This window comes from Monodelphis domestica, chromosome 3, assembly GCF_027887165.1.
Source record: "Monodelphis domestica isolate mMonDom1 chromosome 3, mMonDom1.pri, whole genome shotgun sequence".
Lineage (NCBI taxonomy): Eukaryota > Metazoa > Chordata > Mammalia > Didelphimorphia > Didelphidae > Monodelphis > Monodelphis domestica.
In genome coordinates, this window is record NC_077229.1 from 306,632,445 (window position 1) to 306,920,802 (window position 288,358).

General features: G+C 36.3%; 2 protein-coding genes and 1 long non-coding RNA gene across 10 annotated transcripts; 2 read left to right on the forward strand and 1 right to left on the reverse strand.

Moving 5' to 3' along the window:
* The first annotated feature begins 30,300 nt into the window (after positions 1–30,300).
* On the forward strand, positions 30,301–71,578 carry SDCBP (syndecan binding protein). 4 transcript variants are annotated; one of them, XM_056823950.1, is made up of 10 exons: positions 30,390–30,523; positions 38,537–38,600; positions 40,193–40,258; positions 48,140–48,218; positions 54,565–54,671; positions 57,099–57,260; positions 63,208–63,383; positions 67,775–67,946; positions 69,635–69,726; positions 70,879–71,578. In XM_056823950.1, the coding sequence occupies exons 3-10, from the start codon at positions 40,208–40,210 to the stop codon at positions 70,931–70,933; spliced, it is 894 nt and encodes a 297-aa protein (XP_056679928.1). In that variant the 5' UTR covers positions 30,390–30,523; positions 38,537–38,600; positions 40,193–40,207; the 3' UTR covers positions 70,934–71,578. The 4 variants fall into 4 exon arrangements, with proteins under 4 accessions (XP_007487151.2, XP_001379494.2, XP_056679928.1 ...); XM_056823951.1 differs by having other exon boundaries at positions 30,391–30,523; positions 57,102–57,260; XM_007487089.3 differs by lacking the exon at positions 38,537–38,600 and having other exon boundaries at positions 30,301–30,523; positions 57,102–57,260.
* Positions 71,579–76,261: 4,683 nt separating this feature from the next.
* On the reverse strand, positions 76,262–157,896 carry NSMAF (neutral sphingomyelinase activation associated factor). Of its 5 annotated transcripts, none has more exons than XM_007487087.3 (32): positions 157,628–157,852; positions 130,599–130,688; positions 126,857–126,935; positions 126,685–126,752; positions 126,559–126,595; positions 122,264–122,314; positions 120,728–120,799; positions 120,584–120,631; positions 120,416–120,468; positions 112,256–112,385; positions 109,871–109,942; positions 104,769–104,877; positions 103,895–103,948; positions 101,550–101,726; positions 99,052–99,131; positions 98,118–98,208; positions 97,961–98,024; positions 97,651–97,702; positions 97,426–97,546; positions 96,890–97,021; positions 95,323–95,365; positions 94,717–94,880; positions 91,940–92,048; positions 90,034–90,092; positions 86,623–86,690; positions 85,468–85,535; positions 84,848–84,971; positions 84,394–84,477; positions 83,035–83,185; positions 80,158–80,260; positions 79,932–80,041; positions 76,262–77,044 (listed from the first exon to the last, which is right to left on the reverse strand). In XM_007487087.3, exons 1-32 carry the CDS (start codon positions 157,684–157,686, stop codon positions 76,950–76,952), a joined length of 2,817 nt encoding a protein of 938 aa, XP_007487149.2. In that variant the 5' UTR covers positions 157,687–157,852; the 3' UTR covers positions 76,262–76,949. The 5 variants fall into 5 exon arrangements, with proteins under 5 accessions (XP_007487149.2, XP_007487148.2, XP_056679926.1 ...); XM_007487086.3 differs by lacking the exon at positions 157,628–157,852 and adding an exon at positions 147,819–148,012; XM_056823948.1 differs by lacking the exon at positions 157,628–157,852 and adding an exon at positions 129,391–129,637.
* LOC107651751 (uncharacterized) lies at positions 88,341–97,745 on the forward strand. The gene is made up of 4 exons (XR_001628719.2): positions 88,341–88,436; positions 91,958–92,042; positions 92,955–93,016; positions 97,336–97,745. It is a non-coding gene; the product is annotated as an uncharacterized LOC107651751 (long non-coding RNA).
* Positions 157,897–288,358: the final 130,462 nt, after the last annotated feature.

The following is a 288,358-nucleotide window of genomic DNA, read 5'->3' on the forward strand; positions in this document are numbered from 1 at the left end:
GAATTCACCCATAAAACGCAAGCGGATAGCAGAGTGGATTAGAATCCAAAACTCTACCATATGCTGTCTACAAGAAACACACATGAGGAAGTTGGATACACATAGGGTGAAAGTAAGAGGATGGAGCCAAATCTATTGGGCATCAACTGATAAAAATAAGGCAGGAGTTGCAAACATGATATCTGACAAAGCCAAAGTAAAAATAAACCTAGTTAAAATATATAGAGAAGGTAATTATATCTTGATAAAAGGCAGTATAGACAATGAGGAAATATCCATACTGAACATATATGCACCAAATGGCATAGCATCCAAATTTCTAAAGTAGTAACTAGTGGATTTGAAGGAGGAAATAGATAGAAAAACTATACTAGTAGGACCTGAACCTTCCTCTATCAGAACTAGATAAATCAAATGAAAAAATAAATAAGAAAGAGGTAAGAGAAGTGAATGAAATCTTAGAAAAACTAGAGTTAGTAGACATGTGGAGAAAAATAAATAGGGACAAAAAGGAATATACCTTCTTTTCTGTAGCACATGGTACATTCACAAAAATTGACCATGTATTAGGACATAAAAACATTGCAAACAAGTGCAAAAGAGCAGAAATAATAAATGCAACCTTCTCAGATCACAATGCAATGAAAATAATAATTACTATGGGGATATGGTGAGGTAAATCAAAAATTAATTGGAAATTAAGCAATAAGATTTTCCAAAACCAGTTAGTTAAAGAACAAATCATAGAAACAATTGATAACTTCATTGAAGAAAATGACAATGGTGAGACATCCTTTCAAAACCTATGGGATGCAGCCAAAGCAGTACTCAGGGGGAAATTTATATCCTTGTGTTCATATATTAACAAATTAAGAAGGGCAGAGGTCAATGAATTGGGCATGCAAGTTAAAAAACTAGAAAGCAAACAAATTAAAAATCCTCAGATGAAGACTAAATAAGAGATCAATAAAATCAAAGGAGAAATTAATAAAATTGAAAGTCAAAGAACTATTGATTTAATGAATAAGACTAGAAGCTGGTACTTTGAAAAAACAAATAAAATAGACAAAGTACTAGTCAGTCTAATTAAAAAAAGGAAAGAAATAAACCAAATTGACAGTATCCAAGATGAAAAAGGAGACCTCACCTCAAATGAAGAAGGAATTAAGGCAATCATTAAAAACTACTATGCCCAATTATATGGCAACAAATATGGCAATCTAGGTGAAATGGACGAATACTTACAAAATATAAATTGCCTAGACTAACAGAGGAAGAAATAAATGACCTAAACAACCCCATATCAGAAAAAAGAAATTGAACAAGCCATCAAAGAACTCCCTAAGAAAAAATCCCCAGGTCCAGATGGATTAACAAATGAATTCTATCAAACATTCAAAGTACAACTAATCCCAATATTATACAAACTATTTGACAGAATAAACAAAGAAGGAGTTCTACCAAATTCATTTTAAGACACAAACATGGTACTGATCCCAAAGATAGGCAGGTCAAAAACAGAGAAAGAAAACTATATCCAATCTCCTTAATGAATATAGATGCAAAAATCTTAAATAGGATACTAGCAAAAAGACTCCAGCAAGTGATCATGAGGGTTATTCACTATGACCAGGTAGGATTCATATCAGGAATGCAAAGATGATTCAATATTAGGAAAACCATCCACATAATTGACCATATTAACAAGCAAACTGAAAAAAATCACATTATTATCTCAATAGATGCAGAAAAAGCCTTTGATAAAAATACCCATTCCTATTGAAAACACTAGAAAGCATAGGAATAGAAGGGCCTTTCCTAAAAAAAAAAATTAACAGTATCTATCTAAAACCATCAGCAAACATCATCTGCAATGGGGATAAACTCGAAGCCTTCCCAATAAGATCAGGAGTAAAACAAGGAAGCCCATTATCACCTCTATTATTTAACATTGTACTAGAAGCACTAGCAGTAGCAATTAGAGAATAAAAAGAAATTGAAGGTATTAAAATTGGCAATGAGGAGACCAAACTATCACTCTTTGAGGATGATATGAAGGTTTACTTAAAGAATCTGAGAGAATAAACTAAAAAGCTAGTCAAAACAATCAACAATTTTAGCAAAGTTGCAGGATACAAAATAAACCAGCATAAGTCATCAGCATTTCTATATCTCCAATCCATTTCAGCAGCAAGAAATAGAAAGAGAAATTCCATTTAAAATCACCCTAGACAAAATAAAATACTTAGGAATCTATCTGCCAAGTCAAACACAGGAACCATATGAACACAACTACAAAACACTCTCCACACAATTAAAACTATATCTAAACAATTGGAAAAACATTGATTGCTCATGGGTGGGATGAACTAACATAATAAAAATGACAATCCTACCCAAATTAATTTACTTATTTAGTGCCACACCCATTGAACTACCAAAAAACTTCTTTACTGAATTAGAAAAAAACATAACAAAGTTCATTTAGAAGAACAAAAGATCAAGGATATCCAGGGAAATCATGAAAAAAATGCAACGGCAAGAGGACTTGTAGTCCCAGATCTCAAACTATACTATAAAACAGTGGTTATCAAAACAATTTGGTACTGGCTAAGAGACAGAAAGGAGAATCAGTGGAATAGATTTGGGATAAATGACCTCAGCAAGACAGTCTATGATAAACCCAAAGATCCCAGCTTTTGGGACCAAAACCCACTTTTTCATAAAAACTGCTGGGAAAATTGGAAGACAGTATGGGAGAGATTAGGTTTGGATCAACATCTCACACCCTACACCAAGATAAACTCAGAATGGGTGAATGACATGAATATAAAGAAGGAAACTATAAATAAATTAGGCAAACACAGAATAGTATGCTTCTCAGATCTTTGGGAAAGGAAAGACTTTAAAACCAAGCAAGAGCTAGAAAAAAAAATCACAAAATGTAAAACCATTAATTTTGATTACATCAAATTAAAAAGGTTTTGTACAAACAAAACTAATGCATCCTAAATTATAAGGGAAGTAACAAATTGGGAAACAATCTTCATAACAAAAACCTCTAACAAAGGTCTAAGTATTCAAATTTATAAAGAGCTAAACCAGTTGTACAAAAAATCAAGCCATTCTCCAATTGAAAAATGGGCAAGGGACATGAATATGCAGTTTTCTGTTAAAGAAATCAAAACTATTAATAAGCACATGAAAAAAGTTCTAAATCTCTTATAATCAGAGAAATGCACATCAAAACAACTCTGAGATATCACCTCACACCTAGCAGATTGGCTAACATGACAGCAAAGGAAAGTAATGAATGTTGGAGGGGATGTGGCAAACTTGTGACATTAATTCATTGCTGGTGGAGTTGTGAATTGATCCAACCATTCTGGAGGACAATTTGGAACTATGCCCAAAGGATTATAAAAGACTGTCTGCCCTTTGATTCAGCCATAGCACTGCTGGTGCTGGAGATAATAAGGAAAAAGACTTATACAAGAATATTCATAGCTGCATTCTTTGTGGTGGAAAAAAATTGGAAAATGAGGGGATGCCTTTCAATTGGGGAAAGGCTGACAAATTGTGGTATATGTTGGTGATGGAATACTATTGTGCTCAAAGGAATAATAAAGTGGAGGAATATCATGGAGGCTGGAACAACCTCCAGAAATTGATGCAGAGTGAGAGGAGCAGAACCAGGAGAACACTGTACACAGAGACTGATACACTGTGGTACAATAGAATGTAATGGACTTCTCCGTTACTGGCAGTGCAATGACCCTGAACAACTTGGAGGAACCTACGAGAAAAACCTCTATCCACATCCAGAGGAAACACTGTGGGAGTAAAATTACCGAAGAAAAACAAGTGCTTGAATACATGGGTTGAAGACATATTGTTGGGGATGTAGATTCTAAATGAACATCCTACTGTAAACAATAACATGGAAATGAGTTCTAATCAAGGACACAAGTAATACCCAATGAAATTGCATGTTAGCTGCGGGAGAGTGGGTGTAGTGGAGGGAGGGAAATAATGTGATTATTGTAACCAAGGAATAATGTTCTAAATTGACTAAATAAACTTATTCAAATAAAAAAAAAACTCACAGATTCAAGTGTTTGTGATTGGGCTTTGGTCCACAAGAACAGGGAAATTAAACTCATGAATTTTATCAATCAGGCTTATACAATTAAGTCTACATTTGATTCACAAATATTGATTCTAATGATTAGATATTGAGGTAGTTTACTTCAATAAGTGAGTCCAGACACCCAGAAGTTCAATTAATGGAAGCAATATTTGTTTAATAATCTATAAATTAATAATACATACCTAATTGGTCAGGGCAGCCTTCCTAATGAAAGCTGCCCTGAGTCAAAGTTAAAGACAGTTTTTATAGGTTTACATACATGAAAGAGATTAAAAGGTACATACAAACCTAATGAAGGATATATGGCTTTAAGTTTAAATTAATTGAAATGTGGCCTTAATGCCTGGGGTAAACTGACCAGGGCAATCAAGTCTTATCGGACACAAGCCAGAGGTATAATAAACTGGGGAGGATGGACCTTCCTTTGTATATCTTATTCCACACCTGGTTTATCCCATCCTTCAGGGGCCATCCCCTGGTTGCGCTGACCATCTTTTATTACAGTCTGAGAAAGTACATTCCCTAAGCCTGCTTTCTATAAGGGAAAGTATGCTTTATTGATTACTACCTTTACCAATTGATCAGAGACTTTGTTTTATTCTATTTCAATATAACTCTCAATCAATAATTAACAAAAAATGTAGAGTTGTATGGTGGGAACTAAGATTTTGAAGGATGTTCCTCTCCCCCAATCTCTCCATATATATATATGTGTGTGTGTGTGTGTGTATGTGTGTGTGTGTGTGTGTGTGTGTGTATACACACACACACATACACAAATAAGAAAATAAATTACCCCAAAATAAAGGAAAACTGGAGGAATGTGTCTCACTGGAGTAAGAAGAGAGGGTAGCACAGGCAGCAGAGCATCTCTGAGAACCAACAGAACTTGGAGCCGCCTAACATGCTATGATACACCAGAGGTAACAAAGCTTCAGAACAGGTAGGATCCCAGTCCAAGTCACCTACAGGGTATGGAAGGCAAATAAAGCAGGGAACATTGTACTCCCACATGGCAGTAGAGCCCTGAGGACACAAGGGAACACCTTCACTGACACATGTTAAACCCAGTGAAATTGTGTGCCAGCTATGGGAAGGGGTTGGGGGGAGGGAAGGGAAAGAACATGAATCTTGTAACCATGGAAAAATATTCTAAATCATCTAATTAAATAATATTTTCCAAAATAAATGAATAAATAAATTGGCTCTGTCATAAAGGAGAAAGACCTGTGGGGAATACTTGTATTCCAGGCTTTGACCAGGAAGAGTAGGGAATGCCTTACTATAGTCATTGCCCTCTTCCATGAGGATACCACTATAGGGTCACTTGTGGCAACATCCTAATCAATACCTTTCTAGAGTCACTTGTGACCACTACTGCTGGTTTCCCATTTAATATATCTTTACAAGTAACAATGGGGGCAGGTTGTAGTGTTCCCATGGGAACCCCCCCACCCTGGGCAAACTTTTAAAATCTTAGAGTCAAGTAAGCTACCAGTTCAGCTGGGAGTGAGGTAAGTATACATTGCTCTGTTTAACTGAGTGACCTCTGGTCTGACTGCTAGAGATTCAGCTGACAAACTCTTTTGGCCTCACTTTGCCACTGTTGATTATTGTACATTAGAGAAGCTAAGAACAATCGTTGAATCACTCCACACAAATAAATGATATGCATATTTGATAGTGGTTAACCTAGTCACTTCTTAAAGGGACAATTCTGACTTTTCTGTTCTGACTATACTCTGCTCTTTTGCTCTTTCATCCTATTCATCCTTCACTATAGGAAGAGATCTAACTTCTTTTAAACAAAAGGTCCCCACTACACTACCAGTTATTTTTCTCTTCAAAAAAAGATTTGAACCTGATGTTACCCAGTCCAGAATTATGATATCCTTAAGACTTTATCTTGCTGTTCTAGAAATCCCCCCATATGAAAGAGAAGAATAAGAAAAGAGAAAACCTAGACAGAAAGCTCAGACAATTTTGGCCAATGTCCAAATACCTCTGGCTTCTATTCAAACATTGCCACAAAACCTCAGGAAATAAATATGCTTATATTGCCACAGAGGGGACATTTTTGTTAGAGGGTGCCAAAAGAAAAAGAGGGATTTCCAGGATAAGAATAAAAATGGGATACTGGGAGGATCTAAAGAGAAATTTACAACATGAGAGTAGGGCAGGGGAACAAATGTCTCTCTTATCTGTGCTAATCTATGCCTTGATAGATATTTCCAAGTATTTATTTTGTTTCACAACCTAATATCAAACTAGCCTTTTCCTTTGGTCTAATCAGTGAAGGGAAGAAGACTATAAAATGGGAAAAGTCTTGCTTTTTTCCCTCTATATTTCCAATGCTGACCATGTTGGCCATTGCAGAGATGAACGACAGATTAAAAAAATTAGATACTAAAATCATGACAAACAAGACACTTAAAACTGCACTTAAAGGAAATGACAAATTTATTGCAGGACGCAAATGTGATTTTTTTCTGACTAAAAGGCAAAACAGGAAAGTTTGTTAGACCACCTTTGGTTTTCTTCTCAAAAAATAAAAAATAAAAGGAAAGTTGGAACTTATTTACCCTTCTGTTGCCAACTGCTTTTAGTCAAGCAATCTGAAGAACCCAAGGAAGCCCTATTATCAGCCTCTACATTGGGACTCCCAAATTTAAGATGAATTCCCCAAGTGCCCCCAGAGAAGAAAAGCTTGTTTGGGAAGTAACAGAAAAAAAAGTAAAATTTATATTTTTCTGAGAAAACTATGACAAATTACCATAAGAGTTATTTAGGATAGAATTTAATAAGAATAGAGTACTGGTGAAGTTAAGAAGATAGAAACTGACTTAGCCTTTGAGTGATTTAAAAGGCAATAGAGTAGGGTCAGCTGGGTGACTCAGTGGATTGAGAGCCAAGCCTAAAGATGGTAGGTCCTAGGTTCAAATCAGACACTTCCTAGCTGTGCGACCCTGGGCAGTCATTTAACCCCTATTACCTAGCACTTACTGGTCTTCTGCCTAAGAACCAATACACAGTAGTGATTCTAAGACAGAAGGTAAGGGTTTAAAAAAAAAAGGAAATAGTTACACCTTGAGCCTTTTAGACAATTACAGTTTTCATGAAACAATACTTGTTTTTTAGTAGAGCAATTCCTGTTAATTCTATTGATATATGAAGTCAAAATGTTTTAATACAATACAGATACTTTAAATCACAATTATGTTATAGATCAAAGGATCTTTCTAATTCAAATCATAGCTGACAATTTGACAATGAGGCAAATTTAGTTATAGATCAAAAATTATATAATCTGTTTTACTATTAAAGAGCTAGTGAAATGATATAAAGTTATTAGGGAATTAGTTACATCAGTCTCTTTAAAACTCAAAGAATTTGTAAAAGGTACTGTTATTTAATTTACATTTAATTGCTTTAACTGGAACCAATATGATACTCAGAACTGTATTTCAATAATTGTAGTCTCACCATCTTTTTCAATCTGAAATTTTAAATTAAATTAAATTAAAGCTTGTGCTAATTGATGACAGTAGGACCTGAAATTTTAAATCCTGGCAATGAATGACCCTTGTGAAAGTTGAGATTTTAAATTGTTAACATTAGTGATTATATAGCTGTATTTGATTTAGTTGAATCCAAAAATTAGGATTTCTATTGATTTAAAATGATTAGAAACTCTTCTTTTGATGAAAGGACAAAACTAAAAGTCCTGATTGATTAATTTTTTAAAATTTAGAATATTTTTCCATAGTTACATGATTCATGATCACTCCCCCCACTCCCTTCCCTCACCCCTCCCGTAGCTGACAAGCAGTTCCACTGGTTATACATGCATCATCGTTCAAAAACTATTTTCGTGTTATTCATATTTGCAGTGGAGTAATCTTTTAACATCAAAACCCCAATAATATCCCCATCAAACAATGTAATCAATCATATGTTTTTCTTCTCTGTTTCTGCTCCCACAGTTCTTTCTCTGGATGTGGATAGCATTCTTTCTCATAAATTCCTCTGTATTGTCCTGGATCATTGCATTGCTCCTAGTAGAGAAATCCATTACATTCAATTGTGCCACAGTGTATCAATCTCTGTACAATGTTCTCCTGGTTCTGCTCCTTTCACTCTGCATTAATTCCTGGAGGTCTTTCCAGTTCACATGGAATTCCTCCAGCTCATTATTCTGTTTAGCACAATACAGTATAATAGAATACAATACAATAATTTAATAACTTAAAAGTTTTGGAAAATATCACAAACTTCCTAAAAGAAGGGGAGGTGCTTATAAACTAAGATCTTTCATAGTTAAAGAAAACATGCATATAGGTTTCTTCACACATCCAAATATCATTGAAATGGAAGATGCTTTTATGCAATAGATTATAAACTGAGAAAAGAAAATAGCTAAAATATGAAGAAAGTTGTTGAACATTTGATTTAGGGGACATAATAAGGTAGAAAGTAATAAAAACTTACCATTATAAGAAAAGTAACAGAGAACATTTAAGTTACCAATATCTGTGACATTCCTTTGCCATAGTTGGGCTTTAGCCAGTCCTTATTGCCAAGTAAACTCCCTTGTAAAATGAGTGGATGAATGCTTCACTAGCATAAAAGAGATTAGCTTTCTAGTGGATATAGATGACTTCTCCAAGGTTGTCCTTCTTGCTGCACATTGTGAAGCTATAGCTGGGAGCTACAGGGGAATCTTGAACTTTGTAAAGAACTAGGTCCAATAGCATTTCCAACCAAAATAATGAGGAAAAATATACTTTTACTTGACCATTAACTATAACACCTGCAATTTTTTGTATTACACTTTATGGAAATGATTCTATAGGTCCTTGTTATAAGCTTAAAGTTAAAAATAAAGTCCAAATTCAAAAGCTACAACTTATTTTGGTTTTGTTCAAGCAAAGGTTTTTTCTTTATTCTTCCTCAAACAAAACAAACCAAAAAAAAAAATGAGTTTGACTTTTAATACAGATATTACCTAGAAGTGCTTATCAGAAAAGTTTTGTTCATATTCCTCATAAATTTTTAGAGTTCCTGCTAGCTGACTGAGCTGGTTAGGACTCCACTCTTTTAGATTTAACAAACAGGGTACAATCAGTGACTTACCGTTCTCTCTTTGGCTTAATAGATCCTCAAATACCATACTATAGACACATAGAGACATATAGACACAAAGACATGGAGTTCCTAAGAAATTATTCTTAGATTAAATCTGGAGTTGTAGATGACCAACTCATGGAAGAGGGAGAGAGCCAGTTCACAGCCATAGAGTCCTTGATGGGATGATTTCCCCTTGAGAATAAATTTTTCCATTAGGGCCCCTCAAAATAGAACGGGAAGATTCTGATGAGGATCTGAGGAGGCAAGTATCTTCATAATTGTCAGCTGTCATAAATAAAATTCTGAGAAACAGACTTTGAGGCATGAAAAATCAGTATATTAGCTAGGCCATCCAATAATCAACAAATTGAGTTTAGTGATCATTCACAGTGATCAAAGATTTAAAGGGACTTTCTAAGCCAGTATATAGTCCTACCTTTCCTGACAGCAAATTAGAAGGAACTCCTTTAGAAAGAGAAAAGCAAGCATGATGGATGGATATTAAATTAGGAGGTGGCTTAAAAGCTCTTGACTTCTCCTGATATTTAATTCTTGGGGGTGGCAGTCATCTGTGGAGGGATATATTAGGATGAGGTTCAGTAGGCAGGATCTTTCTGACTTAATTTCTCCTATATGAGTCATGTCACTCCAAACTTCAATAAAAGGGACAAAGACATAGGAGTCACCACGCTAGCTCAGGACTGGCTCAAGTTGGTTTTCTGTTCACAGGATAAAGAGTAAAGGTCCAGCCCAGTCTTTAGGAGGGCCAGGAATATGATGATGATGACATTTCCCATAGAGGTCTTTTTTTTTTTGAGCTATTCTAAGTGGTGGTTGGTTGGGGTGGGGAGATAAACAGAAAATGGAATATTCCAGAAAAATACTAATAAATGATTTTTGAGTTACTTTAAGGTTCTAAAGTGAATAAACTTTTATGTAGAAATGTGCTCAAATTTGAATAAATATCACTCAAATTGTAAGAGATCTTGTGTCATGTTTTTTAATACCTGAGACTATCTACAATTTTTTCTAAAAGCATTGAGCAATATTATTAGAGAGACAATTTCCCTTCACAATATGCATTGGGCTATCTAGTTTTCTAACAAGCTATGTTAATTATTAAATAAGGTATTTATTCCTTAAAATTGTTCATAATGATAATTTACTGTGGAATGTGATACATAATTGAGGCAGGTAAGTGGTACAGTGCATAGAGCACCAGGCCTGGAGTTAAGGAGATCTGAGTTCATATTTGACCTCAGGCACTTGGTAATTACACAACTTTGGGCAATTCACTTAATTTTTATTTTCATCTTTGCAAAGAAAATCCCATGGACAAAATCCATCAGATCATTTAGAATTGGACACGACTGAATGACTGAACAATTGTGGAGTTACTGTGGGGGGAGGGGGGGGCACACAAGCCTCTAAATTCCTTAGACTTTCAAATCGTCAGAGATCATGAGATCAGTCCTTGTGAAAAGGTAAAACTGAAATCTAAGAAACTAAACCAAAATGGAAAAATCTTATTTTTACAAATTGCTTTTTCTCAGTTCTTTGCCTATTGCTTCTGAAAATTTATTGTGCCTGTTATAAGTAATCCATAATGAAGTGACATCTTTAAGCCTATCTACAACAACAAAGACCTTAAATTTAGATTTTATTTCCTCTCTAGAAATTAATAAGCAATACACACATTTGTTGGTTTAGGAGCTCTTTATGGGGTTAAGTAACATGATGACAATAACCTAGCCCTAATTTGTAATTAGTGAAATTTTCCTGTTTAAGGAAAAGTCTCCTGGGTCTTTAATCTGCTGCTATTCATTCTAACTTTTGATTTCAGGTATAAGTATCTGACCTCTCATCTGGCCATTAGTCCATCATTCAAGGGAAATTCCAAGTGCTCCTTCAATCTGAGGATTGCTATAGGTAGATATGTCTCTAGGAAAGTTAAAGGAATGACCTTGCAAGGGTGAAGCTAGGATTCTCTTGACTTAGTTTCCCCAATTTCGTAAACAAGATATTTTCGCATCTAGGTATTTTGGAGCCTGTCTGGGATACACTTTGGCTCATGTTGAGCCTTTCTGCATGAATGACTGTTGACTGATGCATATTTAAAATCAAATAGAATTAAGAAACAGTCCTGATACTATGTCCTCCCTTTCCCCTCATATAGCAAATTCCTTTGATAAGGGCAAGTGTATTATGATACTTTGTTTTTCCATGGTAACAAACAGAAGAGATAAACTACTCTGGTGACTTTTGACTGAATACAATATGTCTTGTAGCAGCACCCTGAAATCCAGTGTATCTGAGACAAGCACAGGATGGTGGATTAGATCCTTATTTCTGAGAGTAATGAGCACTGACTGCCCAGACAAGACAGCCAGCACTTCAGTCCTTTACTGTTTGATTAACAGCTAAATGGTAGTGGTTAGAGCCACGGAAACCTCGAGTCAGGAAGATTTAAGTTCAAATGTGACCTCAGATGCTTACTAGCTATATGACACTGGCAAATCACTTAACTTATGATGGTCCGTTTCCCCATCTATAAAATGGTGGTAGTAATATCTTCCTCCCAGGGTTGTTGGGAAGATCAAATGAGATAATATTTGTCAAATGCCAAGACAAAAAGGGAAAGAATTCTGAAAAGGAAGAACATGAGAGCTGTCCAAAAGACAGCTGAGATTTTTGAAGGGTATGTGCAAAAGATGGAATCAAGATAAGAAAATGGAGAATGATCAAAAAGATAATCCTGTAATATAAGAATAATTTAATTACCACAAAAGCTCAGGATGAGATATGGAATTCAGTTATCAAAAACAGGTTTTATAAACTATATTGTGGAAAAGAAGGCAATTGGAAAATTAGATCTAAAGTTCAATAGGGTAAAAAAATTCATAATCCCATTTTGTTTTTGTTTTCCATGTTAAGGAAAAGATCTTTGAACTAGGAAGGACAAAATAAAAATGACAAATAGGGAATTGGAATACAAGATAAGTAGGGGGATAGAAAGAGAATGCTAGTAAGAAAAATACAGATAGCCAGGCTCAGAAGAACTGTAGCCTACAGTACTGAAAGTACACAGTACTAAAGTAGCTTCATATGACTGCTGAACTACTATTGATGATCTATAAAAGATAGTGGAGAATGGGAGAGGTAGGGTATCTTGTGAATACATGAGCTTGAGAGTTCTTAGTCCCTTCCCTGGAGCCAGCTGCCCTATGGGAAGGGTCCCTCTATAGCTACTATAGTGTTTCTTAGAGGAAGAGATGAGCCACTTACCAGAAGACATGACTTTAAAGAAATTATCTGGACAGTGCAGAAGTAAGGTGTAGATAAAATGCCCATTCAACAGTCTTACTAAATGCTTCATGTTTAAAGTTTTGAATGCCCAGGAGAGTATGACACTAGTTATTACTTACCTACCTTACATGTTGTTAATGTACACTTGTGAGTCCTATATTTTAAGCATCGTGTGTATGAAAATAACCTTATCTGGTCTACATTGTACACTAAGTACTTTTTTACCTTGTTTTTTCTTTTTCTTTTTTGCACCCTAAAGATTAGCCAAAAAGATGGCAGTTTTACTATGAGTCCTTTGGGGTTGTTTTATATCATCATATTGCTGAGAATAGCTACATCATTCATAGTTGTTCATCTTACAATATTCCTGTCACTGCATATGATGTTCTCTTGCTTCTGCTCATTTCACTCTGCTTCAGTTTGCTTTCTCAGATACCCCTGCTCATCGTTTATTACTACACAACAGTATTTTATTGCAATCATATGTTATAACTTACTCAGCCATTTCCCAAATGATAGGTGTTTCCTCACTTTCCAATTCTTTGCCACCACAAAAAGAGCTGCTTTAAATATTTTTGTGCATATAAATCCTTCCCTTTTTTTTATCTCTTTGTGCTACAAACCTAGGGATGGTATTGCTGGGTTAAAGGGGATGTACTGTTTTATAGCCCTTTGGGCATAGGTCCAAATTGCTCTCCAAAATAGTTGAATCAGTTCACGTCTCCCCTAACAGTGCATTAGTATCTCAATTTTCCCATATCCTCTCCAAGTTTTGTCATTTTCCTTTTGTCATAATAGTCAATCTGATAGGTACATCAAAATTGTTTTAATTTACATTTCTCTATTTAATAGTGATTTAGAACTTTTTTGCATGACTATAGAGAATTACTTTGTCTAAGAACTGTCTGTTCATATCCTTTGACCATTTATCAATTGGGGAACAGAACAACCTGTGTTCTTGTAAGAACATTTTGCAACATTGTGATTACTGTGATATACTCTCCATCCTGTTTTCTTCTACGTAGTTTCTGACCACTACCTCCCCCAATTTGCCCTCTATTCTGTCAGCACCCCCTTCCCCTTCTCTTATCTCCTCCTGCTTCTACTTTCTGGTAAGGTAAGATGGATTTCCATACCTATCTGATTGTGTATGTTCTTCCTTCATTGAGCCAATTCCACAGAGTAAAGTTTAAGTGCTCCCCTACTCACCTCCCCCATATTCCCCTCCACTGTAAAAGCTCTTTCATGCCTCTTTTATGTGCAATAATTTACTCCATTCTATTTTTTCCTTCTCCCTCCTCCCAGTATATTCCTCTTTCTCATGTCTTAATTTTATTTTTTATATCATCCATCTTATTCAATGCATAGCCTTGTCTTCTGTCTATGTATATACCTTAGTTGCCCTAATAATGATAAAGTTCTTTGAAGTTATAAGAATCATCCTCCCATGTAGGTATGTAAACAGTTTAACCTTTTAGAATATAATTTGATTTTTCTTTCTTATTTACTTTTTTATGCTTCTCTTGAGTCTTGTATTTGAGAGTCAAATTTTCTATTCAGCTCTGGTCTTTTCATCAGCAATGTTTGAAAGTCCTTTACTTCATTGAATTTCCACTTTTTTCCTAGGATTGTGCTCAGTTTTGCTGGGTGATTCTTAGTTGAAGTCCTAACTCTTTTGCCCTCCGGAATATCATATTCCAGATTTTCTGATACTTTAATGTAGAAGCTGCTAAATCTTATGTTATCCTGACTGTGGCTCCACATTATTTGAATTGTTTCTTTTTGGCAGTTGCAACATTTTCTCCTTGATCTAGGAGTTCTGAAATTGGCTATAATAGGTGTTACCCTTTGGGGATATCTTTCAGGAGGTGATCAGTGAATTCTTTCAATTTCTATTTTACCCATGTGTTCTAGAATATCAGGGTAGTTTTCTTGAAAAATAATATTTAAACACTTTTTGATCATGGCTTTCATGTAGTCCAATAATTCTTTGATTATCTCTCCTGGGTTTATTTTCCAGGTCACTTGTTTTTCCAATGAGATAGTTCACACATTCTCCCGTTTCCCCATTCTTTCTGTCAACACTGCCCCACTTTCTTTTTTTTTTATTTGTCATTTATTATTGTTTTTTTTTAATATTTTATTTGAACATTTCCAAGCATTATTCATTAAAGACATAGATCATTTTCTTTTCCTACCCCCAACCCTCCATAAGCGACGCGTAAATCCACTGGGAATTACATGTTTTCTTGATTTGAACCCATTGCTATGTTGATAATATTTGCATTAGAGTGTTCATTTAGAGTCTCTCCTCTGTCATGTCCCCTCAACTGCTGTATTCAGGCAGTTGTTTTTCCTCAGTGTTTCTACTCCCACAGTTTATCCTCTGCTTATGAATGGTATTTTTTTTTCTCCTAGATCCCTGCAAATTGTTCAGGGACATTGCACCGCCACTAATGGAGAAGTCCATTACGTTCGATTATACCACAGTGTATTAGTCTCTGTGTACAATGTTCTCCTGGTTCTGCTCCTCTCGCTCTGCATCACTTCCTGGAGGTTGTTCCAGTCTCCATGGAACTCCTCCACTTTATTATTTCTTTTAGCACAACAGTATTCCATCACCAACATATACCACAATTTGCTCAGCCATTCCCCAATTGATGGGCATCCCCTCGTTTTCCAGTTTTTGGCCACCACAAAGAGCGCAGCTATGAATATTTTTGTACAAGTCTTTTTGTCCATTATCTCTTTGGGGTACAGATCCAGCAGTGCTATGGCTGGATCAAAGGGTAGATATTCTTTTGTCCCACTTTGAGCATAGTTCCAAATTGCCCTCCAGAATGGTTGGATCAGTTCACAACTCCACCAGCAATGAATTAATGTCCCTACTTTGCCACATCCCCTCCAGCATTCATTACTTTCCTTTGCTATCATGTTAGCCAATCTGCTAGGTGTGAGGTGATACCTCAGAGTTGTTTTTATTTGCATATCTCTGATTATAAGAGATTTAGAAAACTTCTTCATGTGCTTATTAATAGTTTTGATTTCTTTATCTGAGAACTGCCTATCCATGTCCCTTGCCCATTTATCAATTGGAGAACGGCTTGATTTTTTGTACAATTGATTTAGCTCTTTATAAATTTGAGTAATTAAACCTATGTCAGAGGTTTCTATGAAGATTTTTTTCCCAGTTTGTTGTTTCCCTTCTGATTTTAGTTAAATTGGTTTTCTTTGTGCAAAAGCTTTTTAATTTGATGTAGTCAAAATTATTTATTTTACATTTTGTGATTCTTTCTATGTCTTGCTTGGTTTTAAAGTCTTTCCCCTCCCAAAGGTCTGACATGTATACTATTCTGTATTTACCCAATTTACTTATGGTTTCCTTCTTTATGTTTAAGTCACTCACCCATTTTGAATTTATCTTGGTGTAGGGTGTGAGGTGTTGATCTATTCCTAGTCTCTCCCACACTGTCTTCCAATTTTCCCAGCAGTTTTTATCGAATAATGGATTTTTGTCCCAAAAGCTGGGATCTTTGGGTTTATCGTATACTGTCTTGCTGAGGTCGCTTTCCCCCAGTCTATTCCACTGATCTTCCTTTCTGTTTCTTAGCCAGTACCAAATTGTTTTGATGACTGCTGCTTTGTAATATAGTTTTAGGTCAGGGACTGCAAGGCCCCCATCATATGTGTTTTTTTTCATTGTTTCCCTGGATATCCTTGATCTTTTGTTCTTCCAAATGAACTTTGTTATGGTTTTTTCTAAATCAGTGAAGAAGTATTTTGGTAGTTCAATGGGTATGGCACTAAATAGATAAATAAGTTTGGGTAGGATGGTCATTTTTATTATATTGGCTCGTCCTATCCATGAGCAGTTAATGTTTTTCCATTTGTTCAAGTCTAGTTTTAGTTGTGTGGCGAGTGTTTTGTAGTTGTGTTCATATAGTTCCTGTGTTTGTCTTGGGAGGTAGATTCCTAGGTATTTTATTTTGTCTAAGGTGATTTTGAATGGGATTTCTCTTTCTAGTTCTTGCTGCTGAGCTGTGTTGGAGATATATAGAAAAGCTGATGACTTATGAGGGTTTATTTTGTATCCTGCAACTTTGCTAAAGATGTTGATTATTTCAATTAGCTTTTTGGTTGAATCTCTAGGATTCTTTAAGTAGACCATCATGTCATCTGCAAAGAGTGATAACTTGGTCTCCTCCTTGCCTATTTTGATGCCTTCAATTTCTTTTTCTTCTCTAATTGCTACTGCTAGTGTTTCTAGCATAATGTCAAATAGTAGAGGTGATAATGGGCATCCTTGTTTCACTCCTGATCTTATCGGGAATGCGTCTAGTTTATCCCCATTGCAGATGATATTAGCTAATGGTTTTAGATATATACTGTTTATTATTTTAGGAATGACCCTTCTATTCCTATGCTTTCTAGTGTTTTTAATAGGAATGGGTGTTATATTTTATCAAATGCTTTTTCTGCATCTATTGAGATAATCATGTGTTTCTTGTTGGTTTGCTTGTTGATGTGGTCAATTATGTGGATGGTTTTCCTAATATTGAACCAGCCCTGCATCCCTGGTATAAATCCTACTTGATCATGGTGGATGATCCTTCTCATCACTTGCTGGAGTCTTTTTGCTAGTATCCTATTTAAGATTTTTGCATCTATATTCATTAGGGAGATTGGTCTATAGTTTTCTTTCTCTGTCTTTGACCTGCTTGGTTTTGGAATCAGTACCATGTTTGTGTCGTAAAAGGAGTTTGGTAGAACTCCCTCTTTGCTTATTATGTCAAATAGTTTGCATAGTATTGGGATTAACTGTTCTCTGAATGTTTGATAGAATTCACTGGTGAATCCATCAGGCCCTGGGGATTTTTTCTTAGGGAGTTCTTTAATGGCTTGTTGGATTTCATTTTCTAATATGGGATTATTTAAGAATTCTATTTCTTCGGGGGCAGCTGGGTGGCTCAGTGGATTGAGAGCCAGGCCTAGAGACGGGAGGTCCTAGGTTCAAATCTGGCCTCAGACACTTCCCAGCTGTGTGACCCTGGGCAAGTCACTTGACCCCCATTGCCTAGCCCTTACCACTCTTCTGCCTTGGAGCCAATACACAGTATTGACTCCAAGACAGAAGGTAAGGGTTTAAAATAAAAAAAAAAAAAGAATTCTATTTCTTCTTCTGTTAGTCTAGGCAGTTTGTATTTTTGTATATATTCATCCATGTCGACCTAAATTGGACTTTTTATTGCCATATAATTGGGCAAAGTAATTTCTAATGATTGCCTTAATTTCCTCTTCATCAGAGGTGCTGTCCCCCTTTTCATCTTTGATGCTGTTAATTTGCTTTTCTTCCTTCCTTTTTTTAATTAGATTGACCAGTACTTTGTCTATTTTGTTTGTTTTTTCAAAGTACCAGCTTCTTGTCTTATTTATTAAATCAATAGTTCTATCACTTTCGATTTTATTAATTTCTCCCTTAATTTTTAGGATTTCTAGTTTGGTTTTCTGCTGGGGGGTTTTAATTTGATCTCTTTTGAGTTTTTTCATTTGCATTTCCAATTGATTGATCTCTGCTCTCCCTGGCTTGTTAATATAAGCATTCAGGGATATGAATTTACCTCTAATTACTGCTTTGGCTGCATCCCAAAAGGTTTGAAAGGATGTTTCGCCATTGTCATTTTCCTCGATGAAATTATTAATTGTTTCTATGATTTCTTCTTTAACTAAATGGTTTTGGAGTATCATATTGTTTAATTTCCAATTGGTTTTAGATTTGGTTTTCCATGTACCATTACTAATCATTATTTTTATTGCCTTGTGATCTGAGAAGGCTGCATTCATTATTTCTGCTTTTCTGCATTTGTGTGCTATGTTTCTGTGACCTAATATATGGTCAATTTTTGTGAATGTGCCATGTGGTGCTGAGAAGAAGGTGTATTCCTTTTTATCCCTATTTATTTTTCTCCATATGTCTATTAATTCTAATTTTTCTAAGATTTCATTCACTTCTTTTACCTCTTTCATATTTATTTTTTTGATTTGATTTATCTAAATTTGATAATGGTTGGTTTAAGTCTCCCACTAATATGGCTTTGCTGTCTATTTTTCCTTCAATTCTCCTAGTTTCTCCATTAGAAATTTGGGTGCTATATTATTTGGTGCATACATGTTGATTAATGATATTTCCTTATTGTCTAAAGTCCCTTTTAACAAAATATAATTACCTTCCCTGTCCCTTTTGATCAGGTCTATTTTTGCTTTGGCTTTATCAGATACCATGATTACCACTCCTGCCTTCTTTCTGTCAGTTGAGGCCCAGAAGGTCTTACTCCATCCTTTAATTCTGACCTTGTGGGTGTCAACCCGCCTCATGTGTTTTTCTTGAAGACAACATATGGTAGGGTTTTGGATTCTAATCCATTCTGCTATTCATCTACATTTTATGGGTGAGTTCATCCCATTCATGTTCAAAGTTATGATTGTCATTTGTGGACTCCCTGGCATTTTGATATCTTTCCCTAATTCTAACCTTTTCTTCTTCGGCTCTACCTTTTAGTCCAGTGATTTACTTTGAATCAGTCCCCCTTGTCCCCTCCCTTGATGTTTCCCTTTTTGTTCCCTCCCCCTCCCCCCTCTCTTTCCCTCCCTTTTTGTTTTCCCTCTCCCCCTCCCCCCCTTGGTTTTCCCTTCTCCCAACCCTTGTTGGGTAAGATAGAATTCAAGATCCCAATGGATCTGGATTTTTTTCCCTCTCAGAGTTGATTTCCCTGAGATTAAGGTTTAAGTAAAAAACCCTCTCTTCCTCTCCTTCTTATAGGAGTTTTCTTCCCCTCCCCTTCCCATGTGAATCTTTGTGTGAGAAAGATTATTCTATTTGGTCTTTCTTTACCCCCTATTTATACATTACATTTTCCCCACATGTTAGTATACATCGATTGATATAAATGTAGTCCTTTTATAAGAGAGTTTGAATAAAAGAAGAAGATAACATTTTTCTCCTTTCCCCTTTCCTTAATATTTACCTTTTCAGGTATTCCTTGCTCTTTGTTTTTCGGTATCAAACTTTCCACAGAGCTCTGGTCTTTTCTTTGCAAAAAAGTTGGAAATCTTCTATTTTGTTGAATGCCCATACTTTCCCTTGGAAGTATATAGTCAGTTTTGCTGGGTAGCTGATTCTTGGTTGAAGACCCAGCTCTCTTGCCTTTCTGAAGATCATGTTCCATGCCTTACAATCATTCAGAGTAGAACTTGCAAGGTCTTGTGTGACCCTGATTGGCATTCCTTTATATCTAAATTGTCTTTTTCTGGCTTCTTGTAGGATTTTTTCTTTTGTTTGAAAGCTTTGGAATTTGGCAATTACATTCCTGGGAGTTGTCTTTTGGGGGTTTAGTGTAGAAGGTGTTCTGTGAGCTCTGTCAGTGGCTGTATTACCCCCTTGTTCTAGAATCTCTGGGCAATTTTCTTTGATTATATCTTGTATCATGATGTCGAGTTTGGTGTTTATTTCTGGCTTTTCTGGAAGTCCAATTATTCTTAAATTATCTCTTCTCCCTCTATTTTCCAGATCTGTCACCTTGTTGGTGAGATATTTTATGTTCTCTTCTAATTTCTTGGTATTTTGGCTTTGCTTTATTAATTCTTGCTCTTTTACACGATTGTTGTCTTCCAGTTGCCTGATTCTGACCTTTAAAGCCTGGTTTTCCTTTTCAATTTGGTCACACCAGTTTTGTAGATGCGTGAATTTCTTTTGCATTATTTCCCACTTTTCCTCCCAGAAGGCTTCCATCTTTTTGATCATTTCTGATTCAAATTCTTCATGGGTTTGTGGAGAGTTTCCATTTCCTTTGGAAGGTTTCGGAGCATTTTCTTGTGTATCATCTTCTATCTCCTCTGTATTTTGTATTTTGGCTCCATAGAATGTGTCCAAAGTCGCCCCTTTCTTCTTATTTTTCTTGGGATTTGGGGGCTTCTGTGCTTCTGTGGAGTTTGCCCTCTCTGAATGCAGAGGATTAGCTTTTCTTATCTCTGGCTGGTGTTCAGAGGTTTTAGTCCTGGGTAGATTGTCCGTTCTATGAGCTTTCCCTGAGTTGAACTGAGTATGTCTTAAGGCAGTGACTTTCACTGGAACTGGAATGGAAGGATCGGGGCAGGGGGTTACATTCACCCCCGGCTCTCTCTGTTTCCCTGCTGTTTGGGTGCCCCCTGCACTGGGTCAGGTTGCTTTCTGGAAGTTGCCTTCTGAATAGCTGGCCGTGAGGCTATCTTGCCAGCCCTGAGGGTTACTGTCGTTTCAGACAACCCTGCTCTCTGAGGGGGGAGGGGCCGCGGCTTCCTGGAGCCTTGGACTCTGCGCTCCTACCTCTTAGGTCCAAGTGTTCTCGGGTTCTGGTTTTTGAGGGGGGGCCATACCTTTTGATCCAGGTTCAGGTCCAGGAGGAGGATTCCCAGGGTCTGTGCTGTTGATCGTTTTGAATTTCGGCGCCCTAGGTGCCTATAGTTTGAGATCAGTCGGGAAGGGTTTCTGGAGACCTGAACTTTAGCTTTCTCTAAGCCGCCATCTTGACCGGAAGTCAACACTGCCCCACTTTCTTATATCCTTCTTTTTTCATTCTTTTAACTTGGTATGATTATTTTTGATGTCCCATGGAGTCATTAGCTTCTGCTTGTCCACTTCTGATTTTTGAGTCATGATTTTCTTCAGTGAGCTTTTGTACCTTCTTTTCCATTTGACCAAATCTACTTTTTAAAGAGTTATTTTTCTCAGTGTATTTTTGTACTTTTTATTTTTCTCCACATGGCCAATTATGCCTCTTAAGTAGTTTTCTTCAGTAGATTTTTTTGTACCTCTTTCAGCAATTGGCATTCTGGTTTGAATAAGTTAATTTATTCAGCATTTTTTTGTGCCTCCTTTATCATACTATGGACTCTTTTTTCCCCACAATTTTACTATATTATTCTCATTTCTTTTCTAATTTTCCCATTTTCATTAACCTCTTTGATTTTTAAAATCCTTTTTGAACTCCCCCATTAATTCTTTTTGGGCTCAAGAGCAATTCATATTTTTCTTGGAGGCACTAGATGCAGCACTACTGACTTTGTTGTTTCCTTCTGAGTTTGTGTTTTGGTCTTCCCTCTCACCAAAATAACTTTCTTTGTTGAGTTTGTTTCTTTGCTGTTTATTTTCTAGCCTTTTTTTTCTTTTAATGTAAAAAACCCTTAAAATTAGGTTCTATAACTGTTAAAGGGGTTCTTTGTGCAGCTGATTTGGGAGTTAGTTTTGGGGATCTATACATTTTCAGTTCTTCCAAGGTGGTATGATCTAAGGACAAGTGTGTTTTATACTCTTCATGCCTATGCTCTGGTCTGTGAATAACCACAAGCATTGTTTTCTTCCTTGGAACCATGATAAAGTATCTGTGATCAAGTATCAAGGTTCCCCTGTGACCACAAGTTCTTGGTGTACTAATGTTCCTCTTCACCCAGGACTATAATCTGGATTGGCATATGAGCAATTATTCAAGAGTTTTGCATCCAGAGACCAAAAAAGGGACCCTGGTAATTTCCTTCTGAGTTGTCTTCTTACTGTCTGTGTCTGAGAGCTCTAGAAGCTTTTGCAGCTGATTCTGCTGCCCCCAAGGTCTGTTGCCATGATGGAGTCTTACTTGGCATGGTACTTTGTACTCCACTTCTACCCTGGTACACAGTGCACTAGATCCTTCATGTTGTGATATGGAAATCACTTTAAAAGACTGATATATATTAATTTAAGGTCACCAAGGAATTCAGCTATGTAATTCCTAAATGAAAACTCAAGTCAGCAGTCAACCTTTTTATGGTGTTTTAATTATAAACAGGAGGAAGAAAAGTATTAGAGGGGGAGAGAGAGAGAGAGAGAGAGAGAGAGAGAGAGAGAGAGAGAGAGAGAGAGTGAAAGGAGAGAGAAGGAAATAGGGCTTAAATACCCACTCTACTTAGGCTGAGCCAAAGGCGGAAGTCCCTGGATAGCCGAGGCAAAGAAAAGATTAGTCCCTATCACTCACATGACCAAAATGGAGAAACAGTCTGTGGGCTCCTCCACTCCAAGCACCAGGCTCCAACAACCTTTTTCCCTCCACACAGGAAGTCCCCAGAACTCCTGAGCTGTCCTCTACCTCACATCCTGTCTCTCACATGTGCCAATGGTGGCTCTAGCTTGACCTAGGACCACCCAGAGGTCTGTCCTATTTGCACATGTCGGTTGAAGGCCATATTCTCAAATAATTAAATCTTAAGTTTTGCTGCAGCCCTTCCTGATCTTGTTACCCTGAGTAGGGTGGAGATTGTAGTTTCCAAGACCTGATTCTGTTATTCCAAATATCTCTATTGTTATTGATCAGGAAATAGCTAAATCCCATCTTATAAAGAATGGGCTGAATAGGGTTGAGTAGTTTTGAAATTCACAATCCCCCTTGAGGCCCAAGGAAGGCTAATCTCTCCGATGGGTCTTGTAAACATACTAGCTATGAAATTACAATAGTTAGAGATAAGGGGAAAATAGGAGAGATAGAGAGAAACAGCAAAACCAATGTTTTGCTGGGCACATTGACAAAAGCCAATTAGGAGGCAGTCCCCTTTGGCAGAAGAGTGTACATTCAAAGTAAATTCAATCAACCTTCAGTTCAAGCAACCACACCCCAAGGTTCATTCTTGATCTTGATGTAATGTAGGTTTTCTGGCATCTTTCTGCAACAGTTCATTCTCTGGATTTAGGAGTTAGCAAGCTTCTTCCTTGAAGATGTTTCTCAAACAAAAAAAAACTTTTCAAAATCTTGGAATTTTATTAAAATACAATCCCCCCTGAAGTGGGTGTTAAAAAAAATCCAGTTCAGCTCAAGATGCATTGTTGAGTTATGGGGGTGTATGAGTCAGTTATTAAAAGAATTCAAAAACAATAAAAACAAAATAAACAAAAAAACAAAAATATATAAAAGGAAAAAGTATGGAAGAAAGTTAAACTTTTGGGAGAAAGGGAAGAAAAAAATTTCAAAATCAGAGTCAAAATAACAAAATCTATGTATAAAATGTTGAGTAAACAAGAATAACTTCATAATGGGCCCTTGTAAAGGTCCAATTTAAAGTAATTTCTATCCCACAAGTCTGTAGGACAGAATGCAGTAATATTTCACTCACCCATTTGCAGCCCAGACTACAGGAAATTGTCATATTACAAGAAGGAAAGGAACTAGAATTCTATTTTGATAGGGAAGAGTCATTCCCTGGTCTGACTTTTTTCATTCTCAAGGATATAGGGAGCCAGCATGATAGTCAAATTTTTGTACTTGTATAAAGAGTGTAGATACAAGGAAGTCCTATGACTTAACGTATGTCAAGCATCGCTACCTCGAGTCCACATTAGTATTTCCTGTGTGCTCTTCTTCCCACAGAAGTGGCAGGTAATGGATTGATAATTAGATTTCTGGAGAGGGGCAAGTGTCGTTGGTTCATTATCATGCCCTCTTTCTAATTTAGTTATCCTATCTATTACACATCTCATTTTTTCCTTCATTTCCTCCATGTCATCATTATTTTCTTCCTCCCTTTCTTTGTTTCCCTTGAAAACATATATAGCTGTTTTTCATAATTCTTCAAGGTCCATCTCTGACCATCTTGGACATTGTGTTCTAAAATAATTCTTAATCACTTTGCAAGAGTTATTGACAAAGATCCTTCTAACTTGTCTTAAACTATTCTCTTTAGTTAGGTCCCAATCCAGGTATCTGTCCCCAAACTCGATTATTCTATCCATGAATCTGGAGGTTTCTTCCTCCTTTTGCTTAATTTTTTCAAGGTCCATCCACTTATCTGTACTGTCTGCACATTCCTTCATTGTCGTAAGGATGGCCTCCCTACAACGGTATAGTTGTAGATAATCCTCAGGGTTGTTATAGTCCCATTCGGGATCCTGAGATGGCCAATGTGCTGCATTACGCTCCCGGGTTTTGTTGACTTGAGCAATTATTTTATTTTTCTCACGTTCAGTTAAAAAAGCCTGTAGCAAGTTCTCAACATCCTTGTAAGATGGATTATACTGAAAAAATGTCTCCCATCTTTTTTGTTACTAGAAAGGGATCTGGAATTTTGAAATTCACAATGCCAACCTTCTAAGTTGTTTTGGGCTGAAAAATTATAGCACCCTGTCTTTTTGTGGTTTATGATACTGTCAAATTCATTTTAAGGTGTTATATCATAGTTTGTTGAAAGGTGATTTGGTAGACTAGGTGGGTCTCTGTACCTTTTCTGCCATCTTGGTTCCACTCCCTTTGCAATTTATTTTTATAATGAGCTTAACAAACACTAAATAAAATGGGCATTTCCAGAGGCTTAACAGAAAAAGAAAATTCTATAACTGCAGATTTCTATAAATCTAACTTGATTTTCTTCCTAATTATGACATAATTCTGGCTGCATGGTAGGAAGGAATATCTTCTTCAAAGGGAATACAGCCTAATAAAGTATTAAAATATAAATAAATATATGATCTAGTACTTTACATATAATATGTATAAACACATAGGCATACATAATTGTGAGAGTATCTTCAGTATGGATAATGTCACTGCAAAGGTAGCCAAACAATAGAAGGTAAAAGGATCATAAAAGAAGTTACTCTTCTTACCAAATTATACTCAGTCTTTGAATATGGAGCACATCTGTAAAATGCTATTCTTCATATATGCATATATTTTAAAATAACTGATTGGGAGCCGCTGGGTAATTTAGTGGATTGAGTGCCACACTAGACTTGGGAGGTCCTAGGTTCAAATCTGGCCTCAGTCACTTCCTAGTTGTGTGACCCTGGGCAAGTCATTTAAGCCCCTTGCCTAGCCCTTACCACTCTTCTGCTTTGGAACCAATACACAGTACTGATTCTAAGGTGGAAGGTAAGAGTTTTTAAAATAAAATAAAATGAAATAACTGATTATAAAAGACCACACCTCAATTTTCTATAGGCAACATTTTTTTTTGTGGGAAAAGTTCAGTCTAATTTTACCAATAAAACAATCTAATGCAGTTTTTCACACACTCTTGATTTTACAAAATGTTTTACCTCAGAGTTCCTTTTTAAAACATTGCTACTTGCCCATTTAAACTATCACTCAATTATTTTTTTAAATGTTTGAAAGGGCAGCAAAGTGGCTCAGTAGATAGAGAGCAAGACCTGAAGATGGAAGTGCCTGGGTTTAAATCTGATCTCAGGCCCTTTCTAGTTCTGTGACCTGGGTAAGTTATTTGATCCCAGTTGCCTAGCCCTTATAACTCCTCTACTTTGGAATCAATATCTAAAACAGAAAGTAAGGGTTTTAAAAAATGCTTTGTATACAACTTTCCAGGAAATTATTCATCATTGAACATGAGAAACAACTTGTATTCATGTAAGCAAATTTGTTGCATGCAAGTCAGCTGAGGAATAGCGGTTTCACGGTCCTACAGGAAATTGCTCACATCTCTTTAGAAATAAAATTGTATGTGGAAAAAAAATAATCTTTTTAAGAAGGATTGTCATCATATGGGAAAACAGTGGTTTGTTATCATATGACAAGAAGAAAGCAGCTATAAAATCTAACAGATCAAGTGACCTGCAAATAATTAACTTTTTAGTAGTTAGTAATAAAATGAAGTCAGAAACCTATAGAATAATAACTACAATTGTGTTCCAGTATGAGTGTTTCAGGTACTTTGTCAAAAAATCTTAATTCTCAAAACTTTGAATAAATGTGTATCTCATTGGAGCTTTTACAAAAAGGAATATTGACTTCACTAATATACATACTCCTTACTCCCTCCACCATCTGGGATACATAACTTGCTCTGCACCACCTGCTCTGTACCACCTCAGTCTCTGGAATGGGGAATGGGATTAGGTTTATAATTTAGATTGGATCTTTTAGAGTTACAGATCTGAGACCAAATGTTCCTCTTGGGTGGGTTCCATCCAGTTCCAGGCACCCTGTATTACTAAGGGTTTCTCCCTGCTAGGGGGTCTGGTGGCACAATCTCCCCCTGCAATCCTGCCTCCTAGGTTATCATAGCTTGAACTCTTGGTCCTGTGGGAATCACTTCCAGAACCTGAAACTGAAGCTAACAACACAAAACATAAACAAACACACCCAGGCCTGTCTTGGGACCAAGGTTAAAAAGGAAGAGCAAGGGCTGGAAGTAGCAGCTGGGAGCATGGTCAAAAGAAGGCAGAGAGTGAAGATTTTTAAGACTCAGATAGTCAGTCAGAGGAGGCTATCCCACTCCTGTGGTAGGCAACTGTGTGAGCTCCATATTGGATAATTTAGACATATTCAAAGGCTAGGTAGTAAATGTTAATGATAATTATTCATGAAATGAGTATGGATTCAGTGGGGACATGACAGGGGATGTAGACTCTAAATGATCCATTGCATTAATTAATATTGCAAATATTAATAATATGGAAATAGGTCTTGATCAATGATACACGTAAAAACCTAGTGGAATTGCTTGTTGGCTATGAGCAGGGGGGGAAGGAAAAGGGGAGGGAAAGAACATGATTCATGGAATTGTGGGAAAATATTCTTAATTTAAAAAAAATGAGTTTCTAGAGAAACCCTCTTATCTGTTAGACCAGACCAGGGTAACTCCTATGGAATTAGGCAGATGCTCTGTTTCCTTTCTGCAGGATATATGCTCTAATCTATTTCTGAAAGATATATGTTTTATTGAGAAACTGTAGCTACAATGATGGAGATTGAGTCAAAGTTGATTGTTTAGAGTCAGGAGGGGCTTTATACTTGGTAGGCTTTAAGAGAAGCTGAGGAGAAATAATTTACCATCGTTTTTAGGACTTTTCCAGGGCTTGTTCTTTGTACTGCCAGCAAGGGGAAGGAGAGGAAAATATTTCTTTCTTCCTCCTCCCTAGTGGCAATGGTGGCTATCATCATATGGCAACAAGAACATGGAGCTTGCCTAAGTGAGTCTGAGTCCTTGATCACCTTCTGCTTTTTGTTTTCACCACTAAGTATGTACTATAAACCAGTGAGTCTGAGAAATGGACATTTCTAGTCCTAGCTATAATCTCAAGAAATAAAAATGCTGAGTCACTGGGTTGAGTGATAGCTAGCCAGTGGGAAGTGCTTCTCGGTCATCAATAGGTTTTGAAAGAGAAATAAGCAGCAGTTCTGAGAATATGCTGCTACTGGCATGACTTAGACTGCCTAAGCCATGCCTTGGTTGTTGTAAGCAGCTCAGTCAGTGCAAGTGTGGGATGCAAACAGAATATGTGTTTCAGCTATTCCATGAAGTTATCTTTACCTTTGAAGAAAGAGTAATGTGTAAGTTATTGGTATAATTCTTTTATGTTTTATGTGTTTTTTAGTGATGGTTGAAATAAAAAAGAATCTTCTCAATAGGTTTCTGCAAATTCATAAGATAGCCAAAAAGGACCCTGGCTGAGCCCCCATACTGCAGCATTCCTTCTGGTCTGTTCCTTCAAAAAGTACTCATAGACTGAAATCACTGAGGAGTAACTCCCCCAAGTTCAAGATATTTTATGGGTCTATGCTCCTAACTTTCTACCTTGAGAGCCTCTACTGATATTTGCTTCCCAAAAGCCAGTCAAAGGATACAACAAGAACATAAAGCGATTACCTCAAATAGCAGAGTTAAACAGTAGCAACAAAATATATCTCCCGTAAGCCTGGGGCACATTCCTACACAAATATATACAACGCCAGTGTGTAAATTTTTCAAATAGAATGGAACACAAATAGGTACCCTAAGTGGCCACAGCAACCAATATTTATGGTGTTATAGATTTCCCATGTCTTTATAGAATTACTATGAGTTGTCTCTCAAGGAACACAGTTTTTTAATAAACACTTTTTTAATAAACTGCTCTTCTGGGTCCCTTAAGCCCAGAGTGATACTCCAAGGTTCTGATTTTTTGCAGTAGTCTCCACTATTTTTGCCTTTAGACTCAGCTTAAAATCTTGGTACAGGCATGCAGTTTGGGATAGAATTGGAATCTATACTGTAGAATCCACAGAAGGCTCAGTTTTGGGGTCACCAGATGCCAGAAAATTCCTCTTTACACAGACTCCATACCACCCAACATTGCTATGAGTTTTGGATTCAAAAAGACATTACAATCCCATAAGGTAGAGTGGGCATGGAGGGGGTGGGATCCTTTCCTTTCTCCATAACTGGCTCTCTTTAGGACATGACTCAAATGGTTGCTAGCAGGGTTAGGTCTTTCACTTTAATCTCTCACCTCTTCCTATTTGTCTAAATCAATGAGTAGACTATGTGACCTTGAGCAAATTTCCTCAGCTTGTCTCAGTCTCACTTTTCTCATCTGAAAAATGGGAATAATAAAAGCATTTATCTCCATAGAGCTGAGAAAATCGAAGAGAACTTGTAAAGTGCTTTGTAAATCTACATAAATGCTACCTCATTATTATTGTTAAGTAGAGAAACATGCACCATTTTCTTTTCCAAACTTTAACCTATTTTTCTGACCTTTTCATATCTAAATAGGCTATTCAAAGCCTGAAGAGGGAATACCATTAAAACCTGCAATTGGGACTGCCCAATGTCTGAAGAGGCTGTACCTTTTCATCGTTTCAAATCCATCACTTCTAAAATTGCATCTGGGGAGCAGGTAGGTGATCAATTGACCCAGGGGTTCATAAATCACCTCCTGCTCAGCTTATTCCGTTCATATTTGATTTATAATTATAAAGGAATTATATAGATAGAAAATTCATTGATTAATATGTAAGTACAATTTACATTTAACAATTGATTAATGATTAGTATTTAGACAGGGAGGCACTTAACCCAGAGTCCTTTTTTTCAGATGGAGCTCTGAGGATCCCAGTGTTAAGTAGGTAGGCAATGAATGGGGAAGGGGGATATAAGGATTTGATTAAATTTAAATCAGTAAACATATATTAAGGCCTGCTATGTGGTCAGGCACTCCTGTGCTGAGGACACAAAAAGAGGCAAAAGCCAGTCTCCACCATCAAACAGTTTACAATCTAATAAGAGTCGACAATATGCAAATGATTGAATAAACATTTATTAAGCTCTAGGCACAGTGCTAAGCCTTAAAGGTACAAAAAAAGGCAAAAAGGGGGAGCTGGGTAGATGAGTGGATTAAGAGCCAGCCCAGGGACGGGAGGTCCTGGTTCAAATGTGGCCTAGGACACTTATTAGTATAGACTCCAAAACGGAAGGTAAGGGTTTAAAAAAAAAAGGCAAAACAGCTCTTGCCCTGAAGTTGCTTACAGTCTAACGGGGAGATAACACAGCAAGTTTATACAGGGCAAATAGGAAATAATTAAAGAGGGAAAGCCCTGAAATTAAACGGGTTAGGGAAGGTTTCCAGTGGAAGGTGAGATTTTACCTGGGACTCCAAGGAAGCCAGGATGGTCAAAAGCATAAAGCTGAGGAGAGAGAGCCCGGTACCTATAAGCACCTACTATGTGCCAAACATTGTGCTAACCTAAGGATGGAGAGGGGTACGTGGGCATGACTGCAAGTGAAATCTGTGTCCTTTGCTCATTGTGGGTTGCCCATGGTTTCCACTGTCCTGTGGGGGCGGAAGGATAAGAGCAGAAGAGTTGAACAGAAGGGCCTTCGGTTTAATCTCAAACCACATCCCCTTCTTCCTCTCAGTCTCAGAGCGCTGAGTAGCCCAGCCCCGCCGTTGTCTTGGCAACCTGAAGGGCGGGCGAGATCAAGAGAGGAGAGCGTCACCTGACCCGAATATGAATATCGGAGGGTCGTCTGCGCAGGCGGGGGGCGGGACACGGCGTTGATGACGTAACTGGTTGCTCCATTCCTTGACTTCTCCCTTCCCTGAGGATCGGAGAACCGTTGCTGGGAGGAAACCGTCGAGGCCCTTGGGAGGAAACAGCCCGCAAGGCTCAGGTGAGCAGTGGCTTTTTGTGGGGTGGAATGGGAGGACGTTCCCCTACCTCAGACGCAGTGGAGAGAATGGGAACTTGAGGGACGCAGTTGGGGCTCAGCCAAACCCCCAGAGCGGGGTAGGCAGGGCGGAGGCTACTCGTGGGCTCTCCCCTCTACTTCCAGGTGCCGCTAACAGCTGGTCGGAATGGGGGCATCTTGGAGCGCACCCTAGGTTCGAGAAGCCCCACAGGGCTCGGGCCTTGGGAGACTGGACGCAGGGAGCCCCTGCGACCCCGGTCCGGCCCGGCCAAAGTCCGGAAAGGAAGGTTTGGGGACGCGCTCTCGCCTGTCTGGACGCTGGGGCTGCACTGACCGCATTCCCCGGACAGGGGGACCTTGGGGCGCCTTCCCTCGGATTCCCCGTTATGTGCTGGAGGCCTAGAGGGAATTCACACTCCAGAAAGACAAAAACTAAAAAACCCCAAAAGGTTCGCGAGTTGTAGCGACTTGGCTTTGCTCCGCCTACCCTTATGGGGCGTCGCTGCGTTAGAGTTAGCTGGGTGTCTCGGGTTTGGGGTGGGGGGAGCTGTTTGCTTACTGGGCTAAGCTTAGTTCCGTAGGCTTCCTCCTTGGACGTGGAGATTGCATAAGCATTCCTTCACTGCAAAAACCTTTATTTCTGGAGAAGGTGGATCCAATGGAAAACACTGTTGGGTGTGGGTAAAAAAAGCCAAGAACTCCGAGAGACCTGGTGACTCAGAGCTTTCCTCTCATTTCCTTTCTAATAAAAGGGGAAAGTGACGACATTTTACTTATATGGGTAAAAATTGCTGCTGTTTTCACTGGATAGTATAACACAATGCCTGCCCCCATAGTAGGCACTTAATAAGTGTTTATTTAATTAAATTATATAAGGGCTTTGTTATAACGCAAACTTTTCACATAAACTTAAGTTTTGACAGAACTTTACAGCATTATTTCAAAATTCTAAGATTTGGGACATATTTTGTACCAAATTCTAATGTGTATTTTTTTCTGCTCGGCTCTACCTGAGGGAACAGAATACTAGTGACTAAAAGGAAAAAAAAATTTAAATGGCCATCCATGACAGTTATTAGCACAGTTCCTGGTGCATAGTTTGAGTTGAATTTTTAGAAGTGCTTCAAGTGCACTTTTGCTATTAGTTCTACTCAGTGATTTAGGGTTCCCTTTTACCTTATGTTCAGTTTTGGCTAATCACTTCACTTTTTCTTTGGAGCCTAGAAATATAAATGTAAAAATAGTGACTTCATAATTCATCAGTTACCAGAACTTGATAGTTTTGCAAGATATTTGAGTTGCATATTACAAAGAAGGTAGTATAAAAATAAGAAAATTCATCAAACATTTCAAAAAGGTTATTCAATAACTATAAAATTGTCATCTAACCTAAATGTTGGCAGTTACTTTCTGGTCTTCTTTTAGATGTTGCTAGAAAGAAGACAAAACTGGTGACCAAAATGATAAGAGCCTAATAATAATAGGTAGTTGCTTGTATTGTGTTAATAAATTCGTTAAAAGTTGACTTACCCATTAGATTTTTGACAAAATTGGGTAGGTGAGATCTATATTCTTATATGTTCTTGGTTACTTTGTAAGTATAAGAAAGCCATTTAACTTTTCTGGGCCTCAGTTTCCTTATCTTTAAACATAACTGACATTTCTCTTCTGCTCTAGGATTTGCAAAGCTCTTTACATTCTCATTTGAGTTTCCCAACAATCTTTTGAAGCAGGTACAGTTATTGCCATTTTATAGATGAGCAAACTGAGACTCACAAACATTTAGGTTTTTGTCTATGATAAATGTTGACATTTATCTATGTAAGAAAAACACGGGTAACAGTGCTAGGTTGAAGCACCTGAAGGTATTAAGTTCTTAAAACAATAGTCTGAAATGAATAGGATCAGATATCTTGAGCTTGAAAAGGAAATGATTCTAGTATAACCTCATCATTTTGCCTATTATGAGACAGATACAGAGAAGTTAAGTGTCTTGACTTAGGATGACTAATGAGCTGAAAGGGAATAAAGATAAGGAAATGGAGGCCCAAAGAGTTATGAAGTGTTTTGCCCTGATCATACAGCTAGTAAGTGCTAGAGTTAGGATTTGAACTCAGGACTTCTAATTCTACCACTGTTTTCTACTCTACCATGCTGTCTTTCCACTGGTTTTAAGAAAAATTACTTTTGTGGAACATTAATTTGAATTAATGTTCCACAAAAGTAATTTTTTCAGAGTAATAGACAAATGGATAAGAAAATGTTTTTTGGATACAGTCAGAGAACTCTTGACTTTGGGGTCAGAAGACATGACTTTTGATACCTCATATACTTAGTACCTGTGTGACCAGGGACAAACTAATTAGCTTCCCTGTACTTCACTTTCCTTAATTATAAAAGGGAAGGATTGAACTAATGACTTCAGAGGTTATTTCCAGCAATATGATCCTTTTCTTTTTAGGCTTTTGTTCTAAGAAGGAAGGTCATGCCCTCCCATCTTCCTTAATATCTTGCTTTACTATTTTTCTTCTTGGTTCATATGCAGCTATCTTAATGTTTTTATTATGTGAACATATGTCAATATTGAAGATTTCTTGGATATTAATGGAAAATTTTTCCTGATGATCACCTTTAATTATATGGTTCACATGCTAGTTGTAGTTAAGTAGAAGAAGAATCCAAGAAAAATGTTAGGTCCCTCTTCTGTATTTAGCAATTTTGTGAAATGAATGTCAAAGGAATCAAATCCTAGAACATAAATATTAAGAATAGCAGTCGTTTGGGGTGTCTAGGTGGCTCAGTGGATAGAGAGCCAACCCTGGAGACAGGGGATCCTGGGTTCAAATTTGACCTCAGATTTCCTAGTTGTGTGATCCTGGGCAAGCCAGTTAAACTCAATTGCCTAGCCCTTACCACTCTTCTGCCTTGGAACTAATACTTAGTGTTGATTAAAGATTGTAAGGTAAGAAGTTTTTTTGGGGTGGGGTGAGGTGAGGCATTTGTTCAGTTAAATGCCAAAGAGATATTACAAAAGGAATGTTTCTGGGATTGGTAGGAAGGTTCATTTAATACTCTTAAAATATTTTGAATTTTTAAAAATCTATTGTTTTTGCCCATTTTGCCACAACTACTTTCTGTCAATTCCTCCAGATAGATCCCCAACTGGACATAACAAAGAAAGTCAAGTAAAACAAAACAATATAGTGACTGGTAGCCTATGTAGCAGTACTCAACATAGTCTATTACTTTTTTACCAAGAGGAGAGTAGGCTTCATCATCAGTTTTTCAGATTAAGACTGGACTTTGGTTTTCAATTAATTTCATTCTTTCTTTTCTTTAAAAAACAACAACAAACCCTTTTGCCTCAGAATTGACTCCAGACCTGGCTTTCTATCCACCGATCCACCTAGCTGCCCTTTGTTTTTATTTAATTTCAAAATTATTAAGTACCTATTATATGAAAGACATTCAGATGAAGGAAAAATATAAATAAATATGAGAAAGGTCCTTCATAATATAATGAACGTGTAGGGAAGAGAAAATTATATAAAAATATTCAAGGAAAATACAAGGGGAAAGGTGCAAAAGTAGAGGTTCAGGCAAAGTACTAAGAAATTTATACAAGGGAGAATTGAGGGGTGAGGGGGAATGGGAAACAGAGAAATCAAGTTGAACCTTTAAGAAGAAAAGAGAACTTTAATAGGCAAATGGAGGAGAGAAACCAAGACATGGAGGGGTATCACATTAAAAAAACAAAAACTCATACAGATTGAGGATTTAGATTTGTGAAATACAGAGAACAAGAACAGATTGAGATGTGAAATAAGGCTGGAAAGATTGGAACAAGAGTTTGGAGGGCTTTGAATGCCAAAATCAGTAGTTTATACTGTATGGGCATTAGCAAGCCATTGAAGAGTTGAGTCACGGTTTCCTCCCAGCAACCGATCCTCAGGGAAGGGAGAAATCAGGGAATGGAGCAACCAGTTACGTCATCAACGCCGTGTCCCGCCCCCCCCGCCTGCGCAGACGACCCTCCGATATTCATATTCGGATCAGAGGGATATTTAAAAGATTACTTTGGCAGCAGGAATGAAGAAGTGGAAAGAAGCTAGAATGGAGGCAGGGAGGCTAAGTTTAATATACATACACTTGTATAATAACATAGACCTGAACTAGGGTGATTGCAGGGATAATGGAAAGGAGAGGGTCCACATGGGGTATTATATAGGTGAATATATAAGTAGCATAGAAAAATGCAATTTTCCTGAAAGCAGTAGGGAAAAAATAAATAACAGAATAGGGAAAATAAGGGCACATGGCTTGTTTCCCAGCTTTGATTCTGCAGATGTTGTGACCTTCTAGTTTCCAGGAACAATGACAGGAAGTTCAGAATAGAGATTTGAGGGAAGTGCCCTTTTATCATAGTAGAGGCAAGAAATCTGAGCCAGTGTCTTTTCCATTACAGTCTTACACAATGTCAATAAGAAACCTCAGCCAGAGCCAGAAATTTTCTTGTGTCATTTGAATGTTATAATTTTTATTTGTTTTGTATGATTTTGGGGCTGCCTGTTTTATCCTTAAGGGTAGGTTCAGTTCAGTTTTATAAACATTAAGCACATACTATGTTCTAGGCACTGTGCTAAGCCCTGAGGATATAAATAAGAAAAAGATAGTACCTGCCCTCAAGAAAGTTACAGTCTAATTGGAGGCGACAACAAAAAGGACCTGAAAAGGGGGTAGGGGGTGCCCCTGTTGTTTGTGGATCAAACCTAGCAGGGCCACTGCGAACATTTAATGTAACTCTGGTCCTATCCTTTAACCTCTGTGTACCCTTAGGTAACTCTTAAGACTAGTTGAAGCCCATGTGCTGTTCTACCTTGGTAGTAGAAGTGTCTCACCTGTGCTCCTTAAATCAATGAAATCAAAAGTTGGGGGGGGGGGAGAATCCTACCTAGCGGGCATATAATTCATAAAGTTCACTGGTCGAATGAGTGAATAAATGGAAGGTTTAGAGACAACAAATTATAACACAGACTTTAATTTATAAAGCACTTGATGGTTTACAAATGCTTTCCTTAGAAGAACCAGATGTTGTTGGTAGTTTAAATAACTATCTTCATTTTTATCTTTTTTTTTACAAATGAGAAAATTGAGACCTAAAGATATAAAGAGTATGACCAATTTGGAGTTCCTTTTGAACTACCAGGCTGCTTCTCATCTGAGCTGCATAAATTGGTCAGTAAATATGAAGTGCTTACTACATGCTGGCACTGTGCTGAGCTCTGGGGATACAGAGACAAATGATAGTTCCTGTCTTCAAGGAGTTTACTACCTAATGGGGCACAGACAAGCAAACAGCTTTGTTCAAACAAACTCCAGGAATAGAATATAATGAAGAGAGGACAAGCATTAGAATTGAGATGTGTTGGAAAGGCTTCTTGTAGAAGATTTATTTGGGACTTCAGGGAAGCCAGTAGGTGGTGTTAGGGAGAGAAAGCTTTCCCAATGTGGGAGATAGCCAGAGAACACTCCTAGAGCCATAGAGTGGCTTGCTCTTGGAACAGTAAGGAGAACCCTCATTAGATTGAAGAGTAAAATGTTAAAGGGTTAGGTTATGAAGAGTTTTGAAAACCAAACAGGACTTTGTATTTAATCCTTAAGGTTGTAGGGGAGCTCTTGGAATTTATTAAGTAGGATAGTGACATGGTCAGAACTAGGCTTTAGGCAAACCATTTCAGTGGCTAATGGAGTATGGATTAAAGTGGGGAGAGACTTGAGGCAGGCAGATCTACCAGCAGGCTAATTCAGTAGTCCAGGCAGTTGGTGATGAAGACCCACACAAGAGAGGAGAGAAAGGAGTATATGAGACAGATGCTGCAAAGGTGAGTTCTGCAGAACTTGGAAATGTAGTGAAGAATGCAGGATGACTCCTAGGTTGTAAGATTGGGGGATGGAAAGATGGTGTTTCCCTCTACAGTAATACAGTAGTAGTAGGGAGAGGTTGGGGGAAAGAAGATGAGTTCCATCTTGAACATTGAATTTAAGATTTTTACAGAACATCCAGAGGTAATTGAAAGGTAGTTAGAAGATATGATATTGGAAGTTAGCAGAGAAATTGGGGCAGGCTAGATGGCCCAGGAGAATAGAACATTGGGCTTGGACTCAGGAAGACCTGGATTTAAATGTCACTTCAGATACTGAAGTAGTAATGTGACCCTAGACAAGTCACTTAACATTTGTTTGCCTTAATCCACCGGAGAAGGAAATAGCAAACCTTTCTAGTCTCTTTGCCAAGAAAACTCCATAGACAGTATGGTCCACAAGGTGACAGAGTTGGGCACAACTAAATAATTGAACAACAGGTAGATTTGAAGAAGATGGTAACTAAATCTATGTGAGCTTTCCTAAAACTGGAGCTTCAGTAAATCCCTCTGGTATTATATGAACTTTTTATGTTGAGTGGTGGTGGTAAGTGGTAACATTTTGTGGATTCAGCTATATTGATATCCAGTTGCATAAGTTCTTCATATATGTCAGCTGCTTATACTTATTTTCATTTTTTTTATTAGGTTTGTCAAAGAGATGTCTTGGTAATCTCATTGTTCTATTGATTTTCACAAATGGATAAAATATTCCTTTTTTGAAGGTGAATAAAAGTTCTGGGATGTAAAGTCATCTTCTGTAGACTCACTTATCTTCAGAACAACTGAAATCTATCAGACTGGATATATATACCATGTCCCTTATCTCATTCCTACATGGTTTTAATTTCTTCCACAAGTATTTATCTTGTGAAAGCTTTTCATTCCACATAGCTTAGAAGTAAAATGTATGGTGGCATCTTTAAAATGTTCTGATGGATTAATTTTTTTCCCAGATTGTGGTCAATGCTGCTTTTCCAACGTATTTCATATGTTGAATTCTTAAGGGCATTTTGAGGCCTATGTCTGTAGTGTGGGGATTCTCTAATAGTTACTAATTTGAGTCTTGCCAAGTTTTGTGGTAGGTAGTAAATTGTTGGAACCCATTGTGATGGGTGGCACAATTTCTTTCTTTGCATAACCTGCATTGATTAGTAAGTCCAAGCCCTTGAAGAATAATTCATCTGTATTTCCTGATGACAAGATGACTTGATCCAGAATTACTATCATAAACTTCTCTGTGTACATAAATTTTTATTATTAAACTTTGTTCCCCACTTCTTTAGTTGACATTGTTTTTCAAGTTCATATGGATGTTGCTTATAGAAGACATTTTGATTCCATTCTTTGAACTTATCTTTTCCATAGGTGTTCTCTAGAGCAGGGGTTCTTTGCTGGACACCATGGATTTAAAAAAAAATTTTAAGCAATTTTATTTCTATGTATAATTGTTTTCTTTTCTAATGTTATGCATTTAAAAACATCTTGAGAAAGTCCATGGATTTTATCAGAATGACAAAGGGATCCATGTTACAAAAATGGTTAAGAACCCTAGAGATAAACCACTTTGTATTACATTCAGCAAAATAAGTTCAATAGCAAATTGTCATATGCTAGTTATCTTTTTATGGAGTTCTGATAGAAACAGCCTTGTAACAAGCTGCTATCTTGTCTTTCCTTTTTAATGTTCTACATATTACTGGATAGGTTGGGAAATTAATGCTTTTCAATTAAATAGAAGTGTTTGGGTGGGACCTCATTTTATTTTCCCAGTTCATATTGTTTAACTCTCATTCACCAGACTTTTTTATTCCTTCATTTAATTCCCCTTCAGTTAGTTCTAGTCTACATGAATGTAATGAGAACTCCTGGGTTACTTTTCAAGCAGTTGCCAATCTTCATGGTATCCATATCAAATTTCAGCCAAAAAAAAAAATGGAGTTCTTTAATAATTCCCAGGTACTATGTGTTTACACAGGCATTTTGTGGCATGTTTACAATATTATTTTAGATTAGAACATTAGTGATAAAAGAAACCCCATAGACCACATTCTCTAACCCTTTTATTTTACAGATGAGGAAACTAAGGTCCAGAGAGCTAAATAGACTTGCCCAAGGTCACAGATGTGTTGGTGACGGTAAGCCAGAGACACCTTGGATTATTCTCTTAATCTTTATGGACTTTAGTTTCCTCGCTTGGAAAATGAAGGAGTAAAACTATAAGCTTCCATGGCCAGTGGTCTGTCATTCTAAATCCAAAACAATATGACAGAATTGTGTAAGTTTAGGAGTGATCAGAAAAGTTTGTTCCTAACCTTTGATTCTATTGGTATAGAATCCAATACATGTTAACAAACATCATGCAATTTATATTAGAGACTTCTTAAGAAGATTTAGAAATTAACTGACTTTCCCAAGGTCAAAAAGCCAGGATGTGATAAAGTAGGACTTGAATCCAGGTCTTTCTGATATCAGTGCTGTCTACTCATGTTACTATATTGCCTTTTCCATATAAAAGACCTAAAATAATAATACAATATTAAAATATTTCATGTTATATATATAACTTAGTTATAAAAAGCAACAACAACCTGGGTTGTGAGTTGTATGTTCATATTCTTTCATCATTTGATCCATTTTTAAATGTAACTTAAATTATTAAATATAACTATTAAATATCTTATTGTGACCATGATAGGAACACGAGGCTTCTGTAACCGTGAAAATATGGTTTGCTAAGACTGTGAATTGCCAAAACTATAAAGATTTAGGCCAAACTGTAAAGATAATTTTTAGTGTCTTGATTTAATAATCTAAAATTAAGTGGTCGCCATGGGAAAATTCCCAAATTTGAAAATACCCAAGTTAGCTGGGTTTTATGGAGATGTTAATAAATACAAATGAAGGAATTAAGGGAAGGAGAGAGAGAAAGAGAGAGAGAGTAGCCAAGCAGTAGGAAAGGGCTTAGGCCAAAATGGCCTAGTTCTGAACCTAAGGGAGAGAGTGTCAGTCTTTATCGCTCACCACAAGATCATCTTCAAGCTGGGTTCTTCCACTCCTAACTGAAATTAGCCTCTAAAATGAATTCAAATTTTAACTGAATTCAATTTCCCTGAACTTGTTCCTTCGGTTCCTTTTAAAGAGATTTTTCTCTTATGTCACTTCCCCTAAATTTTCATGTCTACCTATCACAGTAGACTCTTTTTCCCAGGACTGCCCATTCTTAGTTCTCATCTTATTTGGTTTTCACCTTCTCTGGTTAGAAAAACCCTCCGAGTATTTCACACCTCTTGTTAAGCTTGCCTTTTGTAAGTTGCTTGACCTTTTAGTGATTAATTTAGCCTTTATAGGTACTTATCACCCTTTTGTATTAGATCTAAAAATAGACCACCTAGCTTAAGGGTTTTGCTTCACTATAAGTATAAGTTAGGGACTTTTCATTGTTTAATCAGGAGTTTGCAACTTTATCTTCCCCATAGGCACTGTCTGAGTAGGGTGGAGTAATTTTAAAAGTTCTCAATACATTCCTGACCAAGTACCTCAATTGTTACAATAGGGAAATAGCTTTACCAAATCTTCTAAGCTATAGTCTGAGCAATTTTAAGATTCACATTTCACTATTTCTTTTTTTATACACAAGACTTAAAAATAACCCCAAATATTACTTTTAAAGGCTTTTCCAAGTCTTTGAATTTGGAGGTGTTTTAACATTTTTTTCTTCTCTTTTTAGTAAAATCCTGCAAAAATGTCTTTGTATCCATCACTCGAAGACCTGAAGGTAGATAAAGTAATTCAGGTATATTTAAATATATTATTCTTTTGCTTTCTTATTTTTGTTGGAAAGGTGGGGGATGGAGGATGAAGGGGATTACTATAAATATTCTGGTTACAAATGGAAAATAAGAAATGTTGGATTAAAAATACCAAAGTAGTATTTTTACTCCCTCGTCCTTCCTTACTTACCACTGGGCCAGTGCTGCAAAGCTGTTTATCTGATGTCTTGAGATGCAAATTAAAATGTGCTTCTGTGAAACTGATTCTTCTCACATAGCTTTTGAAAGTTTAATGCCTCTATATAGAACATTTATGTGAAATTACCTGCATCTATTTATTCTGTTTTTTAAAGTCATTTACATTTATTCTGATTCAATGAAGCTGTTTTCTACTTTAGCTGAGTAGGGTCAGTAGAGAGTTCTTAATGATTCTCTTGTTCAACTCTTGGAATCCCCAAATAATTTTCCAAGTAACACACCTGACAAGTGGTTGCTTGTAGACCTTCATTGAGAAACAATGCTTTTCACTTTGGAATAGTTCTAGTTGTTATAAAGACTTCATCCTTTTGTAGATGGGAAGTGCCAGGTCTCAGTGCATGTACAGAAGGGGGAGAAATATTTTTCCCATGAGCATGTCACAGAATGGTAGTCATAAGAGTTGGATCAGGTGAGGTCAATAAAATCTACTTTATTGCTCTGAGATATCTAAAATGGATTTTTTTTAAACATTATTTTATTTGGTCATTTCCAAACATTATTCATTGGAAACAAAGATCATTTTCTTTTCCTCCCCCAACCCCTCCCACCACCTCTCCCATAGCTGATGCGCGATTCCACTGGGTATCACATGTGTCCTTGATTCGAACCCATTTCCATGTTGTTGGTATTTGCATTAGAGTGTTCGTTTAGAGTCTCTCCTCAATCATATCCCCTCAACCCCTATAGTCAAGCAGTTGCTTTTCATCGGTGTTTTTACTCCCACAGTTTATCCTCTGCTTGTGGATAGTGTTTTTTAGATCCCTGCATTGTTGTTCAGGGACATTGCAATGACACTAATGGAGAAGTCCATTACCTTCGATTGTATCACAGTGTATCAGTCTCTGTGTACAATGTTTTCCTGGTTCTGCTCCTTTTGCTCTGCATCACTTCCTGGAGGTTGTTCTAGTCCCCATGGAATTCCTCCACTTTATTATCCCTTTGAGCAAAATAGTATTCCATCACCAACACATACCACAATTTGTTCAGCCATTCCCCAATTGGAGGGCGTCCCCTCATTTTCCAATTTTTGGCCACCACAAAGAGTGCAGCTATGAATATTCTTGTACAAGTCTTTTTCCTTATTGTCTCTTTGGGGTACAAACCCAGCAGTGCTATGGCTGGATCAAAGGGCAGACAGTCTTTTATCGCCCTTTGGGCATAGTTCCAAATTGCCCTCCAGAATGATTGGATCAATTCACAACTCCACCAGCAATGAATTAGTGTCCCTACTTTGCCACATCCCCTCTAGCATTCATTACTTTCCATAGCTGTCATGTTAGCCAATCTGCTAGGTGTGAGGTGATTCCTCAGAGTTGTTTTGATTTGCATCTCTCTGATTATAAGAGATGTAGAACACTTTTTCATGTGCTTATTAATAGTTTTGATTTCTTTGGCTGAAAACTGCCTATTCATGTCCCTTGCCCATTTGTCAATTGGAGAGTGGCTTGATTTTTTGTACAATTCATTTAGCTCTTTGTAAATTTGAGTAAACCTTTGTCAGAGGTTTTTATGAAGATTGTTTCTGAATTTGTTGCTTCCCTTCTGATTTTAGTTACATTCGGTTTTTTTGTACAAAAACTTTTTAATTTGATGTAGTCAAAATTATTATTTTACATTTTGTGACTCTTCTAAGTCTTGCTTGGTTTTAAAATCTTTCCCTTCCCAAAGGTCTGACATGTATACTATTCGGTGTTCACCTAATTTACTTATAGTTTCCTTCTTTATGTTCAAGTCATTCACCCATTCTGAATTTATCTTGGTGTAGGATGTGAGGTGTTGATCCAAACTTAATCTCTCCCACACTGTCTTCCAATTTTCCCAGCAGTTTTTATCAAATAATGGATTTTTGTCCCAAAATCTGGGGTCTTTGGGTTTGTCATAAACTGTCTTGCTGAGATCATTTACGCCAAGTCTATTCCACTGATCCTCCTTTCTGTTTCTTAGCCAGTACCGAATTGTTTTGATAACCACTGCTTTATAGTATAGTTTGAGATCTGGGACTGCAAGTCCTCCTTCCTTTGCATTTTTTTTTCATGATTTCCCTGGATATCCTTGATCTTTGTTCTTCCAGATGAACTTTGTTATGTTTTTTTTCTAATTCAGTAAAGAAATTTTTTGGTAGTTCAATGGGTATGACACTAAATAAGTAAATTAATTTGGGTAGGATTGTCATTTTTATTATGTTAGCTTGTCCCACCCATGAGCAATCAGTGTTTTTCCAATTGTTTAGATCTAGTTTTAACTGTGTGGAAAGTGTTTTGTAGTTGTGTTCATATAGTTCCTGTGTTTGTCTCGGTAGATAGATTCCTAAGTATTTTATATTGTCTAGGGTGATTTTAAATGGTATTTCTCTTTCTAATTCTTGTTGCTGAAATGGGTTAGAGATATATAGAAATGCTGATGACTTATGCGGGTTTATTTTGTATCCTGCAACTTTGCTAAATTTGTTGATTATTTCAAGTAACTTTTTGGTTGATTCTCTAGGATTCCTTAAGTAAACCTTCATATCATCTGCCAAGAGTAATAGTTTGGTCTCCTTCATTGACAATTGTAATATCTTCAATTTCTTTTTCTTCTCTAATTGCTACTGCTAGTGTTTCTAGTACAATGTTAAATAATAGAGGTGATAATGGGCTTCCTTGTTTTACTCCTGATCTTATTGGGAAGGCTTCGAGTTTATCCCCATTGCAGATGATGTTTGCTGATGGTTTTAGATTTATACTGTTTATTATTTTTAGGAAAGGCCCTTCTATTCCTATACTTTCTAGTGTTTTCAATAGGAATGGGTGATGTATTTTATCAGAGGCTTTTTCTGCATCTATTGAGATAATCATGTGATTTTTGTCAGTTTGTTTGCTAATATGGTCAATTATGTGGATGGTTTTCCTAATATTGAATCCTCCTTGCATTCCTGGTATGAATCCTGCCTGGTCATAGTGGATGACAATTGTGATGACTTGCTGGAGTCTTTTTGCTAGTATCCTATTTAAGATTTTTGCATGTATATTCATTAGGGAGATTGGTCTATAGTTTTCTTTCTCTGTTTTTGACCTGGCTGGCTTTGGAATCAGTACCATGTTTGTGTCTTAAAATGAATTTGGTAGAACTCCTTCTTTGTTTATTCTGTCAAATAGTTTGTATAATATTGGGATTAGTTGTACTTTGAATGTTTGATAGAATTCATTTGTTAATCCATCTGGACCTGGGGATTTTTTCTTAGGGAGTTCTTTGATGGCTTGTTCAATTTCTTTTTCTGATATGGGGTTGTTAAGGTAATTTATTTCTTCCTCTTTTAGTCTAGGCAATTTATATTTTTGTAACTATTCATCCGTATCACCTAGATTACCATATTTGTTGCCATATAATTGGGCATAGTAGTTTTTAATGATTGCCTTAATTTCCTCTTCATTAGAGGTGAGGTCTCCTTTTTCATTTTGGATACTGTCAATTTGGTTTATTTCTTTCCTTTTTTTAATTAGACTGACTAGTACTTTGTCTATTTTATTTGTTTTTTCAAAGTACCAGCTTCTAGTCTTATTCATTAAATCAATAGTTCTTTTACTTTCAATTTTATTAATTTCTCCTTTCAGTTTTAGGATCTTTAATTTAGTCTTCATCTGAGGGTTTTTAATTTGTTCCTTTTCTAATTTTTTAATTTGCATGCCCAATTCATTGACCTCTGCCCTTCTTAATTTGTTAATATATGAACATAAGGATATAAATTATCCCCTGAGTACTGCTTTGGCTGGATCCCATAGGTTTTGAAAGGATGTCTCATCATTGTCATTTTCTTCAATGAAGTTATTAATTGTTTCTATGATTTGTTCTTTAACTGGTTTTGGAGAATCGTGTTAATTTCCAATCAATTTCGATTTACCTCTCCATATTCCCTTACTAATTATTATTTTCATTGCATTGTGATCTGAGAAAGTTGCATTTATTATTTCTACTCTTTTGCACTAGTTTGAAAATGTTTTTATACCCTAATACATGGTCAATTTTTGTGAATGTACCATGTGCTGCAGAAAAGAAGGTATATTCCTTTTTGTCCCTATTTATTTTTCTCCACATGTCTACTAACTCTAATTTTTCTAAGATTTCATTCATTTCTCTTACCTCTTTCTTATTTATTTTTTGGTTTGATTTATCTAGTTCTGATAGAGGAAGGTTCAGGTCTCCCACTAGTATAGTTTTTCTATCTATTTCGTCCTTGAGCTCCTGTAGTTTCTCCTTTAGAAATTTGAATGCTATGCCATTTTGTGCATACATGTTGAGTACAGATATTTCCTCACCATCTATACTGCCTTTTAGGATGTAATTACCTTCCCTATCTCTTTTAACTAGATTTATTTTTACTTTGGCTTTGTCGGATATCATGATTGCGACTCCTGCCTTCTTTTTGTCAGTTGATACCCAATAGATTTGGCTCCACCCTCTTTCACCCTATGTGTATCTACCTTCCTCATGTATGTTTCTTGTAGACAGGATATGATAGAGTTTTGGATTCTAATCCATTCTGCTATTCATTTGCGTTTTATGGGTGAGTTCATTCCATTCACATTCAGAGTTATGATTACTAGCTGTGTATTTCCCAGCATTTTGATTTCTGCTCCTGGTCCTGCCTTTTCTTCTTTCACTATTTCCTTCTACACCAATTTTTGCTTTTAAACAGTCCCCCTTGTTCCCACCCTTATTTTATTTCCCTTTCTACCCCCCTTCCTTCTTATTCCCCCCCTTATTTTCCCTGTAGTCTTTCTAAAATTAACCCCCTGCCCCCTCCCTCCTTTGTACTGCTTCCCTCCCCACCAGACCATTTGTTACCCTTCTACTCCCCTATAAGGTGCAATTCTATTCTCTGCCCCCAATAGATTGGATTGTTTTTCCCTCTTTGAGTCAATTTCAAAGCATGTAAAAGTTGAGTATTTCCTATCCAACCTCTTTAACCTTCCAGTTTATTGATGTTCTTCCCCCTCCCACCATGAGCTTCTTTGTGACATATAAATTTACCCCCTTTTTTCTTTTCCCATTTCTTTTAATATTAACCTGTTTTTAAGCTCTAGTTATGTACATTTGTGTGTGTGTATATATATATATATATGCATACTCGTGTGTATGTATTTTGTATGCATATATCTATATACCTATTTATGTCTTGTCCTTTCATCCTATACAGTTTGTCACTGTTTTTTTTGCTGTCCAGGTAATAACAGTTTTTAAGAGTTACCAGTGATCTCTTTTCTTATAGGGATACATATCATTTTAACGTATTGAGTCTCTTAAAATTTTTTTGTTTTGTTTTTCTTTTTTCCCTCTTTTTTAATTACCTTTTGTTGATTCTCTTGAGTTCTGTGCTTGGACATCAAATTTTCTGTTCAGGTCTGGTCTTTTATTTACGAATTCTTGAAATTCTTCTATTTTGTTGAATGACCATACTTTCCACTGTAAGAATATAGTCAGTTTTGCTGGGTAGTTGATTCTTGGTTGTAGACCTAGTTCCCTTGCTTTCCGGAATATGATATTCCATGCCTTTCTTTTTCAGTGTGGATGCAACCAGATCCTGAGTTATCCTCACTGTGGTTCCTTGGTATCTGAATGACTTTTTCTTGGCAGCTTGTAATATCTTTTCTTTGGTCTGATAGTTCTTGCATTTGGCTATAACATTCCTGGGATTAAGTACAGGAGGTGATCTGTGGATTCTTTAAATCTCTTTTCCCTCTTGTTCTAGGATATTGGGGCAGTTTTCTTTAATAATTTCCTGTAAAATAATATCCAGGCTTTTTCTTTTGTCATGGCCTTCTGGTAGACCAATGATTCTTAAATTGTCTATCCTTGAACAATTTTCTAAATGTCTGTTTTGTGAATAAGATGCTTCATATTTTCCTCAATTTTTTCATTCTTTTGGTTTTGTTTTATATTGTCCTGCTGCTTTGTGAGGTCACGTGATTCTAGTTGTTGTATTCTGGTTCTTAAAGACTGTATTTCATCCTTAGTTTTTTGGTCGTCCTTTTCCTTTTGGTCTGATTTTCTTTGGAGGTCATCTTTCTTCCTCTTTACCTCATCTTTCATCTCCTTTTTCTCATCTTTCATCTTCTCCTCATCTTTCATCTTCTTCGCCTCATCTTTCATCTCCTTTGCCTCATTTTTCATCTCCTTTGCCTCATTTTCCAGCTGGTTGATTTTGGCTTTCAAGACACTATTTTCTGTTTCCAAATGACTTATCTTAGTTTTTAAGTTCTTTTCCCAATTGTCTTCAGCCTCTCTTAATTGTGTTTTGAATTGCATTTTGAGTTCTTCCAAAGCCTGTATCCAATTTGCTGGCATTTCTGATTTTTCCTTTGCTGATCCCTCCCCCTCTGTTTCGTTCGCTCTTTACTCATTACCTGTGCAGAAGCTGTCTATTGTAATTTCTTTCTTCTTTTTCTGTTGTTTTAAGAATTTACCCCTTCTTTGCTCCCCATATTTGTCTGTGCTCTTGCTCCTCTCATTTTTTTTGGTTTTGGGGCTGTCAGTCTCTCCTCTTGGAGCTTTGTCAGATCTCTTGGTACAGTCTCTAGGGGAGGAATGTTAGCTTCCCTGTCCTCTGGAGGCTTTTGATCGGATTAAGTTCAACTGGGTTGGGCTGTATGTGCTCTGAGGCCAAAGACTCCTGGAAGGCTGTGCCGCCCAGGTTCTCTCCAGTTCTCTCCAGCTGCTTCTCCACTGTCCGCAAGGTTCCCTAGTGCTTTTTGCCCACCCCGAGGTTCCTGTCCTTGCAGGAGGCCCTACACTCTGGGGGGGGAGGTGTCCTGGCCTCCCTGAGCTCTGAGGAGTCCTGATGGGATTAGGTTCAACTGGATTGGTCTGGATATGCCCTGAGGCAATGGTGTGACTGGAGCCAGATGGAAGGACCCAGCCATGGCCCCTGTCTCTCCCTGGCTTCCTCCCGGCTGTCCATGTTGGAAGCTTTGAGCCCGGCACCCCACTGCTCACAAGGTAGACCCTCGAAACCAGCACCTTTGCCCACCCAGAGGTTCCCGCTGTAGCTGGGGGCTCAGCCCTCTGGGTTGGGGGGGGAGGGGTCCTGGGATCTTCCCTCTGCCTTCCCCTTAAACCCGAGTGTTCTTGGATTCTGGCTTTGGGGGGGGGGCGTATCTTTTGATTTGAGTCCAGAAGGAGGGTTCCCCTCCTCTGTCCTGCCGTTAAGTTTGAATTTCAGTTTCCAAGAGCATTCAGTTTGTGATCGGTAAGAAGGGTTTTCAGAGGTCTAAACTTTTGCTGCTTCTAAGCCGCCATCTTGACTTCGCCCCCTCTAAAATGGAGTTTTAAGGATCATTTCACTAGGTGTTAAATTTTATAATGAAATAAATGGATGAGAAAATAGAGAGTATATATAATACTTTTGATCATTTGCTTAATCTTTTAAAATTAGACTATTCCCTTCACTCTTGTTTAGTTTAAGATGCCAAAATTTGTTTTAGCTTTGTTAAAATTTATAAGACTATAAGTTGAGTACTTAATATTTTCTTGAATTTAGGCCCAAAGAAATTTTCTTTGAAAGTTTGTAAGGCTTTCAGTTACTTTGAGGTAATGATTACTATGCAATAAGAACTGATATTCTTAATATACAACAATTTATAATTTTGTGCATTTCTGTTTTTCCCTTTCAGGCTCAGGCAGCTTTTTCTGCAGACCCTGCCAGTTCAAAAATTTTGCCAGGTGGCTCTTCTTCCATTTCTCATGATGGAAGTAAGTAGATAATAATTTTAAGGTTTTTTTTTAGAAGTAGCATTGTAAAGTAGGAATTCAAGATGGACTTTGAAAACTTGGGTTTATATCCCAGCTCTGAGATTTACTAGCTTTGTGACCCTAGGAAAATCACTTAATCTTTGAACCTCAGTTTCTTCATTAGTAAAAAAGATGATACGATCATTTGAATTTTATACTTTCCAGGGCTGTTGTATGTTAATTGCTTTGTATGCATTCTGTAGTTTGCATAACTCTTAAAAAATAGAATCGTGAAAAATCAGGTATGAAAATTGGATCATAGCGTATTTTGGTTGCATCCTAGCCCATGGAAGCATGAGTCCTCCAGTATGACATACCTGACCATAGTCTGTATTGCCATTTGATGGTAGGAAATATATTTTGAGGCAGCATGGTTTCTTTTCAACCTTCCTGTTCACTTTCTTTTAGGCATGTTCTGGTTTATCACTGTCTCTCTTGTAATATCTGATTGCGTTAGCTCATTTGCTAGCCATGTCACAAACATTTCTGCCATATACTCAATTTTCAGATCACTAAAATAGTAACATTTTTTCAAATGAATTTTTATCTTATAAATATTCTATCTTGAGAAAAACATGCGACTTATTTGTTTATGTGGGTATATGTTTGGGAGTTTTGGTTTTAAATGGATTGTTCCACTGAAAAAATGAATAATATTGATATTTGTTGGCTCCAGGGTGTGGTGGTATGGGATGGAGAACAGGGAGAAAATGAATCATGTAAACATGGAAAAATATTTTTAAAAAATAAAAAAATAGATATTCTGTCTTATAGGTTTTGCTTTTTTGTCCAGATCAATGATTTCATCAGTATAGATAGCTTTCAGTATTGAAGATATCTCCATCAATATAGCTTTTCAACTCATATGTTATAATCTTTTTGCTTGAGGCACTAAGCAGCTAATTGACTTTTGTGTGAATACCTAGCTATCATAGAATATATATGAAGCTTTGAAGTTAATATGTGTCAGTGGTGTGACATTGAATCTCAGTTTTCCTTTCTTCAGGGTTTAAGCAGAAGGGTAGCACAATATCCTGGCTGAATGGAGAATCTTGAAGTCAGGAAGATCATATCGTGACATATATTAACTCTACATATATATTCTTTATATTTAATAGCTTTTTTAATCCAAGTATAAGATATGTGTGTATGTGTATATATCAGGTGTATATATACATATATCTCCTTATTAAATTTCAATTTAATTTATTTGATTCATTGTTCAACCTGATATTTTTGTATCTGAAATTTCTGCATCTAATATATTAATTTGCTCCTAGATTTTATGTAAGTCAGAAATTTGATAAGAATATGGCATCTATGCCTTGCTGTAAATTATTGATAGCAAAGTAGCAGGAAGAAGTGTATTCCTTTCCACACAACTACTCCAAACAGACCTAGAAAATGCATTAGAGTCAATCCTGATGGGGAAATTGAAAAGAAATCAGTCCTTTGTTCTGGCCCAGGTTGGTATAGAGAGATAGAGAAGTCTGCTGCCACAGGAAACTGGATTGGGCTGGGGCATACCATGTGCAGAACATTCTAGTATCCAACAAGAGAAGGCTGTACACTAAGGGGAGGTCCCAGCCCCTCTTGGGGCTGTAATAGGTGCCAACTGACAGTCTTGTCACCTAGTTCTAGGTAACAGATTCAGGATGGCCTGAGATGGAGGTCTATACACTGAAGTAGTGTTTCAGGATAGGGAGATTCTAGATGATGTACAGAGAAAGGTGGAAATTCAGAAGCAGGTAGCAGTAGTTTGACTCAGACTTCCAGGAGCTGACTGGGATCTCAGTTCGAATATCTAGCCCAGGCTACAGAGGTGCAGGAATTTCAGACCAAAGAGGAACCTATAGTTGTGTTGCTCTGAACCAGCAGAGCTTATGAGCTGGTTTTAAAGGTCCAGGATATAACATCATTCTGCTATTCCTCAGACCAAAATCCAGTTCAAGAACTTGAGCTCAGAGCAAGGGATGAGGCAAGACTTTGCTTTGGCTCATTTTACTTTGGGAATGCTGAAAGCTTATAGATTCCTAGATCATCCCTTGAGATCCTAGAATAGTACAACACTCAATATCTCAAGAAAACAGTAACAAGGATTAGCCTAGACACTTTCTCTTCCAGAAGTGTGGCAGAACCTATCCCTAACATGAAGTTCAAAATTTGGAAGTAGGTGTGTAAACCTCAAAATTTCTTAGACTTAAATGTTGGAAATTTCACCATTGGGAAATTTCATACTTGAAAAATTTCCTATTGATAGTGGGTCTTGGCTATTGGAATGTGAACCCCATTGGCATGAGAGTTTCCTCCTCCTCCCTTCTTAAGATTACTTTAGGACAGAAACCTTTTGCTGAACAATGGAAAGGACTTTGACCTATGCTTAAGCATAGAACAGGAATTTCTTTGAGTCATGATTGATTTTAGAATTGATACAATGGAGATACTTGGAATCAATCTCCACCCTACTCAGTCCTAACAGGATTGAGGAAGGGCTGCAGCATAGATCAAAATTTAATTATTCCAATCTCTACCCTACTCAGGTTAACAGGATTTAGGAAGGGCTGTAGCAAAGGATCAAAGATTTAATTATTTGAAAATATGACCTTCAACAGACATGTGCAAAGCCAGAGACCTCTGGGCGGTCCTGGGTTAAGCTAGAGCCACCATTGGCACAGGGAAATTGATGGACAGTGATTGGTAGATGTGAGAACTGAGGGGAGGGAACTTGGATGGTTTCCTTAAAGATAGGGGGGTCTGAAGACTCAGGGTGGTGAGTTGAGGAGTTGGTCTGAGTGGTTGGAGTGTGCTCTGAGAAGCTTGCTCTGAAGGAAGCTGAAGGTGGGGGCCTTTGAGACTGTTTCTCCATTTTGGTCACGTGAGTAATAGGGACTGATCTCTTTTCTTTGCCTCAGCTATCTAAGGGCTTGGGCCTTTTGGCCCAGCCTAAACAGAGGGGGTATTTAAGCCCTATTCCCTTCTCTCCCCTTTCTCTCTCCCTCTCTCTCTCTATCTCTAATTCCTTTCTTCCTCCTGTTTGTAATTAAACTCTATAAAAGGCTGATGGCTGACTTGAGTTTTCATTTAGGAATTACATAGCTGAATTCCTTGGCGACCTTAAATTAATATATATCAGTCTTTTAAAAGTGATTTCCTTGTCACAGGTGGGAAGAATGAACAACCAAAAAAAAGAAGAATCTTACTATAATGAATTATTATGGTGGTAAGGGATGCTCAAGATACAAACAGAAGATAGCTCTAAGGTGCCTAAAATATTTAATAACATTGCCTTAGAGCTTGGCCACAAGCTCAAGTAGAATTCCTAGTAGAGATAAATTTCTTCTAAAAGGTTCTCAGAGAAAAAAATCAGAAATGAGAGCTATGGAAGAAAGAAATTGGAAAGTGAACAGCTTGGCACCAAAGAAGTGCAAAATCTGGCCCAAGCAGCACACTCTTTGAAATTTAGAATGAAACAAATAAAAATCAATAACTTCATGTGATAGCAAGAAAGACCAAAAACAAAGTCAAAAGGCTGACTGGAAGAAATAGAAGAAAATCTAAGGTATCTCATAACAAATACAACCTGGAAAAGAGATCAAAGAGAAGAAGTTTAAGAATAATTGGACTGTCTGAATGCCATGACCAAGAAAAAAAAGTGTAGACATCATATTTCAAGAAATCTTAAAAGATATCTGCTAAGGTTTCTTAGAACTAGAGGACAAAGTAGAAATAGAAAGAATCCACTGGTAACCTCCTGGGAAGAAACATCAAAATAAAAACTCCCAGAAATATCATGGCCATAAAGAAAGAATTCAAGTGCCCAAGGAGCCATGGTCAGGATCTTACATGATTTAACTGCCACCACTATAAGGGCTAGAGAAGTGGAAATTGATAATTCCATTAAGGAAAAGATAAGGGTTCATATCTGAGGAAAAACTTATTATAGTACTATAGCAGAAAAATAAATGTATCTTTAATGAAATAGAGGACTTCAAAGCATTCCTAATGTAAAGACCAAAACTGCATAGAAAACCCTAAAAGATCAATCTTAGGAGTTATGAGAAAAATAAGTAGACAAAGAGTAATGAACAATAATATTTGACTAAATAAAGTCAAAGTAAATTTAAAATAAAGTAATAACTTACATGCCAATATAAGGAAATGATACATGTGACTCCTCTGAGGACATCATCAGGGGTCATAGAGGCAAACAAGGCCTGGAAGGGGTACTGTTACGTCTTGATAATCTTAAAAGAAGAATGCAAGAAGGGAAGAGGTAGGGGAATATCACCTCAGATAATTAGAGTACGCATATAGACATCTATATAAACACAGAGGAGGGAATGGGGGAAACAGCTTACACTTGAATGTCATTTTCTTAAAGGAAGAATGTAATTGGGAACAGATACATTTCATTCAGAAGAGAAATAGGAAAGAGGATAAAGGGAGGAGTGGGAATGAGAGAAAGGAAGAGAAGGATTAGTTCTAAGTAGAACAAGAACAAAAACTACACACACAAAAAAAATTAGTTCTTTCAAGATGCCAAGGAATGAGAATCTGAGGGGATGACTCATTAAATGTGGAATGGGTGAAAAAGTTATGGTATATAAATGTGTTGAAATGCTACTGGTTTATAAGAAATGATGAAGGGATAATTTTAGTAAAATTTGAAAAAATGTGATCTGATGCCTAGTGAACTAAGCAAAGCCAAGAAAACAATTTATATAATGATGGTAACATGGTAAAGGAAAAGAATTAGAAATTCTTATCAATATAATGACCAATTATGATTCTAGAGGAGAAATGATTAACTATGCCATCCACCTTCTGATAGAGAAGTGTAGGACTCAGAGTAAATAATAAAATCTCTCTTTTTGGGGGCCTGCCTAATGTGGAATTTGTTTTGATAGACTCTGTATGTTTGTAATTGGGTTTGTTTTTCATTAGTTCTTAGTTGGTATATTTGGGCATGTTAAGGGTAAATTTAGGGCTGAGACTGAATATACATTTTTAGTTGATTGCCAGGGATTTAAATTCTAAATCCCAATGAAATACTCAAGTCAGAATGGATTTTATGGTGGTTTATTTACAATAGAAGGAAGAAATTAAGAATGAGGGAGAGAGAAGGAAAGGGAAAGATATGGTCTGGTCTAGTCTGAGCCAGGGGGAGTTCAGAGGCCTCAGCCAAGAGGCTTTCCCAGAAGATTAAATCTAGCTCAGCTTCCAGCCACGAGGCTTCCTCAAAGATGAGGGGCCTCCTTGGAGGCTAGTGCCTCTAGAAAGAGCCAAGAAAAAGGGAAAAAGCCTTAACAATCACCACGGGATCATCTAAGGGAAGCAGTTTGAGGTCCCATGCTCCAGCCCTCCAAGTCAAGTACCACTGCCCAAAGCCCCTCTCATAGGGAGTGACGTGAAATATAAAGGCAGTTCTTTATGTCACTTCCTATGTCTCACATGTACTAATGGTGGCTTAAACTTGGCTTTGGACAGCCCGGGGGTCAGTTGTTTCTGATTTGTCCTTGCTAGCACACGTGGGTCATAGACCTTCCTCCCCCCACAGTTAATCCTTAAGTGGGGGTGTATACATTCCTGGTTTCTAAAATTCTAAAGACTAAGCAGGGTGGAGTAAATCTAAAATTCACAGGCAAGGGTGGGGACTGTAGGCTGAGAAGGCAGATTTTTGTTGATTGGTAAGGTTTTTAAAAATCATTGATTAAATATATTGAACCAATGCAGAATCAATTTAGCCTATGTTGTGAACTTTGCAATTGTAACATAAAAACAAGACCTAAATAATCTATACATATATTAGAGTTTTTAGAAGTTGCTACTTCCCCCACCCTGTCTGGTATGATAGAACATTGAGTTGCAGAGTTGCATGGTAGGGAGAGTTTCCATACCAATGAACTCCTCACAAGAGTGGAAGTACAGATCTGGACCAAAGGGTTGATTTATTTAAAGTAACTGTAAATGCTGTTAACCATCGGAAGTAAAATTGTTACTTTGCTAAATATCAAGAAAAACCCTTTCTACTCCTAAATCTGGAGCAATTGAGCTTTTTCATTTCCTATAGCAAATATCCCCTTACTTTTTTTCCCCTTCCCAAATTTAAATTATTACTATTAAAAACTCCCCTTTCTGACACTTTAATAGCTAGGAAGCATAGGGAAGCTTTGTTGATCATTTTTTAATCTGTATATTATTGAGTAAAGTAGAAGCAAGCTAATAATATTGATTTCAACTTAAACTGCAAGTTCTGTTGTAAGGCTTATAATTTTTCATTTTTAGTTATTTAGTTTCTTTTTCTTAGGTCTCTATCCCAAACTATATCCTGAACTCTCTAAATACATGGGCCTGAATTTAAATGAAGAAGAAATACATAAAAACATGGCCGTGGTTCCTGGAACATCTCAGGGGGTATGTATGGTAGAAGTAACTTAGAATTTTATAAATTATATTTTTAGCTTATATCAATAAATTTTATGCCTTTTTGTAACTAATGTCTTTAATGGTTTTAAGACTATGGTACTATTAGAGCTAGACTGGACTTTGGATAACATTTATTCTCATTTAGAAGATAGAAAAACTAGGATTAAAAAAAAATGACGTCCGTTTTAGGATTGGAACCTATATTTCTTCATTCACAATTTAGCCAGTGCACTAATATTCACTTTACATTCCAGTTCTAATTGATTACAGTCTAGTATATGCACAAAAGCAAGGTAAAAACTTAACTATTTTGTAGGATTTGGAGGAAAAGTCCATTTGAATTATTACATTTAAGAAATTGAATTTTATTAATATAAAATAATGTATCTTAATTCATATATTATATTTTCCTCATTTTGTATAACATCTCCTCCCAAACCTCTCCAATTATTTCAGTGTTTATGAGAATAATGACTATATACCATACCTTGATTGAATTCATAATTCCCTTCTTCTTCTTCTTCTTCTTCTTCTTCTTCTTCTTCTTCTTCTTCTTCTTCTTCTTCTTCTTCTTCTTCTTCTTATCTGCCAAATTAGTACCAGAAGAATCCTGCCTAATTAAAATGTCAGTGAACATAGATAACATTTAAATAAATTAGAATTATTCAGCTGTTTGGGGTCAGGGGTATATGTATATGTGTGTGTGTGTGTCTGTGTGAGGGTGATATTTAATCTCCTACTATCTAATGCAGATTTCTAAGAGCTAAGAGAAATGCAAGTTCCTTACAACATGTAGGCAATTTGTTTCATCTTCTGGCAGTCACTGAGACCTGGCTGTCCACTTGATGACATTGCCTCACTGGCTACTTTGTCTAGTAGTGGCTATTTTTTTATTAATTCCCTTTTCCTTACTGTTTTAAAACAGGAGAAATGGAATACTCCTTGCTCTCCTTTTCTATTTGCAGGTTCTCTTACTACTACCATTGCCACTTAGCAACTCTTTCCTCCTTTAAAGAGTTCAATAATTTTTCCCTCACGGTTTTTCTTTCTTTCCCAACTCTTGCTCTAACACTGAGCGACTTAAACATACTGCATACTGACACTCCTTCAAACTCCTTGAACTGCTTAGCTCTTTAATATTCTGGTTTCCTATGATGTACTCCTCCATCCCATCTCAGCCACACCCCAGGATTATCATATTCTTGATCTTGCCATCACTGACAAATATATCACTTCCATGTTCAAGAAACTCTGAAAATCCCTCATCTGACTATATTCTAGTAGCTTTCCACTTCTCTCTCCCCTCTCATCCCATATCAAACACTGCTCTTTATTAATCTGACCTTCATTTTCTCCAAGGCCAACTTAATCAAGACTTTCTACATGAAGGCTTTGCTGATTGCTTGCCAATATAACCTGTTCTTTCCTTCTTCTGACTTTATATAGCATTTTTCATCAAGTCTAATGGCACTTATGTCACAGTATTTTATCATATTGTATATTTATGTTTTATTTAACTTTCCAACAAAATGTAAGTTCCATCAGAATAGACATTATATCTTGTTTAAATTTTGTGTGATTTTTAATGGCTACCATGGTGTTTTGCTCAGAGGTGCTTGATAAATGTGAAAGAAATGAGTAGCTGAGCTTTTGCCTTCCTCATAGAATCAATCATTTTTCTAATCAGTGTTTTATATAGAGTGATTTTAGTGCCCTTCTGTGACAAAAATGATAAGGAATATGGTCTTCTGTGAGTAGCAGATTGTTTTGTTTTGTTTTTTTAAACCTTTATCATCTGTCTTGGAATCAGTACTGTGTATTGGTTCCAAGGCAGAAGAGTGGTAAGGGCTAGGCAATGGGGTTTAAGTGACTTGCCCAGGGTCACAGATCTGGGAAGTGTCTGAGGCCAGATTTGAACCCAAGACCTCCTGTCTCTAGGCCTGGCTCTCAATCCACTGAGCTACCCAGCTGCCCCCCAGATTTTTTGGGGGGGAAGACAAAGAGTCTACTTTCTTTTGTGTATGATTTTGGGCCATAGAGTCTAATAATAGCTGGAAATATGAAAAGAAGATATTGAAAAAATTGAAGCTTCAGAAGCTTCTTGTACACAAGTTTCTTTTTTTTTAACCTTTCTTTCTGCTTTGCATAATTCCATCAGTTCTAGTGAGATATTGGAGGTAGATTTGGCTACACACATAAAATATGATAATAAAATACTACTGAGGAGGAGGAGGAGAATTGTGGGAACAAAGTTCTATTTGAGAAAGGTATAGTTAGTCACATTAAGAGACAAGATAATATTAGTAGAAAAATCCGTATAAAAATATCCTTAAGAGTGCATATAACTATAAATTTTATTCTTAAATATGTATTTAAAATCCTTTCTAAATATAATAACATCATATATGCTCATAGCAGTTGGTGGCCAGGCCTTCTTCCATGAATTATATGGTGGCTCCTGTAACTGGTAGTGATGTTGGAATTCGAAGAGCAGAAATTAAACAAGGAATCCGTGAAGTTATTTTATGTAAAGATCAAGATGGAAAAATTGGCCTTCGACTTAAGTCAATAGATAATGTAAGTATTTGGGTTTTTTCCCTTTAGAGGTATAAATTCTTACAATCTTACTTTTCTGTTTCATTGTGTCATGAAGGTTACTTGTGGTGCTCTCGATGGTTGAGTTACCTCTGAATATAGTCCTAGTGGCATACAATATGTTCAGTTTCTCTGGGCCTGCCTAGCTAAGTACCAATAGGCTGATCACTAGGAGATTAATTTATTAGCCATAGTAATCTGTCAACAAACCAATCAGTCAGTAAGCATTTATTATTTAATTTTGTTTCTTTAATCTTTTTCAGTCATGCCTGATTTTTTGTGACCCCTTCTGGGGTATTCTTGGCAAAGATACTGGAGTGGTTTGCCATTTCCTTTTGAAGCCCATTTTTATAGATGAGGAAATAGACAAATACAGTTAAATGACTTTCCTAGGATCACAAAGGTTGTAAGTGTCTGAGGCAGGATTTGAACTCAAATCTTCTTGACTCCAGATCTGGCACTTTATCCACTGTGCCATCTAGTTAGCTGCCCTAGTATTTATAAATACCTACTATTTATCAGGCACTATGCTAGATAATAACAAGGCCATAAATGAAAAACTCCTGTGCCTTTAAGCTTACATTCTTTTGAGAGACAATGTATGACAATATATAATTGTCAGATATTTTTTAAATGCAAAGACATACAAAGTAGTTGATTTAGGTCATGGGACCGATTTTTTTTCCTTCTACTATCCAAAGGGAAATTATGTGTAAGAGATAGATTATTTATAGCTATTTCCTCAAGATAAGAAAGCAAGAAACCCATTAAGTTAATATCTGGGATGACACTCAGGTTGTGAGCATAGGGGACTGGGAAGATGATTGTCCCCTTGACAGTAAGGGGAGTTTAGAAGAGGGGAGGATTTTAAGGAAAGATAATAGATTCAACTTTGGACATGTTGAATTTTAGATATCTATGGGAAATGTTCAGAATATTCAAAAGGCAGTTGAAGATAAAAGAATAGAGTCAGCAGAGAAATGGGTTAGATAAGTAGTTTTGAGAATTAACAATACAGAGATAATTGAATCCAGGGGAGCTGATGAGAACAGTAAGGTAAAGAGATGGAGAAGAGAGGAGGGCACAGTATAGAGCCATGTTGGGACACCCATAGTAAGAAGACATTATTTGTTTGTTTCTTTGTTTTATAAAAATCTGTACCTTCTGTCTTGGAACCAATACTCAGTATTGGTTCCAAGGCAGAATGGTAAGAGCTAGGCAATGGGGGTTAGGTACTTGAAGGAGGCATTATTTGGATGAAGATCTAGCAAAGGATAATAAGCAAGGTGTATAGATAGGAGAAGAGCCAGGAGTGGGTAGTGTTCTGAAAACCTAAAGGAAAGAGAGCATGAGATAAAGGGTGATTGACAGTGTTAAAAGGCTACAAAGACAACTTTGGAGAGAGATATTTTGGTTAAGTGAATAAGGTCAAAAGCCAGACTCAAGTTAAAAAGAGTGTGAGGAAAAGAAATGAAGGTACCTATTGTATATGGTTTTCTTTAGCCACAAAAGCCAGGAGGGAAGGGAAGTAAGATGATATTTTTCTGGGTTAGATGGAATTACATGAGGGTTTTCGGAGGACAGAGAGCACCAAGATATGTTTATATGCAGTAGGGAAGTAGTCAGGCGACAGAGATGGAAGAAAAATGAGAAAATGTGGGTGATCAAGGAGTCAAACTGTTGGAGAAAATGGGATGGAATGGAACAACTTGTGCATATATAGGGGAGTTGCCTTTGAAAGGAAAAGGACCTCCTTAGGTGAGACGGGTGATACTGGCTCAGGGCATCGGGATGATGTGAGATAAGGCAGAGGAGAGAATAGGGAGCTTTAACATTTAAAGTAAGGTTCTCAGCTGAAAAGGGTGGTGGGAAGGAGAGCCATGATACGTTTGAGAAGGCATGACAAATTTTGGAAGGGTGAGTGAGTGTGGTGAGTGTGATAGTGAGTTAATTTGGAAGGTGTAAAAGGACTGCCTAGTTATAATGAGGGCCCATTTGAGGTTATAGAACATAATTTTATAAATGACCCAGTTAACCTTTTGTTCAATGGCCTGTACATAGGAATAAAACAGTAGATGCTGGAAGTGATCCAAGGCTGAGTCTTGGCAGGATACAGTAAACAATAAAAGGAGGCAATAAAAGGACTTAAAAGAATAAGACAGTGTTGAATTGAACTGCTTGACCAAAGAATCCATCTGAGAAAGAAGGAAAGTGTATCTAGTTCAGGGTTGTAAGGGCCAGAATATAAGGGGTTAAAATGAAAGGGTTGGACTAAATTATTTAAGTGTATGGTCTCCAGGAATTAATTACTTAATTCCAAATGAATTTTTATGGTAATTTATTTACAAAAGGAGAAAGAGTAAAAGTAAGAAAATCAGAGAGGAGGATAGGGTAAGTTATCTAACATAATACACTAAGTATTTTGCTCTGGCCCTTGGCTCAACCCAGGCAGGGCTAATTAGTCCTCAGCCAGAGGGGCCTCGGTCTTGAACCAAGGGCCCGGGGATGAATAAAGCAAGGACTTCAGTCACAAAGCCTCTCTCAAGAAGGTAGGCCTCTCCTGAGGCTAGTCCCTTCAGAAAATCCAGTAAAGGAGTCAGCCTTTTTCACTCACCCACGTGGTAGTTCAAAGGAAGAGATTTAAGAACAGTCACACCAAGTCCAAGGTCTCGGGTCCAGTAAGGAGATTCTTAACCCGCCTCTAACTTGAACACAGAACTCCAAAGAGGGAAGAACTGCCTCACAGGAAGTTGTAACTCCTTTTAAAACACTTCTTTGCGTCACTTCCTGTGCCTTCCTCTACTTTTTACATGGACAAATTATAGTCTATAGTTTTGCTTAGGACTGCCCAGGGGGCATTCTGATTTGTTTGGGGGTCTCTGATTTGTCACCTACTATCACACACATGGGTCACAGACCTCCCCTACTTAAGGATTAGTGGGGTGTATATGCTTCTGGTGATTAAATCTAAAAAGGGGCAGGGGAGAGTTAATCCCATCTTCAAAATCCCCCCGCTGTAATCATTTGGGACACTAGTCTCCCCAATTGATCATTTGACATAATCGGCTTATACCCCTAAAATTTTTCTAACTATAGGTGCATACAATATTACACCACCTAAGAGGGAAAAAGAAGAAAGAGAAAGCAAAACCAGTGTTTTCTGGGTGCATTGACAAAAATACAATTAGAGGGCAGTCCCCCTTTGGCATAAAAGTTTACATTCAAAATAAATGTTCAACCCCTTTCAGTTCAATCAATTGCATCCCAAAGTTCATTCTGGATCTTCTTGATGCAGTGTAGGTTTTTGTAGAGATCTTTCTCCAAACAGTTCATTTTTGGGATTCAAGGAGTTAACAAGCTTCTTTCCCTGAAAATGTTCTCAAAACAAAATTTTAAATTTTGGATTTTATAAAAATACAGAGGGGTGATGGCCTGAAAGAGAAATGAAGCATTGAGGGATTGGAGGTCAAGGTAGTGACAAAAAGGTTTGATATTAGAATCCCGGAGAGGTGAAATGCCTATAGATTTTAAGGTGAGGGAATTTCAAAGTTCATGAAATTTATATGTCCATCATTTGTTTTGAGAGGAGAATGTCATTGAAGAATGTTTAAGGAACTAGGGAGTTAGTGTATTTGAAGGTGCATCCATATGTGGGTTTTGAAGACCCCCTAGTATGATAGCAAAGAGAAATAAAAGATTCTAAGTTAAACTCAATAAGAAAGTCGATAGACAACTGTTCCCAAATTTTGATTGAGTGAAAGAGCAGCTAATGCTGGAAAAAGTTAAAGTGATCAGGAGGGAACCAAGCCTCAGAGCCAGAATATGGACGCAATGAGAAAGGAAATAGAAATTGAACCAATTTTACATGAACAAAATTACTGCAACCTAAAATAATAAAGAAAGCAACTGGGGGTGGGAATCTTGGTGTCAAATAATTCTCATGGTCTGATATCTAAAATGTAGAGGTAACTAAAAGAAATAGCCAATACCAGAAGCCAGTTTCCAAGAGTTGTTGTCACTAAATATAGAAGCTTTTCTTTTCCTCATCTCTATTCTCTTCCTGGGGATGGAAGTGCTACAGCCACTCTGTCCTTTTCTCAGTATTGTTTTGGTAGAGAAGCTGCTCTATTTTTCCAATTTGGGCTGTTTTGCCCATCTTTAGGCAGCCTGGTGACCCTCTCTGCTCATGGAAGCTCATCATGTCACATCACACATGGAGGTGGGGGAAAGATGGACATGTAATCAACTTTACAATAGCTCACAACTCCTGAATTAAGGAAGCCAAGAAGCCCCAGTTTTTCTGGATGAAATGCAAATACCTCCAAGAAGCCCCAGTTTTTCTGGATGAAATGCAAATATTTTACCTCATACCAAACAAATTAGCAAAGATGAGAAAAGATAGGAAATGGTAATGCATGAGTGCACTTTGGGTGAAGCTATAAATTGGTCCAACCATCCTGAAAGCCATTTCAGAATCATGCTAAAAATGACCATATCCAAACAACACATTGACTGTTATTTGGTACCTGTATGTCTTTCTGGCTTTTGCATCTCAAATTCTAGTAGCATATTATAGTAGAGGTAGGAGGGACTGGACCTTTGATTTTAATGATAAAGGGACCACCAGCTGAGAAAATGCTCCAACAAAAGCAGGATGGCACCTTTTCTAAAATTTTTAGAGAGCACTGGGATAAGTCCTGTGCAAAGGTCAGAGAGCTTCTATTTATCAGAGATGGGTCTTAGGCCAGGCCTTCCGGATTGGTGAACCTCTGGAATAATAGGGGAGAAATGGGACTTGGGGAGTCAGAATATCTCGATTTGAGTCCTGAGGCTGTCACTACCTTGATAGGTAATCTTGGGCAAAGCTCTTAAACTCTTTGAGGCTTGCTTTTTGTCATAGGTAAAATGGAGATACTACTACTTGAGAGTACAAATTTTAAAGTGCTACTGTTTTGAAAAAGAAAAAAGAAAAAGAGCGGGAAAGAGAGGAGAACCCCCCCCCCCTTTCACAAAGTGGAGTTCAGGGGAGACAGCAGATGTAACCGGTTGGCTTAATGAAAGGAGAAGGGGTTTGAAGATTTTACCCCTTCTGCCTTCCTTCCTTAGCTAAAGCTGCTTTCCCCAATTCGCTCTTGTTCCTCTGGTCCCTCCTCCACTACTCGAGACCAAAAAGGTCTCCCCTTGATCTGTTCACTCACACTCAGCTTGGGGAACAGATAACTTTTTTAATGTTAACCCAATCAAGGTAATACAAAGGAATAACAGGCAGGGAAGAGTGGGAAAAGTAAAGTGGGAAAAGGGTGTCCCTGTCTCTATCTAAACCCTTTTCCTCCTTCCTTGAGTTTGGAGGGAACTCACCCCTGGGCAATAGGAGCTGAGGTAAAGTCTCCTCAGAAAGTCCCTTTAATTGAGAAGTGTTGGGGGGGAAGATTTCCAGTCACCAGCAGGAAAAATGGGTAACCCTCAGGAGAAAGTCTTTATCCACCTTCTCTCTTCGGAGTCTCAAGCCAGAGAGCCCCTCACTGCTCTCCTCACCAGTCTTCTCCCCTCTGGATTCCACTCCTGGAGCCCCTCCCCTGTCGAGGTGATCAATTTCATATACTCTTCAGTCTGGCACTTTTTCTCTAGTGACAGCCTCTATCACACTACATAATGTCAACTACTATTCAGTTTTGAGGATCTGGGATTCCATCAGCAGGTGTTCTTCCTTCACAACCTCTGTACTCCTTAGGAAACTGTCTTTGTGACTTTTGGTGGGGTGGGGGTGGTTTGCTGAACTGTGTTCCACTAATCGTTGGTGATGGGCAGAAAGACCACCTACCTCTCAGAATTCAACTTCCTACTTTTGTAACCTTGAATCACTTATAAATGTCTTTTTTCCTGAGAATAATTTGCCATGTTACTTGATGTTTATATTTCATGTATTTAGGGTATTTTTGTTCAGCTGGTCCAGGCCAATTCTCCAGCATCTTTGGTTGGACTGAGGTTTGGGGACCAAGTTCTGCAAATTAATGGTGAAAATTGTGCAGGGTGGGGCTCTGATAAAGCCCATAAAGTTCTCAAACAGGCTTTTGGAGAGAAGATAACTATGACTATTCGAGACAGGTAAGACATTTAAAAGTAAATAAGCAAGAAATATGTTTAAGATGTGTATACATTATGTACATATTTTAAGATATATGTACATAGATATACTTTAAATGGCTAACTAGGTTTCATATTCTTCCCCATATCCCCTGAAGTTTTTCTAAGCATAAGTCCTTTAAAGGATTAATGCCATTGACTCCAGATAGCTTAGGAATTTTCTTTGTGATATTTCCTATAAGTTTTCAGTTTCGTTTGACTTCTCTTGATGGTATTTTTCTGCTAAGTATGTGCTGCTATACTAAGTAAAAGAATACTAGTTATAACAATCCATTTTGAATTAATGGCATGTAGCCGTTTTGCATAGTGTGATGATGGGAAGGAACGGGAGGGATACAGAGGAAGTAAGTATTAAGTGCCTACTATGTTCCAGATATCATGCTAAGTATCATACATACATTATCATCTTTAATTCTCACAACAACCCTGTGAGATAGGTACTCTTATTCCCATTTAACAATTGAGGATAGTAAGCAGACAGAGTTAGTTGTGTAATTTGCTCAGGATTACACAGCTAGTAAATGTCTTGAAGGTCAGATTTGAACTCGGACCTTCTCACTTTAGGCCCATCACTATATCTTAAGTGCTTCTACAATACCCTATCTACTTTTGATCTAATTATGATTTAAAGATATGACTAATTTTAAAAGGCCCATTTGGAATTAGATGGAAGTTATGATTTGTCCAGATTTTTGTCAAGAATTGAAAGCTTATTACTTTCGGATACACAAAAAGAGTAGGATGTTGAAAGGGAAGATAGAAGGAAAGGTGAATTTTAGACTTCTCTTGATGTTTTTGTGTATTCTTATAATTCTATTGAATTTTATTAGTATTTCTTGACTGGCATTATGTGATGCCATATAATTTGCAAATTGCTTTACATAAATAATTTAATTTGAGCCTTAGAACAGCCCTATTAGATAAAGGATGGAGACATTATTGTCCATTTTATGAGGGGGTAAAGTTTAAGTGACTTTGCTGTGAAGATGTTGAAAGGTAGAATTTACCTAGAACTTCCTGACTCTTCAGGATTTTGACCAATAGGTGGCTCCTTAGAAATCAACTTTTTTCCTGGCAGATGCAAATTTTAACCTATTCCTAACCCAACTGAAAGCCAGTGTTCTTAAATCTCTTTCTAGCTGAGACTCATAACTATGACACTGGTTCTTTCTGCTTTAAAGCTCTTTCAGCTGTTATTCTGCCTCACCCAAGTTAACTCCTTGAGCCTCAGGCACTACAGAATCAGAGAATTTGAGAGTTAGAAAAGAGACCTCAGCAATCCCATGGCTCAATTCATATATGAAAGAAATTGGGTTTAAATTTGCCTTTTGGCAACTTCCATTTCTAATGGTTCAAAAAAGTACAAATTTGATCCTTCAAATACTTAAATCCAGCCAAAAGGTCTCTTCTTTTGTCTTCTTCAGGCTCACCATGCTCAGTTCTTTTGGTTGATTCTCATATATCATGGATTCGAGATCCTTTATCATTTTTGCTCATCTTTTTCCATATTGCTCCAGGTTATATTGATAAGTCTTTTTTAAACTAATAGCACAAACTGGATACAATACTATATATCAGTGTGTAGATGAGAACTAACAAGGCTAAATACAGTGTAACTGCGACTCTCTATTCCTGGAAGCTATACTCCCTTTGTGCTCAATAGTTTAATAGCTTTTTTGGCCCATATCATGTAGTCTCCCTAGGATATATTGTATATTTATCTTCATTCCTGTTGGATATATTGTATATTTATCTTCATTCCTGTTGTTAGTACTATGCTTCTGAGTTGTCCCTACCAGCTCTCTGGGACACTATTTCTTCATCTGTAAAATGAAGAAGTTGGACTAGATTATATCTAAAATTTTCTCCAGCCTATTATATTCTGTGTTCTTATATGGATATAAGCAAATTTCCCTTCCCTGGGAGTCTCAAAAGATTGTGGTGCCTTTTGACTACAGAAGTTTAGAAGAGGGATGGATTTTGGGAGAGAAATATAAGTTCAGTTTGAGTTTGAGTAGTTTAACTCTGAGCTTCTATTTTCTAGTAATAAGATTTTACCATCATTTAAATTTACAAAGCCATTAAACTTTTTTTTTCTAAATAATCCTATATTTAACTTTGCTTTGACAGTTCCTAGTCTTTGCTTTACTGACTGATCATAAGGTTCTTGAGAGTGGATAAATATAATTTGAAAGTTTATTTTATTGAAAAATATTTATGGAACATCATGTACCATGGCCTGTAACAAGATGTGTTTGTATGTATTTACTTAAATCTAAGTAGGTAGCATATAATTTTTAAAAACTGATGGAATTAATTTTAGAGTATAATTTATAAGAACAAAATTTTGTTTATAATTTGCTTTTGGAATTAGGATTTTTGCTTGTCTCAATATAAAAATGCAAAATATCATAGCTGGGAGGAACCTTAGATATAACCTAGTCCAACCCCCTGATTTTACAGATGAAGAAACAGTGTCCCAGAGAGCTGACGTGACTTTACCCAGTGTCAGAGGCATTAAATATTAAAGCCAGGATTCAAATCCAGATTTCTGGCATCAAATCCATTGCTTAAGATTGTGATATAGGGCAAACATAAAGACACTTTGAGATTTGCCCGTATAAGTCATTTACATCAATATTTTAAAAATTTGTTAACTTTGGTTACAGACCATATATCTCAGGGTGTCTTTTCTGAGCAGATAAACAGAAGTTTTTATCCTTTACCTGTAGCACTTGGCAGCTATCATCTTTTTTTTTTTTAAAGAAGCAGTTTCAAGAAATAACAGGCTCTCTTACTTTATTGCCATCATCATAAATATATGCCTTTTTAAAGGTTGGTTTGGTCATGTTTTGAAATGCTGAGATTTTGATTAATAATAGGTTAAAAATATAAAATGGATGTTTGATTAAATTAAAAAGAGTTTGCACAAACAAAACCAAAGCATCCAAGATTATAAAGAAAACAAAACTGGGTAGGGGAGATTTACAGCAAGTTAGACTGGATAACATGACAGAAAAGGAAAGTGATAAATGTTGGAGGAAATGCAGGAAAATTGGGCTACTAATGCACTGTTGGTGGAGTTGTAAACTGCACCCAACATTCTGGAGAGAAATTTGGAACTATGCCCAGGTCTGTATTTTATAGATTTAAAAAATGGGGAAAGGACCAATTTGTACAAAAATATTTATAGCAGTTCTTTTTGTGTTGGCAAAGAATTGGAAACTGAGGGGATGTCCATCAGATGGGGAATGACTGAACAAGGTGTGGTGTATGATTGTAATGGAATGCTATTGTGGTATAAAAAATAAGCAGGAGGATTTCAGAAAAGCCTAGAAAGACCTTTATGAACTGATACATAATGAAATGAGCAGAACCAGGAGGGGTTGTGGGAAAACTGGGACACTAATTATACAGAGCAACAGCAACAACTGTCAGTGACTTCACTTTCTCAACAATACAATGGTCTAAGATGATCCCAAAGTACTTAGGAAGAAAAGTGCCATCTGCTTCCATAGAAAGAACTGATGGAGTCAATGCAGATACAAGCATACCATTTTTCACTTTATTTTGTTAATGATTTTTTTTGTCTGCCACAATATGATGTATATCGAAAAGTTTTGTGTGATAGCACATGTATAACCAGTATCAAATTGCTTACTCTAAGAGAGGGGTAGGGGGAGAGAGATTGTAGAATTAAAAATGTTAGAAAATGAATGCCAAAAACTGTTTTTATGTGAAATGGGGGGGGTGGGGGAAGAGACATTACTGAAAAGCAGAAAGTTTTTTTTAAAAAACTGGTTGGAAAGAATAAAGTTAGCTACCCCTACGCAACTTGCTGACACATTAAATAGAGTGCTGGGCCTGGAGTTGGAATTACCTAAATTAAAATTCAGCCTCAGATACTTAGCTGTGTGATCCTGGGAAAGTCACTTGACCTCTTGTCTGCCTCAGTTTTCTCAACTGTACAATGGGAATAAAAATAGCACCTGCCTTCTTGGGTTGTTGCGAAGATCAACTGATATTTGTAAAGCACTTAATGTTTCTTTCCCTTCATCTTTTCAAAGTAGCAATATCTAGTACTAGGTTTTTTTTTTTAGAGAAATACCAAAGTTATAAAAAATTAAAAGGATCAATCTTTTTCTTTCTTGCCATTAGTTTCAAAAACAAAAAAAAATGCAGTGGTATGCTTCTTAAAAAATAAGTATTTGTTAGAGCCAGTGTTCTTAAAATGTCAAAAGTAACTGTCAAGTTGAACACATTTAAAATACTCAAAGTTGATTTTAGCAGATGATGATTGGACAGTGCTGTAGCCCTAACAAGATGTTTATCCCCTGAAAATGTTTTCACAGACCATTTGAACGAACTGTAACCATGCATAAGGATAGCACAGGACATGTTGGATTCATTTTTAGAAACGGAAAGATAACCTCTATTGTGACAGACAGTTCTGCAGCAAGAAATGGTCTTCTCACTGAGCACAACATTTGTGAAGTCAATGGTCAGAACATAATTGGCCTAAAGGTAATGTGACATATGCCTTTTCTTTACTGGTTTCTAATTCTATAGGTTTCTAAAATTTCTGATGTACTTTTGAATGGATAGCTTTTATTGGTTCTAGGGAACAGGTCAGTGCTGGTAAAATTTTGTAATTAACATTATAAATTTTTTTATTTCATAGTTGGAAACCAAAATAACAGGCATTTATTTGGTTTTATAACTTTCACTGTTTAGGTTATATAGCAAGTTGATATAAGCAATGATTATTGAATGATGTGGAAAGGAAACTAGACTGACAGTTGGTGGGGGAAGGGGCAACTGGGAGTGGCAGTTGGGTCTTGTGACTAGCACTTCCTTCCTGAGGGGTTTTGACTTCCTTCCTGGTGTTGGAGGAGGGAGGAGCTCATTTCAGCCCAGTCTGGAGTGGAGTACCTCTACTCTGTTCAGCCCAAAGACACAGGCTTCCGAAGGTTAGAACTGTTCTTATTTGCTTTCTGTCTACTGCTAAGCTTCTGAAATTGATAAAATTAGCACAGAGGACAGGATGGGAGTGGGAGAAACCCTTCGCCAGCCTCTGGGGCCTGGCCTCGGCTTCAAAAGCTGAGACAGACTCCTACCTTATCTAGGTACCTCCCTTGCCCCTCCTTCCTGATATCTCTCCAATCCCAACTGGTTATTAAACTTTATATTATTTGAATTCGCAGTCACATAAGTGGACTATCTTTTCTGGGGCATAGAGGGAGCTGAACTTCAGTTCAGTCATTCAATGAGAAACAGTCCTTAATGGACCCCTGCTGTTTCCTCCCAGCAGGGGGCATCTCTCTCCTTTGCCCCACCAAGCAATATTCCCTCAACTACTCTTGACTGCCTTTTCATATCCTTCCTGTCTCTCCCACTAAATATTAACAGTTTTTGGTGAGCCAGGTAGGAGTCTGTCTCAGCCACTCCCAGTTGCCCCTTCCCCCACCAACTGTCAGTCTAGTTTCCTTTCCACAATGATTATTAATAGATTATTAACTTTAAAAAACTAAGCTTGAATTTAGATATTCACAATTCCTTGTCTTCGGTATATGTTAAAATGTCTGACAGTGATGGCTTGCCTTTTAGAGATGGAGCCCTAAGCCCTGCCTCCACACCACACATGCTGAGAACCTTCCCCCCCCTCCCCCACCATACCAGGGAAAGGGAGAAAGTGCTCCCTTGGGCTACTAGGTAGATGGGTAGATCGTTTCAAAAAAATGTCATCAGGCCCAGTGGAGAGGAGGAGAGGGGCAGCTCTGCCCAAGTCCCTATGCCTTTCTAGTAATGAACTGGGGGGAGTAGGAGGTGGAAGGGGGAGGTGGCCACATGCCCACAAAGTGCTCCGTGTGCCATCTTTGGCACCCATGCCATAGGTTCGTCATCACTGGTCTAACATGTCTAAAGAAATTAAGGTATTACTATAATTCTGTATAAAATCAGTTTGCTAAGAATGAAATGCAAAGGATCAAGTACCATATTAGCAAATTAATTCAATTTGGCAAATATTATTAAGCACATACATGTAATGTCCTGTGCTAGGTGTGGGGAATAATGGTGAAGATTGACAGTGGAGGCCTCGGATTTTAAAAGATGTGTCATTTCCACCTAGAGAAGAAAGATAACTTTTGTAGCCAATTGTGATTTCAATTCAGTTGAGCCTCAGTTCAGCTTATTTCCTTTTGTGTTAACAGGACTGTCAAATTGCAGACATACTGTCGACAGCTGGGACTATAGTTACCATTACAATCATGCCCGCTTTTGTCTTTGAACACATAATGAAAAGGCAAGTAGAATATTTCTCCAACTGAAAAGAATTTTTTATAGTTTTTATAAATTAATTCATTCAACTAATATACTATAATTTCATACATTTTAAGGGTTAGAATTCTAGCTTCAGTAGCTGCTAATCAAACCTCACATTATTTTGTTGGGAGGGGGGGAAATCATTCATTTAGAATTTTTCATTCATATTGCCTTCTTTTCTATTTGACACTTTTATTCACCCAAATCTCTTGTTAGAGAAAGATAACCCATGGCCTTACTGTGTATGATGTTGAAAAGCTAAGAAATTAAAAGCTAGATTTAGTTTAAAGTTTGGCTTGGAGTTAATGGAAATGTTCTCTAGAGGAAAGGATTATCTTCTTAACCTTTGTAGATAGATAACCATCAAGGCAAAAGCTTGTTTCTGTTGCTCCTGGGTAGCATGAAGCTTGCTCATGTATTCTTGACTTAGTTGGTGATATAAGAACCATTGGTCCTGATGCCGGGCCCTTACCTTCCTGTAGTAACTTTCAGGGTATGTGGAAAGCTCAGAGAGCTCCTTGGGAAACGGTGTAAAGAGCCATGGGAAAGAGGGATTGTCAGTGGTGGGAAGAAACAAAGAGAAGATTATGTGGGCTCAGAGCCCTTTCAGCATTCAAAGAATAACTTCAAAGCTTTGGTTGCCCTGTTTTTCCCTTGATGGTTTTGTCTTTAAGCCCAAAATTAAGAGTTATGTTACTTATAAAATTATTGGTAGGTATGTCGGGAATATTGAAAAGTACTTTTGAAGATTAAATTCTATGCAAAAAAACACTTAAGTGCAAAAAGTTAGTGCCAAAAGCACTAACTACTAACTGTTGGCAACTAATGACCAAAATTAGTCTGTGTGTGTGTGTGTGTGTGTGTCTCTCTCTCCCTCTCCCTCTCTCTCCCTTTCTCTCTCCTTCTCTCTCTCTCTCCTTCTCCCTCTCTCTCTCTCTCCCTCTCTCTCTCTCTCCCTCTCTCTCTCTCTCCCTCTCTCTCTCTCTCCCTCTCTTTCTCCCTCTCCCCGTCCACTTTGTGACTCAGTGGGTGTTAGGAATTAAACTGGTGCTTTGAAATGGTGTGTGTGTTTGTGTGTATATATATATATATATATATATATATATAAAATATATAAATGTCACTCTTACAGGATGGCATCAAACACTGTGAAAAATCTAATGGATCACGCTGTCCCAGAAGTTTAAAATTCAAGCAGTTGTATATTCTTTCACATAATGGAAACTCCGCTGACTTGGGCAGTTTTACTCAGCATCTTCTGTATTAGACACATAAACCTTACTGGGAGCCAAGAAGCATATGCTGCATGAGAGCCTTTTGTATCATATCATGGCTGGGAATATTACTGTTTGATACACTTTTGTGTTCAAGCTGTAAATTGTCTTTGTAGCCTTATACTGGTTTTACATATGTGAACCTTTCAAGAGTTTTGACTTTCATGGCATCAAGTTTCCAGTAGTTTAAACTACTCTTTCTTATAAGCCATTCTGGTTAAGATAACTAATATAGAATTTTTTAAAGTGTTATAATCAGGTACCTATAATTCTAGATATTCTAGAAAAGTAATACTGTTTCTCTTTTCTCCTTGTGTAGTATTTTTAATGCTTTGCTATCGTACCTCTAGAATAGCTGTTTTTGCTAGTTCTAATTTTGTTTACAAAAATGCAAACTTGGTCTCATCCCATATGAGCATTACAAATGGCAAATGTAGAATTGTACAAAATTGTGGTGATTTTATCTTAATAATGTATAATTAATGCTTCAATTGTCGCCTTAACCATGTTAAAGGAAAGTTCTGAAATAAAAATTAAATAAATTGATTAACTCTTAAACCATGCCCTATTTTCTGTCTTACAAGTCTATTACATAGCTGTATATATCATCATGCTTATGTCATTAATTATGAAAGAGTGCCATTTATTGGATGATCCATGTCTTTGGTGAATGAGTTCCTTCCTTTTATATACTTTTGCATTTGCTTTGCCAAGTAATTTGATGGTATCATTGTAACTGAGTTAATCTGGGTGAGATTAAATATCTCAAATATTTATTTCCAAAATTTACTAGTTTTTACCTGGAAGTAAATTGATTTTGTACATTCTAATACAAATATTTCCCTTGTTGCAATGGGTTATTTAAAAAAAAACCCTGGAGAATTGATGCTTTTTTCAACAACTGAGCTTCCAGAAATCATTTATTTTCACTTTAACCTACAAGGAGCAAACAAAAAGCTCAGGGTATTTGAAAAGACAAGACTATCCTGCTTCATTTATGCTTTCATGTTATGTTGAGCTTAAAAGCTTCTTGAGAATTAATTACCAAAGAAACTTTACTGGGAATGTCTGGGAGTTGTTCCCCTTAACGGAAGAATGCATTTCTCTGAACTTATTAAGAGAAGAATTTGGTTTTAATTTGGCTTTTGAACTTATTGAAAATACTATTTTTTCCGGCATTTCCCTGCTCTCCCTATTATTAAAAAAGAAAACACAAGTTAGAATGTGTATACTTTTAACCTTTTCATAAAAAATTTTTAAAGAATCTAATGAGGCTGCACAGTGCCTCCTGGTTTTTCAATAGGAAAACATGGGGTCCTGGAGCCAGCAAACTAGTTCTGACTCCCTTTTGTAATAAAGAATTGTAAGCTGAAGTGAAACTTTTACTTCTTGAGACTGGAGAGGACAAGCTGAGAGAAAACTGTTACTTCTTGAGTTAGAGAGGATGAACTGAGAGGAACCAGTTTCTTCACAATGTCTACTATTCTCTATCTGGCTGGCTGTGATTAGAGAGGCTGCTACAGGAGTTTAAAACTGCTGAGGGAACCTGAGGCTGCTTCTTGGTAATGGAGGACAGAGAAATGCTGCTGGGGGATGCTGCCACACAGAGGGATACTGGTACACAGGGGACACTGCTCTTGGGGAATCTGCCTATTTGATCCCTAACAATGGCTTATCTATTTCCTAATCTCCTTCCTCCCTCACTCCCTCCTCCCTGCTTCAACTGCCACCCTTCTCCCAATTTTCCCTCCCCCGAGTGAATTATAAAATACTCTAAAGTTTCTCAGGTAAGGGGTTTATTGGGATAACAGGATGGGAAACGAAGGTAAGGGGAATGAGGAAGTCCCTAATCTAAATGAGATAATTGAGAAAGGTTTGAGGAAGTCCAGTCACAAACTGTGACTATTAGACAAGGAGATGGAGGACACTGGCTTTTCAAGATCTTTCTTTTTCTTCAGTTAGGTTTCTCCTTCTTGTCAATTTCAACTGTCCAAAGTCAGAGAACTTACTTCACAAAAGTCTCTCAGCCAGCTTCAAACTCCAGGGAAAAGTATGACTTCCAGTCCCAGACACAGAGACACAAAAGCCCCTTTCAGCTCCAACTGTCCAGAGCCAGAGAGAGACAGACCAAGTTCCAAAGTCAAGTTTCTCTTCTTAGTATGCCAAGCCCCAAAAGACTCCAGGGAAAAGGTAACTTCAGTCCCTGACACAGAGACACCAAAAGCCCCCTCCCCCAGCCCCAACTGCCAACAACCCCAGGACATTCCATAGGAATCCTGGCTTGACAGACTTTTAGAGCTAGATCTCCTGTCCTACATCTTGGTCCACAGGTCCTGCAAAAACTTCACTTATATCTCTATACTTTGCTTGCTACTTGTGGGCTGTAGGAAAGCCAAAACCTCTCAGCTCATTTCCTCATCTGCAAGGAGGACAAGTATTTCTACTAATCTCATTAGGTTTGTATGAGGAAAATGCTTTGCAAACCTGAAAGAAATGTTTTAACTTTTTTTTTTCATTTTCAGTAGTGATCTCTATCTTATTTTTTAAACGCATTTTATCAGTTATATTTAAATACCCAGTTAACTTCCTTCCTCTCCTACCCCCATTCGAGAAGGCATCAATTGGTAAAATGATTTAAGTACTTATTATCAATTCTTTTTATGGAAATGGACAAGTCATTGTTCCAACATTTTTGTTGTATAGAATGTTCTCTTGGCTCTGTTCATTTCACTTTTCATAATGACATATTTTTGATGGAAACTTCTACAAGTTTTAGACATAATTGTCTATGAGAATCCATCTTCCATTCAGTCCCTAAAAATGATTTTCCTAAACTCCCCCTGCCTCCACTTAATAAACTTTAAGAGTGGCTTCCTATTGCCTCTAGGAGCAAATACAAAACACTTTTTGGCACTCAAAACCCTTTCTAACCTGGCTTCCTCTGCCTTGCCAGTCTTCTTACTTCCCCTTCCATGTAAGTACTCTGATCCAGGCAGCACTGGCCTTCCTGCTATTCAACCAACCAGGCACTCCAGCTCTATTGGGGCATTTTCTCCGGCTGCCCCAATGCTCTGTGTGGGCTCCTGACCTCCCTGGCTTCCATTAAGTTCCAAATCCCACCTTCTACAGGGAGTCTTCCCCAGCCCCTTTTAATTCCATCACCTCCCTTTATCTTCTATTTATAAAGCTTACTTTGTACATTCACATTATTTATTTTGATAATTTTTTTCCCTCATTGGAATTGATTTTCAATGTTATCTCTGATGGATTCTCCATCTTCCTGGGATGTGATCACATAATAGCTAACATTTAAAGGTTTTACTTCACATATATTATAATTCTTACAGTTGTGAAATAGATGCTATTATATATATCTACATATCTATATATCCACAGAGAGAGATATATCTCTAAAATAAGGATTAAATAACTTAACCGGTATTACATAATAAGCATCTAAGGGAGGATTTGTAAAAATGGAGATTTGAACCCCAGACTTCAATTCCCAGACGTCCTTGGCCATTTCCCAGAATGCTTTGTAACCTCACCTGAAAGTCTCACCTGGGCCAAGGACAAAATGGTATTTAAGCTGACTCTCCGCTTACTTCAGGTCTCTCAGCTTCTGCTTCTAGGGACAGGGTGCTCTCTACCAGGCAGGCAAGATGTAGAGTTGAGTGGTTGTGAATGGGCTCTCTGGGCCTAGACACGTGCTTTCTTATTTTGTATTTTCTTTATTTCTTAATCTTTAATAAACCTCTAAAATATAATACTTTTATTACTAGAAACTAATTTTAATCTTAACAGATTTGAACTCAATTCTTCCTGATTCCAAGTCTGTCCACTCTGTACCTAGCTTCCTTCTAGATAACCACTGTCGGGGGACACTTAATCCAATCTTCTTGTTTTTAGAGAAGTAAACGTGCTCAGGTTTAGGACTTGCCCAAAGTGACTACTTTTACTCTGAATCTTTAGGAGACTTGTTTTTCCCAAATCTTAAGACATACTGTGGCTGACTTTCTTTACCTTCTCTCATTTCCATGATGGGAGTATGGTTATTTCTTCCATTCTCAAAGGTTCCTATCTGTACTCCTGTGGCAGTATTTCCTTAACTACAGTATTAGAGCAAAAAATGAGCTTAATGGTTCATTTCCACCCCCAGTCCAGTTTCATTTTGTTGTCAAGGAAATCAAGGGAGGCAAAGCAAGGCCAGTGACTTAGTTGTGGGAATCAGGATGTTAAAATGTTGCTTATTGAGGTTTACTAGGTTATTTTGCTCTGCTCTCCAACTAAACCACACACTTTCTAGTGGTCCTGGATAGGAAATACTGTGGATAAGCATGTGCTAGCGGCTCCTCATACACCTTTCCTGGACATCTACAAGCCCTGGTTATGGACACAGAAGGAGGATGGAGAGAGACGAAGAGGCAGATAGGAAAGAGAAAGGACAATGGCCCAAAGAGGGCAATCAGGGAGCACCATAGCCTGTGCGAACTAGTATACTTTCCTGCACAAGAGAGCCGTCCTTCAACAGGGGGCTAAATGTCAGGCGTACAGATGTAAAGTGGGACAGGACCTTCGAGGTCAACTGTCTAAACAATATTACCTACAATCACTCAATTCATTGTCTCTACATGCCACACAAGAAAACCACTTGAACATCCACCCATTGTTTCTGACCCCAAACCGACACAATAGTTTAATTTCCTACCTACTGTACTTTAAGACATGACAATGAATGAATTTTGGCTTTTCCAAAAATTTATTCACTTCTTGTACAATCACTTCAATTGTGTCTGACTAGTGATCCCATTTGGAGTTTTCTTGGCAAAAATACTGCAGTGATTGATCTTTTCCTTCTCTGGCTCATTTTACAGATGAGGAAACTGAAGCAAACAGAGTTAAGAGAGTTGCCCAGAGTCATACAGCTAGTAATTGCTTGAGGCCAGATTTGAACTCAGGAAGATGAATCTTCCTGATTCCGGGCCTGGCAATCTTGTCCATTGCACCACCAATCTGCTCCTCCAGAAAATTATAATCCTCATCAAAGGAGAGTTTACTACCACTAAGAATATTTTTAAAAGAGCAAGAAATACAGACCTCAAAGGCAGTTCCTAAAGTGCTTTATGCAGTGGTAGTTTTGGAATAAAAATATAATCTTTTGAGTTTACAAATGACTCAAACTTCATATAAAAGACTTTGCATCAAGTTTAAATTTGTCCACTAAATGACTGCAAACGAGTCTTTTCTTTACAGAAAAATAACTTTAATGTCACCATAGAAAAGATAAGACAGGCATTTAGGCTGAGATGACAGGCATGATGAAATACAAACCATTCCTATAAATAGTAAACTTGTATTTTTTTAAATTAAGATTATGCTTATGCCTCCAGGTTCTTCCTCAAGAGTCTGGGTATAGCAGGTTACTTACATGGAATATAGCCACTCCTTTAAACAAAAGTAGCAATGCTGGTAGGATAATGGGACTCAGACACGTATGAGAGAAGAGGACACATATTTCATAGAAAACTCTAAATTGTGTAATGTTTCCTGGGCTCAGTACCCTAAACCATTTTATCCCACAGCTTACCGTCCTTGCCAGCTTTCAAGGCTGACATATCTGCTGGGCCATCTGACTACCAAGTAGATTATCATTCTTCCCCATAAATAAAGATTGTAACTTTTTCTCCCTAACAATACCATACGTAAATTAAATTGTGGCCTTTATCCACCTTAAAAGATGGCAATTAATGGCTTTTAATGAAGTCACCATGATTTAGAAAGTTATTTTAAAACCATGTAAACTTTCTATTTGGTCAAACTTCTAATTGCTATCATTGCACATTCGCCAGTCCATTTAAAAAGTTTGGTTTAAAAATACATTAGCTCTGAAGCAAGTTCGGTTTGAAATTCAAATGAGGAAAAGGCACTTTTAATATTGCAGCTTCCAAAACATAATTTGTCTGTCTTCCCCTCCTGTGATGATGCTGCTGCACTGCTCATTCATCCATATGCTTGTCACAGCACCTAGGGAAAGAGAGGAAGACATTTTGTCTTTTCATCATATGGAAATAGTTAATTCCTGAAATTCTAGGGTGGTGATGAACTCAGGCATAGTTCATAAAACTCATCCCTTATTTAACATGCTTCACACGGCCTCATGCACTAGGTACATTCCTTTTGCATATTTTAAAAACTGAACATCTTTCATTCAAACTTTAAAAGTTTTCAGTTTTTAAAGTTATTTTCTTCTACCCCCTTTATCATAGTAAAATAGACAAATGCAGTGTGACAACTACAGGCCAATATATATCAGCCTACAACAGGCACTGAGATTCAAAGGCTCTGGGCAACTTTCAGAGGCTGCCCGGGACAACTCTCAATCTATCAGTATTGCTCTCCCCTGCTAGGAGTGTCTTTATCTGGCAGTTACCACAAGATCGGTGTAAAAGTTGCTTGGGCACCTACATCTTCTGATATCTACCTCATGCTTCTCTCCTTATAGGAATACAGCTAGTAGTCAGGTCCCTGTATACATTCCGGAAGTGTAGTATGGAACAGAAAATGAGGCTTTCTTCACTCTCCTTTAATTTTCCTTCTATGACTGAATTATAAGGAATATTTTTTAAAAGTGTTTAGAAAGTCTCCATTGCAACTTTTACCAAGAGTCTGATGTTACATTTCTTTCACTTTTTTAAGGATACTTAAATGTAAGGGTTCTTTATAGACTCTAACACTGACCACACGTAAAGCATAAATTAGAATGTCCAGACATCTCTTCTGGGCCACTGTGCTCCTCTACAGGGCCAAATGGGAGGTGGGAGGGATCCCCTTCTCTCTCACCCTCCTCCCCTCTATAAAGCAGAACCCAATTGCTGTCCCTGGGGCTGAAGTAGTGAAAGTCATGTAAAACTCTCCAGTTTTGACTTATCCAAGCAGGATGTACCCTTGAATTCCATTAGAAAAAAAGTGTTCATACATCATAATCCAATTTTTGCAGCTAGTTTATACTTTGTTATGACCTTGTGTTTAATTCTGGTGGGAATGGGCTGATTAGAGGTCGGCTCCTTTTTAATTGCTCCAGAATAATAATTATTCTATATACAATTTGAGTGCTTTCAGGTTTTCAAAGTGCTTTACAAATATCTTCATTGCCCCAGGAAGCAGGTGCTATTATTATCTCCATTTTACAGAGGCAGAGTGAGGGGAAGTGAGCTGCCTGGCTTGACACAGGTATTTACAGTTCTAGAGGCCTGCTCTGTAGCTGGGTCTTTCTCATTCCAGGCCCAGGAATCCAGTGTGCCACTTTGTTGTTTTATCACCCCCAATCCCTTCCCCTGGGATAGAAATACAAGGTGTTAACTAACTCTAAAGAAAGTGTCTCTTGGCAAACACTTGTCTCTAATAGAGCTATAAAGGGAACAACATGGCCAGAAGTAACTAGGCCCACCTCCAGGGGTCTTAGCTAACAGCCCGCTGGGGAGTTCCAGGACTTGGGAACCCCAAGTGGAGGAAAAAGCAGACTTGGGAGGGAACTCTCTAAAGGAGTTCTAAATGCTGCAAACACTGGGTCCTGGGGAGTGTGAAGATTGGATTTAGCTCTCCCCTGATTATAACAATGAAGATACTTAGCTCTTCCTTTATTGGAAAGATTGAATTATAATCCAGTCTATTTTTAGATTTTAATCCCCAAAAGGTGATAACTCGGAATTTTAAGTAGATCTACCCATTTTAACTACAAAAAGGTGTTAAGTAACTACAAAAGGAGAACTAACCAAAAAAGGTGTTAAGTAACCAAAAAAGGTATAATTTAACCAAAGGTGTGAACTAAAGAGTGGGCAGACCTCAAGAGGAGCATCTGCTATGATTGGTAGACATGAAATTTAGAGGAGGTGACACAAGGGAAAAAGATCTTTAAAAAGAGGACCAGAGGCCAGAAGAAGAGATATTTGATTCAATATTCAATTGGAGATCGAAGAGCTCTTTGACTCAGAGGAGAGACTGGAAGACAGACACTTGAGAGACACCCAGACTTCTTGAGGCTCTTCCATCTTCTCTCCCTTTCCCCCTTCCCCCTTCCCCCTCCCCCTTCCCCCTCCCCCCCCCCTCACTTTAGTAATTCATTTTGGGATTTAGAAATTCAATCCCTGGCGACACCTATATAAATATTCAGAGTACAACCACAATTTAAATTTAACAGGAGAACACAGAAATGTACTCCAGAGAGACACAGGACAAAAAAAAGAGAGGTCTCCTGAGAGGGGACGCAGGACTGAGGAACAAGCCTCCCATCAAGTAGAGAAGAGATCAGGCCATGGAAGAGGCCCAGAGACTGGGAACTCAGTCAAGTAAGCTGCCCAGCAGAGATGCCACCTCAAAGGGAGCCCCAGAATAGGGCCTGCAGCATCAGTTGTGAGCGACCTCTTGCTATCTTTCCTCTTATAGGCATTTGAGCCTATTCTTTAAGCATATATCTGGGAGTGAATCCCGAGGTTAATAGGCAGGAAGCACGTTTCATAGCTCTGCTCTGACTAGATCAAATAGTAAAGGGCTCTGCTAAGAACCATCTGTGTCACTGGCTGGATGACTGCTCCTGAGAAACATATTAGTGGGGGCTTGTGAGCTCAAAGGACAGATGTTAGCAGTCCAGATCTTTAGCCCTGGGAACCCAAGAAGAGCAGCTGCCCTCTGGACAGGTGGCCCATAGGTGGAGGATGCTCAGGTTAAACCGAGTCACTTTCAACATGGGAGTTAGTTCAGTGGGAACATTGGTAACATGTCATTGCAAATGATCATTAAAACAAAATCAGCTTTTCACACCTATCTGAAGAATACACCTTTCTGTCCTTGACAGGAGGTGAGACCTGAGTATCTCCTGAGGACAAACACACAGAACACTAGCGATGGAACGTACCTGTATGGCCCTGGATTCTTTCACTCACTCTTGCTTCAATAAGGTCCCAAACTAGTAATTCACCAGACTGACTTCCAGCCAATACACAATTTCCATCCCAAAGAAAACACCTGAAAAAGTAATTTGAAAACAATTCATTTTGAAATATGGAAGAGAGTAAATGCAGAAATGACAAACTAAAAATCTAAAGATGGAGCTTCATCAGCAGGCTTCCAGCAAGTCATACCTCTGTGGGTGCTCCGAAGTCATAGAAGAGATAAGCATTCCCGTCTGAACATCAATTATTTTAAGACAACCATCTTCTCCTGTGCTGAGGACGTGGCGACTATCTACAGAGACATTTTTACTCAGCAACATGGTTAGAGGATGTTTTTTAAAAATCAATTTTAAATGATTATGAAGACTTTATGGCCAAATCTGGCTGCCTTTTCTCTCCTTGCCTTTGTGAGGGCGCTCTCTGGGTTACACTTGATAACCCACCCAGCCTGGCTGTCTGCCCCTTGGGTACTCACTCTTTCTTGGAGGATTCTCCTCCTCCCAGTCATTCTTTAGGTTCCCACATCACCTTTCTTCTTCCCAAATTCTAATTATAAGCACAAAGGCGGTTTTCTCTTCTGTTCTTTCTCTCTCACAAAAATAATATTTCCCAGCTCCAGCTCCTATTTCTACATTAATGACTGTTCATTCCTTATCTTTGGGCCTGTCTTCTTGGCCTAGTTCCACTTTCACTGCTCCAACTGTTTATGGCATTTCCACTCTGAGGAGATGGTGGAACAACTCAGTATGTCTAAGAAGGAACTCACGTCCCCCCAAAGTGGGCACCCCCTCCCACTCCTCTGTTCTGGGAAATGGCATTATCATTCTCTTGAAACTATCATTGATTTCTTCTTTCATCCGCTCCATTCAGTCAAACATCAAGGCCTTTGAGATCTTTAAAACATTCCCTGTTTTAGCAACAGTCCACTGGCTGCCACTAGTTTCTCCTACTTCTAGGTAGCCTGCATAACTCTTTTTGATGAAACTTGAAATCTCCTATGCCAGTCCCTCTTCCTTGGGTGCTCTTTCCCTACCACATCTCCTCTAAATTCTTTTGCCTAGCTTTGGGAACTCTTCAACATGTGGCTACATCCTAGTTCCTCACTTAATCACACCACATCTCCTCTTTAGGGGGTCCTCTAACCAATGCCAGCTTACAGCCTCCTCCTAGCCTATTCTTCAGTCAACCAACCAAATTCCTAAGTGTTTCTGAAGCGCCCGTGACAAGGCAAGGACTGGATTAGTTTCTGAGAATGGAAAGACAAATGTGGCACAGTCCTTGGCCTCAACAATGTCACATTCTGTGCCTCTCTCTATGCATATAGAGAACAAACACAGGAGAGCAGGAAAAGGCAGGCACTAGAGATGGGCAGACTAGCATTTGGAAAGGAATAGAAAAGGGCTTGTGGAGGAGGCGATCTTCCCGCTAAGCCCTCCAGAAAAGCAAGCTGGTGCACAGGTGAGAGACTGCATTCTAGGTAAGGGCACAGCTTGTGAAAAGGCAAGTAGATAGAATAGGTGCTATAAAGTATCTCTAGAGAGCCTGAAATACAGCATGGCAGGAGAGAGCCATATTGGGAAGGGCTTTAAATGCCAAATGGACGGGTTCCTTCCTATTTGATCCTCAAGGTAACAGGGAGTCATCATAAGCGGGGGAATGGAATGATCAATGTATTTTAGAAATATCATTTTGGCAGCTCCTTAGAAAAGAGATTGGAGGGAGCAGCTGGGTAGCTCAGTGGATTGAGAACCAAACCTAGGCAAGGAAGCTCCTGGGTTCAAATTTGGTCTCAGATTCTTCCTCACTGCATGACCCTGGGCAAGTCACCTAACCCCCATTGCCTAGCCCTTTCTGCTCTTCTACCTTAGAACCAATACATAGTATTGGCTCTAAGACAGGAGGTGAGGACTTTAGACAGGTTGAAGAAGTGAGAGACTTGAGCAAGGAGGTGTGAGATGTGTGAGTTGAGAAGCAGCATGGCTAGGGCAGGTTATGATTGTGTAAGTGGATAAAAAGAGAAGGATGCGAGAGACACAGCGCCAACAAGCCTGGGCTGGGTGAGGAATAGGGAAAGTGAAAGCACAGACAGTGAAGCAACAACCCAGCTGGCAGGGGAATGGTGGAGTTCTAGGTGGAAAAGGGGTTCATTTTGGGTAAAAGAAGTTTGTGGGGCAGAGGCCAGGGGGCCTATGCCAGGGTCCCTGCGAGAGGAGCTGCCCTCCCCTGACCTGGAACCATTTCCCCTCCAGCCATCCCACTGCCTCAGCAACACCTTCCCTGACCGCAGCCTTCTCTTCTATGGCAATGGCATCTGTGTGGCTACACATGCTATGAATTGCCTTGCATGTGCGTGAGTTACTGCTAATGGAGCTGTCCTCTCTTCCAAACTAGATTTTAAGCTCCTCAGAAGTCACGTGTCCCCTTTCAGACACATACTAGCTGTGTGACCCTAGACGAGTCACTTAACCCTTTGGAGCCCCAGTTTTCTCCATTATAAAATGGGCGTATGAGAATATAGTCAGAGGGTGGTTACAAGGATTGGCTAAGATAATGTAGGTAAAGCTCTGAGCAAACTTTAATAACTATATAAATGTCAGCTATTATTATTGTCATCTAGGTAGATTCACCACAGTGTCCAGTACTCTGCTGAGTACATTGAAGACACTCAATAAATACTTATGGGGAGATTTTTTTACCAAGCTTGGCATGAAGGATAGGAATCAAAACACATTTATGTAAAAAAAAACAGTGCTCAGGATTAAGGAACAAAAAACTGAATTGACTAAGCTTCCTCCTCTATTTGCTAAGGTAAGTCCCCAGGAAGCCGAAGAAGGACTGCAGAAAAGACCGAGGTGACAGATTGTGGGTTCATACGTATCTTACAAAGTATTCCTGCAGTGGGAAAATGAGGGCATAACATAGGCCACATCTGTCTCCCATGTGGACTAATATCTAACCTTATTTTGGTACCAAATTAAGTGGGTGTGTGATGTGGTGGGGGTGGGAGCTGGGGGAAAGGAGTGTCCAATCTGTACGCTGGCAACCAAAGAAGGAAAGGATACATACCAGGACTAAAAGCGGCACAGTACACAGTTCCCGAGTGACATGCTATTTGATGTAACATAGTGGCGGTAGAAAGGTCCCAAATATTAACGCTGCCTTCTTTGGTACCCGACACAAGGAGTGTGCCGGCAGCATTCAAACTGATTGTATCTACCTAGGAAAGGAAGTACACTAATGAGCATACCAGACAGAAGTGAACAGGCACAGCAACATGCCACTATGGAGCTGGTTCTCACATTTAGTTCTAATGGTATTCACTCAACTTTGAGCTATGTCCACATTTTCTTTCCCTTGGTGTGACTAGGACAGATATTTCCTAAGACACAGATACACCTCTAGGAGGAAATGATTATTTCTATTTCTTAAAAGTTAGAGCTTAAACTCTTTCTATGCTGCCAGAGATGAAGTGTTGCTGGAGTGATATTTTCTTGAAAACAAAATAAATCTGAGTAAGAACACCATAGGCAGCTGACAAATTGAAATATAGCTAACTCCTGATGATTTAGAGTAACAGAAATGGGTTGTGCAAAACACCAACCACTTGAAAGAATAGGCAAATGATTAGTAATCAAGTTTATAACCTCTGAACAATGTTAACCATTTAAAAGCTGCAGCATATGTTTGTTGACACATGTATCAAAATATAGGGATAAAAATATAGATCAAATTACACATAGGAGGCAGTAAAACATGGCAAAAAGAATATCAGCTTTGAAGCTAGGAGGCCTGAGTTCTAGTCCTGGTTCCCCCTCACCTATCCCCTATATACACCCCCCCCCCCGACAACCCCCAAAAGATATACAGACACACAGAAGATAGACAGACAACAAACATACACACTTATTTGCTATGTGACTCTGGGCAAGTCACTTAACCCTATAATTTCGTTATCAATAAAATGAGCTACAGAAGAAATTAGAAAACCATTCCTGTATCTTTGCCCAGAAAAATCCAAATGCAGTCACAGAATTGGGCATGACTGAAATGACTGAACAATAACAATTGAGATTCCTCATCTGAAAAATGAGAGTTGGATGAAATGATCCCTGTAGTCTCTTCTAGCTTTAATATTTTACAGGTAACTATCACAGGCAGATAAAACATTTGTCCAAAAGCTTGATGATGACTCAAGAATCCACACATTAAATTTCTCCCCTATGGTCTGTTGGACAGATGATAGAAAGCAGTGAAATATACAAAACGTATGTGAAGCAGAAAGGAGACAAAGAAATCATGGGTCCTGGGCATTTTTAAAAAGCTGTCTGAAACAGCATAATAGAATTTTTTAAAAAATATGTGTGCAAGCACACATGTATGCATATGACAGACCATCGCTTCAATTTTATTCTTGTCCATACTCACACTAACATCATGTTCCAATTCAGCCAGCAGTTCAAAATGATGTCTTTTGGTCTCTGTCATCTCCAAAGGAACACAGGGCCACACCTAAGATGGAAGCAGACTCTGAAGTATTTACTAACGGCACTGTTACCATTTCTACCACTAGCTGAACCAGACAATCTCGGAGTTCTTTCTAGCTCTAAAAGCATACACACTCTACAACTTACTGCTGAGGCTAGATATCATAATTAAATACAGATATCATGGTAACTTTCCTTTAATTACATACTACAAAAAACCCAAGGAGGCAATACCATATTAGCTATGCTAAAATGTCACTCAACAATTAGTGAAAAGCCAAGAGCAAGTAAACACTTTAAGAAATATTAAGATGACAATCAATAGTATAATAGTGTTTATTATTCATAATACTTTAATGTTTTCAGTTTTAGAAAATTTATAACTATATACTAACCTTCACTGTAGAGTCCCAAGATGCAGAAAAAAGCCTATTGTTATGCCAAGAGATTTTACTAACAGCATCATCATGTCCCATTAATGTATCTTGCCGTCTTCCAAATGCTATGGAATAAAAATAGCTTAAGAAAAAAAGATAATGAAAGTTATTAAAATATCCTTTGAGACTGATTTTTTGCTCTTTTGAATACATACTGAAGAAACATTACATTGTTAAATTTTGAATCTACTAAGTGTTTTACATTTTGGCATATATCATGTATTCCTGATCTCATAGACCCTATGACTTTAAAATATGAAATAAAGACATTACAATAAAATAGCTATTTCTTTGGGGCTCAAGCTTCAATGTCAGAGACTCTACACTCAATAGGATTTAGATTTCATTTGTGTATTGCTTAGTTTTTCCTAATAGCATTTTCTCATGGTATTTAAATAGATACTATTTGTACATTTTAAAAAGGTCACAATATTGGTTTTGTAAAATGGGGTTAGGGGTTGGGGTGTGTGTTGTGTGTGAAGTCCCCTCAATTAAAACCTGCATCTTTCTAAACCCTCATAATATCTTCAGTGCAGTTGGCAATATCACGTATAAAAGCAAAATGTAATGTTACTCACACATTATTATCCCATGAAGAACTTATGACAGTGTTATCTCCTGGTAAAACTAAACAAGATGATAAAGCCTGAAATTTGTTTAAAAAAAAAAACACAAAAATTTAAATTGAATGATTATAGATGATTCATAATGCTTTACTACATGGAAATACAATATTATTATAAGGCTTTGTTTCTTTTTTTTAAATTTGATTACCCAAATTCTGTATTCTATTTCATTTTCACTGATTAGTTAATCCTTAATTAGCTTCTAAATTACCCATCTTTATTAGCTAATCCTATTACTCTTTATTGCCCTTTCCTTATCTATCCCTCCCCTTATCACTAGGCAAAATAAGAAAACATGAAAAAAAATAGATAGATATAATATAATATAATATCAGCTTCTGAAGACATTAGCACATGAGAACCTACTTTGAGGAAAAGCCAGTCTGATGGGTTAAAGATGTACAAATCACCAGAGCTCCAGTGGAGAAATTATTTCCATGGAACCAACCTAGCAAGAAGAACCACACAACTGAAGGTGCCTAAGTTCTCAAAGAGTCTGAATGAGATGGGAATCAGTAACTCCATTTTTTCTGATGAGAGGACTACCCAGCTTTATCATCTGCACTGTTACTCTCATCTAAGAGACCCATACTGTCTACCCTGTCTCTATGCCTCATAATCCCTTAGAACTATCATTTTTATCTACACATGTAACCTCTGGACCTCTGGGTCTTCCTATTAACCCCTTTGTGATGACTCAATTCTAGCCCTTGCCATATGCCCTAGAGCTGAACTTCATGTGTAGTCTCCCCCAAATTAGAATGTGAGTTCCTTAAGAACAGATACTTTTCAGTTTTTTCCATTTAAACCTTCAAAATATAGCCCTGTACATGGCATATAGCTAAATGCTTAACTCTTATTCATTCATTCATTCATTAATTCACTTCTAGATTAAATCTAAATATATAATAGTATTAGAAAGAAAAAAACCCTGATAGAACTTCAAAATGAACTGCTTTAATAATTTAGCCCAATACATAATAATTCGCTTTTGGGACAAATGAGAAATGAAATCTAGCATCAAACCACTATAGACTGTGAAATGGATAACTGTACATTGATATCCATCAAAACCCAATTCACAATTAGACTTAAAACTTAACTCACCATATTTGAAAATGATATACTTCTTTGCAATGTTTTAGATTCTTTAGAAAACATCTTCAAAGTAGAGTCTAATGCAATTATTAAGAAAAGAAGTATATTAGAGAATGATTTCTGTCCACTTAAATGTTTGTTCAAGCAGGCAGGGTGATTATATATCACAGATGTCGTATTAGTTTCTTGTACTAGAAAGAGGAGTGCGGACTAATTGGTGAAGGTCCTCATCAACTCTATAATTCTAAGATTTATTGTTCTATGCCAGGAAAAGTATTTACAGACCCCAAATGAAATATTGTATGATTTTCTTCACATTTCAACATGATCAAATAAAAAAATCTGAAAGTAAAGCTAATAATAGAAAAGAGCTTAAAGGAAAAAAGTGAACTTTTAAAATTGATTTAACTTGTACTGCATTAAATTTTCCACCTAAAACATAAAAAACTTTGAAAAATAGCTTAATATTCACAGACTCTATAATTATGTTTGATAATGATGGGAAAGGAAGCCTAATTAAAGGTACCACCAATTTCCTGAAAAAGAATAATTCAGAGGCCCATTACTCTAGCTTCTAACTTATTTGCTTATTACAAACTTTTAAATGTTCCTCCAATCAATTTAAATTATTATTTCTATACCACCATCTCTGACCTTTTGACACATGTAGTATGTGAGATTTACACATAAACTTTAATGACAAAACATGCAACAATGAAAGTTGTCAGAAATGTTAGTCTTACTTACTAGACTGTGTTCTATATGCTACAACTTAAAGGGAACTGTAAAGAAAATAATCATACTGGTATTTCTATAATGTAGAAGGTTCTCTGACACTAACTTAGAAAACAAAAAGATAAAATGCACTGCAAACACATTGACAGTGAATTCTTTCTGTGAAGTTATAGTCAGTCTTCTATCTATGTTCTACCTCAGATGTCTCATTATGCCCCTGAGGTGGCTCTAATGGAGCACAAGGACCTACCAGGCTTCAAAGACAGCTTGGCAATGGACCAAATACATTCTGTCTATAGAAAAGTATACTGACTTTCAGAAAAGTTCAGCAACGAAGTTGGTTAACAGCTGAGCAATTTTTCATTCATGGCAACTCTTAAAGGTCATCAGTTAAAAAATGTAGTTGCAACCTGCTACAGATCATGAAGGTATTTAAATAGAAACTCTTACCATGCTTTACAACCACTTTGGGATGGCTAAGAATTAAGAAAATGAACTGTAAATTCACTGTTCTCCATCAGTAGGTCCAGATCCCATTCCAAGAATTACTCCAACCATACTTTAATGTGGTTTACTTTTAGAATTCAAACCATGGTCCTTTGCTCCTTTTCAGGAATATGCCATGTTATATTTCTTTCCTTTTTAAAAAACCCTTATCCTTTCACCTTAGAATTAATGTTGTGCATTAGTTCCAAGGAACAGCTAGGCAATGGGGGGGTAAGTGACTTGTTCAGGGTCACACAGCTAAGAAGTGTCTGAGGCCAGATTTGAACATAGGACCTCCTGTCTCTAGGTCTACCTAGCTGCCCCCATGTTATAGTTCTTAATGAAATGTAATGAGGCAAACAGAGAGGAATGAGGGCAAATTAAACTATAATTTGTTTTCTATAATTATCAGGAAGATAATTTTCATAGCATCAAAAATTTCTACTATGTAATAGAGATGATAATGCCAAATTTGAATACAGGAGTTAACCTAATATGTAATTTGTTTTCTTGGGCTTTCCCTTAAGGCAAGAAGATTATTTATCAGGATTCCTTGATTTGTGAATTTGGTCAGCTTTTCTTCAAGTCCTATCCCATCCAGGGTAAGTTAGTTTATAAGGGCACGGAAAACGTTTGAGATGCACTATTCTCTGAGGCTTCTGAGAAGAATTTCAGCAGTATACAAACACTAGTAAAAGACAGCTGGGTCCTCACTAAATATCCTGACCCTGTGATGTCATAGTAAACCCTCTTTTATTTAGTGCTAGATGGATAAGTATTTTATTTTTGTTTCAATCTTCAATCTTAACTACCAGACTGATCCATGACCAACTGTCGGCTACTACCACCCCCATACCCAAACACATTTAACAATGAAAATGATAGAATGTTCAGGTTTGTATTAGGAATGGATATATCAGTAACAGGGATTCTTTAAAAAAAAAAGATGATGAAATAGTAAAAAATGAAAAAAATTAAAATACTGTACATTTTATGAATGAATAAAAAACAGTAATACTCAGTTAAAAACTTTAAGATTAAGAGCTTGGAGCTAGGAATGTTAAGATTTACCAGGCTATATAAAGATTAACGAAGGATCTTAAACTAACTGTTTCTGACTAGCCCAGCTAAGAATACAAAGCCTTATTTAGAAATGCCTTTAACTCTGGGCATAAAGACTAGGGTTATGGCAAATCACAAATGAATGAACGTCTTGGCAGAAGATCATTGCTTACTTCTCTCATAAGGAAAGCCTTTGTATAACTTGGGAAACTAAAGGAGTCCAATGAAGAATCAGTGTTAACTTCCTTTGATTGGCTTTGTCTGTCTTCTGTGGGAATTTGTTTTGGAACAGCTGAAGTAAGCATTTTTTGTGCATGTAAAAGAGATGAAGAATGAGATGAAGAATCATAAATGATAAAATATTATGCTACAAAAAAGTATCTAATAGCAGTGCATAGGCTTATTTGATAGTATTTGGTAAAAAAAAAAGTATGTTTCTGGACTAATGGAACAGAAAAAAACATTTAACAAGATAAGAGAGCTAATCGGTTGCTTAATTAAAAGAAGATTTCTTAATATGAACTTTCCAGGAATCTTTCAAATATGGGAATAGATAAAACACTAACAAATCAAGGAGAAGGAATGGTATATTCTCCTATGTCAGTATGCCTCAGAGATGGTAAAATTATATATATAATATAGTCCTTAAAAAAAAAAAACACCCTTACCTTCTGTCTTAGTATCAAGTATCTAAGTCAGAAGAATGGTAAGGGCTAAGTAATCAAGGTTAAGGGGTCACACAGCTAGGAAGTGTCTGAGGTGAGATTTCAGTCCAGATGCTCCCAACTCCTGGTCTGGCTCTCTCTATCCACTGTGCTACCTAGTTGCTCCTTACTGCCCATTTTGAAAAACGCTCCTACCTACTAGATACTTCAGAGTATTTTAGTAATCTTGTTAAGATATAACAATATAAATTATGAGGACAGCAATCTCTTGGGCAATTCCCCTCCCTCTCTTTTTGGTCAGAATTTCCTTTGAGTCTTCATAATTTTATTCCTCAACAGTTCTCTGAGACTTATATTTTCTGCTTTCTGGTTTCTTCCTGGTGTAAAGGGGAAATAGAGTTGGGAAAACTGAATTTTAAGTTTAGTCATTTTGTTGGGATTCACCTCTCAGTTTTTACATCATAAGACGAACCTTGTGATGTTGTGAAGACTGAAGACCCATTATAAGACACAGCTATTCCAGTAACTGCCCTGTTTAAAAACAAGGTTACAGATCAGTTATTGATCCTACTTGTAAACAATTTAGCCTATCCCTCAAGTCACGCTACCCTCTTCCCTTCTTATGCCTCCCTTCTGGATTCCTAATTCTTTTGTCCTAGACAAATTTATTCATTGTTGCTCAATCATCCCACATTGGCTTACATCCTTTTGCTCTAAAAGTATTTTAAGGCTAGGAAATATTCCTCTTCCAAGTCACCATGGCTGGCTTCATTAAAACAACGATTCACACGATATCTTCTTAAAATGGAAAGTGGCAGATTTCCCCTACTCCACCAAAATGAAATGAATAAGCAGATGAATCTGCCACTAGACTTGCTCCCCTGTGGATCTGGGATGTTTGAGGTATCTGTGTTTGTATCGCCATCTCCCTGAAGCTCCAAGAGGGCAAAAGGATAATTTGTAAAAAAAATAGTACCGAGCTGCCCAGACTTAGGATGATGCTGTTTAACCGTGGCCATCAGAACTTGTCCTTGTAATCATTTCACTAGCAATGGTAATGTTTGTGCACTCAGATGAATGAAGAGTCACAAGATTATGGTCTATTGCCATGGAACATCCGGCTCATGTGTTCATACATTTCCAATCTTAGTAAAATCCATGCTCTGTAGCTACTGGCTATAAGCACATTCAATAAATGAGTTCAGGTGAAACCTATCCAACAACTGAAAGTTCTCATTCCCTAAAATGCCTCTCCCCCTGACCACACCAACTTTCAACAGAAAATGAATCTTAAAGTATCCCTGATAAAACTCATGGAAAGAATAATATGGTTCAAGGAGTATAAAATCTGCCAAACCACAATCACTATTCAATAGAAACCAACACTGTAATGTCTCCTACATTCTTCCTCCCCCAAAAAGTGATAATCATAACTTCAAAACCTGCCAAATGGGACTGAGGGAGTTTCTGAAAACCTTCTTTTGAGGCTTAAAATTATTTGTGGAGAAGAAACTTCTGGTAAGAGTATACAGGGAAGAAGGATAGTGAAGTGGAAAAGGATTTTAAGCCAGGACATCTGGGTTAAAATCCTGGACATGCCACTTACTGTAACCTTTATGACCTTGGGCAAATCATTTAACTCCTGGATTTCAGTTTCCTTATCTGTAAAATGAGGGAGTTGCATTTGATTATTTCTAAGATCCTTTCCAATTCTACATCTACAATCATCATAATATATAATTACCATAAATGGGTAAAGGTGGAAGCCTTTGACATCTAGGAGTGGGATCTAACATAGGAACACAATTTAATTCCCTTTTCCACACCTCCTCTCACACACAGCAGGAAAGTACTTGGAAACCTAAATATCAGAAGATTAAAGTTGGAAGAGTTCTGAAAGATAATCTAATTTAAACTGCTTTGTAGAGGTAAGAAAACTGAGGCCCCTGGAGTTTAAGTGACTTGCCCAAAGTCACCCTGCTAGGTGTGAAAAGTATAGGACCCAGTCTCCTGATACTGTCCTGCTTCTTTCCTAAGAACCTTAGGTTTTGATACTATTTTTTTTACTCATTTACCTATGGAAGCAGTCACTTAATATCTCTGGGTCTAAGTTTGTTCAATTATAAAATGAGGAGGTTGAATTAAGTTCTAAAATCCTAAGATGCTACAAAGGAATCGAGTGGCGGATGACTCCACAATGTGATCCAAAAACTGGACTCAGGGCCACACTGTAAGACCTCTAGCTTACACACCTTTGGAGATAGAATAATATTTTTTCCTAGTTCAGATGAACACATGAATAGGTTATAACATAGATTGCAAAATCTTAATTTTTGCAAAATCTACCAGCTGGCCAATGTTCAAGTTAAGATTCTTACTCTTTGTGAATTTTATAGGTCTCGTATAGCTTCAACTTGGTGATGTTATTCCAGGCAAGTGTTCTGCTTTCCTCAGTCAAGTCTTCAAATGACTCTTCACCTGGTGAGACTAAAATCATTGCTAATTAGTTATAACTAAAGGAAAAAAAAAACACTCCCCTCTACCCTCCAAGAGTTTAATGGCTCTAAATGCACATATTATATCACACAATGATTTATTACCATATCCAAGGAAATATTAGCAACAATGTGACTACCTCTGAATTTCAGGCACATATCCTGTGAAGACCAATTTTTTTCAACACATCACTGGGGGTTTTTAATGTTGTTCCTTAAAAAATGTACTAACTTTTTCCCTCCTCAATACTCATTCTTTTAGACCTGTCTGAAGCATCTGGCAATATCAGCTATCTTGCTCCTTTAGCTTTTCTTCCTTCCCCTCTGACTTCTGCTTGTCTTCCTCCTAAGCTCCTTAGATGGCTGATCACTAAAGTTCCACCCTCAGCTGCTTTATCTCTCTTCTAGCAATCTTGTTCCTTCCTAAAGATAGGTTCAACTTTAGATGGATGATTCTAAAATCTTTATTTGTAATTCTGACCTCTCTCCTAAGAGAAAAATTTATATTTGAAGTTGCTTATAGGACATCTCTAATGTCCAATGTGACATTTAATCATAAGCTCATCATGTCTCAAAATGACATTATTATATTTTGCCCAAAACCTATTTTTCCTTTTCTGACATTTTTCATATTCCAAAAATGTATGTTATTTTTGATTCTTCTCTGTCCTCACGTATCCAATTAGTTAAAAACCCTTCTCAATTATATGTTTGCAGTATCTCATAACCATCCCTTCCCTTTTGCCCCCACTATTATAGAACCTCATCATAGTGTACCTGAACTACTGCAATAGCCTCCTACAATTTATCCTGCCTTCCCTCACCTCCCGGGACTCTTCTTCCTCCAATCTATCCACTGTACAAGTGCCAAACTATTCTTTATTTATTTGTTTGTTAGGTCATGTTTTGCTTAAAGCCCTTTGGTGACTCCTGATGCCCCCGATACCTCAGCATCCAAAGGTAACTCCAATCTGACTGCTTTATCTCATACAGCTTTCACATAGTCTATATATATTTGAGCAAAACTTAACTAGTCACCATTTCATAAGTCTCATTGCTACAGTGCATTTGTATATGCTATTCTCTCCATAAAAAACATCCTGCCTTCCCCCTTTATTGATTGAATTCCTAGTCAGTCTTTAGAACAGAACTCAAATTTATCACCTCTTCCATAAAAGCTTTCCTGCTCCATCCATTCCATAATGACCTTCCCCACTCCTCAGAATTCATTTAATACAACCCTTCTAAGGCACTTACACAAATAACTATGATATAACACAATATGCAATCCATGAGGACAGGGATTATTTTTTCTAAATATTCTATCTTTTCCAATACCTAATATAGAGTATCATCCCAGTAGGTAATTGAGATGTTGATTTGAATTGAAATTTTAAAAAGAGGAAAATTTCTCAAGGATCAATTTCCTAGTCAATAAGATTTCTTTGCACACAGTCCATGCCTGTTGAATTTTGAGATAGCATAGTTTATCGGATAATACACTGAATTTGAAGCTAGATCTGATTTTCTGAAAAGAGATCTGATTTTCAAATTCTACCTCAGACACCAAGAAACTACACAACTCTAGGAAAATCACTTAACCTTCCTCCATATACTCATCTGTAAAGTAAGAAAGCTGAATTCAATGACTCTAGACCCTTTCAGTTCTAATCCTATGATACTATGAAATAACTTTATAAATCAAAGGTTTTTAAGTGTTTTTTAATCACTAGTGCCTTTGTTTATTTATCCATTTCTCCTCTGGGTTTCTGTTAATATTAAGTTGGCAGCCCTTTATTTTTGCTTTCCTATTGGGCTAGAGGCACTTGACTTTCTAAAATAATCGTTAGTTTTAAGTAGTATGGTCACATGACTGGTTCCTGAGAAGATGACTCAATATCAACAGTGTAAATATTACCATTAAGTAATCCTATGGCCTGTATAACTTGGCATTTTTAAAGATTTGTAGCCTCACAAAGAGCAACAAGATTCACTGGGTATTATTGAATCAAATATTAAAAAAATAAATAAATCTGTGTATCTATGAAAGAGCACAGTGTGATATTTGTAACCTGTCTACCTTGAAAATGCCTGAAAAATATTCTAGGAAATGAGAAAAAAAGTAACATAAAAAGGTTATTTATATAATATCTACCATAGTGTTGGGTGCACTTAATAATTATTTGTGGAGTGAATAAATGTGTCTCTTGGCTCACAAGAAGGAATGGAATGTTAATTCTTGTTGATTTCATTTCTGGGTAGGACTGGTAAGGTTGCTTGGGGCGGGGGCAGGGGCGGGAGGGGGGTTCTAGTAGCAAAAAATGTCATAAGTGGAGGCTATAAACACAGGGAAGGGAGGAACCTGGACTGGGACTCAAAATGATGTTTGCTGGACAAGGGAAATAAGGAAAAAGAGAAGGAACTACATTCACAAAGCAAAAAAAACAATGTCAAAAATAGCAGTGTTTGGATTTCCTATGGTCCCTGACTTAAACCAACAGTTGCTCATGATTTACAAAACAAACATTAAGGTAGAAGAGCCAAAAAAAATCTACTCTAAGCAACACAAAAGTTAATTTCTTTATCCAATACTTATTTCTAAGAATATAGATTATGAAAGGAAACCAAAAGGAAGTACATGAGTTCTCTATAAAATTTACCTGGAGAATCTGCTAAGGAAGCACTCTGACTGGAGGGCTGTGACAAGCTTTTAACCTTTGGGGTGATTCTTCGAGGATGAGGTATCACAAATAGTTGTTTTGGTGTCTGCCCGAATTCCAAGATTTGGGTCAGCATAGCTACTTTCTCATCAGGATCCTCTATACTTTTAGGTGAAATACAAATTTGGGAGCTGTTAGGTTTTAAGTTTCTAAAAAACATCCAATTCAGATAATATACAGGCTGCAAGACAGGCTAGTTCCATTATCTCCTACAGGCTAGTGATTCCTTTGTCAGTTGATATCACAGCACTTTGTATTTATTATAATTTGCATTCCATTTATTTTTGTCTTATCACCCCTATTGCATATTAAGCTCTAAGCACACTGAAGGGCCCAGGAACCCAGCTGTATTACTGTTAGATCTCCTGCAGTATCTAGTATAACACACCATACAGAGAAGATATTTAATAAACATCATGCAGAATGAATCAGCAAACATGACTCATTAAAGTTATTTAACTTTAGTAATACATTTAAAAAATTAACATGTAAGCACACTGCATTCTTTATACCAGTAGAGATATTTTAAAAAAGTCATTTCAGTACCTGTTCAAGTCTACACCTCCTTCATAGGTGAGAGGATGAAATACTGAAAGAAGAAACATAATGTTTAATTAAAAATGTATTAAATTCCCAATGCATATATACTCAGATCCTAGGAGGTCAAGACCTTAAAGACTTCAAAACCTAATTATCAGAGAACTTGAAGATTTTGGATTTTTATTTGAGCAAACTATACTCATACTGGACCCCAATAAACAGGAAGTGAAAATAAATCAATAGCCTGGATGACCTGTTGTATTAGTGCTATTTTTTTTCAGTGAGCAAGAAAGAATGCATTATTTTTTTATTAAGGGACCTGACTCAATAACCTGAACCAATACTGGTAATAGAATCACCCTATATAGTCATGTCAGCAATCTGAACTGAATAGTTTCCATTTCTTACACACCCCCCCAACTTTTATGGAGACAAAAACTAAATCCAAAAAGAGCACAAATGGCCACTTTCAGTTCAATTAAAAGTAGACTCTGATAGGTCTCTAGAACAAACAAAATCGTTTTTTGTCATATTTGATTGGATTATATGTGGAGGGGATGAACAGCTGGGGAGGTGAGAACACAAACAAGTTAAAAGACAAATTATATGCAGCCTCTTAGGGTTATATAGGTTCTTTAGTTATATCCAAATTTCACTGAAAACTGTATTCTCTCTCTGTTAATTAGCATCTAGCTTAGTTCCACTAGTATTTCCCTTGAAGAAATAAAAATGTTTTTGTTGAGATCTACATTATTGCTAGAGATTCATATTTTAGCCCCCTTTCCTAAAAAGTTGATTAACTCTCCTATTGCTTCTAAAAGTTGATTAACTCTCCTATTGCTTCCAAAAGTTGATTAACTTTCCTATTGCTTCTAAGATGAAATATAAACTCTGCAGTCTGCCATTTAAAAGCTTTCACAATCTGGCTCTGATCTACCTTTCCACTCATCTCACATTATTTCCTTTCATACACTTAACATTCAAGTCAAATTGGACTACTGGCTATTTCATGAATTTGACATCTATCTCCTATCCCTAAACATGTGCACAAACCTCCTTCTATCTCTGAAATGTACTCTTTCCTCACTTCTTCCTCTCATAATTTCATTCTTTCAAGAATCAGCTTGGGGGCAGCTGGGTGGCTCAGTCAAGCCTAGAGACAGGGAGGTCCTAGGTTCAAATCTAGCCTTAGAAAACTGTGTGACCCTGGGCAAGTCACTTAACCCTCACTGCCTAGCCTTTACCATACTCTTCTGCCTTGGAACCAATACACGTATTGATTCTAAGATGAAAGGTAAGGGTTAAAAAAAAAATCAGCTCAGGTACTACCATTTCTAAGAAGCTTTCCCTGATCTCTCCCTCCAGCCACATCTTATATTACTTTGTATTTACTTATTTGTGTTCATTTTGTATCCCCAAAGTAGAGCATAAGCTCCTTAAGGGCAAGGACTATTAGACTTTTGTCTTTGTATCCTTAAAGCCTAGCACTATGTTCTGCAAAAAAAGGGGTATTTAATCAATGTTGGATTGTTTTCACCAAATAATATGGTATTTCAATGGATTTGTTACATACTATTATGGGCTCCAATGGCTTCATTTCCTTTTTGCTTGTAGCCAAATATTAAATCAATCCATTCATGAAGATGTTCTGATACATAATTGCTTTCTAATGCTTCTTTACTTTTCTGAAGAAAGTCTTTAGGGTCTATTGGAACAAGATTAATAGAACAATTAATCCTGGATTTTCATTCTTTTTTCTTGTACTTCATTTCTTTCTCTTCCAATCAGATCTATCTTCTATTTTATGTAGAGACAGGGCAGACAAACCCTTAATAAGACTATTTTTATTCATCTGTAAGACCATCTCTGACAGTCAAGAATTATTTTCACAAAATTCAACCTTCTAAAAATATAAAATTCTTTTTATTCATCCTAGAAACATAAAAGACTTTAAGTTCTAAATAAAATTCACTTTTCCTCCTAATATTCTCATTAATGATTGTTTCATTTTCATTCAAGAACACTCTAAATAACAAAAGGATATCTATGGAAATATCTGCAATTATTCTGAACAGCAAAGGTTCCTAGGACTCTGCTGGTCCCATTTACCTGATGCCCATGGTGGGAGTTCTACATCATCAACCATTTTGCCTCCTTGCCTCTTCCCCAAATCCAACTTCAGACTATTGACCAAGAAGCTGAAATCATCACCATAAAACTCTGGAATCAGCTGAAAGTTTCATGGATTAAAAAAAAACAAACACCAAACAATGTTAAAAGCCATTAATCAGAAACCATGAGGATGGTGAATCATCAGCTTTCTCACTTACTGACCTCTTTAAAATCAGTTGCACCATCCAAGCAGTTTTTCCAGGTTTCTGCAATACTAAATAAAAATAATAAAGCAATAAAACTAAGACTCACCAAGAGATTCAGAACTTTGATCTCTTATGTTTCACATTATTCAACACTGAAAAATGAAGTGTGTTTTAATATATATACATATATATGTATATATATGTGGAGAGAGAGAGAGAGAGAGAAAGAGAGAGAGAGAGAGAGAGAGAGAGAGAGAGAGAGAGAGAGAGAGAGAGAGAGAGAGAGAGAGAGAGAGAGAGAGAGAAAAGGGATATTTATGACAAACCTATTGAACATTCTGTCTGCATGATCAAATCTTCCATTCTGAAGGCAAAGCATATGCTCTGGGGCTAGAAAGAAAAGTCAAAGAACTAAGTTCAATCATTCAAGCATTTGGCATTCAAGTGCATCAAAACTTAATAGGCCACAAAAATAGATCTTACCAATCCTAACAAGATAAAAGAGCACATAGCCTGGGGAAGAGTAATGACTTCCATACATAAATTTGGGGTCTGGCATTTCCTGATAGCGTATCTATAGCATATGAAAGAAAACATTGTTCTAAGTCAGTAATGAAAAGAGCAACTCCTGTGTACCCAAAGAAAATTAAATTATGAAAATGTGCCTAGAAGGGGCTGAGGGCAAGGGGAAAATATAAAGCAAGAAAGAAAATATTTTTTCCTGATTTCTCAAAATATGAAGTGAGGGACAGGAAATATTCAAGGACAAATAGGCAAACACTACAAACAAATACTACTGGAAGCCACTATTTTTGTGTTTATGTAGTTACTTTATATAGAATGCAACTTTGATTAACACCAAACAAACATTTGTAATTATTAAGATGAGTTTGAACTCAAGAAGGTTATCACACTGAGGACAATGGAAAGGTGTGACTTAGCCCACTAGAAACTCTTCATTGAGGATTGGTATGACAGAAAAAAAAGATGGACTAGTCACATGGCAAGTGAGGGATGGAAGGTAAACACCAGAAGTGCTCTCTACTGCTATCTTTGCAATGTTAGGAGAACTATAGGAAGGCCTGAAGCATGCTGAGTGAATCCTCTGATTATTAACTTCAGGAAGACATGGATGAAATTTACATATCATGGGTTGTAATCTGCATCAATGGAAAGTTTCCAAATCAATGAAATCACAGATCCACTTACATTTCTGAGTAAGATTATTTCCCTAAGACTACTGGAATGCATGGAAAACACTGGAGTGAAGTTATGGGAACTGAGGAAGACTGAGGGGAATGATAACCTGTTCCTTACATTTCTGGCTTCCTTATTTGAGAAGTAAATACACTACAGTAAAGAACAGAAATGGCTCAGGGAATCTCTGACTGAATAAATACATTACAGCTCAACTTACCAGTAATCTTTCTAGCCTTTCCTTATTCAGTGCACCAATTGGTTTACTAAGATCTCGGAAGGTTTCTGGATTTGACAAATCTAGAAAACACAACACACAAATTCTACTACTTTTTGAGTAGTACATCTACTGAAGAAACCAAACCATTCTTTCACACTATCTTGTGTACACACACACACACACACACACACACACACACAATTTGTGGTATATTAAGTTATCAACATTCATCCAAATGTGGGGTCTCTAAATATTAATAAGATCCTAGAGATTTGATAAAAACCTTCCAGTGGAAAAAAAGACAGTCAATTGAAACAAAAAGTGCATTTTCAAAACACAAGTTGCTTTGCCTTATTTCAGTATAAACTGTTAAGAGAAGGATGGCAAGTGATTTTGTCATTGAGAAATAAGTCCTTGTACTCTTTTAGGATATTAATATTAACTGGCCTCAAATTGAACAACTGAAGTGAGTCATTAGCACTTATCAGTAGAATATGACTGCCATTAACTCATGTGTGCATGTATATATTTTGAAGAATTTGTATGAGAACATATTTTTCATTTATTTCCAAAGAACAAAGTACATTTATTCAATATTGGCCCTCATTCCAGTGGAATAGGCTGCAACTTATCCACCTCTTAGTAAATGGTTTCAAGAGATGTGGTAATGCAAATCCTACCATCCCTACCAAAAAATAATGTCTTCTTGAAGACCTATGTTTTGATAATGAGCCCTTCTAAGTCTAACTAGGTTATTACTACAGTAGATTAAAAAAAAAATTCAGTGGGTAGCCCACCTCTGAAGCCTTTCTAGTTTTGTAGGACCTGTCAGAGCTTATGCTAAAGTCCCTAAGATTAGTTCTATACCATAATGAGACATCAAAGCAGTGCTTTGGTAACATGTTTTTTAAAGTAATAAGTAGATATTAAATGCCTTTCAACAACTAACATATACTGAATTATGAACTTAAAGCTGTCATGGCCCTCAGAGATCATCTAACCCTCTCATTTTATAAAGGAAATGTGTCCCAGAGGAGTTAAATGGCCTGTAAGTGGCAAAGGAATGATTAGAATCCAGGGCCTCTTATTAGAGATCCCATGTTCTTTCTACTACATCACAATAAAATGTGCAAAAAAATCTATTGTTATCTTGCCATTAATGAAACTATAAAACTGAAAATCTTGCATCTCCATCTCTGGATAAATGAACAAATGATGTATTTATTTACTAAGTGCTTACTCCATATAAAGTACTGTGCTAAGTGCTAGAGATACAAACAGAAAAGTAAGACAGCTACTGCTCTCCAAAACCTCACACAGGGGAGATTTCTGCTCTTGAGTCTGATGGAGAGAATCCAATGGCAATGCTGTCTCTTTTTAAATGTTATTTCCACTGATAAAATCATATTGATTTCTTGTGCTAAACCATTTACAACTGGGCTGGAAGCACTGCTGTTCCTAAGACTAAGTTCAAGGTGCTAGGCAGTCTCCAACAGCTACTAAGGGTAGATAAGAGTCATGTGGTGGTAACAGTTTGACTTTCCTGGCACATGATGACTCCTATTTTTCCCTCAGGTACCCCACTACTTCTCCTAGGCTGACCTGCCTGTCTTATGAGGGGCAATTATTTGGTAACTAAGCTTCTTGTTCCCCACAGAGGCTCCTCCCCAGAGGATGGCCCTGATATTGGTCTAGAAGCAGGACTAAAATTTAGCACATAGCAGAGTGCCTCACTTAATAAAGGCACTTCATAAATATTTAGTGGCTGACTAATTACATATCTATATATCTATGAAGTATCTATAAAGTAATAGGGATTAGACTATATGACCTCAAAGTCCCCCTCCAGCTCTTAATTTATGATCCCCAAGATTGGCTAATCCTTTAAAAACAAAAACAAACAAACAAAAACCCTTACCTTCTGTCTTAAAATCAATATGTGTACTGGTTCTAAGGCAGAAGAGTGGCAAGGGCCAGGTAATGGGGTTTAAGTGACTTTGCCAGGGTCACACATTTGGGAAGTATCTGAGGCCATATTTAAATCTAGGACCTCCTGCCTCTAGGCCTGGCTCTCAATCCACTGAGCAACTCAGCTGCCCCCAATGAATTTCTTAATATGGCAATTAAAGGAAAAACAAAGATAATGAACCATTATCATCAATCCCCCCCCAAATTAATTTTTCTTCTTTAAAATATAAAGATAATCTTCTTTATTAATATTTTTAAAGCACTTTGTGAATCTTTTATCAATGGGGAGTAGTAGGAAGGGGTTGATATCAAACATGTGATTTCATCTGAAAGTCTTAGCATCTTGTTTGAGACATTAAATAAGAAAAGTGTGCCCAAGGTTATACGGTTAATCTGTGTTACAGGCATAACTTGAACCTAAGTCTTCCTGATTCCAAGGATGACTAGATAGCTGTCCACCACATCATCCCAACTTTCGAGTGTACCACCAGTGTGAGTTATTATTATCTGAATATATACAAGTTATTTACCTAATTCTGCACTGAAATAATCATTTATTATCCATGGAAACACAGGGTACTGGGAAAGGTCATTACAGCTCCTATCAGCCAAGTTGTTGAGGTGCAGAAGATACTGATAGTTAGAGATATGCCCTCGCTGCCACTGCAACATGTAACTTTCTGCAGTATGCTCAGTAATGTGGTTTTCTAAAGAGAAAAAACAAAGAAACAACCATTGGAAGGCAAAGCATTTGTTACCAGAAAACTGACCAATTAGTATAACCAATATAGGGATTTTCAAAGGTGGACTAATTCATCTATTTTCACCATTTTTTACTTCTCCTTAGATTATAAATTGCTCAGGACCTGAATTTCTCTGTTAAATATTAGTAAAGTTTTTATAATGTAAAATATTTCAAGGTTCCCATAAAGGAACTCAATTCTCATTACTTATAAAAGTAAGTCAACACATAGCTGGCAACGAATCCTACTCAATTAGCCTCTGAGGAAGTGTCATATTACTTCTGGCATTTGATAACAGCGTTCTTTTAATACAAAAACATAGCAGGGAAAAGCCTTCTTTCCTTGTTTTCTTTAAAACTTGGAAGAGGGATACTGTTGATTACTTGCCAATGACTATATCTCTTGTACAAGAGACAGTAGGAAGAAAACAAGGCTGTTTATTTGAGAGAAATATGCTGGAATGTTGAAAATGATCTTTCATCAAAAAGTAATATGTTTCTCATATTAGGGCATAAAGACTATAGAAAGCTAATGTGGAAAAAAAAAACACAAAAAACCATACTAACAAAAATTGTATCACACCAAATACCAGTCAGACCCTATTTGGGTGTAAATTCATTGGATTTTCCATCTTCTTTAGGAAATTATTTTTCGATTGCTCTCCCACGTCTCACTCAGGCTTGAAGAACAACAGCCATGTATGGGCCTGACACCACTTCTGATCAGCACAGAAGTTTTGACTTGCTCCATCTGTGAATAGCACTGGTTCACCTTTCCTTAGACAAGCTGGTGGGCTCTCAATCTATAGACTCATCACTTTGGCACTTGACTTAGGGCACTTGATTATTTTTAGCCCTACTGCAGCTCAGGACTCACATTTAAGCAATTCACCAGCTTAAACCTTCCCCACCCCCCAGGAGCAGAGACTATAGGCCTGTCCCACCACACCCTTAAGGTTATTGTTGACACCACCCCATGCTCTGTTTACTTCAAAGTTTATTCCTCAAAATTTTCTCAAACAGCTACCAGTTAAGATTTCTTAAACCCAAAATACTTTAATTACCAACTTATTCTTCTCTCATCTTCAACCCAGAAAAAGTGTGAGTTATCTGAACAATAAGTTTAGAAAAAAAGGGAGGATAGTTTTTTGGGGAAGGGGAGCAGAGGGCAGGGAGAGAGAGAACCATTTCTGATTTAGTGACTAAAATCATTAGGACTCACTATGACAGTTGGAGATTTTTGTGACATTTTGGTTACATTAAGAAAAAAAAGTTTGACTACAGGGATTGAGGGGACATGAATGAGGAGAGGCTCCAAATGAAAACCCTAATACAAATACCAACATGCAAATGGGTTTGAATCAAGAACACATGTGATACCTAGTGGAATCGTGCATTAGCTAAGGGAGGGGTGGTGGGAGGGGGAGGAAAAGAAAAGGATCTTTGTTTCCAAGGAATATTGTTTGAAAATGACCAAATAAAATAATGTTTAAATTGGGGAAAAAAAAGAAAAAAATGAGAAGCATAATCAAATAAATTTAGAAGGTAGAAAGTATAAGTAAATTTATACCATCACTTAAATTAAAGCATTCAAAGTTAACCTGGACAGTTTACACATGAAAACAAGTTGGGTTGCATTTTGGAAATAAATTCTTGAGGGAAGTCTACTAGAAGCAAAAGGAGCATATACTTAACTTTACCTTACAAAACAGCCCACTACATATGAAAATATATTAAACTCAATTAGGACTATATTAATAAGTCCTAGTCTGCTCTTCTTTTATGAAAATTATAATTCAACCATGGCAGGGGGTTCATTATTCAAACTAATCCAGACTTGGCTATTGCCTACCCTCTGCTAAGTCTATTATATAGATAATTAAGCAAAGTCACAGAAGTAAATAAGCATATCTTATAAAGGCTGAATAATAGGGATTTTTGCTTTAGGGTTTACAAATACTGAATTGAGGTGAGGAAGTCCAAATTTCAAGGAAGGCTTCTTGGTTGAGGAGGAAAGGAGTTATTAACCTAAAGAATTTAAACTAGTCCAGAGGAAGCTAGGGAGTATAGTGAAGAGACTGCTGGACCTGGAGACATAAAAGTCCAAGTTCAAATTCTACCTCAGACACTTACTAGCTATGTAACTCTGGCAAGTCACTTGACTTTTGTCTGCCTCCGTTTCCTTATCTGTAAAATGGAGATAATAAAAGTGTCTACTTTTCAAAATTATTGTGAGGATTAATTGAGATAATATTTGTAAGGCATGTTGTAAACTTTAAAATGCTACATAAATGCTATTATTTAAGAAAAAACATTTAACCAGTACTAAATAATTCCAAAGTTTTTTTTTCTTTGCAACTATAACTGTTACCATAATTTATAATCAAAGTATATATGAACACATTTTAATCACACTATGAAGTAAATATTGAATTATAGTTAATATATCAATATGGAAATTTTCTTTGATACAGTTTTAGGATAACCTATTTCAAAACTGAAGTCTTAACTTATCAAGAATTGTATAAACACTCTTTGCTAAGGAAGCATAATACATGAAATTATGAAATAAAACATTATTTTTGCCTTCATGTTGCTAAATTTTTTTTTATTTTTCATGTTGCTAAATTTTATTATCCTAGATAAAGGGTAATCATTATGGTTATTATTCAGAACAGGACGTTTTAACCTTTTTTTGGGTCATGAACTCTATGGATCTCTTCTTGGAATAATATTTTAAAGTGAATGAAAACATAAAGAATTATAAAGAAAACTAATTATATTGAAATAGTTATCAAAATTTTAACTAACCAAACCAAAAATAACCATTCATGGACCTATGGTTAGGAACTCTCAATTTAGAAGAAATAAATGGCATCATATAGACATTATTTTAGATGATCTGATAAATTCTTCTTACTCACTGACCCAGTTAATGAAGCAGAGAGGCTAAATAAAACCAAATAAAACAGGTTAATAAGAACACAATAAGAAGTTAACATCAAACCTAAATACGTTGCAATATAGAAATAGAGTTCATCTCTATCTTGAGATTCATAGAACTTTAAGTAGATGTCAGAACATAAGTCATCTTCTGTGCAAAACACTTCCAGACCCTATAAAGTCAGGAAGAAAAAGAAAAATCAGTGACATATTTACTTAATAATAAAATTCAAAACATATTACAACAACTTCAATTATTTAATTTACATTATGCATTTTAGGCTTTTTATATCTACAAATCTGAAGGTAAGTATTTCAGAGCTATCTATAAGAGTGATCATAAGGATTACTAAAATATTTGCTGTAAATATTCCTCATGCTTAGTAGTATATAGTATCATGTATACAAAGGGTACCAAATAGGTCTTATATTTAACATTTAAATGATATATTATGTATCTACTCCTCTTGAGTAAATACTATAGTATTTTATATCACATCACTTAAATGCTAAATAGTAATTTAATGTTATCAACAGAACTTTTAAATCAACCATATAAGTCACCACAATTAAAATACAATTATATACAAGTAGATTATCTGCTGCTTTAATCCTGCTAGCTGAGTCTTATCTGCTTTTGGTTGGAATGAAACAAGAAAGTTTGTGGTTCTGGAAGAGAAAAGGTTGCCACAACCTGCATGATATGGGGATTATGTTATGTTTGAGATCACTTTGCTTATTTTATTAGTAGGGCTAACAGAAAGTGGTTTAATGCATGTACAAGTAAGATATACAATAACCCACTGTTATCAACTTACTTTTAATACTTTCATACCTTGCTATATGGTAGAATACAGTCATGCATGTTACTGAGTAAAAAGCTAGGGACTGGACTTAATTTTATTTCATTCAAGGCCACAGATTGATGCAAGGATCCCATGTCTGTGTCCAGAATTATGAGATAAAACCATCTCTCTCATTTCTTGGAAGTAGCCCTTTTGGAAGAAAGGAATTAGGGAGACTTCTGGCTAAGATAGTTGCTTCAAAATAAGTGAATAGCTCAGCTCCTACAAACCAACAAAAAACCTAAAACTTGCACAAGACTGAATCGGAATCAAGAGATTAACTTGCAGGAAAACTACTGTATAATTGAAAATCTGTTACCCTAAAGGGGAACTACATTTCCTGAGAGCCCATTGACTTCCTGTCATTATGTACTTCCTTTATACTGGGAATAAATATCCAGGGGGAAGTCCTGCTCCTCCTCTTTGGGCATGATGTAGCATCAATGGTGATGGTGGTAAGGTGGGGAAATTTGAAAAATGGCTAATCAGCCATGGGCATGTGGTTTTTATTTTGTATCTTCTTTATTCCTTGATTTCTAATGATCATTTAATAAACCTCTAAAATATAATTTTTACTATATTAAGATATAATTTAAATTTTTACACTACAATGAGTGACTTCATCAATGCCAGAAGAATATAAAAAGTTAGCCAGAGGTCCATGGCCAATAGGAAAGGGGGCTTACTAGAAAATTCAGTGGTAGTATAAATAAGCAAGGCAGAAGTTTCTCAGTCCAACCACAACCTAAAAGTCTCTGTATTCAGAAACAGCAACAGTGGTACACCTCCATGAAAAATTAAAGCCCCAAGCTTTTTTTTGCGAATTAACAAGCTGGTAATTCACAGTAATTCAGTGTCCTGAGACACTAGCAAAATCAAACACTCTGAACCTTGAGGTATTAAAGGCTACTAGACACAAATGAAGAGGTGGAGATTATCTCAGGAATCCAGGTCAAGATCAGAGCTGACTAACCCACCCAAGAGTGAAGCAAAGGGTAGAGTCTGACCCTGGCACAAAGCCAAAAATGAGGAATTAAGGCAAGAGAAACAAATAAAAGGAACACACAGATCAGTATAAAGAATAACTAGAGATCCAGAAATGTCCAAAAAGTCGACCTAGAATAAGAAAGTGATTCTATAATTTTGTAACTGTTAGAAGAATCTCAACAGAAAAAAAAATTAAACTTCCATATGGCCTACATGAATGCCTAGAAAAAAATAAATCAAGATTTTTAAAAATGAAATTTAAAACTGTGGGTTCGCTCCTAATGAACTACCCTGACCAGCAGGGTCCCACAAGGGAAGGGGCTCACCTTTGTAATGGGACCTAGGAGAGATAGGAACCGAGAACCAGGGTGGAAATGAAAGACACCGACAAATCAGTGGTTGGATAGGGCAGGCAACCCCTATGATTTTCCTTAAGGCGGAAAATGAGGATAATGGAACACAAGGTGGTTGAGGAGATTAAGATAGAGAATGCAGGCTGAGATGGTCACAGCCTCGGGGAAGGAAAGGACTTGGAGGAGAAAGAGAGAGAAACGGTAATCGTATCTAGGGAAAGAACCTTCCTAAAAAGAGAAAATTCCAGGGGTTGCCTTGCTTTTATTGATGAGGAGGCAGAGGGATGCCTCTAATCACGTAACAATTACATCACATATCTTAGACAATCATGATTGGGTGGTACAATGGAGGGAACACCTTTTGGGCGTGTAGGACATAACCGCGCTTTCCCGGGCAAGTCTCCGAACATGTTAATGGACTTGTGTTGGGCAATAGGTCTCGTGATCAGGTCAAGGTTACCTTCACAAACCTTATCGGTAAAGCCTCATGCTTGGAGACACAGTAATAATACAGTCATCTATATTTCATAGATGTGAATATGCTTGGGATGCTACAAAAACTATGGGAGAATTAGAAATGAATAGCTTAGAATATTAAGTGGTCACAGACTCCCTGACATCTATTATCCCAAACGGAAATCTATGGCTCTATAAGACAACATACTAAGAGGACAAGCATGCCTTTGAAACATTAGCATCTTGAAAGGATGTTGAATAAGATGAATATAGTCAAAGTAAGACCTAGGAAGTAGATACTGATTCTAAGTTGACGGTTTAGAGAGGAAAGATAAAAAGAAGATACAGATGTAAAAAAGTGGAAGAATGTGGTAGAGCTTACTATTGGGTCACCTGAGAAGAATATTCAAATACAGAAGAAAGGATGGGAAGAGCAGACATCAGATGAATCTTACTTTTATCCAAATCAGACAAAATAGGTTAAACAAACACAGAGTCTTATGTAGAAATAAAAAACAAAATCAACAGGGAAGGAAACAAGAATTGGGAGGGGAATTAAGAAAGAGGCTGATACTGAAATAATGTTAATGTACTAAGGTATGGATGTACCCCAAGTATCCCTCAGTGAAAGCTGATGGCCTAACTCACGGGGACCAGTGCATGATAGGGCCTCCAAGACAGTGTTGGTAACAGGTAAAAGGGATTTATTTATAATAAACAAAGAATTAGGAAGGGAGGATTAAGGAATAGGATTTCCCTAGCTCTCTAGCCTTCCCCTTCTAAATTTCCCTCACAGAAAATTCTTCATTTTCTTGAGGCTCCCTAATCCCTTACCTATCTCTGGCTAAGTTTTCCCAAACCTCACTGTCTATACCTGAATCTAATTAATCCTCCTGGTTGGTTTATAAGATGAACCAATCTTTAGATGGCCAAGGAATGAACTCCTGATGGCTGAGTTCAACCCAGCTGGGCCAGGCACAGAGATTGGCCTCAGGTCCCTAACACCAACACTGTCTATTGATCAGATCAGGCTAGTTGTTACACTGATCTTCAATTTAATCTTCTCAGTAAGGAAAAGTACTTCAAAGCAGGTAGGAATGCCCACTGTAGATTTTATCATAGCAGGAAATAACAGAGATCAGGTATCTTCCTCCACTCAGCTCCAGGGACAGGAAACAAAAGCCCAAAACAGCAGTTGGTCTCTCCTCAAATCCTCCCACTGAGTTCCAGAATCTGCTATCATCAGGTTCCTGCCATGCAGCTAGATCTTCTTCTGCAAAACCCTTTCTCTCACTTACATTTCAACCAACTTCTCTCTTTCCTTTCTACAATACAGAGGAGGGAATATTCACAAGCAAAAAATAATAATTCAAATTCAAAGAATGGATCCTGAAATAAAATTCAAAGAGAGGAGGCAAAGAATTGGAAATTAAGGAAAGCATATAAATTAAGAAATGGTTAAATAAATTTTGTTATAAAAACATAATGAACTATTACTACACACAAAGAAATTATAAAGGATACCATTTCAAAAAAACTTGGGAAAACTTGTATGAACATACAGAGCAAAATGAACTAGAATAATTTACATATTAACAGCAATGCTGTAAATAAAAACAACTTTAAAAGGCTTAAAATTCTAATAAAAGTAGTAATCAACCATGAATCAAGAGGACTTGTAATAAAGCATATTATTCATCCTCTGAAAAGAAAAATGATGGCCTTAAGGTGAAGAAAGAGACATGTTTTTAGGCATGACATCATGATTTATTTAACTATGCTTTGTTATTTGGCATTCTTTTTTTAAGTTAGGGGAGGGAAGATAAGAGACTTGCAATAGTGATACAAAAAAAAATTTTTTTTAAGTTATCCATTAAGATATTATAAATACACAAAAGAAGAAGGAAGTTCAGAAGGAAGAACAGACAAAAAGGTAGCTTTGAAAATAACATGCTGAATTTGTTAAATACATTAAAAAATAAGAAAGAATACATCTAGGAAAAAAGTAGGAATAGAAATCCAGAAGAAAACATATGATTTATCACTTGTTTGTATATGATTTGGGGTTTTGGTTTTAAAAGATTATTACAAAAATGAATAATATAGAAATAGATTTTGAGTGATAATATATGTATAACTCAGTGGAATTGCTTATCAGATATGGGAGTGGGGAGTGGAGGGAGCCAACAAGAATCATGTAACCATGGAAAAACTTTTTAAAATAAAAAAGCAATATGGTTTAGAGATTCAAAATTTTATACACAATTGCGATTTAATCTTTGTATATGGAAATTTGGAGAAATATTTGTTAAGTTCTGAGTAAAAAAAAACAAACAAAAACACAATACTTTAATCAATGTGAGAGTTACTTCTATTGACAGTTTACACCTATCCAAAAATTAAAGTCAAAGGTGGGTCTTGAATCTAGTCTTTTTAATTCTAAGCTATTACTCTATTTTCCTTACTCTTTCATTAGACAAAGAAAACTATTAACATAGAAGAATCAATGATGTGCTTTTACTCACCAGAGGCATGAGGCCATGTCTCCTTTTGTAAATCCGGCGCACATCCTGAAGTGTTATTTGGACTACAGGTTTCTTTAAGAGAGAGAACCCCAAATATCAAAATGCTGGCATATTTATGCAAGAAACTTTAAGTATTGTTTAGTTGTTCTTGTTATCTAAGACAATCATCTGATAACTTTATATTTTTTCCTTTAAAGATATTTTATTTTAAACCAATTACATGTAATAATAATTTTCTACATACTTGATAACTTTAAAAAATACTGAGTAGAGAGATGTATATTCTGATAAACTAAATTCTACAATAGTCATGAAAGAGGAAATAACTTCTCAAAATTGTTTTTGAGAGCTTATGGAGCTCTCCCCTCTTTGAATTCTAATTACCAAAAACAAAAATCAAATTAAACTTTAAAAAATTATAAGGAGGAGCTAATTTTTAAATTTCCCTGAAGCCTTAAATTACCTTGGGGTGTGGGGTGATGGAAGGAAGGAAGGAAGAGATCAGATGGTGAAGAAGACCCTAACAGTAAAGTCCCCAGTGGCTGATAAGTAAGGTACACTGTTGTGTTCTCTCTTCCCAATGAATCATAGGATTTAGGAGTTGGAAAAGGCCTTAGAAGTCATATAGTTGAACCCCGTTATTATATAGTTAAGGAAAGTTAAGGCCCAGAGGGGTGAGTTAACTAATGTCAGATAAGTAGTAAAGGACAGAACCCAGATTTAAACCCAGGTCCTCCAACTTTAAACTATACTGCCCTGTCCCATGGCAAACCCCAGAAAGAAGATATGGAAGAGAATGGGTTCATGGTAGCAGCAAAACACTAAGATCCTCCAGTGAAGACTTAGTATTGACTAGTAAATCTAAAGCTTCTGGTTAAAAATCTTTGAGATTGAGGTAGTTCATATTTTACTCTTAAGTCAAAGTAATATAAATAGGCTTTTCAAAAGCTTTTGGCCTAGGCTATCATAACTATTGCAGGAAAACATTCCGCCTTAATTAAAGCTTTGAGCTCTAATAGCAAAAAAAAAAAAAAAGCCCAGAGCCCTGTGATTATGACTAGGCTTGGCTAGAAGTCTTGGCTAGCTTGTCCTACCACCTAGTGGACATAATTTTAATAGCACTACCTTCCAATTAGAAAAATCCTAAGTGGTTCAGAGGAACTTAAAGAGACACTAGAAGATTTCTAGTTTCCCATGGCTACGGACCAGATCATCTCCTCCAGCTTCCTTTGCCAACTCAATTTTCCAATTCAGAGCATTTTAGGAATACTGTTCTTTAACATACTTTAAAAGATCCAGATCTTGATATGCTAAACATTGTAACAAGTTTCCATATAGAAGCCTGTTTCACTTGCCAACTCCATTTCTGGTCTAGCAGGAATGGCCAAACACCATTAGTAACTTTGAAAGGAAGAAATGGGGTTTTGCTCTATAATACTTTCATCTGTCAGCCTTGAGAATCTTACTTTGCATACTGGGTAAGTAATTTACTTCTGGAAAAGTATTAAATCTAGTGATTTCTTTGTAATAAAAGAATGCAATTATACCCATATGCAATGCCCATTTTCTCTCTAAAACAATGAATATCTCACTGAGGATCCTTTTCTATAGAGGCATTCCTTACTAGACAAATCAAGTGCTATTAATTCAAGAAAGTCTGCTAGCTATTTCTAATTAGAATATAAGCTCTTTGAGGGCAGGGACTGTTTCATTAAAAAAAAAAAAAGTTTGCATCTTTAATGCCAAACCCATCATACCTGGAAGAGAACAAGAAATTAATACATGACAGTTACAGAATAAATCTAACAAGTATTTATTTTCTTTGGAGTTGGATTTTTCATTTCCCATGCCTATTCTTCCTCTACAGTTTATGAGACATCTTGTACTGTCTACACTCTATTCTTCCCCTTTCTGAAATCCAGTGCTATGGCATTACTGTTAGAGAGTATTCTACATTCTTATCCAGAAATGGCCCTTAGCACATGGGGCCTTCCCAGGCTTCTACAATACTGGTTCCTTTCTCCCATTAGTGAGTTCCTTCCAGGGGCCTCCAATTGAGGAAGTCATGATTCATTCTCCCAGCTGAGCTTTTATCTCTTTGGACTTGGTGAGGTTCCACTTCCCTCTAAGCTCTTTTTTATGGATTGGCTTCCTCCATTAGAATACAAGCTCCTTGAGAATAAAAACTGTCTTTTCTTTTCTTATATTTTTATCTCCAGCACTTTAGCACAGGGCCTGCACATAATAAACTGTTAATAAATTGCTTGTTGTCTGCCTGCCTTGAGCAATTGTTAAATCCTTCAAAATAACTGAATATAAAATTACATTACTATGTAAGGATCACTGAATAAGAATTTCACTGATGTGACACTCATTTTTACTTACAGGATACCCATTAAGAGGCTGGAAATACAGGTTTGTGTCAGTGATACACACGTGTCCCGGATTAGTCACTAGTGGCGTCACCATTTCTGCTTTACACTCCATCTTGAGTATTTCAGAAAGACTTTGGAATCTAAGAAATTTTTTTTAAAGGGAAGAAAGTTCTTTCTTTTAAAATAACAAATGAAACAGATCTTGAAACTGATATACTTCATTACCAAATTTAAATTAATGTTAGCTGAAATCTAGTTTTAAATGTTTTCATAAGTACTAAATTCAAGAGAACTGTGAGAAAACTGCCAACTTGGACAAGTTTCACGTTCTTTTGAATGGCATGACCTTTCAAATACAACATGAGATAAGATGTCAAATAAAGGATAATTTAGAACTTCCTTTTGTAGACAAGAATACCGGAGAGATTCTAGGCTATTAAAAATGTGTGCCATGAAAAATTCAGATCTTAAAATCATTTACCTATGAAAATTCATTCACATGCTTCTGTTTCTGAAACAACCTATATATCTACATGGTTACCTATACCATTAAAAAAAAACCCAATGCATAGGGATCTTTGTTTACTATTTATATGACATGTTCATTCAACTGTAATTATCTGAATAAGATGTAGCTAAAAAATAACTTTTTTTCTTTGATCTACTGGAACCATTTCAGTTAACCCTATATTCCCTCCTTTTCACCAAAATTATACAGATAATAATTGGACCCTTCATCTTCAGGCTTATAACATATTTACCTGGCCTAATAGCCATGCCTTTTAAATTTTACCATTTTCCAAAATGTGATTTACAAACATCAGCCCCAAAATATTTCTATAAAGTGATTAATGACAAAACATGTGAGTATACAAACACAAAACTTTTAGTTAAAACCCACCCTGAAAACTACATGATCTCTGCATCTGTTTTCTTATTGGTAAAATGAAATAACTGGCATAGTATGGATTGCTTCCTGTTTTCCAACATCTATTACAATGCCTGCCTAATATAAGATAGAAACTTAAATGCTTATTGATGATGTAAGATGGACTTTTGATTACATTAAGTTAAAAAAGTTTTGTGCAAATAAAACCAATGTTGCCAAGGTGAGAAGGAAAGCAAAAAACTGGGATAGCTAATCTCTTACCTCATACCTCATATACAGACCCCATACCTCAAATATACAGAGAACTGAATCAAATTTATAAGAATATGAGTCATTCCCCAATTGTCAAAGGATATATAAAGAGGCAGTTTTTGGAAGAAGTAATCAAAGCAATATATAGTCATATTAAAAAATGCTCTAAATCACTACTGATTAAAGAAATACAAATTAAAATCTGATATATCATCTCATATCTATCAAATTAGCTAAAATGATAAAAGGAAAATGACAAATGTTGGAGGGGATGTGGAAGAATTGGGACACTAATTAAACTGTTGGTGGAACTGTGAACTAATCTAATCATTTTGAAGAACAATCTGGAATTATGCCAAAAGTATGATAAAACTGTGTATATACCCTTACACCCAACAATGCCATTGCTAGGTGATCAGGGAAAAAGGAAAAGGACCCATTTGCTTGAAAATATATTTCATACATACACGCAAAGTGATTTCAGGCTTTTAAAATATGAAAGGGTTACCACAAAATGAGTGTTGTATTTTATCAAAAGCTTTCTCCAAACTGAAATGATTGCGTATTCTTCATTTTTTTCTTCCTGATATAACATTGTTCACTTGATATTAAACTAGCATTGAATTCCACTTAAAAATCCTACTTGATTTTGATGAATAATTTTTTGTGTATTGCTTTATTCTGTTTACAAGTATCTTTAAGGTACTTTCCCACAAATAATACTTAATGATATTGTTCAAGTTTTCTTTCTCAATTTGGATAGGATGGGTTTTTTTTGGTTCAATGGAAACACTGTATGTGTTCGCATAGAAGGAGTTAGTTACCCTACAATATTTCTCTGTTTTGTTCCTTAATATTTGGTAAAATTCACTGGTCAATCTGTCTGGGCATTGTGGAATTAGACGAGAAATGTATGTTATTTGGTGGTGCTACCACACCAACAACACAAAAGGATGGGGCAACTTGAAAATGAAAATGGCAAAGTAAATACCTCTAAACATCAATCAATTCCTCATCCAATCCCTTATCTTCCAACTCAGAATCAATACTGTGTATTGGTTACAAGGCAGAAGAGCAGTAAGAGCTAGGATATGGGGTTAAGTGACTTGCCCAGGGTCACACAACTAGGAAGTGTCTGAGATGAGATCTTTTCTAAAGCTCTGGAGCCTATTATTTCTTTTTAGAAATATGCAGGTAGTAATATCTAGCATTTTAATAGGTGCTTTTAATTTTTCTACAGACTTTCCACTATCTTGTTTTTTTTTTCTTTACAACATTACTGGGAAACTGAAAAGGCAACTATCATTCCCATTTTACAGATGGAAACATGGATAGCTTATGTTCCCTAGACCTGACAACCAGATGACTAATTAGATCAGATACTTACTCTCCAAACCTTTTCTATTCCTTCAAAAATCATGTACCTTATGTGATGTTTATGATTAACCTGTATCATGTTCCCTTAAAAGACTACCTCATATTTATGTTTGCCTTTTCTGGAAAAGTTTCTCAACTAAGCATTATTATTCTGCTTAATATCTAAAACTTTGAAAAAAGACACAAAGTCAATGGAATGTAGAAAGGAAACATGGGCCACAATTTGGAGAGCCCAATAACAGATGTTCTGCAGTAACTAGTATCATACAAGTAATCAGCTACATGTAGTCACCATGCTGTTGGTGCAATGCAGAAGGGCATCTAGGGGAATTAAAAAATGAAGCATGCTTTCTGGAAACAACAGTATAAAAATAGTTCTGTGTAGATTAGCTAAACCGGCAAGGAAACATGCACATAAAGGAGGCAATGTGGGCAAAACTTTACACAAAGCAGACCCATAAGTCTTCTTGTTCCACTTTGCCTTTTGGCAAGTAAACAATATTAAAATGTAATGGTATCATAACTACATAAATATTTATTTAAATAGCATTCAAGAGATGATGGAAAAATTAAGGAACAAGTAAATTAAGCTCTTTTATCTTCCTTATTTCGTCCAAACCTTTATTTATCTTTCTCCTTTATTCTGTTTCAGAGGATGAAATGGGACCTCTTCCTGGCACTTATTTGTGCCCTGGATCCCATCCTCTACTCTCCTCCATGAAGCTTACATCAGAGATCTTTTTCCTATCTCCTTCATCTCAATCTGACTATTGGCCCTTTTTTTTCCAATGTGCATTAGTGGAAGGAACTTGCTCCCCTATGCCAATGAAATCACAGCTACAGTACCTTGCCCCACATGTACTAGACTCAGAGACAACATGGAGTAGTTGGCCCAGGGCGCCTTTGAGTTAGAGAGACCTAGGTTAAAGTTTTGTCTCTGATGTTCTTAACTATTTGGCCAGTAAGACTTTTCCGCCTTTTGGTGCTCTCAGGTGTGGAAAGGAAAACTGGAACTGGAAGGAGCCTTTCTCCCTGTCTCTGGATCGATTATGGAAAGGAAAACTAAAGCAAGTTCTGGACTTTTTGCCATTGATTTGGAACCAACAGCAGTTGGAGTGTTAGAGAGAAGATATTGACAAGACTGACAGGTGGTGGGGAAAGGGGCAACTGGGAGTGGCAGTTGGTCTTGTGACTAGCACTTCCTTCCTGGCCCTGGAACTGGAAGGAGCCTCTCTCCCTGACTCTGGATAGAAGTGCCTCTATTCCTGAATTTCCCACCTATATGCTCTACCTGGATCCCTGTGATCGTGTTCATCAGACAAAAGGACTTAAAGGAAGCAGTTTAGACTATAAAATTGATCTTTAAGGGCATCAGCCCAAAGAAAAAGGCCCAACCAGTTCTTAAGGTCAGAACTTTCTTCCTCTTGCTATCTACTGCTGAAGTCTTGGAAATTAAGAAAGCATAATAATAATAAATTAGCATAAACAGGAATAAAAGAAATCCTCCACCATCCTGTGAAGCCTGGCCTCAGCTCAAAAGCTAAGAGAGACTCAAACCTCATCTAGAGAAATCTCTCTTCCCTGATACCTCCCCAATCCAAACTTGTTATTAAATTTTATCTTTATTTGAATATCTCAGTCAGATAAGAGGACTAACATTTCAGGGGCAGGCCATTCAACTATAAACTGTCCTTATTGGACTCCTGCTGGGCGACTAAGTCTGGGGGGAGGCTTGTCCCTCAGGCCTGCTCTGGGGTATCTGCAACATCAATCTATAGAGAAGATGTGCCTTTAGGCTATCATAAGTGGCCCATTTCTCAGGAACCCCATTTTTCAAAAATAGCCTCTCAGCAGGGGGCATCTCTTTCCTTTTACCTCACCAGCAGCCATATTCCCTCTCTCCCTTCAACTCCTTCTTTCCCTGCACAAAACCTTCAGTATCCCCTGTTCATCAATCCCACCCATTTTCCCTATAAATATTACCCAGGTTAACTCTCTAAGGCTATAAATTACAGATGAAACAAATTGTCTCAGTAGAGGGAGCTTGTAAATCAGAAATTCTTTGGGGGAGGAAAAGTTGGAAAGAGGTGGTCAGAAAATAATACAAATGAATACATTCAAAACTAGTTAGAGGGCTGAACCCAAAGAATGGTCAACTAGTTGTATGTCAGCTTGGAAGGAAGTCTTCAAAGGAGTGTTCCAAGCATCAGTGTTAGTCCAATACTGTTTAATATTATCATCAATGACTTGGATAAAAACATAGCTGGGATGTTTATCAAATTTTTAGAACACACAAAGCTGAAAGGGGTAATACTCAATGACAAAGACAAGATCCAAAAAAACCTTTAGTAGCTAGTTTATTGGGTCAGCTAATCTACTGATATTTAATGGAGATAAATTCATTTTAAAAAGTAACCCATGCTACTTTTGTGGAAAAGATAAGAAATGAAGACTAGACAATACTACAATGAATAAGACTCAGAACTGGTGAAATCATTGGACTCAAAAACCTGTTGTTAATGATTTAAAGCCAGTTAGGCAAGAAGGTTCTAATATAGCATCCTGGAAGACTTTGCTATTTAACATATTTATCAATGATGATAGAAGCAAAGATAGAAAACTTTAAGAAGATTTTTATAAGCTGAATCTGAGACAATAATATGGCAAAAGAGCAATTTGTTTTTAACAAAGTTCTGCAAGTCTTAGTAGACCATGAGCTTAATATGAGGCAAGTATAATAATGTTACGACAGCCAAAAAAGCTATTTGTGATCTTAGAATACATTAATATTATGTGGAATTCTGGACATCACAATTAAGGAGAAATAAGCTGGGGAAGGAACCAAGATGAGGAAAGGCCTTTCTTAATCCTTGCCAAATGAGAAGTAAGTGAAGATAAAACAGGGTTACATTAACTGTCATCAGGTATTTGAAAGGTTGCCTTTTGGTAAGAATAGAATAGACTTGTTCTACTTGGTCACAGAAGATAAAAATTCATAATAGTGGGAGAAGTTGTAAAAAAGTAAATTTAGACTTGAGCTCAGGAAAACCTTCCTAATAATTATATGTAAGCAAAAAGAAAATGAGTTATCTAAGGAGATAAAGAAGTCTCTCTCAGTAGATGTATACAAGCAAAGGCTTAATGACTACTTGGTTATATTTTAGAAGGAATCTTCCTGAAATTCCTTCTAGCTCCAAGATTCTGAAAGTCTGTAATCCCTATAATGGGAGGTTGTGAAATAATAGTCAGACAGAAAGGAAGAAGATAGTGTCACAGAAACCAAAGGAGTAGAAAATATTCAGGTCAACAAAATGGAGTATTACAAGAAAGATGAAGGAGTATGAAGACTAAGAAAAAGCTATCAGATTTTTCAGGTAGGAGATCAGGTAAATTTTGAGAGAATTTCAAAAGCAGTATGGTAAGAAGCAAAATTATAAAGAGTTGAGGTGGAGACAGTGAGTAAAATAAAGAACTTACAAGTTTAGCAATAAAAGAGAGGAAAGATAAAAGTAATAACCTGACAGAATGGCAGTATCAAAAAAAGGTTGTTATTTTTTAAAGATGGAGAGCCCTTAGGTTAAGCAGTAGACAAGTGAAATTGAGAAGGAAAAAATGAGCACTCAATAATTCAGTTTTTTATAAACTTGAAAACATTAATTACTTGAGGAAGAATTCTACTTCACAAGAACTGCTGGAAATACTGCAAAGCAGCAAGGCAAAAATCAAGCTTAGGTCACAATCTTAAATCATAGAATAATAAATCAAAATAAATTTGACTAAAATGTTAGGTAAGTCATATTTTAAAAAATTACTGGAGAATATGGTACTTTTCATAGGGTATAGCTAAAGATTTTTTTTAAAAAACTATTACTTTCTTCTTAGAATCAATACAGTGTACTGGTTCTAAGGCAGAAGAGTGTTAAGGGCTGGGCAATGGGGGTTAAGTGATTTGCCCAGGATTACATAGCTAGGAAGTGTCTGAGGCCAGATTTAAACCCAGGACCACCTGTCTCGAAGCCTGGCTCTCTGTTCACTGAGACACCCCTAAGGAAAGATTCTTAACTAATCAATAGGACAAAGATGATCATAAAAAATAAAACATCATTTCATATATGAAACTGAAAAAGTTTTGCACAAAGTCAACATAGCTAGGATAAGGAAAAGCATCAATCATTAAAAAAGAACAACTATATGAAAATCTGTGATATCCAAAGTATATAGGGAATTAACAAAAATATATGATCAAACTTTATTCAAGAAGTATAAGTGAGCAAAAGATATAAAAATTTCTCAAAAAAAAATACCTATAAACTTTTAATAACCCACATCACTAGTAACAAAAAAGTAGCAAACCAAAACAATTCAGAAGTTTCACTCTATATATAAATTTGCAAAGATGATAAAATATGGAAATATCAGTATTGGTGGATACAAAGAAGAAAGATAGGTTGTTAGCAGACTGCGAACTGATCCAATCATTCTGGAAAACGGAAAATTATGTCAAAAATATGGCAAAGTTGTCTAGGCATGTGCCTCAAGGAGGTCAAAGAAAGAAAGAAAGGTTCCAAATATACCAAAATATTCACAGCAGCATTATTTGTAGTTTATTACAAACTAGAAATAAATTAGATGCCCATCAATTGAGAAATGTCTAACTAAGTTGTGGTATAGGAATTTTAATGCAATATTGGTATGCTGTAAGAAATTTAAAAAACCTTAAATTCAGAGGCACAAGAAGACTTATAAGAAACAATGAAGAAAGTAAGAAGTACTAGGGAAAGGACATCCTAGTGATAAAAACAGTATAAATAGAAAGGGCAAAAAACTCAAAACAGGACAGTATGTAAAAATAATGTCTCAAAATGACCCCAGAGGAGAGTTGAGAAATTGAGTCTCCCTCTTTTGTTGAAAGAAGTGAGAGATCATAGCTAGGGAAAGCTTCATATGCTCACAGGCATGATTGATGTATTGGTTGGTTTTGCTTTTTCTCTCTTCTTATAATTATTATTATCAAAATGGCTTGCCAAGTGAGGAAAACAAGGAACACATTCATAAATGAAGATGATATAAAAGCTAAAGATATCAATGAAAACAAGATAAAGATATTGATAAAAATGTGTTTCCTAAATTTAGACATAATTTTTAAAATTAGAAATCTATCAGTATTCATTTTATTCTATAAAAATTTTCCAAAAACTTTAATGATCTAGAATTTTGGTGACTGGATAATTAGTGCCATATACTTCCTAGCTGTGTGATCATGGACAAGTCACTTAACCCCCATTGCCTAGCATTTACCACTCTTCTGTGGTGGACCCAATACACAGTATTGGTGATTCTAAGACAGAAAATAAGGATTTAAAAGGAAAGAAAAAGGAAAGAAAGAAAGAAAATTCATGTCATAATTGAGGCCAGATTTCAAGTCGCTATGTAGAAAAATAATGCATTCAAAATAGATCAAAAGAAGCTAATCCCTCTTAAGTTATTCCTTTTCCTTTCTTAAGTGGAATCTATTCTTCTCAAAGAAATCTACTTTCCTAAATATACCTTGAATGTTTGCTAGAAACCATGAAATACTCAAAGTGACATGTGAAAATTATCAGTACATTAAATAAAAATAAAAACAAGAAACATTCAAAGGAAAAAACCTACCTGTTTTTGTCAAATGATGTTCTAGCCAAACGTGATTGCAAAATAGCTGTTATCTATTAAGAACATAAAACCATTTAAAATATAAAGGTTTTAATATAAAAAGGAGTATGGTTATATACAAATACCAAAATAATAATGATTATAATTGAAATCTTAGGGAAATCTTACCATGGCAGTTTGATCTCCCAGTTTATCAAGACAAGATGCTCTGTGAAGCTAAAATATCATAAAATAAACAACTGGTTTTATATATGTGTTTTATTTTCCAGGGAGGGGTGGGGGTGGGGAACAGATGTTTCTTAAAAAGCTTACCTGAAGGAGAGTTTCTACAACATCTTCTACTTTCCCTGCTATATCCAACTCAAAGACATACTGCATTTTTCCCTAACAAAAACGGGATTAAAAAAGAACCATGAGAAAAATGCAAGATTGTATTACTAGAATAATACTGAACACAGTGGGTGCTTAAAAATTCACTTGTTAAAGGAAATCAAAATATAAAATAAAACAATGGAAAAATAATGGCATCTCAAGGATATCTGGGAATTCATAAAAAGGCACTTATGAATCTAGCAAATTCTAGAGATTCAAGTTGAAATAATTTTGATTTAGAGTAAAAGCAGTATCCACACCAAGCTTATGACAGCTAAGTTTTACTTTCCATGTACTCTTTATGACCAATACTGTTTTTTAGACTGAAAATTCAGAGTAGATACAGTGTTCTTTCTTTGCCCAAATTGTCTCCTCTTTATCCCAGCTTTTTCCTTCCTCCTTAATTTTATAATGCCCCTCTTTATTTCTATATTGCCCTTCAATAGAAGTTATAGTGCTTTACTTGAGGTTGCAGAATAAGAACTAAGTACTAACTAGAAATGCAAGGCAAGCAGCAGAACAGGGCATGGGAGGTGTGCAGGTTACCTGGGGCAACATGAATTGATTGGGTCTCTGGGATTTCTGACTAATGAGATGAAAAGTATGGCTTTTGATGTATAAACTGTCCTTAGAAACTTAACCTTTTGGTACACAATTTCCCTTTTAATTTTGTCAATTATTCAGAGAGAGCTGAATGAAACACAGACCAATTAAGTACCTTGACTACAATTATCTGATGAATCTTTCTTTGAAAGACCTTAAGAACTGTAAATAATAGACTCGAATACAGGACTACAATCCCCACAAGCCTTTGCTCCACTTCCCCAAAATGCTTTGTAATCTCATGGGAATTCTGAGGTGGGCCGAGATCGAGGAAGGATTTAAGCTGGTGGCAAAGGTCTTGTCAGGGTCTTGGACTTCCGTTTTGGGGCAGGCGTGGCTTTTTTTCATAATGTAGGTGAGGTTGTGTCTAGGCCTCTCTATGGCCTGGACACGTGTCTCTTATCCTGTATTTTCTTTAATCCTTAATCTTCAATAAACCTCTAAAAAATTATAATACTCCTTGCAGAGAGAAACTAATTTCTACCTGCCTCAGTCTCCCCAATATTACCAAATTTTAATCTTTACAGAACAGTGCTCAGAAGCTGTGTAGATTTCTTGGAGGATGAAGAGAGAATAAGGCTGCTTTTTCCATTTTCTGGCAATAGTGCTAAATAAGTAGAATTTGGCATGTTTTATATTAAGTTCTCAGGAATAGAAGAGAAGCCAATAAATATTTATACTAGTGTTTATTAGTTTAATTTTGTCATTCAAGCTGTTACCTTTTTTAAAAAAAGAAAAACATGATACTATTTAACTTATGCTAACTTTTCCCTTCTGCAGTCTTATTATAAATAACTAGTAAGTTTTGATATAGTTAACACATTTTATTTCTCAAAGACCACTATAAAGAGAAACAAATAAAAGTTTACTTACCCTTTCGATTTTATAGGGTGCTACGATGTTATGTTCTTTAATGAAATATACCTAAGGGGGACAAATGAAGAGTTGGAAATGTTTTATCACAACTTTCCTAATGTAAGCAACTATTACAGTAAGGAAGTTAATAGCTGGATTTTAAAATCACTTTGGACAAACGGCTAGGTACAAATTAATATGATTAATGAATCGCCTGAAGTAGTTACATTCTTCAAATTTGCACTGCATTATTTCTATTGGGCTATAAATAATTGCCATATTTTACATTATAATTCTGAATAGTGTAATATGAGTACATGCAAACACTTTCAGGAGTTTCTTTATTTGCAGTAACTGGTATCTGGTTGTGGCTATCATTTCATAAAATAATAAGTATGAATATTAGAATTGGTTGAACTTCTGGCTAAGACAGCCACAGTGCAGAAAGCAAAGGACTTCCTCTCCTCACCACCTACTGATATTAAATCCCTCAAAAGGAAAAAACCCAAAACAAGATGATTCACAAGACCTTGCTTCAAATGTCATCTCTGACACTAACTACTTGACCCTGGGTAAATCATTTAAATCTCTTTGTCTCAGTTTCTTTATCTGTAAAAAGGGGAGTTGGGGCTAGATAGCCTCTTAGGTCACTTCAGGTCTAAATCTAGGAGCCTATGAAACTGAAGCCCAGGAAGATGAAGTAATTTCCTCTTGCTTTAAGTAGAAAGAAGCAGATTAACCTAAGTTTCAGTTCCTTACTTTTAAAACAGGAGGAAGTACTCAACAAATTATATAGAAACACAAATCAATAACACCTTAGGTTTATATCATAATTCACAGTTTACCAAACATTTATCTTTAAAAGATAATTTTATTGTACATATGAAACAAGTGTTCCAGTTTTTATTCAATTGTATACTGACTTTTGCTTTATTCTGTGCATTCTGACAAATTAAGATTGAGAAGAAGTCATGATAGTGTATACAAAGGTGTCTCAGGAGTCAAGGAGATCTAGGTTCAAGTCTTATCTCTAATGCATACTGGTTATGTGGTCCTGGACAGGATACTTAACACCAAACCCTTATGATGTTAGGAGAAAACAAGGAAGTGAATTATGGGAAGATCTGGACAAAAGTTTCATAGTTGAGAAGTCATGGATGAGGTTCCATTTGCAACCCTAACCTTAATTCCATTTATACACCTAATTCTGTTGATAACCCTAACCTATTTAGATGAGAGCGGTACTGTATAAAATTATTAGTCATTCATTCTTCAAATATTTATTAAGGTATATTAGGCATTCAAAAACATGTATTTCATTTCCTAGAAAAAAGGTAATAGAGAATGGGGAAATAAAATTATGCGAGATACCAGAAAGGAATTAGGAATTTATTTCTTGTATATCTCATTCAGATACCTTGAAATAACATTTTGGGGGCAGTATGGGGTCTAGAGGTGAACTTTGGTATTAGCGTAACTTTATAGAGGAGTTCTAAGGCCAAACACTCTCAAATGGTTAAAGAACCTTGAAGGCATTTTATCCTAATTTCTTTGCTCCTTCTCCTTTTCCCTTCACTAAAGTCCTACTCTAATGTTTCAAGTCAGGTGTGTAGAAAGGGAGAAAGGTAAGGGGAGAAAGCACAAATCAGAGACCCAGCTAAAGCACAAGCCTATAAGTCCCTCCCCCAGTGGGATCCCCCATTTAAGCACAAACCCACACCAGGACAAAAAAGGGAACCCTGGGAAGAGCAGAAAATGCTGGGGGATGTAGTTACCAAGGTACATTTTTTTTTTTACTATGCACAGTTGAAAGTAAATCTGGATTCTTAAAAGCAATCAGTTAAGTACAAAATACTATAGGTCCTACATCAAATTGGAAAGGCTTCAAATATAGAATCAGAGATGGACCACATGTCTAATATCCAAAGACCAGTGCATCTATGTTCAGAAAGGATCATCACCAGACGCCCAGACATCATATGATAACTGTTTTTGGCTATAGAAACAACTGAAGACTCGACACAAGAAGTGTATAGCGCTGTGAACTGTTTGAGTAATGGAAATATGATCAATGATGAAATCTGGGATTCTTAAAGTACTGAAATACTATGAGCCTAGAGTAGCAGAAATTTCCATTTAATAAATAACTTATTTTATATAAACTGTTTCTTTGCTTTTCTTTTTTTTTAAACTATGTTTCTTTAAAAAAAAAAAAAAAACCTTCCCTTTTGAACTAAAATTTTAAGTCAATCATTATTAGAGCCTTCAAAGCCTAGGCCACCTTACTGAACTTACTTGTTAGAGGCAGAGTCACAACAGGAAAACATTCTTTTCAAAAGGAACAAGATAGTTTACATAGTCTTTCTTAGAGATGTACATGGGAATTCTTTGTTCTCTTTGAGTTTACACTTGTGAAAAGGAATCCTTTATTCTCTCTGCCTAGTTGGAGCTAATACTTTGGTTAACAATAACTTAAGTACCCCTACTTAGTACCTCACTAGATTGTGAAGACAGGATTAACTCTCCTTTGTCTACCTTTTTATTGGATCAACAAAAGCTTGAACTAGGTAGAGAAGCTCAAAAAACCATCCTGGAACCTGTGAACCCTTTTGATGAGTATTTACCCCTCCAGAAGGTGAGAAACTAGTTCCTACAAACACTCCCCTCTGGGCAGTGCCAGACAATTTGGAAGCTGTGATTGGCCCCTCTGAAGAGGGCCAGGGACAAGAAGCCATTATAAAAGGCCCTGAATTTCTGGGGCTAAAAAAGTCAACTCCAAGAAGGAAGCCAGCTTCAAGAAGGAGTTGGACTTGAAGAGGGAAGTCAGCTTCAAGAAGAAAGTTGGCTCAAGGAAGAAAGTCAGCCTCAGGAATCACCTTCAGTCAATGTCTTGACTTGCCTCCTAGAGGGAACCTGGGTGAGTGGATAGCTGGCTTTCCCTTCCTGTCTTCTAGAGAGAGTTTAATTCCAGTTGAAGGTCAACAAGTCCTGGCTGAGTCTAGCACTGGCGCAATATTTAGTTAGGTAGGCTAATGTCTTCTCTACCCTTTTGTATTTCTCTGCTTTCACTCTTTCCACCTCTTTTGTAAATAAAGCTATTAAAGTCATTTCGACTTTGAGCAATAATACTTTGAATCAGCAACCACCACTATTATTTATAATCTTCATATATTTAGTCAAACTATTAAAATTTAATTCTTACAGAGATCACCTTGACCTCTAGAACAATGAAATATATCTGAATGGCCCTGTGAGCTTATGTCAAGTTGAAGTTCTCTAACTTTGAATTTAAAGTATGAATAACATAATTACCCCCAGGAAAACAGCCTATTGATATAAAGATGGAATCTCTAGCCTACTAAATATAGAGTAATAATGGGTATTGGAGAAATAGTACTTTAAATTCTTTGGATTTCAATGTATGCATGGGTCCACACATGAATATTGGGAGCTAAACAATAGAACTGGCTGAATTTCCCACTAGGGAAGATGATTATAATTGTCAAAATAAAAATCACACAAAAAGCATATACTATATAAATAAATATCCTTTTAAGGTCATATATGGGTTGATGTGATTCCAAAACTGATTCAGATGACATTACATCTGGGTCAAATCCTCAAAGTAACAGGGAGGGCTCAGGGAAAAATCTTGGCTCCTCTACCTCAAAATGACTTGGGAAAAGTGTACTAAAAGGCAAAGTTAAGCTCCTAATTCTCTCGCCAGAAACTTTAAGGCCATAAAACCTTTTACATACTAAAGTATTATATAAATACATATTGAGTTCTACAATAGGAGTCTGAATGGCTTCATGTCAGGAAAGATACAGAAAAGCTCATATTTTAACTACAAATTGGATTAGATAACCTTTAATTATCTAAATGATTTCTTTCAAATCTAAATTTGTATGACTGATTATTATTTCTCATGATTGGTTATATATCCTTTTCAAATATGTTAATAATTAAATTGAAAAAAAAAAGTAATTTTTACAAAACAATTAAAGCTGCCATTTATAGAAGACTTTATGATTCCTAAGTACTTTAGAATATGTTGCCATAGAAAATTAATGCCATTTAGGCTTTCACAACAATCTTGTGGGGTATGTGTTGTTGTTCCTACTTTATTGATGAGGAAACTGAATTAGTAAGTAACTGAAACAGGACTAAAATCTATATTTTCTAAGTCCAGAACTCTAACTATCAGGTCATGCTGTCTGTCTCTCAATTATATCTATTACAATGGTAATCAGCCATAGCCTGTAGGTTAGCAATTTAAAAAAACAAACAAACCTTTAAAATACATTTCTTACCTGGCTGAAAACTAGAGAAATCTTTCCATGTTGAGTCCTAAAATGCAGATAAGAGATATTCAGCACATTCAATATTTCAATTAAAGAATGCTGAATCAAACATCTAATGATCCAACAATAACATACTTTACAAAGAGTCTGTTTGCTCCATCATCTCCTTGCTTTTCTATTTTTATACAGTCTCTCAAAGGAATCTACAGAAAACAGGAGGGAAAAGTTGTAAGAAATAAGTACAGAAAAGTTATTCCCCCCCTAAAAAGTTTAGTACATTAATTACAAAATCTTAAAATATCTTTACCTTAATGATAGGTTGAAAAGTCTTATCAGGTTCAAAAATCACTGATTTTGAACAGATTTTTAATGATCCGCGAATTTTCCTAAGGATCAAAATAGAAGGACTGTGTGAACATTACTCCTCATGAAAATACCACATACTTTAGTATTATCTAAAGCCTTGACTAGAATTTTGTTATTCAGTCACATCTGACTCTTCATGATCCCATCCATACTGAAGTGGTTTGCCATTTACTTCTCTAGCTCATCTTACAAATGAGGAAGCTGTGGAAAGCTGTGGAAATGCAGAGGGCCAACTGTTTCAAATTCGAATACTAAAAACTACTTCTGTGTAGATGTAATATTTTGGTGTGGAGGGATTCAAGGGACATTTTAAGATCTTCTTAATGTTAAGAAGAAACTCTAGAAAAATGATTGGTATTTGCATATAATTTGCAATTATCTTCTATGGGTGATGGCATATGGTAACAAATTTTGGAATTTCATGAAGAGAAGTGTAGTTGGTGCAAATAGGCAGCTAAATCCTCCCAACAATCATATGAAAAATGTATGGTAGGAAAGGAGTGAAAATGAAAGATAACAAATAGGCACCAGAGTCTTTCCCAGGTACCTATAACATATAAAAAGACTTCTAAGTCTTTATCCTAAAAGAAGAACTCCAGTATGCCAAGTGGATATGTTTCTGTGGAGCAATCACAACATACAGAAAACATGTTAAAAGGAGAAAAAAAGCAAAGAATGTTTGGCCTAGATATACCCTAGTGGGAGGTAGCTATATCACTAAGACTGAAGTTCACAAATACACTCAGGTATTTACATATAATTTTTAGAGGTTTAGGACAAGGAACTTGGTTACTGCTATCCAGACATTTACCAATTTCAGGAATCATTTTCATCCTCCCTTGAACTGGTTATTCACCCTATTACTGCTCAAATTTTTACATTTGATCCTTAATGGAAAATTATAAAGAAATTTGTTCTGAATTAGGACAGCCATGTGAATTTCTATTATCTCTTTCATTTTTTGAATCAAACAAAGCTCCAGCTCAAGTTCTCTGAATTCCATCTTTCATTTCTTGGCATCTTTACCTGATCACTGGCTACTTTCTACAAATACCTTAAGACAAGAGGATAAAAGCACAGGCAAATCAGAACATAAAACCAGCATAGACTGAATTTCACTTGAAGATAGTATGCTTTAAGACAGAGGCTCCATGAAAATATCAAATCCCAAAATGGGAACAGCCTATGTTATTTTTTAATTCAAATTATCCCCAAAATCCCCTTTAGAGAATTTGAAATATGAGACTTTGGGTTTATTTTATCTTCCTAGTTGAAAAGTCTAATTTTTTCTGTTAATGTGATTAGCCTTGCTATAGAGGTAACTCTTTTGAACAATCAAAACATATACAAAAGACATAAATAGGCTACAACATATTATTAACATAATGGCATACATGTTAAAAGTATCATAAATTATATTTCTGAGATAAATGACTAAAAAAGAGAGAAGGTAATTAGATTTTGAGAATCACAAGATGGTCAGTCCCAGTGCAGCACTGGTATTCACAAAATATTAAAAGAACCAAAAGTCTATTACTTGGGAAATAGATGGAAAAGTTAGGGCATATCTAAATATGATTGGATATTAATGTACAGTAAGAAATGAAGAATATGAGGAATTCTGAGAAACATGAAAAAATGTGTGTGGAAAGCCCCTAGTATACTGATGAGGTTTTCTTTGATGTAGCTTCAAGTATTTTTCTAGTAATAACTTATAATAATAATCATAATAACATCAAATTTTAATAATAACATTTAATGGGATATTCTTTATCTTTAAAGAGAAAGTAAGGTATAAGACAAGAATATAAAATCAGAACCACTCCCATAGGTCATCCAGCTATCAAATCTTCCATTTTTTTAAAACCTTACCTTCTGTTTTAGAATGAATAGTAAGTATCTAAGGCAGAAGCTCAATAAGGGCTAGGCAATTGGGATTAAGTGATTTGCTCAGTGTCAAACAGCTAGGAAATATATGAGGCCAGGTTTGAACTTGGGTTCTCCCAACTCCAGACCTGGCTAATCTTCCATGGTTTTCAAAACATTTTATTTCCCATAATTTGTTGATATTTTAACAGTAAGTTTATCTTTGTGACTTAAACAAAGACTGCATAAAAAAAGTAAGCAGGTTAGCCATGATTTTTAAGCTGTATGACTTGAAGGGAAGTGAGAAAATCAGTGTTAATATTTTAACACTGCCAAGATATTGTAAAGAGTATATTTAGGGTTGAGACTGAATATAATTTTAATTGGTCACCAGGGATTTTAATTTCTAAATCCCAATGAAGCACTCAAGTCAGAATGGAATTTTATGGTGATTTATTTACAACAGGAGGGAAAAAATTAAGAAAGAGAGAGAGAGGAAAAAGAGTTAAACTGCTCCAGCTTAGGCTGAGCCCGGAAGGAGTTCAAGGCCTTGGACAAGGGGGCCTCCCCAGAGAGCCAAGGGAAAGGGGAGTCAGTCTTATCACTCACCACGTGACCATCTCAAGGAAGCCATCTGAAGGAGCTCCTCCAGGCTCGAGTTCCAGGGTCAACTCACACCCAGGCCTCCCCACAGGAAGTAATGAGAACTCCAAAAGCAGTTCACTACATCACTTCCTGCGTCTCATATGTGCCAAGCTTGGCTTAGGACAGCCCAGGGGACAGTCAGTTGTTTCTGATTTGTCACTTGCTAGCACATGCCAGTGTAGTGTGGGTATATACATTCCTGGGTGCTAGACTAAGAAAAATGGAGAAAATCTAAAAATCACAATATTCATTATGCCAGTGAATGTTTGGAATGCACCCTTCCCAGTCTAGGCTACTCTCAACCAGAGTAAATTTGGAAGCTCACTCCTGTCAGAAGATCTCACATCAGGGATTCTAAACATTCAGGGGCATCTCTAAAGGTTCAATTTTATCTGACCAGATACAGCAAATTGACAAACAAAATGACAGTCATTTTGGCATTTATTAAAATGAAAAACTCCCTTTTTGTAGCCCTTAGGGCTAAGAAAAGAAACACTCATGAAAATTACTATTTATCTCATCACATTCAAGTTATAATCCAAATCCCATTAAGTGGCTCTGCAGTTGTTAAAGTGATCTGCCCAAGAAAAACTTTAGACATCCTGGTCAGAAAAATTTTCACCTCAGCTAATTCCAAGTTGTTGTTTTATTTCATCACATCGTTAAAAAGCTATAGTAAGGTTATATCAAGGGAAATAACCTTGTAGTGTTATAGCAATTTGGAGCAAAGTAAACAGTATTAAAATGCACAAAAATTAAACTGTTTCTAATTCAGAGGGCAACATTTATCTTGGAAGTGTCTATGGGAGCTGCTGCTACTCTTGTATCTATTGGTTGTTTTTAAAAGCACTTTTGTCCAAATCATTGAAAGCTAAGTTTAACTGAAAGAGACACAAAGAACATGAAAGATGCATTTCTAATCAAAGCAGTACCCAGGTAATTGAATACAGATCTATTACAAGGCAAAGATAATTAGGGCTAAATATTATTTAAGGCACATTCTTAGGCCTCTAACAATGATGCATCTCATTTTTTTCTAAATAAGAGGAAGGGGAAAATATAGGGTGCCACAACTTTTAATTGTGCTAAAGACATTTTATGTTCAATAAAGCATCTATAATGGTGGAAGTATTTGTTAAAACATATTTTTGCATTTGAAACCATCCTCCTACCTTTCATTTTGGTGGCTGTCACAGAGAATATGATTAGCTGTGTGCTGTTCAAAGTAATACTCCTCCAAGTTAAGCAGCAACAACGAAAATCTAAAATGTAAAAAGAAGTACAATGGTAGATAAAGCTTGGGACTTTAAGTACAAATGGGACCCCATTACAGTGAATGACAAATCCTATGAAGTAGTTACATTCTTTTGATCTGTACTGCATTATTTCCATTGGGTTAGAAACAACAGCCATATTTTACATTATAACTGAATAACAAACTGACAAGGAGCTAAGTCATTGTTATTGAATAGTGTGACTATGAATACATGCAACCACTTCAGGACCCTCATTATTTACACTAATCAGGGAACTAGTTGTAGTTATCATTTTCTTTTATTAGAATAGGTTTAAACTGTGCCATTTGTTAAGACAACAAAATTTTAAAATAATGGTTTTCTATATAACAATATGGAAAAGTAAACAAAGAAACTGCTGGTTACAAAAGGGCTTTGAAGCAGCAGAAGACACATTCCAAGGACTCCTGGGGTCACTGAAACTGTAGATATAAGCAAAGACTTACTGACCCCTATATATGTATATATGTGCTTTTCTCTCCCTGCTCCAGACCCTCAGTTTCTTGGTGTTCCTCTGTCTCCCACCCTATCAAAAACAAACAAAACTTTAAAAAAGTGAATATGGAAGCAGAAGAGACTGCTGCTGTCCGTAGACTGTTCAGGTAGGTGGATTTTGAGTTGACTGATAACTGTAACCAAGGAAAGCAAAATTGTGTATAAGGGGGACCCCTGCACTAAAATATTCAGAGGGAACTTTATATTATACATTTGACCTCTAAAATTTTCTCTCACGAACTCAAGGAGAGGTTGAAAGCAAAATAATTTGCTCAGAAGTTGGTTTAATGGGAGGGGCAGGAACTTTTCATTCCACTAGTACATTGTTGGTGGAGTTGTAAACTGATTCAACCATTTGGGAGGACAATTTGGAATTATAACCAAAGGGCTATAAAACTGCATACTCTTTGATCCTGTTAATACTACTGCTGGGTTTATATACTAAAGAGATCATGAAAAAGGGGAAAGGGCCTTCTTGTACAAAAATATTTATAGCTTCTCTTTTTGTAGTGGCAAAGAAATTGGAAACAGAGGATATCTATCAAACGAATTGTATATTTTGGTGATGGAATACTATTGTGCTAGAAGAAATGATGAGCAGGATGATTTCTGAAAAAGCTGGAAAGTTCTACAAAAACTGATGCAGAGCAAAATAAGCTGAACTGGATGAACATTCTACAAAGCAAGAGCAATACCACTGAATGATCAACTGTGAAAGACTTAACTGCTCTCGCCAATACAACAATCCAGGACAATTCTGAAGGACGCATGACAAAGAATGCTAATAACCTGTAGAGAAAGAACTGCTGGAGTCAGATGCAGATCAAAGCATACTATTTTTCACATTATGTATATTTATGGCTTTAGTTTGGGGTTTTAGTTTTATTTGAGAATTCTCTTAAAATAATAACCAATATGGGAGTATGTTTTGCATAATATATATATAACCCCAATCAAATAGCTTGCCATGACAAGAGAAGTAGGGAAAGGGGAACAATTTAGATCTTATAATTTTAGAAAACAAATACTGAAAATGGTTATTATATATAAAAGGAAAAATAAAATATCTTTCAATAAAAAAAAGTTGTCACTTGAATAAATATTGTTAAAAAGATTTACATGCTCTGATTCCAAATGAAATTATTAGAACCAGGAGGAAAAATTGTACAACTACAATAAGGGGGGAAAATATCTGAAACATTTAAGAACTCTCATCAGTGCAATGATCAAACAAAAATTTGGAAGATTCATTCATGATGAAACATGCTTCCCAAAACTTGCCAAAAATGTGTGATAGAGGCATGGAAAGAGAGGGAGAGGACTTGAAAACCAAGATGCAAGAACCAGGGCTGGGGACCTGCCTGTCAATTAAGAAGAAAGTTCCAAATGGAATGTTCCCAGGAGTTAGCAGTTGAGCTGACCAGGGGAAGGGGACTTGACTTGACTTGAAGGTTACTCTCTCTGAAGGTTGAAGCTGGCTGAAGGACCCTTGTAGGGCTGACTTGGTTTTGGGGGGCTCTCTGACTAAGGGAGAAACTCTTAAATTTGACTGATCAAGAGTTGGAGGAAAGCCAGGCTGAAAGAGAGATTTTGAACTTTGTTTCTCTCTGGGTTAAGCTGAGAGACCTTGCTGATTTTGTGAGGAAGAAGAAGATTTAAAAGCTGTTATCCTCCATCTCTCTAATTGTCTTAGAGTCAGTTTGTGACTGGACTACTTTTTCAAACCCTCAATTTTCCCTCATTTAGATTAGGGACATCCTCATCCCTCTAAGGACCTGAAAGGAAAAGAAAAGAATATCTTTATAGTTCACTCAGGGGGGAAGAAAGAAGCCAAAGGCTTCAAGAAAAATTGGGAAGTGAGGGAGGCAAGGGAGGAGAGGGAGGGAGTGAAGGGGGGAGGAGATTAGAAAGATATACTGATCCATCAGCCATCAGTAGGGATCAGTAGGCAAACCCCAGAGCAATTCCCCTGTGTGGCAGCATCTGTGTACCATCATCTCTCAGCATTTCTCATTCCTACCTCCATTTCAAGTAAGCAGTTTCAGGTTTCTGTAGCAGCTCTCTAGTCACAAGCCAGAGAGTAAAGCCATCATTGCAACAAGAAACAGTTTCTCAGTTTACCTTTTCTATTTCAAGTGGTACCCTTAGTCTGACTGTACCCAACAATCCCACAGGCAGGAAAGATAGTAAATAGGTTCAAACAAGTGGTTTTTGGTGTGGTGATCATCGCAATCATTGCCTGCTTTGGGGTTTATCATATTCTATACAGCAAACTGATTCAAATGATAGTGGAAAGTGTGGATTATGTAGGAAACTTGACAATGACTGTGTTACAATTACCATTCCAACATGAATTAGTTCTCTGGCAAGTCCTGGCACAAGTATATGTATTCTTCATGGCTGTGTTGCAGACCCTAACCCAAGTGAAGAAAGTTTTCAGATTCATGGTTCCCCTTAAGGCAGAGAAGGTTATGGCCATTGACAACAATTTAGACAAGATGATTAAGGCTGTATTTGAACAACTGATTAAGGAAAAAGGTTTAGATCTAGTTATGGGCAAGGACAATGGGCAACCCGAGAATGCACCTCAGGTGCAAACTGAAGGTGACAGTGAAAATGAAAACCAGGCTCCTAGTGACCCTGAGAAAAATATGTCCTTTGAAGGAAGTCACCAAGCTAACAACTAATGCTGGTGTGATTCACTCAAAAGCCCATAGACAATTCACTCCTCAGGAACTTGAGTCCATTAAATGCCATTTTCCAAAATTTGTGGACAATCCTTTTAAATCACAAAAGGAGCTTAAATGGGCATTTTGGATTTTTGATCCAGACTTCAATCAGTAGGGATCAGTAGGCAAACCCCAGAGCATTCCCCTGTACCAGCAGTGTCTCTCATCTCTCCACCATTGCAAATAGGCAGGTGTGTCTCCATACTTAGTAGCAGCTCTCTAGTCAAAGCCAGAGGACAGCAGTCATTGCATTCTATTTCAGACGGTAGCCTAAAGTTGTAATGTGTAATGCTGTTTTATTTTGCATGACTACTTGGAAAGAGGAGTAATGATTTAGTGGGGAGTGGTAAAGATTTAAAATAAGAGCAGCAATAAAAAAAAATTTAATTACATAAGAAAGTAAAAAAAGAAAAAATGTGTATAAACATGTAAAATTTCTAAACTTTCATGTAAAATATACTAAAAATTACAAATAACAGAAGCTCTGGATTTCAAAAACAATCCTATTATTCTTTGTATACTAAAGTGTTCGTGTTAATCATGAATATGAACTCAACATAAAAAGACAATTAAAAAAAAGAAATCAGGGGCAGCTAGGCAGCTCTGTGCATTGAGAGTCAGGCCTAGACTGGAGGTCCTGAGTTCAAATCTGACCTTGGACACTTCCTGGCTGTGTGACCCTGGGGGAAGTCTCTTGACCCCCCACAGCCTGATCCTTACCACTCTTCTGCCTTAAAACTAATATACAGAATTGATTCTAAGACAGAAGATAATGGTTAAAAAAAAAAAGAAATGGACTTCAAACTCAGGTTTTTCTGATTCTAAATGCAATACTCTTTAAATTACTCAATGCTTAAGATCAATATTAATCTCACTGGGTCACAGTTTTCCCTTTTAGAAAATAAGAATGTTGGGCAAATTATCTCTAAAGTCTTCTCTAGCTTTAATGGTTAACATTCTAAGAAATTAGGTTCGGCTTAAGAAAAATCAGACAACGAACTCAATGTATTCAGGATAGGCCCTGCAAAAGGGCAGTAAGTTGGCCCAGAACTGAATAGCACAGACAAGGTAGAATATATATTTGATAAACTGTTCGGTGAGTTTTTCTTAAAGCTCTCTCCAACATAAGGACATCTTTTCAATACACATGATTTTTTTTTAAATTTCTTTTCTTGCATGATGATTGAAAATTCTGGAACATCCTAATTTCTGAGGATTCAAAGCTGTGGGTGACCCAAAGAGTAATACATAGTGAGTATAGTGATACATAGTGAGTAGGCTGCAGCACATGTTCTGTTGTACAGTCAAGAAGAAGCATAAGAGATTATCACTGAAGAAATATATGATCAAGAAAAGGGATAGGCTAGTCATACAGTTAAAAGTGAGTGATAGAAAACATAACTAGTGCTTCCATAAAATATAAAAAGGACTTAAAGGAAGGCCTCCACCACAATAAGCGAATCTTCTATGAAAGAACATAGCTAAAAAGCCAACAAAATGAGAAGGCATGGACTTGAAGTTTGAATGACGTATTTAACTTGATCTCAACCTAATAGCAATTCTCAACCAACTGTTTAGTTTTCATATGACAGATCTTCCTTTCACACAAGACATGAATATCCATATTCAAGACAGTCTATCCCACCTCTGTTCCCAAGATACTTCCTCTCTCTTCCACCAGAAAGAAGTAGCTTTAATGAAAAGATGGTGGTAGAAAATGAAGAGAATCCTTAACCCATGTTCCTGTTTGAGATTACTGTTAGGAAGAGATATAAGAATGAAGTGCTTAAACTTTCCTATTACTCAAGTCACACTACCTTCATAGATGCTATGACAACCTTCCTATCTCGTGTTCTAACAAGCTGAATACTAGAAAACTATGGAGACACCTTCACACATGATCTTCCTAGCCACTTCAACTATCTTCCCTTCCCCAAAGCCAATCATCTGAAGGGACTCTACCTGGGAGATTCTCTTGGCTTGAGTCCCTTCACATCAACATTATAATTAGAATACCCTCAATTTAGAAGTCCATAAGCTTCTTCATTCTTGGTACTTTTTTTGTCCTGTACCTAATAAATTCCTACATCCTACTCCCCTAACCCCTGTGATTAAGAGTTTTCATTGACTATGGAAAAAACTCCTTTCTCCAGCTCTCTTTCAATGTTTCTATCTTTATATAACTCAAGTCAATCCCTCCTTAGCAACTACTCTCCTTTGCCCAGTCCTCACGATTTTAAACTTCCACTCGAGTTTTTAATTTCCCTTCTTCCTAAATATCGTCTTCTCATATTCTTTCCTGGCACTCTGAGAAACCTGGCTTACTAAAAATAAACTCATTCCTTTCTCCCTTTCTCCCCACACACAATAACATACATAGAGATTCAGAAGTCAACTTATTCTATGCCCCCTATTCCCACTTCTGGAATGCCTCACTGGCACATCTCACAGAAAATTTTCTTCTAAAGTTTAGTCTTCCTATCTTTAACACTAAATCTAGATTAGGCTGGGACTTAGAGGGCCTATGTTCAAATCTCCTTTCTGATGCTCAATACCTGTAAGATTTTGGTCAAATTACAACATCCGTAAGTCTTAGTTTTCTCATATGCAAAATGAGGAGGGCTGGGCTCAGTGATCTCTGAGCTTTCTTCCCAGCTCTGAGGCTATGTTCCTATGGGATCCTATAAGATCCTTGTTACTATCATCTAATTCTCTTTTCTAAATGAGTTCAATATTTGGCTCAAAGTCTTCCTTTATAACACAACTCTCTCTCATGCCTGAGGATTTTAATCTTCACGCTGATTTTCCCTCACACACACAGATGTGAAGCATTTATAATCCTTCCCAACTCTGATGTCTTTCATCTCCCCGATACCTCAGCCAGTCAACCACAGGCCACTGCTTAGACTTGACCATCACCCCCAAATGACTCTACTTTCATAATCCCAAATTCTAAGATTATTCCCTCTGATCACAATCTCTTCTATTATTCTCCAATTTTTTTTTCATCATAAGCCTGATGTCATCAATCATACCTCCTAGACCCTGCATCTTATTAAAAAAATACTGTCAGCCAATCTTGAATTCCTTGTGCCTGGAATTTCTAAAGTTTACATTCTGCCAACCAGGGTTGTGCTTGAATCAGTACAAGGTTCAAGAGAACTGATTGTTAAATTTTCAGTGAGAACATTTACTACTTCGGAAATTACCTATTACCTTGGAAATAGGCAAATACTGTATTTCTGGGCTTGATTTATCGTTTTGTTGACTTTCTAGACTTAAATGACCAGGTAATGTTAATTATGCATATTAAACTTAAAGGTATTAAAAACATTTACCAGAACCTCTGCTGCCAACCCTCAAGTCTGGTTCACCTCTGCTGTTTACCATCTCCACTGATATCCTCAAGATGTTAAACACTAATGGAGGAAGTCAAATGGGTCCATTATACTAATGGCTAGTATTTCTATAGTGCTTTACCTATCTCATTTGATCCCTCTGACAACTACTATAAGGTCCTTGTGTAAAAATGGAGATTTGAACCCCGGACTTCAATCCCCGGAAGTCCTTGGCAGTTCCCAGAATCCCACCTGGGCTGAGAACAGAAACTGTATTTAAGCTGACTCTCCACCTACTTCAGATCTTTCAGCTTCTGCTTCTAGGGACAGGTGGCTCTCTACCTAGCCGGCAAAATGTAGGTTGCATGTGCTTTGTTATATTGCATTTTCTTTATTTCTTAATCTCTAATACACCTCATAAAAATATAATACTTTTAGCAGAGAAACTAAATTTTAATCTATAATACTTGGCGAACCACATCGGTTGTGACGAAATACCTTTAATCTTCTGATTCTTTTCTCTACTGTTACTAAGTTCAGCTTTTAATAGCTACTAGATTTTTTTTTAGCCGAGTTTCTCCTAGGCTTTTTAGGAAGCCTCTTGACTCATCTAGGCCATACCCTCCCTGGCTCCCAACTCCCAGCCCCTGTCTCTGGCTCCTGCTCCTGGCTATTGTTCTCACCTGGTCTCAGTCCTTCCCACCCTGCCCAGCTCTGCCCAGCTCTGCCCAGCCCGGCTCGGCTAGCTCCTGATTCCTGCTCCTGTTGCCTGCAATACGGACCTGTTTAACCCAGATCTCGCTCACCTGGTTACAACCCGCCCCCCCAGCAAACTCTAGCCTCGGAGCAGACCACTCATCGTCCCAGGCCCAGGACTCACTTCTACCAGCTGGTAAAAACAGGGGTGATTTTTTTCCTTAGGCTACAATTAGCCTCCACGTGGACTGGGGGGCAGGGGATCACAGGGAGGGAGAAAGAAAGAAAAGAAAGACAAGGCTTTTCCAAACAGGAACTTACAAGCATGGGGTATTTAAAAGGATATCTTTTGACTATACTGATAATTTTCTTTACTTCACCTGAGTGCCAGGGGAAAAATTCAACTCCCTGCAACTCTTTAGCCAAATTTGAGATTCCTAAAATCCACTCTTACTATAAGGGGGGAGGGTGGGGCAGTGCAGTGGCTCAGTGGCTTGAGAGCCAGGCCTAGAGACAGGAGGTTCTTTGGTTGAAATCTGTCCTCAGACACTTCCTGGTGGTGTGGCCCTGGACAGGTCATTTAACCCCATTGCCTACCACTTACCAATCTTCTGCCTTCTGACAATAGGCATCTAAATGGATAAAAACAAAAACAAAACAAAACCAACCCAAAGAACTTTAAAGAGACTAGAGGTTTTATTTTTAAGGCTTTTTCAAACTCCATGTTTTATAAAAATCTCTGTATTCTATTGCATTTTTCTGATTACTTTGTTTAAGGTTTAACTTTGTGATTTTAAGTTCATATATTACTGCATTCAATACTATTCTGTTACATTGAATCATTTTAATGTACTGGGTTTTAACTACTGCTAAATTCTGTTGCTTTTCCCCTATAACCATACTGAACAAACATTATTGAGTAAGCCCATATAAAAACAGCTTTTCAATTTTTGACTTTGTAAATTATCACATAGAAGATAGATGGACTCCATCAGAAAATTCCTATAACAACCTTCGGAAAATTTAATGAGCTAAATATCTCAAACTGATTTTTAAGGGTTCTTTAGACATGATTTTTAGAATTTTTCTTAACAATCTCTGGTCATTTTGCCTGCCCCTAACACGAGGTATGGCCCATTTTAGTAGCTGAAGTGAAATACAAATTTAACCCCCAACTCCCGCATTTGTAAAAATGTGAATGGAAGTTGAGAAGTTAATCCCAGGGCATTGTACCCTAGAACCCTACCCCCCCCCAAAAAGGGGGAGCATCTCTCATTTATAACTCTTTAGCTCACTACTTAGCTTCCAACAAGATGATAACTAGATTTCTTGATGATGTTCAAAACCCGAAATGAGTTTTACTTTGTTTAAAAATGTTTACCAAGGTTGAAAGATTTGCTATGTCTGTAAAAACTTGTGACAAGTATCCATTTTCTTTAAATGTCATACTGCAACTCATGTGAAATATGATAGTGGGTTTGTTTGTTATTGTAATTAATTAGGCTATTGAGAATTTGGGGGATTCCTACATATTTATACTACTGTTCTTTATAAAACAAAATGTTACCTTGTAAAATTCATTTGCTTGTACTCACAGTGGATCATGGCCAGATATGAAGAGGAAATTGATCTCATTTTTGGTGAGAAAGTCGTGTATTCTATATTTTCTTAGCTGACACAGTATGTCAATGATTATAAGCTATATTTTTATTTTTAAAACTCTTTTATTATATTTTTCTTGCATGTGCAATGTACTATTTCAGTTTTTTATTTTTTCTCTCCTTTTTATATTTGAAGCACATGTCACCAGCATTAAAAATTTTCTTTAACTTTTTTGATTCTGCAGTAATATAAGTTTAAAATACATTTGCTATAATGTTAATGCATGCCCCAAAAGCTTGAGACTATAAAAATGATGCCACTAATTGTTTTAAAAAAAATTATTATGGGACTTTGCTTAATGATTCTGTCTGATTCCAGGACAAGATACACAAAAGAGCCATTGCATAGGGCCAAAGATAAACCAATCCAGAATGGATTGATGCACTTCTAAGCCAATACAAAGGACTTGAACCTAGTGTGAAGACTCAAGGTTGCAATGCTTAACATACATTAAGACATAGGCCTTCCTTGTATCCACACTCACTCTGAAAATACTTACAGACGAGTATTCCAAACTTGGCTCCTACTTGGCTTCTATAATCTAGTCCCTTTTCTGTCTTTCATAGTGTGGCAAATTTTCTGTAGTCCTGGCTACTGAATGGGTAAATGCATCATTGCTTAGATCATTTTAATTGGGCCCTGATTCAAGGACCTGTTATAGATTTACTTTTCCTTTACTTGGAATTTTTACACATAAGACTTTGATAGCCTATATTTTCATCCAGAAATTTTCTTTTTTATTTGGATTTTTCTGATGTCTTTTTAATTTCTCTTACCAACTGATTCATATACCTCATAACTCAGCCATGCATCCCTAAGTGACCCTGTGTTTTTCAATCACCTTCTTCACGGGGAAATGTAAAAATATTATATTTTAAATTGCAAAGTTTAAGTTCCTTTTGAGAAGAATTTTAGGTTAAGAAACATGATACCTCTCTGAATCCAGAAACTGAACTGTTTAGAGAAGGCACGATGAAGATGCCTCCAGACCACAAGCTCCACGAGAAGATCAAGAATGAACTTTGGGTGTTGTTGATTGAACATCTATTTGTATGTATATTTTCGTGCCAAAGGGGACTTCCCCCTAACTGGTTTTTTGTCAATGCGTCTAGCAATTATCAGTTTTGTTCTTTTTCCCCTCTTATCCTCAAATTATTGTAATCTTTAAGTTGATTATGTTTTCATGGTCCTTTTGGGGAAAACTTTTCCCAAATGATCAAACGAAGAAATGTAAAAATGAAGCTTTGAATCCTGGACTTCAATCCCCAGAAGTCCTTGGCAGTTCCCAGAATCCCATCTGTGCTGAGAACAGAAACTGTATTTAAGCTGACTCTCTGTCTACTTCGGGTCTCTCGGCTTCCGCTTCTAGGGACAGGTGGCTCTCTACCTAGCTGGCAAAATGTAGGTTGCATAGGCTTTCTTATTTTGTATTTTCTTTATTTCTTAATCTCTAATAAACCTCATAAAAATATAATACTTTTAGCAGAGAAACTAAATTTTAATCTTAATACTTGCTATTAGAAATTGAAGCACAAAGAGGTTATGACTACAAAAGGAGAAAGTAGCAATCCTTATAGTCATCTGATTGGCCCTTCATACGCCTTCCTTACAGCAGTTTGCTGAGGGGAAAAAAATCAAGGCCATCCGAATTCCCTCATCTTTCCCATTCCACCTCTCAAAACTCTTATATCCTCATATCTCCTTTGTTCTAATCTCAAAGGATAAAGTGTCCCTTCTCCTTCATAAGCCCTCTTATCTGGGTCCTCTGGAAAAAGGCAGAGAATATCCTCAAGACTAAAGGTAGTCAACCAGTCTTAACTTAAAGAACACTAGTGAAGCAGGAATCCACTGCCTCCTGAAAGAGCACTACATATTTCCTTATGGAGTATTCTACACCTAATACTTCTTCTGTGAATCTTAAAATTTCTCAGACTCTAACCTTAGAAGATTTGGTTAGGTTATTCTCCATTTAAACAATGCAGGTACTTAGTCAGGAATGTATGTGAGAACTTTACATTACTCCACCCATACTTAGGCATATTTTAGGGGAAGATAAAGTTGTAAAACTCCTTACTGAACAATGAAAAAAGTCCCCAACCCATACTTATAGTGAGGCCAAGCCCTTAAGCTAGGTCTATTTTTAGATCTAATACAAAAGGGTGCTAAGTACCTATGAAGGTCAAATTAATCACCAAAAGGGTAAGCTTAGCAAAGAGATGTGAATTACTCAGAAGTTTTAGTCTACCCAGAGAAGGTGATAACAAGATGTGAATTAAGAATGGCCAGTCCTTTGGAAAATATCTACTGTGATTGGTAGATGTGAAAATTTAGGGGAGGTGACACAAGAGAAATGTCTCTTTAAAAGGAGCTGTCTTAACCAGTTCAAGGGTAGTTCGAGTTAGTTCAGCTTTGGTAGCTGAGTTGGAGCTCAGACTAGTTGGAGTATCGGAGGCTCTCGGTGGCTGAACTTAGTTGAGCTCAGGAGCTGAACTGGAGGGTCTCTCTGAACACTAGAGTTTTGCCTGGGACAAAATCTTGTGGTGAGTAATTAAAGACTGACTAGTCTCTCTTAAAGCTCAGGCCTAGGCCAATGGCCCTTTCCTTAATTCCTTCATTTATATTAATTAAAATCTCCATAAAACCCAGCTGACTTGGGCATTTCACATCTGGGAATTTTTCCCATGGCGACCACTTATTTTTGATTTAAATCAAGACACTAAACATTATCTTTATGCTTTTGGCAATTCAAAGTCTTGAACCCATATTTTCGTGTTTACAGTGTATGGCAACCACTCTTTTGTCTGTAACACTTCCACATAAAAATATTTGAGGATATAATTTCTCCCTTAGTTCTTTGAATCAACACATGTAGCATAACCTCGAAGCTCTGCAAACCTAATCAAATTTGTTTTGTCCCCCTTAATTCTCCTCCTCCATGAAATTCCTTTGTTTTGATTAAAGGAATTAATATTTTCTCAGTCTTTTCAGTGTTCATTTGAAGCAATCTTTGACTCTTCCCCCCTCCTTTACCCACCACATTACTAGTAATTTGCTAAAATCCTCAATTCTACCTTCATAGTATCTCTTCAATCTGTCCTTTTTACTCCACTCTAATTCATTCATTGTCACTTCCCAAAATTATTGTAATAACTTACTAATTCCTGGACTTCCAGTCTCCCCTCTCTATTCCATCTCCAAAAACTATCAATGGCTTTTTATTCCCTCTAGGATAAAACACAAACTCCTGAACCTGAAATTTAAGAACTTCTACATTCTTACTCCAACCTGTCTTTTAGTTCTTATTTCACAAGTCCCCATCCCACATCATATATTATAGACAAACTGGATTGTCAGGTCTTAAAAGTCAATAAGTTATCTTCTACCTCCGTATATCTATATAGTCCCTTACTAGATGTGAGATAATGGACAAATCATTTAGTGTCTCTAAGTGAGTTTCTTAAGACTTTATAAAATGGCAAAGATTATTTCTTTGCACTTCCATCCTAGGACTTTGATGAGGCTCAAATGAGATAATGTATATAAAAACACTTTGCAAAATTTAAAATAATAATATAAAAATAAAATAAAATACATGTTGATTATCATAATTAAAGTATTTCCTGTACCTGGAATGTGCTTTTTTCTCCCTCTACCTTTCACAATCTTTCTCTTCCTTCAAGATTTGACTCAGGTGTCACCTCCTCTAGCCTTCCCTGATCAGCCTAACTTAAAGGTTCATTTCCTTTTTTTAAATGTACCAAGAGTTATTTGCCTGGATCTCTACTTGGTACCCCCAAATTTCCTATTCATGCTCATATTTATTTCTGTACTGCACAATGTAAGCTACTTAAGGACAGGGATATTTTAATTTTGTTACTATTCCCAACACCTAGTTCAGTGACTTGCATAAAGTAGGCATTCACTAAATGCTAGATTAAATTGATTTTTTGAAAAGCAGACTGCTCAAATGCAAGACATTAACTTTCTGGCTATAGGAAACATTATGAGTTTGTTTAATAGCAGCAGTATAGTTCATTCACTTAAAAATACATTAGGAAGTAAGTTGTTATTTAGAAAAATTCCATTTTTAATCAAACTTCTAACAAGATTTAATTAGGCTTCAAACATTTATTTCAAAACCTCACAGTGCTATCCTTGACTCCTCTTCCCACATTCAATAGGTCTGCTGCCAATTCTATCTCCGAAATATCTCTTGAATTCTTCCTCTGCTTTCTAAAAAAAAGATGACGCTAAAGCTGGGAATATGGGTGACTTAATCAATATAAAAGAAAAATGTAGATCTAGTCTCATTCTCTTCCAGTAGCTCAAAACTCACATTTCCATCTACCTACCATGCACTTCAATTATACCACCAGACATGTTTCAAATTCCCAATCAAAACCCACTTCTCTTCCTGATTGACCAGTTTCTGTACCACCATCTTCCCACTTAGTAATTATAGCCCTCTTACTAATCTATGACATTTTACCTTGAGCTATATAGTTACTTATACTATTTCTATGCTCCCTACTCAACTCTCTTAGGATAGGAGTTAGGTTTTATTTTAGTCTTCTTTGCATTCTTTTTCAATGTTTTAACACAATGTCAGTGACCAAGAAGTATTTCTTGAACGAGTGAATGAATACTGAATGTAGAGATCAAAAGTTTAACATGCAGATGACAAAAATCTCCACATAAATATAATCTAGGCTATTTACACACAAACTCAAGTTATAAAAAAAATTATGACTGAGAAATCCTTATAAAATGAATGATTCACTATATAAAATGCTCTAATATACAGGTGCCTCATATATAATTCCAGATCACTGATGTTTTAGTCTGGAATATGACAAGCATTAAGTTCAAAGCAACAATAATTAGATATGTCACATCACAAAGACAATAATAATAGCTTATATTTGCACAACATTTAATGTTTCCTTAGAATTTTATGTACAGTACTTTATTTGATCCTTACAAAAGCCTTTGAGTTAAGTAGTACAGAATTATCTCCATAATGATAGATGTCGATGAGGACACAGGCTCAGAGTGGTTAAGAAAGTCACACAACTAGCAAGTGGCAAAGCTAAAATAAATCTAGGTCTTCTAAGTTCAATGCTCTTTCCCACAGGTAGGTCACATAGCTATGTATACTTTTAACTATACTTCCAAATTTCTACTATCTAAATTTTGTGAAAGTTTCTAAATTTTCCAAGATGAAAAGAGCTAGAAGGTCTTCATTAGTATTTTTATTTTAGTGATATTTTTTATTCTTTTATTTTTTATTTATTTTTTATTTAATTATTTAAATACCAATTTCCCATACTGAGAGAACAAGACATGTATATGAAACTGTGAATCTTCAGATTCACAGATATGATTCTAAACTTTACTTTCAAGACTGTCTTGCTTGTCTATGCTTCCTTCTGGTGACATGTAAAAAATTTTAACTCTGCATATAAAAAAAAAAATTTAATGGCCTTCTTTTTTTGGGCATCGCTAAAGCCAACCATCCTTTTCTCCTCTCAATTAAAATTAACTTAATTAAACACAATTAAAACTAATTAAATTATAACCAATTAAAAACTAAAAGAAAAAAATTCTTATAACAAATAAACATAGGGAAGCAAAACCAAATAAATGTCCACCAATCAATCAACAAGTTATTAAGGGTCAAATAGGTATTAGATGTTGTGGATACAAACACAGTGCACAAAACAGATCTCTACCTCAAGAAGCTTACATTGTAATGGAGGAAGACAAAAAGGAACATATAAAATATATTCACCATAAGTTAAATGTAAGGTATTTTGAGAAGTCTATTAGCAACTGGAGTAAACAGAAACGTTATGCAGAAGATGGTGCTTGAACTTCATCACAAAGAAAGAAAGGGAATCTGAACCAAAGATGTGGAAGTGTATTTTAGAGATGAAGGACAGCCAATGCAGTAGCAAGGGGTCAGAGGAGGAAGTGTCTTTTATGAGGAACAAGAAGTTTGGCTGGAGTGCAAAAGGTAAAGTTTTATCCTAGCAGCCATACCCAAAAATGTCTCATCTTGTGTCCATCTTTTTTGACCATAGATGGGTAACATGATTCATTATGTTATCTTTCAAAGATATCTTTCTTTACATTGCAGTTGAACTTGTATAAACTGTTTTTGTTTCACTCACTTCAGTTTTCACTAAGTTCAATATTACACAGAATTCTTTGAACCATATGCCATTTCTTACAGCTCAAATATATTCCATTACACTGATATTCCACAATTTCATCAACCATTCCCTAGGTTATGTTCAACTTCTTAACTTTTTGGTTCTTCACTTTTCATTTTTTCTCCCTTTAAAGTAGTGGCTAAATTCACTCTGAACCAGTTCACACTACACTCAATTCTCTGAAATCATCTTTTCTCATTTCTTACAGCCCAATTACATTCCACTACATTGATATACCACAATTTGATCTACCATTCTCTGAATGATGCTCAACACCTTAGATTCTAATTCTTCATTTTTCTTCTCCCTCTTAGAGTACTTTGTTCCTCTTAAGCCCACTCCCCCATTCTCTTCCTGTTTTGTTGTTGAGCTTGATAAATGTCTATATCAGCAATCTATATGTATATAGTGTGTTCGACCTTCTTTATCCATTTTAGATAATAGTACAGTTCATCTGATGCCCACTCCCCACTTCTATTGTGTTTAATATACTCTTCATAACTCCTATGAAAAATGGTACATTTCATCCCTTCCTTCCTTCCTTCCTTCCTACACTAATATACTTTTTTTGCTTCTTCCCCCCCCCCCCTTTCTAAAAGCACTCAGAGCAGTTCTGACTCAGCTCTGGTCTTTTCATCAGAAATGCCCAATAATTCTCATCCTTATATAAAAATCCTTCTTTTCCCCATAGGAATATAGTCTACTATGCAGGGTTAAATTATTATTAGTTGTAAGACAACTCTTTTGCCTTCTGAAATATTGCATTTCCAGATCTCTTCTCATTTATGGTATAAGCTAATAGGTTGTCCTATTTGAGGTTCCTTGGTACTTGAACTACACCCCCCCCTCACCCCATGGATGACCATATTTTTTTTCTCTGACATCAGAACTCTGGGTTTGGGCTATAGCATTCTTAGGGCTTCTTCTTTTGGAGGTTGCCATATTATTGATTGATTTTTTTCTATTTGCACTTTTCTTTCTGGTTCCATTAACTTTTCATTTGTAATTTCTTAAACTATAATGCACACAGGCTTAAAAAAAAAACAACAAAATATGATTTTCAGGAAGTTTAGCAATTCTTCATTTTTTTTTTTAACTTTTACCTTCCATCTTAGAATCAACTGTGCAGTGGTTCCAAGGCAGAAGTGTAGTAAGGGCTAGGCAACAGAAGTTAAAGTGACTTCTCTAGGATCACACACCTAGCAAGTGTCTAAAACCAGTCTCTGGGCCTGGCTATCAATCCATAAAGCCAACTAGCTTCAATGACTCTTAATCTCTCTTAGATCTATATAGAACAGCTGACTTTTAGGTCAAATATTTTATATTCATTTCTTGCTGTCTCAGGATCACTGGTTTCTATTTGATTTATCCTGGTTTTCAAGGAGAGAATATCTTTAGTAACATTTACTATTTTCACTTTTAAGCTCTTTATTCTCCTTCCAGTTTTCTTTCCTCCAGTGTTTTAATTTCATGTTTTACCTCTTACTTCATTTCTTCTAGGTATCCGTATGGTCCCTGTGGAAAATCTTATTTTTCTTTTCTCCTTTTGCTTCTCTACTTGTAATTGTTTCAGTTACTGGGTCCTTCTTTTGGAAGATCTCTAAATCTATAATAATTTTAATGCAGATTAGTTTTCTTTGACTTGCTCATCTCGGCAGTTTTAGTTCCTAAATTGGAGCATTGTGCCAGGGAGAGGTCCACTGTCTACTGTCATTCTAGGTAGGGGAGTTGGCCCTTTTTGGTTTTGACCTTGGCTTCAGGAACTGACTTAAAATTTGGTTTCCCAGATCTTTGAAATTCAAAATATTCACTCTTCAGGGCTTCCTAAGGCAATCTCAAGACAAAGGACTAGAAACTTCAACATCCTTGGGCCTGGTCAGTCCCAGTCTGAGAGCTGCTGCACTGCTCTCATTATTCCCACTTCACAGGGTTTCCATACTGTACAGTCAAGGGCTTTCTTACCTCCTTCTGACTTTCTCAGGGGGCCTTCTATTCTTGTTGCCTCTGGATATAGAGCCTTGAAGGTTACACATATTTTTGATTCATCTCCAGTCACTCTGAGAGGCTGTAAGCTTGTCTGCCTAAACTGGTGCTGGATTTGCAGCTAGCCCCCTTTCCTATTGACTGTGGGCTTCTGGCTGAGTTTCTGTGCAGTTCTGAGAAGGAAAAAAAAATACTCATTGTAGTTTCTCACTAGATTTCTTGATCATAATTATTCTTCTGGTACAAATTTCAGATTTCTGCTAGGAAAAAAGTAGAGAAAAATTGGATAGTCTGCCTCATCTTTGGCCAACCCTCTTGGCCAGAAGTAAAACTGTAATCTCTTTCTTCCATCCCCTTCCTTGCTTTATCTAACTCCTCAAATTGATAGGGACAAGCATAATGTATATGACTTGCCCAGGATCATACAACCAGGAAATGTCTGAGACTATATTTAAACCCAGGACTTCCTGTCTCTAGGCCTGGTTCTCAATCCACTAAAGCCTTGTAGCTGCCCTCTGCTTAATATTTACAATCTAAAATGGTAAAAAAAAAATTAATAACCTCACTACATATAAAATTGTTTTAAAATCTTCAGTACACTAATTCTCCAACAATAACAAAATAATGGCACTCTCAAATATCAATTCTTCCACAGTGATTTCAAATTTGAGGAAGGGGGAGAACGATAAGGTTGCTTTCTATGCTAGCAGTTTTTTCCTAATTTTTAAACCCTCTAAAACGTATAACCACAAAGCTAATATTTTCTATTCCATTTCCCTTCTTTGTAATTTGATTTTGCAAGCCCTTTTTAAAACTCTGCAATACTTTTGCAAAATTAAAATTTCCAAATAGAAACATTCATGAAAATAAAGAGTTCAGATTTATAAGGCATGACTCCTTACACCAAGGAGAGTTCCAGATCCCTCAGGGCAGTCAGGCTCCTTCATTCTTGATCAAATGACAACTGGGTGGCATTCAAAAGGCCTCACAATACATTATCATAACTGCAAGTTATTACTGTCATTTACCTCTTTAGGCTGAATCGGTGTTCTGAATCATAAACACAGGGCTATATTTATTAAATCAGTATTTGAATATTGTCAGAAGGTCTTTGGCAACTGATAAGTCATGAAGGACTGATTATTAGGAATTTTTCATAAGAGGTGTTAATGGCTTTAAATCCAAAAGGATAACCTTATTAATCTTATAAAAACTAAAATGCCAGAGTAGGGCTTTTAGCTTTTCAAATCAGTTGGTATTTATTTAGCATGTTAAGGTTTATAAGCTTCATTCACATATAGTATCCCATTTGATCCTCACAACCAAGTGAGGTTAAATAACGTAAAAGTGATTATGCCCATTTACAAATGAGAAAACCTGGCTGGCTCAAAGGAGGAGAAAGAAATAAGTATTTATATAAGATCTGTGTGTCAGGCATGCTAGATGCTCTATGTGAAGATGGGATTAACTCTCCCCTTCTTTCTTGTAAATTTAATCAACAAAAAGCAAAGACACCCAAATATCACATTTGATCTTCATACCAACTCTTGAAGGTAGGTGTTATTATTATTCATTTTATAGTTGAGAAAACCAAGGTTAAGTGATTTGGCGAAGGTCACACAGCTAGCAAGCATTCGAGCCAGCATTTGAATTTGAGTCTTCCTGAGTTCAAGCTCAGCTCTACACCATCTAGTTGCACTACAACTGCACATAAATATGAGAACAATTAAAAATATTTATAATTTCACAAACCTTCCCAAAGGGTATATGTAACAAATCATGTGGACACTGATAGTACGCTAGGTGAACTGCGCAAAGGTAACCAAGCTATTCTTCAATCTAAACTGGTGGTAAATCTAAGGAAAGTGAATTTTACTGGCTACTGAAGAACTCAAATTCCATAAGCATATCACCACTAATAGGACATACATCATGTTAGGTGCTAGGGTACAGAAACATGCTCCCATGGAGCTTAGCTCCTACTGGGGAGAAACTACCCAGACAGCATTGGGGGGGAGGGGGAGGGATATCTAACTACCGCAGGTAAATTCAAAGGCTACTTAAGTTGATGGATAGGGATCATATGAGGGATTATAGGGGAGCACACCCTAGGCATGAAGGACAGCTTGTGCAAAGGAATGGAAATAGGAGATGAGAATATTTGGGGGGAATGTATGGGAAGCAGCAAGTAGGACAGTTTGCATGGAAAGTAATGTGCTTAAGGCAGAGTACTGTGAAATCAGTCTGGAAAGACAGGCTAGAGCCAGATGGCAAAAAGCTTTAAATGCCAAGGAGTTTGTATTTTTCTAGGCAGCACTAGAGCCCCTGAAGCTTTCTTAGCAGGTGAGTTTCACGCTTAGACCTTTAGGCGCTTTAGGAATACCAATTTGGCAACTATGTGGATGATGAATTGGAATAGGAAGAGATCACAAGAAGGGAGACCAATTAGGATGTTACTAAAATAGTCCAGGTAAGAGGTGAAAAGGGTCTAACTTTGGTTAATGGCCACAGGAGTATATGAAACTATCGGATGGGACTGAAGACAACTTTGTTCAGTGATCCAGGTGAAGAACTTGGACGTGAAGAATAAAATAGGGAGACAAACATTCTCCTAAAACATTCATTAGTGTCATAGATGTCTCGTTTCCCTATAGATGGTAAGGCAAATTCTATTTGAAAATGTCACAATTACCAGAACATTATGTTACCTCCAAGATGCTACTACAGAGATTAGGCTACCTGTCCATAATGGAAAAATAAAATTATTTTTTTATAAAATATAATTATAAAATATATCCTTTGCCTGGATTGCAACATACAATTGAATAGGTACTCAGCAGAGTTAGACTCTCAATAAGTACTTCTCAGATAGTCAATGGAAAAAGAACAATAAGCTATGTCCAGAACTGAGTAAATCAGGATAGAACATAATATTTACAAGTACTCACTGCCTCAAAAGTCAATCTAAAACCAATCCTTTCCTTGTAATTGTATATGACTGAGAATCACTACACATAGGCTTTCCAGAACATCAATATCAACATCCAGAACACCAACTAAAGAAAGACACATGAAAGACTCAAGTAGCATGTAACCAAAGTTATTTTGGTATTTAAGTAAAAGTATATAATTTTTTTAAATTTAAGAGCTGATATTACAGATAAATAGAACTGAAAAATGAGTTACATCAGTCACATAGCAAGAATGGAACACTGAAGGGGCAGCTGGGTGGCTCAGTCGTCTAGAGACGAGAGGTCCTGGGTTCAAATCTAGCCTCAGACACTTCCTAACTGTGTGACCCTGGGCAAGTCACTTAAACCCTATTACCTAGCTCTTACTGATCCTTCTGCCTTGGAACCAATATTGATTCCAAGATGGAAGGTAAGGGTTTTTATTAAAAGATAAAATAAAATAAAAAAATTTTAAATGAATGAAAAATTGGGGCAATGATGACTCTAGATTTGTGGTACCTTGATCGAATCACTTAACCTTGCTGAGCCTCAATTTCTTCATCTGTAAAATTAAAATACTATCTGAACTATTCTCATTGGGCAAGAAAAGCACTTTCAAATGTTAAAATATCATGTAAATGTTTAGTTACTTCTTTTGTGGCAATAATGGAAAAAATTATCTTCATGTAAAAAAAAAAACTTGATAAGTTATTACAAAATGCCATATAAATGTACTATTATTTTCAAAGTAGTAAAAGAACCCCCCCAAAATACATTAGATGATTTAAAAATATAATAAATTATTTTAAAGTACAGATTTTAATATTCACTTCTTTGACAATGAATATCAGCTATGAACAAGAAATTCATAACTTCTAGCCAAGCCCATTTCTGATAGGAAAAAAATTCCAAATGAAATTACTAAACTCTCCAGCAAATAAAAAAAAATACATTTGTGATCCAATCTTTTCTTCTCCTTCCTCTACACCTAGAGACAACAATACATTTAAAAAGACTGAACCTTTCTAAGACTAATAAAAACTAAATATCTGCATTAAAAAAACAACAATAAATTTCCTTGGATATTTTTTCCTAAGGACCTATTTTTATTACTCTTTCAAAACATTTTAAAATAAGTACTTAATTTCAAATAATACCCACATCAAGATGAGTGCCATTTATATATGTTATCTCAGAGGTTAAATTCCTTATAATCTAGGAGATAAAATTCTAATTCTTAATCTCCTGGAGTCAGAAAGACACTAACTAGAGCCTAGAGAGAAAAAGAGGAAAAGGAATAGGTAAAAGTTTCAAGAGTTCTGCATCAAGCACAGATGCCACACTGTATTCTGAAAACTTTTATAATTATTTTCTTTCACATATATAATGCAGCTTTGATGGACTCTCTTGAGCAGAGAAAAGCATGTGATTAGCCAATTTTGGCCAAGACACTAATGTAGTACTCAGAATTAGAGTATCATCTGTAAAATGATCTCATATTTCTTGTGACTGTTCCCAAGACTTATGACATTGATCCCTAAAATTAATAAACAATACCTACACAGGTTGGAAAAAGGGGCTATTTTTCACAGGAGGAAAAAAAGGGTCAACATAAGTCTAGCACAGAAGGAACTAAAAACAACAAAACATCTTTTATCGAGAATTGAATGAATCAGTAGATGAAGCATACAGATTACAGTCAGAACTGAGACATAATACTCAGTCCCTGTTCCTGTTCCAACATGGCTGTATGACTCAGGCAGGTCACCTGAATCTCTGCCTACATACTGCAGTATCCTAAATCAGCACTGAAGTAAGAATAGCAATACTGACTTCGGACAAAGGATGCTACCTTGTCAGTGATAATTAATGGCTGCACAGTTGCACATCACTTTCAATGTGTCAAGATGCTTCAAAATAGCATTGATGATGGCAGAACAAGAAATGGATTTGGAGGTAAAAGGCTTTTTGAACACTAACTAGCCAAGTGACCATGGGCAAAACATTTACTGTCTCTGTACCTTACTTTCCTCATCTTTATAAGGGATAACAAGAGTTGCCCGGCATACCAGGAAAAAAACTTTATATACAATGATCTAATCTAATAAGAATTAGTTATTATTGCCAGATTCCAAAATAAGATTTCAAAGGGTTCAGAAAAAAGATGCCATGGACTAAAATTCTATACCGTAAAGAAACAGAGCAGGAAAATTGCTCAAAAGTGAAATTCTGAAGACATATGAAACACAAGCAATTTAAGGGCAAGGATTATTTGCTCTCTTTTCCTTTGTATTCCCAGCACCTGGCATACCAATTTACACAAATATTTTGCCAAGTTGTAAAATTTAGATTTGGCCTAAATTGGTAACTGCTAGAGAAAGGGATTGCCAAGCATTTATGATTTCAGGCTCCTAAGAAATAATTGGGGGGGGGGTCCTACATTATTTATAATTCTACACTCTTCTGTAAGGAACTTTCTGTATTCCTGTTCACTTCCCAAACACAGAGAAAACCAATTCTTGCCTTGTGTTTTACCCTGGAAGAATAAGAAAGGGAAAACAAACAAGGGCTAAAGGTAGTAAATATAATCTAATGTTATCTAAACTCACAGGGGGACTCATTGATAGTCAGTAATTCTTCTACTCATCTCTCATCAACTCCTAAAAAGATTTCCTAGAACTATTCTTTTAAATCTTTTCCAAGTTCACTCTCAACTAGTGTTACCACTTCTATTTTATTGAGGTATTTGTGGTCATTTGACATAAATTCCTTCAACTGCCTTCTTCTATTCCCCAAAAGTTCTGTGTTGCCAATTCTTACCCCTAAAAGGGAATTACAAATATACAAAGTGCTTTTCTCTAGGAAATTAAGACTAAGAGGCTAACTGATTTATCCAAGGTAACAGATAACTAATTCTTAGGATTCAAACATAGGTCCGGTACCCTTTCCACCCTTTGCGACTGATCACTCTCTTCTCTGTCTTGCCCACTCCTTTTGGGCCCTTAATTCAGCCATTGCTTCCCTTTCCTCACTTCCATTTTTGATCTCTCTACTTCTTTTGGGGTTCTTAATCTGGAGTCCAAGAACTTGTTTAATATTTTGATAAATATATTTTATTAGAATTGGCTTCCTTAGTAATCCTATGAATTTTATTTTACTTATTTAAAAACACTGAGAAGGGATTTACCAGACTGCCTGAGGGATCCATGACACACACACAGAAAAGTTAAAAACCCCTGTTCTATTGGTTCTATGCTTAAGTCTCTCTTATAAAGGGAGGAAAATCTGCCCTTGTTTTTGACAGCTCATTTGTCTAACAAGACATTACATACTTCTTGGTTTTTTTCCTTTCTTGATTTCTCCTACTGTTTTTTCCCCCTTTAGTTCCTCTCCCCAATTCCTTAATATGGAGTTCTAAAAAGTTCCACAAAGTCTCTATTTTTAACCCCTTTCTCTTCTCAAATGCAAAAATATAAGGAACATTAACACTTTAAAACTCTCTATAAATGCCAGTTATTCTTCTTCTTCTTTATAAACTATATTGTCTTTCTTGGGCATCAAGCTTCTCCTACAACTTCAATTATCTTCAATGAAGATACAGTCCAAATGCAGACCTTCAACCCAAACTATCTTCCTGGGCTCTGAAACTGCATTTCCAACTGCCTATGCCACCTAGATGTTCAAACTGAAATCAGTGTCTTTACCAAAGCCAAATAACACTTCACAAATTCTGATTTTGGGAAAAGTCATCCAGGGAAAATCTCAGTTATCTTTGATCTTTTTTTTCTCCTTTAATCTCCAGTGTTCTCACTTCTACTCTTAGAATTTCTAAGCTCTTTCTTCATCCTTACCCTAGCTTCAGCGCACATTTCTTTTTCTTAGACTACTGGTAATAATTTTTTTTAGATTTTCCTGCTTGGTTTCTCATTCCTCCAATGTATCTTTTATACTGCAACCACAATCATTTCATAAGGCTGCTCAAAACTCTTCTAGGACACCCCACTACCTGCCAAAGATGATCTAAACCCCTGTGTGAATCTGGGCAAGTCACTGAGCCTCAGTTTCTTCATCTGTAAAATGAAGAAATTGGGATTACATGGCTTCTCTAGTTTCTTTCAACTACAGCACCCTTTAAAACACTAGCTTGCAGCTGAACCTTCTCATATGGGTTGTTTCACCCAATGAAAAGATGAGGTTCTGGAGCCCAGGGATTGTCTTGTTTGTATCTTCAGCACTTAGCACTTAAGTTCTTAAATAAATGTTTTTTCTTCATTTGTTAAATCTAGGACCTCATATTTACCTCAGGCTTTCCAGACCTGGCTTCAACTATATCACTGTACTCCTTTCAAATACTCTCCACTTGGGCCAAAATATACCATATATACTATACCTGAACATATTATTCTGAGGTTTCTCCCCACTAAGACCTTCAGGTCTTAAAAATCCCTATCCTCATTCCTCAAAAGAGTTTGTTTGGATATGAACTGTATTTTATGGTCCAGCTCAAAGGACAATTTCTATGAAGTCTTCTCAAATACTAACCTCACCCTCACCACCAAATCTCTCCTGAGAGCAGGACAGGGAGCATACTATAGTAGAATGGCTTTTCTCACTCCTCATACTTCACCTCTCTGTAGCCTTCCTAGTATGGATCACTCTCTTCTCTCTCCTGGTTCTCTTAGGAGACTCAAACTGCTCCTCAGCTTCATTTGCTTAATTTTCATCTAGATCATATCTACTTTGCCTACAAGTCCTCCAAGATTCTGTCCTAGGGTCTCTTTTTTTCTCCTTTAAACTATTTAATTTGGTGATCTCCTCAGCTACCATGGATTTAATTATCAACTCTATGTAGATGACTCTTAGAACTATTTATCCAACCCTAACCTTCTCCTGACCTTCAGACCAGCATCTTTCTCCTGCCATTTTTTCGAATGCCTATTACATCTTAAACTCGGCCTGTCCAAAACTTCTAATCTCATTAATTTTCCCTTAAACCCTTACCTCTTCCTAATTTCCCTATTACTCTTGAGTGTATCATCCTCCTCCCAGACACAATCCTGGGCTCCCAACTTAGATATCAATCCTCACACACACCCCATCCAATCATTTGCCATGTCCTATTGAGTCTACCTTCACAAAATTTTTCATATATACCTGTTTTTTTCCTAACCATTCCACCACTCTGGGACATCCCTCATCACCTCACACCACAACTACATACAATAGCCTGCAGCTTGGGCTCACTTCCTCAAGTCTCTCCCAGTTCCAGCCCATCCTCCACTTAGCTATCAACTATTTTTCCCAAAGTGCATATCTGATCATGCCACTCAACAATTCAATCAGCTCCAATAGTCCTTAATTCCTCTAGGATCAAAGAAAAAAAAATTCTGTTTGGCTTTTAAAGCCCTTCATAACTTGGACCCTTCCTACTTTTCCTGTCTTCTTGCCCCTTCCCCCAATGTATTCTTCAAAACGGTGACACTGACCTGATCACTCTTTCTTGAACACAAAACACCCCTTCTCCCTGCTCCAAGCTGTACCCCAAACCTGAAACTTTCTAGTAAATCCACCTTTTCCCTTCCCTAGCGTCTTTCAATTCTCAGCTAACTTCCCACCTAGTGTAAGAAGCCTGTTCCTGTCCTCCTTAATTTTGGTGCCTTTCCCTCTAAGGTTATCTGCAATTCATCCTCCATACATCTTGTTGGTATATAGTCGTTTTCACTTTAATTCCCCATAAGACTTCTTGAGCAGACTGGTTATTTTTTTTTCTGCTGCTCTTTTGCCTTTTATTTTATCCACAGTGCTTAGCACAGTAACTGGCACCCAGTAATAAATAGCCAGTAATAAATCCTGTTGGCTTGACAAAGAGCTAGATTTGGAGGCATAAGTTTGAGGGTTCCAATTCCATTTATTATTCTCTGATCCTGGGTCAATTCACTTTGATCTCTCTGGGTCCCAGTTCTAAAATAAGGGAACTGGATAAAGGTTTCTAAGGTCCCTTCTGGAGCTAAATCTAGGATACTATGAGCTCCCTTGAACATCTAAAGGGATCTACTTTATGTTAACAGTAGAGACAGGGTTGTATCCACCCAACTATATCACCCCTAGATGCCCTGCTGTACACACACAGAGGGCCCTTTCCAAGGGTTCGTGCTGACAGGAACTAGCCCTGGAGATGAGCGTAGTTTTGAGCCACTGAGAAGCAAATATCTCCAGATTGTTTAAAAAAAATCACCCTTCAGGGGCTGCGGGGTGGCTCTGTAGATAAGACAGCCAAGCCTGGAAACGAGAAGTCTACATTCAGATAAGACTTCGGACACTTCCCATTAGTATGGTCCTGGGCAAGTCACTTAACCCCCCTAACCTCTTCTGACTCGGAACCTATACTTAATATTGATTCTAAGACGGAACGTAAGGATTTAGGAAAAAAAGAAAATCACCCTCCAAACTTTGACCTGCCCGTAGGATGACACTTTTCATCAGCGGTGCATAGGACCATTTATGGGGTGTGGGGGCGGGGGGTGTCAGGAAAGCAATTGGGGCAGGGATGGAAAATGGAGAGGGGGGACTGCAGGTTTTGGGGGCAGGTGAGCAGAGGTTTCTCTCCCAGGCCCCAGCCCCTGACAGGCCTGCCCAACGTGGGTGGGAGGAGGAAAGAGAACGGGCCTCGAGAAGGGGGCGGCCAGACTGCGACACCCCCCACCCCCGCCTCTCTTCCGGGTTCCGGGGTCGCGTGCCGTCCACCCGGCAGCCCCGTCATGACGGGCCCTCCTCCTCTTCCTCCGGCCCAGCCCCCCCTCACCCCCCCCGCAGTCCCAGACTCAGCAGGTTACTCACCGCTCTTTGGAATACAGCTGCAGCTGCTGCTCCCGCTGCTTCTTGCGGATGAAAGCCATGGAGAAGACCGGGGTCCCCGGGGCTTGAGACCCCCTCGAAGGACCAGGGAGCAACTAGAGCTGAACAGAAGCAGATGCCGCGAGCCGCCCTCCCGCGGCGGGCGTGCGGACCCGGGGAGGGAGGAGAAGGCGGGGCTTAGAGCTCCCTCCCCTCCCTCCCCGACGCCCTTAGTCGCGCAGGCTCACGCCCCGCCCTCGCATCTCGCACGCGCGCAGGCGCGTTCTCGGTCGCATCCCTTCTCACCCTGGCTCTGTCCCCAGCTTCGTGGAGAGAGTCCTAGAGCGAGGCTGCTTGAAGTTCCTTTATGCGCCTGCGCACCAGGCCGGCGAGGGCGGGAGACTCTCCCAGCTAAACCAGAGGAGAGGGAGGCTAGGAACCTTGTCTTGCTTTCTTTATGTCATGTCGGAATCCTTGCACAGAGGGTCTCCTTGGATTTCAGGTGGTAGACACTTGTGGCCTCGGTCTCTGCCCCCTTCCTGTCGAACGTCAGAATTTTCCAAAAAAGATGCTATGGCTTGTTTAAAAAAAGACAACAACATACATGGAAAGAGAGAGAGTTTATATTCGTAGCAAATACCGCAGTGCCGCATTTTTTTATTTCCTGTAGACTTTCCTGTAAGATTTGCCCTTCTCCCAGAAACAAACTCCATAATGATAGTTAGTTTTCCATATATATATCTCACATATGTCATCATAAACCAGTAACTTTTCTTCTCTCCCGCCTTAACTTTTTTTGGGTCATGGACCTTATGGGCACTTTTGTGAAGCCCAAGGACCCTTCTCAGAATGGTTTTAAATGTATAAGATGAAAGCATGTACTATTAAAAAAGAGAATCAATTATATTTAAATAAAGTTTTCAAAAAAATGTTTTTAAGTTAATGGACCAAGTTAGGAATCCCGTTCTAGAAGCTGAATCTTGAGCTACAGGGGAAGTTTCAAATCTCCTTTAAAATCAAAATTACCTTTGGAAAATTACTTCATATATTGATTCCTCGTTGTTGATTATAAACATAGATGGTCACATAAATAGACATACTAAGAGAAAGCCAATTTAAGTAGGACTCTTGTTGGATCCCTGGGAAATAAAGCTATAGATAGCATGCAGGTGAATGGAGAGCCTGTATGTAGAACTTGTCCCTAAGCATGTGTATCTGGAACAGATAATACAAATGGATAAGAAGTTGAGTCCAGAATAAACAGAAAAGCAGAATGATTTATACATTTGCAAAGCTCCCCAAACATTTCCTAGGAACATTTATTTTAAAACAAATTTTATTAATGTTTTAAAATATCATCATAGTGCTTTTATTTTGGTTTTCATATCATCATAATTTCCCCAATAATTTTCTCCCACCTCCTAGGGAGCAAACCCATTTTATAAACATTTTATATATTTATATTTTTTTAAGAGGAAAAGCATATGTAAAAATTTTGGAAATAGATGCAATGAGCAAAACTTGTAGATCTCCACATCTGCAAAGAGGTGAGGGAGGAGCCTTTTTCAAAGCCTTTCTTTTGAGCCATGCTTGTTCTTAATAATTTTGCAGCATTCATTTTTAACTTTTGTATGTAGTGTTTCTTTCCATTTGCATTTTTGTAATAAATGTCTATGTTATTTTCTTGGCTTTACTTACTTTCCTCTATATTTGTTCATAAAAGTCTTTACTTACACTCCGCATTCGTCACATTCATATACTTCAATTTATTTAATCATTCCCGAACTGATGGGTATCTACTTTGTTTCTGTTTCTTTGCTCTCACAAAAAAAAAAATGCTGCTACAAATATTTTGAACTATATGGAGACTTTCTTATCGATAGCCTTCCTGGAGTAAAATGCCCAATAATGGAATCTGAGGCAAAGAGTATGGATGTTTTGGTCACTTTATTTGCATAATTCCAAAACCCTTGTACTGATTCATAGCTAGCCATAAAAGTGTTGGAGTACAACCTCCTGGCCCGCGAGAGGTTGCAAGGAGAGAAGATAGAAACAGGATAGAAGTTTTGGATTCCGCGAAGGGCGTGAACGAGCCGGTTTTAGAGATGTAAATAATCAAGTCAGTAATCAATTATTAATTTTCGGGAGCCACAGCCTGCTCCGACCACTGGTGGTTACTAATTCAGGCTATTCCCATCCAATGATCTCAATTTAACACTGCACTGGTCAGAGGATAATGCTAGCTCAGAAGGAAAGGAGATCAGAAACTAAAGGAGGTAGATAACGCTAGGTATTAGCATTAGAAGAGGGAGAGAGAGAGAGGAAGGCCTGGCCTAAAGACCAGGCCTCAGGGAGAAAGATAGAGAGGAGAGAGAAAGGGGAGAAGTTGCTCCTTTGCAAACCTGTCGGTGTCCTCCCAGAGGGCGGGCTGGCTGTGTCTCGTCCATTTATTCTCTTTGATATACAAATGAGCTCAATACATATTGATCAGTTACATGATACTTCAATACATATGGATGAGTTACCTGGTGTATTGCCATTGGCTAATGCAACTTATGACAAGGTGAAGGTGGGGTTATTATCCTCGGGCGAGTGAGACAAAGGGAAGCAAGGTTTCGCACCTAAACTTCAGCCATGCTGGGAATAGAGCTCATTGCCATGCGCAGGGTGGCCATGTGCTCACTCACAATCCTTGTCTCTCCATAATACCTATGGGCTGGACTGCTACATGGAGCTTCTATCTTCCCACAACCCTCCAATATTGACTGTTTCCATGTTTATCATCTCTGCCAAGTTACAGGATTTTGAGATTCAACTTCAGGGCTATTGCATATCTCTTCCTAATAGTGAATGGAAACATTCTTTTATATATTTGCAAATAGTTCATAATTTTTTGATAACTCCTTGTTCATATCCTTTCAACAGTTATCTATATGCATATATGTATACTTACATTTTTATATATTTATATATCTTTATACAGGCTCTCACAGAAAAATATGATACAAATGTTATCTTAGATGCATTAATTCTGTTACATAGCTTTACAGTTTCATGTAATCAAAGCTATCAATTTCTCTTTTGTAATTGCCTCTATCTCTTGTTTGGTTAATATATCTACTTATAGCAATGAAAGATATATGATTTGCTTCTCTTCTAATTTTGTAAGGTACCATTTAGAACATATTGTAGAATATGGTATAAGATGTTGATCTACACCTAATTTCTGCCACAATGTTTTTCAGTTTTCCCAGCAGTTTTTGTCAAATAGAGTTCTTTCCTACGTAATTTGTATTTTGGGGTTTATTAGACATTGGGTTACCAAATTCCATTGTTTCTGATTCTCCCTGTTCCATTTATTTACCTCTCTTTTTTAACCAAATATCAGATAGTTTTGATTATAACTGCTTTATATTATTTTCAAGTCTGAAAGTGCAGTTCACCCTTTATCTTCTACTTCTTTTCATCATTTCCCATGATATGATACATATTTTATTTTTCCAAGTGAATTGTTATTATTTTATCAAGATGTATGAAATGTATTTTTGATCATTTAATTCATGTAGGATTAAAATGTAAATTAATTTAAGTAATATTTTCATTTTTATTTTATTGACACATTCCAGCTATTAGTACTGAATATTCCTCCAGTAATTTAAGTTGTTCTTTTATTTCCCTAAGAAATACTTTGTAATTGGATTTACAAAAGTATTTTGTGTGATTTGGTAGATTAATTCTCATGTATTTATGAATTTTTAAATTTGTTTTTAATTAGATTTCCCTTTGTTTTATTGCCTCTTGGATTTAGTTATTATATAAAAATATAGTGGACCTCTGAAGGTTTATTTTTTAGTCTATGACTTTGTAGAATGTATTAATTATTTTGATTAGTACCTTTGCTGATATTCTCTAATTCTCAAGTAAGACATCAAATCATGAGGTATATCTCATCTTTGCCTCTTTTTGTGCCTTTAATTTCTTGCTCTCATATTGCTATAACTAGAAGTTCTAGAACTATATCAAATAATATTGGGGGAAATGGGTATTCTTTACTACCATATTTTTGGGAAAATATTCTAAGGATCCCCATTGCATAAGATACTTGCTTTTGTTTTTATTTTTTAATTTCTTCTCACATCTGAATTCTCTCCCTCTCTTATCCTTTTCCCCTTCCCATTAAGAAGGCAAGAAAAAAAAATCCAGAGAGAGTTATGTGAAGTAATTTCTGAATTAACCCTATCCAAAAAGAAAAAAGGAAAGAGAGTTCTGAACTAGTCCTTCTGCTCTCTATCTAGAGGTGGATAACATGTTTTATCATAAGTCCTTTGGAATCATGGTTGATCATTGTGCTAATCAGAGTTATTAAGTCTTTCAAGATCAATTCTTTTTACAATATTGCTTTTTATTGTATAAATTGCTCTTCTCTTCTCCCTTTACTTTCCATCAATTCATACAAATGGTCCCAGGTTTTTCTGAAATTATCTAGTTCATTATTTCTTACAGTACAATAGTATCATGTCATATCATTTCATTACTTCTTCAATCATTCCCCAAATGATAAGTATCTCCTCAGCTTCCAATTCTTTGCCACTACAAAAGGAGTTGATATATATATATATATGTGTGTGTATATATATATATATGTATATATATACTCATCTTACTTTGATCTTTTTGAGATACAGACTAAGTAGCAATATCACTGGATCAAAGAGTATGCACAATTTAATAGTTTTTTGGGGCATAGTTCCAAATTGTTTTCCAGAATGGTTTGATGAACTCAACAGCTCCACCAACAATGCATTATTATATCTATTTTCCCTTGGCCCCTTCAGCATGTCATTTTCCATTTTTGTCATCTTAACCAATTTGATAGATATGAGGTGGTATCTCAGAGTTCTTTTAATTAGCATTTCTCTATTAGTGATTTAGTGTATTTTTTATGTGACTATATAGATACCTTGGATATCTTCTTCTGAAAACCTCCTATTCACAGTCTCTGACCCCTCATCAGTTGAAGAATGGTTTCTATTCTTACAAATTTGATTCAGTTCTCTATTTTTCTTAGAAATCGTTCTTATCAGAGAAATTTGCTACAAAGATTCCGCACTCCCAGTTTTCACGCTTATCTTCTAATTTTATTTGCATTGGTTCTGTTTGTATGAAAAAAATTTTCATTTTATGTAATCTATGGTCAGAAAGTGGAGAAAGGGTAGGCTGTGGTAATGGTGGCACACTCCCCAGGTCATATTGAAGTGTTTGTTTTTTTAATGGGAACAAAGAATAGCAAAGAGTTTACCTTGGAAGAACACAAGAGCTGGGAAGAACAGAAGGAAAACAAAACAAGAGGTTATTAGGGCCATATTACCCTAAATTGTAGAAAGGGAAAAAAAATCAGACTAGTGGTACAGACAGGGTCCCTAAGGAGTAATAAAGCATAGAGGCAGTGTGGGAATTGAATATCTAGGGGATTCCTATCAGGTGACTGACAAGCATTCCATGGTCCCAAAGGGGTGAGGAGAATGAGACATGGGGAAAAAGATGACACACGTCAGGAGGGCCAATGAAGCTGGTAGCAATCAGAGGCAAGGTTTATTGATCACAGCTAGTATTTTATAGAGAAAGTGACATAGGCTAAGGAATTAGGTAAGCTTTTTACATGGACAATGGTTAGTAATGATTTACAATTTTAGTACAATGACTTAGTTTACCTCACCAAAACTTAAGAGTTTTCTATAGGATAATAAATCAATATATCAAATGTGTGACTCACTAGCTATGTTTCTCATGAAATTCTTACACTAGTAATTTCCTGGCAGGACATCTGGTATTTTTGGTTAAGAGACTGGATTAGGCTCTCATGCTTGGGGGGAGGGAGGAAGGGAGGATTGTAAGAGCCAGAGCGTGTTAGGGGTTAATATAAAAGATTGGACTGGATTATTCAAGAGTAGTATCGCCAGGAATTTTAATAAATTCCAAAATGATTTTTTTTAGCAATTTATTTATAAAATATAGAAAGAGTGAAAGTAAGAAAATCAGAGAGAGGATAGGGTAAGATATCTAACCTACACACTAAGTATTTTGCTCCAACCCCTGGCTCAACCCAGGCAGGGCTAATTAGTCCTTAGCTGGAGGGGCCTCAGCCTTAGCAGAAGACCTGGGGATGCAGGAAGCCTCTCTCAAGAGGGTAGGCCTCTCCTGAGGCTAGTCCCTTCAGAAAATCCAGGAAAGGAGTTAGCCTTTTCCACTCATCCCATGGTTCTAAAGAAAATATAAGCAGAACTTCCAGGTAAGCATGGCGGCAGTCTAGATGCGGGACGCTTCCTCTCCCCAGCACTCTTTTGCTAGACCTTGCTAGACCTCTCACCTAGATTTGGGGGGACCTGCTCTACCAATAGGGGAAATAGCCAGGGAAAAGCTGATGGAGGCAAGTAATATTTTTGTAGTCGTGGATTTCTAAAGGAAGCTGGCTTTCATAAACCAGATGATACTTCATTTCCTTAAATAACCAGAGAAGGGTGGGTGGGCCACACTTCCCTAGCTTAGTGAAGCTATAGAGATCCACCCATCTGAGTCGTCCTTCCCCTACCTATGATGAAGTAATGAGGGAGGAATTGAGATCTCACACCCACCTCCTCATAAAAATATTTACCAATCATCACTATCAGAGGAGGTCCCAATGAGACACCATCAGGCCAATCAGTAGGAAGGCACATCTCTATATAAAAGACTGAGTTGTGTAAAAAATAGACTCGAATACAGGACTACAATCCCCATGAGCCTTTGCTCTACTTCCCCAGAATGCCTTGTAATCTCACCTGGGCCGAGATCGAGAAGATATTTAAGCAAAGGCTTTTGAAGGGCTCGGCCTTTTTGGACTTCCGTTTTTTGGAGCAGGAGCGTCTCTTCCATGATGTGAGGTTATTTTGTCTAGGCCTCTGGCCTAGGCACATGTTTCTTACTTGTATATTTTTAATCTTTAACCTTTAATAAACCTCTAAAAAAATATAATACTCCTTGCAGAGAGAAACTAATTTCTACCTGCCTCAGATGCCTCAGTCTCCCCCTCTCCCCTAAATTTTAATCTTTGCAGTTTGGCTAACCACTACGGGAAAAAGAACTTTCAATCTTCTGATTTCTTTTCTGATCTTAAATTCAGTTTTAATATCTAGTACCTAGAAATTTTTTTGAGCCATAACTCTCTGGCCAAGGTTTTCTTCCCTCACAAAGCTGCTACGGGCTCCGGACCTGCTGCCCACCCCACCTGGCTCGGCCCCACCGCTTCCTGCCTCAGCCTGCAGCCCTGATTGTCCTCACCTGGTACCTGGTCCCGGCCTTGCCCACCCCCCGCAGCCGCTCCAGCTCCAGCTCCTGGCCTCTCACCAGCCCGCTGCCTTCCTATTTCTGCGCCCCAGACCCTCGAGCACAACCCCAGCCGGCTCATCACCCAGATCCTTGGAGCAGATCGCTCAGGACTCATTGCGACCAGCTGGTAACAGTATTGGCCACGTGGGCGGAGGGGAGAGACGAGAGGGAAAGGAGACCGGGAAATTTTCCCTTAGGCTAAGCCTCCACGTGGATGGGGGTATTGGCCGCAGGGGGATCAGAGAGGGGAAAGAGAGAAAAGACTAGAGAGAAGAAACAGACTTTTCAAACAGAAACCTAAAAACAATGGGCTGTTTAAAAGGATTTTTGACTCTTCTGGCAGTTTCATTGATTTTACCTGCCTGTCTGGGAGCAGACTCAACCCAAAGATTCAACTTTAACTTTGGGGAGGAAAATGGGTGGCCCAGCGAACTGGAAGCCAGGCCCAGAGACGGGAGGTCTCTAGTTAAAATCTGGCCTCCGATGCTTCCCAGCTATGGGGCCCTGGACGGATCCCTTGAACCCCGTAGCCTAGCCTTTACTACTCTACCTTCGGACAATAGACATTTAAATGGATAATTAAAAACAAACAAACAAGAAAAAACAACCCAAGGAACTTTGAAGAGACTAAAGACTACATTCTAAGGCATTTCAGACTCCAATGGTTTATAAAAATCTCTGTATTATATTGCATTGTTTTGTTTAAGGTTTAACTTTGTGATTTTAAGTTCATATATTACTGGATTCAATATTATTCTGCTTGAACTGAAGGTTGATTGAATTTATTTTGAATGTACTGAGTTTTGAAATTCTGTTGTTTTCCCCCTATAACTGTGTTGAACAAATATTATTGTGAATAAGCCCATATATGAAAAAACAGCTTTTTTCTATTTTGCTGAGGATAGATGGACTTCAGAACTGGTTATAATTGTATTAACAACCTTTGGAAATTTAATGTGCTAAATACCTCAAATGATTTGATTTTAAGGGTTTTTTAAATATGATTTTTGGAATTTTTTTTTAACAGTCTGGTTATTTTTGCCTGCCCCTACCACGAGGTAAGGCCCATTCTAGTAGCTGAAGTGAAATGTATTTTATAACCCCCAACCTTCCCACATGCGAATGGAAGTTGGGCAGTTAATTTCAGGGCATTTGTACCCTTGGGAAAAGCCTCCAAGAACAAGGAGCACCCCTTTATTTATGCTCTTCAGCTCACTATTTTACTTCTACCAGGATGATATATAGATTTCTTGATTATGTTCTAAACCCAAGATGAGTTTTACTTTGTTTAAAAAAAAAATATATGTTTAAATACCAAGGTTGAAAGATTGCTATGTTTGTAAAAATTGTGACAAATGTCCATCAATTCATAGGTTTTAAAAATGTCATACAGCAACTTATGTGAAATATGAAAGTGTGTTTGTTTGCTATTGTAATTAATTGGGCTATTGAGAATTTTGGGGATTTTGATATCTACATAGTTGTACTACTGTATTTTTAAAGATGAAAAAATTGTTAACCTTGTTCAATTCATTTGCCTTCTACTCACAGTGATCATGGCCAGATACAAAGAGGAAATGGATCTCATTTTTTGGTGAGAAAGCCTTGCATATCTCTTGCCAATTGATTCATATACCTCATACCTCAGCCATGCATCCCTAACTGATTCTGAATCTTTCAATCACCCACAACACGGGGGAATGTAAAAAAAATATCATTATTTAAATTGCAAAGTTTAAATTCCTTTTGAGAAGAATTTTAGATAAGGAAGATGCTACCTCTCTGAATCCAGAACTGAACTGTTGGAGAAGCCACCATGAAGAAGCCTCCAGACCACAAGTTGCACAAAATTGAACTTTGGGTGTGGTTGATTGAACATTTATTTGTATGTATACTTTTATGCCAAAGGGGACTGCCCCCTAACGGCTTTTTGTCAATGTGTTCAGAAATTATTGGTTTTATTCTTTTTTCTCTTATCCTCACACTATTGTAATCTTTTAAGTTTATTATGTTTTTATGATCCTTTTGGGGAAAAATTAATTTTTCCACAAATGATCACACGGGGGGATGTAAAAAATAGACTCGAATACAGGACTACAATCCCCATGAGCCTTTGCTCTACTTCCCCAGAATGCCTTGTAATCTCACCTGGGCCGAGATCGAGAAGATATTTAAGCAAAGGCTTTTGAAGGGCTCGGCCTTTTTGGACTTCCGTTTTTTGGAGCAGGAGCGTCTCTTCCATGATGTGAGGTTATTTTGTCTAGGCCTCTGGCCTAGGCACATGTTTCTTACTTGTATATTTTTAATCTTTAACCTTTAATAAACCTCTAAAAAAATATAATACTCCTTGCAGAGAGAAACTAATTTCTACCTGCCTCAGATGCCTCAGTCTCCCCCTCTCCCCTAAATTTTAATCTTTACAGTTGCATCTCACTTTATACATGATTGACCCATTCTTTATTAACAAATAGCATGCCCCTACTCATAAATGATGTTATATTCAGAGAAATGACTTTTATTTATTGGTTAAAATTCCATGTGGTATGGATATTTGAATAGGATACAATAGATATTTGAATGGGAAGGAGTTTCAGGAAGAGATATAAGCCAAAAGATATTCAATGAGTAGTAGTATTTGTAGTGATTTTAATGACAGTACATTTATTTAGTGCCTACTAGGTGAAGGGCACAGTGAGTCATCATGGGGTATATGAAAAAGAATGAGATTGTTCTTGAGCCAAAGAAATGATAAATGAGAATTTGGGGGGAGTTTTGTGGAAGTTACAGATGACATGTGAAGGCCAGCAGATGACATAGAAAAAGTTTAGAAACTCAGAAATGCATAAAATATATATGATATAGTATAATATCAACATATTTTACCATTTAATATGAAGAATATATACAATTTATTTTACTAGAAAAACTACTCAAAAGAAAAAGAAAAAATTCAGACTTCTCGGGGACAAAGGGAGAGCCAAAAAATTTATACTGATTTTCCAGATTACAGAGGTGTTTGTGCCCATAACACACCCAATGTATTTTTTTTAATACATATATACACACATATATAAACTTATCTATATCTATGTACATATATTCATATGCATTTGTATATATAGGTGTGTCTGCATATATGTGTGTATGTGTGTCCTATGATACAGCAAAGGCCCCTTGATGGAATCATGTTTAGTTTGGGCTTGTTTCTCCTTGTTCTAATGCTATAACCCCAATATATAGGAGCAGGGACTAAAGAAATTTTAACTCAGTTTTTCTACTCTAATGGGACTTTTTTGTCCCATGGCCCCCAAACCCATCAGGTTAAATCTTATAACAATCCACCCTTTGATCTTGATCTTTAGATCACCTGTAACCAACACATTGATGAATTCTGTTGGAGCAGTCCCATTTGGTAACTAAGGCTTGTGAGAGGAGATTTTGGAAAGGCAACATGATTTACAAGCAGAGTGACATGGAATGTTGTGAAGCAAGACAGGAGTTAACCCTGTTCAAATCTTGAGGAGAGAGGAATGCTGGGATTGCAACAGCCAGTCAGGGAAGTTGGTTTCTGACTGGAGGCACAACCATCTCTAAAACCAGCTCTGATCCTTGGAAAGTTCAAATTGTTCCTGAGAGATAATTTAACTTAAGCCTGAAAATCGCTGGAGTTTATAACTCTCCTGTTACTCTGAGAAGATCTAATCTGTAAGGGAGCTGATTGAACTATTCAGGCTGCCTGTGGGAGGCTCAGCCTCATTAGGATAGATGTGATCACTCCTGACTCCTGACGTCACCTTTATTTCAATCTATATTCTGGAGACTTGTTCCTATGTGGATTTAGCCTAGATTTAGTTAGAATAGAGGGGAAATTATCAGGCAGAGAGTGGAATCAGAGTAGCCCCAGCTTGCTGAGGACCAGAGACTTTAAAGCAAAGTCAGTTTGGTGGGTAATAAATTAGCGTTATTAGTTAGGGAATAATCCACTTCCCACATCCTTATCCCCACATCCAGTTACAAGCTTTATTAAACTTTGTTAACTTGAAGAAGCAGTCATATTGGTTACTTACTGGCTTTAGCCAGAGAAAGCAGCCTTTTTTGCTGGCCTTGAAGAGACTACCCTGTCAGACCGGATAAAGCCAAACCCCAGTCACCCCTTTACACCATCTTTACAGGGGCTCTCTTCCCTTTAACAGGCTTGACAAGGATAGCATCACATGGGGAAGGAAGGAAACAGAAGAGCAAACATTGTCTCCTCTGCAACCCATTCCTAATCTCCCTTTCATCAGCACATTATATCTTAGGGCTCAGATGTCTCATGCAGTTATCGACTTTCTGAAAACCTCTCTTCTTGGGTCTTCTAGAATATCCTTGGAGCAATTTTGAATGAAGGAGTTTTTTTTAGAATATCTGCTTCTCTGGTTCAGGTTGCTTTCAGAGATTGTTAGATGTTTCTGCCATAAGGTTTTGCAAAACAGATCTCAACATAATTTGTTGATCGTTTTGTCATTTCAGTTGTGTCCAATTCTTCATGGCCCCAATTGGGACTTTCTTGGCAAAGATACTGTAGTGGCTTTCCATTTCCTTCTGCAGTTCATTTTGTGGAAGAGGAAACTGAGGCGAATAAGGTTGAGGGACTCGCACAGGGTCACATAGTGCCTGAAGCCATATTTGAACTCAGGTCTTTCTGACTCCATGCTTGCTGCTCTATGCATTATACCACCTAGTTGACTCATACTATTAATATACCCTCCTAAATCTGGTTTTCCAATAACCATCTCAAGAATCAAGAACCCATAATTCATTCAAAACTGGATAGTTTAAGATGTCACATCTTACCAGTTTTTACCTAACCTTGTACCTGATATGGACATTACTATGAAAAGTATAAAGAGAAAATCTTAAAAAGAAATCCATGAGAGCCTGACATGTTAAGGTGAGCTCTTTTAGGTAAAGATTAATATTTTTCAAAGTAGACATGTAAGCTAGGGTGCACAAAAGGAAAACTTTCAGTTTTACTACCTTCAACTGCCTTATAAGTTAGCAAATTGTTATGCTGTTAGGAAACATTTTAAAATGTCATATTAGTCAGGACCCTAAAACTCTAAGTTTTAACAACAAATCTTCTGAGAGCAGCCAGATGGCTCAGCAGATAAAGAGACAGGCCTAGAGATGGGAAGTCTTGGGTTCAAATCTAGCCTCAGATAATTCCTAGCTATGTGACCTTGGGCGAGTCATTTAACCTCCATTGCCTAGCTCTTACCACTTGTCTGCCTTACAACCAATAGGTATAATTGGGTCTCAGAGAGAAGGTAAGAGTTAAAAACAAACATGACATAAAATCTTCTACCCTGCGCAATTTTGAAACTTTTTATATTATATCTTTATTTATATCCAATTCCCCCCTTAGGAGGATATTATTACTATATCAATTTAAAAGAACGAGAAACTTAAAAAAAAAAAACGTTTTCAAAAGGGCAACTGGGTAGCTCAGTGGATTGAGAGCCAGACCTAGAGATAGGAGGTCCTGGTTCAAATCTGGCCCCAGACACTTCCCAGTAGTGTGACCCTGGGCAAGTCACTTGATCCTCATTGCCTAATCCTTACCACTCTTCTGGTTTGGAACCAATACACAGTGTTGATTCCAAGAGGGAAGGTAAGGGTTTAAAAAAAAAAACATTTTCAACACAAACACAATCCTTAAAGGTAATTGCAGGCCTCAAATCTGTAGGTGAGTTGGGGGAAGTAAGCTACCCCAGGCATGTTAAGACTTCCTCTGGGAGAATGTGTGGATAAGAATAATTTGTTCCAATGGCCATGAAGGCATCAGAAGCAGACTCTGTAGAGTGCTTAGAGCTTGGTTAGACATCTAGACATCAAAGAAGCCAAGGTCATCAACAGCATCCTGAGCCATCACCAGTCATCTTGACTTTTACCTTGCCACAGGGCTTCAGTGCCTCTGGAAGAAAGAGTGAGGCTTGTGGCTTTGTGCAACTACCTTACTTAAATCCAATTTATGTGTAAGCCAAAGACATCATGCAGTGATGTCATTTTGATCCTCTTTGAGTGCAAAGAACAACAGCAACAACAACAGTTAACAAGGTGCATATATAATGACATTTCATGTGTTTTTCATATATAAATTAAGAATAATCACATTTTGAACATATATAGTTGCTGAATTAACTTACATCTGCATAACCTTTGACACATTTTTCTCCTTTAAAGTCCTTAATTCTCATTCATCCATCAGCTTGAAATTGTCAAAAGTAGTTGAAACCAGCCTTGTGATCTTTCCAAGATTTGTGACATGTAAACTGAGAGAACTACCTCACTATTATTCCCATCCCCACCAACTCCTTGCCCCTGATTGGCACCAGTCTGCCTTATGAAGCTCTGGCCAAAGTGGTAAACCTTCAGCTTCCTGGTGTTCCATAGAAAGGCCCTTCCTTCCTCCTCCTTTGACTGTAATATAATCACTCTCTGCCTGGCTCTGGTCTCAACTTGTAATTCCTTTTCCTAGAATAAATCTCTTTTGTTCCACTACTGTATGAGTGGTTATTGCAGGCTGACATAATGAATACTTGATAATTGACTAAAAACCTCCCAAAATGTTGATTACTATAAATTTCCAGACTAATAGAAATATGTACTGCATAGTAACCTCTAAGGCAAAATAAAATCTGATTCTAAAGTCCATTGGTTCAAAGATGTAACTTCATACTCATTTTATTAACATGTATAGTTTCATAATTTCCATAAGTGATAACCAAATAATCTAGCAGATAAAACTTACCCTCTACTATAACAGAACCTAGTCACTTTCCCAACTCTGTAGGGGGTGGCCCCAGATTTTTAAATTTCAACATATGGTCAGGCAGGCTGATAAGACCTTGTGATTCTGCCCAAGCAGAAATCCCCAAAGAACCAACAGATAAAGATAACTTAAAAAGTACTTTGTTACCTCTTCTCCCAACAGTAAGTTCTTATTATCCATTTTATTTTATTTTTTATTAATTAAAAAAAAAAACCTTTACCTTCTTTCTTGGAATCAATACTGTGTATTGGTTTCAAGGCAGAAGAGTGGTAAGGGCTAGGCAATGGGGGTCAAGTGACTTGCCCAGGGTCACACAGCTGGGAAGTATCTGAGGCCAGATTTGAACCTAGGACCTCCTGTCCTTAGGCCTGGCTCTCAATACACTGAGCTACCCAGCTGCCCCTGTTATTATCCATTTTAAAGCAAATATATACAATTAACAATTTTTAAACATTTTGGCCACATTTTTTAACAACTCAATTTACAATCTAACAACATCCAGCTTAAAAAATAAGTCACTTTTCTAATAGCATTTTGGATGCCGAGGTTAACTAAATTTCACAAAATAAGAAATTACTTTAAAATACAATAATAACATACTTAATATAATGTATCTAAAACATGAAATAATAATCATTACCAGTGAGATGACAACAATTCAGCTGAATGCATTTCTAACTTATTTTACATAAAAAATCATTCATCTTATCAGTTGGTATTTTGTACTAATCACATCTAAAATTCAGTCTAGAATAATCTAGTATAGAGTAATTACATTCAATAAAAATAATAATTGCAATAAATTATCTTCCTTGTAGACAGTAAACACTTAATAATGCTTGTTGACATTTATATAGTGACACTTTACAATTACATGATCCTAACAACAACTCTAGGAGGTGGGTATTATTATTATTCCCTTTACAGATTAGGAAACTAAAGCAAACAAATGATGCAACTTGCTTAAAGTCACACAGCTAATAAATTTCTGAGATTTGATTTTTAACTAAAGTTTTTTAATCCATGTACTTTCTAGGACAATGCCTTAATGATGAAAAGAAAATTGATTTGCATTAAATTTTGATTTACTACAGTTACCCTAATAAGAGAACATATCTCACTATAAGTGAGATCACATTATGATTTATTTTCAGAATAAATATTGACCAAATCAAATCTAAATTTACAACTACTAATTACCTTGGGGAGTATAAGAGGATAGAAAATGTGAGAGGTTTTTATAAAAGGTTGGATTAGATTATTTAAGAGTAGGGACACCAGGAATTTTAATTAATTCCAAAGAGATTTATTTTGCAATTTATTTATAAAATATAGAAAGAATGAAAGAAAATCAGAGAGGATAGGGTAAGATATCTAGACTATACAATAAGTATTTTGCTCTGGCCCTGGCTCAACATAGGCAGGGATAGTTAGTCCTTACCTGGAGGGGCCCTGGCCTTGAGCTGAGGACCTGGGGATGCAGGGAGCCTCTCTCAAGAGGGTGAGTCTCTCCTGAGGCTAGTCCCTTCAGAAAGCTAAGGAAAAAGAGCTAAATCAATTCTACAAAAAATCAAGCCATTCTCCAATGAATGGGCAAGGGACATGAACAGGCAGTTCTCAGCCAAAGAAATCAAAACTATTAATAAGCACATGAAAAAGTGTTCTACATCTCTTATAATCAGAGAGATTCAAATCAAAACAACTCTGAGGTATCACCTCACACCTAGCAGATTGGTTAACATGACAGCAATGGAAAGTAATGAATGCTGGAGGGGATGTGGCAAAGTGGGGACATTAATTCATTGCTGGAGGAGTTGTGAATTGATCCAACCATTCTGGAGGGCAATTTGGAACTATGCCCAAAGGGCGACAAAAGACTGTCTGCCCTTTGATCCAGCCATAGCACTGCTGGGCTTGTACCCCAGGGAGATAATAAGGAAAAAGATTTGTACAAGAATATTCATAGCTGCACTCTTTGTGGTGGCCAAAAATTGGAAAACGAGGGAATGCCCTTCAATTGGGGAATGGCTGAACAAATTGTGGTATATGTTGGTGATGGAATACTATTGTGCTAAAAGGAATAATAAAGTGGAGGAATTTCATGGGGACTGGAACAAACTCCAGGAATTGATGCAGAGTGAAAGGAGCAGAACCAGGAAAGCATTATACACAGAGACTGATACATTGTGGTACAATCAAAGGTAATGGAATTCTCCATTAGTGGCAATGCAATGTCCCTGAACAATCTGCAGGGATCTAAAAAACACTATCCACAAGCAGAGGATAAACTGTGGGAGTAAAAACACCAAGGAAAAGCAACTGCTTGACTACAGAGGTGGAGGGGATATGACTGAGGAGAGACTCTAAATGAACACTCTAATGCAAATACCAACAACATGGAAATGGGTTTGAATCAAGAACACATGTGATACCCAGTGGAATCGCGCGTGGGCTATGGGAGAAGTGGGGGGGAGGGAGGGAAGAAAAGAAAATGATCTTTGTTTCCAATGAATAATATTTGGAAATGACCAAATAAAAATTAAAAAAATTGAATTAAAAAAATTTAAAAAAAATTAAAAAAAAAAGTAAGCTAAGGAAAACCTTTCACTTACCATGTGTGAGTTCAAAGGGAAGCAGTCTGAAATGTCAAGCCCAAGCTCCTCCAAAGTCAAATCGAAGACAAAAGACCAAAGAGAAGCTCACAGGAAGTTCTTGGCATTTTTAAAGATCATTCTTTTTTGTCACTTCCTGTGACTTTCTTCCATTTGTTGTGTACCAATTACATCCAAAGCTTGGCTTAGGACTGCCCAGGGGGCAGTCAGTCAATTCTGATTCATCACCCACTATTGTACATGTAGGTCACAGACCTCCCCCACTCAATTATGAGTGGAGTGTATATACTTTTGGTGATTAAATCTAGAAATGGGCAGGGGAGAGTTAATTTAATCTTCATAGGAGAGAGGGGAGAGATGGAGGGTAAGAATATGGATTTCAAAAAAGGCTGAAAACAAATATTAAAAACTGTAATGTAATTCATTGATGTGTAGTCTAAAAACATTTTTAAAAATTAAAAAAAATTTTTTTAAGAGAACCAAGACTTATGCTCTTTGTGGTGGCAAAAAACCCAAAAACTTGAAAATGAGGGGGTGTCTATCGATTGGGGAATGTCTGAACAAATTGTGGTATCTAATGGTGATGGAATATTATTGTGCAAAAAGGAATGATGAACTGGGAGAATTCCATGTGAACTGTGTGGACAGGAGAGGTACAGACTTCACTGCAAGGACTTGATTTACAAGGAAGCCTCATGCAGGAAGAAAATGGAACTTTGGCTGACAACAGGGGATGGGACTAGAACCTCTAGTCAAGAAAAGCAGATGGACGGTTGAATAGGAGTTCTTATCCCTTATTAACTGAAAGGGAGAAGATCATTACACTGAGCTTAACCTGCTATAATCCCTCATCTATCTGAAGAACTCTGATCAACTATCTTTCCTCAATAGTGGTGGATAGAGACTTTTTCCCTTTGGAAAAGACAAGAGACTATCCACCCAGAAGATTTTCCATTAATATCTTCAAAAGCTGTATCTCTCTATATTAGGAAATTACACCAGCCTGACTCCACAAGGGTCCTCAGGGACCCAGTCCCTCAACCCCTGAAGGGAATTTAGGTTGAAAATAGAAATAGGGACTTCCTATTTTCCCTCTTCCCAAAATCTACCATTCCTGAATCTCCAAACAATAAATAAACCATATTAATTTAGAAGAACTGAACATCTCATTTTTCAAATGTACTAAGAGGGTCAAGATAATATCCATCCAGGGAAGGAAAGAGAAACTAGAGACTGAAGGGGATTTCCTCTTTACCTTTCAGCTCTGGACATTGATCCAACTTCACCTTCTCAGGGGCAGTTCTGGCTGGGAGAAGAAGTGGTGCTTCTATTTATCTGTTCCCTCCCTCTCGGAGACCTGTCAAGCTTTGGTTCCTGATCCCTTGCTAGTACAACTGGAAAGACCTCCAAGAATTGATGCAGAGTGAAAGGAGCAGAACCAGGAGAACATTGTACAAAGAGATGGATACTGTGGCACAATAGAACTTAGTGGACTTTTCTACTAGCAACAATGCAATGACCCAGGACAATCCAGAGGAATTTATAAGAAAGAATGCTATTCATATCCAGAGAGAAAGAACGGTGGGGTAGAAATAGAGAAGAAAAACATATAATTGATCACATGGTTTCATGGGGATATGATTGGGGATGTTGACTTTAAATGATCACTATTACAAATTATATATATTTTAGCCCTTACCTTCCGTCTTGGAATCAATACTGTGTATTGGTTCCAAGGCAGAAGAGTGGTAAGGGCTAGGCAATGAGGGTTAAACTACTTGCCCAGGGTCACATAGCTGGAAAGTGTCTGAGGTCAGATTTGAACCCAGGACCTCTCATCTCTAGGCCTGGCACTCAATCCACTGAGCTATCTAGCCGCTCCCCACTATCACAAATAATAATATGGAAATAAGTTTTGAACAATGATACATGTAAAACCCAGTGGAATTGCTTGTTGGCCCCAGGAATGGGAAGAGAGGAGAAGAGGGAAAAAACGTAAATCATGTAACTGTGGGAAAATATTCTAAATTATTTAATTCAAAAGTGAATGGGCATATAAAGATAAAAAAATAAGAGATCCAAGGCTTATTACAGATCCAACTGACAGATTAGCTTCTTTATAGTTGGGGGAAGTGTACAAAATCCAAATAATATACAGGAGAGAGAAATAGCATAGGACACCATAGATGGGGAACAAATTGTATTTGGCTAGAGTCAGAGATAGAGATTGTGCTATGACTGGTTGGTGTTACTTACATCAGTTCCTTACTAAATGGACCAACATCCTATGAATCACACCCTCTGTAAAGTCTCATGTTGAGAAAACATCCTATCTCCAAATTGACTCATATGCCCTGAAAAGTCTATAGTTGGCAGTGTCTAAGGGGGACAACACGTTTATGGTCTATATGGTATTGATTTCAATAGATTAGATATCTTATTGTTTGGTAAGTCCTGTAAAAAGGGAATGAAAAAAAAAGAGGCTGAAGCTGTTGTCTCTGTTGCCAGAAAGTTTACAGGATGTGTGACGAGCTACAAGGCAGAGTCAGTAACTCAAGTTATAGGATTAAGAGACCTCAAATTCATATAATGAGGGGTCAAACAATACATAGTGGACTGGTCACTAATAGATAATAAATTGACAACATAAAGTGGTATCTTAATGTTCATTTCCATTATCTGAAGGAGAAGAGGAGGAGGTACTGCCATGTTGGCTATGGAGAGTCAGTGGCATTTGGTTCTTGGGTTTCAGTGCTATGTTTCTGGGAATACTTGGGTGCATGGCAGTGATGTGAGGATTCATTCTGGGCTGCTGGTGACAGACAGAATTTAGGCAGAGGGCTAAATGAGCTTGGGTGGGCTCATGGAACACTGCCTCTTTAGACTTAATCCTTGGAGAAGGCTGGGATGTTTTACAATCAACAGGTTTATTATAACACTGTGGAAAAAAAAAGACAAATATAGTATTTAAGATTGAAGAGTACACATGCTAATTTCTATATGCAAGAGTACTTGCTCTTGTACTCATGAACAGCCATATTATTTATCTTCCTTGTAAACAGCACACTTAATAAATGTGTGTTGGACTGGACTAGATTCTTGGTTCTTTGACCTAAAGAAAATTTCTTCAGGTCACCAATAGGGCATTACTTTAATATAGTTTTTATATGCTTGATCCTGTTTTATTTATATAGTACTTTACAATGTACAATGTGCTACCCTTATGTTGACACTGTGAGTTAGGCAACTCCATCTTCCAGATGAAGAAACAGAGGCTAAGAAAGCTGAAGGGACTTGCCTAAGGTCACATGGCTGGTCCAGTCTCAAAATCAGTGCTTGAACTCTTACCCAGGCCCAGTGTTTTTTCACTTTTACATCTTGTCTTTCTTATTTCAGCTGTCATACTTCATTTAAAATAATCCATTGCCTAGATTTTTTCCCCTCTCTAAACTCTAATATGCTGACTTTTCAGATTATTTGAAAACAAGAGAGTACTACTATTGTTCTGAATCAGAGCTATAGCATGTTTTATGAGGGTTTATCTTTGGGTTTGTAGTGTCTAGATCCTAACCAATAAAAACAAAAAATTTGTTTAATAATGGGGGCATGCAATCCCATTAAAAAAAAAATAGATCTTTTGCTAGGCTTATTCTGTGTAAAGATCCTTTTCTGAGTCCTGCCTCTTGTTTCTGACCTGACAGTTTGTCCTTTGGACCTCCCTAGTGGATGGTTTGAAAGAAGAGGTGGGCTCTTCAACTCCTCCCTCTTTACTTGATGACAGGAGAGATGGGTCTATGCTCAGACCAGGAAAAGCCAGCACCTCCAGCCACCTGGCTGACCCAATATACTTTCAAAGGGCTTAGGGTTCACCAAGCAGATTAGCACTGCCTTTATGCTTTTAAGATTTTATCAAAAGACAAAAAGTCCCAACACGGTTTGATAGCCTGAGGATAAGAGGTTGGGGAGAGACACACAACCTTACCTTAGGAGCAGGCTTTTTTAGCCTAACCCTGGTAGGCTGAGGGGAAAATGATTTTACATAGAAATATTACCAATAATAGGACAGATTGTTTTATGAAACCCTCAGGCACCTCTGAATCACTCTAGATAGAATTAGTAGGTTTGTCTTAGACTGAACAATAAACTTCCAAGATCTTGGCCTAGATGGCAGTAGATATAGTCAAATCTTAAGTACCCTTTGTCTTAGAAGTTTCTCACTTGTGTTATAGGGTGGGTTAAAAGAAGGGTTCAAACTAGCTATATATAAAATAAAAGGTTTAATTAACTAAAGGGAGAAAGGAAGGGAATGGAATCAGGGACTAAATTACTTCTAACCTAAACCAGATATTAAAATCCTAAACTTTCTATAATCATACTAAACTAACTAATAAATTAAAGTTAAGGAAAGATTGTTAGAGGCAACGACAAAAGGCCCAAAGAAATCTCACAACACAGGAGTCCTTTCTTTGATCAAGCAGAAATCCCAGTGACAGCTCTGTAGGTCCTCTCAGGATTAGAAGGGGAATGATGATTAACCCACACACTGTCCACCAGTGTGAGGTAATCACTCACTCAACCACTCCTTCAAGATGGTCCAATTTCCTGGCAGCTTCAAAGTCTTTTCCCTTCAGAGAGAGACACCTCCACTCCTTCTCTGTCTTCTTCCAGAGAGACAACAGTCGGTCCCAACTGCCTCTCCCCTACTCAGTCCTCTCAGAATGTTGACCCAGTCCTTGCCCTGTGCAATCTCCTTGCTTCTTGCTTTTTGCAAAGCTAATCCTTTACAACAGTTGGTATATCTAGGCCTCTTCTAAGGAATTCAGCTCTTGGCTGAAATTCTCCTTCCTTTGTCTCTATGGAAACTAATTCGTTTTCCTTTCCTTTCCTTTCCTCTCCTCTCCTCTCCTCTCCTCCCCAAATTGTATATAAGACCCCAAGGTCTTCAGTACCTTAGAAAGTCCCATGGTAGAGAACTCTGTCTCCCTTATCCTGCTTAAAGATTTCTTCTTTGTAACTACTTTAGGGGTTCTATGGCTTTCTAGGTAGACAAATACAGTCCAATATTAATTTTCCTTGGGCTTCTCTTATAGATTATGTTTTTGATATCGATTTTATTCCTGGTGGGATTAGGAAAATCAACCAAAACAACTGCAATGAGAGAATGGGAACTGTTGGAAATGAGTTTTGAGGAACAGACTGCTGAAATAAAGTAGCTAAGTTGCAGAGAATCATATTAATATACTTTTAAAGTAATTTATTGGAGAGCTCATTTGATTTTTTAAAATAGTGATGAATTGTTCTCCATAATGATTTGGATAAAAATAATCTCTTTCCTAATTTTGAGGCTACATTGTAAATTACTAGAATTTTGTCTTTAAAAGTTTCCACAAAGTCATATACTAATTATATAACAATCTTTTAATTGACTTATAAACTAAATGTGTTCCACTGAAAGCCAGAAAATTATTCAGAATTAACTTGCAGGTGTTTTTCTTTGGTGCAATGAATAAAGCAAAGGCCTTGAAATCAGGAAAACCTGGCTCTAACTCTAGAGTTGAGAATACTTAAACTATGTGGCTATGGGAAGATCACTTAATTTTTCAGTGTCCCAGACAACTCTGTAAGACTAAAATTAAAGATGAGTTCCTCAGTTGAATTGTGGACAAAGGTAGAAGGAGTATGTATCTTAGAATTTCCCTATTAAAGACAATTCTTGATTAGAAGGAAAAGCAAATAAGACTTACCCATTGTCCTGTTACTGGGGGAGGAGAACTTGACAAAATACTTGGTGAAAGGTGAAACCAGCTGGAGAAAAGTGCTAAAATGGCCTCCTGGAGAAATAAGTCATTTTATCAAAACAAGATCTTAACAATACATGTGTCCTCATACTGTGACCTCCATCACATTTATTCAGTTTTGAAATATTGGTAATTTGTTTGAGGCAAAAGGTTTGGACAGTTTAAAATTCAAAATGTTTCTTTTTACTCTTAGTACTGCAGGATAAGTGGAGTATGGAAGGGTCTCTTTGTATTCTTCTTGATCTATGCACTTGTGAAGATTGGATTTTGCTCTCTCCTGATTGAAATAATGAAGGTACTTAGCTCTTCCTTTATAGTCAAGTTAGAATTGTAAGCTACAATCTTTTTTTAGAATTTAACTACAAAAAGATGTTAAGTAACCCCAAAAGATATAATCTAACCAGAGAAGGTGAGAACTAAAGAGTGGGCAGTCCTGGAGAAAAGCGTCTTCTATGATTGGTAGACGTGAAATTTAGTGAAGGTGACACAAAAGAAAAAGATCTTCAAAAAAAGGACCAAAAGGCAGAAGGAGATCATTTTTGGACATTCGGATCATTCGAATTTGAATCATTCATTCAGATTCAGACATTCAGACAGTTGTTTGGAAATTCTGGCATTGACTCAGAGGAGAGACTGGAAGACAGACCTTGGTTGTTGTGAGGAATAAATGAGATAATATTTGGGTTTTTTAATTTGTTTAATGAGGATGGATATAGGGAAGTACTGTTCAAAGAAAACAATAGAAATGATATTTTGGAAAAGGGCATCAGAAGTTTCCTTTTTATTTGTTTTCTAATTAACAGAATTTATCCATAAGCCTCCCATTCTATCTCTACCCTCCCTACATCATAGAAGGGATTGTCTGGTGTAACTGCGAAAATGTGGGTTTCAAGACTGTGGATTGCCAAAACTGTAAAGATAATTTTTAGTGTCTTGATTTAAATAAAAAATAAATGGTCGCCATGGGAAAAATTCCCAAATATGAAAATATCCAAGTCAGCTGGGTTTTATGGAGATTTTAATTAATACAAATGAAGGAATTAAGGAAAGAGAGAGAGAGAGAGAGAGAGAGAGAGAGAGAGAGAGAGAGAGAGAGAGAGAGAGAGAGAGAGAAGGAAAATAGTAGAAAGGGCCTAGGCCAAATGGCCTAAGCCTGAGCCTTAAGGGAGACTAGTCAGTCTTTTATCACTCACCACAAGATCGTTCCAAGCAAAACTCTAGTCCTTCACTGAAATCCTCAACTCTTGAACTGAGTTCAGAGACCCAGCTCCTCCAACTAACTCCAAACTCCAACCTCCATGGCGAACTCCAACTACTCAAATTCAATAAGTTCCTTCCTTTTAAAGAAATTTTCTCTTATGTCATCTCCCCTAAATTTTCACATCTACCAATCACAGTAGACACTTTTTCCCAGGACTGCCCATTCTTAGTTCTCACCACTCTTTAGTTCTCATCCTCTCTGGGTAGATTATATCTTTTGAGTACTTCACACCTCTTTTGTTAAGCTTGCCTTTTGTAAGTTGCTTGACCTTTTAGTGATTAATTTAACCTTTATAGGTACTTAGCACCCTTTTGTATTAGATCTAAAAATAGACCTAGCTTAAGGTTTTAGCTTCACTATAAGTATGAGTTAGGGACTTTTCATTGTTCAGTCAGGAGTTTATAACTTTATCTTCCCCTAAGGCACTGTCTGAGCAGGGTGGAGTAATTTTAAAGTTCTCAATACATTCCTGACCAAGTACCTCCATTTTAGAGAATGGGGAATAGCTTAATCAAATCTTCTGAAGTAGAGTCTGAGCAGTTTTAAGATTCACACTGGGAAACAGACATAGTCATATAAATTAAGTCTTTCATGTTTCCACATTTCAGTTCACTCACATTCACAATTTATTCTTCTAATATTAATTTTGTAGATATATATGGTGTTTCTTGATTTTACTTAATTCACTATTCATTGTCCTGTTTAGTTCCTTCCAAGTTTTATTAAAATTAGCCTGCTCATCATTTCTTACTCTGTAGTAGTATTCCATCACAATCATATACAACAATTTATTTAGGAATCCTCTCAGTTTCTAATTTTTTGCCACCACAAAGAAAGTTGCTATAAATATTTTGGAACATATAGATTCTTTTCCTTTTTCCTTGCTCTCCTAGGGAAACAGACCCAGGTGGGTGTAAGGGTATACACAGTTTGAACTGTAGTTTGTATGGTACTGATTTTAATAGATTAGAAATTCCAATTTTTTGATTTTTGAAGGCATGTTTATATCACAGCTGAAACATCTCCTTAAATTTGGACAAGTTTTTACAAGTATTCCTTGCTTCAATGGCAAATATAAATTAAATATCTATTTAGAGAACAATATTTATTGCCCCAAAAGAAAAACATGTATAATGACCAAAGTTGCTTCTGTTTATTAAATTTATTGTGCTTTCCTGGCTTTTTGATTATTACTCATCGCTCTTTGTATGATTCTTCCTCTTTTTACTCCCTTAAAGGGATACTTTTTAGTTAACTCTTCTGAGCTTACTTCTTTTCTTTTTTTTTCTTTTTCCTTTCCTTTTTTTTTGGGGGTAATCTCATAAACTCACAGACTCTCAGGGTTTGAAGAGACTTTATAAGTTATCTAATCCATTCAGTACTGGAGCAAGGATCACTTTCAGACAAGTGGCCATCCTGGTTCCATTTTAATATTTCCAATGAAAAGAAGCCTATAATCTTTCAAGGAAGCTCATCCCACTTTTGAATGATTATAATTATTAGGCAAATAGAGAAGCCTCTCCATAATTTCTACCTGTTATTCCTAGTTCTATCTTCTTGAATCAAACAAAATGAGTCTAATCCCATTTCCACATAATACCCAAACCACATGATCTTTAACTACCAATTCCCTCTATTGCAATTGACTACCAAATCTTTATTTTCATTCAACCCATAACCTCTTTCTTAAACTGAATCAGCATTTCCAGATGACTATTGATGTCTTCAAAAAGATGCTTCACCAGTGCCTCAAACTCAGTATAACTCAGGCTGAACTCCTTAACTTAGTCATCAAACATACCTTTCCTTCTGACTTCTATTTTTGTCAGTGTCACCACAATCTTCATAATCATAAAGGTTTCCATGGCTTTCATGGCTTTCAGGTCCCTAGAGAAACCCCAAATATTGTCCCACTGCTTACTGAGTAAAAACCCCCAAACTTCTTCACTTGTCTTCCAAGGTCCTCTACAACTTGACCTCAGATGTATTTTTCTAGGTTTTTCCTACTTAAATTCTCCTTAATGAACCCAACAGTACAGCTATTCTGACTTACTGTTGAACATACTACTCTCTCTCTTATGAACTTCTTATTCTTCACCATTCAACTTGAGAACTCCTCTATGAAGATTTCCCTGATCCTCTCAGTTAGATGTGATGTTTCTCTCCTCTTACCCAAAGAAGATCTATTAACTTGTCATTCTACTTCTTATTATAGTTTGTATTACATGTATTTGAATATATGCCTTATCTTCATATGGGCAGGGATTGTATATACATATATGTGTTCATGTATATAAACATACATGTACAAACATAAAATATGCATCTACATATGGCTGAAAAATATTGCTTGAAAACCCAATTTGATTAAGGTACTGTAAATTAAATTTTATAAAAATATATGTATAAAATATTAGTATATCACTAATGCTATTACTTTAGCAAATACTGCTAACATAGCATTTCATATGTAAATATGTTTATGTATTATATATATATATGCCTTAGACCTAATCAATTTTCAATTAATGTTTGTCAAATGCATATTTTGAATTTTCTCAAATATAATATTGGGGAAAAATTAGTAGTTAATTACTATTAACTCATTGTTTTCTTTCAAGTCTAATACAATTTACCTTATAAAAGATTTCCTAAAGATTTCTATAGAAGTCAAAATTAGCATAGTTTTTGGTATAAATATTTACTTTTTTTCATTCATTTAGAAAAATTAGTTAATTTATTTTTATTTCCATTTCTTCATGGTAGTTTGAAGTGCCATTTCCCCCTTCTTATAAATTGAGTGCAGGTAATGAGGTACTAAATGCCACCCCAAACTGAACAAAGCAAACCCAAATTTTCAGGCTTGTTTTTCACAGGATGGTCAAGACCTGTCAAAATTAACTGAAACTATTCATTGTTAACATTATAGTAGTATTTTTATTAACATTGTAAACTACAAATAGTATTTTTTTCTGTTTCTCTTTAAAAGATCTTTTGTCTAGCTGTCTATACTGGCATCTATTTTTGTCACAGATCATGCAACTACTTAAGTATTTTCTTAGTTACCAAACATAAAAAAATTAACACTGTTTTAAAATTAAAAAAGATGGTGTTTCATTTTGTTTTTCCCTGGTGGAAAGGGAAAGAGAATGTGACAAAAGCAAATCAAATATGTTTATAGGGAAGTATATTTCAATTCATTGCTGTTTGGTTAACTTTTGAGTGTGTTCTACCTCCTGCTGGCCTTCTGTCTATACCTGGACACACATGCTGAAGGTCTTTCTCCATAAGCTATGGAGACTTTATAAAGAACCCAATGATACTCCCAACTGAGGCATCTTATAGAATATTCCTTTCAATATCCTTTTGAGATCTTAAAAACATGTACCATCTGACAAGATACCACACCCATTCCTATTAAAAATGCTAGAAAACACTGGAATAAATGGAATATCCCTCAAAATGATAAAATAAAACCATTAGCACACATTATATGTAATGGGGATATATCAATAGTCTTCCCAATAAGAGCAGAACTGAAACAAGGATGCCCATTATCATCATTACTATTCAGTATTATACTAGAAATGCAAGCTAGAGCAGTTAATAGAAGAGGAAATAGAAGGAATTAGAATAGGCAATGAGGAAATAAAGCATCAGCATTTTTCTATACTACCAATAAAATCTAACAGCAAGAGCTAGGAAAGAGGAATTCCATTAAAAATAACTGCAAACAATATAAAATGCCTGGGAATTTACTTGCCAAAACAAACCCAGGAAGTATATGATCACAACCACAAAACACTTTTCACACAAAGTCAGATCTCAACAATTGTAAAAACAACATTACTCATGTGTAGGCTAAGCCAACATAATAAAAATGACAATTCTTTATAAATTAATTTACTTATTCAGTGACATGCCAATCACACTACTCAAAAATTACTTCATAAAGCCAGGAAAAATAATATATTTCATCTGGAAGAACAAGAGGCCTAGAAAATCAAGGGAATTAATGGAAAAAATATGAAGGAAAATGAATTAAATGTACCAAACTGCAAACTATAGTATAAAGAGGCAATCAACAAAGAGGTAGTGGAAAACCCATGGAATAGATTAGGCACTCAACATACAATGGTAGATGACCATAAGTAACCTATGGGACACTATTGGGACACTAACATATAGCTGGTGTAGCTGTGAGCTGATACAGCCATTCTGGAGAGCAATCTAGAAGCCATCAAACTGTGCGTACCTTTTTTTTTTTTTGACACACCCAAAGATCCAACCTTCCGGAAAAAGAATTCAGTATTTGACAAAAACTGCTGGGAAAAGTGGAAAACAGTATGGTAGAAATTAGGTATAGACCAAAACCCCAAGCCATATACCAGGGTAAAGTCAAAACAGATACATGATTTAGAAACAAAGAGTATAATAAGAATTATATATATAACATATATATAATAAAAATAAATATATATATATATTATATATATATATAATAAAAATAATAATAAACAAATTAGGGGGGCTCAAAATAGCTTACCTGCCAGACCTCGAGATAAGGGTACAAAACAAGACATAGAGAACATTTTGGCTAACGTGACAAAAAAGGAAAATGATAAATGCTGGAGGTGATGTGGGAGGGAACATACTGCTGGTAGAGATGTGAAGAGATACAACGATTCTGGAGAGCAATCTGGAATGCAACAAACTGTGCATACTCTGACCAAGCAATACCACTACTGGGTCTGTATTCCAAAGAGATTAAAGATAGGGAAAAAGAACCCACTTATACAAAAATATTTCTAGTAGTTCCTTTTGTGGTGGCAAAAAACTGGAAATTGAACGGTCTATCAAGTAGGAAAATGTATGAACAAGTTGTGGTATATGCTTGTACTGGAATACTATTGTGCTATCAGACATGGCAAACAAGAAATAACACACACGCACACACACAAAACAACCTGGAAAGGCTTAGTGGTACAAAGTGAAGTGAGTAGAACTACAATTATATTGTACACAGTAACAACCATAATGTATGGTGATTAGCTGTGAATGACAACTATTTTCAACAAGGCAGGGATCCAGGACAACTTCCAAGAGACTTGTGACCAAAAAAAAAAGAGAAAAGAAATGTCTACTACCATAGAAGGGACAGAGTCTAAGTGCAAACTGAAACACACCATTATTTACTCTATTTCTTACAGGAATTTTTATCTAGTGTAAGCAATATGTGTCTTTTTTTCACAAACATGATAAAACACAGAAATGTTATTATATGATAATACGGGGAAGGGAGGAAGGGAGAGAGAACATATTGCAAAATATTAGCAAATGAATATTAAGAAATTATATTGAGATATAATCTGAAAAAAAAGAAATTTTATAAAAAAAAGAAAAAATAAACAGTATCTATTGCATTGCTCTATGCTCCAGGATTTTCTAGGATTCATTATTAACCAAGTTTTGGATTATTTCAAATTATTTCATTCCACTTACTCTGGATAATGAAGACAGTGCTTTTACATTATGGCCATGTGGGCTATAAAGTGAAAGAGTGATAAAATATGATATTTATAATAGGGATATATCAACAGAAGATATAAAACTCACTGGAGGTAACACCACAAGTTACCAAACCAAAACAAATTAACAGACTATCTAATGATTCCCAGATTTCAGCACTGACCACTACTCGACACATTGGGAATTGAACAAAATTTTATGTACCTACTCTATTGTGCATTATTACATGTGGGGGAAATTCTTCCTGGCTCTTGCAGGTGATTAACTTGCACCCTGAAGCAGGAGATTTTATTATCTTTAAATCACTGTCTGGGCTTACAGAGCTGCAAATTTTGTTGGCAGTCATAAAATTATCCAGCCCATTTTGAAATTCAGACACATCATTTTCTAAATGGTTTTCTATGGCACTGACTTCTGCCAGTTTACCTCATGCTATAAAAAGAAACTATTTCTTTTATTTGTTTTAAATTTATTAACCTGCAATTTAAATTGAGTGTTGAGTTTCTATATTATAGGCATGGTAAAAAGGATACTTGATAATTTGATTGGTGGTCTAAGGTCTCAAAAGATTCCCTAGAAGAAGTAAAAAATTATTTTAAAAATGAAATAAGAGAGCTATAGGGAAAACAAGGAAAAGAAATGGCAGTTATTCCATAAAACTGTGAAAAAAGTCAACAGTTTGATAAAGGAGACAACAAAAAATACTGAAGAAAATGACACTTTTAACTCCTTAAAAAACAGAATAGACTGGGGACAGCTGGGTGGCTCAGTGTATTGAGAGCCAGGCCTAGAGATGGGAGGTCCTAGGTTCAAATCTGACCTCAGATACTTCCCAGCTGTGTGACCCTGGGCAAGTCACTTGACCCCCATTGCCTAGCCCTTACCACTCTTCTGCCTTGGAACCAATACACAGTATTGACTCCAAGGAGGAAGGTAAGGGTTTAAAAAAAACCCAAAAAACAGAATAGACCAAATGACAAGAAAGGCACAAAAATTCACTAGAGAGAATTTCTTAAAAAGCTTAATTGGTCAAATGCAAAAATATGTACAAAAATTCATTGAAGAAAAGGGCTCCTTAGAATGTAGAATTGATCAACTGGAAAGTATAAATTGACTATGATGGGATGATATACAGAAAAATCCACTAAAGAATGAGACAAATGGGGTAAATTATCTCACATTAAGGGGCTGGGAAGAGCTTCTACAGTGGAGAGGATGTAGGGAAGTGGTTGTTCTTGTTGGTTTTTTATATTCAAAAAGGACCAATGATATAAAAATATTGGGGAAAGGGACATTCAACTATGGTTGAGCAGTCCAATAGGAGTATAGAAGGCTCGATGACAGGCACAAATAGTTTGTTATAATATTTGGGATGGAGGCAGATCTAGATTTGCACATCTCCTGCTTCCTTTGCCCCCACTGTGATTCTGCTTTGCTCATGGAGCACAGTGCTTTCTTTGATGTAGGCACACCATGCTACATAGTTCTGTGCCAGCCTTTCTCATGTCTTATAATTGAAACTAAAGTTCTTTTGAGAGAACTTAAGATGGACTTAATACCACTTCTATTGACTTCAGTGTGAGTGCTTACCTTATGTGAGTACTCCATAAAATCGTCTTTTAGACAAATGGTTGTTTAGGTAAATTAGGTAAAACCTTTTCAGGCTATGTGCTAACCCATTAGAGTTGCCCTCTCTGCAGCAAAGTTTGAATGCTTGGCAGTTCAGCTTGAGGGAAGACCTCAGTGTCTGGTATGTTGTTTAGTCAAGTAATGCTCAGAATCTTTCTAAGGCAATTCAAATGGAAGCAGTTCAGTTTCCTGTCATGTCACTGGTAGACCATTTAGATTTCACAGGCAGATAACAATGAAGACCGCACAACTGCTCTGTAGATCTTCAGTTTGATATGCATTCTAATACCCCTTCTCTCTCACATCTTCTTTCAGACTCTGGCAATGTGTGCATCAATCTCATCATCTATGTGTAAACCCCTGGAAAGTATACTGTCAAGAGTTCACAGCATTCAAAATTTCTCCATTGACTGTAACCAATGGTTCCAAATACGGATAGTGCTGGCTACTGAAGAACCCCTGTTTTCATGGTTTTCACATCAGGTAAAAATGAACAAAAATGACAAAGAATCAGTTCATACTTTGTTGTATATCAGCCAAATAGGGTTCATTGGGTGTACAATAATTTTTTTTCATAAAGCAATGTTTAATTTATTTTTTTTGAGGTTTGCCTGATTGCTTTTTTAAAATTTTATTTAGTCAATTTAGAACATTATTTCTTAGTTATAAGAATCATATTATTTCCCTCCCTTACCCCCACCCATTCCCATAGCCTATGTGCAATTCTACTGTGTTTTACATGTATCCTTGATCAGAACCTATTACCATGTTGTTGATGTTTGTACTACGATGTTTATTTAGAGTCTATATCCCCAATCATATCTCCCTCCACCCCTGTAATCAAGCAGTTGTTTTTCTTCTGTGTTTCTACTTCTGTGGTTTTTCCTCTGAATGTGGATAGTGTTCTTTCTCATAAATCCCTCTGAGTTGTTCAGGATCACTGCATTGCCACTAATTGAAAAGTCCTTTACATTTTATTTGTATAATCATTTTCTTTCTTTCTTTTTTTTTAATCCTTACCTTCTGTCTTGGAGTAAATACTGTGTATTGGTTCCAAGGCAGAAGAGTGGTAAGGGCTAGGCAATGGGGGTTAAGTGACTTGCCCAGGTTCACAAAGTTGGGAAGTGACTGAGACCAGATTTGAACCCAGGACCTCCCATTTCTAGGTCTGGCTCTCAATCCATTGAGCTACCCAGCTGCCCCTTGTAAACCTTAAAATTCCTTAGACTTATAAATGTTGGAAATTTCACCATTGGGAAATTTCATACTTGGAAAATTTCTTACTGATAGTCTATTGGAATGTGAACCCCATTGGCATGGGAGGTTCCTCCTCCTCCCTTCTTAAGATTACTTTAGGACAGAAACCTTTTGCTGAACAATGGAAAGGACTTTGACCTATGCTTAAGCATAGAACAGGAATTTCTTTGAGTCATGATTGATTTTAGAATTGATACAATAGAGATACTTGGAATCAATCTCTACCCTACTCAGTCCTAACAGGATTGAGGAAGGGCTGCAGCATAGATCAAAATTTAATTATTCCAATCTCTACCCTACTCAGGTTAACAGGATTTAGGAAGGGCTGTAGCAAAGGATCAAAGATTTAATTATTTGAAAATATGACCTTCAACAGACATGTGCAAAGCCAGAGACCCCTGGACGGTCCTGGGTTAAGCTAGAGCCTCCATTGGCACAGGGAAATTGATGGACAGTGATTGGTAGATGTGAGAACTGAGGGGAGGGAACTTGGATGGTTTCCTTAAAGATAGAGGTGTCTGAAGACTCAGGGTGGTGGTGGAGGAGTTTGTCTGAGTGGTTGGAGTGTGCTCTGAGAAGCTTGCTCTGAAGGAAGCTGAAGGTGGGGGCCTTTGAGACTGTTTCTCCATTTTGGTCATGTGAGTAATAGGGACTGATCTCTTTTCTTTGCCCCAGCTATCTAAGGGCTTGGGCCTTTTGGCCCAGCCTAAACAGAGGGGGTATTTAAGCCCTATTCCCTTCTCTCCCCTTTCGCGCTCTCTCTCTCTCTATCTCTAATTCCTTTCTTCCTCCTGTTTGTAATTAAACTCTATAAAAGGCTGATGGCTGATTTGAGTTTTCATTTAGGAATTACATAGCTGAATTCCTTGGCGACCTTAAATTATTATATCAGTCTTTTAAAGTGATTTCCTTGTCACACCCTGTACAATCATTTTCAAACAAAAATTCAAGCAAAAACTCTTCCTCTATTTTAGCTGGCCTTGATGTGTTTTTTTTTGTTTTGTTTTGTTTTTATAGGTGTCTGTCAACATCAAGGAAAACATTATACTGAAAATTTTGAACTTCAGGAAATCAAATTTTGCCATGATCTTACATAAGTCCTTATAACTGAAGGTATCAAAGGCTTTGGTCAGGTAAATGAACATTGTGTATAGACCTCGGTTAAATCCTGACATTTCTCCTGGAGTTGTTAGGCAGCAAACATCACGTGGACCATCCCTCAGCCCTTTCTGAAGCCATATTGGCACTTAGGTAGATGACTATGTTCCACGTGAGGGATCAGATTATTAAGCAGGACTCTGACAAAAACTTTGCCAGCAATGATTAAGGAAGAAACTCCACTTCTGATCATTACAGACAGCCTGTCTCCTTTTCCTTTATTAGAGGTGGACAAGAAAGGCATCCTTGACTTCCTGGATGATAACCTCTTCTTGCCATATAACCCAGATTTCAGTCAGTGATCAGGCAGTGGATCCCTTGCATTATAGATCTCTGCTTGGATGGAATCAGTACCAGGTATATTGCCAAATGAGAAGAGAGACTAATGGCATTCAATACCGCTTATTCAGTTGGAAGTTCAGATAGAAGGATTGACTTCAATCTCAGGTATAGGGTCAATGGCTTCAGCATTGGCTGATGACAATCTGTTGAGAACAATATGCAAATGTTCAGTTCATCTTTCTAGGATCATGTCCTTATCATTGATCAATGTGGCTCCATCAGGACTGAGTAGCTGAGATACATAAGAAATCTTTGGCCCATAAATAGTCTTCAAGGCAACATAAAAGCAATTTGGATTGTTGCTATCAGTATACAACTGACTCTCATCTGCCTTCTTGCTGATCATGCATCTCTAGAGGTAAGCTTTGCTTGCACTTTACTTTTCATGGAGTTAAACACTGCCTTCTTAGAGATGGATGTACCATTCTCATGCTAAACACTGTGTAGTTCTCATTGCAGGCAATGCTTGAAGTTTACCCTCATTGGTACTGGCTCTAAGAGAGAATGGCATATACTCTCAGATGGATACAGAAATCTCTTTCTCTACAGGGGGTAAGAAGGGAGAGAGAAAGGAGAAAAGGTGAGGCTGGGAGCAAAGAGGGCAGATTGGGGAAAGCAGTGGTCAGAAGGAAAACACTTTTAAGGAGGAACAAGGCAAAATGAGAGGGAGAGAAGGATAAACAAAATACACAGTAATCATAATTGTGAATGTGAATGGGATGAGCTAACCCAGAGAACAGAAGTGAATGGAGGAGTGGATTACATGATTAGATATAAAGGATGATACCATAAGCAAGTGAGGGGAGCAAGCATAGAATAGTTAACCGATCAGATGTATGCATAAGGAAAGAATTTATGACCAACAAAAGACATAGAAAACAATAAGGGTTGTAAAGTTGGTAATTTGATTTCATTAAATTAAAAGGTTTTGCACAAACAAAACCAAAGAAGCCAAGTTTAGAAGGAAAGCAGAAAACTGGTGGGAAATGTTTACAGGAAATTTCTTTGATAACAGCTTCATTTATCAAATTTAAAGAGAACTCATTCAAGTTTATTAGAATATAAATTATCCCTGAATTGATAAAATGATGAAAGGTTAGGAACACACAATTTTCAGAAGAAATCAAAGTTATCTGACATATGAAAAAAATTGCCAATTCATTGATTAAAAAAATGCATATTAAAACAACTCTGAGGTATGATCAGATTGATCAATATGACAGAAAATGAAAATGATAAATGTTGGGGAAAAGTGTGGGAAAATTGGTACAGTAATGCATTGATGGTGGAGTTGTGAAATGATCTAGTCATTTTGGAGAGTAATTTGGAACTATGCCCAAAGGGCTATGTGTGAAGGAAGTTATTGAGGGGACTTTGATCATGAGGGTAGAACTGAAGCTCTGGTACCCTCTGTAGTCAGCAGGAAAGCCAGCAATTGAGGTAGGGGGCAATGAGGTAGGAGACAGACCGGATGTCCCTCTGCCATTCCCTGGGTGCTCGGGTGAAGGAGGAAGGGTGACAGTTGGCTCTTGAGGCATGAAGTGTGAGAGTCAGTATGGGGAGAGAAAGTTAGATAAATTGAGGCCAGACCAAATTTGGTCTTTTTTCTACTTCTGTGTTGGGGAAGACTGAGGATGGTTGGTACTACTGTGGTAGAGTGTAGGCTGAAAGCCAGTTAAATTGAGGCTACATATCAATCCTTTCCTTAAGAATGATCAATTTCCTCACTTTTCTCTCATCTTTTCCTTTCTGATTAATAACATATTAAAATCTATGGCCAGTCTCCCCAATTTTTTATCTTAACAGCTATAAAACTACACATACCTTTTGACCCAACAAAACCACTACTAAGTCTGTCCTATAGAGATCAAAGAAAAAAGAAAAGAATCTAATTGTACAAAAATATTTATATTAGCAGTTTCTGTAGTACCAAATAATTGAAAATTGAGAGGACATTAATTAATTGGGGAATGGCTGGAGAAATTATGCTATATTTTATTATAGGAAAAGGATGAGAAAAACCTTGACTCACATGACCTGATACAAAGTGAAGTGGGCAGAACTAGAAGAACATTGTACATAGTAACAACAATATTATATGATGATCAATTGAATGATTTAGCTATTCTCAGTGATACAACTATCTAAGATAGTTCTGAAGGACTCATGATGAAAAAATTCTATCCACCTCCAGAGAAAGAACTTATGGAATCTGAATGTAGACCAAAGCATATTTTTAAAAAAAAACCCTCTATAACCTATATAAAATTGCTTGCCTTCTCAATGAGGAATATAATTTAGAATCAAAAATTTTTAAAGAATGAATATAAAGAATCATTTTTACATGGCATTGGAAAAAATCAAATATTAATTAAAAGAAATCCTTCCCTTAATACATCATATGCTTACTAAATATTTTTACATTTTTCCTATAATTTACTATTTCTTGTGATCATGTTTCCCATCCCCTATAGAACAGTAAATTGCAGAGACAGGCAAAGCCAATTATTGGGGAGTGACCCTTTGTGCTTAGTCTAAGTCATCACTATGTCAAGAAAAACAATTCAAAGAATTAATCACATGGAGTCTTCCTTGTATGGGAAAAAGTGTTCATTAATTTGGATTATGGTTTTGATCCTCAAACTTCTTATATAATTTCTTTTAATCTTCAATTCAGGTCTAAATAGATAAAAAAAAAACCCACTACCTACATTAACTGGACAGTATTCCATTTAGCAAAACAATCTAACAACTTCAAAGTGTCTGCTATTAATTTTTGGCTTGATTTCAGGTGTTGTTTCCATATTTAATAGGAATATTAACAATCTCTATAGCTTACCATTATCTCTAGATCAGGTACCAGGGAATTAGGACATAAGAAAAGTTAGGAGTTTGAAGTTACCACTTAGGTCCACAGTACCTCTGCTGCTGGCTGGGGTAGAAGAGCTCTCAGTTAAGGGACTGAAGCGTCACATCCAGAGGCTCATATGCTGGTCAAGAAGCTATAGTATGTGACCTTTTGACTCATGAGTTTTTTACTTCTGTACCTGTTTTGGTGAATTCATTTAATGTTTAGAAAATATCAAAATTCAATTAATCATCTAAGCGCTTATTTTTATTATTTTTCTAAAAAACTATTTATTTAGTTAAGAATATTTTTCCATGGTTACATGATTCATATTCTTTCCCTCCCCTCTTCCCTCTCCCTTCCCAGAGGCCACAAGCAATTCCATTGGGTTTTACATATTCAAAACCTATTTCCATATTATTAATATTTACAATAGAGGGATCATTTAAAGTCTACATCCCCAATCATATCTTTATGGAACCATGTGATCAAGTAGTTGTTTTTCTTCTGCATTTCTGCTCCCACAGTTCTTTCTCTAGCTGTGGTTAGCATTCTTTCTCATAATTCCCTCAGAATTGCCCTGAGTCATTGCATTGCTGCTTGTAGAGAAGTCCATTATAAGCACTTATTAAATATATTATTAAACACTTCCTATAGAGCAGCATTATTCTAATGCTGGAGAAAACAAAGATAAAAGCAAAACAATCCTTACCCTCAAGGGATTGACATTATAAAAAGAGAGGTGACATATATGTGTACAAAATATATTTATATGCATATTCATGTAGTCACATATATGTATATGTGTGTACACACACACAAAACACATTTATAGCATTCACTAAATACTCTTAAATGGGAAGGTATTAGTAGAAGTACTGAGAGACCAGAAAAGACCTTACTTGAAAAATAATGCTTAAACTTGCTGATAGAAAACCAAGGTGGGGAGAAAATACCAGAAATAGGGTGCAATTAATGAAAAAAAATATGGAAATAAGAGATGGAACATCCTGAAGAAAAGCAAGTAGGTCAGTATTACTGGAATATAGAATGTATGGAGAATATTAATGTGCAAGAATACTGAAAAGTCAGTACAGTATAGTGAATGACAGTACAGTTTCATCGAGCATAGAGAGAGCTTACATGATAAAGAGTTTATATTTGATCACAGATCATAGAAACCACTAAAGTCGACTGAGTAGAGAGGTAATATGGTTAGACTTTCACTTTAGGAAGATCACCTTGGCTGCTATGTTGACTGGTGTGGAGAAAGATGAGGCATGGAGAGCATTTAGACAATTCATGATGGCAGCAAGGTCTTATGGGGATCAGTTTTCCATCAATAAGTTTAAACATTATCTTCCAAATAAGGCCTTTTGTGGTCTTCCTGTACTTCTACTAATACCTTCTGTAAATAAAAATTATTTGGGCAAAGAAAAATCCAAGATTATTTAGTGAATGCTGTATATGTGTTTTTGTGTGTGTGCATATAGAAACACACATATATGCAACTATATAAACATGTATATAAATGTATTTATACACATATCAGTCATTTCCCCTTTTACAACATAAATTCATTAAGGATAGGGATTTTTTTAATTGAAAAATTTCATTTAGTTAATTTAGAATATTTTTCCATGGTTATATGATTCATGTTCTTTCCATCCACCCCACCCCACCCCCAGCCAATGCGCAATTCCACTGGGTTTTACAACTGTCATTGATCAAGACCTATTTCCATATTAATATTTGCATTAGGGCGATCATTTAGAGTCTACATCTCCAATCACATCCCCATCAACTCATGTAATCAAGCAATTATTTTTCTTCTGTGTTTCTGCTCCCACAGTTCTTTCTCTGAATGTGAATAGTGTTCTTTCTCATAAGTTCCTCTGGATTGTCCTGGGTCATTGCATTTCCATTAATGGAGAAGTCCATTACATTCGATTGTACCATAGTGTATCAGTCTCTGTGTATAATGTTCTCCTGGTTCTTCTCCTTTTGCTCTGCATCAATTCCTGGAGGTTGTTCCAGTCTCCATGGAATTCATCCAGTTCATTATTCCTTTGAGCACAATAATATTCCATTACCAACATATACCACAATTTGTTCAGCCATTCCCCAATTGGAGGGCATCCCCTCATTTTCTAATTTTTTTGCCACCACAAAGAGTTCAGCTATGGATATTTTTGTACAAGTCTTTCCCCTTATTATCTCTTTGGGGTACAAACCCAGCAGTACTATGGCTGGATCAAAGGGCAGACAGTCTTTTATTGCCCTTTGGGTATAGTTCCAAATTTCCCTCCAGAATGGTTGGATCAATTCAGAACTCCACCAGCAATGCATTAATGTCAATAGGGATTGTTTTGCTTTTATCTCTGTCTCTACAGCATTTAGAATAATATTGCTCTATAGGAAGTGTTTAAATTGCAGACATATATGTGAAATTACAGACATACATTTATTCTGATAAAATAAATGTCATTTATGTAATTGCAAATGAATGGCTCTTTTGTAGTGTACTTAAGGGTATTTAAACATCACTAGATTGTAAACTCCAAGAGAGAAGGGTTTATGTCATATTTGTTGTATCTAGGATAGTGACTAGTGAGTATTTAATAAATATTTGTTGAATTAAAGTGTATTCTGCTCTTATAATATAGCCTAATAATAACACATTTATCTAGTTCTTAAATATTTACAAAACACTTTCTTTATAATATAAATTGTACCAATATTATTTCTATTTCATTGTTTCATTTCATGAATCAAATTTTTTATTATTAAGATGCCTTTAGATTTTCCTAGTGAGTATTTAAAATAATTATTAAACTTTATTGCCAAAATATAAACAAAGTATGCTATAATTTTCATACCCAGGAAGGAAGCTGGTGGTGTAGTATGTAGTGCTGGGCTCAGGAAGACCTCAGTTCAAATCTAGTCTAAATTACTTGATGACGGTGTGACTCTTGGCAGCCCATTTATCTCAGTTTTCTTACCTGTAAAATGGAGATAATAATAGCAATTATCTTGCAGGTTACTATGAGGATCAAATGAGATGATATCTGAAAAACATTTTAGCATGTAGTAGGTACTATATAAATGATTATTCCTTTCTCCCTCATCCCTTTGCTTCATGTAGCAATTTGGAGGAGAATGGCAGTAAAAAGAAAAGAACATAATAAAAAACACATTAGATTGGGAAAAAGGAATAAGTTGTTTCCCCTTATTGGCCTTGCAATAAGAGATAAGACTAAATGATGTCTAACTAAAATCCTTTCTATGACCCAAAGACTGACTTATTACTCAAATAATACAGTTTCATAGGCGTGTGTGTGTGCATGTGAAATATCAAGTATTTTGTGAATGTGAGCTATTATCCTATAATAGTTTGGGACCACAGAGGCAATCGTGAGGGTCTGAGAGAACAGTGCGGGGCAATCAAGGGAGGGAGAGTAGATTAGGAGCTGGCAGCCACTTCTGCCCAAGCCCTCTGACAGGGATCAGTTGGTCACAGGGCCAGGGCTTGTACTTAGGCCACTGGACTACAGAGCCAGTCATCATTTTCATCGAGACTACATGGAATGATTCCTGGATTCCTTTATGTCCCAACTAAACTCCTATTTCTTGTAAGAAACTTTCCCAATCTCTATTAATTTTACTGCCTTCCCATTATTTTCTTTCTCTTTATCCTGTATGTAGCTGGCTTGTAAATCTTGTTTACAAAGCTTGTTTTCTCCCCATTTAGACTGTGTGAGCTCCTTGAGGACAGGGGCTGCCTTTTGTCTCCTTTTGTGTCCTCGGGGCTCAGCACTGGGCCTGGAATATAACAAATGTTTAGGGCAGCTAGGTGGTAAAGTAGATAGAGTGCCATGCCTGGAATTAGGGAGACTCATCTTTCTGAGTTCAAATCTGGTCTCAGATACTTCCCAGCTGTGTGACCCTGGGCAAGTCACTTAACCCCCATTGCCTAGCCCTTACCACTCTTCTGCCTCAGAACCAATACACAGTATGGATTCTAAGATGGAAGGTAAAGGTTAAAAAAATTCTACTTTGCTTTGAAATTTGAGGTAAGATTTTTTTCCCCTGTGGCACATGTGCAGGACTATATGAATCATTGGCATTTTCAGGTCCTATTGAGTAGTCTAAGGCAGAAGTGTCAAATTCCAGGGGTCTCAGGGTATTGCAAAACTTCCAAGTGAGGAATCAAATTAAAAAATAATTGGGAAACATTTAACAAAATAATATGTTAATTTGTGGTTTTTTTAGGTCAATATGCAATACACACCAATTGGTTTTTATATGAGTTTTATATCTTTAGCCCGAAGGCATAGAGAGGCTCTGACATTTACTCAAAGATACACAGCTAATGAGATGAGGTGGCATTCTAGAACTTGTACCCAGATTGTCATGGCACCACAGCTTCTAGCCACCAAATCTTTCCTCTAGAATTGCTGCCTGCATACTGCTTCCAAATTAGTAATTAATTGTTGAGTGTTTTCCTGAGCATTCACCAACTGGATTATGGAAGACAGCAGCCTAGAAATGGGTCATAAATTTCCAGAAACTTGATATGGTATAAAAAAATGTATCTATGGGTTATCCATAAAACCAACAACCCCCAAGTAGATAATTAAATTGTCATTAAGATGAAGAGGTCTTTCCAGTTGGCTTGAGTTTGTGGGGTTTTGCTCAGGATTTAGTTTTCAGTTAAGGCAAGTAGTTGTTGCACATAGCAACGTGTTCTTTTATGTTTTTTCACTCATTATCAAAGTCTATACCTAGATGGCCACCATCTGTCACAGTACCAGACAATCATGTGTTACCTTGGATATGAAGTTCACTCTCCATGAAGCTAGCTTCTTTAGGTATTCCTTATTTGCCACTTCAGTTTTCATTTTGTAGACCTACCATAACGAGAGTCCAAAATTAGACACCATACCTGTTTTTATTTCAGAGAACCACAATTTATATCGATATCATCTCTCATGCTGCGAAAAATATTATTTTCTCAATAGTCCAGAGGAAATGCCTATTTTACCAAAAGATTTATTTTGAGCAGCATGGCCATAGATTATATCAGAGATAGTACAATTTCACTTAGGACAAACTAAAGGATTTGTTTAAGTTGCTATGAGCACTGACTTACATCGTGTGGGAAGGATATTGCTTATATAAGAATTTAAATTTAGGTCTTATTAAATATGAGAATTCTAAAGTAATATTTTGGTCGCTGATTTAAAAATATTACAGTTTAAGTCAAAATGAATTTTAGCAGCTTTATTTACAAAGAGGTGGAAAGCATGAAAGTGGAAAAATGTAGATAAAGAGACAGAAAGTACTGCCTAGTTACAAATATCCTAAATATAATCCTAATGTCTCCAGACCATAAATGTGAATCAGAAGGGGTATCTCACCAGAATCCAAAGTCCTAGTTAGGAAGCCAAAACTGGAAGAGCCAGGAGATGCTAAAGAATTCACTGAGAACCTTCAGTGCACACTAAGATTGCCAAGAATGTCCCCCTGAAGTGCCAAGGAGCAGAGAGGGTCTCCTCACCAAAGAACCAAGGAAGGAATCACTCCACTCACCACTACAAAAGAGTCTGCTCCTCCAGGACTGTTCACCAACTCAGAAAGCACATATCAGTCCTCAGTTGCCTCTTTAAAGCACTTCCTGTCACTCCCCCGCCCTACAGGAACCAATTGCAGTCTTTCAATTTGCCTAGCACTGCCCAAGGCAGGGTGGGAATAGCCTTTGGAGGTGTGAGCTTACTCTTGTAAGTGATTCATGAATTTTCTTACTTAGTGTTAAAATATGGGGTGCTTTAAGTTCTTGATTTGTTTAGCTAAAAATAGTCAAGGGGAGAACACTTATGAATACTGGCAGGCTATCTGCATGTAAACAAAGTATTTTCCATTTATACAACAGTTAGATTATTTGATGAGAATAGTAAAGCACAACATATGTGCTTTAATAGCCTACAATAAATTGTTTCCAAAAATCTCAATAACTTCTTCAGGTTCTCTAATTTTATTGCCTTCTTTTGTTGGTTCCCTACCCTTTGTCTATAGCTAATGTCAAAGAAAATGGATTTTAATTGTTTTCTTTTAGATTGATTTTAAGAACATTTTTATTTTCATTGCCTTTTTTCTCATGATAATATCATACAGGCTGATAAATATTCTGATTAGAGGAATGGCAAATGATTGTGAGGATCATACATGGACCACTCTGTCCTATTCCTCTGCTGATTCTGGAGGCAGCTAGGCCACAGTGGACAGAGCACTTGGTCTGAAGTCAGGAAGACCTGAGTTCAAATCTCACTGTAACATACCTTCATCCCATGTACTGCTGTACCTCTCAGCTTCCTCATTAGCTTGTCTTGTTTTGCTTTTATTCGTACCCTTCAGTGCTTAGTACAGAGTTAAGCATGAAGTAAGTGCTAATAAATATTTTATTTCCTTCCATTTTCCTTGTTAAAGAAGGCCCTGAGCACATTGGTTAGACCTCTTAAACTTATAGGAGGACATGGGCAAGAGCTGCAGAAGATGTATCATCAGTTTTCTCTTTGTAAAATGAGTTTGGCCTAGGTTAGACTCTAAGGTCCCTTCCAGCACTGGGTTTAGGTTCCTATAGCCAAAGTGGGTAAATTATTAGATAGAGTAGAAAAGTTAGGCTGGAGCCTGACTCTGGCAGACAGCACTTCAAGGCAGAGAGATTTAAGGTTTTCTAGAAAAATTTTAGTTAGGATTGGGATCTGAGATATAGGTACAAGCTATTATAAGATTACTTTCACTTTCCTCCTTCCTATTTCCTATTTGTATTTCCTAATAATAAACTAATTGTTTTGCATTTAATAAATTGCACACTGGCTTTTGTTCAAATTCCCACCCCTACCCCCCAAATTTTAACTCTTCATAATTAGAATATCATAATGCATCATATATATAGTTTATTCCAGTTTATCAACACTTTTGAAGCTATCCTGTGCTAATGATTAGACAATATTTTTGGTACTGTGAGAAAGTTCCCATGTTCTTGCCTAGAAATGCAACTTGATGGAGAAATTAAAATATTTATACATATTTTTAGAGGTTGATATAACTTGATTAATGATCTCTTCAAAGGACCCAACACTCAGAAAAATACAATGTTTTGATTTTTTGATTCATTTCAAAAATGTTCACAATATTTAAGTAGATTTTAATAGTCCCTAACTACTTAAGTCTTTAATTTTTGGATGAAAAAATACTGACTGTGATAGACATGAAAAGGAAAGAAAAGCCTAACAATCTTATGTTTAGGAAAACTTTTCTTTTTGTCTTTCTCCTCATCCACAAAGAAAAATTTGGGTAGAAAAGGCAATTCTTTAAAATCTCTTCTAATTTCTTCATCCTTCCTCTTTTGTTGATCTGCTTCATTCTCTTTATCTAGGTATCCGGTAAGAAAGGTAGAATAAAATTTTCCACCTAAATTTGAATTCATTACAAACATTGTGAAGTCTAATTAAGTTGTTTCTGGTTAACTTATAATACACTGTCCCAAGAGTTTGTACTTGTTAATGTAAAATTTAAATTAATATCCAATAACACCAAGTATTATATTTTAAAAGATTTATTAGTAATCACTTGAAGTAGAAGAAACACAAAAACAAAAGTAAAAGCCTGAGTAAAGCCACATGAGAAAAATTCTCCTGCCTGGTACTCACCCAACCTCCATCAGCCACATTCCAGGGAAAAGAGAGAGAGAGTGTTGAGCTACACAAAAATATATCCTCCCTACATTAGCACATAATGTGAAAAGGAACATGGGAATCTGGGAAAGAGAGTTCTGGGGAGCAAAATTCTAATTATACATTAGAAAATATTTTATATCAAAAATGACACATAATTAACAACAACCTTATAACAAATAAGTCCTTCAGTTTTTAGAGGACTTGAAAAATTGTGTGAACAAGGCCTTCTTTAGTAGACTTAAGAAATGAGCTGGAGGAGAGTTAAATTAATCTATTAATTAATCAACAAACATTTATGAAAAGCACCTGCTATAAGGCAGGCGAGGTGCTGAGGATACAAAGATAAAAATGTAATAGTTCCTGTCCACAAGGACACATTCTGGTAATCAAGTATTTGATACATATATAAAATAGAAGATGTCCCAAAAGTCTTAGTACAGGTTTCAGTTTTAAACCTTAGATTTATACTAAGACTTTTGGGAAACCCTGAATTTCTTTTAAAATACAACATTTTAGTGGAAACGTTCATGGAAATAAATATAGCACTGATATTCTTCAATGGAACTTGGATATTTCCAAGTCAACTGAAGCTACTGGGCACACACATTTACAGTTTGAAAGTCAGCTTGTCCAATCTTATCATTTTATAGGTCAGAAAACTGTGGTTCATGTAAGTTAAATGATGGGTAAGAGCCTTTTCTTAAAATTTCTTTAACATGTGCACTTTTACGTGAAGGGGTCTTAAGTTAGTGTATAGATAAAGCTCCTTCCTCCCCCAAGTACAGGCACCAATTTCATTAAATTCCCAGGGAGACTATAAAATCTTTGTTCATAACTATGATGGGGGCAGGGAGAGAATTTTGGGAGCTATTCATTATGGCTGACTATAAAAAAAAGAAACAAGTATTAAAGCTGAAGATACAAAAAGTTTTTTTTTCTTTTTTTAAGGATTACATAATTTACATGTAAAGCAAAACAACTGCCTCCCCTCTGGACTTCCCCTTGTCTGGATTTATGTTAAGTCCTTTTGCTCCTGTGCAGAGATTGGGAAAGCCTTCATAGAGGCAAGTAACTCTCTGAAATAACACATTATCTAATATTTGGAATGACCATTAAAAAGAAGTGTAATTAGAGGCCTGATGATACACTGTAGAACTTCGGGGATGTTGGACTCCAACATACTTTAGATTGTTCATCACCTTCACATTCCAGTATTTTAATACTGAATTAAGTAACAAAAAATCCCCCAAACAAATAATGCCATGCCAATCTCATTTCTTTTTGGGGGACTGTTATCATGTCACATGCTTTGACAAAAAAAAAACAACAACAACAAAACAGAAATACCCTCCCCCCTCCCCAACCATCCACAGTCTACCAGAAACATTTGGGTTACTGATCCACATCTGTTGGAAGGTGGAGAGGGGCAATGATTGTGATTTTCATTGTGCTGGGTGCTCAGGCTATAATCTCCTTCTGCATCCTGCATCCTCTGATGTCAAATAATCCCTCTTTCTGCTGCAACATATTCTTGCTTCCCATAAACATTATTTTTACCCACAATTGGGCCACTCAAAATAACTAAACTAGTTAAATTTAGTCATGCTGTGACTTGATTGGGAGATGTCTTAGAATAATAAAACCCAAGAAGATATAAAAAACAATATTTACAGAATAATGAGTACATATTCAACTCTACAGGCACAGCTTATGAAGGCCAATTCAGAAATAACAACTTCAAGGGCCTTAATTCTCCATGCTTTTATTTATTTCTTACCAGCAGACTCAGGGTGGAAGAGAAACTTTATGAGCTGATAGCAGCAGTCATTGTCTTCTTACCTCCAATGTCAACTGTGCTACTTCTGGAAGAACATCTTGTAGGAAGATTTGCATTTTTTCTTTTAAAATTGGTTCTTGGGTGAGGGGGGACAACTGGGTAGCTCAGTGGATTGAGAGCCAGGCCTAGAGACGGGAGATCCTAGGTTCAAATCTGGTCTCAGTCACTTCCCAGCTGTGTGACCCTGGGCAAGTCACTTAACCCTCATTGCCTAGCCCTTACCACTCTTCTCCCTTGGAGTCAAGACAGAAGGTAAGGGTTTAAAAAAATAATAATAAAATTGGTTCTTTGGGCATTCAGGAGTATTTACTACTTTTAACAATGGCATGGTCATATCAAAAGCAACAAACATGGAAACTACATATTTAACGTGTGATAAATTATTATCTATCAATTATCATAATCATCATTAACCATATGACTATGCATGAAAAAATATACTTAATAAAACTTCTGAAAACCACATGTATATTTTGGCAAGATTGCACAAAAAGTGCTGGCCAGTATCCCTCTATGATATTCAACTTTCTTCCTCTACAACTTTGCTCATTTTGCTCCCTTTCCCTGGAAAACTCTTTTCTTTTCCTTGCATCTCTGCCTGTTAATATCTAGTTCTACTTTAAAGGCAATGCTCACATGCTACTGCCTGCAATAAACCTTCTCTATTACCATAGCTGGACACAATTTCTTCCTTCTCTTACATACTTATTATATCCTGATTTTTGTTATATTTTGTTAGGCACATGTCTAATTACTCCTGCTCCAAGAAATCTTCTGTCTTATTTATCTTTAAATCTACCTAAATGCTTAGCCTAATTCTCTGTATATAGTAGATAGAATTGTTGAAAGTTGAATGAATGAATGAATGAATGTAAAAACCAAGTAAAACCATGCTAAGTCTAGACTTTTGCTTTGATCTGAAATCAAATAGGTCCTTTTGAAAATAAGATCACCATAGAGGCAATGTATTATTAGCAACACTATGACTGTATATGCCTCACTTTTGGATATTCCATAAAATTCCTATTTCCAAGTTCAATAAAATGCAACAGTTATCCAATATGAATGACTGACTCCTTACTTTGAGTACAGAATGCAGGAGGGCCAGTCCTATCTGCCATCTTGCTGATGTGACAGAGGCTGGCACTAGAGAAAAAGTACCAGGCTGAAGAGTATGTGAAATTGATCACCTCCACAGGGTAGGGGACCCAGGAGTGGAATCCTGAGGAGGAGAAGACTCTGACTGGGAGAGCAGTGAGGTTCTCTCTGTCTTGAGAAGCCAAAGAGAGAAGTTGGGAAAAAAGACTTTCTCCTGAGGGTTACCCATTTTTCCTGCTGGTGACTGGAAATCTCCCCCCCAAAAAAACTTCCCAATTGAAGGGACTTCTGAAGAGAGACCTGAGCAGACTTTACCTCAGATCCTGAAAAGATAATTTTAGTGTTGTAACTTGAAATCTAGATTTAAATGGTCGCCAAATAAAATCCCCAAGACAGTCTGGAAATTATGGAGATTTTAATTAATATAGAGAGAAGGAATTAAGGAAAGGAGAGAGAGAGAGAGAGAGAGAGAGATAGAGAGAGAGAGAGAGAGAGAGAGAGAGAGAGAGAGAGAGAGAGAGAGAGAGAGAGAGAGAGAGAGAGAATATTAATCTAAATAAACTGCTCTGGCTCAGGCTGAGCCAGGCAGTAGTTAAAGGCCTTGGCCAAAGTGGCCTCCCTGAGCCTAAAGGTAAGGGAGTCAGCCTTATCACTCACCACGAGACTGTCTCCAACCTGGGTTCTAGTCCTCCACTGAACTCAATCTCCTGAACTGAGTTCAGAACCCAGTTTCACTCCAAACTAAATTCCATGAACTGACTTTTTACCCCTCCTTTTAAAGAAATTTTCTCTTATGTCACCTCATCTAGATTTTTACCTCTACCAATCATAGTAGACACTTTTTTCCAGGACTGCCCACTCTTAGTTCTCAGCACTCTTTAGTTCTCACCTTCTCTGGTTAGATTATATCTTCTGAGGTACTTCACACTTCTTTGTTAAGCTTACCGTTTGTGAGTTACTTGACCTTTTTGTGATTAATTTAACCTTTATAGGTACTTAACACCCTTTTGTATTAGATCTAAAAATAGACTTAGCTTAAGGTCCTAGCTTCATTATAAGGTATGAGTTAAGTACCTTCATTGTTCAATCAGGAGTTTACAATTTTATCTTCCCCTAAGGTATGTCTAAGTATGGGTGGAGTAATTTTAAAAGTTCCCAATACATTTCTGATTCTTGTTAGACCAAATATCTCCATTGTTACAATAAGGGAATAGCTAAATAAAATCTTCTAAAGTATAGTCTGAGTAGTTTTTAAGATTCACACTCCTGTTGCCCAGGGGTGAGTCAACTTGACTTTCTCTCAGGGGGCTCAGGCTGCCAAGGCCTGAGTTCCCCCCAAACTCAAGGAGGAAGGGGAAAGGGTCATAGAGACAGGGATCTCCTTTCCCCCCTTTCCTTTTCTTGCCAATTGTATTAAAAAAAAGATAAAAGAGGGAAATTTTTACCCCGAGGAAAGTTTGGACTTTCCGTATAGAGAGAGAGAAAAAGAGGAGACCCCCCTTCCCAAAGTGGGGTATAGGGCAGATAGCAGATGTAACAAGTTGGCTCAGAGAGAGGAGAGGGGATTTGAAGATTTTGCCCCTTCTGCCTTCTTTCCTTAGTTAGAGCCGCTCTCACAGATTCGCTCTTGTCCCTCTCAATCCCCCCTCCCACTACTCGAGACCAAAGGGTCTCCCCTTGATCTGTTCACTCACACTCAGCTTGGGGAACAGATAACTTTTTTTTTAACAGATAACTTTTAATGTCAACTCAATCAAAAGGAAAGGGGGTCCCTGTCTCTAAGACCCTTTCCCCTTCCTCCTCAAGTTTGGGGGGAACTCAGACCTTGGCAGCCTGAGCTCCCTGAGAGAAAGTCAAGTTGACTCACCCCTGGGCAACAAAAGCTGAGGTGTCTACTCAGATTTCTCTTCAGAAGTCCCTTCAATTGGGAAGTGTTGGGGGGAAAGATTTCCAGTCACCAGCAGGAAAAGTGGATAACCCTCAGGAGAAAGTCTTTTTCCCACCTTCCCTCTTTGGCTTCTCAAGACAGAGAGAGCCTCATTGCTCTTCCAGCCAGAGTCTTCTCCTCCTCTGGATTCCACTCCTGGGGCGCTCCCCCAATTTCACAGACTCTTCAGCCTGGAACTTTTTCTCTAGTGCCAGGCTCTGTCACACTGAGTTGCAGAAGATTTCTGGGATTCATCAAGCACTGCAAATGTTCTTCTCCGGTAAGAAGCCTATTAGACCCTCTTGGTTATCAATTAGTCATTAATGAAGAGAATCAAGTATTTATGGACAGTTTAGCAACTGCACTTAAAACCACCACAGCACCTTTACCTTTAGGTGGAAATGAGAGAAGGCAAACACTGTCTATACAATCTTTAAACATATGTCCATTTAGAGCTTTTAGCTAGAGGTTTATGCTAAATACTGAAAGTAATGACGTTTGTGTGGCTGATTAGATACTTAAACCCCATAGAGTCCGGGAAAGTACCCAGCAAATTAAAAATTACTCAAGATAATGCAAACATGAAATCCAAACTTCCCATGGCATCAGGACCCTCTGTATTCTGACCTCACCTTGGATATCCTATCATATATTCCAACTTAAATTCTTTACTTCACTGAGGTTAATTAATTTTTCAGTACTCCATGAATTGCCTTACTGTGGCCTTTGTTTAGGCTGAAACATATTGTAGCTGGAACTTAAAACATTTTAAAAATTTTTATTTAATTAGATGATTTAGAATAATTTTCCATGGTTACAAGACTCATGTTCCTTCCTACCCCTCCCTCCACCCCCCCTCCTGTATCTGATACACAATTCCACTGGGTTTAACATGTGCCATAGATCAAGACCCATTTCCTTATCATTAATATTTGTACTAGGGTGATCTTTCAGAGTCTACTTTCCCAGTCATAACCCCACTGACCTATGTAATCAAGCAGTTGTTTTCTTCTGTGGTTCTATTCCCACAGGAACTTAATACTTCTTGATTGCTGCTATTTCCCCATCCTTAAATGTCCTTCTCATTCCATTATATTTGCCTAGTCTTCAAATCCCAGTCATATGTCCAGTTTCCTTCTCTGAGCCTATATAGATTTTTTCCTACTTTGATTTCTATAGCATTTTTTCTTTTACTTTCTTTCTTTTTTTGGTGTGGAGGCTATCAAAGGGACTAAAATATATACAGATTGAACATGGATAAAGAGAGAATGTGGCTATGAGCAAGTGCTTGTATTCTAAGACACCGTTTTTATTTTTGTTTTTAAAATTTGCTAAGTCATTTTCTTTTCCTTCTATAGTAATAATTTAAATTGAGGTAGAAATCAATGGAGTAAGATTTGTGGACAAATATTTACTTTATACACAACTATTCATGAGCACATCTCATTCACAAAGTGAGGTCAACTTGAACTTGCCATTTCCTTAGAAAAATTACTATTAATAACAATGTAGGAATTGCATACAAAGCATGTAGCTATTTTCATAGTGAGTCTATTTGGCAGGGAAATATTTATGTGAATTCATAGAATAGCTAAAATAAAGAAATATATATATATGACATTTTAATAAAATAATAGTGATTGCTCAATGTGAAAAAATTACCTCCAAATTCTTATCATTTTTGGTTTTAGTATGGCATACAGTGTATTTGTTCTGTATTATCTTACACTGATATTACTTCAACATAGTTATTATTGATGTATATAATATATGTAGTGGATACACAATATATACACATATGTATGTATACACACATAAACAACATTCTTTTATTTATTTTTTAACATTTAATTAATGAATTAATTAAGAACATTTTCCCATGTTTACATGATTCATATTCTTTCCCTCCCCTCCTCCCATAGCCAACAAGCAGTTCAAATGGGTTTTACATGTATCATTGATCAAGACCTATTAATATTATTATATTATTATGAATATTTGCAATAGAGTGATCATTTAGAGTCTACTTCCCCAATCATATCCCCATTGAACTATGTGATCAAGGAAATGTTTTTCTTCTGTAAAACAACATTCTTTAAAAAGAGTTCATAATCACTGGTATGTCTTTCCTCTGATTGTTGTTGCTCACAAACCTTTCCACTTGAGTAGATAATTTTTAGTATTTGTTGTGGTTCAAAATATAGTTGCTGACCTTTCACCTTGCTGGACTGATGCTCTTCAGAATCTAGGAAGAGATAATTAGTTTAAATCCCAAATTGGCCTGAAAAAAGGATTTTATGTGTGGGTAGGGATTCTCTCTGGAGCTCCAGTACTGTCCTTTAATATCGCTGTATCAGTTTATTTGTGTAAATCAAGGTATTTTCTTTCCATGGCCTGATGAGCTTGAGGAATATTGTCCCTGTGAAGGACAGAGCCTTGCTAAGACAGTCTCTGGAGACATCTTGTGGCCAAATTGAGAGTAGCAACACATTTGTCGATGTTTATTATGTACATTTCATCATTGGTGTTTAATACTTGTTATGTGACAACGTCCCTTTAATTCACTTAAGAAGAGAGACTCTCCAGGCTTTGCTCTAGCATTATCTTTTATTAGCTCATAAATTGGGTCTCTGAAGAAAGGGACCGAATCTATTGGCAGCCACACCTGCACTGGGGGAGTACGGCATTATAAACCAGATATAGAAAACAAGGATGAATGGAGGAAACTTCAGTCCTCCCAGGAGGGATACACTTGTGACGTAAAGCACCAATGAACCTTTTCCTTAGCCATTATTCAATTTCCCATTCTGATAATAAAACTGGTTACCAGTTTGAACACCAGGAATTGTCAGAGGGACTCTTTTTTTTTTTTAAACCCTTACCTTCCTTCTTGGAGTCAATACTGTATTGGCTCCAAGGCAGAAGAGTGATAAGGGCTAGGCAATGGGGATCAAGTGACTTGCCCAGGGTCACACAGCTAGGAAGTGGCTGAGGTCAGATTTGAACCTAGGACTTCCTGTCTTTAGGCTTGGTTCTCAATCCACTGAGCTACCCAGCTGCCCCCCAGCGGGACCCTTAATAGGAAAGCCTAAACACATTAAAATCTAGGAACTTTTGATTTTTGACTGAATTGAATTGAATTTGATCATCCCTACAATGTTACAAGTAAGACCATATTTTCATTAGCCACCCAAATATCTTACTTGGAGATTGGCTTAGTAAAAGATCTTCGTAAATTTTCCAGATAGAAAAGGCACTTTTCCTGACACGGAGAGGCAAAACTCAGCTCCCAAAGGAGAAGTAGAGATTTATTTTAAAACCTCAAATAATACCAGTGAGGAATCCTCCTATTTTTTATCTTAGGATTTGTAGGGGATGCTCTGCTAAAGTCCATCAGTCCTACAAGTTCATTTCTGTTTCTGGGTGTGGATATATCTTAGACATTTTTCTTTGACCAAGATCTAACTGAGAAATTTTCTTAGTCTTCAGAGTGATAGTCTCTCTGCTTACTAACTTTAGTCAAGTTAGAAAGCAGAAAAGAGACACAGATAAAGAATCTGAAGGGAACCTAGGTGTAGGGAATTTATGGCATCAAAAACCAATTAGAGACTAATCAGAGATCAAAATGTAATTTCTCTACTGTGTATTTCTAAATGGTAGTTTGAATGCTTTTCTTAAATGACAAAATATCTAAGTGAGGTTTAGGGTAATATTCTGTAGAAATCTGTTTTAAGAAAAAATAAGAAGTAAAACAAGACAAAGAGATTTAAGACAAGCACTGAATCTTACTATAGATGCTTCCCTTCCCTGCTTAAAAGGATGTAGAAGTACTAGACAGGATTTAGCATTAGATCCAATAAAATTCCATGATGCAGAAATTACTTTTTAAAATCATTACCTGCCAGAGATCAAATGGGTACTTGTATGTTTTCTGTCCTAATTGGTACAATAAGGACATAAGGGCCCAAGTCCATCCAGAAAGAAAACGAGTCTCCTAATTTATTCTATGGTAGACTTTACAAGAGAGTAAAAAATATTTTTACAAACATTGCCTAGAGTGGCATTAAAAAGGCTTTTTATGTTGCCATCCAATATTTTATAGCAGGACAGTACATTTCTTGATTATATCATTGGACATCTTTGTAAAATATAATTGAATCAAGAATGCTGTATTTGGTCTTTGTATGTGGTCACTATAAAGTAAAAAACTAATGGCTTAAATCATTTGGATATCACATTGATAATAAGTTATGTTTCTAGACTTTCTTATAATAAAAGGATATTATAAGGAATTAAGAACTGAGTTAAAGAAAGATTGTGATCAGATTACTTAAATCCTATTGATAATTTAATAGAGTATAAAAGGGTAATGCCATTGTATCATTGCTGATTCTTTTTTCTTTTCTTTTTATTGTTATGCAAAACATATTTCCACTTTGGTCACTGTTGTAAGAGCACACTCATACATAACCAAAACCCCAAAATAAAACTGTAAGTATGCTGATGTGAAAGATAGTTTGCTTTGATCCACATCTATCTGACTCCCAACAGTTCTTTCTCTGGAGGTGGATAGCATTCCCTGTCATAAATCTTTCAGGATTGTCCCAGGTCATTGAATTGCTGAGAGTTATTAAGTTTTCACAGTTGATCATTATATAATACTGCTGTTACCATGTACAATGTTCTCCCAGTTTACTTATTTACATATGTGTAAATAAATAAAAATTCCTGCAGATCATTCCAACTTTTTCTGAAATTATCTTGCTTATCATTACTTATAGCACAATAGTATTCCATCACCAACATGTACCACAATTTGTTCAACCATTCCCCAACTGATGAAAATTCCCTCAATTTCCAGTTCTTTGCCACTACAAAAAGAGCTGTTATAATTTTTTTTACAAGTGGGTCCTTTCCTCTTTTTTATTATCTCTTTGGGATACAGACCCAGTACTGGTATTACAGGATCAATGGGTATATACAGTATTATAGCCCTTTGGGCACAATTACTATTGATTTTTAACTAAATCCTGAAAAATTATTTCTTATCCAGAATATTATAAGATTGTCAGATATTCAATTGGATGTATTTTAAAATAGATAATTACTTTCTTCAGGTCAGGTAAAATCTCATCGTTTGTTAAGTTATATTATGTTCCATGGCTCTCATTTGGTTGTATAGGGGAGTGACTTACAGAAAAGTTTGTTTGTTGACATTTTAATTGTTATCGAGTATTATTTGATCATCACTTATGAAAATTATTGAAGTATTATTAAATTAGGTTGAAAATAAGGCAAATTTAAAGTTTGCCATAGCCAGTATTATTGTGTGGTTCTGAGTCACCTACCAGGTATTCTCTGTATATGGGTTTTTATTTTCAATAAACTTTTATCTTCTGTCTTAGTATCAGTTCTAAGATAGAAGAATAGCAAGGGCTAGGCAATCAGGGTAAGCAACTTACCCTGGGTCACACAACTAGGAAGTTTCTGAGGCCAATTTTGAACCCAGGTCTTCTTGACTCCAGGCCTGATACTCTATCCAATGTGTTACCTAGCTGCCTTGTATTCTCTGTATATGTACAACTCAAGACATATAAAATATTGGTAGTTAGGAATATATACCCAAATTTGATTCATTGGAGTTTCTATCTTAAACTAAATCTGAATCTTAAAAATGTACCTGATACATTTCAGAATAAGATTTCATTACAGAAGTTATACATATAAAGCTACAAACATTAGAGAATAACTTAGATGGAAACAAAGTTATTTTATGGAAATTTATAATATTTTGAAATATGGAGGTTTTAGGAAAGGGATAGTTAACAGAAGGGATCACACTAACCAATTATATAAATAAACAGATTTATTAGCAAATGGGACAAGGGAGGTGGAAGGGGAATCAAGGAGTGACTTATTTTTAACCAATTCAGATATTAAAATCTTAGCTTTTCTAAATAACCTTAACCTAAATACATAAAACAAATAATTAAGGTTAAAGAGGAGTTTGTAGGGGCAAAGACAACTGGATCCAAAGAAATTCTCACAAATAAGTGTCCTCCTTTGGTTCAGCTAGCAGTTCAGAGGAATGTCAGCAAACTCCAGTAGAAATCCACATTCTAAGTAGTTTTCAGCAATTGGAAGCAGGCAGGAATATCCAGGCAGCCAAAGGAAAGTAATTACTGGGTTTCTGGGTCCATCCCAGAAACCTAGTCAGGTATTCCTCTGATCTATCTTGAGAGCAAGAGAGATGCAGCTTCTCCCTTCAATGGAGTCCAGCCAAAACTACAACTGTTTTTCCCAGTAATAGCCTCTGTGTCCAATCTCTCTTCCTGGGAGAGTTCTAAGTGGAATGTTGGCCCTGCAACATCACATGCACCCAGTTTTACAAAATCCTCTTACTAAAGTCCCCCCTTTGCACAAAGTCAAAATAGTGTTGAAAACACTATTTTGGCATTTGTGCACTAACTTACTTACATATTCCTTAAACTAAAAAATCTGCCCAAAATAATAAACAACCTACACTCAACTATCTTAACCTATCTAACACTATCCTATTCTAGGGATTTAATTAAGGAAAGGAAAAAGGGGAATTTATACAATGAACAATTATAAAGGTCAAAATACAGATCAAACATGCAAAAGCACAACAAGCAAATAAAATCAAAATCAAAATGCAAATACAAATACATGTAGGACATTAAAATCATAAAATACTAGTCTTATCAACTAATACAGAAAGTTCTACTACTATTGCAATGCATAAGCATCAAACTTAGAGAAAATATTTTTTGCAAAATACAATGAACACAACATTGCATAAGTTTTTACAAAAAATTAAACCAAACCATCAAACTCACTTATGCAAAAATGCATTTAACAATAGATAAAAATTAAGTTATCTATTTATATAAATTTTATATGCTATATACATACACTATATACTTCATATTTATACACATGTTACATATATACATATATACACTATAGTACAATTAATTTTACAATCCTATTATATACACTATATATTTACATATGTGTTTATGATTTTTGTATATGCAATGTTGTGTCATATGTGCTATGTGATGTATGTTGTTATGTATGTTGCAATGTATTTTGTAGTGTAGTTCAGTATCTTACCTTATTTTATCAATCTTAAACTCTAATGCTATCTAACTAAAGCACTATCTTAATAAAATCTCCTGTCTACCTATATTCCTATACTAAACTAAGTAGCTAACTATTTTTGTTAGTAACTAATTTATAACTAATTATAACATTGTTAGTATCTAGCTATACATGGTTTCACTCATTCAACTAGTGATTCAATGTATCCTAACCATGTTTATGTTTTTGTGTATGTGTTTGTTATGTTGTTATTTATGCTATGTCATTATTTATGCTATGTCCTTGACCAGAACCTGAGTCTCTACATTGTCTTCATAGACCTGACAAAGTGTACGCATTGTGGGTGATCCTCAGCAAGCTCGGTTGCCCAGCAAAATTTGTCAAACTGATCCAGCTCTTTCATGTCGACATGACAGGGGAAGTCCTATCTGGTGGAGAGACTTCCGACCACTTCAACATCTCCAATGGCGTGAAACAAGGCTGTGTCCTCGCTCCGGTACTATTCAACCTATACTTCACCCAGGTATTACGACATGCTGTGATGGATCTAGACCTGGGTGTCTACATCAAATACCGACTGGATGGCTCACTATTCGACCTTCGCCGCCTGACTGCAAAAACAAAGACAACAGAGAGACTCATCCTGGAAGCTCTCTTCACAGATGACTGTGCTCTCATGGCCCACCAAGAAAATCATCTCCAAACCATTGTGGACAGGTTCTCTAACGCAACAAAACTGTTTGGCCTGACTATCAGCCTCAGCAAAACAGAGGTGCTGTTCCAACCTGCACCAGGGAGGCCAACGAACCAGCCGTGCATTACAATCGACGGCACACAGCTTTCTAACGTCAACACTGTCAAGTACCTGGGCAGCACCATCGCCAACGACGGGTCCCTAGACCATGAGATTAATGCCAGGATCCAAAAGGCCAGCCAGGCACTCGGGCGGCTGAGCTCCAAAGTCCTCCAACACAGCGGTGTAAGCACTGCGACGAAGCTCAAAGTGTATAATGCAGTGGTCCTCAGCTCGCTCCTGTACGGTTGTGGACACTGTACCGGAAGCATATGAAGCAGCTGGAGCAATTCCACCAACGCTCCCTCCGGTCAGTCATGAGGATCCGATGGCAGGACTGAATCACCAATCAGGAAGTCCTCGACAGAGCCAACTCCACCAGCATCGAAGTCCTGGTCCTCCAAACCCAGCTACGATGGTCTGGACATGTCATCCGCATGGACCCACAGTGAATAGCAAGACAGGTATTCTATGGGGAACTGTCAGCTGGACTCAGGAAACAAGGCCGACCAAAGAAAAGATTCAAGGATCAGCTAAAGTCCAACTTGGAGTGGGCTGGCATGACACCAAAGCAACTAGAACTCGCTGCCTCTGACAGAAGCAGCTGGCGAACCCACATTCACCCACCGTGCCGCCACCACCTTTGAAGATGAACGACGTCGATGTCTTGCCGCTGCGCGTGAACGCCGACACCAGGCCACAACCGCACCTCCCATAACAACTGGCGTCCCAGGCTCCATGTGCCACAAACTGTGCACCTCAGCCTTTGGACTCCAAAGCCACATGAGGGTGCATCAATAGATGATAATGCACAAAGACAATTGTCATTCTTGGTCACTGAGAGACTACCACTATGCTATGTCCGATGTATTAAAATATCATTCAAGTAGTTAAGAAGAATTAGGTATCTTTAACTATCCCCTATGAAAGGTGGATAAAAATTAAAGCTAAGTATCTGCTTGACAGTAAGATGTATGTGCCCCTACATTTGTATCCCAATCTGTGAAATGAATAAAATAATGGTTGTTAGGGCTAATTATAGCAGATGTTTTACCAAATCTTACAGGCTTTATTTTAATGAAAACTGTTACTGTAATTGTTCAGATTGCTGTATAAATGTCAACAAAAATTAAAAATCAAGTTATTTGTTTATTTCAGTTTTTCCAAAAGGAAATTTTACAGTATGACTGAGACCTAGTTTTCTAAGATTAATTAAACGAAGATCATGTATCTGCACTTTACACTTAGAACTAAAACTTAAATTGCTTTGGACAACAATTTGAGATTTACCCTTGTATCATAAAATTTGGCAAAATTTAGGGTTAGGGTTAGGATTAGGGTTGTGTAGTACACTTTATACTTTGCTGGATTGTAACAATGTAAAGTTTAGAAAGCACTTATTTGAAATAATTCTAAATAAACCAATTGAAAGAGAGTTGGAAACAATCATCTGAGGAAAATTTGTATTATGCAGTTCAAGAGTTCCATGATTCACATAAGACTAATTACTCCACAAAGTTTTGAGCATGAGAGAATCAAAAGCTGTGAGTTCTAAATTTTTGGGACAAAAAGGAAACTTTAACTGTTACTATTAATGATAAAAATATCCAGATTTGATTGGATAAAATTTTGTTCTGAAACTAAATAGGAGAATAATGGCAAACCAGAACTTATTACAAATTCCATTTATTATTATTATTAGTTGTATGTCTTAAAGCAAATTACTTCTCTTTGTTTACCTTGGATTATTAATCTGTAAAGAGACTGAAATTAGTACTTACCTCTCAGGCTTGTTGTAAGAATCACATGATTTTGAAGTGATTAATACAAGATCTGACATACTGTAAGCTCTATGTAGGTATTCATTATTGTTATTTCTTTAATTGAATGCTATACTGGGGTTTTAGATGTGATTTTAATAGAAAATACTGGGGGCAGCTGGGTAGCTCAGTGGATTGAGAACCAGGCCTAGAGATGGGAGGTCCTAGGTTCAAATCTGGCCTCAGACACTTCCTAGCTGTGTGACCCTGGGCAAGTCACTTAACCCTCACTACCTAGCCCTTATCACTCTTCTGCCCTAGGACCAATACACAGTATGGATTCTAAGATGGAAGGTAAGGTTTTTTTTTTTTTTAAAGAAAACATACTGTTAAGAAGATGAGATTGTCATTAGAGAATTTAACTCTTTTTGATTTAGATACTATGACATTACTATTAGAAGCTATTGTCATAATGTTAAATCCTATGAAACATTTAAGTGGGTATGTTTTTAAAGGGAAAAATATGTACTTTGAGGAAAAGAAAAAGAGAGAGGGAGAGATCTTGTAAAAATCTCCTTATTTGTAAATTCACCAAGTTTCTTGGGAAAATCTGCTTGAGCAAGGTCATAAAAATTTTATTGGTCCTGTGAAAGAACTTGTGAATTGGTTTACAGAGAAAATTAAATCACTTCTTGTCTTACAAGTACTTCTTGATAAAGGAGGTAGGATTTTTAAGTTTGTTTACATATTTATTTTGTGATGACTTGTGATTATGAAAATTGTTATATCTAGAACAGTATATATTGAAGTTAAATCTTGAAATCAACTTAATATTAATAGACTTCACTTTTACAGATTTAATTTTACTTAAGGGGTTAATATGCAGTATAGCAATAATGTGTAATAAGGGGTTAATTGATGGCTATTGGTCTGGTGATTTGCAGTAATTAGCTAAGTGTTGTTTTTTTAGGGTTTTTTTTTGGTATGCTTTTTAAATGAAAATTCATATATTCACTATCTATGTGGAATTCCAGAATGTAACTATTTTCTTAATTTCCAATGATTAATTTTGACACAAGGATGAATTCAAACTGGGGAAGAAGAAGAAAATGTTGCTGAATGAAATTTTTAATGTGTGTGAATCCTATTGCTAATTAACTTACTGCAACAATATTAGTATAATAATACCAAACCCTAAGCTACAATTAGTGAAACTTTCCTATTTGAGGTGAAATCTTAAAAAATCTGTGTTTAGGAAATACTCTTTGTGGCATGTCTTCGGGTATATCATACATCGATCTTACTGCTTGCTGCTGTTCAGTTATTTAATCTAGTTGTCCCAGAAATAATAAAGAATAGTGCTTGAGAGACTGCTTAGGTAGATGTAAATAAATGTTCCCAGATTATTCACACTGTAAAGTTGCTCCTATCTTACATAAAAAAATCACATAAATAAAACATCCTAAAAGATTATCTGGATATCCAGGTATTAGGAGAAATGTATGGTCAATGGAGAGAGGGCCAAGTTTTACATTGTGCTTTTGAGCTCTGGGACCTTTTCCCCAGTAGCTCCTGCCACTGAAACCATACCCTCTATGGTAGTATCTCCTGGGAATGACTTTAGCACAGACTTTGAAGCACCAGTGTCAATGAGAGCTTCGTATTCCTTTTTTCCACATTTTAATCCACACATACGGTTCAGGTGTATCTGTTGTTGTATCAGTTGTCATGTTGTTAATGTGCACTGCATCTACTGTTTTTGTTTGGACTAATTGAAACTTCCTGGCTTAAACTACATTCTGTCTTTTTCCTGCCATCTGCATAATTTCCATTTATTCCTATGGCAAGAGACTGTGGTTCAGGACCAGGGACATCTCCCAGAGTGAGGTGAGACACAGGGTCTGTGCTTAGAATGTTAGCAGATACCACATTTTGCTTGAAGGCTGAATATTAATAGAAGTTGTGTCTTGTTCTGTTTCACCCATGCTTTCAGTTGTTGTTGCACACTTTGGTATTAGGGCTAACATGGCTTGAATGCACATTTAAGTTCTTTTACACATCTATGAGGCTCTGAGATGAATTTTAGAAATCTCTTTTTCAGATATTCCAAGTCCTGAGTTGTAAAGGACTTATGAATTTTTGTATATAGGACCCCAGAACTATCAGTCAGCCTAGCCATGTCATAAAGAGGCATGATTTTGTGTGCCCCTGTGACTTCAGGTGTTAAGATGTCATCAGGCTTGCTAACTGAATTAGTATTGTTATCAACCCCAACAACCACAGGTGTTATATCTTTAGCCTTGTCAGAATTTGTCTTTGTCAGTCAAATCTTCATTCTTTGTTTCTCCATTCACCTCATCACTCCCCTTATCATTGTTCTTCTTGGACATTACAAATTTCAGTTAAAATGGGTATTTGCTTAAATAGGTCTTCCAATCTACTATCAACCATTAAAACTTGAGCAGTCTTCTTAGGTACAATCATTCTAAGAACATTCTTAATATATGTCAGGGTCTGGATAGCAGCCATCAGAAGTACATATGCTTGGGTCACTGATTGCCATAGAAAAGAACTATTGAGTGGAGTGATGTTTATGAAAGATGTGGTATTTATTATCGTCTCAATCATGTCCACAACCATTGTAGTAACCATATTATATATTAGACAATATGTCCAATATAACCCTAAAGCCACAACCACCATTGCCCAAAACAGAATCTGCCACATGTTGATGTTGTTTTCAGAATCTATAAGCTTCAACTTGTACCCCCAAGTTGTCCCCAAGATGGCTACCCTGCTCAGAGGTTCCAACTGTCACCCACTTGCAGTTAAATAAAATGGATTCTTTTTAAATTAGGGGGCCAAAACTGTACTAGAGGGGCCAGGAACCAAAGTTAGAAAGGTCTAAGAAAGAGGGGACAGATAAAAGAAAGCACTACTTCCTCTCTTAGGTAAGACTACACAAGGTAAAGAGAGAGGTTTTGACCAAGGTCCAGAGCTGAAAGGCAAGAAGGAAAATTCCCCTTCAGTCTCTGGTTTCTGGTTTCCTTCCCTAATAGATGATTATCCTGATCTCCCTAAGAACATTAGGTGGAAAGGATGATCAGCCTCTTCTGGATTAATACGATCTATTTATTCTTTGGAGTATTTAGGAATGGTAGGGCTTAGGGTAGAGGGAAAATAGGTGTCCCTAACTACTATTAATCCTAAATTTCCCCTCAGGGGTTGAGGGCTTAGGTCTGGGGACCTGAGTCCCTGGAGAGAGATGTAGAGTCAGGCTGTTGGATTTTCCTGATCTAGGGGGATGTACAGTTATATAAGAGGTCAGTTGAAGATCTTCTTGGATGGATAGTCTCTTCTGTTCCCCACAGGGAAAAAGTCTCTATCCACTAATGAAAAAAGGCTGGCAATGTTCTGATTCACATCAGCTAATTGAAGAACCTTAACAGGTTGAGCTCAGAGTGATGCTCTTCTCTCCCACTTGCCAGAAGAGAAAGAACCCTTTCTCTAATTGCTTTTCTTGGTTAGAGGTTCTAGCCCCATTCCCTCATTGGTAGCAGAATTCCATCCTCTTTCTGCATGATGTTTTTTCATGATGTCCTTGAAATTCAGTCTGTAATCCTCTCATCCACAATTGTAAACTGATTTTTTCTGAGTTTCAAATTCAGCTATAATATTATGAATGATCATCGTCAGTAATTCACCATTCATGAAAAATGCCACTAGCTGCTAAAGGAGAATCTAGTCTGAGAACTACTATAGGTGGTTCTCTGCGCCTGAGAAAGATTAAGAGGATGACCCTGGTGTGACCTCAGGTAGGATTCTCTTGACTTGATTTCCTCATTGTATTATTTCATTTTGGACAGAAATATTTCCCACTTCACTAATCCTGCACCTGACTAAAATGCCCTGTCAATGAGGTGGAACTTCGTTATATAACTGATTATTCCAAATAGTAAATCTGATTCTTACCTGAAATCAAACATAATTAAGGATGTTTTATCTTATTATTTCTGTGTTGAGTCATTCTGTACTGGCTTAGGGAGTCTGGAGTACCAATTTTGATTTTGTTATATTCACGTCCTCATTTCCTTTTATAACAAATCTAACTAGAGAAAGTAAAGCTATAATTTTTTAAAAATATGATAAATTTTGTTGTATGTCCCAGTCTCTCTGGATTAATATGATAGAATATAATTATAAATGATTCCACTGATTTTACTCTGAATTTGTAGTCAAGTCCATATCCTATAAAACTAATTAAATGAGTTCTTGGGCTTGTCATTTCCCTGTAAATAGCTATATATTCATGTATAAGATAATATCCTTGAAAAATCTCAGAATGATCTAGAAATACTTAGACAAAGATGAAAGAGTTTGTGGGACTATAATATATATATATGTATATATATAAACATATATATACATATATATATGTAAACCTAACATTTATACAAATCTATTAATTAATAAGATTAAAATCTAAAGCATTTTCCGTTTGGTTATAAGGAAAAAATTTTAGTGCAATAAATTTTCTTGAAGGAGAATAAATTATGGATTACCTTATATTACCCCAAAGGGAAATACAATCTACTTAGGTTTGTTATTTAATTAGGGGTTAACACTTCTGTGTAGAGCATGTCCTAAAGGAAATTTATGTAGCTTTTTGTTTGAGATATACATGGCTCTCTGCATACACTCTGAAATTAAGTACTTAGTATATTTAATGTCCCATTTAAAATCTTTTGCTGCCTATGACAACTAAAGCTAAATAAGTATATTTTACTTAACAAAGAGTGCTGCTAGCTATGTCTTTATGTTTAGGATTAGATTCCTAATATATCCCAGTCTCCTATGGAAGTAATTAGCTAGTTATCTGGAGTGGCAAGTTTTCAGATCAGATGATTATATGTGTCAAATCTAAATGATTTTTACTAAAATATACAAACTTTGAGCATGTTCTAATAATAAGTTCTAAAAACTGAGTTTGGGACTTTAAACATATAAATTGTATTGTTCACTCTATAAAAACCAGGTATTTTCTGGGTTTATTTATTTATTTTTAATGTTCATTTTAAAAGGCTTTTAGAGTTCTGTCTTCTGTGGCACTTTAAAATGTTCACTTTTTGATTTTGTAATCATTCTTTCCGTTTCTTAAATATGTTAACATAATAAATGCTAACTTGCATCATAGGACAGTTATGTTATAAAATTGAACTTTCCCCCTTTATAAGGTTTAAATCTGAAATAAAGAATGAAATAAATGAATGTCAATCTGAAAAAAATAAATGATAATGGAGTCAATGTCAATTTAGAAAAGCACTCTTATTTATTAGCTTACACGTCTACTTTGTAAATATTAAATCTTTAACAAGAAAAGCTCATTTTACAGGTCAGATCCTTATGATTCTTTTTAAGAGTATTTCTTTAGCCTATTCTCAGCAGCATCTCTATGAGGTACAGAATTTAAATAAAGACAGAAACAACAAGGGATATGTAAAAACTTAAATTCTCTAAGGTTTTAAATGAACTATGGGTTGCTAATTTGATATTCTTATAATTCTCTTGTTAATAGGTTTAGAAACATACAATTTGAGCTGATTTTCACTACATGACCATTTCACTACATGATTTCACTACATGAACATTGGATAAGTAAAATTTATGAGGCTGTATTAACTTGTATCGAATCTGGTTACTGCCAAATTTTAGTCAAAACCTCTAAGAATCTTTATAATTAACCTGAATCAGAGAAGCAGATCTTCTAGGAGAAGACCCTCCCTTCTGAGCAGCTCTAAGAACAAGGTCATTCCAGAATGCCTAAGAGGAGATATTTTCAGAAACAAAAAGACAACATGCGATATTTGAGCTCTAAGATAGGATGTGATAAAATGGATATTAGGAAAGAGACTGAATGTTCACCCTTCCCTCTCACTTCTTTGCATGTCACTATCTTTATAAGTCCTGCTTACTGAAGTAAACTGCCCCTGATAGAATTTCTCATTATTTGGTCCCAAAGACCAAGGAATGAGTTATTATAATATTAATACTGATGAGGTAGGGGCTACCCTCTCTGAAATGAATCCCATTAAGGTAGAGTATTAAGATGAAATTTCTTTAACTCTTTTCCCCATACATTAGAATTATAGCATTAGAACAAGCAACTAGAAACATCTCTTCAACAAAGATATTATATCACATCATTTTTGTTTTTATAATCATTATTTTACTAAACATTATGGAGTAATGGACATCTGTGATTTTTACTATTCTTTGATTTGTAAATTTAATTAGGCTGATTCATGGGATGTATGACTTCTCAAGATTCAAAGGTAGGAACTAAGGAATTCAAATTAATTCTACCCTTTGGTTTATTCTTGTTGTATTATATTTATCTTGAATTTTGTTGTATTATAGTTGTATTGAATTCATATTGTAATTTGTTTTGTATCAGATTAAGTTCCCTTTCTATGTCCTTAAGTTGAGCACTGGAATTTATCTTTCCCTCCAAATTTGTTTAAAATTATAATTAAAAATTGTTATTTTGCATATCAGTAATCCTTGAGATACTTCTAGAACACAGGTTTGGTATCTTTAAGCCCCACAAGTTAATGTGGTATCATCCACAAAAGATAAATCATCTGTCCTTGTTATTTTTAATATAAATATAATTTATATCAATTATTAATTAATTAATCAATATTAATATAACAGAAGTTATTTTTTACTATTTTACAAGGAGAAAGCAAATTTGGTAGTTTTGATTTCCTGGCAGAGGCTATAATATACATATGAGTCCTATAAAACAATAAACATTCCTTAATTGTCAGAAAGGGATGGTTGTTAGCCTCACATGAATGCCAACCCACTTTTCTTAGTAAAGCCAATCATAACATTCTTCCCCTGACCCTTCAGTGGATCACTTTTTCTTCATGGCTACCAAGAGTCTTTCTTTGTTGTGTGTCAATAAAGAAGGTCCCCTCCCTCTCATTGGGGATTCTCTGGATTTACTGATGTTGCCAGTCTGACCCACTTTGTGAACAATTATCCATGTTGCTGTTAATAAACTGATTTAAAAAAAAAAACACCTTAACTTCCATGTTGGAATCAATACCATGTATTGGTTCCAAGGCAGAAGAGTGGTAAGGGCTAGGCAATGGGAGTTAAGTGACTTGCCCAAGGCCGCACAGCTGGGAAGTGTCTGAGGTCAAATTTGAACCTAGGACCTCCCATCTCTAGGCCTGGCTCTCAATACACTGAACTACCCAGCTGCCCCTTAATGAACTGTTTGTTCACAGCCATGTATCTCAGGTTATTTTTTGATTTTACTTGCTGCAGGAGTAAATGACTTGATAATAGGCTCAGAGGCTTTGTTAGCTGCCTCAAAAATATAATTCTAGTTCTAGGTATCCCTGCTGTTTCTATTTTAAGAGGACATGTTCATAATTGAAGCCAATTAACTATTTATACTTACCACTTCTACCAGAGATAGAGGATATGTCCGTAGGAAAATGACTAAGAAATTAAATCCCTCCCACTAGTGTCAGATCTACCTTTATATAAACACATTAACAGTAATTTCATGAGACAAATAGGAATAAATCAAACAGGAATAAATACTGAGGGATAAAATAATCAGGTGTGGCTGATGAGATGAACTTCTATAGCTAATATTGTAGAATATGAACTATGCAGTCTGAAAGATGGCCTCTGCTACAGGGCTCAAATATATGCCTTATAAGTGTTTACTGATCATCACATTTTGGAGTCCCAGATAAATCTATATTTCTTTTCTAAAAATGATCTGAGCACTCTTTATAGCTATTTGGATCACTCTGGTCTGCTTCAAAGCTAGGAACACTCTTATTGAACAGATTTAGTTTAAGCTTCACAATAGTCAGTGCACATGAGATCTATATTGAGATGACCAGGAGAAAAGAACTCAAGAATAATTAGAAGATTTAACTGGAACTGAATTAAAAAAAAGTTGCTGAGGATTGTTGGAAAGCTAATGAGACATACAAAAAAAGAGAATATAATTAAGTTTCTAATTTTCCTTCTATGGTTTCTATCAGTGAAAAATAAGGGGCAAAGAACAATATCACACTGATAACTTGTTTTTTTTTTCTTTCCCCATTTTGTACCTTCTTTAAAAGAAAAGAAAAAAAGATGACAGCTTACTGAAATGAACTATATCTATTACATAATGATTCATTAGCCTTTAAAATCTCATCTTAGAATCCCCAGCAGAATTCTTTTGCCACTCTAGAGTCAGCATCATTTTAAAAAATATAAAATGAAAAAAATTTCTGATAAAGACATTTTTTCCAAGTGGTTTTCAGAAAATTTTGTTGTGTATGTAAATGTGTATGTGTGGTTTTGTGTTCCTCAGAGGATTTAATTTCTTATTTCAACTTTCCTTTGAATTCCTTCTTTGAACAAATCCTCAGTGACCCAAATCCATCCACGTCCATCCACATACATACATGAATTCCTTCTTTGAACAAATCTTCAGTGACCCAAATCCATCCACGTCCATCCACACACACACATACATGTACACACAGACACACGGTCCTTCAATAACTATGGATCTTGAAAATAAAGATTTGTCATTCTCCAATGGCTTCTTCTTTCTTCTAGCACTCTAAAATGAAAAAAAAACCATGTAATACAAACACACAGCCACTCCATTAGTTATGTTCTCATGTGCAGTTAAGAAGACATTCAATTGTAATCTTTTAAAGACTATAATTTTCTAAGCCCTTAATAAATCATCAATAATTTTGTCTATTTTCCCAATTTGTGTTTACATTTGTAGCAGTTTGTAATTGTGGGCTATTAGGACTACACGAGTTGAATACAATTGTGGGTCCATGTAATCCTACCCTCCCATTTGAACCAGCTGCCTGCACGATGCCACTCATGTGGCTTTGTTTCCTAACATGCACATTTGTCCTAAATTTTGGAGCTTAACAGCCCGCCTCTAATCTGCTCTAGCGACATTCCTTTAAAAATAAATAACAGTATGTGTGCTCTCCAATTTGAATATTAAACGAGGGTAAAGTAGAATTAATTTTGTTTGAAACACAGATATTACATATGTTGGGAGAGTAAGTCAACACAAAGAGAGCAAATGGTAAGTAAAGTACAATAACAACACATAGATATTTTCCTGAAATTCTAATGATGGTGAAATGCAAAATCTATGTAAGTACCTTTACTTTGTTGGGAGCTCTTTTAAAATCCTGGAGTGTGGTTTCCTGGAATAGAGCCTTGGTCATCTACATGCAGGGTACTGCTCCTAGGAACTATGAGCTGGTTTCATCTTCCTGATCTCATTCTTTTCCTGAGATGGGCTGAGCCTATTGGTAGTGTTTTCTATAGTTGTACAAAAAACAATCATTGTTTCTTTTAATTTATTCTAAGGCAAATCTCACCAAACCTTTTTTTTAAACAAGCCACCATGCTAGAAGGAAAAGGGAATATTCAGCCATTTTAATGAAGTTAAATGAATACAAATGATGGGAAGGTGGTTGTCATAAGAGCTCTCATTTATCTTGTACTTTAAAGTTTACCAAGCAAGTTTATTTTTGTTCCCCAACAATGTTGAGAGGCAGGAAATAACATAAAAACACTTGCCTGTTTGGAACAACTGATGCTTCTGATAATCCTTTTTTTTTTGGTCTCAGTATTCATGTATGGGTATGTATTTATGGTAGAGAATTTCTCATATTTGTGGGTCTTCCCTATATGACTCTGGTACATGCAGTTATCAACTGGACGCTGACAAAGGTGTTTGCTTCATGATACCTGAGGGGTTTTACCATCTATGTAATACTGTATTTCATTTGTTATTTATAAGCTGGATGCTCCATATCAAAGGATGGGGAAAAGACAGTCTAATTATATGTAATTTATAAAGGAATCAGAAAAATAAATGCAAGAAAGAATTCATAGCAAAATATATCATCATACATGCATGAAAACAATGCAGGGTCTTTCAAGCTTTCTATCCTTGATTCTGTGATGATTTTATGAAGAAGCCATTGCTTTATGTCTCTTTCAGGGTTGCTGTGGGTTATTTTTGCTATAAGAGTAGAGAGAGAACATGATAATGAATAATCTTTTAGTTGATGAATCTCAGGGCAAAGGGATTTCCTGCAGGCCATCTAAAATCCCTTGCTCTCATCTCACTTAAAAAAAAAGCCCCACCAAAATTGGAAATGGCAATGCCACTGAAAGGAGGAAAATTGGTTAGAACTCCAGTTTTGTTTTTAAATGTCTAGTTTCTTCCAGAAACATAAAAGTGTACATTTAGAGGTGGAAGAGATATTAGAAGCCATTAAAAGTTCAACCCCTTAATATTACAGATGAAGAAATTAAGGCTCAGAGAGGCTAAGTAGGCCAGTATTCTATCTATTACATCATTACTTTATTTGAAACATCAATATCTCAGGAGGATAGCTCAAGGAGACTCTATGAAGACACTTTGAACATTATTTATCTATACCCATCTTGATTTCTGAATATGGCCCAGTAATAGAAATTGGGTCAGAAATCAGAGCACCGTTTGAGAAAATGTAAAGAGACACCTATATTTTGCTTATTCAAATAATTATTTCTTCTTTAATGCCTGCATTGCCTCTGAATTTGGCTAAAGTAACATGTTTGGAAGATTTGTTTTATGCAATGTTCTTTCCTTCAATAGAATTCAGTGGCATCTTATGACTTAGTGGTACAACTCTCTTCCTTTTCCACTGAAGGGACCCTCTGTGGGCTAGATATCTCTCAGGGTGGTTAAATCAACATTTATAGCCCCTACATCACTAGAACACAAAAGAGGGTTGGTAGGGGAGTATGTCTGACCTCAGTAGCAGTTTCTACTTTAGGGAAACCTACAACTGAGTTAATTTTCACAATACACAGGCATTTTGAGACTCTAAGAGGAAGTGGTAGGGCACAGATTCTCTTTATTCCTGACATGATTTCAAGAACCAGATGAAGAGAGTTGAAAGCTAAGTGACAAAGGAATCAAATGTGGAAGTAACTCATCATTAAGAAGATGTTCATATTCCCCAAATCCTCAAGCTCTAGATACTTAAGCATTTCAATGACCAGTGTGTTCCCCCTCATTGCACATAAATTTGTTGGCTGCTGTATTGTTTAAATGAGAATGACAACTTGCTTGTCACTGAAGGGCTATGGTAAATGTGTGCAATTAATAGATAACGGGGCAAAACTGGGTCACAGAGTAACTGAGTACCACCTCACTGTCCCTAAAAAATTCGTAAACACCTCAGGATTGCTTAAGCAACCTGAACAGTACAATATGCAGTGATAAGCATGGGGGTGTCTTAAAAGAAACAAATTACCCATATGCTCCCACTTAACCCAATGTAGACATATGTTTTAGAAGGGTTTGGGCAACATACCTTGGTGGTCTTTAGGAATTGATTGAAAGTAGAAGAGTTTAAGCTTTAGGTTAATTTTGCAAAGAAAAATTTGGCTTTTATGACAAAAAAGTAAACAGTAAATGCTATAGAGAGGTGTGGACAGTTTTCAAGACATCCTGAGGATTTTTAAGTCTTTATGACTACACTGGCAACTCTAGAGAGTAATATAATCCTTGTTAAGGCATGTAAAGTTCCTTTCAAAAGTAACTGCTCTATATAAACTTTGAAACAAAAAAGAAGCATATAGTAGAGCAATCCAGTGATATAAAATTATATGAAGTGTCCTAAAGTGTTGTTCTGATGTAACCCATTTTCTGTCATTTATTCTAGCTATTGAAGAAGCCATTCAAAGCACTGAAGCCATTTCTTTACAGCTTATCCTATTTTTTTTACAATCAAATTAACTCCCATTCACTTTTGTAATACTTCTTATATGTTTTTCTTCCTCTCCTAAATGATGCCACAACAAGGCCACAATATTAGAGACATCCCTAAAAGTAGCATTTGGATTCTGGTCTGTCTGGGTATCTCAGAAGAATAATTCACAGGCAGACATAAGCTTCTGAGGTTCATTAAGGACCTTCTTTTTGTGAGATTTTGATTTCTCCCCACCACTTAGATAGAAAAGGATCATAATGGAATTACAGAGAAGCCCACTAGAGCTTGGACCAAACCAAATTGCTATTTCTCATTTAGGCTAACAGCCACACATGCACAATCCTAAATAGTATTTTATTTGTAGCTTTGGGCTTATAAAAATTTGATATATATCTCATGTAAGATATAACTGTGTCCCTCAGCTTACAAAACAAGTCTTCAAAAATAATTTTTGATTGTTTTTTATAGAATTATTACCCTATTATACTGACAACTATTCCTCTTCTATCTTTTTATGAGTTTGATAGTAATCATGACAGTTCCTTGGGGATTCAATCAAGCACATTTTAATGGCACTGATTTACACAGAATCTCACATATAGCATTTCTGTTTAATGAACTTACTCTCTAGTCAAGATTATCTTAGCTTTTCTGAAATATGGGTATTTTGTAGGGTCCTTTGGATCTCTAATATTCCAGAAAGGTATGGTCTCAGGAAAAAGTATCTGGGTTCCAATAGGGTCCCTATTTTTTTAAAAAATATTTTTTGTTTAACTCCTTAAATTTTTTTTATCAATTACATTTAATATCAAATTTCCACACAAGTTTTCTGAAGTTGTATGATCCAAATTGTCTCCCTCCTTTCCTCCTTTCCTCCCCCTCCCAGAGCTGGCAATCAATTCAATCTGGATTATACATATATCATCATGTAAAACATATTTCCATATTGTTCATTTTTGTAAGCAAATAATCTTATAAAACCAAAACACCAAGATACAAACCCAAATAAATAAATGAAAAATTGTATGCTTTCATTTGCATTCCTACTCCACCAGTTCTTGCTTTGGCGGTAGGTAGCATTCTTTTTTGTAAGTCCCTCAGAATTGTCAATAGAATCACTATTAATAAGAAAGTAATCTAAACATAAAAAGTTGAATGGTTATTTGATTTGTGACTTTGTGGCATCTCTAAAACAAAAAAAAATAACACATTTAGCTGGATAAAATCCTAAACTAGAGGCTTTCTGAATAGTTAACAATTTCTGAATCTTTAGAAACAACCCTCATGTATTAGAAGGTTCTCCTTCCATTACTATAACTAATAATTCATCATCAGAATGTAAAAAGAATTCTGGAATTTTGAAGGCTATGCTGTCAGAGAGAGAGTTCTGTCACTTCCCATAAAGCTAGAAGATACAAGTCCAAGAGGTGGACTGAAATATTGTCTATGGATTAGCTCAGCTAGTTCATTGCTTAAATATTGACTATCGTGAGAGAATATTTTTTAGGGTGTTAAGAGCAGTTCAAGAAACCATCTACTAACACATGGAGAGAACACTCACATGATCACAATTCCATATCCTTAAAGTATTGAAACTTTATATTTATAATTACTACACCAGGGGCTCATGTTATATAAACAATAAAAACCTAATTTGTTCAGACTAATTGGTGGCATGGTTTGTCTGAAAGAATGAAAAGACAATAAAAAGGGTTTCTTAAATATGTGAAATAGAAATCAACTAGAAAAACAATGGCAACATTCTATGAGAATGAGAATTCTATGAGAATAGTGCAAAAAAAAATTACCTGAATGATGAAAAAGTTATAGCAAAAAGGCTTTTAATGAATCTCTTTTTTAAAAAAAACCCCTATGTTCCATCTTAGAATCAATACAATGTATTGATTGGTTCCAAGGCAGATGAGTGGTAACGGCTAGCCAATGGGGGTCAAGTGACTTGCCCAGGGTCACACAGCTGGGAAGTGTCTAAGGCCAGATTTGAACCTAGAACCTCCCATCTCTAGGACTGGCTCTCAATCTACTGAGCCACTTAACCCAGCTGCCCCCTTTAATTAATTTTAGGATTGAGCTTAATGACACTCTTGGAATGATCAAAAGATCATAGATTTAGAATTGTAAGAGGCATACACAATTGCAGATTTAAGACTTGAAAAATAATTGTGAATGTTACTTCCAGAGAGTGAACTGAAAGGTGAAAACATGAAAGACATAATTTGTATGTACATGTCAATCTCCGTGATATGCCTTCTGTGATGCAGGGAGGGAGGGGAAGGGGCTAGCACACTAGTGGATAAATTCTATTAATGATAATAATTGTTAAAAGAGGCTATAGTATCTTGTGAACTTGGTAGTTTAGTTGTCTTTCTAGAGATATTACTGAGTGATGGCCCAAGATAAACCTAGGAGACAGAAAAAGAAGATGAAATTACCTTTCTACAGATTACTGTTATTACTTACCTTGTAAGAGAATTATTTAAGGAGCTGAAAGGTAGGACTGTGTTTCAGAAGTGGGAAGTTAAGAGGAGCAATTATGATAAAATGCAATTCTGGCCATCATTTTTCTCAGCAGTAAACATTGTAAATATTTATATCTTTGTGTAATGTTCTTATATTTGCTAATAAATCATTTATATATAAAAAAAACTGTGTGAGACCACAGAAGTGATCTAGTTGAATCCCTATTTCTTTTGGTAAGGAAACTGATACCCAGTGATGCTAAGTAACTTGTCTGAGATCAGATAGATATAGCAGTGGAGTTAGTATTCAAACCCGGGATTCAAGATTTGATGTTCTTTTGGTTGGGAACTTTCAATTATGAATTCTGTCAAAGGTTAAGAGATAAATTGTAGAATGAGAATCTTTGCTTAAGGGGAAACAATTTTAATGGTACTTACAGAGGACTAGAATCACATTATGTAGATAAACAGAATTTACCAATTGGCTAGAAATTCCATTTTGGCAAAGGAATTTGATGCAAATGAGATATGACTGAGACAGACTGTATAGGTGGAGAGAAAGATGAGAAAGCATTAGTAACTATAATGATAGACAGTGTCTAAGTCCTTCTAAGCACCAACAAAATTGAGTTGGACTCTGAGTGCATAGTAGCCATATATAGAATAGTGAAAACAGTTGTAGCAAATGTCTATATCATAAAAAGCATTTAAATCATTCTGTATTCCCAGGGTCATGCCAAATGGGGAGAAGAGAGATAACAAAGCAAAAAAATGTTAACTCCCAAATTACCTTTTGGTAATTGGTAGCCTTTGGAATAAATGAGGCCAGATATGCTAGATTCTAGACTGCTAATTATACAGAACTACTTAATTGTTTTTTTTTAAGCCCTTACCTTCTGTCTTTGAATCAATACAGTGTATTGATTCTAAGGCAGAAGAATGGCAAGGGCTAGGCAATGGGGGTTAAGTGACTTGTCCAGAGTCACATAGCTAGGAAGTATTTGAGGCCAGATTTGAACCCAGGACCTCTTGGCTTTCAGTCCATCGAGTCACTCAGCTGCCCCACCCCCAGAACTGCTTATTTGTTAAAAAGAGATGTGGATAAGACACCAAAACCCAGTGAAATTAATTTGAATGAAAAAATGTAGGACTGCTAGCTTTAAAAGATACTTAGCATTCAACAACCACTGTGTCAGAGGAAACCTGGAAACTAGGGACTTATACTAGGTAGGCTAGAAGAATTTATCATATGGGTAGAATCTTTGAATACTTAGGTAAATATGACCTGGATTCTCTAAGGGGAAATAATCCCTAAATAATGAATTATACTAATTTGAAGGACAAAGTAGTAAATAAGGATAAAAGAGAGGATATAATTTATTTAGATCTTCAAAGACTTTTTGATGAGTTCTCATTAAAGGCAATTTTTTTTTTGATGGAGTCATCATGGTGTTTAGGAAATTTCTTTCTATTTTTTTGTGGAGACTGACCAAGAAATAGGAAGTAAAGAATAGGGAGAAATATTCATTTTCTATGTACATAGTTGAATTAGAACCATCTTTTAATAATCATTTTTCTGACATTTTGAAATCCATATACTCTTCCTTCTCCCACTTCTCCCTCTTCCCCTAGATGGCAGGTAATACTGTTATCATACAACACATATTTCCATATTCATCATGATGTGAAAGAAGACATGTATCACTTGTAGTGATACATGATACACTACAGAAAAATTCATGAAGAAAAAAGTGAAGAATGGTATACTTCAATCTGTATTTAGATCGTCAGTTCCTTCTATGTCAGTGCCTTTTTCATCATGAGTGCCTTGGGGTTGTCCTGGATCCTTGCATTACTGATAATAGTTAAGTCATTCACAGTTGATCATCATGCATTATTGCTGTTATTGCTCACTCTACTTTGCATCACTTCTTATAAGTCTTTCCAGATTTTTTGAAATCATCTTATTCATCAATTCATAAGGCACAATAGTATCTTTTACAATCATATAACACAATTTGTTCAGCCATTCCCCAACTGATGGACATCCCTTTGGTTTCTAGTTCTTTTCCACCACCACTTGCTGCTATAAATATTTTTGTATAGCTAGGTCCTTTCCCCCTCATCCTTGATGTCTTTGGGATGAATTAGAACCAGTCATAAAATGTTTTTAAATAAGAGTTATATTGAAGAAGAAATATAAAATTAAATGTTTCAAGTGTGTGAATATTAAATTCTTCTGAATAAGAAAATGCTTGTGACAGGCACCAAACTCTAAAAGTTGAGTGCTAAAATGAATAAAAATAGTTATTTAAATGGTTTAATAATCTCTGATAACTCACTTTCTTGTTTACCCTTTTAATTTGCATAATGAATATTGCATAAAAAAACAACCTTACCTTCTATCTTAGAACTGATATTGGTTCTGTAAAAAATAGACTCAAATTCAGGACTCCAATCCCCAGAATCCTTTGCTCCACTTCCCCAGTGTGCTCTGTAATCTCACTGAATTCTCACATGGGCCAAGATCGAGAAGGTATTTAAACCTGGTTGTGAATAGGCTCGTCCTTTTTTTGGACTTCCGTTTGGAGCAGAAGCGTGTCTTCCATGATGTGAGATTATCTTGTCTAGGCCTCTGGCCTAGACACGTGTTTTCTTATCCTGTATTTTCTTTAATCCTTAATCTTTAATAAACCTCATAAAAATATAATACTCCTTGCAGAGAGAAACTAATTTCTACCTGCCTCAGTTTCCCTAAAATGTAATCTTTACAGTTTTGGCGACCTAATGGGAGAAAAAACTCTCAATCTTCTGATTCTTTTCTGATCTCAAGTTCAGCTTTTAGTAGCTATTGCCTAGAAATTTTTTTGAGCCACATTTCTCTGGTCAAGTTTTTTTTTTACCCTTGCAAAGCTGTTGCTTGTTCCAGCCATTAGATAGCTCACAGGCTCGCTCCAGACCTGTTGCGTTTGCTGCCCACCCCACCCAGCTCAGCCTGCCTGCCTGCCGCCACCATCCACTTCAGACAGCCCCCGATCTGGCTCCCGGCCCTGCTTGCCTGCGTTCCTGTCATTCCTGGACTACACTGGTGCTCCTGATCCTTGTTCAACTCAGATCCTTGGAGCAGATCGCTCAGGATTCATTTCTACCAGCTGGTAACTATTGGCCACGTGGGCAGATCATAGCAGGGGAGAGAGACTAGAGGGAGAGAAGAAACAGATTTTTCAAGCAGGAACTTAAAAGCAATGGGCTATTTAGAAGGATACCTTTTGACTCTTCTGGTAATTTCATTGACTTCACCTGCATGTCAGGGAGAAGATTCAGCCCAAAGATTCAACTTTAACTTTGAAGTTGCAAATGGGTGGCTCAACAAACTGAGAGCCAGGCCTAAAGACATGAGGTCCTGGGTTAAAATCTGGCCTCAGATACTTCCCAGCTGTGGGCCCCTGAGCAGATCCCTTAAACCCCATTGCCTAGCCCTTACTACTCTGCCTTCAGACAATAGACATTTAAATGGATAATTAATTAAAACACACACACACACCTAAGGAACTTTAAATACTGGAGGTTATGATTTTAAGGCATTTCAGACTCCAATGGTTTATAAAAATCTCTGTATTTCTATTGCATTTCCTGATTGTTTTGTTTAAGATATAACTTTGTGGTTTTAAATTCATATATTACTGGATTCAATATTATTCTGTTATACTGTTCATTTAATGTATTGAGTTTTAAAATTCTGTTGCTTTTTCCCTGTAACCATATTGAAAAAATTCATAGGTTAATTAAGCCCATATATGAAAACAATGGCTTTTCTATTTTGACTTTGTAAATTGTAACATAGAGGATAGATGGACTTCAGAACTGGTTACAATTCCTATAACAACCTTTGGAAAATTTTATGTGCTAAATATCTCAACTGATTTTAAGGGGTTTTTAAACATGATTTTTGGAATTTTTTTTAACAATCTCTGGTTATTTTGCCTGCCCCTACCACGAGGTGTAAGGCTCACTCTAGTAGCTGAAGTGAAATACATTTTATAACCCACAACCTTCCTGCATTTCTAAATATGTGAATGGAAGTTGGGGCAGTTAATCTCAGGGCATTTGTACCCCTAAAAAGCCTCCAAAAAAGGAGCACTCTTTTATTTATACTCTTCAGATCACTACTTAACTTCCACCAGAATGATATATAGATTTCTTGATTATGTTCTTAACCCAAGATGAGTTTTACTTTGTTTTAAAAATATGTTGAATTACCAAGGTTGAAAGATTTGCTATGATTGTAAAACTTGTGACAAATGTCCATCAATTCATAGGTTTAAAAATACCATAGAGCAACTTATGTGAAATATGATAGTGTGTTTGTTTGCTATTGTAATTAATTGGGCTATTGAGAATTTTGGGGATATTGATATCTACATATTTATACTACTGTTGTTTATTTTAAAAAAATGTTACCTTGTTCAATTCATTTGCTTTATACTCACAGTGGAGCATGGCCAGATATTAAGAGGAAATTGATCTCATTTTTGGTGAGAAAGCCTTGTATTCTATATTTTCTTTCTTTTTTTTTAAACCCTTACCTTCTGTCTTGGAGTCAATACTGTGTATTGGCTCCAAGGCAGAAGAGTGGTAAGGGCTAGGCAATGGGGGTCAAGTGACTTGCCCAGGGTCACACAGCTGGGAAGTGTCTGAGGCCAGGTTTGAACCTAGGACCTCCCGTCTCTAGGCCTGGCTCTCAATCCACTGAGCTACCCAGCTTCCCCCTCTATATTTTCTTATCTGACACAGAGTGTCAATGATTATAAGCTATAATTTTTGAATTTTTAAAAGACTTTTATTATTATATTTTTCTTGCATGTGCAATATACTATTTGTTTTTCTTTCTCTCCTTTTATATTTGAAGGACATGTCACCTGCATTAAGATTTTCTTTAACTTTTTGACTTTTCAGTACTATAAGTTTAAGATACATTTGCCAATGCATACCCCAAAAAAGCTTGTGACTATAAAAATGATGCCACTAATTATTTAAAAAATTATGGGGACTTTGCTTAATGATTCTGTCTGATTCCAGGACAAGATATACATAACAGAGCCATTGCACAGAGCCAAAGAAAAGCCAATCCAGTATGGATTGATGCACTTCTGGCCAGTACAAAGGTTTTGAACCTAGTGTGAGACTTGGGGTTGCAACACCTGACTTATGTTAAGATGTAGGCCTTCCTTGTGTCCACACTCACTCTGAAGATACTCACAGACAAGTATCCCCCAAGCCTTGGCTCCTATAATCTGGTCCCTTTTCTGCCTTTCATAGTGTGGTAACTTTCTGTGGTCCTGGCTACTGACTGGGTAAATGCATCATTGCTTCGATCATTTTAATTGGGCCCTGATTTAAGGACCTGTTATAGATTTATTTTTCTTTTTACTTGGAATTTTTACTCATAAGACTTTGATAGTCTATATTTTCATCCAGAAATTTTTCTTTTCTTTGGATTTTTCTGATGTTTTTGTTAATTTCTCTTACCAATTGATTCATATACCTCATACCTCAGCCATGTATCCCTAAGTGATCTTGTATTTTTCAATCACTCACAACACAGGGAAATGTAAAAAAAATATTATTATTTTAAATTGCAAAGTTTAAATTCCTTTTGAGAAGAATTTTAGGTAAAGAAGATGATACCTCTCTGAATCCAAAACTGAACTGTTGGAGAAGACACAAAGAAGCCTCCAGACCACAAGTTGCACAAGATCAAAATGAACTTTGGGTGTGGTTGATTGAACATTTATTTGTATTTATACTTTCATGCCAAAGGGGAGTGCCCCCTAACTGATTTTTTGTCAATGCGTTTAGCATTATTGGTTTTATTTTATTTTATATTTTTTCTTTTTCTCTTATCCTCAAATTATTGTAATCTTTAAATTGATTATGTTTTCATGATCCTTTGGAAAAATTATTTTTTTTCAAATGATCACAAGGAGAAATGTAAAAAATAGACTTGAATTCAGTACTCCAATCCCCAGAATCCTTTGCTCCACTTCCCCAGAGTGCTCTGTAATCTCACTGAATTCTCACGTGGGCCGAGATCGAGAAGGTATTTAAACCTGGTTGTGAATAGGCTCGCTCTTTTTTTGGACTTCCGTTTGGAGCAGAGGAGTCTCTTCCTTGATGTGAGATTATCTTGTCTAGGACCTCTCTGGCCTAGGCACGTGTTTTCTTATCCTATATTTTCTTTAATCCTTAATCTTTAATAAACCTCATAAAATATAATACTCCTTGCAGAGAGAAACTAATTTCTACCTGCCTCAGTTTCCCTAAATTTTAATCTTTACAGTTCCAAGCTTGAAGACTAGTGAAAGCTTGGCAATTGGGGTTAAGTGACTTTCCTGGACCTCCTGTGTCTAGGTCTGGCTCTCTATCCACTGAGCCACCAATCTGACACACTTATCATTGATAGTATCTTGCCAACGTTAGCCCAGTAGCTATTCTCGTTCTTAATTAATTTCATCTATATTCAAAATTTTCAATAATTAAGTAAGGGGAATATCTACTAATAATAATGTCAAATATTGACAATTTGCAAAAAAAAATAATGGATTTGTATTCATTAAAGTGAACATAATAAACATTTTTATATTCTGGGCAACTATTGAACTATAAACTTTATGGAGATAGGTTAGACAGGCAAGCCTAATCTAATAAAATAGAATTTAATGGAGATAAATGTTAATTTCTTTTCTTGGGTTAAAAAAATTAACCACACATGCATGTATATACATTTGTAAGGGAACTAGAGAATAGTTAATGTGAAAAAGTCTTGGGGCTTGCATTTGATGAAATAGAAACCTAATATAGACTATAGTCTGATCACTGTAGGAAAAGAAATAGTTTATTCAAATTGAATTCCTATAAACATAGTTTCCTGAATAAGGGAGGTAACAGTCTTTGTGTATTCAGCCTTGGTCAGACCATATTTGGGGTCTTGTCTTTAGGCCAGTGTGTCACGATTTATGAAGGACACTGTACTTCCAGTCAATGATGCACATAGTCAGAGGACTTGAGACCATGACATAAAATAACTGGTTGGAGGAAATAGGGCCATAGAAAAAGACTTAGAAGAACCCACGGTAGCTGTCTTTAAGTCAAAGTCAATCACTAGCGAGTAGAAGATGAATCAGACTTATTCTTCTTGATTCTGAATACAGAACAGAAACAATGAATAGAAAATTGAAGAGTAGATTGCTACTTCATTTCAGGATGCTTATGATATATCCCAGTAATAGGGATAAACTAAAGTAAGATGAATAACTTTAGGAGGTAGCCAATCCTTATTATTGGTGGTCTTTAACTAGAAATTGGATTAAAACTTGTTTAGTCCAATAGAGATGGGACTAAATGATTTCAGAAATCACTTCCAGCTTTACAATGACTCACCTAGTGCCTATCATTAGAGGTACTTCCATTTTAAAAACATTTTTTATTTAATTAATTAATTTAGAATATTTTTCTAAGGTTACATGATTCATGTTCTTTCCCTGCCCCCTCCCAGAACCAACAAGCAATTCCACTGGGTTTTACATGTATCATTGATCAAGACCTATTTCTATATTATTACTATTTGCAATAGAGAGATCACTTAAAGCCAAAATCCCCAATCATATCACCATTGAACCATTTGATCAATCCTATTTTTTTCTTCTGTGTTTCTGCTCCCACAGTTCTTCCTCTGGATGTGGATAATGTTCTTTCTCATAAATCCCTCAGAATTGTCCTGGATCATTGCATTGCTTCTAGTAGAGAAGTCCTTTACATTTGATTGTGCCACAGTGTATCAGTCTCTGTGTACAATATTCTCTAGGCTCTGCTCCTTTCACTCTGCATCAATTCCTGGAGGTCGTTCCAGTTCACATGGAATTCCTCCAGTTCATTATTCCTTTGAGCACAATAATATTCTATCACCATCAGATATTACAATTTGTTCAGCCATTCCCCAATCGATGGACACCGCCCTCTCATTTTCCAATTTTTTGCCACCACAAAGAGTACGGCTATAAATATTTTTGTACAAGTCTTTTTCCTTATTCTCTCTTTGGGGTTCAAACCCAGCAGTGGTATGACTGTATCAAAGGGTAGGAAGTCTTTAAAATCTTTTGCATCATAGGCACTTCATAAATATCTATTTAATTGGGGATAGCTTGATGCCTCAGCGGATTGAGAGCCAGGTCCAGAGATGGGATGTTCTGGGTTCAAATCTGGCCCCAGACACTTCCTAGCTGTGAGACCCTGGGCAAGTCACTTGACCCCCATTGCCTAGCCCTTACTGCTCTACTGCCTTGGAGCCAATACATAGTATTGATTCTAAGATGGAAGGTAAGGGTTTAAAAATATCTATTAATTGAGATGAAAGTTTAAAAATATTATAAGTGTTTTTTCATGTTGGAGAAAAAATAAAATATTAAAAAAACAATTGCATGGAAAGAACCACATTTTTAATCACTGTAAATTCAATCTCTCCAAGTTCTTTTGGGAGAGATTAGAATACATTATACCACATCTATTAAGAATGAAGAATACAGAGCACAGGTTAAAGAACATGATTTAAAATTAAAGTCTGATTTTCCCCTTTTGTCCAGTAGGATTGGCAATGAAATCTAAAAAATAAAATAAAATAAAATAGAACTCATCTAGGAAACAAATCAGCTCTGGTATTTGATTCCTGAGTTTATGCCAAACTCAGGAAGCCAGAGGGCATAGTAAATTGAGAAGGTAGATAATCTCTTTCTATTTTCCAATATTATAAAATGAGAATGTTCCACTTCATTGTGGTTTTGTGCCTTATGAGTCTGAGTACTAAGGTGGTCTATAAGCGCAAAGTGAACAGTTCAGCATTTTTTGACTTTTCTTTTTATATTTTTCCTGCATGACAGAGAATGCAATAATGGTTGCTATCTTGTATCATGTTGAATATCACAGAGTCAAGGAGATTTCCCTGGACTGCTCAGTAGAGGTGGTGTATGAAAAATAAAGCTACTCATTATTGTGGCTGTAAGTTGGTTTTCTGACCACACATTATCTGAAATGAACACAATGAGGATGTATATGATTGTTTGAAATTAGCTAACTGGATGCATAATCAGTCAATAAATCATTGTTTTGACTTTTGGATAACTTCTGAAGCCCATATAGACAAATGAGTTTGTAAAGAGATTTGAATTTCAAAGCACATAAGCAAATAATAAAATTTCTAATATTTCCAGGGCTTTATGTGGGAAATTATGAAGTAAAATCTAAGCTGTGTGACGACAATATTTAAAATAGAGAGTAAAGAATATAAAGATTTTTTTCAAGATGTAGAGTTCGAATATTTCTAATACTTCCCCCTATAGTTCTGTGCCAGGGCCTAGAATGGCAAGCCAAAAGAAACACAAATCTTATCTAGAAAAAAACAAAAAGTAAATGTTAACAACATGAAATGTGGTAAGGATAAAACCTTAATTTTGACCCCTATCAGTCATGTAGATGTTTTAAAGCAAAAGGAACATCACACCTAACAGATTGGTGAATATGGCCATAAAGGAAAATGATAAATGTTGGAGGAGATAAGGAAAAATTGGGACACTAATATTTTACTGTTGGTAGAACTTTGAAGTGATACAACCACTCTGAAGAAGAATTTGGAACCATTTCATAAACAACTATGCCCTAACATTGACTATGTCATAAAATGATAATTCATAAAACTATGACTCTAAAACTGTGCATTCCTTTTGATCTAGCAATAAAATTACTAAGTCTGCATCTCAGAGAAATTTTTTAAAAGGGTGGGAAAGACCTATTTGTATAAAAGTACTGATTGCAGCTCTTTTGGTGTTAGCAAAGAAGTGGAAACTGAGGGGTCCATCAATTAGGCAATGGCCAAACAAGTTGTGTTATATAATTGTGATGGCATTCTATTGTGCTATAAGAAATGACAAGCAAGACAATTTTGAAAAATCTGAAAAAACTTACATGAACTGATCCAATGTGAAATAAGCAGAACCCAGTTATTTTCAGAAATGCAATGATCCAAGACAATTACAGAAACTCATTATGTAAAGTCCATCTGCCTTCAGAGAAAGAACTGATGCAGCTGAAACATACTACATACACTCTTTCTTCTTCTTTTTTTAAATTTGAGATATCTTCCATAAAATGATTAACATGAAAAAATGTTTTATGTGATTGCATATGTAAAATCTATATAAGATTGTTTACTGCCTCAGGGAGTGTGAAAGGATGGAAAGGAAGGAAAGAATCTAGAACTCAAATTTTATATGTAATTGGGAAAAAATAAAATATTTCAAAAAATAAAGTGAAAAGCACATAAAATGAATTTTACTTGTGAGTTGTGCACAGAAACAAAAATGCGCACATTTTTATAACCTACTGATAGACACAGCTTTATTCCTTAAAATTTCTAGAAGTATACTTAGCTCCTAGCAATCTACCTTAGGTCATAGTTCATTGCTTAAGTATAGTGATGTTTTCAACTTATTTTTCACAAGAAAAAAATAATCTTTCACTTTAAAAAAGCATATGGTAACTGCATTACACAGATAATAATCTTCAGACTATATCATCTAGGAATTAAGACTCTCAAGGTAAGCACCTCACTGATATTTAAATGTCCTTGGAGAAGTTGAAAATGTCTATAAGCAAATTTAAAATAAACGGCAGCTGTACTCAAGCCTTTAGTGGAGCCAGGAGAACAGTTTTATGCAGTAATAGCTGTAGTTTAAAATAGATTTTAATCAAGTGCCATCTGCATAATAGGCTGAACAAACAACATCAAACTCTACTTATAAGTCTTATCATATAAAGTAAATATTTTAAAGTCTCGACTGTATAAGCAAGACCTGGAAAAGCAGTTTGGTAGTCATGGTGTTTCCACTGGTGAAGATTTTGCTAATAAATGCTTTGGCACTGATGATGTAAATTATCCCTTTGTTTCCTTATGCAATTCATAAATGGAAAATTTTTGCAAAATATTCTCAACTTGGGAAATAAATTTTATTTATCATATTTGAGAACAAATTCAGAGAAGCATGGAAACCCAGGCCAAATTGATGGAGAATTCAGTAAGTTTGAATCATTGAAGAGCTATTGCAGTCCAAGATACAGTTTTGTAACTATTATAAGTTTAAAAATAATTGGTAGATAAGCATCTGGGATTTTATTAAATAGAACTTAAAAATTTCTGGTGAGCTTAACAAAATCACTTAAAGAATATACTGTTCAACTAAAGTAGACAACTGCCTGAATAATTTGCAAGAAAAAAATTGGGGTTAAGTGGAATATAGTGGAAAGAGCACAATGGATATGAAGTCAGATGTCCTCATTTCAATTCTTGTCTCTAGTACTCGCAACACTTAAACTCCATGGACCTCAGTTTCCTTAAGTATAAAATGGGATGGGTTTGGCTAGAAGATATAAAAAGTCCATTTTTGCTCTGAATCTATGACTCCATAATTAGTTATTTTCATCAAATTTGAGTTTCTTGTTCAACCCTTCCTTTGTCTATTTAAGCAAAAGTTTGTTTATTGGTTCCAGGTTTCTTCTTTATGTGAGGAACCAAGATTATCTTGGGCCAGTTTACCAAAAAGCCTTAAGACTGCCTGGGAGCTTCATTCTTTATATTTTTACTAATTGAGAAGGTAAGAATACACACGGCAGTCAGGCCATGTCAAGGCATATAAAGTGCTTGAGAAGAAAATGATCCAGATGAATTTTGTTATGTGTCTTTCAGAAACATTTCCTGTTTAACTATTTATCAAGGATTTGGATAACTGAATTAAACCAATATGAAGGGGGGCAAGGAAGGAAGAGAGAGAGAATTTAGAGTTTAAAATGCTAGACCATGAATGCTAAAAAAAAAAAAAAGTGTTTTTACATGTAATTTGGGGTAAAATGAAGCATTACTGAAAAGTTGGCAGGGGAGAAGTATGAAACTGTTCTGGAAAGTAATTTTGAAATATATCCAAAAAGTCATTAAACTGTGTGCATATCCATTGACCAGCAATATCGCTAATGGAAATATACACCAGAGGTTCAAGAGAGAGAAAAAAAATATGTATTTACACACACACACACACACACACACATACTTATATATGTAGGGGCAGCTAGATGGTACAATGGATAGAGCACTGGGCCTAGAGTCAGGTAGAACTAAGTTCAAATCTGAAATCAGAAACTTGCGGCTGTGTGATCTTGGGCAAGCCACGCTAACCCTGTTTCTCTCAGTTTCATTATCTGTGAAATGAGTTGGAGAATGAAAAGGCCACTCCAGTGTCTTTGCCAAGAAAACCCCAAATGAGGTCACAAAGAGGCATACACGATTGAACAACAAAACATATATATATATATACATATATATGTATGTATATATATAAATATATGTATGTATTTATATGCCCATATATACAGACATAAACACACATATCAGTACCTTTTGTTGCAAAGAATTGGAAACAAAGGGGGAGTACATCAATTGAGGAATGCCTGAACAAATTATGGCCTGGGAAGATAATATAATATTATTATGGCATAAAAAATGAAAAGAATCATTTCAAAGAAACCTGAGATGACATGTTATAAACTGATGCACAGTAAAGTAAGCAGAACCAGGAGAAGTGTTTATTGTAATGACCATAAAATTATAAAGAAAAAGGACTTTTAATGAAACAATTTTCTAAAAACAGGAAGAGCATACCAAAGGGATGCTCAGATAAGGGCACAGAAAAGCATGAGAATGTTGGTACCACCACATTAAAATTAAGATAAGGTGAAAAGAATAAACTATACCATGGATTCAAAATTTCAAGTATAACCCCCATTTCCAGAGCTTCTTTGTGTGTGAAAATGTTTATGACTGTTAACATTTTTTTAGGATAGAATGGAAATTTTTTTTAACAATAATGTAAGATCCTTGAGAGCAGGATTTGTTTCATTTCAGGAGATAGGAAGTTTAAAAAAATCTCTAGGGCATAGAAAAGTGCCTGGCACATAATAGAAGTTTAATAAATGTTTCATTGGTTGATTAAGGCATTTGCCTCAAACAACACACAATAATGGTGATTTTGCTAGGATATTGTCTCTAATTTCTGGAAGAAATCTGGATGAAAGAGAAAATGTTATTCTTACTTTCAAAACAAGGGAAAGAGTAGATTTTCAAATTCCAGAGTATCTAGAAATAATGAACAAGAGACAGTGAATGTTAGAAAAAGAAACTGTGATCAGAAGATAACATGGCTTAACCAAGAACAGGTCATTGCAGACAACCTTAATTTCTTTACAGACAGAAGTACAAGAGAATAGGTCAAAGCAATTCAGTGATTCCATTATAGTCCTATCAATTAAATGAGTATTTATTAATCCAAGCTAGGAATGGAGAATACAAAGATAATAAGTAATAGTCCTTGTACTCCAGGAATCTGCAACAACAAGTTTACAAATATGTAAGCAGCATATGCACAAAATAAATCCAAAAAGCTCAGGACAGAAAAAGCACAAACAATAGGAGGGATCAAGTAGGACTTCATAGAAAGGAAAAGTTGGCCTGAGCTAGGAATTCTGAAAGGCAGAGATGAGTAAGATGAGGGAACATTTGTCAGAGCAGTGAATCTATATAGCATGTGGACCAGTTTGACTGGGACATAAAATGTGTGAGGGAAAATAATGTGAAATCAAAATATAAACATGGGTTGGAAAGACTCTGAAGGACTTAAAAGAAAATTTAAAAATTCATCAACATTTTTTTCAAGAATTTGTAAAGTCCCTCATGTGGTTCTTCTTTTTTAAAACCCATACCTCCCATCTTACCAGAAGAGTAATAAGGACTAAGCAATGGAGGGGTCAAGTGACTTGCCCAGGGTCACATAGCTAGGAAGTATTTGAGACCAGATTTTAACTCAGGACCTCCCATCTCTGGGTCTAGCTCTCAATACACTGAGCCACCCAGCTGTCTCCCCTTTTCCCCCTTATGGTTCTTGATGAAGAGATATGGGAGAGATACTCGTAGGCCATTAGAGGTATCTAGATTGGTTGAATGGCTGTATAAAGATTGATCATTAATATTCCAATATCAGCTCCTAAAAAGGTCTTAGTTGAGTGTCATCCAGATGTGTCTGTTGCTGTGTCTTTAAAAAAAATAATTTTATCAATGAATAAAAGTAAAAATGGCATGCTTATCAAAATTGCTCTTGACACAAAGTTGGGGTACTGAACAATTGAATGACAGTCAGCAACTCCCTTCCCTATCAAAAAAAAAATCACATTAAGGTAGAACACTGGAACAAAAAATAACAAAATGAAATTTACTGCCTTAAACTTAAAAAAAAATTCAATTTTCTTCAAAACACAAGATAAATAGTTGAGCTACAAAAGCCCTAGGACTAAAATCTAAAGATGAGTCAACAGGTGAGTCTACAATGGCAAATAGCTAATAGATAAATAGCAAAAAGCTAATTTGATTTTAAGTTGCATTAAGAAACACACATAAACCAAAGGGATGTGAGAATCCTAGCCTGCCCTGGTCAGACTGTAGCTTGCATATTATATAAAGTTTTGAGAATTGCATTTTCAGAATGGCATTGATAAGCTAGGATTCCCAAATGAGGGCATCTGCGTGAAGGTCATTTGACCCAGCTAGAAATCAGGAAAGAGTGGCTACAAGCAACCTGTCCATCCATCTTGTTGCTAAGAAATTCTCTATAATTTAGTTTACCTATAAGAATAATTAATGGTATATAGATAATAGATTTCCTCTAATTGTACAAGACCATTTAGTGGTAAAGTAATCCAGTTTCTTTTAATTAGAGTGATTTATAGGGACACTGAACTTTTAAACAACTGAGATAGTAACTGAATCTATGAACTTCTGAGGCAGTTATACAAAATGAAATTAATTACAAAATAGAATCAAATTTGAATTTCTCAATACTATTTAGGTTATTTCACTGGACTGGTTAGACCCATTTTAACCTGGATATAGAAATGTAGGGTCTCAATTGCTGTCAGTTTTAGAGTTAAACTCTTCATCATAAGGTTTCTGTCAACCTGATTGATTCCATTAAACTTTTCTCATCTAACTTACTGTTCTGTCCACCTTCCTAATTCAAACTAGACTAAATCTGTTTGGTTCTTGATTGTGTATTCCTCCCTGTCCCCCTCTCTTCTCCTTTTCAATTTATTTTTCTCTCTCTTGGCTCTATGGAAACTGCTTTCTGAGCATGAATTAACTTTCTCCCATGAGCCAAGCATTCTTTTTTTCATGCTTCAAATTGCAACACAAAGATCCACTGTTCTGTGAAATACTCATTCTAAATGAGCTTTTGTTTCATATATCAGTTATTTCTGCTTAAAGAAAATAGATCCATTATATGCGTACATACATGCAAACATACAATATCTATTTGTATATTTGTATGTATGTGGATCAGAACTATAGCATGTATTTGTGCATTTTTGTGCATTATTATGTATATATACACACATGTATATATGTGTGTGTGTATAAGTATGGATTGTTCCTGTAATATATGTGTTTGTCAAAGGATAATCACGAGTTTTGTAATACTATAGGATAAAGGGGCATCTTTTGTGTTCCTTTTAGCTTTCTTTTTTAAACCCTTACCTGCCATTTTAGAATCAATACTGAGTATTGGTTCAATTCACTGAGCTACCCAGCTGCCCCCCACCCCCATCCTCTTTTTAAGAAGGAAGTAATATTAGTGGGGACTTTGAACACAGATAGCAAGCAAGTTGACTGTGGATGAAATATAAACATAATAGACTTTGTGCTACTAAAAAAGTACCCTTGGACTCCATACGTACCAGAAGAGCCTCATTGCAGGCTTCTATACTCTGTCAATTATAATCTTCTAGACAACTATAATTTATTCTAATTAATAAATTGCCTAATTTTCACCTTTGATGTTGACTTGTCTAGTTTGATCTTCAGCCATTAGAGAACACAACACACACCCCATTAAGATGATTTCTTTTTGATTTTACATGTGCAAACACCCAAATGCCTAATTCTGTTTTTTCATTTTATCTTTCCTATTACTCAAAACCAATTTTTAGTACCCTATATCTCTCAAGGTATCTCCTAGATAACTTATTTTATTTTGTTTGTGTTTTTCACAAATACTGCTTGAGAGTTTGAATTATGTTATAAATCCTCTTTTGTTTTTTTCCCCTATTCTACTGTTTCTCAATTAAAAAGCATATATTTATTCTTCCTCTACTTTTGAAGAAAAAACACACAACTCTTCTAATAAATATAGTAAAAAAAATCACATTTTCACTGTCTAAAAATATCTCATTCTGAGCTGGGTGGCTCAGTAGATTGAGAATCAGGCCTAAATATGGGAGGTCCTAGGTTCAAATCTGATCTCAGACACTTGCTAGCTGTGTGACCCTGGGCAAGTCACTTAACCCACATTGCCCATCCCTTACCACTCTTCTGCTTTGGAACCAACATCCAGTATTGATTCTAAGACAGAAAGTAAGGTTTTAAAAAAATATTTCATTCTCAATCTACCACCTCTTTTGAAAATAAAAGTAATCTGCAATCTCACTAAAATCTAGTCAAGATTGTCACCAACCCTTTGGAATTTTGGTTGATCTTTGCACTGGTTCCCAAGTATTAAAATATAGAGAAGGGAGAAGTGTGCAAAAGGCAAAAGCTTGCTTTTGTAAATCCAGGTTGACGTTCCAAAAGAATGCCAGGGATTTTTATAAAGAAGGACCAGTTTACTGGAAGGGGTTTTTTAGTTCCTGTCTTTTTGGAGCTGAGAGAGAGAGATCACTTCCTGTCAGGGAACTAACTGACTTTCTGTGGAAGCCCTTGAACCCTGCCTCTGAGGTTCCTTTCAATTCATCTGTTTGGTTTCCTGAGGAAGATTATTTTACCGGATTACATTTGATCCCTGCCTTCTGTGTTCCTGACTCCAGTTTCAAATTTATAACTGAAGTACTGAGAAAAAGCCAACCTGACAAGTTACCAACTGTCTGTTATCAAGGGAGACCTTCAGCCTCTGGGCTGGAGGCCCTGAAGGTGACTTTGCCATTCTGTCACCACGCTATTGTAAAAATTAAATTATGTCTCTAATAATAAAAATATTATATTTTATGAGGTTTATTAAGGATTATTAGAAATCAAGGATACAAAATAAAAAGTGTTACTGCCAGTTAAATACCAATTGTGATCTCGCCAACGTGGAGACTCAGGTGAGATTATAGGGAATTCTGGGAAATACCAAGGACTTCTGGGGATTGAAGTCCAGGGTTCAAAATCTCCATTTATACACTATCCAAACAACCTTGAACTATATTTCCTTCCAAAACCAGTTTGGAGAGGTCATAGTCAGGAAAGTTAGATAGGAATATTGGGTTCAGAGACATACAGAGTAGAGATAGGCAGCTTCAAGAACAGAAGGGAATCCCATGAGGAATTCATAGTATTTTGGGGAGGAGATCTAGTAAATTACAGTTAGGGAAATTTCCCCGCCCCTCCTTGCCTTTCCCCATTTCAGTCTTTTAAAACGAACCCTTTTGTTCATAAGGAAAGTAGTTGGATTGCAGTTTATCTTAGTTTCAGGTCTGAGGCCTTCCAGTCTGGTCTTCCAGCTTGACCCAGACAGAGACACTAGAGTTATTAACTTAAGATCTTAATAAGTGAAACAACTCACTTTTTTCAAAAGTTTTTTAAGGTTTTTTTGTCTTTAGGATATTGTTGTCATTGTATATTCTGCACTAGTTTAGTTGAGTCTTCCTGGGATTCTCTGAACCTATCCCTGTCTAAATTCCTGATAGGATACAGAATTATTTATATTTAGTATATTCATATAGCATATAATTTATTTATATACCATATATTATATTATAAACCATTATTTGTATTTATACACCATATTATATTTATATACCATAATTTGTTCAGCCATTCCCCAAATGATAGGCACTCCTTTCTGCAAGTTCTAATGTGAATTCTACAGTGCTTTATAGAAATATCTGAGGATAAGAAGGATCCGTGTATGCACAGGGTCCCTTTCACTATAGCAAACTGTGACCCACTGATGACTTAGTGGAAAAATCCTAGGGAGCTGCCCAAGGTGACCAGAAATTATGGAATTTGCCCAGAATCAGTCAACAAGATTCAAGATTTGAACTCAGGTCAGGATTCAATATACAACACTGGCTCCAGTAAGGAAGATAAGGTTGGTGATGGTTTAGTACTCTGAAATCTTCCACAATGGTAAAGAACAATTAAGTTCAGATGAAACTAGTTAATCAAATTCAGGGATGCAAAGCCTAGTTTAGAGACTCATTACTTTTCTCATGGCCTAACAAGTAAGTATTTCTTGGATTTCCCTACAAATGTCTTATCTCCAAACTCCAATAGTTCTTCTACTAAGGAGTTAAAAAGAGTTCCATACTGAGAAATGATAAACACTGGGCAAAAAGAGACATGCTTTTTGTACACATTGTATTGAGTGTTTTTTCCAGGTTTCACTGAATTTTTAACATTTCAGTGGTTGGTAGGAAACTCCCTTTTCATTTAAAATACAAATGTCGCTAGCCTCAGTTTGCTTTTTTAAAAAAGAAAAGCTATCTTAATTAGTGGGGGAAAATCTATGGAATCAAAATTGTTGCATATGTTCTATAACTACAATGTGCTGAATAAACTGATTTGTGCACATGGAAAGGACCATGGTGAGTGAAGAGCTAAGTTTTAGTGTTATTTTTTTAACTGCATGTTTTTAAAAATCTTTAGTGATTTTGTGTTTCCTTCTTTCTTTCAAATATCAGCATCCCTCCCAATCCAACATATGAGCCTTGAAAGCTATCATTATCTCTGCCGCTAGCAGACAATCTATATCAAAACAGTTGTACACATAAAACTCTAACTACTTCTTGGCTGTATCTCTTCTGATCCAGCTGTTTCACTGAATAGCAGTTGGTGAATGGAGAGCTGGAACATGGGTAGCCCCGAGGCCTTATTTGCTAATGTTACTCACCAGCTGCTGCTTTATGTGGTGTTAGCAGGCAAGGCCTGGAAGTATGCCAGTTGCAGCAAAAACAAGAGAAAGTGAGGAATCTCTGAAGCCCTTCCATTTACCCCTGTCTGTCATCGTTTGACACTGAACATTGTTGAGTGCTATCCCCAGGGCTACTGCGGGACCCTGTTGGAGTTAAACGGTGGAGGGAGCTTATCCTAGCCCCTTCTGAACATGCTCTTGAATGTGTGTCTTGCCTATCATCTAAGGGGGACTTCTTGATCCCTGCTATTGGTAGTCTTTTCAGCTTCACATGATAAATTAAGTTGAAAGAGCAAAGCAATTTCATTTTTTCATAGGACTAATGCTCTCAGAGTGTCTATGAGAAGAATGTAAATGTTGGTTTTTTTAAAGTACCCAAATTAATTATGTATTTTTGCCAGAGAATCAATTAATATGTAAACGTAGATTCCATCCAGAAATAGAATAATCAAATTTTATTATTTTCCAAAATTCATTCTCAGAAAGAAAACTTATTTTGTCTAAACTAATTAGAGGAAAGTGTACTTCATTATCAAAATATAAGAAATAGTCATCATTTTTCATGTAAATTTCATGAGCTATATACATACAGAGCTGAACTAACATGAGAGGTCATCTAGTCCTTCTTATTTCACAAGTGGGGAAATTGAGGCTCATAAATTTTAAGGAATTTACCCCCACTTCACATAGGGAGTTTGTGACAGAATCAAAAATTGAACTCAGAACTTCTGAGTCCAAACCCAGCACTCTTCCCTCTATCCTAAGTTTCCTCCCTAGGGCAACTAAATTTCCATTTTGAATTAGTTGAATATCTAGATTCACCTGAAGGAAAATTTATAGGGAAGTTTCATAGAGCTTTGTCTTGGATTTTATTATATTTAACATTTTTATGATGACATCTGTGTAGAAAAAGACTATTAATTTTGTGGGTGACACAAAGTTGAAATAATTAACACATTGGACAATGGAATGAAAATCCACTGAATTTTCAATTAGAACTCTCCTCATATCTTCCTCCTATGTTCCCTTGCTTCTTTGAATTTTTACTTAAAGTTCTACCTTCTGTAAGTCTTTTCTGACATTTAATGCTGGAGCCTTCCCTCTACTATTTATTTCTAGTTTATCTTATTTTATTTGTGCATAAGTGTTTGCTTTTGTCTCCACCATTAGACTATGAACTCCTTAAGAGCATGAATTGATCTTTGCTTTTCTTTTTATTGCTGGCACTAAGCACGATTTAAGTTGTTTACTTAATTTGAATTACTTAAAACTTAATGCATTAAGGTAAATTTTGCTTATTAATATTTTCTTATGTTTGGTATGTAATTGTTTAATACTTAAGATGTCATTGTGATGCTGTTACCTCTCAAGCCTAATACTATTTTTCCTCTCAGAAATGGGTGTTGTGAGCTAAGCCATGAAATCAAGTTAAAAGCTTCAGGTGTTTTTGTAATGGGTGCTGCTTATGTAACCATAGTTCTATTAATACAGTGACTCTTCCAAATAAGTTAACAATTAAGATAAACTTTCTTTTTTTAATTTTCACATGCACTTTTTTTGTTTGGAAGATATGAAAAATCACTCAATGTTGGATCTGGATTTGTCAGTACTAAGATAGCTTAGCTTTTATTGTTGTTCCATGTATAGGGCTTTTTATTTCCTATTAATGAACATTTGAATAAAAGATTGTTAATGGCTAAAAAATAAAAAATAGTAGATACTTAATAAAAGCCAGAAAAGCACAAGATATATGATATAATCTACATAAAGTATTTTGCAACCCTTAAAAATGTCTATAAGTATTAGCTATTAGTATTAATCTTGGTCATACTACATCAAGAGTACTATTTTCACTTCTAGGCACCTTGTTTTAGAAAGGGCATTGAAAAGCTGGAGTGTATTATAAAAGAGACAAAGATGGTGATCATAATAGGAACTATGCTCAATAGTTGATGGGATCAAAGATGAAAAGGATAAGACTTAAGAGGGCCTCAGTAACTAACTTTAATTATCTGAAGAGCTATCTTGTGGGAAATGATTTAGCTCAGTCTGCTTGGTATGGAAAGGTAGAACTTGAAGGAAAAATGTCTTGCATAAGAAAGGCACTTAATGAATGTTGAACTGAATAAAATTTAATTCAATGGGTGGAAATTGCAGAGAAATTGATTTTGTCTCTATATGAAGAATAACTCCTTAGAAACTAGAGCTGTCCACAACTCTATGAGTAGAAAGGCTTGCCTTGATAGATGATGGGTTTCTTGTCACTGAAGATCTTTAAGGACAGTTTCTACTTTTAGATGTTATAGAGGAAATTTCTGCTCAGGTTTCTGAATAGGACTAGATGACCTCTGAGGTTTTTTGGCATCCTTCTGGACTATGGAGGAAGTCTGTTGGCTGGTTAGAAATCCTGAGCAGCTGATTTAATAAATTACTACTTTAAAACTAAAAATACCTGAGTATTGGGTTACTTTCCCAACTGGTTTTTGGGGATGTTTCACATGCTGAGAGCATGTCTAAAGAAATGAGGACCTTGGATTGGGGTGCAGCAGACCTGATCTTTTCTACCTTGGGATGTTAACGAGGGCAAATAATATTGAAATGACAACCAGCTTTATGAGTCTGGTGCTTAACCTTCCTGAGCTGAAAGACCAATAGGAGTTATAGATAGCTTTTCCCCAAGGTAAAATGTTTCTCCATATGTTCTATACATGCAATAGAATGTATAGATCATGACTGGCCAGGCCTTTGATGGAATTATAGTGATGCTTTTTAACTTCACAGCTGGAAAGATGCTTTTTACTCCAATTGAACCATATCATCTCTGATGGCTTTATTCCAACACCATTTGTCTCCTGCTGTTATTTTTAAACCATCAACTTACATATTACTAAGCTTAAAATAGTGTTTCTGTGTGTACCTGAAAATAGTTCCTTGGCTGGGTACACAAAGGGGGAAAATGCTTATATATGACAGGCAACACTTGCTCCCTAAATGCTTCTCAGACTTTACCATGAGTCCAATATAATGACTGTCAGGAATTCTATACAATATCTTATCCAATCAAAGATTATCTTCAAGTTGGGACAATGATACCATTACATCCAAGTTCAGGTGTTCAGGATGTTTGAAAGAGTAGTTGCTCAAAAGCCTTGTATTTTTTGTCAAGAAGTGTACATGAAGCTGATTTGGTGTGCTATTTGTGTGTGACAGAGAAGAAAGACTTCAATTGCACAAATCCCATTTTTTACATCTGCATTACAAAATGCCCAAAGTAGTGCTCTGTTCTTAACTGGACTCTAACCCTCCCTTTAAATGTATATTTAAATATGGTAACTGCCTTTCATATCTGCTTACCTTTGAAGTTCAGAGAAGTGTTTGTATGTGTCACTTTATTTTCAAAGAACTTTCAAAGTACTGTGTGAACTGAAACAAATAAAATGACTTGGCTGGGTAGTTAGAAATACACCAGTAGGTTCATTCCCTCAATGTATCCTATAGAAGCAATAATGTGTTTACTAGCAATTTCTCTAGGATATTGAATTTGTATTTTCAGCAGAAAAAAGGAAGTTGAGTTTAAGTGTTCTTTAGTTATTAAAAAATCAAACTCATATATTAAGAACTTAGATCTTAAGAGCTTAAATCTTAAGAGCACTAGCTGGTCCATGTCCAACATTTGGAATGTTAGTAGCTTCTCTGGACATAACATTATTTTCAGCCAATTTATCAGGGACTTAAGGAAAGCTTAATTTGATGTTTTTTTATTATGGAAATCATCCAATAATCTCATATAATATGCAACACTGGAGCAAAATAAAACCAAGATAGGGAACAAGCAAAGAATCCTTTTCTATTATGCATACCTATTAAAACCTATGAAAATAGGCCTAGAAACATTAAAACTACTTTCTATTTCTTTAAAATACATATCTCTAAGTTACTATAAATATCTTAAGTACCTTTCAAACAATTAAATACTCAAATATTTATCTGCAAAATTTTATAGCATGTTTAAAATATACTGACTGCTATTCATGCTAACATAATGCCACTTTCTTTAAAACAACTTCCAATAAAACTTGATTATAAAGTTATCAAAAGGGTTAAAAAACTATTAAATGTCAAAGACTTTTCTTGGCTCAAATCTGTAATAAAGAAACAGAATAGGCTTTTTTTCCAAATTATTTAAATCTTTACTGACTGGGAATTGAACCATGAAATTAGAAAAGTGTTAATAGAAGTGTTTTCTAGTTTTTAGGAAAGTTTGAGTACAGAAAGTATCAAGCCAGAGTCTTTAACTATACTAGTTAAAGCAATGGCTTTTTAATCCCAAATACATGGTTTGCACTGATATAAAGGGGTCATAATTAAAATGTTGTCCTGCAAATTGGAGATAATAAAAATTATTACTTCATGAACCTACATATTCATTATGTATATTTCAGCTATATGATCTAATGTTCATTTGGACAATTTTCTTTAATGGTTTGTTTGATCTTGCAAAGTCCACTAATGTGGACACGGTCAGTAAACAATTAGGCTTTTAATAACTACTCATTTTAAAGTGCTGAGATATAATAATTTTAATTCCCCATTTTTAAGTATCTAATTCCTATAGTCTATAGGTTGAAAGCAAAGAAATGGAGGGTATAAAATTTATAAAGTTCAGTATGAGTGGATTTATGACAGTTTTATAGATTTATTATGTATTAGTAATTATATTGTTTAAATAATGAATGAAATATATATATCATTTCCTATTATTAATCTAGCTTACACTACTAATTGGTGAACAAATTGTGTATTTAGTCATTTATTAGAGTAACTATAAATCACTTTATTTTCCTTCAACTTATTCTAGTTCTGAGTTCTAAATTCTTATTCCTTTCTAATTCAGAATCTCTTTTGCTACTTTTATGTATTATATAAGTAACAGTTTGTAAGAATAAACAACTAGAACCTAGAATAATAGGGATCCAGAATGAATGGATTCAGTTGATCTGAATGAAACAGGTTAATAATACCAAAGTTGGCAACTGTCAAAAGAAATTAGAAAAATGGAAATAATTGTTTAATGTAACTCTGGGGGCTATTGTAGTTTTTGTGCATTGGTCAGTCAATAAGCATTTATTAAGTGCCTATGCTGTGGTAGGCCCTTAAGATACACATATAATGGTGAAAGAGTCCCTTCTAGAGGGGGCCAACATCCAAAGACATATTTCCTTTGGGGGGGCAGGACTTACGGAAAACTAGCTCTGGCTGAAGTCAGCAATCATTTATTAGACATCTACTATTTGTCAGGTATTAGGTTAAGCAAGTGCTGAAGATACAAAAACAAAAGAAAAATAAAAAACAACAATAAAAGACAGACCTTGTCCTCAAGAAGCTCAGAGTCTATTGGGGGAATGCATGTAAAAGATTTATACAAATCATATTGGGGAGAATCAACAGAAGTTCCATGAGGAGAAACTGTTGCCATGGACCAGCACTAAGGATTGGCAATTTGGTATAGTTAGAGGCTGTTTTGGGGATTGTTTGTGTGTCAATCAGCATCTGTTCTGTGCCTTCCAACAACAAGGTCCTAGATAGCCTCCATCACTGGGACTGTGTTGAAAGAGACTGAAGACTAAGCAGAAAGAATTGTCAGTTTTGTTGGTTTAAGAAGGAAAAAAACCTTCCCCTCTCATTCTTTTTTCCCTTTCCTTTGAGTATGGGACCAGGGCTCTGAAGTTCTCTCTTTTTTGAGGTATGAATACTTCTCTATTTCCTTAGCAGAAATTATCAGTTCCCAGTTATCTTCTTTTCTTTATGTTTTTGTCTGTGGGAAGAGTGGAATTAAATAATGATCCTATTATAGCTGAAACTAGCTTCAATTCAATCTTATGAGGTTGCTTTCTCTTTGTTTTGAAAGGGCCAGTGACATCAAGGGTAATATCTTTTCTTTTTAAAATTTTAAGTATTTATTTTTTCCATATTACATGTTGATACAATTTTAATATGTTTGCTAACATTTTGCAATCTATGTTTTCTCCCTCCCACCCCTTTCCCCCTTTTCAAGAAGGCAGATATGATATAGGTTTTACATATATTATCACATAATACATATTGTCATGTTCATAATGTTGTGAAACAAGACACATACTGCTTATAATAGAGAAAAAAATTATAGAGGAGATAAGGTGAAGAATAATATGTTTCAATCTTCATTCAGACTGCATCGGTTCCTTCTATAGAAGTGGACAGCCTTTTTTATTCTGAGTCACTTGGAGTTAGTTGTCCCATTGCTGATACTAGTTAAGTCCCTCACAATTGATCATCATAATCATTCTTGTTATTGTGTACAATATTCTCTTGGTTCTGCTCACTTCACTCTGTATTACTTAATATAAGTGCTTCCAGGTTTTTTGCTGATCATCTTGCTTGTCATTTCTTATGGCACAGTAGTATTCCATGACAATAGTATAACAAAACGTATTTAGCTATTCCACAATTGATGGACATCCCTTCAGTTTCCAGCTCTTTGGCGCCACAAAAAGAGCTGCTAAAATAGTCTTGACAGGTAAGTTCTTTTCTCCTATCGTTAATCGCTTTGGGACATAAGGTATGAAAAGTTTATGGCCGTCTGAGCAGGGTTCCACCAGACTGCTCTCCAGAATGGTTATATTAGTTTACAGCTCTACTAGCAGTGTATTAGTGTCCCAATTTTTCCATATCCTGTACAACTTTTTATCATTTTCAGTTTTTGTCATGTTAGCCAGTCTAATGGGTGTCAGTTGGTATCTCAGAGTTATTTTAACTTGCGTTTCTCTAATTAATAGTGATTTGGGGAATTTTTTCTCATGACTAAAGATTGTTTTGATTTTTTCATCTGAGAATTGCTTCTTCATACCCTTTGACCATTTGTCAATTCAGAGATGTTTTGTATTCATTTGACTCAGTTCTCTAAATATTTGAGAAATGAAGCCATTATCAGAGACACTTGTTAGTTTTTTTCCAGTTGATGGTTTGCCTTTTAATCTGGTTGCACTGATTCTGTTTGTGCAAACCCTTTTAAATGTAATGTAGCCAAAGTTATCTATTTTTATCTCATAATGTTCTCTATATCTTATTTTGACCTAAATTCTTCCCTTATCCATAGGTGTAACAGGCAAACTATTTTGTGCTCTCAATTTATTTATGGTTATCACCCTTTATTTCTAAATCATGTATCCATTTTCACTTTTCCTTGGTATATGGCAGTGATGGCAAACCTATAGCATGTGCACCAAAGATGGCATGCAGAGTGCTCTCTGTGGGCAGTTGGCCACCCCCACCCCACCCCCAGTGTTTGTTATTAGAAAGGCAGAGGGCCTTGGGAGGAGCTGCTCCTCTCCACCTCTCCATCCTGGCTAATGACATTTTTTCATATCCTCTTCCCCTAGCAGCCCAATGGGAGTGTATACGAGGTAAGTTGGGTGGCTCATAGGTAGCAGAGCTGGAGGGGAGTGAAGCTCTTGGGCCATTCTCCTCCCCCTCTCTATACTCACTGAAGACATTTCTCTCACTTCACCCAACCAGCATCCCAATGACAATGCTTCCTCCCTCCCTTGTGTGCTGTAAGGGAGGGGTGGGGCACACCCAGCATGTAGGGAGGAGGGACATAGCACTCAGTCTGGGTGGGGGTGGAGCCTGGCACTTCATCTCTAAAAGGTTTGCCATTACTGGTATATGGCATTAGTCTATGCCTAATTTCTGCAATACTGTTTTCCAGTTTTCCTAGCAATTTTTGTCAGTGAATTCCTTTTCTAAAATAAAAGTTTGTTAAACACTAGGTGACTATTATAATTTACTATTGCATGTTGAGTACCTAATCTATTCCATTGGTCCACCACTTCATTTTTCTGCCAGTACCAGCTTGTTTTGATGGTTGCTGGTTTATAATATAATTTAGATCTGGTACAGCTAAACCAATTTCCTTCATATTTTAAAAATTAATTTCCTTGATATTCTAGTCTTTTGTTTTTCCAGATTAATTTTTATTATTTTTTCTTGCCCTAAGAAGTAATTTTTGGGTAATTTGACTGGTATGATACTGAATAAGTGAATAAGTTTAGGCAGAATTGCCATTTTTATTATATTGGCTCAGTCTACCCACACACAAAATGTTTTTTCAGATATTTGCATCTGACTTTATTTGTATGAAAAGTGTTTTGTAGTTGTGATCATATAGTTCCCAGGTTTGTCTTGGCAGATAGACTCCCTGGTATTTTTTTATTTTATATTGTCTACAGTAATTTTAAAGGGGACTTCACTTTCTATCTGATTTATGTGGGCTTATTTTATATCCTGCAACTTTGCTAAAGTTTCAATTAGCTCTTTGTAATTATATTTCAATTAGTTCTTAAGTAGTTTCTCTAGGTATACCATCATATTATCTGCAAAAAAAGAGATAGCTTTATTTCCTCATTGTCTATTTTAATTCCTTCAATTTCTTCTCTTATTGCTATTGCTAGTATCTCTAGAACTATACTGAATAGTTGTGGTGATAATGGGCATCCTTGTTTCACTCCTGATCTTATTGGAAAGACTTTTAGCTTACCTATATTACAGATGTTTGTATATAATTTTACATAGATGCTATTTGTCATTTTGAGAAATGTTCCATTTATTCCAATGTTCTCTGTTTTAAAAAAGTGAATGGGTATTATATTTTGTCAAAAGCTTTTTGTGCTTTTTTATTCTATTGAATATATTTTTATTCTATTGAAATAATTCTATTGTTTCTGTTGGTTTTGTTATTGATATGGTTGTAACAAAATATTCTTATCTACCCAATCCGCCAAGGGAAGATCTTATGTTTGGGACAGATACCTTCCTAACTCAACCATGGTTTGTTTTGAGACCTGACAGTTATCTTTAAGTTGGTCTAGGAGTCTTTTTTACCAGGCTATGGCTGCTGTGCATGCTACACCTTCCTGGAGAGAGATATCAAAGGTGGATGAATAACTCTGAAAAAGGCAAAGTTTGTGAGCCCTCTCACCAGAGGTGCTGGTTCTCCCTGAATATTCCATATACCCCATAAGACAAACATGAAGGTACTGAGAGGTGTGGGTCCTAGATGTTCAACTAAGATGACATTGGAGGAGCCTACCATAACCAGTAAGTTGAGTCATGAATGGCTTGCTAGGCTGAAGTCACAGATCTTGATGGAATGGCTGAGTAGAGAGTATAGACTGTAGTGAAAATGCAATCTGGTCAGCAGTGCCAGAATATGAAGGCTTTTATGAGTCCTTTGAATATCTCAAGTGTTCTTACATCTGTTTATGACCACCTAAGAGTCCATTGGGATTATATTACTATTTCATGTTTTAAGTATTTGTCTATATGCTCTTAACAAGTCTTTTGGGTATTAAAAACTTTATTTGTGATGGAAAAATACAGTAAGCAGTTGTTTTATACCTGATATCTCCTACTTTTTATAATGATTATATTTTCTAGGAAAAAATCCTGTTACGTCTTTTAAGACTACAGAAATTCTTTAAGAATTAAGAAATGAAAGTTAAATTAAGAAATTCTTAAGTTTTGTTTTATTCATTTATTTATTTTTAAACATTATTTTATTTGGTCATTTCCAAACATTATTCATTGGAAACAAAGATCATTTTCTTTTCCTCCCCCACCCCTCCCACCACTTCTCCCATAGCCGACGCATGATTCCACTGGGTATCACATGTGTTCTTGATTCGAACCCATTTCCATGTTGTTGGTATTTATGTTCATTTAGAGTCTCTCCTCAGTCATATCCCCTCCACCCCTGTAGTCAAGCAGTTGTTTTTCCTCTGTGTTTTTACTCCCACAGTTTATCCTCTGCTTGTGGATAGTGTTTTTTAGATCCCTACAGATTGTTCAGGGACATTGCATTGACCCTAATGGAGAAGTCCATTACCTTCTATTGTACCATAGTGTATCAGTCTCTGTGTATAATGATTTCCTGGTTCTGCTCCTTTTGCTCTGCATCACTTCTTGGAGGTTGTTCCAGTCCCCATGAAATTCCTCCACTTTATTATTCCTTTTAGCATAATAGTATCCCATCACCAACATATACCACAATTTGTTCAGCCATTCCCCAATTGAAGGACATCCCCTCATTTTCCAATTTTTGGCCACCACAAAGAGTGCAGCTATGAATATTCTTGTACAAGTCTTTTTCCTTATTATCTCTTTGGGGTACAAACCTAGCAGTGCTATGGCTGGATCAAAGGGCAGACAGTCTTTTATCGCCCTTTGGGCATAGTTCCAAATTGCCCTCCAGAATGGTTGGATCAATTCACAACTCCACCAGCAATGAATTAGTGTCCCTACTTTGCCGCATCCCCTCCAGCATTCATTACTTTCCATAGCTGTCATGTTAGCCAATCTTCTAGGTGTGAGGTGATACCTCAGTTGTTTTGATTTGAATCTCTCTGATTAATAGAGATGTAGAACATTTTTTCATGTGCTTATTAATAGTTTTGATTTCTTTATCTGAAAACTGCCTATTCATGTCCCTTGCCCATTTATCAATTGGAGAATGGCTTGAATTTTTGTACAATTCATTTAGCTCTTTGTAAATTTGAGTAATTAAACCATTGTCAGAGGTTTTTATGAAGATTGCTTCCCAATTTGTTGCTTTCCTTCTGATTTTAGTTACATTGGTTTTGTTTGTACAAAAACTTTTTAATTTGAGGTATTCCAAATTATGTATTTTGCATTTTGTGACTCTTTCTAAATCTTGCTTGGTTTTAAAATCTTTCCCTTCCCAAAGGTCTGACATGTATGCTATTCTGTGTTCGCCTAATTTTTTATTATAGTTTCCTTCTTTATGTTCAAGTCATTCACCCATTTTGAATTTATCTTGGTATACGGTGTGAGGTGTTAATCTAAACCTAATCTTTCCCACACTGTCCTCCAATTTTCCCAGCAGTTTTTATGAAATAGTGGATTTTTGTCCCAAAAGCTGGGCTCTCTGGGTTTGTCCTATACTGTCCTACTGAGATCACTTACCCCGAGACTATTTCACTGATCCTCCTTTCTGTCTCTTAGCCAGTACCAAATTGTTTTGATGACTGCTGCTTTATAATATAGTCTGAGATCTGGGACTGCAAGGCGCCCTTCCTTTGTATTTTTTTTTTCATTATTTCCCTGGATATCCTTGATCCTTTGTTCTTCCAAATGAACTTTGTTATGGATTTTTTCTAAATCAGTAAAAAATTTTTTTGGAAGTTCATTGGGTATGGGACTAAATAGATAAATGAGTTTGGGTAGGATGGTCATTTTTATTATATTGGCTCGTCCTACCCATGAGCAGTTAATGTTTTTCCAATTGTTCAGATCTAGTTTTAGTTGTGTGGAGAGTGTTTTGTAGTTGTTCATATAGTTCCTGTGTTTGTCTCGGGAGATAGGTTCCTAAGTATTTTGTTTTGTCTAAGGTGATTTTGAATGGGATTTCTCTTTCTATTTCTTGCTGCTGAGCTGTTTTGGAAATATATAGAAATGCTGATGACTTATGTGGATTTATTTTGTATCCTGTAACTTTGCTAAAGTTGTTGATTATTTTGATTAGCTTTTTGGTTGAATCTCTAGGATTCTTTAAGTAGACCATCATGTCATCCGCAAAGAGTGATAACTTGGTCTTCTCATTGCCAATTTTAATGCCATCAATTTCTTTTTCTCCTCTAATTGCTACTGCTAGTGTTTCTAGTACAATGTCAAATAATAGAGGTGATAATGGGCATCCTTGTTTCACTCCTGATCTTAATGGGAATGCATCTAGTTTATCCCCATTGCAGATGATATTAGTTGATGGTTTTAGATATATACTGTTTATTATTTTTATGAACGACCCTTCCATTCCTATGCTTTCTAGTGTTTTTAATAGGAATAGGTGTTGTATTTTATCAAAGGCGTTTTCTGTGTCTATTGAAATAATCATGTGATTTTTGTTGGTTTGCTTGTTGATGTGGTCAATTATGTGGATGGTTTTCCTAATATTGAACCAGCCCTGCATCCCTGCTATAAATCCTACTTGATCATGGTGAATGACTCTTCTGATCACTTGCTGGAGTCTTTTTGCTAGTATCCTATTTAAGATTTTTGCATCTATATTCATAAGGGGGATTGGTCTATAATTTTCTTTCTCTGTTTTTGGCCTGCCTGGCTTTGGAATATGTACCATGTTTGTGTCATAAAAGGAATTTGGTAGAACTCCCTCTTTGCTTATTATGTCAAATAATTTGTATAGTATTGGGGTTAGCTGTTCTTTGAATGTTTGATAGAATTCACTGGTGAATCCATCAGGCCCTTGGGATTTTTTCTTAGGAAGTTCTTTGATGGCCTGTTGGATTTCTTTTTCTGATATGGGGTTATTTAAGAAATCTATTTCTTCTTCTGTTAGTCTAGGCAATCTATATTTTTGTAAATATTCATCCATATCACCTAGGTTGGTATATTTATTGCCATATAGTTGGGCAAAGTAGTTTTTAATGATTGCCTTAATTTGGTCCCCCTTTTCATCCTTGATGCTGTTAATTTGCCTTTCTTCTTTCCTTTTTTTAATTAGATTGTCTATTTTGTCTGTTTTTTCAAAGTACCAGCTTCTAGACTTGTTTATTAGTTTAATAGTTCTATCACTTTAGATTTTATTAATATCTCCCTTAATTTTTAGGATCTCTGGTTTTCTTCTGGGGGTTTTTAATTTGTTTGTTCTCAAGTTTTTTGATTTGCATTTCCAATTCATTGATCTCTGCCCTCCCTAATTTGTTAATATATGCACTCATGGATATGAATTTTCCTCTAACTACTGCTTTGGCTAAATCCCATAAGGTTTGAAATGTCTCACCATTGTCATTTTCCTCAATAAAATCATTAATTGTTTCTATGATTTCTTCTCTAATTAACTGATTTTGGAGTATCTTATTATTTAATTTCCAATTAATTTTTGATTTGGCTCTCCATGTTCCCTTACTGATCAATATTTTTATTGCTTTATGATCTGAAAAGGTTGCATTTATGATTTCTGCTTTTCTGCATTTGAGTGCCATGTTTCTGTGACTTAATGTATGATGTATTTTTGTGAATGTGCCATGTGGTGCTGAGAAGGTGTATTCCTTTTTGTCCCTATTTATTTTTCTCCATATGTCTATTAACTCTAATTTTTCTAAGATTTCATTCACCTCTTTTACCTCTTTCTTATTTATTTTTTGGTTTGATTTATCTAAATTTGATAGTGGTTGGTTCAGGTCTCCCACTAATATGGTTTTACTGTCTATTTCCTCCTTCAATTCTCCTAGTTTCTCCATTAGAAATTTGGATGTTGTACCATTTGGTGCATACATGTTGATTAGTGATGTTTCCTCTTTGTCTATACTCCCTTTTAACAGAATATATTTACCTTCCCTATCCCTTTTGATCAGGTCTATTTTTGCTTTAGCTTTGTCAGATATCATGATTACCACTCCTGCCTTCTTTCTATCAGTTGAGGCCCAAAAGATCTTACTCCATCCTTTAATTCTAACCATGTGAGTATCAACCCGCCTCATATGTGCTTCTTGAAGACAACATATGGTAGGGTTTTTGGCTTCTAATCCAATCTGCTATTTGTCTACATTTTATGGGTGATTTTATCCCATTCATGTTCAAAGTTATGATTGCCATTTGTGGATTCCCTGGCATTTTGATATCTTCCCCTAGTTCTGACCTTTCTTCTTTAGCTATATCCTTTTGAACCAGTGATTTACTTTAGGTCAGTCCCCCTAGTCCCCTCCCTTGATATGCTTCCCTTTCTACCCCCTCCCTTTTTATGCCCCCTTCCCCTCCCCCCTCTCCTTCCTTCCCTTTTTATACTCCCTCCTCCCTCCTCCTCCTTATTTTCCCTTTCTTTCTTATCCTGTTGGATAAGATAGAATTCAGGATTTCACTGGATCTAGATGTTCTTCCCTCTCAGAGTTGATTTCACTGAGAGTAAGGTTTAAGTAATACCACTTCACACTCTCTTCTTCTCCTTCTCATATGAGAGTTCTTCCCCTCCCCTTCCCATGTGTATCTTTGAATGGGAAAGATTATTCTATTTAGTCCCCCCACATTTCTTGAAGTAAATCTTAGTATTATCGATGATTCTCCCCTCCCTTTTTCTTACTTTGCCCCCCCTTTCACCAAATCTTGTTAATGCCCCAATCTTTCCCTATGCATGTTTCTTCTAACTACTCTTATGATGCATACAATTTTTGAGTTACACAATACATTTTCCCCACATATTAATATATATAATTTGATGTAAATGTAGTCCTTGTAGAAGAGAGTTTGACTTAAAGAAAAAGATAAGCTTTATCTCCTTTTCCCTTTCTTTCATATTTGCCTTTTCATGTTTTTCTTGCTTTCTGTGATTGGATATCAAATTTTCCACAGAGCTCTGGTCTTTTCTTAGCAAATGCTTGGAAATCTTCTATTTTGTTGAATGCCCATACTTTCCCCTGGAAGTATATAGTCAGTTTTGCTGGGTAGTTGATTCTTGGTTGGAGACCCAGCTCTCTTGCCTTTCTAAATATTATGTTCCATGCTTTGCGGTCTCTTCGTGTGTTAGCTGCTAAGTCATGTGTGATCCTTATGGGAGCCCCCCCCCTATATCTGAAGCTCCTCTTCTTGGCTTCTTATAAGATTTTCTCCTTTTCTTGGAAGCTCTTGAATTTGGCGATTACATTCCTGGGGGTTTTCTTTTGGGGATTTAGTATAGAGGGTGTTCTATGAACCCTTTCTATTTCTATTTTGCCCCCTTGCTCCAGAATATGTGGGCAATTTTCTTCTATAATCTCCTGTAGTATAGCATCAATGTTTTTGTTTATCTCTGGTTTTTCGGGCAGACCAATAATTCTCACATTGTCTCTTCTTCCTCTGTTTTCCTGGTCTGTGACCTTTTCAGTGAGATATTTTATGTTTTCTTCTAATTCATTAATTTTTTGGCTTTGCTTTATTAATTCTTGCTGTTTTGCAAGCTCACTGTCTTCCAGTTGCTTAATTCTGGTCATTAGGGACTGGTTTTGCTTTTCAGCTTGGTCTGCCCTTCTATTAGATGCTTCCAGCTCTTTCTCCAATTGTCAAGTCTTGTCTATCAGACTGCTGATCTCTTTCTCCCATTTTTCTTTCCAGAAGGTTTCCATGTTTTGGATAAGCTCCAATTTGAGTTCTTCCAGAGCTTGTGGATAGTTTCCATTTTGGGAGGCATGTTTTAATTTTGTTTGGATTTCATCCTCTTTCTCTTCTTTTCCTTGGGTACTCCCACCATAAAAGTTTTCAATAGTCACTTTTTTCCCTTTTTTCTTGAAGGCTTGATTTTGGGCCATGTGAGCCATTCCTTTGGTGGTTTTATACCCCTTTCCTTTTTGGCCTGGGTGTGGGTCATATGGGCAGGTTTTCTGTGAATTTAGGTTGCCTCAGACTAGATCTTCCCAGCCTCCAAGGATTCTTAGAAAGCAGGCCCCTGTTCTCAGGGCAACCTCTCCTGTGTTCAGTGCAGCCCCCCCCCCCCCCCCGTGCTCAGTGCAGGATTCTCCCATGAAATTACCCTGAGAGGTCGTTTCCTAGCAGTCTTTAGATCCCAAGGACCCTGGTGTGCTCCCCCCCCCCCCGACAGAAACATTCCTCACTCACTGTCCCAGTGAGCACTCTGATACCTTACTCTGGTTTGGTGGGGGAGGTGGGAGGGGGAGGGCGACTCAGTTCACATTTTTATGCAAGCTTTTCCTCCTTCTTATAGTGTGGAAATGTTCAAACCCCACATACCTTCGTTTCTGTGGGGTACTGGAGAGTCCCTCCGTTCTTCCAAAGGTGATTTTTATGCCCTTTTGAGGTAGTCTATTTCGTTCGGTGCCGAGGAGAGGAAGTGATTCGTGTCTAGATTGCAGCCATGTTTACCCAGAAGTCCTTAAGTTTTGTTTTAAAGATTTACTCTGGATTTCTATTCTGGAATGAAGGCATAATGCACTAGAGTACGAGAGAAAAAGTTTAATGGGAGGTAATGGGGGGAGGATGCCAGCAGCTGTAAATTTTAGAAAATGGTTCATACAGAAAGTAGCACATGAGCTGAATCTTGAAGGGAACTTGGGAGTCAACTTTTAGAGGCAGGTGCACTATAGGTACTGGAGAAGGCCAAAAGAAATATATAGATGGGAAACTGTAGGAAGAAATTTAAGTAACTTTTAATTATAAGGATTCCTCTAAATAGTTTGATAAACTATAACTGTGTGATTTGAAGAATAAATAACAGGAATAGGAATAGTGTTATAAGCCTCTGCAGTATTAGGTGCCTGCATTTTCCCTTATCTTGCCATATACTTTGAAGTTTTTGATGTGGGGAAGCCATGCAGTTTCATGGCCAAGTCTTCCAAGAAAGGGGAAGAGAAAAGGAGGTGAATGCCCTGGTCATAACCCTTATTACTGGAATCTCTTCCTAAAATCTATTTCATAAATCCTGTTCAGGACCCTTGTCCATAACCTCTGTTTTGGCACTGCCTATGCTTATAAAATCTGGAAGATCTAAGAACCCAGAGTTTCAGACCAATCTATGTGTGTCTGTAGACCCAGGCTTTTATAACTTGTAGCACTTACAATAAGGATAGTTTTTCTCAGATCTGGGCCCAGTTTTTTTTTCTTTTAAACAAAAGAGTTTTTGAACAACACTAAGAAGGCCAATTTAACTGAAAAGTAGGGAATATGGAGACAGTGATATAGGATACTGTGAAGATTGGATTTGGCTATCTCCTGATTGTAACAATGAAGGTACTTAGCTCTTCCTTTATTGTGAAGATTAAATTGAACTCCCTGGTCTATTTTTAGATTTTAATCTCCAAAGTGTTAACTCAGTATTTAAAGTAGATCTACCCATTTCAACTACAAAAGGTGTTAACTAACCACAAAATGGGGTTAACTAACTACAAAAGGTGTGAAATCCTGTTTCATACATTGAGTGGTCACTCTTGGAGAGGAGCCTCTGCTGTGATTGGTAGACGTAAAATTTAGGGGAGGTGACACAAGAGAAAAAGGTCTTTAAATAGAGGAAACAGAAAGACACATAAACAGAATTCAGCATTCTGTCACTCGGAGTTGGACTGGAGATCAGTGACTTGGGCTTGGAGTGAAGAGGATATACTTGAGGAGAAACTGGAAGACAGACATTCAGACGGAGTGAAGACACTTAGCTGTAGAACTGGACTCCTGGAGGAGCTCGTGCAAGAGATCTCAGACTGATTTCCTTTTAGATGGCCACCATGGTGAGTGAAAGGCTGACTTAGTTCCTTGCCCTTTTTGGAGGTGTGAACCTTCAAGAAAGGCTGGTTGTCTTGAGATTCCTTTCCCCTGACTGGTGCCTTAGAATTTCTAACTGGTTCAGAAGAAACAGGAGCTTTCTTTCTCTCTCCCCCCTTTTCTCTCTTCCTTAATATCTTCCCTCTATTGTAAAAATAAACTACCATAAATCCATTTTACTTTAGGAAATTTTAGGATTTAGAAATTAAATCCCCAGCGACTACCAATTAAAGTCCAATCATAAAAATTTAACAGTACAGATTGAGGTTTGGTTGAGAAAAATTTTTTAGTGATAAACAGTTCATATTTGCTTCAAAAGCTAATAGGAAGCTACTGGATTTCATTGAATAGGGCATTTAAGTAGCTACATATGTGCTTCATAATCATCTCTTTAAAATGATGAAGAAAAGCATGGGGATAGGTCTCTGTACAATCTGTCTGCCAGCGACTAAGATGAAGTCATAGAAACATGGCTGTCATAACTCTAGAGCAGATGAAGTTGAGGGAAATAGTTAATACATTGAATAATAGACAACTCAAAGATATCTCAACAGTACCACTTGAATAAGGTAAACTTAAATAGGAATTAATGTAATTTTTCACATTTTGGCTTACAAACTCCAGCCCCACACAAGTATAGTATGAGGGAGGTAAAGCTAAACAATTCCTGTGATTTAGGGGCTTTTAGTGTATAGCAAGAAAAAATGGCCACATTCTTCATAGAATGGTATGAAAGCAAAGAAAGTAACATCAGGATCTACATTAGAGAGACAGTGTCCAAAACCACTTAGGTGATCCTTCTTATATACCTTTCCAGGACCAGACCACATCTGTTGTGTTCTGTGTGTCATGCTTTAGGAGGGATATTGATAAGCTGGAGAGAATCCAAAAAAATTATAGCCCTAATAGTAAAGGGCCTCAAATTCCTGCTATATGAAGATTGGTTAAAAGATCTGGTGATATTTGGCCTTAAGGAAAAGAAAATCAGATGGGGATTAGGGCACCATACCTGTGTTCAAGTATTTGAAGGGCTATCATGTGGAAGAAGGATTAGATGTGTGAAGAACGTGGCTGCTTTTACACTGGGTTTGCATGACCCCAAAGGGAAGAACTAGGAGTAACTGGGGGAAGTTGAGGAGAAACAAATTTTGTCCATGTGTAAGGAAAAAAATCCTAATAATAAGATCTATGACCCATTATGAGGAATGCTATAGAAAGAAGTCTTCCAAAGGTGTGGTTTGGATGGAATAGTCTCTGAGGTCCTTTCTACCTTGAATCTCTGGAAATGTGCTTTGAAAAAAATTAAATAAACCAAAGAAATTGAACTATACGATCATCTTAATCTTGAATAAAAATAAATGCACCATGCAATTAGGTTAATCATAAACATAGACATATACATATAAGTGAAATGTAAAATAAAAACCATCAAAATACCCAGAGTTTGGTAATTGATAATTTATTAGGCAAGCATTTTATGCTTTGAGACATGGTATAAATACAAAATATATCTAAGGTTTTATTTATTTATTTTTGAGAGGGATTTGTCTAGTGATTGTGATCCTTTAAAATGAAGTCATTGAAATGTTTTTAAAATGCATAGAAGAGAATGGAAGGAAGTTTAGAGGGTGAGACAGCCTCGTTGGACAGCTCTGAATTGAATTATAGAATCTATTATAAAATTTAAAAATTCAAGCTCTTCTCCTTTGTGCATATTTAAACTATTTCAATAGCTCTCTTTTGAATGTAGTAGAATATTAATGTATCATAAAATTATGAAGGGGATGACTTTAAGGAAAACTTGGGACTCTGAAATGAGTCACAGTAAAGGGAAGAGAATTAGGAGAGCTATTTATAGCATAACATTAGCAAAATGAACAAATTTGAAAGACCTAAGGATAACTGCTTAATATAATGACCAGTAATGATCCCAGAGGACTGATGAGGAAGAATACTTATCCACCTCCTGATGGAAGTAATGGACTAAATATGCAGAATGAGACACATATTTGTTGAAGTGGAAATAATGGGATTTTTTTTTATTTGCTTGAATATGTATATTTGTTATAAAGGTTTTCTCCTCCAATGGTTAAGAGGTAGGGAGAGTAATGTGTGATAGAGAAAATAAATCTTTAAAAATCCTTAAAGAAAAATACAAGCTGTATTTAACAGTCACAATTTTATAAGTAACCCTTTTTCTGCTTTTTGAAAATGGAAATATTTGTATCTGTCAGGGTCAAAATACTCCCCTCCCCCCCAAATAGGTCTAATGTTGAAAAACAATTGAACTTTCTGAGCCTTAAAATACCTTTGTTAATACATTACTACCAGACTGTGTGTTGTATTAGCCAAGAATGTGGCTGCTTTTAGACTTGGTTTATACAGAGTCACCATCAAACACTTTGGTCAATATTTTTATTTTCATTTCAGTGTATGGCTACATGGCAGCACCAAAACTCTTTTAAAGGATAATAAAATGTTCTTATGATTAGATTTTTCTGAGTCTTTGGCAAGTTGTAGACCACCTTAGGATGCTTAGGTGAAAGTATTCTGTGATAAGTTGTGAGTTAAGTGCTATATTTAGAGTCATAAATTGTTGTCCCAAAGACCTGAATGATGTTTGCATGTTCAATGCCCCATGTTAGGTGTGGAAAGGAAACAAGACTAACAGTTTGTGGGGGAAGGGACAACTGGGAGTGGCAGCTGGGTCTTGTGACTAGCACTTTCTTCCTGCAGGGTGGGGACTAGCTTCCTGGAGTTGGAGGAGGAGGAAGCTCATTCAGCCCAGTTTGGAGTGGCATGCTCTTCTTGGTTCAGCCGGAAGACACAGGCTTCTGAAGGTTAGACCTGTTCTTGTTTGCTTTCTATCTACTGCTAAGATTCTGAATTAGGCAAAACTGGACTGATATAGAGTAGCCGGAAGTGGGAAAACCCTTCACCAGCCTTTAGGGCCTGGTCCTATAGTCTGAAGCTAAGGAAAAACTCCAATTCCAACTGGTTATTAAACTTTATATTCATTGAATTCGCAGTCAGATAAGTGGACTATATTTTCTGGTCATAGAGAGAGCTGAACCTCAGTTCAGTCATTCTACAACAAACAATCCTTATTGGACCCCTGCTGTTTCCTCTCAGCAGAGGGCATCTCTCTCCTTTGCTTCACCAAGCAGTGTTCCCTCTCCCCTTAACTCTTCCTTACCCCCATACAAAGCTCCCATTATCCCCCATTTTTCCAATCCCATTTCCTTTCCCAATAAATATTACATAGGGGAAGTTCCATTTCCTAGGTAGTCTGGAAGTAAAGTCCAAGAGTGTAAAACAGAATAATAATCAGAAAACTGGTCATCCTAAATTATCTAAAGGATAGCAGAAATGGCAGGTTTTGCCAAAGCTGAAAGGAAGGGGCAGCTGGGAGGCTCAGTGGATTGAAAGCCAGGCCTAGAGATGGGAGATCCTGAGTTCAAATTTGACCTCAGACACTTCCCAGCTGTGTGACCCTGGGCAAGTCACTTAATCCCTATTGCCTAGCCCTTACCATTCTTCTGCCTTGGAACCAATACACAGTATTGATTCTAAGATGGAAGGTAAGAGTTATAAAAATTTTAAAAACAAAAAGCTGAAAGGAAATGTTTTGTGTATCTTAGTTAACTACTATCTCCATAAGGTGTTGTTCTGACCACTCCACCTTTATCTCGAACATTATTAGATGTAGCTTTTTAAAAAATTAATTTTTGTACTTAACAGAGATCCAGATCTACATTTTTATTCCTTCCTCTCTGCTAAATGTTTTTTCTTTAACATCAGTGTTAGGGTTAGGGTTGGGTAAAATGAGTGTTTTTCCATCCTTTTTCACTTCTGAAGTGATAAGGAATTGGGACAACTATTGGGATATTGGTCTTAACTGAAAGTGGGGCGGGGGGTGGGGGGAGACGTGTCTGGACAATCTTCAAGCAAAAATGCTAAGGTTCTTGAATGTTTTTACAAAGTACATCAATGAGTTTGTGCACAGGATAGTACTGAATTACTACTTTTTTGTGAACAAATGTATTTATTTGATGATGAAAATGAAGATGATTCCTCAATGAAGTTCTACTCAAAAGTGAATATAACTTGAGTTTTCAAAGATCATGCCAAAAGAGCATAAATTTTGGAAAAATCCTACAGAATTAGAAGAGAACTGAATGTAGGCTAGACCACAGGATGTCCACACAACCTTTGAAGTCAACTAGAAAAGGCAAACCACCAGAGGGTTAATGATTTTTGGCAGGGTTGTATGAATTCACCAACATGAAGAGCTTGTACTAGGATTAAGTCATGGAGGGCCTCTTCATTTCAATCCTAAAATAATTTAATAAGGGCCTATGTACTGTGAGGTACACATCATAAATATTATTTCATTTTACCCTCACAACAACCTTATACAATAGATCTTCATTTTACAATTGAAAAACTGAAGCAAACTTAATTAAGTTTGTTAATGAAGTTCAAATGACTTACTCAGAATCACAGAATTTGTGAAAAGTCTGAGGGAAGATTTTAACTCAAGTCTTCTTGACTCCAGGTCCAGAGCTCTATTTACTGCATTACCAGGTCCCTCTCTGGAAAAATAGGCAAAAATAAAACAGTTCCTGTAATTAAAGAGCTTATATTTTACTGCAGCAAGTAACATATACACAAATAAGGATGATAAAATGAAAATTGATGAGAAAAATAACTGGGAAGTGGGACAGAGATCAGAGAAATTTTTCAGAGGTGGTGGTACCTGTGTCGATCTGGAAATTTGGAGATGAGGAGGGAATGCATTTTAAGTAGGGAGAACCTCTCATACAAATGTGTTAAAAATAGTGTCTTGTTTGGAAAATAGCTTGTGACTCGATTTGGCTATAATTTAGATTTTCTTAATAGGTATGAAATTTATGTGTATTAAATGAAATTGAGTTAAGTGAGAACTGAATTGTGAAGTTCTTAGAATTCTATGGGTTTGTATCTTGTTTTCTGGGTAATAGGGAGCCATTAAAGATTTTTCTCTTGTTGGAAGAAATATTCACATTTATAAAAATCACATTTTAAAAATTTGATGTAAGGAGAATTATGTTGAGTTGCTTTTTAAAAAGAAAGGGGCTATCCTACAATAAGGGGTTAGATCCTGAAGAGGACCTTGACCAAAAAAAAAGGTAAAATTGTAATAATTCTATATGATATGATGTGCTCTGAAGTATGATTCAACTATGTATATGGTAGCCTATGTTTTAAAAAAATGATTGCTTGGTGATGCTGAATTAATGTGATTCATGGAATACCACTGAAGTTGAGGATCTCTCAATGAAAAGTGGAAAGGTATATAGGAAGCAAGATTAGAAGGTAATACAAATGAAGGATTTCACAGGAGAAATCACATAAAGAATGTCATCAGAGAAATATGGAATAGAAAAAATGGGTTGATCATATATTAAAAATGATTGAGAGGAGGGAGCTAGGTGACTCTATGGATTATGAACTAGACCTAGAGACAGGAGGTACGGCATTCAACTCTGGTCTCAGATACTACCTACTAGTATGACCCTGGAAAAGTCATTTAACACCCACTGCTTCACCCTTACCATTCTTTTGCTTTGGAACCAATACACAGTATTGATCCTAAGATGGGAGGTAAGGGTTTTAAAAAATTGATTGTTAAACATAAAAGACTTAGAGCAGGGATTCTTAACTTTGTCGGTGTGATATTTATGAATTCCTGAATAAATACAATGCATAAAATAAAATACATAGGTTTATAAAGAAAATCAACAATAGTGAAATACAGTTTTCAAAATATTTTTAAATTAAAAAAATTTTTTTTAATTTGCAAACCTTCAGGGTTACGAATCTCAAAGCTAGGGAAATTATCTCAAGCATCCCTTCCTCCTCTAGATTTATTAACCTTTGTTTTAATTGCAATTCTCATGGTAGAAGATATTCTTGGAATATAACAGTCTACTTGGATGCTTCAGTAAATATCTGGAAATCAAAATAATTTAAAATTTCATGTTTAGTAACTATGGATCTTGCACTGATTCCAGAACATAATTTGGAATCACAAATACCATTTATAGTACCATGAGTACAAAGTCAGAGGACCACGAGATACAATCCAACTGTTTCATTTTGTAGATGAGCAAACTGAGGTTTAAGAAAAAGTACACGATTTGCCCATAAATACAAATTGAGTAAGGAATAAAGCTGTCATGTAAACTAAGATACTAACACTCCAAATCTGATATCTCTAACTACTATCCCATATTGGCTTACTGTGGAAGAGACATGAAGAGAGAGAGAGAGGTTTTGCAGGACAAGCCAAGGATGCAAGAAACAAAGCTGGGGACCTGATCTGAAAAATCAAGGTGAAGATTCCAAACGGAATGTTCCCAGGAGGAGACAGTTGAAACTGGCCAGGGAGAAACTGGGATTTTGACTCTCTCTCTCTCTGGGTTTTCTGACCAAGGGAGGCAAGCCTGGTTGAAGAGGGAAGAAGCTGAACTGATCCTATTACCTTCTGTCCCAGGCTGAAGGACCCTGGGGGGTATGGGGCTTCTGAAATTAGGCTGAGAAACCTTGGTGGTTTTGTGAATTGAAAGAAGAAAAGAAGACTTAACAGTTATCCTCCACCTCTCTGACTGTCTCCCCGTCACAGCTGTGACTTCCCAAACCCTCATAATCTTCATTTTAGATTAGGGAAACCCTCATCCCTCTCACTTCAGTTTCCTTTTCCTGTTATCCCAATAAACCCCTTACCTGAGAAAAAAAAGGAAGGAGTTTTTCCTCATAAATATCATAGTCCACTCAGGGGCAAAGCCACAAACTTCAGAAGAAACTGGGAGGGAGAGAGTGGAAGAAGGGAGGGAGTGAAGGGAGGAGGAGGTTATATATATTGATCTACTAGTTATCAGTAGAGATCAGTAGGCAAATCCCAGAGCATTCCCCTGTAGCAGCATCTCTCATATATTCCCATTTTAACTAGGCAGCCCTCAGGGGTGTCCCCTAGTAGCAGCCCTCTAGTAAGCCAGAGTTACCATCACCAGAAATAGTTTACACAGATCATCATTTCTATTACATTACTCCTAACCATAGGTTGCACTAGTCTCAATTTATATGTCCTTAAAAAATAAAAGCAACACACAAACACCCTTAATCTCTGAAGCTCAATTTGTTTTTTGATATTTGATTCTCTTCTTTAAAAATAAAAGTTAAAATAATTCCAATTGTTTAAAAGTTTGTTACTTGAATTCTGTTGCTATTTTAATTAGAACACATTAATGTGTTCTTACACCTGAAAACAATTAATCCCAATAATATTTGTTTTAAACAGTTATGAGAACAAAGGAAATATCCACTCTCCTTACAAAAGAACTGCTTAAAATATCATTTAGAGATAAATTTTTATTATGTTAATGTGAAACAATTATTGCTTTTAGTTATACAACTACTATATAAATTGCTACACTCACATTATCAAATTTCTTCTAAACAAGGGGTTAGTTTTTATCTGGTTTGGGGACAATAGTTCTATATTTAAATTTTTTTTATTATTTTAAGGTTTACATAATTATTGTGATACAATCTCAACCACTTCAATGGCAAGGAAAATGGAACACATGTTCACAAGATTATTCTATGCCTATTTATTTGTTATTTTAAAAGTGATCAGAAACTAAGTTACCATGAATGAATACCAAATCTATTACAAATATGGTCTGAACACTTACCTTTTAAGTTCCTGCACAATCTAGCTATGATGTAAGTTTGCCTCATCTCTAATTATCCCACTACATTCCAGTCAAACCCATCCATTTCCCAAATACATTCTAGATCTATCTACTTCTATTTAATGCTATTCCCTATTTTGGATATATGCTCCTCTCCCACTGGGACCATCCCTGGGGACTTACACAATACCCACTCTTCATTACTTGTAACATTTGGTAGATGTTTATTGAAAGGTCAACTGAAATGACACCTTTCTGTAAAGTGTGGTCCAACACCAACTATATACTTTTATTTCTGTACACCTGATCACCTCTTCTGTATTTCAAGTTATGTCAAGCAAGTAGCTAAGTGTGATTTTAACTTTGTATTTCTCCAGTACTTACTCAGCTCACTGCAGCTGTACACAGCAGCAGCTTAAACTTTTTATGAATGAATGAATGAATAGAACTTTATGGGAGGTCACACTTTTATTCTCCAAGTTTCTACTTTCCTTAACAGAGTCATGAAATGTTTTTCATCTGGGAAATGTTTTCTTTTTATATGTAAAAATAACATACCAAGCCTTTAAAATAACAGCTTGTCAGAATGGATTTATTTTTGTGAGTATAAATTTGTTATTAATTCATTAAATGTTTATTGATACTAACAACTATATTTTACCACATTCCCAGCATTGTGAACCCAAATAACTAGAAACCCAATACCACAGTCAATTACTGTGGCTTTTAAAAATATTAAACATATGTGTTACTGCAAGGCAGGATATTTCTTATAAGTTACCAAAAAACATGCTTTGCTCTTGGGGGAAAATATGGTTTAAGGATATGGTAATAAGTTCACAGTTCCTTTGTGTTATATTTTAAATTTTGTTTCTAAAACATATTTCATCTCTCTAGCACAATTCTATGACCACAAGATGCCAACTTCAATAATGTATTTTTGAAATGGGAAAAATCTCAATTACTTTGATGGGCTATAAAAAAAGAGAGAAACTCTCACCATTAAAGTTTAGTGCCTATTATAACAAAGAAATAGCAAAGAATGACTACCCAGCAGTTTTAAAATTTAAGACCACCTGATCATGTTTCATCTACATTTCTAAATGCTAATAAGACTTCTCTAGTAACAATTGATTTCTCAGGGAAAAATATTCTTGGAAATGACAGAAGACAAAATTTTCTGAAGTCAAGTAATATTTTCCCCCAGTCAGAAGGAAGTTCTTTCTTCTTCCTCAGAACATTTATGACTATAAAAAATATTAACAATCCCTCTTTCTTCCTGTTTTAACAGCAGCTGGAGTATATAAATATGTATATATATTATTTATAGCACATACTTTTGTCTATATTTGTCAGATATAACTTTTCAATTATATTCACAGAGAGGCAGGCTAATATAGTAGATAGGGAATTGGCCTTAGAACAGGAATTGTTGGGTTTGAGTCCCACCTTAAATACTAGTCAATAATGTGTAGCCCTGGGCAAATCACAAAATGAAGCATGCGACACCCTAAAGCTCTAGGTTATAGAGGAGTTGATTTCAAGAAATGAATTATAATATTTTGGGAATAAAAATAGAAAGTAAAAAGGATGAGATATGATTTGATAAAATTGGAATTGGTCATATATGGAGACACCCTACTGGCATTTACCAGTGGAATTAATAGGCAGAAAGCCCTGGAAGTGGCTGTGTGGGCTGAAGTCTTAGCCCCCAGAGATTCCTCCTAACCCCTACTACAGCAGGGGTTGACCAGAGAAAGACTTCAGGGGCCCAAGCATGTGGAGCAGCACCTGCCCTGACCCAGGCTGCAGCATTGAGAAAGAAGGAAGTAGTATGTTTGCTGAGAGGCTGGGATCCTGTTTGCTGTGGTTACCTCCAGGAAGAGTGGAATCCCTGACTGCTGCCACAATGCGGAGGTGAGCTGTCTGATTGCAGGGGCAGAACTGCTGGGGGGATCTGGTTGGAGCACCTGAGGTCAATCACAGACTGGGGCTTGAGTGGGGAGACTATACCTGACCTTGGATTATAGAAATTGGAAGAACTAAATAGGATCTCAAAAACGAGAAACACAAAAAAAATCCTGAAACCTGATGAACAGTTCCCCACACCTTAGGAAACTCAGGACTCTAGCATAACACTAATAAATAAGCCTATTAGCCTGACCTCTAAAAAAAAATTAGCAAGCAAAGGAGAAAGAACTCAACTACATATACCTATTCCTGGACTCAAACTCAGAGGACAGTGAAGTAAAAACAGCCACTTTTATAATAAAGAAAATGGTCACAAGCTCAAAAAGATCTTTTGGAAGAACTTTAAAGACTTCAGAAAGCAAGTAAAGGAGGTTGAAGAAAAATGAGAAAAAAACAAGAGCAATCCAAGCAAATCAAGAAAAAAAAAGAAAAGCCTAAATGAGACAAAAGGGAAGCTAATGATTTCCTAAGGAATTACAAAGCAAAACAGAAGAATTAAATAACAGAAGAGAATATGAAACTCTTATTACAAAAAAAAAAACACAACTGACATGGGAAACAGATCAAGGAGAGACAATATAAGAATTATCAGACTCCAAGAAAGTTAAGATCCAAAAAAAGAGTGTAGACACCATACTCCAAGAGGTCATCAAGGAAAACTTTCCAGGAATTCTGGAACTAGAGGGCAAAAGATAAATTGACAGAATTCACAAGGGACCCCAAGATGAAAATGCATAGGAACATAATTCCTAAATTCCACAGCTCCCAGGTTAAGGAGAAAATATTACAAGAAGAAAAAACCAATTTAGATACTGTGGAGTTACAGTGAGAATAAGAAAACTTAGTTTCAACATTAAAAGAATGAAGAACATGGAACAATGAGTAAAGGAACTCTATTTACAAATGGGAATAATATATCCAGCAAAGTTAGGCATAATTACATGAGGAAAAAACTGGAAATTTTAAAAACTAAAGGAATTACAACTGTTCTTGGGGAAAACCTCAGAATTCAATAGAAAATGAGTGGGTCAAAAAACAAATCATAGAAAGAATAATAATTTCATTGAAGAGAATCATAATAATTAGACAATATACCAAAACCTATGGGTTACTAAATCATATGAAAACCTCATAATTCCTATTTAAACATATAAAAAACCATTATGAATTACAGAATAGATGAACAAATATATATGTATATAACATAATATGTGTGTATACATATACAAATAAATAAATAAATAAAAACCTTACCTTCTATCTTAGAATCAATACTGTGTATTGGTTCCAAGGCAGAAGAGTGGTAAGGGTTAGGCAATGGGGGTTAAATGCCTTGCCCTGGATCACACAACTAGGAAGTGTCTGAGGCCACTTTTGAACAAAGCACCTCCCATCTCTATTCCTGCCTCTCTTGCTGCCCCTAAATAAAAATATTTTTAAGAGCCAAAGACATTCATAAAACAATAAAATTTATTACACGTGAAAATTATTCTTGAACAGGGCACTGCCAAGTAATCTAATAGCTCAATAAGCACTTTGTTGGGTTGAATTGGCATTTTGGGAAACATCATGTCAGAGTAACAAGGGACTGACTTACATCAAGAAAACATGTTTCTTACTAAAAGTTTTGTGCTAGTACTTAACCAAATTACAAACTAATTAGATTTTTTACTGAATATGCTAAACACATATGTAAATCTCTTGAGAAGCCATTTTTTTTCATCTTACTGAGTCATCCCAACCACTGTTGCAAATGGGTTTTTGGTGAATGGCAATGAGTTCTTACCAAGTAAGCTGCATCAGCATTTGTACCTTTTAGCAGACCTGTATGTGTAACAATTAAAGTAGTTTCTCTATTTAAAGATTATTAGAATTAAGAAATAAAGAAATACAAAATAAGGAAAGCATGTGCAACCTACTCACTACATTTTGCCTGCTTGGTGGAGAGACGAGTCAGCCTAGAAGCGGAAGCTGAGAGCAAGTAGGTGGTACAGTCAGTTTAAATACCCATTTTGTTCTCAGCCCAGGTGAGGATTCAGGTGAGATTTTAGGGAATTCTGGGAACTACCAAGGACTTCTGGGAATTGAAGTCTGGGGTTCAAATCTCCATTTTTACATTACCCCATTTGATTCTGTTGGTAAGAATTTCCCCAAAAGGATCACGAAAACATAATCAACTTAAAGATTACAATAATTTGAGGATAAGAGGAAAAAAGAACAAAACCAATAATTGCTAGACGCATTGACAAAAAACCAGTTAGGAGGCAGTCCCCTTTGGCATGAAAGTATACATACAAATAAATGTTCAATCAACCACACCCAAAGTTCATTCTTGATCTTCTCGTGCAGCTTGTGGTCTGGAGGCATCTTCATGGTGTCATTTTCCGGACTCGGAGAGGTATCATGTTTCTTAACCTAAAATTCTTCTTAAAAGGAATTTAAACTTTGCAATTTAAAATAGTAATATTTTTACATATGTGAGGATGCAATATTATACTCTTATTATTTCAGTAATTCCAAGGTGATGTAATAGGCACAGGATCTTCCTCTACTTTTGTAAATAGCATCCACATGTCGATTAGAAGGCCAAACCATAAATCAAGAGCTTCTTGAGGGCAGAGTTCCTTCTTGGCTTTGAATCCACAGTGCCCGGTACATAATAAGGTTGTTGAATTGAAATGAAGCATTTAGCTGTCAGCTCTCTGTTGTGAACAGTCTCCAATATACCCTTGCATATCCTCTTTTATGAGAGTAGGCTGTGGACTCTATGGGTATGTCTTCAACAACCATTCCAAATATAACTACTCTAGAATATCAGGCCTGGAACCTGCCATGTCTGTTTCCCTTTTTCACTCTAGTCATTCCTATAATCTATATACCTTAATCATTTTTCACCAGACATTTCTTATCTCTTATAATCCTGCCAGAGCTATCCACATACCCTGATACTTTAATGACCATCCTATGCCATAAATTAAATGTCTGACACTGAGTACATCATTTAGGCATCTTGGGCTTCATGAATCTACCTTTAACTTACAGAAAGAGAAGTTAAGTTCCACTCCTATTTGAACATTTATGATTCTCTGCTCTCAATTCATATAAAAATGTTTTTTAAAAGCTTACCTTCCATCTTAGAATCAATACTGGGTATTAGTTCCAAGGCAGAAGAGTGTTAAGGGTTAGGCAATAGGGGTGAAATGACTTGCCCAGGGTCACACAGCAAGTAAGTGAGGTCAGATTTGAAACCAGGACCTCCCATCTCTGGGTCTGACTCTCAATCCACTGAGTCACCCAGCTGCCCTTCAATTCATATAATTTTTTTTAATTTTTAAATTTTATTTAATTAGATGATTTAGAATAATTTTCCATGGTTACAAGACTCATGTTCCTTCCCTCCCCTCCCTTCACCCCTCTCCCATATCTGACACACAATTTCACTGGGTTTAACATGTGCCATCAATCAAGACCCATTTCCTTATTATTAATATTTGCATTAGGGTGATCTTTCAGAGTCTATTTTCCCAATCATAGCCCCACCGACCCATGTGATCAAGCAGTTGTTTTTCTTCTGTGTTTCTGTTCCCACAGTTCTTCCTCTGGATGTGGATTGTGTTCTTTCTCATAAGTCCCTCTGAATAGTTTTGGATCATTGCATTGCTACTATAGAGAAATCCATTATGTTTCATTGTGCCCTGGTGTATCCATCTATGTGTATAATGTTCTCCTGGATCTGCTCTTTTCACTCTGCATCAATTCCTGGAGGCTGTTCCAGTCCTCATGGAATTCTTCTAGTTCATTATTACTTTGAGCACAATATTATTCCATCACCAACATATACCACAATTTGTTCAGCCATTCCCCAATTGATGGGCATCCCCTCATTTTCCAATTTTTTTTTGCCACCACAAACTGTGTGGCTATGAATATTCTTGTACAAGTCTTTTTCCTATCATCTCTTTGGGTACAAACCCAGCAGTGCTATGGCTGGATCAAAGAGCAGAGAGTCTTTTATCACCCTTTGGGCATAGTTCCAAATTGCCTTCCAGAATGGTTGGATCAGTTCACAACTCCACCAGCAATGCATTAACGTACTAATTTTGCCACATTCCCTCCAGCATTCATTACTTTCCTCTGCTGTCATGTTAGCCGATCCACTAGGTGTGAGGTGGTATCTCAGAGTTGTTTTGATTTGTATTTCTCTGATTATAAGAGATTTAGAACATCTTTTCATGTGGTTATTAATAGTTTTGATTTTTTATCTGAAAATTGCCTATTCATTTCCCTTGCCCATTTATCAGCTGGGGAATGGCTTGATTTTTTTTGTGCAATTGATTTAGTTCCTTATAAATTTGAGTGATTAGACCTTTGTCAGAGGTTTTTGTTATAAAGATTGTTTTCCAATTTGTTGTTTCCTTTCTAATTTTGATTGCATTGGTTTTGTTTGTACAAAACCTTTTTAATTTAATGTTATCAAAATGATCTATTTTGCATTTTGTAATTTTTTCTAACTCTTACTTGGTCTTAAAATCTTTCCTTTCCCATTCCTTTCCCTTTAAGATCTGACAAGTATACTATTCTGTGTTCACCTAATTTACTTGTTTCCTTCTTTATGTTCAAGTCATTCACCCATTCTGAGTTTAATCTTGGTGTAGGGTGTGAGATGTTGTTCTAAACCTAATCTCTCCCAATTTTCCCATCAGTTTTGGTCAAATAGTGAATTTTTGTCCCAAAAGCTGAGATCTTTGGGTTTATCATAGACTGTCTTACTGAGGTCACTTACCCCAAGCCTATTCCACTGATCCTCCCCTTCTGTCTCTTAGTCAGTACCATATGGGTTTGATGATCACTCCTTTATAGTACATTTTAAGATCTGGCACTGCTAGGCCACCTTCCTTTGCATTTTTTCAATTCATATGATTTTTAAATATATTCTCCTTATTAAAACCTCTGCCCACCTTTAATGTACATACACATATAACTGACCATCAGTCTTCCAAAATTTAGGTTTAAAAATTATTTGGGTTGATAGCCTCTGAGAATCAACCCATCAAAATGCTAGGTTTAGGGCAAAAAAGAAAACAAATAGTATAATGTTCACCCTTTAATAACATTTTTTAATCTTGGAAATCATTCCTGTGCTTTTAATGGGATCTGACACTGTAGTAGTGAGCAATCTCTCACATCTCTGTAGGAGAAATACATTTCTGATTTATTTTTATACCATTAAATTTTAGAACTTATTTATCTCATTGTGAAAAGTGAAGACTGGAAGGTTCCTTTGAAAAATGGCCAATTTTATGTTTTGTTTTGTTTCTTATTAAATTCTTATGTGTAGCTAGAAACTGTAATTATGAGAACCAGAATACAAATTTAAACCTCTTAGAAGAAATTTGATTGGCATGATAAATAACTGGTATCTTTCCAATATAAGCAATAAATCTTTTCTTAAACAAAGATTGTGTGGATCTTCATTTATCTTTTAAGACAAGGGAGCAAAGGTTGTGGTTTAATGAGTGGAAAGAAGCAAAAAGGTTGGTTTTAAAAGCCTGATAGGTCAAATGTTTGACATCGTCGGAATATTAAAAAAAAAAGCAACAAAACCCAATCCTCACTCACATGATAATTACTATTTTAGTCAGGCCACCAAAGGCCAGCTGTGGCTTCAAACAGGAACCCCCCTCCCCCACATAGTTAGTAATATAAAGACAGGTATCTGAAATTACAATATCCTTTTAAGATACATTCACCAAGCATTTTAAATAGGTTTAAATGAGGTGAATTAAAAAAAATAGTAATTTTGCAGCTAGGGAAGCTGAGAACAGACCCTGGCATTGATAAATAGCCTAGAAAATGAACAAATGCTTTCATTTTACATATGCATTGATTCCCTCTCCTCCCAGGGAAGATCTCTGCAACTAAAAAGGTTCCACATAGATCCAAAGATTTAATCTATCATTATTCCAAGTAGGGTTTGATATTTTATTTCAAAGTGGATCCTTAATGCACTGATGCCTATGATGTTCATTACACTGGTAAAAAATCATTAGTCTCCACAAAATTATTTTTAAGTTGATTGAAATGCTTTACAAAAGATTGTCAAATTGCTCTGGCAAGAGTCTCCTTGATTTCTTCTCCCCAAATTGAGATGACCAAAGAAATAGTAGCAATAAGTAGTTGTAGAGTTTTCAAACCTAGTGTTAATGTAGTGGGACCCTAGATTTGTTTCAACACACTTCTCTCCTCTATTTAAAAAAAATATTTTTCTCCATTTGTTTTCCTTTGATATTCCACTCTGACCTCTGATAATTCTATTTTAGTTCAGCTTTCCTGAATATTGGCTTCCAGCTCTTAGTGCCTCACTGAAGACTGACTGCATATATAGTACTATGCACAGATAAATACCCTTTCAAGTATTTAGCACTCTGTTCTAACACTCTTTAATAAAGTGATTCAAAATTGAACATGTTAATTTCAGAACATATAGCAATAAATAATTTTATGTTCCTATAAAGCATTTGAAGCAGTTGGATATATTTTTCAAATATTACTTGATCTCTGGGGAATGAGAAGGAAATAGCCTGAGTTGGACAAAGTCCTGTTCAAAGAATAGACTTCTGACTGGATCCATGATGAAAAAATCTTAACCTTGGGAATGATTTAAGGATGATATATATTTACTTTTCTATCTGCTCTGGAAATCTTAGACCCAAATTCTTTTAGCAATCAGTAAAGTCAGTGTCTGTAGGGAGTCCTCAAGGCTCCCTTACATCTCTAAAATTATCTTTGATCATGATTCCTATCATCCCCATGTTAAAAAAATCTGACATAGGGATATTTTCCAATGGAAAATTAGTAAAATAAGAGCAAAGGGAGCAGCTGGGTTGCTCAGTGGATTGAGAACCAGGCTTAGAGACAGGAGGTCCTAGGTTCAAATTTGGCCTCAGACGCTTCCCAGCTGTGTGACCCTGGGCAAATCACTTGACCCCCTTGGAATCAATACACAGTATTGATTTCAAGACAGAAGGTAAGGGTTTTAAAAAAAATAAAGTAAAATAAGAGCAAAGCTAGGAGGGACACTGTATAATGGAAAAAGCAATGAGTTTGGAATCAGGAATACTCTGCTTGCTTTATCTACTAGCTACATGATCCTGGGAAACAGTTATTTGTCCATTGCCTCAGTTTCTTCCTCTATAAAACGAGGGGGTTGAATTAGTCATGTCTCAAGTCCATTCTACTTCTAGAGACATGATCCTGTGATCCAATATTCCCAAGACTTCATTTACTTCGTCATGTTTCAAAAGGCCCTTGAGCAATTATTTAAATATTAAAATGTTGCTCTATGGTAACATTTGAAAGAATATTTTTTCTTATGCTTCCACATAGAAATTTTAGCTGACATGAAAGACCGACTAATGATGTGATGTCATTTCCAATACAGAATTACAAGTAATCTACCTGATTTCTAGCTATGACACTATCCTCTGATATCTGTCTGGACATCTGTATTCTCCTCTGGACTGTAAAAGTTCTAAGAATCATAGGATCATTGAATTAGAGGGCGAATGGACCTAAAGTCTCTAATTCCAATATTGTCATTTTGCTGGTGAAGTTTGGATCTCAGTATGTAACTTATTAAAGATCACACAGATAGTGTCGGAGCTAGAATTCCAACTCAGAACTTCTTTGTCTAAATCAGAGACAGCTAAATGGTACACCGGGCCTGGAGTCAGGAAGATCTGAATTAAAAACCTTCCTGAAACACTGACTAATTATATGACCCTGGGCAAGTCACTTAACTTCTATATGCCTCAGTTTCCTCAATTGCAAAAGAGAGATAATAATAGCACTTTCCTTACAGAGTAGTTGTAAGGATCAAATGAGTTAATATTTATAAAGCACTCTGCTAATCCTAACCTGCTATTAGATGTCACCAGAATCTCTGCCAAAATCCAAATATCTCATATCCAATCAGATGTGAGAAACAGTGAGATGTTACTGAGTTTATGAATATTATAACAGAACTCCTCTATAATGTAATCTATGACATAGACCTTACGGGTGGTATTATATTGGTGTTCTGCTATACATTCACAGGAGTCACATTTTCCCCCAATGGTTATCTACATTAATCCTCCACATCCACTCCCTATGCCCAGTCCACATAAAAGGATAAGGAGGTCAAGAATTAGCTTCATATGAGTATTTCCTTGTTAGAAATACAGTAGAATCTCTACAACTCTGAAAATTCTAGAGACCAGACTTGATATATATACTTGCATTGCTGAGATCCTTTCAACTCCTATCAATAGCAAAATGTCAGTTAAAAGGAAAGGACAAAGTAGAAATGAATACTACAGGGGTTAGTTTTTAAAACCATTTCATCAATTCCTCTTCATAAGCCTGCCATTCTCTACTTTAAATTACAGCAGCAGAATGTCTGTCAGGAGGTAAAATTGGGGTTAACTGGAGGCACCACTTGGGGAGAGACAGCCATGCACATGTGTACATGTAAATATGCCTGAAGTGACTTTCCTCCTGCCTGTGAATGGAGGCGAGACCAATGATAGGTTGCTCATGGTACATGGGCACTGTCAAAAGATTAGATAAAAGACAGATGACTGGCAGTTGTAATAATCAGTTATTAGTGTTTAGACAGTTGATGGAGGATTGTGAAAACATGTTCTTCAAATAAACAAATGTGAAGAATTAAGAAGTCAAGCTAATTATATTATAAAAATCTCTGTTGGAAATAAATTATTCTCTCGGGAGTGTTAGGAAAACATAGCATTTTCCTTCACAGAAAAGAAAAGTGTAAGTACTATGACTTCCCAGAGCTTAGAATTTCAAGAACTCTAGTGTCCAAAAGCATAACTTCAAAGTTTAAATGTCTTGAATTCACTTGAATTAGCATAGCTGAATGTATACTATCTCAATTCCAAGAAGAAAAAGATGCAAAAATATAAAATTGTAAACCAAACTATGGCTAAAGTACCCTCTGTACTATAATAGTACATAAACAATTCAGCAAACTAAAAAACTCATCACTGAAGAGATCTACATGACTTATGTAATGTCACAACTCACATTTGGATGAATGAATATTCACTGAAAATGTGATGTGAAAACACTGATTATTAAAATGTTAAAATAAAGCATAAAACTAAGTAGGAAATTTAGAGAAATAAAGTATATAGATCCCAGAGCACAGAGAGATTCTTTTCTAAGATGAAAATCTTCTTCCCTCTCCCTTCCTCCTTTGGATATGTGGATCTTAAGATACCAAGAGAGATCACCAGCTCTATTTCATTTAATAGGAAATCTTTCAATGGTCATTTACACTCTTTCTTCAGGGAAATGTCATGGACTGATTGATTTTAGTGTGAAGGAAGGATCAGAGGAGTTCTAGAACTGAAGTGAAGAGCTCAGTTGGAAGACAGTAGTCTTGGTAAGAGGTGGGGGCACTGAAAATGGAAACCAGATATTTCTTGTTGATTGGTTGGATGCTTGAGGTAAAGGAAAGAGTCAAAGATCCAGCCCAGGTAGTTAGGAGAATGGCAATGCAATTAAGCTGCAATATGAAGCCAAGCAGAAGAGGGTAAAGGGAGGAGAGGCAAGAGAAAGAATAATTGTAGGAGTTAAGTTTTGAACATGTTGAATTTGATTGACATACCAATAGAATGTTCAGGCAACAGCATCAAAGGAGTTTTTAATATGAGATCAGAATTCGGGAGAAAGAGTTTTCATTTTGTACCATTTATTATACCATTTCTCACGTTTCTTTACAATTCTGTATTACATTTCTAGATTTTTCTCTCTTTTAGAATTGAAATAATCAGGTTGATTCTGTAGTGTTAAAAATAACCCTATTTACAATTAATTAATTTTATCCTATAATTCCTTAAGTCATGATTCTTAGTCTCTCAACTTAGTTCAGAATTTGGCTGGTTATAATTATATTATTTATTATTATATATTATTATAATGAGTTAAGTTGATAAATTCAGCTCTTTTGTTAATCTCTTGTGTCAAGTAAATCCATTGCCCTTGAAGGAAGCAGGTAGACACTAGGGAATCTGGTCTAGTATCTTTATACCACCAAGCTATATTTCAAGGATGTCTAGTTTGTTATGCAAAGAAGTCTGGTTTGCTATCTCTGTCTTTGCAGAGGCTGCTGGCCTCAAACAATGAACATTACTTAATACAAAAATTAGGGAGTAGAGAAGGGAGGAGACTGTTGTTAACCCTCATTCTCTAATTTCTACCCAAACATATTTTGTTCCATCTATGATGCTCATCCTTCTATTTTCTATATTCTCCAAAAACTATAAAAGGGCAAGACCCTCCTTAGCTTTGCTGTGGAAGCTGAGCTCCAATGTACTGTTAAATGATTATGCTCCAAACTTTGTGGCTTAGTTTAACCTTAATTTTAACTGTTATAAAATCTTTACCTAACTGAAAAGTCAGAGGCTTTAATATCTGCTTTACAGTTTTATGTATTTTTTCAAACTTATAGGAAAAACATTATGAAATTATTCTGCTTTATCAAAAAGAAACATTCCTATTATTACTATTGCAGTATTCTACAAAGTGATTTATAGAATTTTAAAGTTTCGTTATTGTTTTTGCTAGCTGGCCATTCAATTTTGGTTTTTCTGGCACAAATATTTTTGGTCAAATATTTAATTCATAAAATATAGCCTTTCCTCTTTGGACAACAGAATTCTGAATTCAGAAGTAGAGTCTCTGAATTATTATTAAAAGAATTACTGTATGAAGAAAACAATTCTAGGTTGGGTAGTGATTTTGGGGCCCAAACAAGTCTGTATAATCTATATATTCTAAGTACATGTTAGCTGTGGATACAATAATCTATTGTGAAACTTACCTAAGAAAATCACTTTAAACTCAATAATATATTCTCTGTTTCTTTTTTGACCTTCTGTCGCTGCTTATTGGAAGATACTAGAAACTGTCAGTAATGGAATATTCATGAGGCAGCAGTCATTCCAAGACTTTAAAATGTTAGCTTATGCCACTTTTTCATAGATGGCTGTAGAAATGGGATTTTAGTTAAATAGATGTCATTTTAAAACACATTTTGTGTTTTTTAGTCTGTAACAACTGTGATTGTACTGTGCATACAATTTTTTCATGACTACTAAAAGCTACTTGTCCTTTTATACCAGATATTCCCTATAAAGAATTATCCTTTTCCTACCCATCACTTTTTCCCTACTGCATGTACACTCATACAAACAAATAACTAGCAAGTTTGTTAAACTCACTGACTTAGAAAATGGAAGACCTTTTTTGTTAATCAGGTAAAATAAAATATTTTGTCTGAGTTTAATACAGTTTTGTCAAAGTGGCAGGAGGAGTTAATAACTTGGTTCTAAATGAGAATGTCTGGAAAT

Excerpts from the sequence above, each read along its gene's own strand:
- SDCBP (XM_001379457.4), top strand. The coding sequence starts at position 40,208 with ATGTCTTTGTATCCATCACTCGAAGACCTGAAGGTAGATAAAGTAATT. Across the intron at positions 57,261-63,207 it reads GACTTAAGTCAATAGATAAT|GGTATTTTTGTTCAGCTGGT; the intron begins GTAAGTATTTGG and ends TCATGTATTTAG. Across the intron at positions 67,947-69,634 it reads AGAACATAATTGGCCTAAAG|GACTGTCAAATTGCAGACAT; the intron begins GTAATGTGACAT and ends TTGTGTTAACAG.
- NSMAF (XM_007487086.3), bottom strand. The coding sequence starts at position 147,889 with ATGTGTAACCTTCAAGGCTCTATATCCAGAGGCAACAAGAATAGAAGG. Across the intron at positions 126,753-126,856 it reads CTTTTCAACCTATCATTAAG|ATTCCTTTGAGAGACTGTAT; the intron begins GTAAAGATATTT and ends TGTTTTCTGTAG. Across the intron at positions 122,315-126,558 it reads TTTCTCTAGTTTTCAGCCAG|GTATATTTCATTAAAGAACA; the intron begins GTAAGAAATGTA and ends TGTCCCCCTTAG.